Source organism: Prionailurus viverrinus, chromosome A3, assembly GCF_022837055.1.
Source record: "Prionailurus viverrinus isolate Anna chromosome A3, UM_Priviv_1.0, whole genome shotgun sequence".
Taxonomy (NCBI): domain Eukaryota; kingdom Metazoa; phylum Chordata; class Mammalia; order Carnivora; family Felidae; genus Prionailurus; species Prionailurus viverrinus.
Window position 1 is genome coordinate 80,357,451 of NC_062563.1, and position 251,158 is coordinate 80,608,608.

The 251,158-nt window shown below is 38.0% G+C and overlaps 1 protein-coding gene and 2 pseudogenes across 3 annotated transcripts; 2 read left to right on the forward strand and 1 right to left on the reverse strand.

Annotated features, from left to right (window-relative positions):
* Positions 1-3,950: 3,950 nt before the first annotated feature.
* On the forward strand, positions 3,951-225,304 carry COMMD1 (copper metabolism domain containing 1). 3 transcript variants are annotated; one of them, XM_047853530.1, is made up of 4 exons: positions 3,951-4,146; positions 86,157-86,438; positions 223,242-223,309; positions 225,286-225,304. In XM_047853530.1, the coding sequence occupies exons 1-4, from the start codon at positions 3,970-3,972 to the stop codon at positions 225,287-225,289; spliced, it is 531 nt and encodes a 176-aa protein (XP_047709486.1). In that variant the 5' UTR covers positions 3,951-3,969; the 3' UTR covers positions 225,290-225,304. The 3 variants fall into 3 exon arrangements, with proteins under 3 accessions (XP_047709486.1, XP_047709485.1, XP_047709487.1); XM_047853529.1 differs by lacking the exons at positions 223,242-223,309; positions 225,286-225,304 and adding an exon at positions 198,942-199,178; XM_047853531.1 differs by lacking the exons at positions 3,951-4,146; positions 223,242-223,309; positions 225,286-225,304 and adding exons at positions 85,065-85,268; positions 198,942-199,178.
* Positions 92,741-160,704, reverse strand: LOC125162041 (mitochondrial import inner membrane translocase subunit Tim8 B-like; annotated as a pseudogene).
* A 12,503-nt stretch (positions 225,305-237,807) lies between the features above and the next one.
* LOC125162564 (phosphatidylinositol N-acetylglucosaminyltransferase subunit P-like) lies at positions 237,808-238,419 on the forward strand (annotated as a pseudogene).
* The last annotated feature ends 12,739 nt before the right edge of the window (positions 238,420-251,158 follow it).

Consider the following 251,158-nt stretch of genomic DNA (forward strand, 5'->3'; position numbering starts at 1 on the left):
GGATCATGACCTGAGTAAAATCAAGAATCAGACACTCAACTGACTGAACCACCCAGGTGCCACTTGATTCATAAAGCTCATTGAAGGACATAAGGATACACAAGCTATGTGGAGGATTAGCACATGAATAAATTGAGCCCCTGTATGCTCCAGACCATCATCTACAACTCAGTCACCTAAATCAGAAACTGGGAATCATTCCTTTCATTTTTTCCTCTCTTCCCTCATCCAAAGCCTACAAATTTTACCTTCTTTGAATCAAGAATCTTTCTTATATTCTCTATCCTAAGTGTCACTGCCTTAGATCAGACCCATATCAACATCTATTTGCTTACTGTGATACTGTAGCCTTGGCCTTCCTTGCTCCTTCAATTTATTTGCCACACTGCCACATAGAGGAATCTTTTAAAAATGCAAATCTGGGGATGCTTGGGTGACTTAGTGGGTTGAGTGTCTGACTCTTGACCTCAGCTCAGGTCATGATCTCATGGTTTGTGAGTTCGAGTCTGTGTTGGGCTCTGTGCTGACAGCATGGAGCCTGCTTGGGATTCTGTCTCTCTCTTTCTCTCTCAAAAATAAATAAATAAACATTAAAAAAAAACCCGGCAAATCTGATCTTCCTATTACTCCTTTGCTTACAACTGTTCAGTTATCCTCAATGACCAAGTATAAAAGTCAGCATTATGTGTAAACTTTCCATCTCTGTGACACAGGCTGTTTATCTTTCCAGATTTATTCCCATAGGTTCCTCATTCTACTCTTGTTACTCTAGAAGAGGAAAAATATCTTTTTCCTTCTGCCCTTCTAGCTCGTTGGCTGGGGCTCTGTAACAAAAGATAGATTAACAAGAGAAAAGCATACACATTTATTTAATATAAGTTTCATGTGGCATGGAATCTTGATAAGGAAATGAAGACCTGAAGAAGTGGTTAAACCTGAGTATTTTTATGCTAGATTTGATGAAGAATGGAAAGTTGTGGGAAAAAAATGTGATACTACAAAAAGGTATGAGCTAAGGGTTGTAAATTGGGAAAACTCAGCAAACCTGTTTGTTCAGAGTCTCCTTGGCATCCCTCCCTCTTTGGAGATAATAATGCTCTGGGTATAGAGAGGGCAACTCTCACATGAGAGTCTTCTGACCTGCTTCACAAGAGAAGGGGGGAGATCAGGGAGTCCTTCCTGTACCTGTTATTTCCAAGTTTTGTTTCTCACGTTTCTTCAAATATTCAATATGCCAAAGTTCCATATTTTGGCGTAGAATATCTTGAACCCTATTGTTGCACTATGGGGTTCATAGTGTACCTCAAAACACCACTCTGTTTCATGTCTCCATATATAGGAACATGCTGTTTCCCCTGCAACATGTCTGGCTTTTTGTTGGTTTGCAGCCTTTGGAGCTTCCTGGGTGAAATCTTAGACCAGGTCCCATACATGGAGGGCAGGAGAGACTGAATAAAAAGGCAGACCACTCAAAACTGGTAGGTGGCAGTTTTAATAAGCAAGGGAACTTACTTATGAGGCTTGTCTTGGATGACTGCAAGATAAGCAGATCTCTGCATGAATAATTTAAAGTTTATATAGAGGCCTTAATTGGGCTCAGTCACATATACCATCTAGATGGTCTGAACAACACCTTACTCTCTATAGACTGTGTCCTTGGAATAGCTCCCTCTGTGGGAACTGGCAGAATGTACATTCCAAGGACAGGGGAGTGGGTGAGGAGACTCTCATATTCCAGGTCCAGCTCATGGGTCAACTAGTATCATGTCCTCTTGATTAGCTCCTTTAACACTATTCACCATTAAGCCATTCCTTGATCTACACAAGCTGAGTTAATCAATCTTCTTTTTTCTACTACCAAATCTGATAGTTACTTCTAGGTACTGAGTAGTAGCAACCCTTAGTTCATTGTATTTTAATCATTTGTTTAAGTAGAGGGGTAAAAAAATAATTTTCCCTTTATTATTGTAAGTTCTTATCTGGGACCCCTAAAACAAAAGACAGATTAATGAGAAAAACAAAACAAGTTTATTAACATGTATCCCTAATGTATACATGTGAGATACCCAGGGAAAAATGAGTAACTCAAAGTGATGGCTTAGAACTCCAATTTATATACCATCTTCAACTAAAGACAAAAGAAAGGAAGTTGTAAGGAAGGCCTGTTATGGGGAGATGTCCAGGAAAAGCACGGGAAACAAGAGTAAGATTTGTTAGCCAGTTTTAGTTCCATGCCTTCTTCATTAGTAAAGCCTACAGTTGTCTCCTGCCATTAACTTTTGTCTTTCCTGGTAGACAGAGGTGGGACACCTTTGAAAATTTACATCCTGCTTTTAGGCAAATAGGGCCAGAAGCTTTTCTTATATCTGTTTCTTCTCATTGCCTTTAGCTCAAAATAATCCTTATGCCAAAATGGCATATTTTAGGGTGGCATATTCTGCTCCCCTTCATTTATATATCATCTTCCCTTACCAGAATGTAAGATTTTAGGATACAGACATTCATTTTTGTATCCCCTAAAGCCTAGCAGAATGACTGGCACAAAACTCTCCACTAATAGCTGTTGAGTGGCTGGCTGATTGGAGAGTGAATGGTAATTAAAGTAGAATTTGAAAAGGTGGAGTAGAGACAGAGAACAGGAAGAGTTTATTGCAAAACTTTGGGGCCCTTGTGTTCGCCCTTTATTTCAGTCCACATTTCTTATTTTAACATTTTTAGAGATGGAAAATCTTAAACACCTATTTCTTGCCTGAGATCAAAAGTCTGTGAGCCATAAAAGGAGTAGTGTAAGAGGAGAAGTGACCAGTTGCTTAATGGAACTTAGAATGTAAACCTATTTGGTCATAATGAAAAGGAAACCTGTTTTCTGGGAAGGCTGTCTTAGGTTTTCATGTTTTCCATTTGAGCCAGGGCTTCAGAGTCTTTTCTTTTGCTGTTGCCTTGCCTTAGGCATCTTTCTTTTCTTTTCTTTTCTTTTCTTTTCTTTTCTTTTCTTTTCTTCCTTTATTTTTCTCTTTCTTTCTTTTCTTTCTTTCTTTCTTTCTTTCTTTCTTTCTTTCTTTCTTTCAGAGAGAACAAGAGGGGGAGAGGGGCAGAGGTGGAGAGCAAGAGCGAGGGAGAGGGAGAGAATCTTAAGCAGGCTCCATGATTGGTGTGGCGTCATATCCGGGGCTCAATCCAATGAACCTGGGATCATGACCTGAGCTGAAATCGAGTTTAGGGTGCTCAACTGACTGAGCCACCTAGGCGCCCCTCACTTAACATGTTTTTATGATTCATGCATGTTGTAGCATGTATCAGTACCTCATTCCTTCTCATGGGTGAATAATATATTGGTTTTTTTGAAACTATATGGGTACAAAATTATATAACCTATGCATTTCATTTCAGGATTGTAAAGAAGGTGTTAACAGAATGTTATAAAAAGGAGCATCGGAGCTGAGCCGCTGATCTAGCTGGAAACACAAGACACACGCATATATATAAAGGTAAATAATCCTAGAAAACACATTATGTTATTAGGCGTTAGTTAAATTTTCTTGGACAAAAGGTGGAGAGGTAATGATCAGGCAGAGATTACATCTGAGTGATAGATCCTATTCAGTTAGTGGATTGGCAAGGCCTGGGATGAGATGCAGCCTTTCCAAAGTTAAACTACCACCTTCATTCATAGAATAGTTCCCCATGTCAGGTGGTCTTCACCCAGTGATCTTTCCTTTCAGTAGGCCCTGGAGTAATGAAGGGAATCAGCGGAAGTAAAGTGATTCTTCTGGAACTTTATGGATAGCTCCACGGTGGCAGCCCTAGGCGATGGGTTTTGCAGAGCAAATCTGTTAGTTACCAATACCAACCGCTGGCGGAATTTCGCCCTCATTCGTCCCGCGCGCCTTTGCCCAGGCTATTTAGGCCCATCCCGGGTGCCGTAGCGAGGCTGCGCTCAGCTGCTGGGGGGCGGGGCTGCAGCTGACCATGGCGGGCGAGCTTGAGGGTTCCAAACCTCTGAGCGGGTTGCTGAGCGGCCTGGCCCAGGAAGCTTTCCACGGGCATCAAGGCATCACAGAAGAGCTGCTGCGGAGCCAGCTCTATCCAGACGTGTCACTGGAGGAGTTCCGCCCCTTTCTGGCTAAGATGAGAGGGATTCTTAAGGTATCGATCTTCCCTGCCGCGGCCACGGAACCCAGCTCCTTCCCTTCCATACTCAGATTGGTTCCCCAGAAGCTGAAAAGGCTTTCCTTCTGACACCTCCACTCCGTGGGCTCTACGTTATGTTCCTTCAGATCCGAGGCGCTTGCCCTGTCGCCCCTTCTCACTTTCTTAGGGGTGACCCTTTTCTGCTCAAGCTCCCAGCCTTGCAGCAGTGTTCGTCGTCCGAAGAGGACGCTGGGTTTTTCCCTCAACTTTTCCTCTGTAGTTGTGTGGGCAACAGTTTCGAGTTGCCTCGGCTGCTCTGTGCCCTCCAGATTAAAATTAAAAATTAAAGAACTGCTAAATCAGCTTTCCCGGGTTGTGGAAGTGGGGAGTGTTTAAGTGAGCCACTGTATGCTGGGATAGGGGGTGGATTGGCTGGAGCGAACCCCTGTGAACTAGTGCACTGTATGGTTAAGAGAGCACATTGACCAGCTTGAAGTCAAAGCGTAAGTCAACCTGTCCGATAGAAATATAATGAAGGCTAAATATATAATTTAAAAATTTCTAAAAGCAGCATTAAAAAAGTAAAAAGAAACAGATGAAATCAATTTTATTTCATTTGACTCAGTATATCCATAGTATGATCTTTTTGTGTAATCGATATACAAAATGTTAATATGGTATTTTATTTTTTCACCAAGTCTTTGAAATATTATGTGTATTTCACACTGAAAGCACCTATCAATTAGTACTACCCAGATTTCAAGCGACCAGTGGTTACATATAGCCACTATATTGAACAACACTGGTTTAGACTGAGAACTAGTCATAGGAATGAATCCAATGCCGAAATATACTCGAGAGATAGGCAATAAAAATGATTTTAGATTTTTGTGGGCTTCCTATGTGTTAGGAACCGTCCTAGGTGGACACTCATTTTAAAGAATAGGAAACAGGCTCAGGGAGTCTAAGTCTAGTTGGTCTAAAATCGCACTTTGATTAAAGGCAATGTTGAAATTTCAGCTGTTTTTGCATCAGTTTGTTTCAAAACTGCTTAGGCTTTAAAAAGGCAGTTGTGTTTTTCTTTTTTTAACTGCTTTTGCGTATAGGATTTGAATCCAGAAAAAAAAAAACACAAAGCAATTATTTCACAAAAAGTACACACATTGTCGCATGGAAATATTAGGAGTGATATCTCAGGTGTGATCCTAGACATTCTGAGTAATTTTGTTTATTTTTATTTATTAAAAATTTTTAAATGTTTATTTTTATTTTTGAGGGGGGGGAGAGAATGAGAGTGGGGGAGGGGCAGAGAACGTGGGAGACACAGAATCCAAAGCAGGCTCCAGCCTCTGAGCTGTTAGTACAGAGCCTAATGCGGGGTTTGAACTCTCCAACCAAGAGATCATGACCTGAGCCAAAGTCTGATGCTCAACCAACTGAGCCACCCAGGCGCCCCTACTTTATTTTTTAAACATTTATTTATTTGTGTTAATGGGGGAGGGGCAGAGAGAGAGGGGGACACAGAATCCTCAGCAGGCTCCAGGCTCTGAGCTGTCAGCACAGAGCCTGACTCGAGGCTCCATCTCGGGAGCGGTGAGATCATGACCTGAACTGAAGTCAGATGCCCAACAGACTGAGCCACCTAGGCTTCCCGTATTTTATTTTTAAAAATATTTTATTTTATTATTTTTTAAACATTTATTTATTGTTGAGAGACAGACAGAGTGCCAGCAGGGGAGGTGCAGAGAGAGAGGGACACAGAATCCAAAGCAAGCTCCAGACTCTGAGCTGCCAGCACAGAGAGAGCTTGATGTGGGGCTTGAACCCAAGAATTGTGAGATCATGATCTGAGCAGGTCTGATGCTTAATTGATTGAGCCACCCAGGTGCCCCTAAAGATTTTATTTTTAAGTCATTTCCACACCCAATGTGGGGCTTGAACTCACAGCCTTAGATCAAGAGCTGCATGCTCTACCGACTAAGCCAGCCAGGAACCCCTATTCTGAGTAATTTTAGTTGATAACATAAACACTAATGAATGCCTTTTATTTGTATCAAATCTTATTCTCTGAGTGGGCAGAAAAGGTTTCCTAGAGAATTTGACTTCTTACCTGGGTTTTTGAGGTGTTTGCTAGGCCTGTGGGGGTGATGAGGATGACTGACTGCGGGCCAGGAAGTAAGAACAGCATGTGTGTAGCAGTGTCTTAGGAGCTCCAAACATTGGGGGTGCTGGTCTTTGGGTGGACAATATTTTGTATGTGTGCTGCTGAAGCGAGCACTGGGTGGACAATATTTTGATTCTTTTGTTTGATTATGAGATACAAATTGCAGATACCCAGAGAAGACACTGCCTAGAAACTGTCTTCCTTGTTTTCATTTAAATATATTGCTGAATAGTATCCAGGTATTGCTCTCTCTCCTTTCAGTCCTCTGCCTGACGATGGAATACTTCAGTTTTCTGAGTAATTCTGGGCTGAAGAGCTAGCACGGTTCACTTAGTGGTGGGAGTAGAACAAGATTTGCCTTTGCTTTGCAACACAGCCTCGGTATAACTGATTGAGATAACCAGGGGAAAAGCATTTGATTGTTTGACTTAGGACTGAAACTATATGACATCTAGTTCTAGGTGACATCTAGTTCCAATATTCATTTACCTTTTTAAGCAACACTGAGGTATAAACATCTCTCTAATTCTTAGGAAAACATACGCAAACAAGATTTTTATTTTTATTATTTATTTATTTATTTATTTATTTAATTAAATGATTATTTATTTTGAGAGAGAGAGTGCACAAATTGGGGAGGGGCAGAGAGACAGGGAGAGAGAATCCCAAACAGGCTCTGTGTTGTCAGCACAGAGCCAGATGCGGGGCTTGGTCCCAAGAACCATAAGATCATGACCTGAGCTGAAATCAAGACTGGGACGCCCTCAGTTAACCAACTGAACCACCCAGGAGTCCTGCAAACAAGATTTTTAAACAAAAGGCTTTGAGCATGACCTTCTGCAATAAAAGAGAATGTACACAAACAGTCATGATGCAAGGATGCTGTAGTATTTGGAAATAGGGGACTGAGTAAACTGTGGACAGAAAGGGGTATTACAGGTTTCTTGGAGATGCCATTTTTGCTGCTCTTGAATAAAGTGTAGAATAGAGACTGAAGTGAGGGGCAGCGTATAGGGCATTCCAGGCATTCTAGGAGAATGTAGAGCAAGGTCAGGAAATGGTAAATAGTCCAATTTGACCATAGCATAGTGGTACCCAATATGGAGTATTGGTGGAGGAGCCAGGAAAAAAAATGAAGCAACCTTTTATTTCTTTATTCCTGTTAACCTTAGTTCCTGCTCTTAAGCAAGGCATACTTTTTTTTTTTTTTTTACTGTGGCAAAATACTTATAAAATTTATCATCTTAACTATTTTAAAGTGTACAGTTCAGTGGTATTAAATACATTTATAATGTTGTGCATCCATCGCCACCATCCATATCTGTAACTCTTTTCATCTTGTAAAACTGGAATTCTATACCCATTAAACAATAACTCTCCATAACTAACCCCCCCCCCCCCAAGTCTCTGGCAACCAGCATTCTACTCTGTATTTCTATGATTTTGACTACTCTGAGTATCTCGTGTAAGTAGAATCATACAGTATTTGTCTTTTTTGTGGCTGACTTAATGTTGCTCAGCATAATGTCATCAAGGTTCATGTTGTTGCATATGGCAGGATTTCCTTCCTTTTAAAGGCTGAATAATATTCCATTGTATGTGTATATCACGCTTGCTTTATCCATTCATGTCCTTGGACACTTGGGGTGCTTCCATATTTTAACTATTGTGAATTATGCTGCTGTGAACACAGGAGTGCAGATATTTCTTTGAGACCCTGCTTTCAATTCTTTGGGATATATAGCCAGAGGTGGAATTGCTGGATAATATGGTAATTCTATATGTAATTTTTCTTTTTTCACAGTGGCTGTACCACTTTACATTCCCACCAACAGTACATAAGAGTTCTGACTTTCTGATTTCTTTATATCCTTGCCAACACTTGATAGTTAGTTGTTTTTGTTTTTGTTTTGTGATGCTAGCCATCCTAATGAGTTTGAAGTGGTCAAGGTATACATTTTTACATATAGATGACAGAAGTCAAAACATTTTTTTCTTTTGTCTTTGAAACTCCACAGAGTTTCAGCTATCTTGAATTCAACATGCAGGCTAGAAGAGCATGCAGGCTAGAAGAGCAGAGAGGAAAATACTAAAAAAATGCACGAGTCTAAGCAAAGAGAAACAAACTGAGGATAAAAGTGAGTAGTACCTCATCTCATTTGGTGCCATAGCTTTCAGTCATCTATAGAGAATCCAGTTCTGTGAAGAAAGTGAAAATGAAGAGGGACAACAGAGGTTGGAGGAAAGAAAGGAAAGGATGCACAACTCCCTGCACGGTATAGGCAGTGGGTATACATGTTAGACTCCTTATTGCCAGCTGCCTGCATTCATTTATAGGCTGTTTCAGATAACCTGAGCTGCACTCTTTCCCTTTAACCTTCACACTGTGCCCAGATGTAATGCAGTGATTGCTGGCATTTGTAGTGGTCTCTGTTTTCCACTTGGATGGAGCTTTCCTACCCTACTTGGCTGGGACATCGATCCTCTTGAGCATTACCTATTGCTCACAAAAGGGCAAACCTTCCTTCTGCTTATACATATATGAAGCTGGCCATTCATTTGCTCTAGCCTTATTTATGGTAGCTTCTGAGGAGCAGTGAAACCAGTGAATTGAGAGTGGTGTGTTTAATTAGGGAGATGACATTGTGTATAAATACTCTGCCATTTTAACCTATTTTTTGGTTTATATTTATAATTCAGTTTCTTCTAGATATGTATTTGCATATTCTCTATTTCTTGCTTCCGCTGTTAACCTTGCAGGGATGCTCCTTGTTCTAGTTTACTGGAATTCTAGAGGAAGATCTTAACTGAAGCTAGATCACTTTTTGTATACTTATGTTCTGTGTTCACTACTGCCCTCTGTTGGTGATAATTTTGTGTTCCCTCACTGAAATTTCATACTAAACAAAAAACAAATTTTATTAAATTTTTATCTTAATTCCAGTGTAGTTCACATGCAGTGTTACATATTAGTTTCAGGCGTGCAGTATAGTGATTCATCAATTCCATATATTACCCAGTGCTCATCATGACAAGTGCATTCCTTAATCCCCATCACCTATTTCACCCATTCCCCACCTGCCTCCCTTCTGGTAACCATCAGTTTGTTCTTTATAGTTAAGAGTCTGTTTCTTAGTTTGTCTCTCTCTTTTTCTTTGCTCATTTGTTTTGCTTCTTAAATTCCACGTATGAGTGAAGTCATGTGGTATTTGTCTTGCTCTGACTGACTTATTTTGCTTGGCATTATACTCTCTAGCTTCATCCAAACAAAAATTTTTAATGAGAATTTTGTTGGGTTTTATCTATTGTTGACATACTCCTATACAACAAAAGTCAAGTTACAGTCAAAAGTTAACTTATCTATTTCTCTTTTCTTCTATGATTTGAATTTAAAAATATGTTTAGGTCTTTTTTTCTTTTTTTTTTTTAAGTAGACTCTATGCCCATCCTGGGGCTTGAACTCCGTCCTGAGATCAAGAGTTACATGCTCTGCAGATTGAACCAGCCAGGCACACAGGTTTAGATCCTATTTTAGAAGTCTTGAAATGCAAGCAATAGCTTATGGATTAATAGCTACCAGTGATCCTTTACCCTTGCCAAGGTTTATTGAGATGTAATTGACAAGTAAACCAGTGATGCTTTTAAAGCATGCATTGTATCTCCTTAGTTTCTGGCTTTCAGCCATTCCAAATTCATGGCTTCACATCAAACTTAAAATCCAGTCCTTTTACTGTTGTCCATAAGTCTTTATGATCTCTCGGTATCTGTTTCTCTGATCACATTTTCTCATTTCTAGCCACACTAGTCTTCTTGTCTTTATTTAAACATGCCAGGTGCTTTCTGACTCTTCAGGGCCTTTGCAGTTGTTCCTCCATATGCCTGTAATAATCTTCTGCCAGATATTCATATGGATTGTTCATTTGCTTCATTCATTCTCTACTTAAAAGTGCTGTTCTGTGAGGTCTTCCCTGACTTATCCAAAGAGTCTCACCTTTCCTCCCCTACTCTTTTTACGCTGCTTTACTTTACTTCATACTCAGTACTACCTGAAATTATATTATGTATGTATTAGCTTATTTGTTGACTTCCCTGTTGGAATGTAAGCATTAAGAGGGCAGGACTTCATTATTTTTACCTTTTTATTCCTAACTTCTAATACTGTTTCTAGCATGTGGTAGTAAAAATCTGTAGACTAAGTGAATGAGTGGCTAGTGCTTAAATATGGAGATTGCCATTAAAAAGATAAGCATGAGAGAAACCTACACATTTATCTATATGGGGAGAGCTGGAAGGTATAATATTCTAAGCCAGGGGTCAGCAAACTATGGCCCATGGGATGAATCTGGCCTGCAGCCATTTTTATTTTTTAAAGTTACTTTATTATTTTTATTTTTTTAAGTTTATTAATTTATTTTGAGAGAGAGAGCATGGGAGGGGGCAGAGAGAGAGGGAGAGAGAATCCCAAGCAAGCTCTGCACTGCCAGCCTGGAGCCCAATGTGGGGCTTGATCCCATGAACTGTGAGATCATGACCTGTGCTAAAATCCAGAGCCGGATGCTTAACCGACTGAGCCACCCAAGCTCAAGATTTTATTTTTAAGTAGTCTTTATTCTCAATGCTGGATTTGAACCCACAACCTGAGATCAAGAGTCTCATGTTATATTGATTGAGCCAGCCAGGTGACCCCACTGCCATTTTTGTCGCATGCTTATTTATTTACATTTTGTCTTTAGCAATTTGCATTATTACAATAACAGTTGAGTGGTTGTGACAGAGATACGGCCTTAAAAAACCTAAAATATTTACTATCTGAACCTTTACAGAAAAAATGTGCTGATTTCTGTCTCAAACATCTATTCTTAAACTCCTGTTTTTTTAATTTATTTTTTTATTTTTAAAAAAATTTCAAGTAGGCTCTGTGCCCAGTGTGGGCCCAATGTGGGGCTTGAACTCACGACCCTGAGATCAAGATTTGAGCTGAGAGCAGGACTCGGATGCTTAACCAACTGAGCCACCCAGGTTACCCTTAAACTCTTGTTTAATATTTGGAAACAATATACTATATAAAAACATTTTTTTTAATGTTTATTTATTTTTGGGAGAGAGAGAGAGAGTGTGAACAGGGGAGGGGCAGAGAGAGAGAGGGAGACACAGAATCCGAAGCAGGGTCTAGGCTTTGAGCTCTCAGCACAGAGCCCAATGCGGGGCTCGAACTCACGAACCAGGAGATCATGACCTGAGCTGAAGTCGGTCGCTTAAGTGATTGAGCCATCCAGGTGCCCTGAAACAATATACTATACAAATTATGTTTAGAAGTTGGTTACTTGATAAAAAATCTGGAAGCTGGAAATAGGGATTATTTTGTGTTCTGTCCTCTTGGGGAACTTTACTTCTTGTTCTTTAGGTTCATGAGATCTGTGGTAAATAAGAAATGAGCCTTAATGTTTCCGTGGTACTAAATGTGTGTTCTTCATAAGACATAGAATTTGAATTTGGATTTTTTTTTATATTCAGAGTATGTGAAATTTATGTGTTTATTAATGTAATATAAGATAATATAAAGCATAATGTTATGAGCCTGCAAATCAAGTAAAAACTATCAACGTGAAAACTGGTTTAAACTTACATTGGAAAATAACTTATAGAATATATAATATTAAGATTTGAAGAGCAGCTGGCTGGCTCAGTTGAAAGAGCATGAGACTTTTGGTCCCGGGGTTTAAGTTTGAGCCCTATGTTGGGTGTAGAGGTTACTTAAAAAAATGAAATATTTAAGGGGTACCTGGCTGGCTCAGTTGGAAGAACATGCGACTCTAGTCTCGAGGTTGTGAGTTCAAGCCCCATGTTGGTATAGAGATTACTAAAAATAAATAAATAAATAAACTTAAAAAAAAAGATGTATAATAGTAAAAAGCTATAAAAATATTTCTATTTTATATATTTCTATTTTAAATCCCTGGTTCTGTTTCTCTTCTTGAAGCCGTAAAAATTTATAATTTGTTTGAGAATTAGATTGACTGGAAAGAAAGGACCTGTGGTAATACATGTTTTGTATATCATGTAATTCATGTGTATCATCTGAAGTGCTCGGTTTAATTTTTTTGTTTTTTGTTGAGCTACCTGTATGTTTTCCCTTATTAATTTTATTATAAATATTTAGTCTCATTAAAGAAAGTTTAGAAATGTGAGATGTGTAAAAACATACTATCTGTTGACATAACCAGTGTTAATGTTTTTGTGCATTTACGTATACCACAGATATTATTAAGCATCTTAATACATGCCATGCCCTGTGCTTGGGATACAGCATACAGCAGTAAGCATCACAGCTATAGTCCCTGCCCTTGTGGAATACATAGTTCTTGAGGAATATAGACATTAAGCCAGGGGTTACATTTTGAAAAGGCAGCCAGAGTGTGCCAACTGATGCAGATTATAGGCAGTTTAGAATGGTTCCTAGCCCACTCTACAACATGAACATAGAAAGATAAGCAGGGAAAGGTCTACTTATTAAGTACAATGAACTACAAGGAAAGGACAGAAACAGCACAAAAGTAATTTACCTCTGGTCCCAAGGTTGGGGTTTCTCATGAATATAGTTGACTACGATAATGATAATATCTTTCCTAAATGAGGATTGGACTGCTTTGGGACCCTATTTTAAGTTTCCTGACTTGGTCTTTAGGGCCTAATTATTAGCTGTCAGAACATCACCTGAACAGTCCAGGATGCACCCATAAAGTAGCTCTATCTTCTTGCTGGGCTCAGCTTGCTTTCTGTGTCTCTTCTCAGATCTTGAAGCATGTTCTCAAGTAGTTCCTCCTTAAGAAAAGGTATATGAGAGGTCACTTTTTTCTTTTTAAGTCTTAAAAAAGTATCTTTAGTCTCATACTTAATTGCTAGTTTGGTTGAAAATGTATTTCTAGGTTGTGAAATTGACTCACAGTTTTGAAGTTGCGACCTTTTTCTCTGTGAGCTTTTGGGATTTTCTTTCTTTTTTTTTTTGTTTTTAATTTTTTTTTTAACGTTTATTTATCTTTGAGACAGAGAGAGACAGAGCATGGACAGGGGAGGGGCAGAGAGAGAGGGAGACACAGAATCAGAAACAGGCTCCAGGCTCCTAGCTGTCAGCACAGAGCCCGACGCAGGGCTTGAACTCACGGACCGCGAGATCGTGACCTGAGCCGAAGTCGGCCGCTTAACCGACTGAGCCACCCAGGCGCCCCTGGGATTTTCTTTTTATCCTTTATTTCCTTGAGTGTCCTTGGTTTGTAGTTTTCTTTTCTTTCATTATTTTGGCCACTGTGGACCCTTTGAATTTGGAGACTTGACCTTTAGTTCTGGGAAATGTTGTATTCCTACTTTGATGATTTTTTTCCCCTCTTTTTTTCTCTAGTCTCTTTTTAGCACTCTGATTTTGAATGTTAGAGCTTCTAGACTGAATCCTTAATTTTTCTTTTATTTTCTCTATTTTCCATTTCTTTCTTTGTTCTACTTTTTGATCGATTTCCTAAACTTTATCTTCCAACATTTTAATTGAATTTTTCACTTGATCATGTTTTTAATTTCCAGGAATTTTATTTTGATGTGGACAGTATACTACTATGTTTAGTCAACATGTGGGAGAAAAAGGTTTTTTTTCTTGATCCTCTTAGGGACCTGGCCACATCTGAAAATTAAACTGACAAAAGACAGGTTAACAGGAGAGAAGGATACAAATTTATTTCATATAAGTTTTGCATGACACAGGAGCTTTCATAAGGAAATGAAGACCCAAAGAAACAGTTAGACCTGAGTATTTTATGCTGGGTTTGGTGAAGAGGTCACAGGAGGAGTAGGGGAGTATGAGGTAATTGTAGTAAACTGGAGTAAACTTTAGCAAGGCCTGTTTGTAGGGTTCTTTTTGACATCTCTTTATCTTTGGAGATAAGGATGCTCCTTTCTTCTGGGTATAGAGAGGGCACCTCTCACATGTGGATTTTATGACCTATTTCATGAGAAAGGAGTGGGGGAGAAGGTCAGAGACCTTCCTGCTCTGCCTTTTCTCCAACTACTTCATTTTTCAAGAATCCTTATGCCAGCTGTATTTTGGGGTAGCATGCCCTGAACCCCATCATCAGCAGTCTTTCCTCTTTTTTTAAAACACAAGGGGGTGTATACAATACATAATTTTCTTCATTTGAATTAAAACAAATTTATTTATGGGGTGCCCGTGTGGCTCAGTTTGTTGAGTGTCGACTCTTGATTTCGTCTCAGGTCATGATCTTAGGGTTGTGGGATTAAGCCCTGGGTTGGGCCCCTTGCTGAACGTGGGGCCTGCTTAAGATTCTCTCTCTCTTCCCACCTCTGCCCCTCTCCCCTGCTCGCATGCTGTCTCTCAAAAAAGAAAAAAAAATTATCATGAGTGATTTTTATATGCTATTTTTCAGTATTAGGAATTTGGTACCCTTGTACTCAGCATGGGTAAAAGCTTTTTTTCAGAGGCTTTTAATGAACAGTGTATTGCTGAGATGTTTTGGGGTATGATGTAAGTAGAAAATGTTAAATTCTGGCTGAGGGATACCCTACTTAATCTTTTTAATATTCCAGTAGTTTAATATTTTGCAAACTCTGGTGTATATTTTTGGTTTTTAATATTTGTTTATATTATTTTAATTTTTTAAAATAATGTTTATTTTTGAGAGACAGAGCACGAGCTCAGGAGGGGCAGAGCGAGAGGGAGATACAGAATCTGAAGCAGACTCCGGGCTCTGAGCTGTCAGCACAGAGCCTGACACGGGGCTCAAACTCATAAACTGTGAGATTATGACCTGAGCTGAAGTCGGATGCTTAGCCACCTGAGCCACCCAGGCGCCCTGTTTATATTATTTTTAAAGCACGTTTTAATCCTAGTTTCCAAATAACCTGGAAAATTTTGTGGCAAGTATTTATAGTAAAAGCAGAAGCTTTTTCTTTTCTTTTCTTTTCTTTTCTTTTATAAAAGCAGAAGCTTAAAAGTATATTTGGTATTAGGTTTGTAAAATGATTTGAGTTGACTGCCCAGTAGTGATACTTTTTTAAAAAATGTTTTATTTAGTTTTGAGAGAGAATGCATGAGCGGAAGAGGAGCAGAGAGAGAGGGGGACAGAGGATCCAAAGTGGGCTCTGTGGTGACAGCAGTGAGCCTGATGTGGGACTTGAACTGACAAACTGTGAGATCATGACCTGAGCTGAAATTGGCACTCAACTGACTAAGCCACCCAGGCACCCTGATAATTTTTTTTATCATCAAAGAATGGTATCTTCAGCTTCTGTGTGTGTGTGTGTGTGTGTGTGTGTTTTTAGAGAGAATATGTAGAGGAGGTAGAGAGAGAGAGAGAGAGAGAGAGAGAGTCCTAGGCAGGCTTCAAGTCAGCACAGAGCCTAATGTGGGGGGCAGACTCACAAACCATGAGATCATGAGATTATGACCTGAGCCAAAGTCAGATGTTTAACTGACTGAGTTGCCCAGACACCCCTCAGCTTCTGTTTTGAGATTTATCTTGTGAAATGTATCTAATATCTCATTCTTGTGAAAAAAACAGAATACTTTAAAAAATTTTTTTTAAGCTTATTTATTTATTTTGAGAGAGAGAGAGAGGTAGCAAGTGTGAGTGAGGGAGGGGCAGAGAGAGAGGGAGAGAGAATCCCAAGTAGGCTCTGAACTGTCAGCACAGAGCCCTGACACAGGGCTCGATCTCATGAACTGTGAGATCAAGACATGAGCTGAAATCAAGAGTCAAGACACTTAACTGACTGTGCCACCCAGACGCCCTGAAAAAGCCAGAATACTTTTTATTTTTATTAAAATTTGTTTTCAAAATCCTTTTAAATTTTGAGCTTTGTGTTTGCAATAGAGTTTTTGCATTTGTTATATAATGTAGAAATTTTTACTGTGTAAGATACTTTTTAATACATTATTGGTCTGAGTTTACAATTGAAAAATGTATACAGCAGTTGTCTTCACTGACACTTCAGTGTTAAGAATGAACTTCACCCATATACGGTTCAGAGAGCAAATACTAAATCATAAATTAACTTGATTTTAAAAAAGAATGCAAAATATCTGGTCTTGAAATGTGTAGATTAAGAGACCTGAATAGAAGAGACTGAAATATTGACTTATTCTGACATGTTTTCAGATTGATTTGTCTTTTGTCTTCATCATTGTGTTAACTATAAGCAGTAGTAGTTCTGCTTTTCTGTGCTAGGTGGCAGTAGAATATTGGCTTGCTAACACTGCTGGAAGCAACAAAGTTTCAAATGTTCTTTCTCTTGAATGTTCTAGTTAAGAAAACAAAGTTGGCTACTCAACAATAAGAATTTCTTATCCAAAAAGGAATGTAAAATACTTGGTTTGATGGCTTGAATTTAGAAATACCATTTTCTGGAAAATTTAAAGCTCTATAAATACATTCATTTTGCTATAGTTCCCTAGTTTTTGTATCAGTAAATGTTGCTAATTTCATTGAATAGTTTTGAGAATTTAGATGGTAACTTGTGAGATGCAGTTCTGCTTCTCTGAAGGATTGGCAAGCAACTGTTTAGTAAGATGTTACTTTTTTTATGTCACTGGACATCATATGATAAAGCAGCAATTGCAGATTACCAGCCGGAGTTTATTTTAATGGGCTCAGATGACCGGTATGAAGGGTGCCTGATTGGCTTAGTCCAGTAGATCATGAGACTCTTGATCTTGGGGTTGTGAATTCAAGCCCCACTTTGGGCATGGAGCCTGCTTAAAAAAAATAAAGAGAAATCAAATGACTTCTATGAGGTGTTCTATAAATTTGGCTGATTCAATTGGAGGAACATGCAGCTCTTGATCTCAGATTGTGAGTTTGAACCCCATTTTGGATATAGAGATTACTTAAAAAACCCAAAACTTAGAAAAAAAAGATTAATTGAAGATCTATTTTTGAATCTCTTCCTCTCAAAGCTTTCTGGGTCTGCAAACTTTATGGGTTGAAGGAGTTCCTGGGTAGAGAGATTTTAAAGACAATTTCTTTGTTTGATTTAGCTATCAAATATTTACTGAGCCCTTAATGTGCTATATATACCTGGCTCTGTACACAAAAGTGAGTATCACAGTCCCTTTCTTAAAGAATCCTGTATTACATGGTAAATGCCATAAGAAAGGTATAAAGGTGAAGTGGATCCTTATTTTAAATTATAGAAATATGAAAAATCTTTTTTTTTGGTCCTAATAAAACATCTTCATTTTTTGGCTTTGTCTTAAGGTAGAATGTAATTAAAAAAAATTTTTTTTTTACATTTTTAAATTTATTTTTGAGAGAGAGAGTGAGCGCGAGCACAAGTGGAGGAGGGGCAGAGAGAGAGGAAGACACAGAATCCAAAGCAGGTTCCAGGCTCTGAGCTGTCAGCACAGAGCCCAATGTGGGGCTTGAACTCACAAACCATGAGGTCATGACCTGAGCTGAAGTCAGACGCTTAACCAACTGAACCACACAGGCGCTCCTGTAATTTTTTTTTTAAGGACATAATTTTTACAAATTTTGACTTCATTATTTGTTTCAACTGATTCCTTGAGAAGTGCCATATTATACTAAATTAAAGAAATTTTGGTATGGGTTGTGTTATGTGTGCTTTATGTATGATTAACTTTTTGTTTTTTAATTTTTTAGAATATTTTTGAGAGAGAGGGGGAGAGAGACACAGAGTGAGTGGGGGAGGGGCAAAGAGAGAGGGAGACACAGAATCTGAAGCAGGCCCTAGGCTCTGAGCTGTCAACACAGAGCCCTATGTGGGGCTCCAACTCACAGACTGTAAGACCATGACCTGAGCCAAAGTTGGACACTTAACCAGCCGAGCCACCCAGGTGCCCCATATGTATGATTAACTTTTAATGTTTTTGTATGCGAGTATGGAAATGTCTTTGAAACATAGTATTCTGTATATTATTCTATGTCATGACATCTGATCGTGGTACCATTTATGAAATCCTTAAATTTCCATTTTGTTTATCCTGAGGGTATGTTACTTGAGAAGTAATCAAATCATTTATCATTTATTTAAAATGCATTCATTTATTCAAGTGAACATTTATTGAGCACCTACAATGCCAGGTCCTGTGCCTGGCACTGGGAACATCAATGAATTAAACAGAGAATTTTCCTATCTCTTAGACTTGTCATTCAAGGAGGGAAGGGGTATCCTGATAGTAAACAAGAATGTGTGCATAAAGGAATGAGGGCAGAAAATGTATTAATTCGTTTTTACATACTTCTCTACCTTTACTTCTGATAATCTTTTTGATCCCTTAAAATCAGTGACAGACAGGGGTGCCTGGGTGGCCAAGTTGCTCTTGGTTTTTCATCTCTGGTCGTGATCTCATGGGTTTGTGAGTTTGAGCCCCGTATCAGGGTGTGGGCTGACAATATGGGGCCTGCTCGGGATTCTCTCTTTCTCCCTCTCTCTCTGCCCCTCCATCGCTCTCTCCATCCAAGTAAACATATAAAACTTAAAAAAAAAAAAAATCAATAACAAACATTTGCTGGGGATAATCAGTTTTGTGTCATTAGTATGTTTGGTTTTCTTGTAAGAAAACTTTACTTATAGGGTCCTTGGGTGGCTCAGTTGGTTAAACGTCTGACTTTGGCTCAAGTCATGATCTCACGGTTTGTGGGTTTGAGCCCTGCGTCAGGCTCTGTGCTGACGGCTCAGAGCCTGGAGCCTGCTTCAGATTCTGTGTCTCCCTCTTTCTCTGCCCCTCCCCTGCTTGCACTGTCTTCAAAAATAAATAAAAATGTTAAAAAAGAAAAAAAAGAAAACTTTACTTACAATCAAGGTGATAAATGTTAATATATTTTATTTAAATTTGATGTTCGGAGCAAATCTCCTAGTATTTAATTTTTAATCATCAAGATTTGCTTTGTATAAAATAGATTACTTGACATACAAATATAAAATGACAATTTTTTAATTGAGAATTCTACACTGAGGGTTCCTTTCCCACTCATAAATCATACATCTAATTTACTTTCCTTTAGATTATTTTTAATTATCTGTCCCTAAAGTCTTTGTATCATTTCTGGGTATTTAGCTAGTTCTCTATAGAGAGAACACTTTAATTTTATTTTTAAAAACTTGTTATTGGATATGGCATATATACCGAAATATACACAGATCACATGTGTGCACCTTAATGAATTTTCACAAACTGAACATATGCATGTAACGAGCCCCCACATCAAGAAACCAAATGCTACCAGCATCCTGGAACCCCTTTATGCTCTTTACTAGTCACTAGCTCCTCCCCACTTTACTAACTTCTTTTTTTTAAATTTTTTTTTATGTTCATTTATTTTTGAGAGAGAGACAGAATGCAAGAGGGGGAGGGGCAGAGAGAGAGGCAGACACAGAATCTGAAGCAGGCTCCAGGCTCTGAACTGTCAGCACAGAGCCTGATGTGGGGCTCGAACTCACGGACCAGACCGCGAGATTATGACCTGAGCTGAAGTCAGACACTCAACCGATGAGCCACCCAGGTGTCCCCCACTTTAGTAACTTCTAACACCACAGATTAATTTTGCCTGTTTTTGAGCTTTATATAAATGTAGTCTTAGAGTACATATTCTTATGTCTATCTTCTTTCACTCACTGTTATGCTTATGAGAGTCAGCATTATTGCATATAGTTGTAGATCATTATTTTTGTTGTAGAGCAGGGATAAGCAAACTATGATCCACAGGCTAAATCTGGCTCCTGCCTATTTGTGTACAGTGAGGTGTTTTTTCTTTTTTTTACATTTTTTAACAGTTAAAAGAATTTCTTATGACCTAGGAAACTTACATGAAATTCAAATTTTAATGTCTTAAAATAAAGTGTATGATTGCTTCTGCTCTACAAAGGCAAGGTTAAGTAGTTGCATCAGAGACTGGATGGCTGGCAAAGCCTAAAATAATTACTGTCTGGCTCTTTATAGAAAAAAGTTGCCAATCCTTGTTGAGTATACCAGTGTTTGAGTGAATACAAACCTAAAATATGGTTATCCATTGTACTGTTGATGGGGATTTCAAAAGTTTTTGGTTTTTGGTTTATTATGAATAGAGGAGACTACTTTTTAATCCTTAAAATTTAGTCATTATTTTCTCATTAGGTATCTTCCATGAGTAGAGAACTATTTTTATTTTTTATTTTATTTTATTGTCATAAGAAAGCTTAATAAAAATTTTAGTATTGGTGACTGTAGGTGCAGTGTTGTACAGCAGATCTCTAGAGCTTATTCATTGTGCTTAATTGAAACTTTTATGGCTATTGATTAGTAATTCACCATTTTTCCCGCCCCCCAAGTCTGATACCACCACTCTGATAGTTTGATTACATGAATTTGACTATTTTAGATGCCTTATAAAAGGGGAATCATGCAGTGTTAATCTTTCTATGACTGGCTTATTTCACTTAGCATATTGTCCTCAAGGTTCACTCATGATGTTGCATATTATGAAATTTCCTTCTTTTTTTAAAAAAGATTTTATATTTAAGTAATCTCTACACCTGCTGTGGGACTTGAACTTAAAACCCCGAGATCAGATTTGTGTGCCCAACCGACTAAGCCAGCCAGGTGCCCCAAATGTCCTTTTCTTTTCTTTTCTTTTCTTTTTTTTAAGATTTTATCTTGTTTAAAATTTTTTTTTTTTAGATTTTATTTCTAGGTAATCTCTACACTCAGCATAGGGCTCAAACTTAAAACCCTTTAGATCAGGTGTCACATGTTGTATCAATTAAGCCAGCCATGCATCCCAAAATTTCCTTTTTTTTAAAGGCTGAGTAGTATTCTGTTGTATGAGAACCATGTTTGATCTATTCACAGGTTGATTTGATAATTTTTAAAAAATGTGTTATTAATTAATTAATTTTTAATTTAAAAATGTTTTATTTATTGATTTTGAAAGAGAGAGCACACATGAGCATGAGTTGGAGAGGGGCAGAGAGAGAGAGGGAGAGAGAGAATCTTAAGCAGGCTCCATGCTGAGCACAGAGCCCGATGCAGGGCTCAATCTCATGACAGTGAGATCATGACCTGAGCTGAAATCAAGAGTTGCACAGTTAACCAACTGAACCACCCAGGTGTCTCTTGAGAAGTTTTTATATAGTTTCTTTGGGCTCTGGTTTGTCCTTATAAATAGATTGCACGTAGGAACCATGCCCTGAGTTGTATTTCTTCCGAACTCCTGTGTACCTGAGACATATTTTCCTTTGAGGCTGCAAATAATTAAGTCATTATTCTTCTTAAGTTTTATACTCTCCTCTCTCTTGTCATACATTTTATCGCCTGTCCAATAGTACTTTAATGGCCTTTCTTCACTAGTACAGCTAGTGTGGCATTTTTGTGTTTTCTCTCATTCTTATTTTTCTTAATTGTTAAGTTATTTAAATTTCTACAGGCTAGGACTGCCTCTCTTATTGCAGGTCTATGAATTTAAGCTGGTAGTGGGACTCTGGTTTTAAGAGATGACCTCTAAACAATTTGGTTCCTTAAACAGTGATTTTTTTTTTTTTTTTTTTTTTTTAAATTTTAGAGTGAGCACAAGAAGGGAAGAGGGGCAGAGGGAGAGAGAGAGAAAATCTTAAGCAGGCTCCACATGGGGCTCGATCCCACAACACTGGGATCATGACCTGAGCTGAAATCAAGAGTTGGATACTTAACTGACTGAGTCATCCAGGCGCCCCAGTAATTTTTTTCACATAAATATTAATTTATGCACTTGAGTTGGATACTACACTAATCATGTGCTCTCTCCCAAGAGAAAGGTTTATGGTCTGTCAATAGTACTGCGGAGGAAGTGAAGAGGGGTATGTTTTTAGTTTGATTGCTTCTGGAGACTTTCCCACACTTATGTCTTTGAGCTAGCCACAAAATGTTCTTTGAGAAAAAGCTAAATTCTTTCTCCATGAAGTTAAAGAAGGGCTAATGTGTTGCTTGGAGTATTCAGTAGGAGGAAACATTCATTGTGCTTCATCATGGATTTTTTTCCTTTGCTGAGATTGGAGTCCTACCCCAAACTAGAAGACTACAGTGATCAGTAAATTACTGGGTAAAAGTAACTTGACAGAATGAAAGCTAGTTAGTAACAGTTAGCTTCTACTACTAAAGAGAGTAATTTAGAAGTATCTAGAACATCAGTGCTTCTCTTCTGGCATAAACAGCCATTTAACAACAGATCCACATCATTTTGATTTTCCAGTGAGTTGTAGAGGGAATCCTGAGCCTATAAGAGTTTTACTAGAAAAAAATCCTGAGTTAACTCAAAAATATATTTTCTTTCTTCAGTTATATTTGTGGAAGGTAAACATTTGTAATTTAAAATGTGTTAAATTCTTGAGTTTAGTTATTTACAGAAGTATTGAAGTGTCGTATAAATACATCCTGTTGGTCATTGTTTCTGATAATTAGTCTAACCAACAAATATTATTTTGGGCAGGAAGGGTGATTGATTAATTTGCTTTACCTTTCTTAATGTACTTGTTTTGCATAAAGTTTTTTCATCTTGATTTCTAAGAAGTAGTCCAAAGTTGGCGGTTCTACCGTTTCTTTTGTTTATTAATTTACTATGTTTTCTCAATTACATAGTTACAAACTAGAAATTTTTTTAAGTTTATTTATTTATTTTGAGAGACAGAGCACAAGTGGGGGAGGGGCAGAGAGAAGGAGAGACAGAATCCGAAGTAGGCTCCACGCCATCAGTGCAGAGCCTGATGCAGGGCTTGATCTCACGATGGTGAGATCATGACCTGAGCCTGGATCAAGAGTCTGACGTTTAACTGACTGAGCCACCCAGATGCCCTGAAATTTAGGTTTTTGAACCTTTATTTAACTTTTAATTTTTTTCTTGTTACGGGTTCTGTAGAGCATTTTGGACTTCAATATTATATTTGCTATCTTCTTACTATAATAACAGATTATATAAGAAGGAATATAGAAGATAGTAATTAGGTTTATAGCTCTTTTAATACAGAAAATGACCAGATCTTGGTTTATAATTTGCATTATGACATTACAAAACTTGGTGATTTGGGGCATTTAAAATTGATGTGGGGTTATTTTTTGGAGGAATCTGGCCCAATGCAGGAAGCATTCTGATAATTTGCCCTGAAACCAGAACCTTAAACTCTTAGTCTGGGTTTTTTTTTTTTTAAAGATTTTATTTTTAAGTAATCTCTACAACCCAGTGTGGGGTTTGAACTTACAACCTGAAGATCAAGAATTGCATGCTCTACTGATTGAGCTAGCCGGGCATCCCATTAAATTTTTAGTCTGGTTTTTAAGGTTCTGTTTCTACCTTATTTATATAGCTTTGTGGCTATTATCTTATAAAAGTCCGTGTGGCTTAGGTTTTTTTCTTTTTAGAATTTTAGGGAAATTGAATTTAATTAAAATAAACAAATGTGGAGTAATTCCAGAAGTGCTATTAATTATAATTTCTTTAGAAGACCCTTTATACACATCTAGCCAAAGATTGCATAGTACCTATGTAGGAGGAGGTTAAGATAGGGATAGACATCTGTTTGGAGGAAAACAATTAAGAATCAAATTCATAGAATCACCATTGACTTTGCTTTGCATGGTTACTGGGTTAGCATGTAAATTTGTTCTGGAGTGACTAAAACTGTAGATCTTTTTGTTGAATAACAATGTAATTTAATATAATCGTAATGTGGTGTTCTGTAATTAGACTTTGGTAATATGGAAGGCAGCAAATTGCTTTCAGGATATATGGCCCCAAGAGATTTTGCTGAAGCAGATACTAGGCTGCTCTTTCGGACATTCATAATATTAAGATTTGAAAGCTGACTTGATTAGTGGACTCGAAAACTGAAAACATCACTTTTTATAGAGTGTACGTCAAAATTTGTTATTAAATTGTAAACTCTTTTAGTACTCCATTGGGTTAGGCCTACGCATTAATTTTCTTCTGTCTAGGTGAATGATAGATGATGCAGAATTAACTCGTTTTAATCAGGTGATGAAACAAGTATGCAGTCTTTCATTCATTCCTATATTCATTAAACTATGTGCAAAGTATTGTGCTCAGTATTGGGAATATAAAATGAGTGAGATGGTATGTATTTCACAAGGAGCCTGTAGTTTACTGGGGTAGGTGAACAGTTATGTAAATGATAAAAATTAAAGGCAAAATATAAAGCATAATCAGTGAGTTATAATTAGTTTCAGTTATTAGAATGTAACAGCATTTAAGTTTGGTCTAGAATTAACATTGCCACAAGCAGAATAAGGGGTTCTTGGTAGAGAAACACATTAAGACATGTAAATATGGAAATGTGTGTTGAGTTCAAGGACTGGCAAGTTACTCTCAGACATGTGAGATAAAACATGATAAAGGGGACCTGATTGTCAAGAATGCTCTGCTAATACATTTGGACTTTATTCTGTGGGTAGCAAGTGATGAAGGAGCTTGGGGCAAGCTGAGGGCACAGTAAAGGTTAACAGTACCCCCCCCCCCCCCCCCCCCCCAGTCCCCAAGCGTCCCCGCCCCTCAGGTGTAGTATGTGTGATATTCTTCAGACACTCCTGGCCACACAAGAACGAAGGAAAGGGGTTAAAGTACTTGCCATGGTGATGTGGGAAACTAAGGTAAATGAAAAATTAAATTCCTTTACTGCTTATAGCCCATTGGCAAGTCCTTGAAACCAGCAGAATGACCTCCCTCTAGGAGCTCAGCTGCCTCAAGGATGACACTTTGCTAGGGGCAAAAGGGAATCTTGGCTTAACATTATCCCAACCTCAAGGATCCTGTAAATCCACTTCCTTTATCTCAACTGCCCCAAGATATATGCTGACAATCATATTCTAAGCTTATGGCCCCCTGATATACATCTGAAGGGTCTCATGACTGAGGTTTTACTAAACAGTAATAAATGGCACTTCCCTAGCAACAGCTTGCCCCTCAAGGTCTTGGAAACCTTGCTTCCAAAATTCCTTAGAGACTTTGTCCCTGACCCCTGTCAACCTGAGGGTGTATAATGAGTTACCTGTCACAATTCCAGTGCAACTCTTCCTGCCCACGGGTCCTGTCTCTGTGCTTTAATAAAATCACCTTTTTGCACCTTTTTGACATCTTCAATAATTCCTTCTTGGTCGTCAGCTCTGGAGCACTCCATCGTCACTATAAAACTTCATCAGCAAGGAGCCAGTGAAAGATTGTGATTGGATAAGTGACATAAAATCAGATTTACATTTAGAAAGAAAGCTTCTTAAGTAGTCTAAAGCATGAACTACTTCAGTGTAGCCATCAAATGATGTAGTTCTCTAGTGTTTGTGGTAGGTTTACTTATTGGTGAGTAGACCATATGACCCACCCACCCTTACTCATTATAAGATTAAATTCCTGATTTACTTAGCAAAGGATACAGAATCTCTCTGAGGGAAAGTGGCCAAGTAATGCAGGAGAAAAATGCAAACACATTTCATCTTGGCTTTTTCTGGCCACCACTGTTTCTCTTCCTAAAACTTAATTCTTAGCACATATCTGCCCTATTGCCCTATTATATTGACTCACATCACCATTCCAGATTTAAAAATGTTTAAAACACTTGACCTGCCACGTTTGCATCAGTAAAGCTTCATTTGCATCATTAAAGTTGCTTAGAAGTATCAAAATTAGTTTACATTTCACCACATCTTAATTAGTAAGCCCAGATTTCCTACTTACTCAGCCCAGATTTTCAGTAAATAACAACATGGTTACTTGGCTGCAGCAAAAAGAAACAAAGCAACTGATACAATCCACAAGATGGGAGATTGATCCTGAATTATGAAGTTGATGTTTGCACAGTACAAGATAGTGAATTTTTGATTACCCTAGTACCTTTTACTTTTATTTCCTGCCCTATTGTGAATTTGTGTCCATTGTATAACAAATTAAAAGATTAGTGGAAGTCCTGGGCCTGAAGAGTCACTGGCTTGGATTAGGATGTTAATTGGGGCAAGCCAGTAAGGAAATTTGCATTTAGTTTCCTCTATGCCTTAATCTTCTCGGGCTGTCATAATTCCATAGACTGGGAGGCTTAAACAAAAGAGATTTGTTTCTCATGGTTCTGGAGGCTGGGAAGTCTGAGATCAAGGTGCCAGTAAGGTAGGTTTCTTTTGGCTTGCAGGCAACTGCCATCTGACTGTGCATATGTAACCTCTTCTTTGTGCACACAGACAGGGAGGGAGGGCAAACTCTCTAGTGTCTCTTATAAAGGCACTAATTGCATAATGAGGGTCCCACCGTGTGCCCTCATCTAACCCTAATTACCACATAGAAGCCCCATCTTCTGATACCATCACATTGGAGGTTAGGGCTTCAACATAAGAATTTTGGGAGGATACACACATTTAGTTCATAACACACTGCAGACGTTTTGCCTCCATAATAATAAGTTGTTTTGATACTGTAGGCTTGAGGAGGAAATTAATCTTTATACTTACTGTTTAATTTGTATATAAATTTCTCTCTGGGAAGTTAATAGCCATCAGAATCTTTTAGCTGACGAGTTTGACATTTTTTAACCTGAGTGAGCCAGCTGGGCGCCCTTGCCCTGCTCTCTTTGAAAAATAAAACAATGGAAATTTTTCTCTTGACCATGTATGTCTCCTGATATTAAAACATGCATTTAATTTTTTCGTGGTAACTGGCATCATTAAAACACATTACTGTTACTTTAAAAAATGTAAATAGATTTAATATTTAGAAGAGTTTTAAGTTTACTGCAAAATCAAGCAGAAAGTACAGAGTTCTCATATACTCCCTGCTCCTACACATGCACAGCTTCCCTATTCTCAATATCTCACTTCTGAGTGGTATATTTATTCCAATAGATGAACGTATGTTGACATATCATAATCACCAGAGACCATAGTTTACATTAGAGTTCACTCTTGGTGTTATACATTCCATTATGAGTTTGTGTGTGTGTGTGTGTGTGTGTGTGTGTGTGTGTGTGTGTGCGTGTGTGTTTAAGTAAGCTCTATGCCCAGCATGGAGCTTGAACTCCTGACCCCAAGATCAAGAGTCGCATGGTCTTCCAACTGAGCCAGCCAGGTGCTCCCCGTCATCCCCATTATGGGTTTTTTGGCAAATGTATAATGATGTGTATCTAGCATTATAGTATACAGAATGGATTCATTACACTAAAAATCCTCTGTTTTATCTGTTCATCTCTCCTTCCTCTTTCTCCCTTGGCAGTCACTGATTTTTTTATTGTCTCTATGATTTTGCCTTCTACGGAATGTCTATGATTGAAATCATAGAATATGTAGCCTTTTCTGATTGGCTCCTTTCACTTAGTAATATGCATTTAAAGTTCTTTCATGGCTTTTCATGGCTTTATAGTTTAGGTTTTTGTTTTTGTTTTTAAGAGGAAAAGCACTCATTTCTTTTTTTTTTTTTTAATTTTTTTTTCAACGTTTATTTATTTTCGGGACAGAGAGACACAGAGCATGAACGGGGGAGGGGCAGAGAGAGAGGGAGACACAGAATCGGGAACAGGCTCCAGGCTCCGAGCCATCAGCCCAGAGCCTGATGCGGGGCTCGAACTCACGGACCGCGAGATCGTGACCTGGCTGAAGTCGGACGCTTAACCGACTGCGCCACCCAGGCGCCCCTAAGTACTGAATAATATTCCATTGTCTGGATATACTAGTCTGTTTATTTATTTACCTACTGAAGGATTTCTTGATTGCTTCCAAGTTTTGGCAGTTATGAATAAAGCTGCTATAAATATTGTGTGCAGATTTTTGTGTGGCTATAAGTTTTCAACTTATTTGGGAAAATACTAAGGAGTGCAATTGTTGGAAATTGCATATGGAAAGAGTGTGTTTAGTTTTTAAGAAACCATCAAATTGTCTTCCAATGAGGCTGTACCACTTTGATTTCTTACCATCAATGAATGAGAGCTCGTGTTGTTTCACCAGCATTTGGTGTGTCAATGTTCTGGATTTTGTCCATCCTAATAGGTGCATTGCTTTAACTTTTGGATTGGTGGTTTACTTCTGAAAGTTGTGGAGACTGCTTAATTGTGTAAAAGTGTTATTAATGTCTTGCATGATGGAGCACCTGGGTGGCTCAGTCAGTTAAACATCTGACTTCAGCTCAGGTCATGATCTTCATGGTTTGTGAGTTTGAGCCCCTGTCGGCTCTGTGCTGACAGCTCAGAGCCTGGAGTCTCCTTCAGATTCTGTCTCCCTCTCTCTTTGCCCACTCCCCCCATCCCCAACTCATGCTCTGTCTCTCTCTCTCAAAAATAAATTTTAAAAACATTAAAAAATTTTTTTTCATGACATAGACAAGTGTATTTACCCAGAATAGAATCTAATTGCAAGTGCCAAATAGTCTTCAGTTGTGTCTAAATGTTTATATTGCTCTAGAGTATATCTGTACTTTGATTACATATCTTATGTGCATATAGATAAGAGCTGAAAGGGAACTTAAAAAAGTGATTTGCTGGCCTACCTTCTGTTTTCATTAGAGTCTGTAAAGGAAAGAGAAGCTTGAATAGTTTACCTTTTAGCATGTGCTTTAAATATTTGATATTTGAGTTGATTTTAGTTATAATTCAGGCCATTTGTGAAGTCTTTGTGACATTTGTTTGTGGTAGATACACATTTGCAAAATCTTTTTAAAAACTTGGTCATTTTTTACTGTATGTTTGATTATATTCCAGAAATGTGGCAACTTGAGAAAAAAATGGAATATGGGCTACCATGGATTTTAACGACTTTGTACGTTTAAAATATTAATGATGCCTAAAATACCATACCCATGGGTTTGTAACTCAGGTTGTTAATGACTTCTCACCTTAAAATTCTTACGTTCCACTCTTACATGTATTTTTAGGTTCCTTTGAAATTTGTCAGATGTTCTTCTGGATTGTGTTTTTCTTCAAACAAAGCAAGAATAAGACTTGAAAACAAATTATGTCAGCAGTGTGCCAAGTCTTGTTGCAAGAGAAAGAGACCACGGGTTAACAATTTAAAAATAAAGATTTTGCTATTTAAAAACATTTTTTTTAATGTTTATTTATTTTTGAGAGAGAGAAAAAGAGCGCAAGTGTGGGAGAGGCAAAGAGAGCAAGACAGAGGATTCCAAGCAGGCTTTGCACTGACAGCAGAGAGCCTGATGCGGGACTCAAAGTCAACAAACTGTGAGATCATGACCTGAGCTGAAGTCAGCTGCTCAACCAACTAAGCCATCTAGGTGCCCTAAAGATTTTATTTTAAGGACTGCATTGCATGAAGGACACGGGAGTGCGTACCAGTTACAGGTTGAAGATTACCACCTCATTTCCTTAGTATATCAAATTATATTTTTTTAATAGGAGACTTTTTTTTAATGTGTGTATGGGGGCATGGGGAGTGAATTGATTTCCTGCCCTCAGGTAGGAAAGAGGAGACTTGAATCTCATGTAGAGGACAAGGATACTAAGCCTTGGAAAAGGGACAGAGCCAGTAGTCTTATGTTAGCAAACTTGAAAAAGACTATTTGTTAGGTAGGCAGACTATAACAAACATTTGAAAAAGAACATTGTGTTTGTTCAGTAAAACATTACAGATTTGTCTATTATTTAATTCCTTTTAACCATTGAAATTTTATTGCTTTATTATGGAGGACCCGATTTTTTTAAGTTACCTTTTGGAAAAAAAAAGCATTCAATGATCAATTATCATTGGAATATGCTACATATTGTATTCCTTTCTCAGAGATGGGCATTAACATATTAAAAACACCAAGACATTCTGCCTAAAGAAGCATGTTTAGGGGCTCCTGGGTGGCTCAGTCAGTTACACGTCTGACTCTTGATTTCAGCTCAGGTCATGGTATCATGGTTGTGAGAGCGAACCCTGCCCTGGGCTCTGTGCTGGGCGGTGGGTTCTATGGTGGGCGTGGAGCCTGCTTAAGATTCTCTCCCTCTCCCTTTGCCCCTCCTCTGCTTGCACTCACTCTTGCTATCTCTCTCTCAAAAAAAGAAGCATGTTTAACTTTCTTTGACTCAGGATTTCTCAGACTTTTTTGATCAGTAGAACCCTTCCTCCTTTTTTTTCTCCCACATAGCAACCACAGTTTTCTGTGGAACAAGTGGTCTGTAATAGTTAATACTTACATAGTTGTTACTGTATGCGGGGCACTCTTTTAAGTGCTTTACATAAATTAACTTTGCTATGCCTCCTATCTTCTTTTTCTCCCTACCCCAAGTACCAGTGCCTCACCAACTGACCTGTGGAACCAGAGGCAGTGTAGTGTAAAAGCTAAGAACCCAGATTTGGAGCTAACCCAGATTTGGATTAGAATCTAGCTGTACCATTTACAGCTTGTGGTCTTAAGTCACTTAATCTGTGCTTCAGTTTTTTAAAGATGGAAACAAAAATTTTTGAGTTCTAAAAGTCTGTTAAATAAATTTTAACTGAATAAATTTAAAGATCTAGGGGGCGCCTGGATGGCTCAGTCAGTTAAGTGTCCAACTTTGGCTCAGGTCATGATCTTGCAGGTTGTGGATTTGAGCCCTACATTGGGCTATGTGCTGACAGCTCAGAGCCTGGAGCCTGTTTCAGATTCTGTATTTCCCTCTCTCTCTGCCCCTCCCCCACTCATGCTCTGTCTCTCTCTGTCTTTCAAAAATAAACATTAAAACAATTTTTTAAAAAATGAATAAATTTAAAGATTTCAGAATAAGTTTATTCAATGATTCATGAATCAGGCGGCATTTCATCTAGCAAATAGAAAGGAGCTCTGAGGAGCTGTACAAAATGGAAGGTTTTGGGGGCACCTGGGTGGCTCAGTTGGTTCAGTGTCCCCAGGTCATGATCTTGTAGTGGTGGGATCAAGTCCCATATCAGGCTCTGGGGCTGAGCATGGAGCCTGCTTGGGATTCTCTCTGTCCCTCTTCCTCTTCCTCTCTCTCTGCTCCTACCTTGCTTATGTGTGCTGCACTCTCTCAAACAAAAGAAAACATTAAACCCAAAAACAAAATGGAAGGTTTTTATAGGCTGAAGGGGGCAGTAAAAGGAAGTTTCTAGAAAGAGAAGATTGTTTCAGACAAGGTTACCTTCCTATGGGGCACGGAAAAGATCTGTTGGGTAGATTATCTCACTAATGCTATCCAGGTAATAACAGATTGACTGGTTAAAGATTACAGATTACATTTCTGGGAGAGGCTGAAACTGCAGTTAGGTTACATATTAAGTCTTGTTTTTCTGATATGAGGCTTAGCACAAGTGACTCCATTTTGTGCCTCTTGTTTCTTTTTTTAACATTTCAAACATAAGAATAATAGGGAATAGTATATCCTTCACCTAATTTAGCAATTGTTAACATTTTGCTATATTTTATTTTCTTTTTTTTTACTGAAGTAAAGTATATGTCATGATATTTAACTTTAACTTTAGTGTGTGTCTCTAAACCATATAACCATAGTATTGATGTGGAAATGTTGGAGTTTGGAGCTGACAGCCAAGAAAGAATTCTTGAAACATCTGAGGTGCAAAATATGGTTTTATTAAAGCATGGTGACAGGACCCATGGGCAGAAAGAGCTGCACTGGGCTTGTGACAGGTGATTGATTATATACTTTCAAGTTAGGGACAGCACAAGCCTTCAAGATATTTTGGAAACAAGATTTCTAGGATCCTGAGGGTCTGGTTGTTAGGAAAAGGCCATTTATTACTGTTTAGTAAAAACTCAGTCATGAGCCCATTCAGATATATATCATTGGGCCATAAGCTTGGGGTATGATTGCCAACATATATCTTGGTGGGGGGGGCGGGGTAGAGATAAAGAAAGTTTCTAAAGGAATTTTTATATGTTAAAATAGACTTACAGGATCCTTGGGGGTCAGGAAAATGTTAAGCTAAAATAGCCTTTTGCCCTTAGCAAAGTGTCATCATCAAGGCATCTGAGCTCCCAAAGGAATGTCACTCTGCCTGTCACCCATCTGTCAATGGGCTGTAGGTGGTAAGGAAGTTTAATTTTTCATTTGCCTTTGTTTTCCACATCAATATGAGTATATAACTGACACGTTAACAATAATTCCTTAATATTCAGAGTTCCCCTAGTTGCCCCCAGACATATCTTTTTTTTGTTTGTTTGTTTCTTTATTTTTGAGAGAGAATGAGAATGAGAAGGGGAGGGGTGGAGAGAGAGGGAGCTAAAGGATCCAAAGAGGGTTGGCATCACTGGGTTGGCAGCACCGAGCTGGATGTCAGGCTCGAACTCACCAACCAGGAGATCATGGCCTGAGGCAAAGTTGGATGCTTAACCGACTGAGCCACCCAGGTGCCCCACCCCTAGACGTGTCTTTTATTGCTGGTTTATTCAAAGAGTATCTGACCCCAGACTATGCATTGCATTTGGTTGCTATGTCTACAAGAAAATTCAGAAGATGAGGCTGAGGGAGCCATTTTGGGATTTTAGTGATGAAGTAGCACCTGGATTCCTTGCAGAGACTGAGGAGTAGGAAGGAGGGTTTGGAGTCTAGCGAGACTGGAAAAGACTTAGAATACATACGTTAGACATGGAGAACTAGATAACTAGATAGCTTTGGTGAATGAGAAAGCCTAGCAACAGAGTCATTGAGAGTTAATAATGGACATTACCTTAATCAGATGATCGAACTCAACATCCTCAAGAGACAAATTGACATTTGTGCTTCCTATGTATTTCTATTCAAAAAATATATAAACTGACTCTAAAGAGGAATACTCCTTGCAAAACAGCCAACCTAGAGTCTTCAAAAAGTCAGGAGAAGACAGGAACAAGGGGGTAATCTTGGAGGTTGGCTATTGTAAGGTGGAACAAGTTTTCTAAACAAAGAAAACCATTTATTTTGGGATATTCAAGTGAAGATTCTAGTGGGCTTAATTAAATATAAGGAATATGGAGTTTAGGAAAGATCAAGATTGGAAGTCATCATGATAACAATGATGATAGTACTGTTAAAATGTAATTTTCCAAAAAAAGTCAAATTGGACTCCTAGATACAAAATGAACACATGTTAAAGAATTTATTTTACTCATATGAGGCACTAGGCAGATATAACATATTCAAAGGAAGAAATAAAAACACACATTTATATAGAGTAAATGAATGGAAATGAATTGCCATTTGAGACCAGACGAAACCTGATGTTTTCCTGCTCCCCTAGGAAGGAGGGGAGATGTCAAATTACTATTTGCCAGGACATAATTTATATATCTGTCAGTAATCTACCACTTACAAAGAGTTGCTAGATAGCTCACAAGCGTTGAACTGGACTAGAATCTGATAACCTGGAAGAGTGTGCTGTAAAGGATACATAGGATGCATAGGATTTGTTCTGTGTTCCTCAATTCTGTCTGCAGTCCAATAAGGGAGATGTTATCTCCATATGAGAAATGACAAAATTGAGGTTTAGAGTAGATAAATAACTTGCCCAACATCTTACTTGGGGAAGTGGAATTAATGCTGAACACAGGTTATTTTGACTCTTAATCTGTGGTTTTAATCACTTATAAGAGATATGGAGATGGTACTGTGTAGATAAAGGAGGAAACCACTAGTTTCCTGAGCTGTGTTCTAAAGGAGTTGGAGAAAAGATGGGGGTTGTAAGGGGTATTACAGCCAGAGGAAGCAGCATGAGTCATGGCACTGAGATGTAAAAGATCATGTGGTATTTGGGAAACAGTAAGTAAAAAGAAATGTCTGAAACTCCCATCTTCGTACTTAGAAGAAGAATATATTGCATTGGTGACTGAATAAGAGCTTTGGAGGTCACCTAACTCCTTTTATGAATTTGTGAATCTTAGGAGGCAGTTTGTTACTATAGAAATAATAGGATCTAGGAAGCAGCAAGACCTTAGTTAAAAACCTCAATACTATAGTTCATTATTTGGATAAAGACAATTAATTATTTAATATTAGCCTCAGTTTCTTCACATTCAGAATAAGAAAAATAATTTCTGATTTGGTTACAATTACTAATATATCTAATATATGTAATTATATATATATATATATATATATATACTTCCTAAATAGTACTTGGCCTATGGTTTATATTTAATAATTGCATCTGTTATTTATTCAAATTCTACTGTGTGGTAAAGTGTTAATTCTGTTTACTCCTTTAGGAAAGTCATTTATTTCAGGGATCTGAATTTAGATCCCCTGGATACAGAATATATTACAAGCGTCCTCGACAGCTAAAAGAAGAGCCCAGTGGTAGAGTGTTTTTAAAATTAAACACAAGCATTTGCATAAATAATGTACAAGTAAGACTTTCCTCAGTATATGGTTACAGTTTAGTTATTTGTCTTTGAGAGCCATGTCCATCTACAATGTACAGTTTTAGGCACAATGGTAATAGTCCTATTAGAAGCTAAGTAAGATGCAGGTAGGGGCAATTTAATATCTTTTTTCAATATCCAAAAGAGCTAACTAAAATTTTCAGTTTTGGAGAAGGAATTTGTTATATATTATTGGCTTTTTCGGGAGTACTACCTTATCTATATAATCAAAACCACACGTTATTAAAGTTCCAAGTGACTGCTACTGAAGTTCGAGGAAAGTGGGAATTACCCAATAGACAGAAGCCGGCTGACTTCCAGGACAGTCATTTTTGCAGGGCAGAACTTGAATAGTCCTCAGGAGTCAGCCTTGATACCGTACATATGTTTCTCTTTTGCCCTGGTGATGTGGAAATGTTGGGGTTTGGAGCAGTCTTTCAAGAAAGAATTCCTAAGACATCTTTGGTGCAAAAGGGTCATTTTATTAAAGCATGGGGACAGGACCCATGGGCACAAAGAGGTGCACTGGGGTTGTGACAGGTGACTGATTATATACTTTCAAGTTGGGAGGGGATTAGGGATAGTGTAAGTCTCTAAGGAATTTTGGAAGCATGGTTTCCAGTACCTTGAGGGGGCTAGCTATTGTTAGGAAAAGTTCATTTACTACACTCTAGTAAATCCTCAGTCATGAGACCCTTCAGATATATATCAGTTGGCCATTTGCTTGGAGGACGATTGCTAACATGTATCTTGGGGATAGAGATAAAGGAAGTTTCCAAAGGAATTTTTATATGTTAAACTGGACTTACAGGAAGCGGGGTGGGGGGGGAGGGAGGGGATGGGGGGTGCTTGATGGAGGATGGGATAATGTTAAGCTAAGACTGCCTTTTGCCCTTAGCAAAGTTGTCAACATTGAGGCAGTTCAGCTCCCAAAGGAAGGTGACTCTGCCTGTTCAAGGAGTTGTTAATGGGTTGTAGATAGTAAGGAAATTTAATTTTTTCTTTTGTCTTTGTTTCCCACATTACTGGCATCCAGAACTGGTCAGTTTCTCAGAGAATGCTTTAAGTAGACTTCTAGGAGACTGCTAGATAGGCCAGAAGGCTTTTTTTCTTTTCTTTTCTTTTCTTTTCTTTTCTTTTCTTTTCTTTTCTTTTCTTTTCTTTTCTTTTTATTGGTCAGCTTTTGGTTGAGCTCAGCTGTCCATTGACTACAAATCTTTGTGTCCATCATTCAAGACTCCTCTTTCCAACATGGTGTTACCTGGAGCATTAAGATAGTAATGGGATGGTTGCTTGCATTGCAGCTGAGGGAGTTGAGGCAGTGTGGTCCTTTTGGGTTCTTTGGAGAAGAACCAAGTGTTAGGTATGCTGAGGATCTAAGAGACTCGATTGAGTATTGGATAAAGTTCCAGAAGACTTGGTGAAAAGTGTTGTTAGCTTTGTTTAGGAAAGGCAGCTTGGGGAATTAAAATCTTGAGAAGGTATGTGCCAAAGGAACTTGGTATTTGAGAATATAACTGGGCATTGCAAGGTTTCTATCATGATTGTGTGTCTCTAAGACCCTTGAAACACACCATGGTCTTTATCAAGCTCTGTGGTTTGAACAACAGAAATACTCAAGCATTTGATTAATGAATAACTAAACATTTTAATTTGTAGTGGATAGTGACATACTCATAGCTTTATGATCTTTCTTGGTTCAGATAACCCTCTTTTTGTCTTCCGTTGTTTCTGTTCCATGTCAAGATCTTGGGGTCTACTAGTATTGTTCCAGAGGCAAAATACATGTCTCCAGATCCCCAGAATCAGCTTCTCCATTTTCCTGGAATAAGTCCCTAGATTTCAGGGTGAACAATCACGTTTGTGTAGTTATTTTCAAATTAAAGTTTAGTAGATTATAAATAAGACAATATATTCCTTTAACAGAAAGCACTCTCTTTCCCCATTTATTATGATTTAAAAATTCCTTATTTTATCCATTATGTATATAGAAACTCGAGGTACCATTGCAGAGACTAAACCTGTGTCTTTCTCTTACTATTTAACTTCGGGAATTTGACATTGATGGGAATGAAAACCACCTTCTCTGCAAACCCTGACAATGTAGGAGAGCTTGTCTCCTTTGTCAAATTGGCTGTAATTTTTTTTTCCTTCTCTGCTGACATCTTAATTCTTATCTGACAGTAATGTCTAAATCTGCAAACTTCTTTGGATATAATGTACATGAAAGCCACAAGTGGATTTCTATAAAATGGTATACTCATTCCTGGCGTTTTCTTGTTATTTCAGTTGTCTGAATTGCTAAGATATTCAAATACCACTCATGCATGTTTTATAGACCTGTCAGTAGTAAAACAGGCAGCTATATTCCATGCATGGAGTTCAAATGAGAAAGGTGAATTAACTGATTGGCTCTATGGACTCTGTTCCCTCCTTTCAATTCTTGCCTTACCGTAGACATTGATGAGGCTGGCACTAAGTCTGAGGAGCAAAGAAAAACAATTTGTTTTTCTTTTTTGGTATAAAGCTAAAATACCTAAGTCCAGCTTAAGCATAAGCAACTATGTATTTAAAAGCAAAATGAAGGGTTGCCTGGGTGGCTCAGTTGGTTGAGTGTCCAGCCCCTTATTTCTGCTCAGGTCAGGATCCCAGGGTCATGGGATTGAGCCCCACGTTGGGCTCTGTGCTGAGTGTGGAGCCTGCTTAAGTTTCTCTTTCTCTCTCTGTCTCTCTCCCTCTCCCCTGCCCCCTCTGCTCCTCTCCCCTTCTTGCGCACGTGTTAGCGCTGTCTCTACTCTCTCTGAAAAAAAAAAAAAAAGAAAAGAAAAGAAAAATGAAGGTGTCTGCCTTGCTAGGCTGGCTTGGTTGGTGGAGCATATGACTCTGGATCTCGGGGTTGGGGGTTTGAGCCCCATGTTGAGTGTAGAGATTGCTTAAAGGTAAAATCTTAAAAAAGATAATAAAGGCAAAATGAATTTGAGGGGTATTGTATATGTATGTGTGTGGTGTGTGTACGTGTGTATATGTGACTGTGATGTAGAAGTAGAGTGAAAAATACATTTTACTTATTAGTAGGCTTATCCCTTAGATGGGACAGTTGGGAAGGCTGCCCTGGAGAGACCATGGGAGTGCTGCCTTATATAGAGAACTAGGGCATGCCCATCCCACACACATTAAATGAGTTTAGTCTCAGGCTTGTGCTCTTCTAGGCAATCAAATGAAGTAATAAGCTCATGAATGAGACTTATTTTTCCCTTTTAAAAGTCTTAACAATTATGGGTTGAAAATTTCAATTAAAGGAGAATGATATAAGTCAGGGATATGAAATTGAGAAGTAAACAAGATAGACAAACAACTAGGGTATTGCATCATTTACTGGTTTGCCTTAGTATGAATTAGTGAAGGACCCACCAGAGTCAAATATTACTCTCCAGAGTGTTCATAGTTTTCAGAGTGTTGATGTTATTTGTATTGACTAGACTCTATTGAGAAGAATATCTTTCCTGTTTCATTGCTTGATGTTGAGAGTAAAACTTAAACTTGGGTGCAGTCGTTGGGGCCTGCATATTAATTGACAACAGATTAACAGGACAGAAGACTAAGTTTGTTTGGGCTTGCGTGACATTCCTGAGGGAGTGCTCAATAGCCAGAGAGAAAAATCTTAGATACCAAACTTAAAGGTGGTGGTGGTGGTCTTTAGGGCTTTACTGGAAAGGTGTGGAAGGTTCCATTGGACTTTTTGATACTAATGGAATGGACATTTATATCCATGGCAGCTGTAATTGCAGTAAACTTGGGGGGTGGGGTGGTAAGAGCTGGATTAATGGCAGCTGTGTTTGCAGGAGGCTCTGCTTTAAGTCAGATAAGGACGATTTAGATAAGATTTCCTTTTGCAGTTTCTTTAGTTCAACTGTTTTCACTTTAATATAATCTTTACAGCAATTCTGAGGGTCTGAGTGGGTCTCCACATTTCTTCCATCTGAAACTTCCCTAGAAGTTTCACCTAAAAAAAAAGAAGCTAGGTTGATTGCTATGGAGAAAAGATTTGAGTTAGAAATGGAGAGGCAAGAGATGGGCAAAGAGAAAAAAAACAACAACATAGATTAGAATGAGGAAACAAAAAGAAAAACAAAGATTAATGGTTGAAATAGACTGTAATCCATTTTCTGAGTCCAGAGGGCAGCCAATTGAGATTTCTACATGTTGGGCTCAAAGGATTTTTAGGTGGTGGAGTAAGATATCAGTGTCTGGTTATTTTCCAGAGCAAAGCATGGAAGGTACAGGTGTTTGGTGAACTTCCTGAGTGGCCCAAACTGTTGTAACAAGTTATTTGAAGTTAATACCAAGTCGTCCAGCATCAAAAGTTTGCAGGCCTTTGGGACAAGACAACTTAGAGCCTGAATAAGGATCTGGGCAGTCAGGTTTTAGCTTCAGTGATGTCAGGTCAAGAGAGTGACAGAAAAATTGTAAATATTAATTACTGACAAAATGCAAGATGGCAGTATCTCTTTTACAAGGAGATGAAAAACAGCTCAAAGACAATGAACAGAACTAGTATCTGATATCTTGTGGTTATATTTTTCCTCTTTCTTTCTTTCTTTCTTTCTTTCTTTCTTTCTTTCTTTCTCTTTGAGAGGGAGTGCAAGCAGGGGAGGGGCAGAGAAAGGGAAATAGAGAATCCCAAGCAAGCTCCTTGTTGTGTGCAGAGCCCAATGCAGGGCTCCACCTCATGAACCATGAGATGATGACCTAAGTCCAAATCAGGAGTTGGGTGCTTAACTGCCTGAGCCACCCAGGGGCCCTGGGTTATAGTTTTCTACTGAAAAGTTTTCTATAGTAAAATTTTCCTCCACAGTCACCCCTGTTTTGATCAATCATAACAAACTAAGATAATCCTTTTTTATAAAATAAGTCCAGTCTCATTTAATCTGGACTAATTATATATGTAAGTGCAGCAAGAATAATAACTGACCACACAGGCCTTTTTAACTTTGCTTTGCTGGGACTTTTATAAGGAATCTCAGATTAGAATTAAAACTCTCTCAAGGCTAGGAAGTCAAGCCAAGAACTCCCCCTCAGACTTCATCTGTAGTAATCTAGAGATTTGGATGAATTCATCTTTTCTTGAGGTCCCCAAAATATCTGAAAGTTCCTAAGCTTGCCAGCAGAGACATTTCCTTAGTCACCTATAAGTCTGGAACCTTATAAGTAAGGTACTAGGCTGGTTTTTTATAAGCATTGGCTCTATAAAGTCTGCTGTGGTTCCTTAAAACTGGTCATATCTGACCACATCATTTTTTTTTTTTTTATTAAGTTTATTAACGTACTTGGAGAGAAAGAGGCAGAGAGAGGAGGAGGGAGAATCCCAAGCCGACTCCACATCATTAGTGCAGAGCCCAACGCAGGGCTTGAACTCATGAGATCATGAGATTATGACCTGAGCTGAAAACAAGAGTTCGAGGCTTAACCATTTGAGCCACCTATGCACATCATTCCTAAACATGGCGTTCCATTCCAAGCCTTGGTAATATAACCAGTGTTTCCAATTGTGTCTTGATACAAGAAGAACAAACTTATTGAACTTATGAAAATAACTATATTGCCATGAAAATAAGAACATTCAATAAGAGTTTCCAAGATCTGGAAAGATCAGGTAGGGAGAAAAAGGAAAGTGTTTCATTCTTGTTTACAAAGGTGCAATCTACTAAATTGTTGTGAGTTATTGGTAGCTTAAGAGAAAAGAGAAAGGGGTTCCTTAAATCCAGAGCATAGAATGTTAAATAACCAGCAATGTTCCAAACAAAAAAAGCCATAACAATTATAATCACTTTTCATCAGTTGATTCAGTTCCATGTAATTAATTCTCATTTTGCTTAATCTCGAGTTATCAGTTTTATGAACCCATCAACTTCTTTACTGGAGTTCTGGAAATCCTTGCTCAGTTCAATGGTGTGATCTCATAATTATTTAATTTAAGCAATGGCATTAGAAGTCTGTACTCAGATTACTTGTCCTAGTTTTTTCCTTGGATCTGTTAAAACAGTCCCGTTGTTGAAGGTGAAGGATTTTGGTTTGTAGGTGACTGAAGAACTTTCAAGAAAGTATCAGAATAAGACAACTACTTATGAGTGACAAAGAACCTAAAGTAGTCACGATTAAAGATTTTATGAGAGCTCGTTATAAAAGTAATGCAGTTCACAAGAAATTTGGTTATTTCTGTGACATAACACATTTGAAGATAATAATTGGAATTATGACTAATACCATTATATCACGGACATTAAGGGCATTGACAAAGTTTCTAGGAACTTCATATAATTTCTGAAGTACATATATAATAACACTTACCCATATAGATATAACCTAGGGAAAGTTAAACATCACTTTTTATGTGACAGTGTTTCCCATGCAGTTTAACATATCAAGTAAACCAAATTATTTTAAACATTTCTCTTCTTAAAAGGTGAAAGAAAAAAACCCTTTGAGATTTTCCAGATGCTCTCCTGGAAATCTCAAAATCCGTTCAAGATCAAGATTTTATATAGGGTTTGATTTGGGGAAGGCAAAATATCAAAGTTGTCAAAATGTCAAAAGGTTTGAACAGTTGATTTAATAGGATCACAGATCACTTTTTAAAAGAAGATTCCATTCTTTTAAATGATTGGAAACATGATCAAGCACCAGAAATTATCCCAGTAAGATACAGAATCTGCTTCATTGGGTGAATTACTTACAAGCTCAAGAAGAACCTTTCATATTGTCTTTAGAGCAGACCAATAATCTAAGAAACTTTTTTTCTTTTTTTCTTTAAATGTGTATTTATTTATTTTGAGAGAGAGGGCACACACACGAGCAGGGGAGGGACAGAGAGAGAAGGAGAGAGAGAATCCCAAGATTGAGATGTAAGTCTCAGTCTTATGAATCAGGAGATCATGACCTGAGTCAAAATTAAGAGTCAGACACTTAACTGACTGAGTCACCCAGGTGCCCCTCCTTGAATACTTTTCATACAGAGATATTTTCCTTAACCCTTACTGTTTCTGGTATTCTAGAATTGTTCTAGAATTACTAGAAATTCCATTTACATATAAAATAGATTATATATTTAAACTATTAGCAACCTTTATTTTACAGATATAGTAGACAACTGAATTGCCTGTCCTATATTGGCATTTTGTAGCAGATTAACCCATTTTATAAATATACAATCTTAGGAATTCTACACATATATTTTTCACAGTACAACATCTCAAAATGTGGCAAAAAACCCCATGTTTATTTACAGACCTAAATATCTTCAGTCTCTCTGTAAAAAATTAGAATCCAAAAATATAGAAACTTAAACTTAGGGGCACCTGGCTACTCAGTTGGTAGAGCATGTGACTCTTACTCTTGGGGTCCTGAGTTTGAGCCCCACATTGGGTGTACATAGAATTTACTTAAAAAACAAAGAATCCAACAAAACTTTAAACTTATATTTAGTAATTAATGTTTCAGTGTCTTATCTTATTTAGAAGTGATGTGGGAGCACCTGGGTGGCTCAGTCATTTGAGTGTCCGACTACTTTGGCTTAGGTCATCATCTCACAGTTTGTGAATTCGAGCCCCACATTGGGCTCGCTGCTGTTAGCGCCTGCTTCAGATCCTCTGTCCCCCCTCTCTTTGTCCCTCCCCTGCTCATGCTCTTTCAAAACTAAAATAAACAAAAAAAGAAATCTAGATATTCAGTAAATATCTGGCATTTAATGTAACTGAGGATAGTTTTAAGTTTCAAGTTACCAAAAAGATTTTGGTAATAAAGTTTGTCAGAACAATTACTCAGTTTGATTAAAATTAAAACTATTAGCTTCATAAAACTTTTAAAAATATATTCTTTTTAAAGTTTATTTAGTTTGAGAGAGAGAGAGAGAGAGAGAGAACGAGTGGAGGAAGGGCAGAGAGAGAGGGCAAGAATGAGAATCCTAAGGAAGCTCTGGATTTTCAGCACAGAGCCTGACACAGGGCTTGATCTCACAAACTGTGACATCACAACCTGAGCCAAAATCAAAGAGTCGGACACTTAACTGACTGAGCCACCCAGACGCCCTTATTAGTTTTATAATCTAGCTTATTTGATTACTAAATCCAAGTAGAATAAAATTTACGTATTAGGACATTCCTATTTTACTAAACCAACAATATTAAACTAATGTTATTTACCAAAGCTTTATCCAAATCACATAAACCTGAAGTACATTTGGGTTAGTGCCTATATTTTAGGCAGTATATATTTTAGAATAGTTTGTATTGGCACTTTTCTCTAAGCCAATTAGAATAGTCTTTTATTAATTTAGTAATACCATCTAGAGGTAGGAAAAAATATGTAGACATACACAAATAGAGATGTTTATGACTTTCTAAAGTTTTTAGCCATGTGTCAGGCATAAATACAATACAGTTACTAGTTTACATATAATAGTTGGTTCTCATCTTTGTCCTGCTTTATATTTTTAACTAAATTGTATTTCTAGTAGATGGAATAAGTTGTTACGTGCTCAATATAAAGGCTAAAGTTTATTATCAGTATTTGTGGAGGAGATTTTTAAGGTTTTCTTTTTTCCTAATGTGTAATCTTATGGAGGCTTTGGACTAAATTTTGTTCCAGTTAACCTTTTCACTTAGGCTGTTGCTTTTGGGGGGGGGGGTTCCTGAGTCCCTAGAGGGAGGGATCAGGGACTACAGTGCCAGTGACTCTGTGGATTTGAGGGGCTGGAGTGGGGAGAGAAAGGTCTTGGAGGAGCCAGCTTAAGTTTTCTCAAAGAAGCCATTTAATTAAGTTATAAGTTATTCTTAGTAAAGTCATGCCAACAAGAAAGGAAGCAGACAGAATTAGTGCTGTAGTGACAGAGAATGTAGTCAGCAGAAGTTTGAGAAGGAGGATTTCATTTAACCAAGTTCTGATGAAAGGAGGAGGATCAAGAAGGGAGAACAGAGAAGCCTTAAAGCAAAAATCCAAAAAGAACTTGCAACCTGAGAGAAGAACAGAGAGGCCTTGAAACCAAAGCCGGGAAGAACTTGGAACCCAAGAGTTAACTTCCAAATGAAGAAGCCTTGGACTGCAACCCAGCTTCGGAGAGTGTACTCATATAAAATGTGACTGAAACCGTAAGCCTTTTTATGGGTTACCCATGGATACAAGAGACATCCTCAAAAAAGGTGTAGCCTCCATGATCTACTCATTCTCAAAGATAGCCAAACAGAGAAAGCAAAGACCCCGGTGCCAAAGGCAGTAAGAATAGTATTTGTGAAAACCTGTCTTCATTCTCCCACAAAAATGAGACACATCTGATCACTGATCCTCTAATCTGTGACACTGGACAAGTGATACTCAGATAGGACTTCTCCGTAAGAAGACAGAAGATACAGGTCCTTTGGGCCCGAGACCCTTTATTTAGACAAACTCCTGTGAGAGCAACACAGGTGGTAGGAAAGTGTCTTGGGCCCTCATGTGATGGTTGGTTGCTTGTAGACACATACCCAACAATCTGCACCCTGCAGAAGGTGGAAAATCAGTGACAAAGCATTCTCACTGGATCCAAGTCATGCTCTCAGGACACAAAACAAAACAGATGGGCCACAGTGGCTGTGGAGGTAATGGATCTGTAACAAGATTACTCAAACAAAGAGTTAACATTACCAAAGAACTAGTTTCTACAGGTATTTCCTCTTGTAAATCTAAGTTCTGAAAAATTCCTTTTAGAAAAGACCAGGAAAGGCTTTTGCCATCCTTGCTCATTGGACCCTTAGTAGGGATACGGGAGTCTGAATAGTAAAAAAGTTTACCTTACTCAGCTTGGTCAGAGTGCTCGAGATCGCAGCTGCAGTCTCCAGAGTGAGCAAAGAGTTCCAGTAATTTCATCCTTGTTGCCAGAACTGATGGGAGGGAAACTTTACCTCTTCCAATGTTCTAGTTTGGTCAGTTGCTTGGAGGTCTGCGAATTAACTGACAACAGGCAGTTATAGATATTATAGATAATCCGTTGATAGATTAACAGAAAAGACAAGTTTTATTTGCCATTGATGTGGTAGTGCTCAGTTGTAATTCACTCAGTAGCCACAGATAAAAGGTTTATACTGAACTTTAAAAAGTTGGGAAGTTTAAGCTTCTGTTGGGCTTTTTTTTTTTTTAAATTAATTTATTTATTTTGAGAGAGAGTGAGGTGAGGGGTAGAGAGAGAGGGACAGAGAATCTCAAGCAGGTTCTGCATTGTTAGTGTAGAGCCCAATGTGGGGCTCAAACCCACAAACTGAGGTCATGACCTGAGCTGAAATCAAGAGTCAGATGCTTAACTGACTGAGCCCCTTGTTGGGCTCTGCGATGACAGTGTGGAGCCTGCCTGGGATTCTCTCTGTCTCTCTCTGTCTCTGTCTCTCTCTCAAAATAAATAAACATTAAAAAAAAAATACCTAAGAGTGAAGTGACTTGGGTCATCTGGTAGGTATATATTTAACTTTTTAAGAAACTGTCAAAGTATTTTCTTTCCTTTTTCCAGATTTATTGAAATGTAATTGACAAATTGTAAGATATGTAAAGTAGATAATGTAATGATTTTTTTTTTTAAGAAAGAGAGCCAGGGGCGCCTGGGTGGCGCAGTCGGTTAAGCGTCCGACTTCAGCCAGGTCATGATCTCGCGGTCCGTGAGTTTGAGCCCCGCGTCAGGCTCTGGGCTGATGGCTCAGAGCCTGGAGCCTGTTTCCCATTCTGTGTCTCCCTCTCGCTCTGCCCCTCCCCCGTTCATGCTCTGTCTCTCTCTGTCCCAAAAAAATAAATAAACGTTGAAAAAAAAAAATTTAAAAAAAAGAAAGAGAGCCAATCAGAGGGACAGAGGGAGAGAGAGAATCCCAAGCAAGTCCCATGCTCAGCATAGAGCCCAATGGGGATCAATCCCACAACCCTAAGATCATGACCTCAGCTGAAATCAAGAGTCTATTGCTCAACTGCTCAACTGACTGAGCGACTGAGGCACCCAGGCACCCCCAATGTAATGATTTGATATGTGTACATTGTGAAAGGATTTCTCTCCATTGAGTTAGTTAATTAACACATCTATTATCTCTCATATTTACCTCCTGCCCCCTACCCCCCTTTCTTTTTCCCTTTGGTGAGAACATTTAAGTTCTATTCTCAACAGATTTCAATTATACAGTGTTAATATCAGCTATAGTCACCTTGTTATACATTTGATACTCAGCCCTTACTAATTTTATAACTGAAAGTTTTCATTCTTTTCTATTTTTTTTTTTTTTTTTGGAATAGCTTGAGAAGAATAGGTATTAATTCTTCTTTAAATGTTTGATCGAATTCACTTGTGAAGCAGTCTGGTCCTGGACTTTTGTATGTAGAGAGCTTTTTGATTACTGATTCAATTTCCTTCCTGGTAATTGGTCTGTTCAAATTTTCTACTTCTAAAAAACAGAACAAAAAAACCCATTTTTTCCCTATGTCTTCCTGATTCAATTTTGGGAGGTTATATGTTTCTAGTAATTTATTCCACCCAAGCTGTCCAGTTTGTTGGCATGTAATTATTTATGATCTTTTCTTATAATCCTTTATGTTTCTGTGGTATCAATTGTTATTTCTCCTCTTTCATTTCTGATTTTGTTTGAGTTCTCCCTCTGTCTCTTTTTTCTCATGAGTCTGGTTAAAGGTTTATCAATTTTGTTAATTTTTTAATGTTTACTTTTGAGAGACAGAAAGAGCATGAGCAGGGGAGGGGCAGAGGGAGAGGGAGACACAGAATCAGAAGCTGAGCTGTCAGCACAGAATGCAGCATGAGGCTTGAACTCACAAACCCTGAGATCATGACCTGAGCCAAAAGTTGAACACTTAACCAACTGAGCCACCCAGGTGCCCCAATTTTGTTGATCTTTTGAAAGAAGCACTTCCTGGTTTCATTGATATGTTCCTTTTTTTTTTTTTTTAAAGTTTCTATTTTGTTTATTTCTACTTTAATCCTTATTATTTCCTTCCTTCTACTGGTTGGGGGTTTTTGTTCTTCTTTTTCATGCTTTGTTAGGTGCAAGGTTAGGTTGTTTATTTGAGATTTTTCATCTTGAGGTTATAAACTTTTTTTATTGATATAAACTTTCCCTCTTTAGAATCACTTTTGCTGCATTCCAAAGATTTTGGACCATTGTTTTTTTATTTTCATATTTCCCCATGTATTTTTTGATTTCCTTTTTGATTTCTTGCTTGACCTATTCATTGTTTAGTAGCATACTATTTAACCTCACAAATACATGATTTATGCTTTTTCCAGAGTTTTTTCTTGTGGTTGATTTCTAGTTTTATAGTGTGGTAAGAAAAGATGCATGGTATACTTTGATCTTTTTGACTTTGTTGAGATTTGTTTTGTGGCCTAATATGTGCTCCTTTCTAAAGAATGTACCATGTTCACTTGAAAAGAATGTGTATTCTGCTGTTTTAGGATGGGATGTTCTGAATATATCTGTTAGATACATTTGGTCCAGTGTGTCATTGAAGGTGACTGTTTTGGACTTCAAGATGTATTACAAAACTGTAATCATCAAGACAGTATGGTACTGGCACAGGAACAGACACTCAGATCAATGGAACAGAACAGAGAACCCAGAAATGGGCCCACAAACATATGGCCAACTAATCTTTGACAAAGCAGGAAAGAATATTCAATGGAATAAAGACAGTCTTTTCAGCAAGTGGTGCCGGGAAAACGGGACAACGACATGCAGGAAAATGAACCTGGACCACTTTCTTAACACCATACACAAAAATAAGCTCAAAATGGCTGAAAGACCTAAATGTAAGACAGGAAGCCATCAAAATCCTTGACGAGAAAGCACGCAAAACCTCTTTGACCTTTGCCTCAGCAACTTCTTACTCAACACGTCTCCAGAGGCAAGGGAAACAAAGGCAAACATGATCTATTGGGACCTCATTAAATAAAAAGCTTCTGCACAGTGAAGGAAACAATCAGCAAAACTAAAAGGCAACCGACAGAATGGGAGAAGATATTTGCAAACGACCTATCAGATAAAGGGTTACTATCCAAAATCTCTAAAGAACTTATCATACTCAACACCCAAAAAACAAATAATCCAGTGAAGGAATAGGCAAAAGACATGAATAGACACTTCTCCAAAGAAGACATCCAGATGGCCAACCAACACATGAGAAAATGCTCCACATCACTCATCATCAGGGAAATACAAATCAAAACCACAATGATATACCACCCCACATCTGTCAGAATCGCTAACATTAACAACTCAGGCAACCACAGATGTTGGTGAGGATGCCGAAAGAGAGGATCTCTTTTGCACTGCTGGTGGGAATGCAAACTGGTGCAGCCACTCTGGAAAACAGTACAGAGGTTCCTCAAAAAAATTAAAAATAGAACTACCCTATGACCCAGCAATTGCACTACTAAGGTATTTATCCAAGGGATACAGGTATGCTGTTTCAAAGGGACACATGCACCCCCATGTTTATAGCAGCACTATCAACAATAGCTGAAGTATGGAAAGAGCCCAAATGTCCATCGGTGGATGAATGGACAAAGAAGATGTGGTATATATATATATATATATATATATACATACATACATACATAAACAATGGAGTATTACACAGCAATCAAAAAGAATAAAGTCTTGCCATTTGCAACTACGTGGATGGAACTAGAGGGTATTATGCTAAGCAAAATTAGAGAAAGACAATTATCATATGACTTCACTCATATGAGGACTTTAAGATACAAAACATGAACATAAGGGAAGGGAAGCCAAAATAATAAAAAACAGGGAGGGGGACAAAACAGAAGAGACTTATAAATATGGAGAACAAATAGAGGGTTACTGGAAAGGTTGTGGGAGAGGGGATGGGCGAAATGGGTAAGATGCATTAAGAAATCTCCTGAAATCATTGTTGCACTATATGCTAAGTAACTTGGATGTAAATTAGAAAAAAATAAATAAAAATTAAAAAAAAAAAAAAGTGTTTCCATGTTAATTTTCTGTTTGGATGGTCTATCCATTGATATAAGTGGGATGTTAAAGTTCTATTACTATTGATTACTCTCTTTTTGTCTCTTATTAATTATTTTTATGTATTTGGGTGCTTTCACATTGGGTGTATGAATATTTACAATTTTTTTAACATCTTGTTGGAATGTTCCTTTTATGCTTATTTAATGTCCTTCTTTTTTGTGTTGCAGTCTTTGTTTTGTTTTATTTATTCATTTTGAGAGAGAGCACGCAGGGGAGGGGCAGAGAGAGAGATAGAGAATCCCAAGCATGCTCTGCACTGTCAGCATGGAGCCCAGTGCGGGGCTCAGACCTACAAACTGTGAGATCATGACCTGAGCTGAAACCAAGAGTCAAATCCTTAACAGACCAGGCACCCCTACAGTCTTTGTTTTAAAGTCTATTTTGTCCTTGGGGCGTCTGGGTTAAGCGGTCAACTTTGGCTTAGGTCATGATCTTGCTGTTTGTGAGTTCAAGCCCCACATTAGGCTCTGTGCTGACAGCTCAGAGCTGGGAGGCTGCTTCAGATTCTGTGTCTCCTTCTCTCTCTCTGTGCCTCCCCCACTTGCACTCCATCTCTCTTTTTCTCTCAAAAATAAACATTAAAAAAAATAATATTAAAGTCCATTTTGTCCTCTACAAGTATTACTACCCTGACCTTCTTTTCACTTCCATTTGCATGATAAATGCTTTTCTGTCCCTTCACTTTTAGTCTGCATGTGTCTTTAGATCTAAAATGAGTGTCTTATAGGCAGCATGTAGATGGGTCTTGCGTTTTTATCCATTCCATTACCCCACGTCTCTTGATTGGAGTGTTTAGTCTGTTTACATTCAGAGTAATTATTGATAGGTATGTTCTTATTGCCATTTTGTTATTTGTTTATGATTGTTTTTATAATTGCTCTGTGTTCCTTTCTTGTTCTCTTCTTTCATGGTTTTCTGGCTTTTGTTAGTGATATACTTGGATTCTTTTCTCTTTATTTTAGGTATATGTATTACTGGATTTTGATTTGTGGTTACCATGTTGTTTATATATAACATCTTATACACATAGAAGTCCATATTAAGATGGTGGTTGCTTAAGTTTGAACCCATTTTTTATTCCTCTCTCCCCACATTTCAGGTTTATGGTGTCATACTTAACATCCTTTTACATCCTTTTATTTTGTGAATCCCTGGACTGATTTTTATTGATATGGTTAATTTTACTGCTTTTGTGCTTGCTACTTGTTTTATTCCTGCTTATGGTCTTTCCACTCAGTCTGTTTAATATTTATTTTTCTTAAAAAATATTTTATTTTTATGTAATCTGTACACACAACGTGGGGCTCAAACTCAGAACCCTGAGATCAAGAGTTGCATGCTCCACCAACTGATCCAGCCAGGTGCCCTCTCCCCCACCCCCTTAACTTTTCTTGTAGAGATGGTTCAGTGGTGATGAATTCCTTCAACTTTTGTTTGTCCGGGAAACTCTATCTTTCCTTCTATTCTGAATTGTACCCTTGCTGGATAGAGTGTTCTCTGCTTCATGTTTTTTTCTTTCATCACTTTGAATATGTCATGCCACTCCCTACTGGGCTCCAAAGTTTCTGTTGAAAAATCAGCTGATAACTTTATAGTTTTCTCTTTTATATAACTGTTTTCCTTTCTCTTGCTGCTTTTAAAATTCTCTCTTTATCACTACTTTTTGCCATTTTAATGCTATATGTCTTGGTGTAAACCCCTTTGGATTAATATTATTGGGGGTCCTCTGTCCCTCTTGGATCTAGATTTCTGTTTCTTTCTCTCTAGATTAGGGAAGTTTCCAGCTATTATTTCTTCAAATAAATTTTCTGCCTACTTTTTTCTCTTTTCTCCTTTGGGATCCCTATAATGTGAATATTATCATGCTTGATGGTGTTGCTGAGTTCCCTTAGTCTATTTTCATGTTTTATTAGTATTTGTTTCTCTCTCCTATTCAACTGAGTGCTTTCCATTACTCTATTCTTTAGGTCATCAATCCATTCTTCTGTTTCCTGTAATCTGCTATTCATTCCATCTAGTGTACTTTTGATTTTATTTGAGTTGTTCATCTCTGATTTTTTTTTTTTTTTTATGTTTTCTATCCCTTTGTTGAGGTCTCACTGAGGTCCTCCCGCTGTTTTCTCCAGCCCAGTGAGCATCTTTACGACCATTATCTTTTTAAAAAAATGTTTATTATTTTTTTATTTTTGAGGGAGACAGAGAACACGCAAATAGGGGAGGTACACAGAGTATCTGAAGTTGGCTCCACGCTGAGAGCAGAGAGCCTGATGAGGGGTTCAAACTCACGAACCTTGAGATCATGACCTGAGCTGAAGTCAGATGCTTAATCAGCTGAGTCACCCAGGTGCCCCTATGACCATTACTTTAAATTCCCTATCAGGCCTTTTACTCATCTCTGTTTCATTTAGCTCTTTTACTGTGATTTTGTCTTTTTCTTTCATTTTGGACATATTGCTCTGTCTCCTAAATTTGTCTGCCTTTCTGTGTCTGTTTCTCTGTGTTAGAAAAGTCAGCTATGCCTCTTGCTCTTGAAATTTTGGCCTTATGAAGAACAGATTTTTGTAGTGCCCTGTCGCGCAGTGTCCACTGTTTACCAGAACCTGGCACTTCAGGAGTTCTCCTATGTGTGTTGCATGCTTTCTGTTGTGGCTGAGCCACATTTGCCTTCAGTCCAGTCATCTACAATGGCTCTTTTTGCCTGTTGTGGGCAGGGTTTGATCCCTGTGTTATTATTGGGCCATTCTGGGGTTGCCTTGGGCTTGGGTTGAGTCAGACTAGGCTTTTGCCATTGACTTAGTAGCCCTGAACTGCAGGGTAGTTTCCCTGTGTTATTCTCTGAGAAATTTTCATTGGTGGGTGGGGCCTGCAGTCAGACCAGATGTCTGCCCCAGCCTGCTGCCAGGGTCGTAGTTGGACTGGTGTGTGTGGTTATTGTCCCTTCTCCTCAGGGCAGGAGTCACTTTGGACTGTTGCTGGCCCCGGTCTGGGCTGCTTACACACTGCCTGGCTTGTGGCACCAATTTGAATGGGCTCCAGCCAACGGCGTATTGGAGGGGGCATGTCTGCAGGAGAATGTGGGGCAGGAGGCTTGGTTCCAGCAAGGTCCCTGCAGGCCCCTGCAGGTCTTCTGTGGGAGGGGGCCTGCAGCTGCCTAGGAAAACTCCTGTGGAGGCTGGGTTAGTGGGCACAGACACACAGAAGCATGTGGGGGTGGTGCACATTCTTAATAAGCTAGGTGGAGATTGTGGGTGCTATGCTGTTTCCTGCAGGTGTTTGTGTATCTAGGCTCAAGCAGGGGGGAGGAAAATGACACCTGTCAGCCTTTTTATTCTTGGGGAATTCTCCCAAGGATCCCTGCCCCTCCAGCACACACTCTGAGATTAGTAAACAAATCTCCCTCTTGTGTAGCCCAGGTGTTTTCCACATTGCCACTTCTGAGCTGTGTCTCAGCAGGGCTGTTTGTTGTGCTGTGTCTTTAGTGATGGATACTCTTGGCTCTCCTAGAGCCTAGCCTGCTGATTTTTAAAGCTTCATGTGGTAAGTTCCACTGATTCTAAGAACTTGCAGAGTTAGGCCCCTTTGGTTTTCACAGCCACATGTTATGGGTATTCATCTTCCAATGTGGGTCTCCCATGCCTGTGGTGCCAGGTGTTTGGTTCTGCTCCTTTCCCCTATGCGCCTACCACAGGGGCATGCGTCCTTCCTTCCTGCAGATAGTCCCATGGGTCCCTTTTGCTCCTGCCTGTGTCTCTGCCCTTCCTACCCTCTTCAGTGTGGCCTCTTCTCTACATTTAGCTGTGGAGAGTGTTCTGCCAGTGTTTTGATCATTTTCTGGGTTATTTATACTGATGGGAGGTATAATCTAGTTGTATCTGTGGGACAAGGTGAACTTAGGATCCTCTTACTCAGCTTTCTTGCAAAGAATTGTTTTTGCTCTTATCTTGTTGTCCATCCTGTGTCTGTTTCTCCAAGTGCAGTGAGACCATCTGATGTACTGTTCCTGGCTGTGAACATGTATTTAAAACCTTTGAGAGAACACAGTTCACCAGGGAAAATATATAATGATGACTGTCAGGAGAATAATACCAAGAGACTGAAGTATACTACTCTTTAGTCATGACCCCTATGAACTAGACTAGTTGATATGAAATAAGTCAAACAATGTGACAAGTGAATTGTTTACTGATTTCTTACATTTATATGATACCAAAGGTGTAGGTCCTGGAATAACAAGAGGTATTTGCTATGGTACAGTCTCCTCTTTGTTCGGCCAAAAGGTAATCTAAAACAACTCTATTATCTAAAACCACCTGAACCAGAAAGCCTACAGATTTTTATAGTGTATCTGTGGCCTTAGGGGTAGAGTCAAGGATAGGTGTCAGAGTTAAGGAGCATTGTTTTCTTGTGCATTGGCAGGGTAGAAAAATAAGTAGTAGAACAGGAAATGAAATACAGTTTCATATTGGTAACGAAGATCTTGATCTGTGGTGTTGGGAGAGCTGTCTTCCTCAAGGCATTGTTTGCTTCTGGGGAGGAACCTCTCTAGTCAGTTTTAATTTGAGATCTCCAGCTGATGTATAATTCTAATAGTTTGGAGGAGCCCTTTGTAATTGGGAGATGTAGACCCAGTGTTCAAGGTCTTGAAGTTAGAGTGCTGTCTGGGTAGTGACCGAGTATGGTCCCTTCCAGTGAGGTTCAAGGGTAGTTTTGTTCTTGGTGATTTTAAGTCAGAAGGTGGGAGAAAATTGGAAACATAAGTTTGGAGAGTTGTAGCCAGGTATTACAGCAAACCAGAAAAATTCAGGGTCCAGTCCAGCTTACAGGTAGATAGTGAAGCCTCAAAGATAATGAAAAGGACCAGAACTTATATCCACAAGGGTGTGGTATAATTTACCATTGAAACTTATTTTTCTTTCTATATTTACCCCCATTTCTATCAGAGGTAATAATAAAAAGTAAGACTCATCTGTATGCAGAATAAGTCTAGTCTCCTTACTTGTACTGATTATTTCCGTGAGTGCAGTAAGAATGAGAATTGACCATACAGGTTATTTTTAATTAGCTTGGTAACTTTTCATAAGGAATCTTGAATTGGACTTTCAAAAAGCATCATGAGGCTAGGAAGAGAAGCCAAAGACTCACCATCTGGTGTTGTCTAGAATACCTGTAGATTTGAGTGAATTCTCTTCTTGAGGTCCCCAAAATATCCTGATGTTACTGGGGATGCCAGGAAGTGACCTTTCTTACTCACCTAGTAAGACTTGAGGGGGCTCTTGGGTGGCTCAGTTGGTTAAGCTTCCGACTTCGGCTCAGGTCATGATCTCACTATTGTTAAGTTTGAGCCCCTCGTTTGAGTTTGGAGCCTACTTTGGATTCTGTGTCTTCGTCTCTCACTGCCCCTCCCTCCCTCACTCTCTGTCTCTCTCTCTCTCTCAAAAATAAATAAACATTAAAAAAAAAAGAATTTGATTTGGGAAGTTGTCAACAGTGTTAAAAGGTTTGAACATTTGATTTAATATGATCATAAATTGTTATGAAATAAGTAGTATTTCATAATATTCATTTATTATCTGTTTAACCAAAGTGACCATAGATTTTATAGGCAAATATAGAAGGTTACAAAACTTAGCTCTTTTGAGGCACCTGGGTGGCTCAGTCGGTTGAGCGTCTGACTTGGGCTCAGGTCATGGTTGGGCTCTGTGCTGACAGCTCGGAGCCTGGAGCCTGCTTCGGATTCTGTGTCTCCCTCTCTGCCCCTCCCCCTCATGCTCTGTCTCTCTCTGTCTCTCAAAAATTAATAAATGTAAAAAAAAATTTTTTTAGAAACTCAGAGAAATTCTTCCCAATTTTAGCTTTGACCACACATACATTTCTTTCTTTCTTTTTTTTTAAATGTATATTTATTTTTGGGAGAGAGAGAGCCCGATTAGGGGAGGGATGGGGGTGGGGGGGTGGGAGGGGACAGAAGATCCAAGCAGGCTCTGCTTTGTCAGCACATAGCCCGATGCAGGGCTTGAACCCACAAACTGTGAGATCCTGGCCTGAGCTAAAGTCAGTCACTTAAGTGACTGAACCACCTGGACACCCACCACATGTAAATTTCTTTACCGAGGTTCCTTCACCAACTTTCTACAACTTTTATCCATTTGGGTTTTGGCCTGTATTTTTCCTCTTTCTCATTTTGTAACATCCAGTCATTCTACCTTAGGACAAAATTATTCTCTTTTCCCTTAACAAAACCCATCCTTTGTAACTCTCTTTGTCCCAAAACACTTATTCTACTTTCTTTACCAACTTTTCATACACAGTTGTTTCTTTTCACTCTATTTCCGGTAGTTTTAATTACATCTATTAATTAGAATCTTAACCCTTAGAAACCTTAATTTCTGCTGAAAACTAGGAAGCAAGCAATTGTGGACTATGTTATGCATGAATTCTGTGGATTCACAAATTTATAAATTTATTTCCAAATTTATATTTTATTTATAATCTTATTTCATAGTTTCTGGAAGTAAATCTTCCTCGTAGTCAGTTTTTCAGTGTAGCGTATGACATAGACCCAAATATTCTTAATTCCTCCATTATGAGCCAAAAGTAAATAACCCTATGTTCAGTAATTAATGTTTAAATATTTTATCATATTTGAAAATGATCTAGATAGTCAATAAATATTTATCACTTAACTTGATTTGGTATAACTTTAAGGTTTCAAGTTATCAAAAAGATTTTAGAAACTTATTAAGTAGACATATGGTAAAACATAATTATTGTTGAAAATGTCATGAGTTTTTGTTTTATATTTAATGTATTTCCTCATAAGTTATGTTTAACTTAATCTTGAAAGTTTTATCAGACATTAAACAGCTAACCATCTATTTGTGTTTCTTGCTTATATATTCTGTAATAGATAGCATGGACTTAATTTTTAGTAAACCCAGGTAGAATAAAAATTGTATGTCTGCACTATATTTAATGTTGATAAGCCTGAAGATATGTCTGTTTTAATTAAGCCAAGAAACATTAACGAACTTTTATTTACTGAAGATTATCCTAGATCACATGAACTTGAAAAACATTTAGGTTAGTTTGTGTTTTTCTGAGAACACTTAAGCACTTAAGCACTTACTTACCTTTATGCCAATTAAATAGAACTCTTTTATAAATTATTCGCAGTACTATTTGGAGGTACAAAAAACACATCTATATAACATACATATATAGACATATATAAACATCCAGACATATGCATATATCTTACAACTTTTGTTTTAAAATTTTAGCCAGGGGACAGGTACAGTAATACAAAACTGAATAGTTCTAAAAGAACATTGGGATCCAAATTGTGTTTCTGGCAGATGAAGTAAGATTACCTGCTCAGATGGTTTAAGGTTTTTATTCTTACTTGTAGAGAAGACTTTTAACATTTTTTCATTCATCTAGTTTCCAAAAGCTTTATTTTTGTCCTGATAATAATGGTCTTCCTCATGTTTGCATTTCAGAGATGGCTTTTGGTTCCTACAGAAGACCAGGTAGAATATTTACATCTCAAAGGCACAGGGAAGGGTTGTAAATTTTCTCCAAAAGGGAGTTTTGCTTACAACTGGACAGATCTTTTGCAATATCTGCAAGCATTTGAGTTGAAAATGGGAGGTTTGGGATTGATAAAAAGGATAGATGGGCTTTGAATTGCTTCTAGAGTTGGATTTCTGTTTTTGTAAAGATATGATTTATAAGACCAGGACAGTTATTTTTAATTCCTCAAAGAATTGGGTTGCAACTTGAGTGATATTAAAGGGCTTACCCACGTGCCCAACTACATTATCTTCAATTTGCTTCTTTAAATTTGGGAGATGTCCAAAATAGGGAATCCAAAGCATTCCGCTGTACATTTTATCTTAGGGGAGAAGGCCTTAAAACAATCATTTCTATCAGCATCTGAATATCAATTTCCATTTGACCACTTTTGTCCCTACATTTCATTCAAAATCTTTTCAAATATCTTAATATCAGGTTTTATACAGGAAAACAACATATTCTTGATAGTACTGAACTCTTTTAAAAAACTGTTTTTCCCTTTCTCTTTTATACCACAGGCATACCTATCCTGTGACTTAAAACAAAACTGATAAGCCTTTCATGATCTAACTGTGGACAGAGGTGTCCGCAAAGAGGGTGTGAAAGATGTGGTCCTCCCAAAGTCCAGAACGACTCCCAAAGATAACCAAAATGAAGAGGGACGTAGATAGTTCCTGTGAGAACTGGCAGCAATTGATAGGATACTCGCTGCAACTGGGTTGCTTCTGTCCAGTCAAATTCTTGGGGTTCCCCAGCTTTAGCTGCCTACACACACAAGAGTTGATTATCTACATACCCATACAGGTGAAAAGTTAAGCCAAATTCATAGGACAGACAAACAAGGAAGCAAGGGCTGTTCCAGAGTAGGAAAGAATTGATAAATATTGAGTACCCCCAAAACAAATTCACAAGAGTATGAATTTGGAAAGGAAGGGACAATGTGAAATTTTACCTTCTTCTCTTCACTGGTCACTAAGGACAGAAATCAGGAGTGCTGACTTTGGTAAGAATTCTCACCCTTCTCTGGCTTCTGCCAGTTTTCCCAGGATCTTATTTGCAGGCTCCAGAGTGAGTGGGATGCCTTGGTAGGTCTCATCTTGGTCATCAGAAAATACAGAGGAAGAAAAATAATTTTTCTACCCTGGCTGAAAGCCTTTTTTCTCTAGGGTACCTCAGAAATGAATAAATTTATCTAGGTGAAAGTTTCCACTCTGGTCACTGTAATTCAAGATTATCTTTGGTAAAGCTAGTCCACTTGTTCAGAAAAATATAGGTCTAGGCCTGTAATTTTTGTACATACAGTTAACTAAAGTCGTAGGTGAAAGAGACCTCAGACTTTTTGGATTCAGGGGAAACTAGTTTTCTCTCTCTCTTTTTCCCCTTAAAATTTTATTTGCCCTAGGCCTCATACTGGGTCCAATCTCTTTGTTTTTTGACCCAGTGTGACTTTGGACCCAGTCAGGACAAAGAAATGCTCTAATATAGTCTGAGAGGTCATAACACAAAAGCTATGGAACTCAAATATCCCAGAGGGTCTCATTCAGGGAGAAAGCAGTGAATGCATGGGCTCAGTGAATACTTAAGATGTATTCATTGCTTTTTGCTCACAGGAAAGGTCTTTCTTAGATTCCTCTTCTGACACCTGAACTGCTAAAAGATAAACTAAGGCATATTAAAACTTTTAAGAGTTTGAGCAGAAACTGATTAGAAGCAAGCAGCAATTCAACTAAATTGCCTTTATTAAAATCATAGACTGGTTCATATTATACTGCAGTTGGGGAAATAATAGCTCTTTAAAACCATTTATGACAATTTTGGTAAAAGATTATCCACAGTTTCATCATTCTACCAAAGCAATTTTCATTTTAATTCTTCTAGGCTTTGTTTACATGTTAATTTTTATGTAGTAGTAGTCATATAAATCTTAATCTGATTTTTACATGAAAATGCAGAGTTCCATCTTAGATTTTCTGGGGACAGACCTTATTTTTGTTATCCTGCTGTCAGAATATGTTAGATCATATTAAATAATTTTTTGGTTCAGAAATACCTGTTTCATGTTTCTGTATAAGGTTAGTAATTATTTTTATTGACCATTTAACCTTGTATTGTACTTACACTTCTGTAGTACACGTTTGGATTATTTCTAGAATTTTTTATGTATAACATTTCAATTAGTGTTTTTATACATAGTTTTTTTGCTTCTGTTGAATTCTGTATTTGGTTTATTTCTTAGGAGTAAGTTATTAGATGAAAGCTCATGAATATATTATGTTTTGTCATGTTACTTTCCATGAGGTTTTTTCACTTTATAAATAACTTACTGTACTAGCTTTATTGTTTGGGGTCAGTATTGTTTAAAATTATTTTTGTTTTTGTTCATTTAGTTTTACATGGAATTTTAAGTTTTATTTATTTATTTTTATTTTTTATTTTTTTTTAGTTCTCAAGTTAGTTAACATGCAGTGTAGTCTTGGCTTTACGAGTAGAACCCAGCGATTCATCTCTTACATATGACACCCAGTGCTTTTCCTGAAAAGTGCCCTCCTTAATGCCTGTCACCCATTTAACCCACCTCCCCATCCCATCAACCCTCAGTTCTCTGTATTTAAGAGTCTGTTATGGTTTGCCTCCCTCTATGTTTTTATCTCATTTTTCCTTCCTTTCCCCTATGTTCATCTGTTAAGTTTCTCAAATTCCACATATGAGTGAAATCTTAGGATATCTGTTTTTCTCTGACTGACTTGTTTCTCTTAGCATAATACCTTCCAGTTCCATTCACGTTGTTGCAAATGGCATTCTTTTTCATTGCTAAGTAGTATTCCATTGTGTATATATGTGTGTGTATAATGTTATTTTATCTAATTCTTCTATAAATGTTATTTTATATATATAATTGTTATTCTATGAATGTCATTTTATAAATGTTATGTATTCTTCTATAAATGTTATTTTATCTAATTCTTACAGCACTGTGAGCTTGGTATTTCCCTATTTTACAAATGAGGAAACTGAGACAGAAGATTTAATCAGCTTTTTCTAGGTTACACAGAGTTGTTCATAAAAGCATTATTATTGAATTGGTCAATTTCTTCATAGCTGAGAAATGTTACCCATAATCTGCACACTTTGAATCTAAAAACTCATGTCTTTTAGTTGTAAGAAATCTTTGTGTACAATTTATTGGATAATTTCCTTCACACCATTTTTTTTTCTTTTCCAATTTTAGAACTCAGGGTTAGGCCTTCTTGCCTGATTCCTTTTATTTTCTTAGTCTTTTTTTTCTCTCATTATTTTTTTTTATATCTTTGCTTTTTTTTTTACCAACTTTCTGAAAATTTTCTCAGCTGTTCTTTTTTGAATTTTCTATTTCTGCTGTTTACTTTTCAGGAGTTCTTAGTTGTTCTTTAATGTTTTTTAAAGACAAAAGGAGTTAATATTTGTTGTATGGGTAATTCCTTCTGTATTTCTGATAATGTTAATAATAGGCCATTTCTTGGATTTAATAAAATTTCCTGAATTTTCTATTAAAATTTTTTTTTAATGTTTATTTTTGAGAGAGAGAGAGAGAGAGAGAGAGAGAGCGTGCGAGGATGAGCAGGGGAGGGGCAGAGGGAGACAGAATCTGAAGCAGGCTCCAGGCTCTGAGCTGTCAGCACAGAGCCCCACACAGGGCTCAAACTCATGAACTGTGAGATCATGACCTGAGGTGAAGTCGGATGCTTAACTAAGCCACCCAGGCGCCCCCTAAATTTTCTGTGTTTTTGAATTTCTTTTTTTATTTTCTGTTTATTTTGGTGTGTCTTTCATGTCAGGTGCTTTCTTCATATTTTGTGCCTCTTTGTTCATATTTAAGAGTGATGTATTAAAAGGTTGATGGAGGGGGGCGACTGGGTGGCTCAGTTGGTTAAGTGTTCAACTCTTGATTTTGCCTCAGGTCATGATCTCATGGTTGTGAGATTGAGCCCTGCATTGGGCTCTGTGCTGAGCATGGAGCCTGCTTGGGATTCTCTCCTTCCCTCTCTCTCTGCCTCTCCCCTGCTTGCTGATGCAAGCTCTCTCTCTCTCTCTCTCTCTCTCTCGCTCTCTCTCAAAATAAATTAAAAAAAAACAACTTAAAAACTTCTGAAATATTTTAATTTCTTTTTTCTTTAATTTTTTTTGAGAGAGAGAGGGTGTGTGCAGGTACAAGCAGGGCAGGAGCAGAGGGAAAGAATCTTAAGCAGACTCCACACTCAGTGTGGAGCCAACTTCAGGCACGATCCCACAACCCCATGACTATGAGATAATGACCTAAGCTGAAATCAAGAGTTGGAAGCTTAACTGACTGAGCCACCCTAGCGCCCTAATTTCTGTAATTTCAAGGTAACAGTTACAAGTATCTTATTTAAATGGAGAAGACTATTTGGATTAGCAGTTTGATTTGTCTGCTAGGTTTAGCTACCAAGTGAGACTATTTCAAAAACCAGAGCTAAAACTATTTCAACACTGAAAATCACAGATGTGATCTGTAGGCTTCCCACTAGACTTGCATAGTGTGAACAGGTATTTTAACATGGTGTCAAACTATGTGGACCTTTAGTAAATAGTTGGTGATCAGTTATTAACTCTGAATAAAGTGTATGAAGTACATGACCAAGAAAGATCTTAAAAAGCCAAGTGGAGAACTTTCAGTATTTTGTTAACTTTTTACCTTAAGAAAACTTTACTAAGTATTTTCAGATATACAAAAAGGTAAATAAGTTGCTGATAATGAAGTATCAAGACTTGGTTTCATTAAGGAAACAAGTAGGTTCTGTAATACTGCCCTGAAAATGTCAGGAAGTTGGCTAGGTTTGCTTACTAGCTAAGCATACCTCCTAAAACACATGATTAAAATTTCTGTCTGAGCAGAGACCAACTGCTTTGTATCAAAGACCGTCCCAGTTGCTTAAAGTTGTTTTGAAATTGTGGATGTTTAATCTTCAGTTGTTATTGGTATTCTATTACATGCTGTGTGAATATATTTAACCAGATTCCACACTTACTATAATATAATATGCAATTTTATTTTTTCTCATTCCCATCTTGCTCTCTATCACCAGATTTGGGCTTGGTTAATTGTTCAACTGTCTGCCCTTTATGGAACATTAGAGCAGCCAGTAAAGTGTAAAGTTCCTTGTAGATTGTCTGTTAATAGTTGCACAAGTGATTCAGCTTAGAATATGTCCCGAAGTGCTCTAGGTGATCCTGTCATTGGCCAAATTTTTGTCTTATGAAACCAAATTAGTTTCTTGTTGTTTAATGTGTAAATTTGTTAAATTAGCTGGCAGAATACAGCAGCGACGCCCAACTGAAGCGCACCGGTCAGTTGTGTGTTAAACCTCTTAATGGGAAATATGAATTTGTCTTTGAAATATGATTTGATTTAACTGCTGTTTTTAGCTGTTTCAAATTAAACAAAGTTGGACTTTGTGTACAAAGGCTCCAGTAATTTCCCAAGTCTTAGAGACATCAGATAAACAGAGACTTTATTATACAGATGGCAACAAATAGGACAGATTACACAGATTTGTGAGAAATGAATTTGTCTCTCTACTTCATAGCTCATTTTTTGCTGCAGTTTCCTTTTATTGGTAATTTTCACTTGCTGAATTGTGTAATTCTTGTGTAAGAAATTCTAAATGAGTATAGCTTTTTTTTTCCCCCTGTAAGAGGAACCAGGCACAGTCAACAGTGGTTTATAAATTTGCTTTCAACTTGAAATATTTTCCTTTCTCCTCAATGAAAAGTAACAGCCTATTTCTCTTTTCTTTTTTTTAGTTTTGACTTTAACCTTTCTGACTTTTGCATAGTCAGCACCTTATTTACTTCATGGTATCCTTTTTTTCCTTTGTCCAAATATAACTTGGATTTTTATTGTAAGTGGAAATGAGTTGTATTAGCTCTTAGCTGATGAAGTCTGACAAAAGTAGTTTTGCTTTAAATGCTGACCTAAATTACAAAGACAGTAAAACCTTCCAGTATGTTGGGGTGCCTGGGTGGCTCAGTCAGTTGAATGTCTGATCTTGGTTTTAGCTCAGGTCATGATCTCACGGTTTCATGGGTTCAAGTCCCACACTGGGCTTTGTGCTGGCAGCGCAAAGCCTGGTTGGGATTCCCTCTCTCCCTCTCTCTCTGCCCCTTCCCCACTTGCACTGTCTCTGTGTCTCTCAAAATAAGTAAATAAAACTAAAAAAAAATTTTTCAAAACAAAACAAAACCTTCCAATATGTTTACCCTCGGTAGCAGTGCTTCTTTAAAAAAATTTTTTATTGAGTTATAACTGATTTATAACATTATATTGATTTTAAGTGTACAACCTAATGATTCAACATTTTGTACACATTACATATTGATCACCACAGTAAATCTAATTACCATCTGTCACCATGTATAGTATAACTTTTAGGATTTACTGTGTTGACAATTTTCATGAATGCTCTACAATATTGTTGACGATAGTCACCATGGTGTACATTATATCCCATGACTTACTTATTTTATAACTGAAATTTTGTACCTCTTTGACCTCCTTCATCTGTTTCACCTACTTTGCAACCACTATTCTGTTCTATATTTCTATGATCTTTTATTTTGTTCACTTTTTTAAGATTTCACATATAAGTGAAATCATGGTATTTGTTTTTCAGTATTTGACATATTTCACTTAGTGTAATTCCTTCAAGTTCCATCCATGTTACAATCATGACCTGAGCTGAAATCAAGTAGGACTCACCAGCTGAGTTAGCCATGTGCCCCTTATTTGTTCTACTTCTGTGAAAAATGCCATTGGTAGTTTAATGGGGATTGCATTGAATTTGTATATTTTTTTGGGTAATATGAGCATTTTAACAATTCTTCCAATCCATGAACACAGAATATCTTCCTATTTCTTTGGATCTTCTTCAGTTTCTTTCATCAGTGACTTATAGTTTTCATTGTACAGGTCTTTCACCTCTGATAAATTTATTCCTAGTTATTATTATTACTTTTTAATGCTTATTTATTTTCGAGAAAGAAAGGGAGAGAGGGAAGAAGGGGCAGAGAGAGAGGAGGGCGGAGGATCCAAAGGGGCCCTGTGCTGACAGCAGCAAGCCCAATGCTGGGCTATAACTCCTGAATCATGAGATTATGACCTGATCTGAAGTTGGATGCTCAACTGACTGAGCCACCCAGGTGTCCCTTCCTAGTTATTTTTGATGCAATTGTAAATAGGATTGTTTTCTTCATTTTTCTTTCTGATATTTTGTTGTTAGTGTGTGCACAACTAACTTTTTGTATGTTGATTTTGTAGCCTGATATTTTATTGATTAGCTCTAACATGTCTTTATGATTTTTAATATAAAATTATGTTTTCCACAAATAATGACCATTTTACTTCATCCAGTTCAATTTAGATGCTTTTTTTTTTTTTTTTTTTTTTTGCCTAATTGCTCTGGCAAGGACTTCCAATACTGTGTTGAATAAAAGTGGGAGAGGGCATCCTTTTCTTGTTTCTTTTTTTTTTTTTTAATTTCTTTAAAAAAATTAAAAAAAATTTTTTTTAACGTGTATTTACTTTTGAGACAGAGCATGAACAGGGGAGGGGCAGAGAGAGAGGGAGACACAGAATCTGAAACAGGCTCCAGGCTCTGAGCTGTCAGCAGCACAGAGCCCGACGCGGGGCTCGAACTCACGGACCGTGAGATCATGACCTGAGCCGAAGTCGGACGCTTAACCGACCAAGCCACCCAGGGGCCCCTAAAAAATTTTTTTTAGATGTTTGTTTATTTTTGAGAGATAGAGACAGTACAAGCAGCAGAGGGGCAGAGAGAGAAGGAGACACAGAATCTGAAGCAAACTCCAGGCTCTAAGCTGTCAGCACAGCCCAGTGCGGGGCTCAAACTCACACACTGCAAGATCATGACCTGAGTGGAAGCTGGACGCTCAACCAACTGAGCCACCCAGGCTCCCCTTTTCTTGTTTCTGATATTAGAGAAAAAACTTTTAGCTTTTCACTGTTGAGTATGATGTTAATTGTGGGCTTATCATATTGTTTTGAGGTACCTTCTTTCATTACCCACTTTGTTGAGAGTTTATTCAAAAGCATTGCCAAATGCTTTTTGAGTACCTATTGGTAATATGATTTTTATTCTTCATTCTGTTAATGTGTTGTATCATGTTGATTGATTTGTGAATATTGTACCATTCTTGCACCTCAGGAGTAAATCCCACATGATCATGGTGTATGATTTTGGTAATGTATTGTTGAATTTTATTTGCTAATATTTTTTTGATGATTTTTGCATCTGTTTTCATCAGAGACATCGGCCTATAATTTTCTTGTTGTGATCTCCTTATCTGGTTTTGGTATTAGGATAATGCTGGCTTTGTAAAATGAGTATTGAAGTGTTCCCTCCTCTTCAGTTGTTTGGAAGAGTTTGAAAAGGATACATATTAATCTCTGAATGGTAGACTTCACTTGTGAAGCCGCCTGGTCCTAAACTTTTGTTTGGGATTTTTTGATTACTAGTTTAATGTCCTTACTGGTAATCAGTCTTTTTAGATTTTCTATTTCTTCCTTATTCAGTCTTGGAAGATTGTATGATTTTAGTAATTTACTTTTCTTTTCTTTTTTTAGGTTGTCCAGTTTGTTGTCATATAATTGTTCATAGTAGTAGTCTCTTATGATCCTTTATATTTTTGTGGTATGTGTTGTAACTTCTCTACTTTCAAATCCAATTTTATTTGAGCCTTCTCTCTTTTTTTTCCCTTGGTGAGTTTAGCTAAAAGTTTGTCAATTTTGCTTATCTTTTCAAAGAACCAGCTCTTAATGTCATCAATCTTTTCTTTTGCTTTTTTAGCTTTTATTTCAGCTCTGATCTTTATTTTTTTCCTTCTACTAGCTTTGGACTTCATTTATTTTTCTTTTTCTAGTTCCTTTAGGTGTAAAATATAGATTGAGATTTTTCTTGCTTCTTGATGTAGGCCTGTATTACTATTAACTTCCCTCTTAGAACTGCTCTTGCTGCGTCCCATAGATTTTGGTATGTTGTATTTCCATTTGTCTTTATAATTTTTTTTCCCCGTTTGGTTTCTTTTTTAATCCAATAGTTGTTTAGTAGCGTGTTGCTTAATCTGGCTGATTGGAAATCAGACCCTCAGGCAGCAGCCTGAAAATATGTACAGTCCTGTGGGGTCACAATTGTAAACCGTGCTGGTCTTTAGAAAAATCTGAGGTGTCCCTTGGGAGACAGTTGCAGATCAGGCTTCCAGATATATGTATAATTTCCTTTCTGGGAGGTATTTTCAAGGTGTAGTGAGGCTAAGGGAGTATGCAAGGATGGTGTCTCCATTCTTACATTCTCTGGGAGCACCTCAGTAGCCTCTAGGATGCGTGGTAGACCTGTAGCTTGTACTTCAGACTGAAGCTCTGGACTTGTAAATGGGCTTTTTTCTCAAGAAGACTGGGAGTGTGTTTTAGCCTGCTGTTTATGCAGTGCGTTGGAGGGTGGTAACCTACCAAGAACTGTCTTCTTGATTGTTTCAGCCCTGTGGAGCCCAGGAACACAAGTGCCCTGACCATCAAACCAGGTGATCAAGGGGTGTCCCTGTATGGATTGCATGTGCCTGTCAGCTTTAGTGGAGTAGGTGGAGACTGTAGGGAGTAGGGCAAACTCACTGGTTTTAGCAAGGTAGAAAGAAGATACCTTGACTGCATGCTCACCAGCCTCAGTGGTACATCAGGAGAGTGCATGTTCACATGTAGGGGCACCCCTGGGTGGCTCATTTGGTTAAGTGTCTGACTTCGGCTCGGGTCATGATCTCAGGATTCACAGGTTCGAGCCCGCGTCCAGCTCTGAGCTGACAGCTCAGAGCCTGGAGCCTTCTTCGGATTCTGTGTCTCCTCTCTCTGCCCGTCCCCTGCTCATTCTCTGTGTGTCTCTGTCCTCAAAAATAAATAAACATTAAAAATTTTTTTTAAAAGGACCGTCTCTGTTCCCTCTAACCCTTTGGGTCCCTAAGATATAAGCCCTGTTGGTTTTCTAAGCCACAGATTTTGGGGGCTCTTCTCTTCAGTGTAGGTCCTAAGGGTTGGGGTTCCTGACTTGAGGCAGAAACCTCTTGCTTCTTGGGAAGAAACTCCAGATTGTGAGATCCCTCCCTATTGTTGGTTGCCATGCCAGGGATGGAGTTTTTGGCAAGACTGTGTCTTTGCATCTCTTACCATTCTCAGTGTGGACCTTTTATCCTTTGTTGTGGAGGAGCAGTTCAGCTAGTTTTCAGTTATATTTCACAGGGAATTGCTCCATATTCAGAAAGAGATTTGGGTGTCTGTTGGAGGAGGTAAGTTCAGGACCTTCTTTTACCACCATCTTGGACTGACCCTCCCCTTCCTCCTCAGACCAATTTTAGTGTTTCTTGAATAATGTCTTTTGAGACTAGTTGTGTGTGTGTGTGTGTGTGTGTGTGTGTGTGTGTGTGTATTGTTTTTGAAAATTTTGGGGGCAGCTGGGTAGCTCAGTCGGTTGAGCAACCAACACTTGATTTTAGTTCAGGTCATGATCTCATAGTTCATGAGTTCAGGCCCCACATTGGGCTCTACACTATGACAGTGTGGAGCCTGCCTAGGATTCTCTCTCTCTCTCTCTCTCTCTCTCTCTCCCTCTCCCTCTCCCTCTCCCTCTCCCACTCTCCCTCTCCTCCCCTCAGCCCCTCCCATGTGGTCTCTTTGTCTCTCAAAATAAATTAAAAAAACATTGTTTCAATTTCTCAGCAAAAATACATAAAAATATAAGTTCCAATTTTATTATTAGATTAATTGACATAAAATTCATAAAGTTACTATCACATTATCACACAAGTTTTAAATGGCTACTTTCAGTTTCTGTAATCACATCATAGAGGACTGGTAATGAGTTTGTGGGCTGGCACTGATTTGCTAATCACAGTTTGGGCAGCATTGCTCTACATTTTCTGGCAAATTGAGAAAGCCAAGGATGCTTTTAGTAACACATCCCGTTGAACACTTTTCTCAGGCAGGTTCATGTTATTTTTCCTATTTGAGAGCTTAGGAGTAGACCTGATAGGTGGTGAAAACTCAGTGGTAGAAATTATACTGTGATAACCACGTGACATCATAAAACTGAATGAGGTAGCACTAATTCTGTAAATATTCAAAACTAAATTGTAAAATAGTAACTTAGGAGAGTTTCCATATTAGATCATCATCTTATTCTTCAGGGTTGAAATAGGCCTTAAAAATTTTCTAAAAAGTACATTCAATCCTGAATGGCAGTTGGGAGCCAGCTCTTATTATTGGCTTTTAAACATTTTGCTCTACTTGAAAAATACAAAAGTTGAGTGATGTCCGAGTTAGCATCTGGGAGGGAATAGAACTTAGAAGATTTAGAAAGTTGAACCATTGTAATTACTGTTTTTGTAAGTTAAAAACCATTGAATACTGGTAATTATATGTAGCTTAACCTATAGATATAGCAGCATGGAATGTTAATATTTGGGGGGTACATAGAGATTATTTAACACCATCCCTTTTGATTAATTTTATGGAAACTGAAGCCTGGAGAAATATGCTTGAAACTGCAAAACCATTTTCTAACTAACTGTTAAGAGCAGTAAATCAGGTTTCACTGATTTACTGAAGGTAAAGGACAAAACTGAGTTGCTTTTATTTTGGACTATTTTTTACTTAAGTTTTGGACCAGGTTCTAGTTCAAATAACAGCATAAACAAGTTTTTTTAAAACAAGACATTTTTCAAGAGTTTTAGAAAATGCTAATTTAAACCATTTTTTGGACAGCTTTAAACTTGCTTTAGCTCATTATATTTTTATTTCAGGAGATTATAGAAATGCAACTAAGTTCTTTTTACCTGATATTTGTTCTTTAATTGTGTAAACATGTATTTCCAACAAAAAATTCTGATGGAGTAAATCAGGAGAAAAAACATTCACTTTAAGACTCTTTAAGCTAATATTAATCTCTAGAGGCAAATTGCTTTAATTTCTCAAGGTCTTAATTTCTTTGTGCTAACAACTGGCAGCGTTCTGTACTTTATAGGCTTAACTACACATTTTAGCAGCAAATTCTTGGGAGCTTGACAGAACGAACTGTTGAGAAGTAAAGGTTTGTTTTTGGTTACCATGAGTAGTTTCTATGGAGGTTGAACTATTGTTAGTACTTGGTAGCCTTCTATATGCTTGTCAGTCTGTTTTCTGCAGAAGTGATGATGAATTTAAATCTGCATGATGTGTTCCAATTTACTTACTTATTGGAAATTAGGGGCGTGCATAGCTTTTTGAAATTCGTAATTACTGTTCCTATTAAGTGGTTGGAGAAGCAGCTATTTCTATTTCATATATTATCTTATTTAATTTATAATCATTTTTCTTTTTGGACATAATATAGCCACTAAAGAAATAACTATCCTTTATTCAAACAACTCCTTGGGCATATTCCAGCAATTCTTCTTTCCTTACAATATTAAAAATTGCACATATAATATAACTGGTAGAAGACTTAATTATTTACAGAGTGAAAATAATATTAAATATGTTATTTGTAGATGAGGATTTTCTGCTTTTTTTTAAGTGTGTGTGTGTGTGTGTGTGTGTGTGTGTGTGTGTGTGTATGAGTTAATAGCAATACTAACTATGACAAAAAAAATTTCCTATAATTAAATTTTCATTCATTTTTGGGAAAACAGAATTACCTGAATTCAAGGTCATTTTGTATATTGCTTAATAAGCTACTTATTCTAGAAGTTTATTACTCATCTTTGACAGTATTTTATCTAGTTCATTAAAAATAGCTATAAGTTATGATGTTACATTTATTGCTTATGTTTTATGAACTTTTAAGAAATAGTGCTTTGGGTCATTGAACTCATGTCCCTGATATTTATTCTTCTTGGTCATAAGAACCAAGATTTTTCATATTAATCCAGATTTATTATATTAGACTAGCAATTTTGCTTTCCCTTTTTGATACGGAGTAAAACCGGGGAGATTCTTAAATTATAATGCCTATAGGCATGGTTAAAGTAAAAGAAATCTCATTAAGTAGAAAATGCTCATTAAAGAAAATTTGGAAAAGTGCTAAAAAATGAAAGAAAAAATTTAAAACTCTGATTTTAACAGTGATAACTACTTTGGTATTTTTCTTTCCCCTTGTGTATGTGTTGTTGGAAGGGGAGGAAGGGAGGCAAGAGGCCTCTTACCTTTTTTGTGTATTTTAGAACATTACAGGCTCATACAGAAGAATTCCATATCATTTATGTGGGTGCTTTGTCCTTAAGAAGGTGCAGCGTAACTTCCTGTTCCTTAAGTGTTCCTCATAGTAACTTTCTTCCAAAGAGTAGAGTGTAGAGAGTTGGGAAAATTATTTTACAGTGGAGAAACCTGACAAACATTACTTCAGCTAGGTGTCATTAACAGTGATAAGCCATGTTGATAGCATGTACCCTTGATGTGGTGTGATGAGAATGGCAACTTGCCTCTGTGGTCTTCCTCCCCAAAACCCATAACACCAGTCTAACCATAAGAAAAATCATCAGGCGGATTCCAACTAAGGGGCACTCTCCAAAGTACTCATCAAAACTGTCAAGTTATCAAAAAGAAGGACAGTTTGAGAAACTACCATAGCTACTTGAACTTAAGGAGAAATGATGACTAATTGAATGTAACTTGGATAGGATCCTGGAACATTAAAAGGACATTAGATCAGTGGCGCCTGGGTGGGTCAGTTGGTTAAGCATCTGACTTCAGCTCAGGTCATGATCTTGTGGTTCATGGGTTTGAGCCCCGCACCATGGTCTGTGCTGACAGCTGAGAGCCTGGAGCTTGCTTCAGATTCTGTGTCTCCCTCTCTCTTTCTGCCCCTCCCCTGCTCGTGCTCTGTCTCTCTCTCAAAAATAAGTAAATGTTAAATTTTTTTTTTTAAAGGACATTAGAGCAAACATAAGTATGAAGGCACTTGGCTGGCTCAGTTGGTAAAGCATGCAGCTGTTGATCTTGGGTTGTGAATTTGAGCGCCATATTGGGTGTAGAGATTAAAAAAAAAAAAGGTAAACTTAAACAACTAAGAAAGTATTTACATTGTAGTTAATAATAAATAATGTATCAATATTGGTTATTAATTGTTGTAAGTGTACCATAGAAATATAAGATGTTAATAAACTGGGAAATTAGGTGTCTGGCATATTGAAATGCTGTACTGTCTTCACAACTTTTTCTATCAAAATGTTTTTAACTCAAATTACAGATCCTATTAGAGCCTTCTATGTGTCTCTCAGATTTCATTTTCTCTGTCCTCTGAAGTAATCATTATCCTGCATTAGGTGTTTAACAATCTTATGCATACCTTTATAGTTTTACTACATAATATTTTTAAAATTTATAGTATTTGTCATCTAACAAAACTTCATACAAATAGCATCATACTTTATGTGTTTGTGTGCATTTGTCTTTTTTGTTGTTGTTATTGTTCAGCATCTGTGTTTATGCTTCATCCACGTTGATAGATATAATTCTAATTCATTTACTGAACTTCCTAAATGGAATCATATAGTACATACTCTTTGTGTTTGACTCTTTTATTTAGCATAATATATGAAATTAGTGCATGTTGTATCTGTCAGTTTTTAAAAATAGACTGTTTTTTTAGAGCAGTTTTAGGGTTACAGAAAAATTGAGTGGAAAGTACAAAGAATTAACCTTACATCCCCTCACGGTCCTTCCTGGTGCAATATCCCCTATTATTAGCATCTGGCATTAGTATAGTACATTTGTTACAATAGATGAGCTGCTTTGATTACATTATTGCTAACTAAAGTCCATGGTTTGCATTAAAGTTCACTCTCTGTGTCGTACATTCCATCTTTACAAATGTATAATGGCATGTGTCTACCTTTATAGTGTCAAATTCTGTATGATATTCAGAATAGTACTACTGCCTGAAAAATCCTTTGTCCTCCACCTATTCATTCTTCTCTCTGAACCCTTGGCAGCCACCGTTTTGTTTTGGGTTTGTTTTTTTTTTTTTACTGTGTCCATGGTTTTGCCTTTTCCAGAATGTCATATAATTGGAATCACAAAGTATGTAGCTTTTTCAGATTGGCTTCTTTTATTTGGTAATGTGCATTTAAGGTTCTTTTATGTTTTTTTCATTGATAGCTCTTTTTTTTTTTTTTTAAGTAGTACCGAATAATATTCCACTGTCTCGATGTACTACAGTTTAGCCATTCTCCTACTGGAGGACATCTTTGTTGCTTCCAGGCTTTGGCAGTTGTGAATAAAACTTCTATAAATATCTATGTGCAAGTTCTTGTGTGGACATAAGCTTTTAACTCATTTGGTTAAATTCGAAGGAACGTGATGCTGGATTGTATGGTAAGAGTATTGTTTAGCTTTGTAAGAAACTGCCAGTGTCCAGTGGCTATTCAATTTTGCATTTCTACCTGTAGTAATAGTTCCTATTGCTCCACATCCTTGTCAGCATTTGGTGTTGCTTTGTCTGCATCTATTGATATTACCATATAATTTTCCTTTTGTAGCCTGTTGATATGATGGTGTATATCATCAAACTTTAAATATTTAAAGTTTATTTATTTTGAGAGAGAGAGAGAGAGACAGGGAGAGAGAATGTGTGAGCAAGAGCTGGTCGGGGTTGGGGGAGAGAGGGAGAGAGAGAATCCAAAACAGGCTCTACACTGTCAGCGTAAAGCCCAACGTGGGGCTCAAATTCATAACCTGAGCTGAAATCAGGAGTTAAATGCTTAAGCAACTGAGTCACCCAGGCACCCCGATATGATGCATTGTATAATTGAAATTTGAATATTGAATTTTGAATATTGCATATTTGGAATAAATCCTGGTTGGTTGTGGTGTATAAATCTTTTTAGACATTATTGGATTCAATTTCCTAATATGCTGTTGTGGATTTTTGCATTTATATTTGTGAGGTTTTTTTTGTTTTTTTTGAGGGTTTTTTTTGATAATGTCTTTGTCTGGTTTTGGTATTAGAATAATATGGTCTCATGGAATGAGTTAGAAAGTATTCCTTCTGCTTCTGTTTTCTGAAAGAGACTGTTGAGGATGGGTGTAATTTCTTCCTTAAATGTTTGGTGAAACTCACCAGTAAACCAATCTGGACCTGGTATTTTCTGTTTTGGCAAGATATTAATTATTGATTCTATTTCTTTAATAGACATAGGCCTATTCAGATAATTGATTTCTCCTGAGTTTTTGTAGATTGTGAGTTTACAGGAACTGTTTAGTTTCTTCCAGGTTATCAAACTTATGGGCATATAGTTATTCATAATGTTCCTTTATTGCCCTTTTAATGTTCATGGGATCAGTAGTGATGTCCCCTCTTTCTTTTCTGATGTTAGTAATTTATTTCTTCTCTTTTTTTTTCTTTGTTAACCTGGCTAGAGGTTTAGCAACTTTATTGATCTTTTTGAAGAACCAGCTTTTGGCTTAATTCATTTTTTCAAAAAACTTTTAATGTTTATTTTTGTAAGAGAGAGAGACAGAGTGTGAGTAGGTGAGGGGCAGAGAGAAGGAGACACAGAATCTGAAGCAGGCTCTGGGCTCTGAGCTGTTAGCACAGAGCCTGATGTGAGGCTTGAACTCGCAAACTGTGAGATCATGACCTGAGCCAAAGTCAGACGCTTAACTGACTGAGCCACCCAGGCAGGTGCCCCTGGCTTAATTCATTTTATCAGTTGATTTCCTGTTTTCAATTTCATTGATTTTTTTCTCTAATTTTTATTTCTTTTCTTTTACTTACTTTGAGTTTAATTTGCTCCTTGTCTAGTTTCCTAAAGTGAAAGTTTAGATTATTGATTTAGATTTTTCTTCTTTTCTTCTATTATGTATTCAGTGCTATAAATTTCTCTTGTAACAGTTGCCTTCACTGCATCCTACAGATTTAGATATTTTCATTTTAATTTTGTTTAAAATATTTTAAAATTTCTTGGTTTTTTTTTGATTTTTTTTTTTAATGTTTATTTATTTTTGAGACAGAGACAGACAGAGCATGAACAGGGGAGGGTCAGAGAGAGAAGGAGGCACAGAATCTGAAACAGGCTCCAGGCTCTGAGCTGTCAGCACAGAGCCCGACGCGGGGCTCTAACTCACGGAGTGTGAGATCATGACCTGAGCCGAAGTTGGCCGCTTAACCGACTGAGCCACCCAGGTGCCCCTAAAATATTTTAAAATTTCTTTTGATACTTCCTCAATATATGTGTTATTTAAAAGTATGTTATTTAATTCCTAACTATTTGGGGGTTTTTCAGATACCTTTTTGTTACTGATTTCCAGTTTAATTCCATTGTTGTCTGAGAGCAGACATGTATGGTTTCTATTCTTTTTATGTGTTAAGGTATGTTGTATAGCTGAGAATATGGTCTGTCTCAGTCAGTGTTCCATGTGAGGTTGACAAGAATGATATTGTGCTGTTGGATGAAGTACTCTGTAGGTGTCAATTAGATCCAGTTGATAGTGTTGTTTATTTTAACTATGTTCTGTGTACTGGATCTTTAAATTACCAATAGAGTGGTGTTTAATTCTCCAACTATGATAGTGGACTCATCTTTCTCTTGGCAGTTGTATCAGTTTTTATGCCATATATGTTTTACACCAACTAAAAGACTGAGACTGCTAAAGTGGATAAAAAAAAATAAGACCTAACTCTATGTTGTCTATGAGAAACCCATTTTTAATATGACACATACTGATTAAAAGTAAAAGGATGGAGAAAGATATACTGTGATAACACTAATCAATGAAAACTGGAGTGGTTTTATTAATTTCAGACAAAGCAGAGTTCAGAGCAAGGAAAATTGCCATGGATAAAGACAGACATTACATAATAAAAGAGGGGTCAGTTCTTCCAGAAGATGTAACAATCCTTAACATGTATGCACCTAGCAGCCGAATGTCAAAACATATGACGCAAAAAGTGGTAAAACTGCAAGGAGAAATAGACAAATCTACTATTGTACTTGGGAAACTTCAACACCCTGCTATTTGTAAAGGACAGATGCAATAGGCAAAAGGTCTATGAGGACATAGCTGAACCAAAGAGGTCAATCAGTTAACTAGATCTAATTGACATTTATAGAATATTTTGGTGGGAGAGGAGGGAGACATGAAGAATTTTTAGGGCAGTGTAACTCTTCTGTGTGGTATATAAAGGTGGATACATGTTGTTATACATTTGCCAAAACTTACAGAATGTACAAGAATGAACCCTAATGTAAACTGTAGACTTTGGTTGATAATGATGTGTCAATATTGATTTGTCCATTGTAGCAAAGTACCACACTGATGTGGATGTTGATGGTAGGGGAGGATGTGTATGCATGGGTTGAGGAATGTGGGTATGTGGGAACTCTGTACTTTTTGGTTAGTTTTGCTGTGAATCTAAAACTGCTCTAAAAATTAAAGTTTCTTAGTTAAAAATTAGAACAAATGTATCTGGAACCTAATAGTTTCTAAAGGATACTTTGTAAAAGTAGTTTCAGAGACGTATTTCCATTTTTATTGAAAAATTTGAGGCAGAAGTGTGTGTCATTGAAGCATCAAATTAGGTGATAATATGGAATCACTTTGTTCTGATATGTGAAGTTTACATTGTATGAAAGTATATATCTCACTAAATACTATTTATCTATGTTTATTTTAAGCACTGACCCTTTGTTTTGAAATACTGCTCTAAAAAACAGGAAGCTTAATGGAAAAGCTGTGTTTTGTCTACCAAAGAATAATAGGAATTCTCTCTGGTTTATTTTTAGTGCCAACTATAAATACTGTTGCTTTCAAGCAGAAAGAAGAGATTAATGATTATATAAAAATATTAAATTACAGGGGATTGCTTTAGGACTAACATGCTTTGGGATTGATTAATATCAAAGTTTCCCATTTTCAAATATTAGCCTCCTAATTTTAATTACTTGATACTTAATGAGCAGTTTATTTAAAAAGGCATCATCTTGAGTTCAGTTTTTTTTCTTATTTATTTATTATTTTAAAACAATAGCAGTCATTTATTTAGCTAATGAATCTGAACTTTAGGCAGAGCTCAGAGGGGAAGACTGTCTTCATATGGTGTCCACTCAACTGGAGGCTAGATGATCCACTTCCAAAATACCTCATTCACTGGCTATTTGGTGCTGGCTGTTTGGCTGGGAGCTTAATGATAGGCCGAGGGCTAGAGGCCAGAGTCCTTATAAGGTAGTCTCTATAAGCTCCTTACAACATAGTGCCTGGGTTCTAAGAGCAAGCCTCTTATGAGGAACAAAATGGAAGTTGAAGTTTCTTAAAACCTGAGCCAGAAAATTGGCACAGCATCACTTGGCCATGATCTTTTTTGAATTTGCTTTTTTTCTTTTTTTTTTAGGGCTTTAATTTTGAGTTTCAGCTTCACACCAAAATTGAACAGCAAGTATAGAGTTTCCATATGCTCCCCATGCCCACATATGCACAGCCTCTCCAACAATCAATACCCTGCACCAGAGTGGTATTTTGTTACAATGGATAAACCAATGTTACCCAAAGTCCATAGTTTACATTAGGGTTCACTCTTGGTGTTGTACCATCAATGGATTTTGGCAAATGTATAATGATGTGTATCTATTGGTACATTATCATATAGAATAGTTTCACTGTTCTAAAAATCATCTGTGTTCTGTTTTATCCCTTCCTCTTCTACCAACCCCTGGCAACCATGATTTTTTTTTTTTTACTGTCTTTATAGTTTTGCCTTTTCTAGAATGTCATATAAAGTTGATCTTTGAACAAAAAGTGTTTAAACTGTGTGGGTCCACTTACATGCAGATTTTGTAAAATAAATGTATTTGCTCTTCCTTACGATTTCCTTAATAACATTTTCTTTTCCCTATCTTACTTTATTGTAAGAATATGGTATGTAAAAATATGACATACAAAATATGTGTTAATTGATTATGTTATTGATAAAATAAGGTTTCTGGCCAACTGAAGTCTATTAGTATAAGTTTTTATATATACTATAGTATAGTATAAATATATATGTAAGTAAATATAGTGTAAGTTTTTAGGGAATCAAAAGTTAGATATGCATTTTCTTATTATTTTAAAAAATTTTTTATGTTTATTTTTGAGAGAAAGAGAGAGAGTGAGAGAGACAGAACGCTAGGAGGGGAGAGGCAGATAGAGAGGGAGACACAGAATCTGAAGCAGGCTCCAGGCTCTGAGCTGTCAGCACAGAGGCCAACGTGGGGCTCGAACCCATGAACTGTGAGATCCTGACCTGAGCTGAAGTCGAACACTTAACCGACTGAACCACCCAGGCGCCCCGGCATTTTCAATTTTGCTGGGGGTGTCATTGCTCCTAACCCCTGTGTTATCTAGGGGTCAGCTGTAGTTGGAATTGCCATGATCTTTTGGATAAACAGTCACACAGCCCATATTTATTCCAGGGGATGGGATATAGATTCTTAACTTCAAGTGGGAAAAGGGTCAAAGAATTTTGTCACCAGGTTTTAAAATTGCCACATTCTATATTTGTATATTATAAATAAGGAAATCCAGGTACAATAATACTAAAAGATTTTCCCAAGATTAGATGAGTAGTCAAGGCCAGGTCTTTTAGATTGCCATTTGCACACCCATCCAACTATTCACTCATTCAACATATATTTACTGATCGTCTGCTATGTGACAGTCACTGTGCTAGGCGCCAGAGATTAAATATAAACAAGCAGGGCAAGGTCTCTGCCCTCTACAAGCCCTTACATGTAAGAGCCTGGCAGTTACCCTACATTGTGATAAACACCACTTTACTATGTAGCCTGCAAAGAGAGCCCTGTTCTGGATTTGGTGGTTTAGGGAAGATTTCCTGTATACAGTAACATCTGTATTAAAGCTTGAAAAAAAGGTAGTGTCAACAAAAGGAGTTGAAGGAACAACAACTAAGATGTTCTAGGCAAAAGGAACAACATAGGCAAAGGTCCAGAGGATAGGGAAAGAACGGCAGTTTTAAAAGCTAAAATGAGGGGTGCCCGGGTGGCTCAGTCGGTTGAGCATCCGACTTCGGCTCAGGTCATGATCTCACAGCTTGTGAGTTCGAGCCCTGCGTCGGGCTCTGTGCTGACAGCTCAGAGCCTGGAGCCTGCTTCAGATTCTGTGTCTCCCTCTCTCTCTGCCCCTAACCCACTCACATTCTGTCTCTGTCTCTCTCAAAAATAAATAAACATTAAAAAAAAAAAAAGCTAAAATGAGTACAGTATGGATGGAGGGAGATCGATGGAGTGAAAGATTGTAAGAGGTAGGGGAAGATGAAGAGACACAAAGCTAGAGAGGTAGAGGAAGTACCTCGTCATGATTCACCCTATAAACCAAATTAAATAATTATAGAATTGAAACCTGGAAGCTAGAGAAGTCTTTACAGGTTTTATTCTTTAATTAAACTTTTTACTTAGAGATTATTTGTAGATTCATATGCAGCTGTAAGAAATAGTAGAAAGAAATGATCCTTGTATACTTGACCACTTACACCCTATGGTAGCTTCTTGTAGAATTATAGTACAATAGCACAACCACTATATTGACTTGCTACTGTCAGGATACAGAACTTTCCATTACCAGTAGGATCCCTTATGTTGAAGTTTTATAGCCACATCCATTTTCCTCCCACTCATCCTCACTCCTTCCTTTTTTTCAAACAGTTGATAATCAGTTTATTAAAATAGTTGATATAAGTATTTGCAGTGGTGACTTCTACCTTGACTCCTGGCTAAATACTGATGGAAGTAATCTGTTTAACATTCTCAGAAGGACTATGCAAGTCAGTGTGAGTCACTTAAGGATCCTCATCTGAAAAATGACTCAAGTTTTAGAATCTTCAGCCTGAGAGGTTTTTCTTGTACTGATTCTTAGAGTTTCAGTACCCATCTAAACTGGTTCTTTCACTTTGAGATTTTTTTCCTTTGAGCCCCTGATCAAGTCAGCATACACCTTCTCCAGAGGTTTTACACTGTGACTGGTTAGGATAATTCTAACTTGGTGAATCACCACCTCTTGTTCCACAAGTGTCTTTCTAGGATCCGGTGGACCTGAGCTCTGTTGCAGCTGTGACCATGTCTTCCTCAAAGAGCCCTCACTCCTTTTTTAACCCCTTACAACCACTAATCTGTTTTCCATTTCTGTAATTTTGAACTTTCAAAAAGTATTACATAAATGGAATAAAACAATGTATAACCTTTCCTTTTTCTAAAATTTTCTTAAATGATTTATTTATTTTTGACAGAGAGGGAGAGAAGAGTGCAAGTGGGGCAGGGGTAGAGAGAGAGGGAGACACAGAATCCGAAGCAGGCTCCAGGCTCTGAGCTGTCAGCATGGAGTCTCATGAGGGGCTTGACCCACGAACCGTGAGATCATGACCTGAACTGAAGTTGGTTGCTTAACTGACTGAGCCACCCAGGCGCCCCTAAACTTTCTTCATTCAGAATAATTCTCTGGCAATTTGTGCAGGTTGTAGTTATCAGTGGTCCATTTCCTTTTTATTGCAGAGTAGTATTCCATGGTATGGATGTACCATAGTTTATCTGTTTACCTGTTGAAGGGCATCTGGTTTATTTCTAATTTTGGGGTATTACAAATAAAGCTGCTGGAAACATTTGTGTATTATATAACTTTTTTGTGTGGACCCATGTCCTCTTTTCTATGGGATAAATTCCCAGGAATGCTATTGCTAGGTCATATGGTAGTTACATTTTTTTATTAGTAAATTGCCAGACTTTTGCACTGTGTATGTACCATTTTACATTTCCACCAGCAATGTATGATTGATCCAGTTTCTCTGTATCCTTGGAAGTATTTGGTCTTGTCACTGTTTTTAAATTGTAGCAATTCTACTAAGTGTATAATGATATCTCATTGTGGTTTTATTTATTTTTATTATTAGTTTTTCTATGTAGTCTCTACACCCAACCTGGGGATCGAACTCATGACCCTGAGATCAAAAGTCAGTTGGCTGTACCAACTGAGGCAGCCAAGTGGCTCTGATTGTGGTTTTAATTAACATTTTTGTGATAGCTAATGATGTTGGACATTTTTCATGCACTTATTCTCCATTTATATATCCACTCTGGTGAAATGTCTCTCATCTTTTGTCCAGTTTCTAATGGGATTATTTGTTTTTTGTTTTGTTTTGTTTTTCTGACGCAAAAGCAAAGAGCCTTTTGATAATTTGTTTTTTAATGTTGAAATTTTAAGGTTCTTTATATATTCTAGGTATTAGTCCTTTGTCAAATGTTTGTTTTGAAGTTTTTTCTCTCAGTTTGTAGATTGTCTTTTCATCCTCTTCACAGCATTTTTTTTTTTTTTTTTTTTTTTTGCATAGGACAAAAGTTAATTTTGATGTGGTTGACTTTAACAGTTTTTTCTTTTATGGATCATGCTTTGGTGTCAAATCTAGGACCTCTTTGTCTAGTTCTTCATTACAAAGATTTTTCAAAAAAGATTTACAGTTTTGGGTAACTGCCACCTGGGTGGCTCAGTCACTTGAGCATTTGACTCTTGACTTTGGCTCAGGTCATGTTCTCACGGTTCAAGGGATCAAGTCCTGCCCTGGGCTCCATGCTAGCAGTACGGAGCCTACTTGGGATGTAGGATTCTCCCTCTTCCTCTCTTTCTGTTCCTTGCCCGCTTGCACACACTCTGTCTCTCTCAAAATAAATAAATAAACTTCAAAAAAATATAAAGAAAACATTTACAGTTTTATGTTATATCTAGGCCCATGATCTATTTTAAGTTAATTTTTACATAAGTTAGGAAATTTATGTTGAGGTTCTTTTCTTTTCCTAAAGTATATCTACTTACTCAACTACCTTTTGTTGAAAAGATTTTCTTTTCTCTATTGAAAAGATTTTGCACCTTTGTCAAAAATCAGTTGTTCATATTTGTGTGGGTCTATTTCTGTGTTATTTATTCTTTTCCATTAGTTTATGCATCCTTCCCTCTGCAAATACTGTGATCTTGATTATTGTAGCTATATCTTAAGTCTTGAAATGGTGAAGACTGATTGCTCCCACTTATTGCTTTTTTTTTTCTCAAAATTGTTTTATCCTATTTCCTTTGACTTTCTGTATAAATTTTAGAATAATTTTGTCTGTATATATAGAAATTCTTATGAGGAGTTTGATAGGAATTGCTTATGTATCAACCTGTTTCTTTTCTCTGAAGTAGGCTTGAATAACTTGGCATGCTTTTTTGTCTTTTTCTCCTACCTAACTTTTTGTGTTGATTTGAAATTCCAGTTTCACATTTATAATTATTAATTTTTAACATTTAAAAATTATTTTTGGTTCATCATATTCCAATCACATATATCTTTAGCATAATGCTGCTTTATGTTGACTAGGAGACCAGCAATTTCTCTAAGCTGCCCACTATCAGTAACATAATGTGGAGTCAATGATTATAGTCTAGCAGCATTAATTTTGCCAATAATATTAACACGATGATTTGCATTTTTATTTTTTATTCAATTTCTCTCCTTTGATTTTGTAGCCTAAATTACCTTTGGCTCTGAGCTCCTTGCTCAGCAAGGCTAGATTAGGCAAACAAATCAACACTTTGGAATTGTTTCTTTATCTAAGAGTTGATGGTTTGTGATATACATGAGATGATTTTGTAAAGTAATAAATTGATGACTTGAAATAATTCTAGACTTTAGGTTGATCTGTAGCATTTATTATTTTTGGCTTAAATAGTTTTTGATACGGTTGCGAGTGCTTTTTATACCATGAATTCAAGGGCTTATGTTAGATGCTGTAATTGCAGAAATATGTAGACCCTGCCCTCACAGATTATAATCTGTTGGGTGAAATAGACTTGTAAACAGATAATTTCATTACATCGAGGTAAGTATAATGACAGAAATATTAGGCATTTTTGGAATAGAAAGTGGGGGCTGCTTGAATGGCTCAGTCAATTGTGTCCTACTCTTGGTTTCAGCTCAGGTCGTGATCTTGCTGTTCATGGGATTGAACTCCGCATCAGGCTGTGCATGCACTGAAGGTGCAGAGCCTGCTTGGATTCTCTCTCTCTGTCTCACTCAAAATAAATAAATAAGTAAATAAATAAACCATGTATATGTATATGTATATGTATATGTATATGTATATGTATATGTATATGTATATATAAAAGGAGTAGAAAAGAGCCCTTACCTTACTAGGGGAGGAGGAATATTGGAGAAGCCATGCTTGAAATGAGTCTCGAATGGTAAATAGGAGTTAATCTGGTGAAGGACATTTAATCTGATGGAAATTAATGTGATGGAAGGACATTTCAAGCAGTTAGAATAATGAACAAAGACACATAAAAAGAAGTAGCATATTAGGATTTCTGGTTGGAGAATTACGAACAGGTTAGTACTATGTGAATGGCAAGTGTGGGAAGCAGAAGTTTATGAGGCACCAAAAGATAAGCCAGACCAGATCTTGTGGTGTTGAGCTTGGACTTTATCCTCATTGGTTCTCAAATCTATGAGGTCCAGTGTTTCCTTCCTGTAGTAAATATTTTCTAATGCCCCTTTATTATTTTTAAATAGAATTTATTTATAGTTATAATTCATATATAATAAAATTAACATGCATCATTTCTAACAAATTAAAACGATGACATAAATGTACTATAAAGTCAAGTTCTAAGAAACATGAAATAAAGTAATTTGAAATATGTATTTTAAAATGTAAATGTTAAAGCATTACTGCATTAGAACATGTAATGAATCATACAGATACCTGTACTTCTATGTAGAATCCCTGTGAATGTGCAGCAATAAACATGGACTTTTATAGATGTATTGGTAATTCAGATATTTTAGTTGCTATTGCCATTGGTAATATTCCAAAACGTTCAACAACCTGTTTGTAAAGTTCTGACCAAATTAAAGTACAAATAATATTAGTTTCATTCCCATAAATTTGATGTTTATTAAAACTGCAAAAAAATTTTTTTAATGAAAAAAAGATTAATTTCTAGATTCAGGTAATTATAAACAAGTTTTTCCACATAATGTTAAGTGGAACATTGCCAAGTCATGTGGGACATGAGTCTGTTTGTTTTATGGGATGTTCTTGAGAAGGGGTTGGTAAACTACATCCCAGAGGCCACACTGCCTATTTTTGTATAGCTTATGAGCTAGGAATAGTCTTTATATTTTTATTTATTTATATGTATATTTTAAATTATCAGGGTTTCTTTTTTTTAAGTTTTTTAAAATTTATTTTGAGAGACACAGGAACAGTGGGAGCAGGGGAGGGGCAGAGAGAGAGTGGAAGAATCCCAAGCAGGTTCTGCACTGTCAATGCAGAGCCTGATGCGGGACTTGAACTCCTGAAACTGTGAGATTATGACCTGAGCCGAAATCAAGAGTTGGAAGGTTAACAGACTAAGCCACCCACGTGTCCCAGAATGGTTTTTATATTATTTTTAGAGAGTTGGACCAAAAAACAACAAAAAAAAAGGAGGAATATGTAACACCTTTATAGAAAGTTTGTCAATTCATTTTCTTGAGCACTGTAGGATGCCGATCATCCCTAGATCCTGTTTGCTAGATGCCAGCAGCACTCCAGTCACTGTGAAACCAAACATAGCTCCAACATTTTTCAAGTGACTTCTGAGGGCACTACTACCTTGCTGAGGACCACTACCCTAGATGATCAGTTTTCAATATTTTATTCCATTGTGACACACTTAACAAATAGTAATATGCATGATTTATTCCCATGTAGAGTTCTTATGTTCGTAATTTTCTGTTTTTTTCCTTACATTCAACGAAACAATTAAAATGAAGCAGGAATTGGGGCACCTAGGTGGCTCAGTCAGTTGAACATCTGACTCTTGATTTTGATTTTGAGATCAAGCCCCACATTGGGCTTTGTGCTGACAGTGCAGAGCCTGCTTGGGATTCTCTCTCTCCCTCTCTCTCTCTCTGTCCCTCCCACACACTTTCTCTCTCTCTCTCTCTGTCTCTCTCTCAAAATAAATAAATAAGAATTTGAAAAAAATAAGGCAAGAATTGTTAATATAAGGTTAACCTTGAAAACCCTCCAGTTTATACTTATAAAAATAAATCTTTACAAACTTCAGTACTTTTATTACTACTAATAACATTACTTGTAACTTATAACTTACATAGGAATGTTTTTTTTTTTTTTTTAAATTTTTTTTTTTCAACGTTTATTTATTTTTGGGACAGAGGGAGACAGAGCATGAACGGGGGAGGGGCAGAGAGAGAGGGAGACACAGAATCGGAAACAGGCTCCAGGCTCCGAGCCATCAGCCCAGAGCCTGACGCGGGGCTCGAACTCACAGACCGCGAGATCGTGACCTGGCTGAAGTCAGATGCTTAACCGACTGTGCCACCCAGGCGCCCCACATAGGAATGTTTTATAATTGACTGATAACCACTGTAGCAGCTCTTGGAAACCTTAAAGCAGGGAAGTGACAGTATCCTATTGACATTTTAGATAGATTACTTTGGTGGGTAATAGAAGATAGACTTGAGGAGGTACAAAGTACAAGCCTAGTTTAGGTACAAGATGGTGGCCTCTCGAGTATTCTATGCTGGGTAGTAGGGACAGAGCAGAGGAGACACATTATTGGAGAATTATTTCAGATATAAAAATCAGTAGAAGTTAATGAACAAAATGTAGGCTTAGTTCTTAACCTTTGTTGCTCATTAGAATTATTTGGCATGCTTTTAAACAATGCCAATGCCTGGGGCCCAATTTAGGATTTTTAGAAATCAGAAGTTCTGGGATAGAGTCTGGGAATTGATATTTTAAAAATGTACCTCGTGATTCTAATTTGCAGCTAGTGTTGAGAACCACTAATTCAAGTTGTGGAGGAGAGAGAAGAATAAGGGATAAGTGAGTAGTACCAGGCTGCCAGCTAAGGCTACTGGTTGATAGAGGGGGCATGCTTTAAACAGTGTCTGTTCCATGGTAGCTATTCAGATATTTTTGGTATAAATGAGAACTGATGACTTTGAACTTGAACCAGAACCAGTTCCTTATTTAATTTCTGATTATTCTAAATTTGGATGAATTAACCCCAGTTCAAGATATAATCGACTGGGACCCAACCAAAATAAATGCTATCACAGGTAAGGTTATATCAGAATGATTATCTGGATATAATTTGAGGAAAAGAATGATATAAATCACTGATGCTGTGGTGTGATATTGTGAAGCAAAGTGCCAGCTGAAATAATTTGACTTCATTATAGTACATTATACAAATTGATATTTCTATTGAGTGCCTTAGAGAATTTGGGTCCTCATACCAGGTAAATAGGCAGGTATTCAATATATGTTTATTAAATTATACGGTGAAATATCTTTATCAGAAAGTTGTTATATTTATCATACAATTCTTTTTTATGTTAATGGAAGAATGAAAGGCAGTATGTTTGTCTTTCAGCCCCAATTCTACTTCCTCTACCTATATTCTACCTGTACACTGTCTTCCTTTACACTCCTCTGTTCTCACTGCTACTGCCCAAGTGTAGTCAGGACCGTTGGTTTCCAGTGATAGGAATATAGCTCAAACTGTCTTGAATATTAAATTGAATTTTTTGGTACCTGTAGGCAGAAAGGATGCTGAGATAACATACAAAACTAAAGAAAGGTTTACAGGAACCAGGGCTTTGGTGATTATAGAGCAGGGATATCATTCCATTACAACCACTCTCATCTCTGCTTGGCTTTGTTCTTTTTTATTGCAATCAGGCCTTTGCCAACAGATCAAAGATAGCAGTCTGCAACCCAGCCTCATAGCCTTCTGCTTCCAGGATTCCAAGAGGAAAGACCATTTCTACTCCTGTTCTAAATTGAGAAGTTGATTTCAAGTAGCTGTTGTTTCCAGAGAAAGGAGGCTACTATGATTTGTCTGGTTTAGAGCTCATGCCAACCCCAGTGGCCAGGAGAGTATAAGGATATACCAAAGAAGAGGCAAGGAAAATCTTGAGACCAAATCATTAAGTCACTGTCCTCTCCAGGGCTCCATTGCCACAGACCCTTGATGATTTTCCACTTCAGTTTATTTATTTAGCAGCTTACTATTCACAAAACAGCAATGATAATTAAATTTTGAAAATTTATGGAGAAATGTAGAGTAGTATGCAATTTTAGACTAGTAGTATTGTAAATGAGCTATTTGAAGATGGACTACACAGCTAACATAATGCATTCATTTGACAAAATGTACTTAGTTCTTCTATGGACAAGGCATTGTATAGTCGTAGTATATCAAACCAAGCCTGGCTATAAGGCATTGTGAAATTATATAAGATTTCAACAGAGGATGAGTTAATTCATTTTCTTGTTTTATTATTTAATTATTTAATTTTATTATTTTCCCATCATGGAACTTGGTATTTAAGAACTAGTTTCTAGTTATTGATATAGAATTTGAGTGACATGGAATTTTTAACAAGTAGTTTTCTTTTCTTTTTTTAAATATTTATTTTGAGAGAGAGAGAGAGAGAACACGAGCAGGGTAGAGGGAAAGAATTCAAGCAGGCTCCATGCCCAGTGCAGAGCCTGATGTGGGCTTCAATCTCATGACACTGAGATCATGACCTGGGTTGAAATCAAGAGTCAGATGCTTACCCGACTGAGCCATCTAGGCACCCCAGCAAGTAGCTTTTCTGATACTCAATATTTGTAAAAAGAATGTTTTTGTTCTTTTAAAGAGCTTGTTCTCATTACTGTCATTTAATGACGCTTTTTGAAAGCTGATTTAGTGATTAGAGTCATTCAAAATATGATCTGTAGTTAAGCTATCTTTTTCTAGTTATTTACCAAATTCAAATTATATAATTTTTTCTGTCTTTATAGTCAATTGCATCTGCAGACATGGATTTCAACCAGTTGGAGGCATTCTTGACTGCTCAAACCAAAAAGCAAGGTGGGATCACATGTGACCAAGCTGCTGTCATTTCCAAATTCTGGAAGAGCCATAAGACAAAAATTCGAGAGAGCCTCATGAACCAGAGCCGTTGGGACAGTGGGCTTCGAGGTCTGAGTTGGAGAGTTGATGGCAAATCGCAGTCAAGGCATTCAGCTCAAATACATACCCCTGTTGCGATAATGGAGCTGGAAATAGGAAAAAGTGGACAGGTGAGCCCAACTTCAATCAATTTCCTTTTATAAACTACATTTCCTATTACATATTAGATGATAAAAATAATAGGAAAAGACTCTGTTTCCTAGAATCCCTTTTCAGATATGGAATCATCTGAAAAATTTGGATACTCCTCGTTGTGGATAGAATCTGGAAATCAGCCTCATGGCCCTGGCAGCTATCTCAGAATAACAAAATGAGTCAATGAGGTGATTGCACAGAGAGTGGCCACCATTCCATTTTGGTTAGATCTCAGAATTCTTGGCATTTGCTCAGAATTCTTGGCATTTGCTCAGAATCTCCAAAGCAATGATAGAGGTGCTAAATAAAGACCAGGAATTGAGATTAAACGACGCAGAACAAAACTGTCTCACCCAGTCATCTTTATGGGCAGTCAGATATAGGAGGCAGTGCATCTTAATTACAGCAATGTGTTGTTCCTAAAGACCCTAAGTGTGCTATCTCTGTCCTTGAGCCCACAAATAATTTTTAATGTGATCTTGATTATTTACAAAACAGTTCCTCTTTTTCTTGCAGTTTCCATAGTCATTATAGCAGGTAATTTTAGCATCTACATTGTTTTTCCTGAAGTCATTCAGTTTGTGCTTTAGATGATGCCAGATCAGACTTTTAATGACCTGGTATATGTCTTTGGGGGAAGAAAAAAAAAGCAGCAACCCATAATTAGGAAGAGAAAACCCAGATCACTGAATTAGCCAACCAGATTTATTTTCAGATGAATAATCAAATAAGTGCTTCTATTACATTCTATAGTAGAAATTTATTTTTCTTCTAGGGATGAGCATTTTTTTTAGCTGTCAGTTCCCCTCATATATTCCCTTAGGATTTTTCAGTGTTTGTAGTTCTATAATGATACTGATTTTAATTTAAAATGTAATTCCTCTTAAAAAATAATTCTTTTACAAAATACGTTTGGAGAATCATTTCTTTAGTTATTGTAAAATAGTGCTGTTGCTTTTATTGACTTTGGTTTGTCTGACCCTAAAGTCCATTTTTTTAACCATTGTGTTAATATGCCTTCCTTCTATTGTTCTAGACCAAAAATCTGACAGATTAGAAAGGTGTGATAAGTACACTTGGATATCTAAGTTTACCAACCATTTTTCCAGGCTGTTCATTTTTTATTTGGCAATAGTGATTATTTCATTTTGTCTTTAAATATTTATCATTTGAGCAGGAATTGAAAACATGCATATCTATTTTAAGACATTCCTAGAAAGCTATTATAGTACTTCTTTAATTTGATATTGTCTTACTGTTTGAACTCAGGTTTATTATGTGCCTTTTGATTTTAGTAACTTACATATCATCTAAATTTATTGGGTACTGCTATAGGTATTTCTAAATCTACTTTAACATATTTAAAATATTTTCTTTGATCTTGTTATCCAAAGTGACATTCTACTCTGTGTGTGTGTGTGTGTGTGTGTGTGTGCAGAATGGTTTTATCAATCAGTAAATCACTACAAATAATTTGTTGGCTAGCTTCGGGGTTATTTTGTGATAAATTAGAACAGGTTGGTAAACTCTTTTAAGTGGAGAGATATTTTATACTTGACAACCATATAGTTTCTGTCATAAGTACTCAACTTTGTTGTTGTAGCTCAAAAGCAGCCACAGACAATATGTAAATAAGTGGGCATTGCTGTTTCTAGAAAGTTTACGTACCACAATATAATCAACAGGTCTTAGAAGTCAGAGTCCATAAGCCCTTACTAAGGTGAATTACACAGGTGAGGTAGTATATCCCCAATTTCTAGAGAAGGTATCTGAGATAAATACATTACTTTGTTTTAGACAGAGCTAACGTAGTAAAATGAAAATCACTAAATTGATTTTTTCGAAAAAACATTCACACCAACATTTAGGAGCTTTTGTTAGCTTCTCACAATATTCTGTGCCAAAAAACCAAGTTGGTAGTACAATATGGTAGTCAACAGTATTGATAGGAATATTGCTCAGCAATAAAAAGGAAAGAACTTCTGATAAACACAATAAAATGGCTGAATCTCAAAGTCATTTGCTGTGTGAAATAAGCCAGATATAAACTTTTTATCATAATATATGATTTCACGCATATAAAATCCTAGAAAATGCAAAGTAATCATGACAAAAAGTATATGTCTAGGTTAAGAGTAGAGGGAGGGATAGATTAGATTACAAAGGAGTGTGGGAAAACTTTTAAAAGTGATAAAAATATTTATTATGTTAATTGTGGCAACAGTTTCATGGGTGTATGCATATTTCAAAACTTATGAAATTGTATACTTTAAATGTGCACTATATTGGACATTACATATACTTCAAAGTTTTTGATTTAAAAAATGGTCACCATTGGGGCTCCTGGGTGGCTCAGTCAGTTAAGCATCTGACTCTTGATTTCAGCTCAGGTCATGATCTCAGGGTCGTGGCATTTAGCCCCATGTTGGGCTCTGTGCTGGATGTGGCTCCTGCTTAAGATTCTCTCTCTCCCTCCCTCTACTGCTCGCACTCTCTCTGTCTTTAAAAAAAAAAAAAAAAAAGGTTACCATGAAAATGATTAAAGTTGCTCTTTAACCCACAAAATGCTTTGAATGCAAATATATTCTTAACAAGAAAAGTTGTAAAAAAAAGAAGTAAACAATAATTTAACCTATTCCGGCAATAAAATATACAGCCCCGATCTTACAGGAAATGTTTTTGTGAGACCTGGATCTTTGGTTAGTTCTTCTGTCAGCTTCTAAGTGAATATTATTTGTGAAATAATCCACTATATCATATTTCCAGTTTTTAGAACATCTATAGGTAACAAAGTCAAAGTTATTTTCATATGTAGACATTGAATGAGCTTGTGAGAGAAGTGATGAGCCTAGGATACTAAGAAGTTGCTTCCAAGAAGAGTGACCAACTTTTTCGAACTCTGTGTGTATGTGTACATGCATGTATATTTATATACCCCAAAACAACTAAATTACTGTTTTCAGTTTATGTCATTTAAAATCAGTTGTTCTCAATAATAGTTGCACATAAGAATTGCCTGTGGGGCTTTAAAATTTTTCATGCTTAGGACATTGCTCAGACCAATTAAATAAGAATCTAGGGGGATGGAACCTGGGCATCAGTATTCTTTAAAGCTTATGATTCCTTGGCACAAAAACAGACACATAGACCAATGGAATAGAATAGAAACCCCAGAACTAGACCCACAAACGTATGGCCAACTAATCTTTAACAAAGCAGGAAAGAACATCCAATGGAAAAAAGACAGTCTCTGTAACAAATGGTGCTGGGAGAACTGGACAGCAACATGCAGAAGGTTGAAACTAGACCACTTTCTCACACCATTCACAAAAATAAACTCAAAATGGATAAAGGACCTGAATGTGAGACAGGACACCATCAAAACCCTAGAGGAGAAAGCAGGAAAAGACCTCTCTGACCTCAGCCGTAGCAATCTCTTACTTGACACATCCCCAAAGGCAAGGGAATTAAAAGCAAAAATGAATTACTGGGACCTTATGAAGATGAAAAGCTTCTGCACAGCAAAGGAAACAACCAACAAAACTAAAAGGCAACCAACGGAATGGGAAAAGATATTTGCAAATGACATATCGGACAAAGGGCTAGTATCCAAAATCTATAAAGAGCTTACCAAACTCCGCACCCGAAAAACAAATAACCCAGTGAAGAAATGGGCAGGAAACATGAATAGACACTTCTCTAAAGAAGACATCCAGATGGCCAACAGGCACATGAAAAGATGCTCAACGTCGCTCCTTATCAGGGAAATACAAATCAAAACCACACTCAGGTATCACCTCACGCCAGTCAGAGTGGCCAAAATGAACAAATCAGGAGACTATAGATGCTGGCGAGGATGTGGAGAAACGGGAACCCTCTTGCACTTTTGGTGGGAATGCAAACTGGTGCAGCCACTCTGGAAAACAGTGTGGAGGTTCCTCAGAAAATTAAAAATAGACCTACCCTATGACCCAGCAATAGCACTGCTAGGAATTTACCCAAGGGATACAGGAGTACTGATGCATAGGGGCACTTGTACCCCAATGTTTATAGCAGCACTCTCAACAATAGCCAAATTATGGAAAGAGCCTAAATGTCCATCAACTGATGAATGGATAAAGAAATTGTGGTTTATATACATGGCAATGAGAAAGAACGAAATATGGCCCTTTGTAGCAACGTGGATGGAACTGGAGAGTGTGATGCTAAGTGAAATAAGCCATACAGAGAAAGACAGATACCATATGTTTTCACTCTTATGTGGATCCTGAGAAACTTAACAGAAACCCATGGGGGAGGGGAAGGAAAAAAAAAAAAAGAGGTTAGAGTGGGAGAGAGCCAAAGCATAAGAGACTCTTAAAAACTGAGACCAAAACTGAGGGTTGATGGGGGGTGGGAGGGAGAGGAGGGTGGGTGATGGGTATTGAGGAGGGTACCTTTTGGGATGAGCACTGGGTGTTGTATGGAAACCAATTTGACAATAAATTTCATATATTGGAAAAAAAAAGCTTATGATTCCTGTATTTATGTGGAGTTGAGAACCACCATGTTAAAGGTAGGCAAATAATCTGGTTTAAAGTGTAAATAGAACTTGGTATCAAATTTTTACAGTAAGAATTCAATATATGTCAACATACTTCTACTTACCATAATTTATGGAGTGCCTGGGGACTTTTTATTCAGGAACTAGTTGCGGTAGTGGTGGGTTTTTTGTCTTCCTTTCTCTATTTCAATTGCTTTCTCCTGCTCAGTTTGTCTGCATTACTTCTCTCTTTGGTCCAAGGAGTACATTTGACGATCCGCAGCCAAGTATGTACGTTCATTGACTTTTTTTTATTAATACAGTATAAAATACTTTTGGGATATGAGGAAGCCAAAATAATAGAGAAGTCACTCACTAAAGCATATACCTTTATGGAAATTTGTAGAGCTAGAGAAAATGAGTATGCATTAGTGACCTAATTACTTATAGTGGATATTTTTCTTCAGTAGAAATAAAAAATTTTGTAAGAATAAAACATTAATTCAGTGGTAGCAGTACACAGAAGATTTTGAGGTGAACATTTCATGTACAAAGAAAAGTACATCAAATGCTTTACTTGTGTGATTGAGAGCCTATCATATTTAGTCATAAATCACTTAGGGTCCCCAAGGCTTGAGGACTGTTGGAATCTGGCATGTGTCTTTAGGAAAGTTTTGTTGTTTCATGTACTTAGTTAACTCCATGTTGTTTTCTTTCCTGGAACTTAAATAGAGATTACCATAGAATGTTTTTTTTTTTTTTTAATAGTAACTTTTAGGGGGATAATTTATATATTTAGTGGAGTTTCATTTATTGGTTATTTTTTTTAATGACTGAATTTTGGTATTTTATGAAGATGTACCAGTTTTTCTTTGGCGACTTCTGTTTTTTAAATTTATTTATTTTTCTTAGTAATCTCTACACCCAGTGTGGGGCTCAAACTCACAACCCTGAGATCGAGTGTCTCATGCTCTTCCCACTGTGCCAGCCAGGCAGGCCTCTTCTGTGACTTCTTGTTTTCAAGACCAATAAGACATTTTGTGAGGAAATACTTAGCCACAACCTCAGTTCTCAACCATTTAGTAATAAATGTTTAATAAAAATTGTTCTTTCATATACATTTTGAAGTGTCCTATCTGTAGAGACCTGAAATATAATGTTCTGTTTCTTTATTGCCCTTTTTTTTTTTTAATGGCTAATGTTATTGCCTTTTCTGGTCAGATTGTTTTTCTGACCAACTCATTATATGTTCAGTCCTGTCATTTATATGCAAGTAGGATATGAGGAATATACAATGATATACTCACTCTGATTTACAGAATGAAAATAGTTTAGACTCTGGATTAAAAAGCCAACATTTGGCAGAAGGGTAGGTAAACATCCAATCTCAAAGGAAAGTATTGACTTATATTTAATTTCCACAATTCCTTCTAAAACTAAATGCACTGATGATCTTGTGTAATTCTGGCTAATAAGGAGTGAGAACCTGCTAAAACCTATGATTATTATTCAGGGTTTTTTTGGAGAATTCACATTTTTTGAATAACTGTTGTGATACAACATGGAATTTCTGAATTACAAATAAATAAATTTCACTTTTCAAACATTTGATGTGTTACTTTTTAATACCAATGGGTTTGGTAACAGCCTCAAGTTGACCTGACAATGGCTGACAACTGGCGGACAACCTTCCTATCATTCGATCTGCTTAATAATAAGACCTTTGCTTCTTCTGTCATTCTTCCAGGGAATGGCCTACTGCTCTCCTTTGTGTACAGTCTGGGCAAACCGACTGGTGATAGCAAGAGTAGTGTCAATGAAGCAGTCCACACAGTAGAGAGACAGTTTTTAGTGCAAGTGTTTAGGTGATTCCCTGGCTTCTGCACACTTTTATCCCAGCATAGCTCCATGAAGGGATGCACCTGTGCAGGGAACCGTGTGCGCCTTCTGTTCAGCTGCCACCAGCTGCTACAACTCTGCTTTGTCTGCCTAACCCAGCTGCCATGGTCCTCCTCAAGCTTGGGCCAGTAATAACCAATTTCTGCTGAGGTCTTTATGCACCACTATAGCTTCACAAGCTTGAGCAATGCCACCAGAACTCCCTGCTTTGTGTCAGAGGAGAAGAAGCTAAGTTTAAAACTCACACACATTCCCTCTCTGACACTCTCTTTTCTCTCTTGCATAGACGCATATGTACATACATACATTTTATGTGTGTGTATGTAAATGTATGGAAGAAATTAAGAAATACAAAGATAGGATATACAGAATGAATAAATTGCCACTGTATTTTATCAGTGCTCAGTCACCATTTGAAGATCGTGTTGCTTTACTCTAAATAGCTACCAAGAGGAGCTTAGATATCTCATTTGGGTATATAAGCTGTAATGGTTGGCCTATTTCTGATCATTCTTGTAAGCTTGATTTTCACTTTCAGCAATGTAATAAAGGAAAGCTTCCAGAGAAATTAGTGAAGCTAACATAATAAACAAACCGTAGGGACTGATGAAAGAAATTTAACAGTTTGGGAGAACTGAATCAGTTTAGAATGCATTTTTCAAAATAAATTATTTGTTTTATATTTTATATCCAGTTTAGAACATGGAGTTTATTTAAACTTTAGTTCTGAATGGACCAACTCTTTTTTGTAGCTCTAAGATGTGTTTCTTAATAGTTTGTGTTCTAGAGGTCCCTGGGTGGCTAGTCAGTTAAGTGTCCAACTTCAGCTCAGGTCATGATCTCACCACTTGTGGGTTCAAGCCCCGTGTCAGGTTCTGTGCTAATAGCTCAGAGCCTGCTTTGGATTCTGTGTCTCTCTCTGCCCCTCCCCTGCTCATGTTCTGTCTCTCTCTTTTTCTCTCTCTCTCTCTCAAAAATAAACATAAAAAAAAGTTTGTGTTCTAAAGTTGATGTCCTAAATTTATAGTTCCAATATATAATTTACAGAAGACAATGTCTAAAGTCTATAACCACACAGAAAAGAAAAAGAGTAAGAAATTTTGTCTCCCTTGAAAGCTGTTGTGAAACACACTGCTCATGTTTGTTGAAAAACAAACGTGGAGGTCTAAAACTTAGTATTTAAATTCTGACTGGGGTGCCTGGGTGGCTCAGTCAGTTGAGCGTCCAGCTTTGGTTCAGGTCATGATCTCATAGCTCGTGAGTTCGAGCCTCGCGTTGGGCTCTGTGCTGACAGCTGAGAGCCTGGAGCCTGCTTCGGATTCTGTGTCTCCCTCTCTCTCTGCCCCTAACCCACTTGCATTCTGTCTCTGTCTCTCTCAAAAAATAAATAAATAAACATTAAATTTTTTTTAAAAATTCTGACTAACTCTGAATTAGCTATTTACAAAAAATACCTTGTACAGAAGGAAATGTTTACCAAAAAAAGAAAAAGGTGCTAAAAAATACTTTTAACATTACTAATTAGAATGGATAGTTACATAACAGTGAATATGTAATAGTTAATGGGGAAAAATTTAAGTTTAAAGTTGTTATCTAGTTATGAAAGATTAAAATCAGAATTATTCAGTAGTGGATAATTTACCAGTTGAAAAGTAGACATTTTGAGTATGTTTTATATATTGCACTTCTTATTGTGTGATAAGAAGTGGTATTTCATATTTTTGATGTGTTCAATATTAGTTTGCTCCACTCTTAATCTAGTACTTGGTTTTTCTTAGTTAAGTCTTTGTTTAAAAATTTATATAATGCTTTGCATTTATTTTGATCTTAAGTAACAGCCTTTTGAGATTTCAGTTACTTGACCCAGGAGGAACATTTGACATACTTGAATTCCCTTTAAAACACTTGTTCTTCCAGGATACTACATTTGCCTGATTTTCCTCCTCGCTTCCTAGTCTGCTCTTTTCTTCCCCCTTTTTGGGTATCTTTTGCTGGTTCTGTCTCATTTCCCCAACATCTAAAAGTTGGAGTGTCCCTGGCCTCAAGACCATGGTCCTCTTTTCTATCTACAACACACTTCCTAGGTGATCTTAACCATTTTCGTGGATTTAAATATCATCTGCTGCTAACAATTTCTAAATTATATGTTCAAGCTGGATTCCTTGCCTAAATTCCAGGTATATTTTGGTGACATACTTGAGAATTCTACCTAAATGTGAAAAGGGTATCAAAAAATTGAGGGGCACCTGTGTGGCTCAGTTGGTTAAGCATCCAACTTGGGTTCAGGTCATGATCTCGCGGTTCGTGAGATCGAGTCGGGCTCTGTGCTAACAGCTCAGAGCTTAGAGCCTGTGTCAGAATCTGTGACTCCCTCTCTCTCTGCCCTTCCCCTGCTCATGCCGTGTCTCTCTCTGTCTCTCAAAAAATAAATAAACATTAAAAATAAATTTTTTTAATTGAATATGCCGAAAACTAAGTTCCTTATATGCCTCCCAAACCTATTCCTCCTTCATTTTCTGCATCTCAGTTAGTAGCACCTCCAGTCTTCCAGTTTATATCCTCTCTTTTTCTCACATCCACATCTAGTCTGTCATCAAATCCTGCTGGATTTAATTTTAAAATATAGCTAAAATGTTACTACTTCTCATTACCCCCAACTCCTCTGTTCAGATCACCAACACTTCTAGATTATAACAACATCCTCCCAACTGGTCTGTTTGCATCTCCTCTTTAACTTATTCTCAACACACTGTAGTATGTCAACAGAGTATCTCTCTTAAAGTGTAAGACAAATCATGTATTCATGGCTCTCACCTCACTCTAGTGGTTTCCTATCTCAATAAGATTAATAGTTGTCTCCCTTATTCCTTTTCTGTAACTAGACCCTATGGTCTCCTTGCTGATTCCTGGAATATAACAGGCATGCTCCTTCTTTAGGGCCTGTACATTTGTTGTTCCCTTTCTCTGGGTTGATCTTCCCTCAAATATCTGAAATATCTGCAATATTGACCTTTCCACTTTCCTGACATCTTTTTTTTTTTTTAATTTTAAATTCATCTTCTCAATATGGCTTTCATTGACCACCTCTCTAAAAGTTCAGTCCTCCAGGGGCGCCTGGGTGGCTCAGTCAGTTACACATCTGACTCTTCATTTTGCTTCAGGTCATGATCTCATGATTCATGAGATCATGCCCTGTGTTGGGCTCTGTGCTGTCAGTGTGGAGCCTGCTTAAGATTCTCTCTCACCCTCTCTCTGTCCCTTCTCAGTTCTCGTGCACACACTCTCTCTCTCAAAATAAAGATTTTAAAAAAATGTTTCTCTTAAAAAAAAAGTTTAGTTCTCCACTTCCTGCTTTATTTTTAAAAACTTCATTGAGCTATAATAGCCATACAATAAACTGTATCCATTTGAAGTATCTGATTTGATTAATTTTGGCTGGTGTATACACTTACCAAATTACCACTGTAGTCAAGAGATAGAATGGGTCCCCGCTGGGACACAGCACAGGTGGTCATAAGAGGGAAGTATATAGCAATCCAGGCCTTCCTAGAGAAGGAAGGAAGGTCTCAGATACACAACCTAACCTTACACCTTAAAGAGCTGGAAAAAGAACAGCAAATAAAACCCAAAACCAGCAGAAGATAGGAAATAATAAAGATTAGAGCAGAAATTAATACCATCGAAACCAAAAAAACGGTAGAACAGATCAGTGAAAACAGAAGCTGGTTCTTTGAAACGATTAACAAAATTGATAAACCACTAGCCAGTTTGATCAAAAAGAAAAAGGAAAGGACCCAAATAAATAAAATGAAGAATGAAAGAGGAGAGATCACAACCAACACAGCAGAAATAAAAGCAATAGTAAGAGAATATTATGAGCAATTATACACCAATAAAATGGGAAATCTGGAAAAATGGACAAATTCCTAGAAACACATAAACTACCAAAACTGAAACAGGAGGAAATAGAAAATTTGAAAAGACCCATAACCAGTGAAGAAATCGAATTAGTAATCAGTCTCCCAAAAAACAAGAGTCCAGTGCCAGAAGGCTTTCCAGGGGAATTCTACCAAACATTTAAGGAAGAGTTAGCACCTCTTCTCTTGAACCTGTTCCGAAAAATAGAAATGGAAGGAAAACTTCCAAACTCTTTCTATGAAGCCAGCATTACCTTGGTTCCAAAACCAAAGACCCCACTAAACAGGAGAACTATAGACCAATTTCCCTGATGAATATGGATGCAAAAAATCCTCTACAAGACATTAGCCCACTGGATCCAAAAATACATTAAAAAAAATATTCACCAAGACCAAATGGGATTTATACCTTGGATGCAGGGCTGGTTCAGTATTCACCAAACAATCAATGTGATTCATCACATCAATAAAAGAAAGGACAAGAACCACATGATCCTCTCAATAGATGCAGAGAAAGCATTTGCAAAATACAACATCCTTTCTTGATAAAAACCCTCAAGAAAGTAGGGATAGAAGGATCATACCTCGAGATCATAAAAGCCATATATGAAAGACCCAACGTTAATATCATTCTCAATGGGGAAAAACTGAGAGCTTTCCCCCTAAGGTCAGGAATGAGACAGGGATGTCCACTCTTGCCACTGTTACTCAACATAGTATTGGAAGTCTTAGTCTCATCAGTCAGACAACACAAAGAAATAAAAGGCATCCAAATCAGCCAGGAGGAGGTCAAACTTTCACTCTTTGCAGATGACATGATACTCTATATGGAAAACCCAAAAGATTCCACCAAAAAACTGCTAGAACTGATCCATGAATTCAGCAAAGTGGCAGGATATAAAATCAATGCACAGAAATCGGTTGCATTCCTATACATCAACAATGAAGCAACAGAAAGAGAAATCAAGGAATTGATCCCATTTACAATTGCACCAAAAACCATAAAATACCTAGGAATAAATCTAAAGAGGTGAAAAATTTATACACTGAAAACAATAGAAAGCTTATGAAATAAATTGAAGAAGACACAAAAAAATGGAAAAATATTCCATGCTCCTGGATAGGAAGAATAAATATTGTTAAAATGTCAATACTACCCAAAACAATCTACATGTTCAATGCAATACCTATCAAAATAACACCAGCATTCTTTACAGAGCTAGAATAAACAATCCTACAATTTGTATGGAACCAGAAAAGACCCCAAATAGCCAAAGCAATCTTGAAAAAGAAAACCAAAGCAGGACGCATCACAATCCCAGACTTCAAGTTGTATTACAAAGATGTAATCATCAAGACAGTATGGTACTGGCACAAAACCAGACATTCAGATCAATGGAACAGAATAGAGAACCCAGAAATGGGTCCACAAACATATGGGCAACTAATCTTTGATGAAGCAAGAAAGAATATCCAATGGAATAAAGACAGTCTCTTCAGCAAGTGGTGCTGGGAAAACTGGACAGTGACATGAAGAAAAATGAATCTGGACCACTTTCTTACACCATACACAAAAATAAACTCAAAATGGCTGAAAGACCTAAATGTAAGATAAGGAAGCCATCAAAGTCCTCGAGGAAAAGGCAGGTGAAAACCTCTTTGACCTCGACAGCAGCAACTTCTTACTCAACACGTCTCCAGAGGCAAGGGAAACAAAGGCAAACATGAACTATTGGGACCTCATCAAAATAAAAAGCTTCTGCACAGCGAAGGAAACAATCAGCAAAACTAAAAGGCAACTGACAGAATGGGAGAAGATATTTCCAAACGACATATCAAATAAAGGGTTAGTATCTCAAATCTATAAAGAACTTATCAAACTCAACACCCAAAGAACAAATAATCCAGTGAAGAAATGGGCAAAAGACATGAACAGACACTTCTCCAAAGAAGACAACCAGATGGCCAACAGACACATGAAAAAATGCTCCACATCACTCATCATCAGGGAAATACTAATCAAAACCACAGTGAGATACCATCTCACACCTGTCATAATGGCTAACAGTAACAACTCAGGCAACAACAGATGAACACAAGGGAAGGCAAGTAAAAATAATATAAAAACAGGGAGAGATACAAAACACAAGAGACTCTTAAATATGGAGAACAAAGAGAGGGTTACTGGAGAAGTTGTGGGAGGGAGAATGGGCTAAATAGGTAAGGGACATTAAGGAATCTACCCCTGAAATCATTGTTGCACTATATGCTAACTAACTTGGATGCAAATTAAAATAAACAAATATAGAAAAAAAAATCGTAAGGAAAATATATTTATAGTACTGTACAGTATATTAAAAAAAACCTGTGTATAAGTAGGTAAAAAAAGAGGCACGATGTGTCTATCAGTCCCCAAAAGTTTCATTGTACCCCTTTATGGTCTTTCCCTCTCTCCGTCTAATTCCTGAGCAACCACTGATCTACCTTTTGTTATCATAGATTAGTTTTTTCTTCTTTATTTTTTCCTCCTACCACTTATTAGTAACTAACATAGTATATATTTTTATTTTACTTACTAATGTTGCCTGTACTCCTCATTAGTATATAAGGGAGCAAGGATTTTTGCTGTGTTCTTCACTGATGTGTCCTAATGTTCTAGGATGCTGCCTGGCACGTGATGTTCAGTAAATATTTGTTGAATGAATAAATGTATCACATAATCCACTATTTACTAAGCATCTATCCTGTGTCAGACACTGTGTAGGTGTTGGGGATGTATCAGTGAACAACACAGAGAAGTCTTTAATGGAGCTGATAGAAAAAGAAAAATAGTAGCACTTAGTGTAAGAAACTATATCAGAGACTCAAGAACCTTACCTAAGCTCAGAAGAGGGAATGGCCCTCTTTACCCAGAAAGTTAAGGAAGGCAGTTCTGAGGAGGTAACATTTGCATTTGATTTCTTGGACAACTTCAGATCTCCTATTCAGAACTGAGAGTCATGAACTAAGAAAAGTTGGTACAGGCAGAATGCATTCTTCAGAGTTTATGAATATAGCCCTTGCATTTAACAGATAGGTGTGACCTTTGGTAGGATTTAATACAGGTTTCTGATACTGGTTGTTTCTGGGTTTTTGTTTGTTTGTTTGTTTATTTGTTTATCACGTCCTACATGTTGGTTTTTCAGTTTCTCAACCCATAGGCAGAAAGAAGTAGCAAGAAATAAATTGGCAGAAAAATTATTGCAAGCAAAAGCAAGACTCATTTAGTGTTGTGGTCTCAATGTCACTGAATATCAGACTCACCCAGGGAGCTTTAAAAAATTAGGGATGTCCATGGGACACCTGGGTAGCTCAGTCTGTTGAGCGTCTGACTTCGGCTCAGGTCATGATCTCACAGGTTCGTGAGTTTGAGCCTAGCATCGCGCTCTGTGCAGATAGTGCAGAGCCTGCTTGGAATTCTGTGTCTCCCTTTCTTTCTGCCTCTCCCCCCTCTTGCTCTCTCAAAAAAAAAAAAAAAGTGGTGCCCAGATCCCACTTCAAAGTAAGGGGCTACTGTTTTAGCTTGAATGAGGAAAGGGTTTTCTAAGGAGGCAGGCTGATCTAGGAGCACAAAATAGAGAGGGAACAGCTAAGGTGCAAGCAGTTGGCTTTGGTAAGAAATTTCAACTTTTACCCTAATTAGGATACCATTGGAAGGTTTCAAACAAAGGAATGATGCAACATGATTTATGTTCTTATAGGATCACTTTGATTCATGTGTGAAGGATGGATTGTAGTACATTCCAGAGTGAAGCCATGATACCAAGATTCCCCTGCCATATGTGTATGTGTATGTGTATATATATAAATATATAAATATATATATATATATATGTATATATTACTAAGATTGGAATTGGTTTTTTTGCACGTTAAAAGCAATTCTTTTTTTTTGCTTCCAATCTCTGTGTGATAGTATTTAGGTAAAATGAGATCTCAAAGTAAAAATAAAATACAAAACAAAAAACTCCATCCTTCTTTCTGTTAGCAAGGCTAAGTATCCAGAATGAACAGAGCCAAAATTCATACTGCATTTCTAAATGGAGTTATATAGTCTTCTGACAAATTCTGTTCCACAATTTTGACACTTCTTTTCCTTTTTAAATTTTATTGTAACATGTTTCAAAATTTATCAAGCCCAGGGATAACTAATAAAAATTAGTATTGTGCCAAAGGGGAAAAAAAATGAAGCCAGGAGAACACTTGGAGCTATTGTAGTGGTCCAGGTCAGATGATATTAGCAGGGAAGATGGAGATAATTTTAGCAGTCAAGGTGGAAAGAAGTGAGCAGACAGAAGAAATGTTTTGAATGCAGATGAATTGCTTTGAGATGAGTTGGAAGGCATATAGAAAAGGAAAGAAAGTGAGGATTAGAGATAACTCTTTGGGTTTTTTGCATAAGTATTTTAGTTTAAATTGATGATCCTAGTTTAATAGTTTTATTGCTAAGTTGACCATCCAATACACAACTTGAGTTTTCTAATAGCTATAATTAGCTCTTCCACTTGGGAAAAAAATAAAAGAAATTATTTAACGTTTGGCTGCTGAGAAAATGCTGCTTGTGCTGAAGTAATTTTATTTTTAAACTCCAAATTTATAAAGAGATGCATTTGGGTTTCCTGAACTTAAACTTTTCCTAACAGACTTTGAAAGAAACTATTGTTTCTTAAGATGTGTCCTTTTCTGTATGTATATTATATTTCATTAAAACGATTTAAAGAGGGAGAGAGAGGTTTGAGTGTTTGTCTTTGTATACTTGTTGACCCTGTGAGAATGGGGCTTTGCCACTGCTTAAGTTTTCAGCTTCTGACTAGTTGCCTGCCAACAGCTGGCCCCTGGTGTTGGACTTCTTTCAGATTGTTGCTGTTCAGACTCTGTGGTTCTATTCTTGGGGACAGATGGGGTGCTTGAAAGGAAGCCAGGACACCAAGCCTTAATAGGACTTGGAAATAATTTTAGATGTAAGTTCTTTGTGCTAAGATCAGGGTGACAGTGTATCATGCTCAGCAATGTGGAAACTGCTTGTGTTTTTCTAGTATTTGTATACTGGCTGCTTGGCTGTGGGCTTCATTCCATGTATGCCCCTGCTCTACTGCCAAGATGAATGTGGAAGGCCTCTGGCCCAAACTCATTCTTAGCTCTTGTTTTTTTTACTGTATAAAATATACATAACATAAAATTGATCACTTAACCATTTTTAAGTGTAGAGTTCAGTGGTACTAAGCACTTTCACAGTGTTGTGTAACCATCCCCATTCTTCTCTTTCCAGAACTTTTTCATCATCCTCAAACAGGAATTCTACATCCATTAAACAGTAACTCCCCATTCCTACCTCTCTCTGGCCTTTAGTAACCTCTTTTAACTCTCTGTGTGTATAAATTTCCCTGTTCTATGTACATCATATAAGTGGAATCATAGAATATTTGCCCTTTGGCTTATTTTGCTTAGTAGAATATTTTAAGATTCATCTCTGTTGTAACATGTATCAGAATTTCATTCCTTTTTAAGGCTATTCCATTGTATGTATATACCAGATTTTATTTATTTGTAGTGATGGACATTTGAATTCTTTCCACCTTTTGGTTATTGTAAATAATATTGATATGGACATGGATGTACAAATATCTATTTGAATCCCTGCTCTTAATTCTTTTGGGTGTATACCTAGTAGTGGGATTGCTGGGTCATATGGTAATTCTATGTTGACGTTCTTGAGGAACTACCAAACTGCTTTTCTACAGTGGCTGCAGAATTTTACATTCTTTCCAGCAATGCATGCGTATTCCAGATTTTGCAGATCCTTGTCAATCGATCCTTCCTTCCTTCCTTCCTTCCTTCCTTCCTTCCTTCCTTTAATAAATTGCCATCCAGATGGGTGTGAAGTGGTATTGTGGTTTTGATTCCCTAATGATTAGTGATGTTAAACATCTTTTCCTATGCTTATCTGCCATTTGTTAATTTTCTTTGGAGAAGTACCTATTCAAGTCCTTTGCCCATTTTTTAACCTTTTGTTGTTGTTGTTGCTTTTGGTGTTATTATTGAGTTATAGGAGTTCCTTATATATATTCTGAGTATCAGTCCCTTACAGATACATGATTTGCAGATATTCTCTCACATTCAGTTGGTTTCCTTTTCACTTTTTAGATAATATCCTTTGATGAACAAAATTTTTAAAATGTTTATTGATTTTTGAGAGAGAGGGAGAGGGAGAGCATGAGTGGGGGAAGGGCAGAGAGAGAAGGAGAGAGAGAATCCCAAGTGGGCTCTGCATCGAGACAGCACAGAGCCCGATGCAGGGCTCGATCCCACCAACCCATGAGATCATGACCTGAGCCAAAATCAAGAATTGGACACTCAACTGACTGAGTTATCCAGATGCCCCTGATGCACAAAAATTTTTAATTTTAATGTACTCCAGTTTATTTGTTCTTTTGTTTCCCATGCTTTTGGTGTCCTATCTAAGAAATCATTGCCAAATCCAGTGTCATGAAACTTTTCCCCTATGTGTTTAGCTCTTAACGTTTAAGTTTTTGACCCATTTTGAGTTAATTTTTCTGTATGGTATAAGACCATTCTTAGCACTTTTGTGTGGATTTTTAAAAATGATTTCTCAATTGGGAATAGAGAAAGTGGGACTCTTGAACTTGGAAGCTAAGTTTCAGGTTTCTCATTTTTCTGAACTTTCTTGATAGCTCTGTGTGTAATTAATTAAAGAGAGCTTAGCAGTATCGCTCAAGATGCAGGTAGCAATAAATGATGAGTGGTAGTCACTAGGAACCAGCTCCGACTAACTGCCAAATAAGTTCATCTTTCTTTTTATTGCCAGGGTTATTAACATAAGTAGATTAGAGGAAGTCAATAACGAAGGAAGTATAGCTGAATTTTAATAAGTCATTTAATAGTCTTGTGGATATGTAGAGAAGCATGAACCGAATTATGATGATAAAGCTAGTGAGTACATAGCTAAATGACTGGTCACATCAAATAGTATTGATCACAAAATGAATTTGGCTGGTCATCCTGTGATACTTCCCCTTCATACACTCTCTTAGTCTAAAGAAAACGGCCTTGTCTTCTAAGAAAATAATTTAAGGCTTCTATGCCCAATCACCTATATATATTGTATAGTCCAACCAAGCAGAACTCTGTTTTCCATATATGTGTATGCTGTTGCTCTTTGGAATGTTCTTTATCCACTCCCCATTTTCATGTGGTAAAATTTTTTCTCTTCTTCACAGTCCATACTACTAAATACCTCTGTCATGAATTCCTCTCCAGTTATGTCAATTGGCTCTGATAATCTGAATTCTCAGGATATTTTGAACTTTTCTTTAGTATTTGATACAACAAAGATTTAAAAGAAAAAACACGGGGCACCTGGGTGGCTCCATCCGTTAAGCATCTGACCGGTTCAGGTCATGCTCTCACAGTTTGTGAGTTCGAGCCCTGTGTCAGGTTCTGTGCTGACAGCTCAAAGTCTGGAGCCTGCTTTGGATTCTGTGTCTCCCTCTCTCTCTCTGTCCCTCTCCCGCTTGTGCTCTGTCTCTGTCTCCTTCAAAGATAAACATTAAAAAAATTTTTTAAAGAAAAAACAAAGCATGTATATTGTTGTCTAAATTAAGCAAAAAAAAAAAAAAAAAAAAAAAAAAAGAGTTATGTGGGTTATGTACTTAGGAAGCCCAAAAATGGTTCCTGGCTTTAGATATGTCTTGGCTTTGTTCATCTTATTCTGTAAACAAGCTTACTTATCAGGCCCATACTCATCTTTTCAGCATAGCAATACCAGTGGGGAAAGAGATGCTTCTCTCTTCCCAATATATATGTGTTGATTAAAGACTGATGCTTATTTTTCCTGCTTAGGTCACATGGCTACCCATGGAGAAGTCACTCTTTATAGGAATTAGGGTAATTTAAGCTTGTAATATTTGTCCAGTTCTTTGACAAGGATAAGGTGTAGATTGACAGCTGATACTACACAGAATAAGTAAGTAGTTTTGCAAAGGAATTAGGCATACTGTATAAACAAAACCAATTATGTGTCCATTACATTGTCTTATTAGTTTATACCTTCAAGAAGCCTACAATTTATCATTAATATTTGTATCCCTTAAAGCCTCAAAATATTAAAACAGGTGTTAAATTTTTGAATGAATTAATAAGGGTGAGAATCCATATATTACTTATCTACTGCTACATAGTAGTAGATAATTTTAAACCCCTAAAATTAGGGTCTTAAAACTAACAAACATTTATTATCTCATGTAGGACTTGGGATGGGGATTTGTGAGGAGATTAGCTAAGTGATTCTAGCTCACGGTTCCTATTGAGTTGCATTGGATATTGGCCACAGCTATAGCCATCCCAAGGGTTGACTGGGACTGTAGGATCTATATCCAGGTTCACTTATGAGGCTTCAGTTACTTTCTGGTTGTTGGCCATAGAGTGACATAGAAACTGGTTTCTTCCATAGTGAGTGATCCAAGAAAGAAAAAGCAAGCAGGAAGCCACAGTGCCTTGTATGGCTTAGTCACTGACTGGTACACCATTACTTCTGTTTATAAAAAAAAAGTAGGGGCATCTGGGTGGCTCAGTTGGTTAAGTACCTGACTTCGGCCCAGGCCATGATCTCAGGGTTTGTGACTTTGAGCCCTGCATCAGGCTCTCTGCTGTCAGCATGGAGCTCGCTTCAGATCTTCTGTTCCCCTCTTTCTCAGCTCCTTCCCACTTTCTCTCTCTTTCAAAATTAAACATTTTTTTTAAAGTATGTATATGCCACAGTTTATTTTTGCTGGGAAGTAATGGGGAATAGAGCTGTATAACAAGTATGGAATTAATAAGTTAGCTCTTGTTGGTGCATTATCATGTTTTAATTTTCATCCATTTAGCAAATATAGTGTTTAATATAAGAATAGTAACATTATTTATTATATCCTCTTCATACTCCAGGCACTATTCTATGCATTGACTCATCCAGTCCTCTTACCAACCCTCTGAAATAGGTATGATCTTGGAGGGAGGAGGGAAAGTTATAGATTAACTTTATTTTTAAAATAATTTTAGATTTACACAGAAGTTGCAAAGATAGTAGAATGAGTTCCCTTATTCTCCTCATTCAGTTTTCCCTGTTAACATTTTATATTACCATGGTGTATTTGTAAAAATAAGAAACGAACTTTGCTACATTGGTATTAAATAAACTACAGATTTCATTTTTATTTTACCAGTTTTTCCATTAATGTTCTCTTTCCGTTCGAGGATCCAATCAGTTGTACCACTAAGTTGCTGACTAAATAAATTGCATATAGTTGTCGCATCTCCCTAGCTTCCTCTGGTCTGTGACAGTCCCTCATCTTTCCTTAGTTTTCATGACCATACAGTCTTGAAGAGTACTGGTTAAGTCATCCTGTAGAATGTCTCCCATTCTGGGCTTGTCTGTTGTATTTCTCATGGTTCGACTGGAGTTACAGGTTTTGGGAAAGATTATAGCAGAGGTGAAGTGCCTTTCTCATCACACCATATTAGACGTTACGTGCAGTCCACATGACCTGACTCTTGATGTTAACCTTCGTCACGTGTGAAGGTAGTGTTTACCAAGTTTCTCTGTTTTAAAGTTAACCATTTTCCCCTTTCCTTACTCTAGTCTTTGGAAGTTACTTTCTTTTTTTTTTTTTTTTATTGTTAGAACCAAGTCTCCAAGTCTAGCCCACATTAAGGGAAAGGAAATTAGGCTCCACCTTTTGAAGGAGGTGTCAAAGAATTTGTGAACATATTTTAAATCATTACAGTATATTCCTGGCCAAAATTGTTGATGTTCCTCTCACATTTAAAATATACTTGCCCCCTCTCAATATCCTGCAAAAGTCTCTCCCTTTATAGTATCAGCTTATAGTGCAGGATATCATTACGTACATCAAGTCTAGGTTTGGATGGAGCATAGATGTTTTTGCCTCATTAGGTATAGTTCCCTAATTTCAGCTCCTTGAGTATATTACCTCTCTCTCTGAAGATCTGTGAAACCAGAGGCAAATTATCTGCTCCTGACACACCCAGAATATAGTGGTCAGGCCAGACAGACTAAGATAACCTCTGTAGGCCCTCTTGTTCAAAAGGAGGGAAAATGTTGTCACAAAGGTGCCATTACTTCGTACTGCTTCTAAAATTCAACTAAACACAGTTGGTAGTTCTTTGATTAGAATTCAGAATCTGGGAATTTCTCCATGGCTCTTAGTTTTGTCTCCTGGGCTTTTGGTTCTACAGTTTGAGTTATCTTTTTCTATGAAAGGTAGCCTGTATTGCATTTGTGTAGTTCCCTGCCTGAAAGGACTCTTTATTTTATATTGTTTGTGTTCCTTTCAGTCCAAATGGGCAGTGTTTCTGCCCATATAATTCTCTTAAAAACTTTATGGATCTCCTATAAATCTTATTTGGGCTCACTCCATTAGATAAAAAGCCACACTTAAAAATCTCGGTGAGATAAGCTATTTTGTGTCTTGGGATTCTGCTAAGGGACAATGGTCTTTAGCTTGTTGGAAGCTCTAGTGTTTATTTAAAAGAATCTGTGAGTTGTACTTTTAAAATCTTTAAAGGGTTGCTTGTTGAACTGAGTGGTACTCAGAAGCACTACCTCAGAGCTTTCTGAAGTTATGACAAAGAATTTTATAGCTACATTCTCAACCTCATCTTCTAGACCATGTTTTCTTGGTAATGCCTTGGATTTGAACTTTGTATGGAAGCCATTTTTATTTTAATATTGTTTGCATCTGGAGAGACTGAGAATCTTCAAAACCAACAAGTTCTATTTTTTTGCTGAACTGTTCTTGAGATGTTTATTAGGAACTTGGAAATTTGGGGTCTGGTTTTCAGTGGTGTAGGCTTGGCAAAAGGAGAGGTCTGGGAATTAGGAGCATTTGTTTAGTGGTTATTGAATTCAACAGATTATTGAGGAGCAGAAGGAAGGCCAAGAGCAGAACTTCGAGAAATGTGGACCTTTAATGGGCAAGTAAATAAAGGCTGTGAAGGAGGTGAAGTTGGAGGGGGTCAATGATAGATAAGAGAAATGAAGAGTATAGGATTGGAGAAGTATTGGCCATGGCATGGCTTCAGTTATTTTACATGCTGGATTTGGTGGAAAGTTTTTCAGTTTCTTCTTCATATAAACTCTTTGAGTCAAGGAGGTTAACGCCTTTTATATCATAAGGTTTATAAAATTAGCCTTTCTCTTAAGATGAAAGATGAAAACACAGAAAAACAACTTTACTTCTTTCCAGTTTATCTAGTTTTTCTTTTGTTATTCATGCTTTTGATGTTATATCTAAGAATCTATTGCCACATCTGTGTCACTAAGATATACTCCCATGTAGCTCTTATATTTAGGTCTTTGATTGACTTTATTTAGTATATGGAATGAGGTAGGGGTTGAGTGAGTTTTTCCTTTTGACATATATTTTAGATAAAAGAACCCCAACCTGCGAATGTGTAAGTTCACTCTTATACGTGGAGGACAGGGAGTGTCTAATTCAGGGTGTAGGTTGTTTATTAATTTTTTTTTACCATAATGTAGTTTTTTGGGGTTTGTTTTGTTTTGTTTTGTTTTGTTTAACTCATGACCCTGAGATCAAGACCTGAGCTTAGATGGAGAGTTGGATGCTTAACTGACAGCCACCCAGGCACCCCTCTATAATGTAGTTTTTAATTCTTCTGTAGGTCCCTAGGAAAGTTGCTAAACCACAGTTCTTGACATTTCTTTTTGCTTTCTTTTTGAATTTTTTGAATTTTACTTTTTGAATTTTGATTGTGAAGGAGGAGAGTTCTAGAAAGTGTAAGTCAGATATTCTAGGATCAGTCATCTAATATTATTTACCACTGCTTCCTCTCCCTTCACATGAAATGGGGACCAGTGTACTTGATGAACAAATCATGAGGGTATTTTTAGCAGTATATTTAGCTGTTTGTTGTCTTTGGAATGTGCTTTCTTTCTCGTCTCAGGTTTTTATTTGCTTTTAACAATTGAGCAGGGATACTTCTAAATAATATAATTCTTATAAATTCATACTTTGTACCCCCTGTGCTCCAGTAGAAGTGACATATAAAAAAAAAAAATAGAAACTCAAAAGACTTTGTCATGTTAAAAAAAAGAAACTTGTTTGTGAACCTGAAGTGGAATCAGAGTTAAGAGATGAGTAAGGCTAAAGACATGGGTCTTTCTGTCTCCATACTAAGCTGAGAGTTGGGTTCCTGTGCAATTAAGGGAAGTAGATGTACTTCACAGACACCATTTATATAAAGTTTTAAAAAATAACTAAGTCACTTAAAAAATATACATGGTGGGGTGCCTGGGTGGCTAAGTTGGTTGAGCATCTGACTCTCGAGTTCAGCTCTGGTCAGGATGTAGTGGTTTGCAGGATCGGGCCCCACGGGATGGAGCCCTGCAGGAGGCTCTGCGCTGACAGCACAGATTCTCCTTGGGATTTTCTCTGTCCCGCTCTGTCCCTCCCCTGCTTGTGTGTGCACACATGCGCGCTCTCTCTCTCTCTCTCTCTCTCTCTCTCTCACAAATGAATAAACTTAAAAAATTTTTCATGGAATGGTAATCAAAAAAAAAAAAAAAAAGTAGATACCTCTGAAGAGTTGAGAGAGGAAAATGAGACAAGGTTAGGAAAAAGTACAAACCACCCAGTGGCTTTAACAGTGTAAACTTTTATTACTTAAAAAACATGGAACACAAAAATTGAAGTTGTGTGTGTGTTGAGATAAAGGGGTACTCATAGGAATTTAGCCTAAGGGAACAACCTGAGATTGAACAAATATTTTTTTGTGCAAATATTTATTTGAAATTTATGTGGTAGTAAATTAAAAACAACTGAATGTCCATTAATAGAAGAATGAATAGAGGGCTGGTGAAGGAGGATTAGGGAATAACCATATAAATAGTTATACCACTCTATGAATTAATACTATACAGGCATTTAAAAAAGTAATGTTTTGGGGCGCCTGGGTGGCTTGGTCAGTTGAGCGTCCAACTTCGGCTCAGGTCAAGGTCTCATGGTTTGTGAGTTTGAGCCCCACATCTGGCTTGATGTTGTCAGTGCAGAGCCTGCTTTGGATCCTCTGTCCCCCCTTCTCTTTGCCCCTCTCCTGCTTGCGTGCATGCTCACTCGCTCTCTCTCGGATCTCTCTCTCTCTTTCAAAAATAAACATTTTTAAAAAGTAATGTTTTTACAAATTATTTAATGAGCGATTATTTACAATTTTTTATTGGAAAATGTTCATGAAATAATGTTCAGTGTGAGGGGAAAAAAACAAGATACATAACTGTATACATAGCATAATCCAAATGAAAAAAATTATTTTATTCTGGTAAAAGACACAAAATTTACTATTGACATTTTAGTACAGTGTTATACAGCCATCATAATCCAAATTTTATAAATATATATGTACTTGCACAGGAAAAAAGTACCAAAATAATACACAAAAAATGTTTTAGGAGATTGTTTTTGGATGCGGGGATATCTATATTTTTTACTCTGTATCCTTTTAAGTATTTTCCATATTTTTCTGGTGAGATGCTTTGTTTTCTATTCTTAAAAAGTCATACTAAGCTGAAATAGTTAATATGTATTTCTTTGATTTTTAATCATTCCAATAAAGTGTTTTCATTTTGTTTACTTAAAATGTTGTAGAAAAGGGTGGAGGGCTTTAATAATTTTATTTTTGGCTTGTGTCCGAGAAAATGCATTACTATATTAGGTTAATAGAAAGAAAAAGGTTAATTGAGAAGTTCAGTGACCTGGGGATTAAACTTTGATATAACATTTCAGATTTTTTCTTGGTTTTTGGACAAATTGTAAAGTGAACATTATGATTTCATTGAGGTTTTCAAACTTGTTCATAAATATTTGTGTTAATATTTTCTGGTCATAAAATATTCTCCCTATGTGTTTTATACTGTAATTAGCAGTATTTAGGTGACGAGGTTATAGAAGAAGTCTTTGCACTGTGCTTGGCTTTAAATGTCTTGGAGACAGTATTTTATTTTACTTGCAGTCTGCACAAAGAAAAACTAGACCTAGGATCTTTTTCAACTAAAGGAAAGACCTAAAAAATATAAAAATTCCAAATCTAGTGAATTTCCATATAGTGTATGTGATTGTACCTTACACATAAGTAAGTTATACATATACCTTTTGCTGTTGATATTTACGTTACAGGGAGGTTAAATAGGAATTTTGTATTGAATCTTTTGGGAAGAACTTTGAAGTTATTCTATGATTATATCAGAGTATCTTACTTTTTCAGGGCTGTCGACCCTATATCAGCATAGTATTTTGAAAATTTAAGATATTTACTATAATATTATTTTCTACCCAAACTTAATACCATTCTGACTTGTAATTTCTTTTCCTCTCAACTAAGTCCTCCCCCCCCCCCCGTTTTATTGAGATACTGCCTTAGAACATATGTAAGTTTAAGGTGTACAACATGATTATTGATACCTGTATATATTGTGAAATGATTATCACAATAAGATTAATACCTCTATCCCCTCACATAACTACTGTGTGTGTGTGTGTGTGTGTGTGTGTGTGTGTGTGTGTGTGTGTGGTGATAGCATTCAAGATGTACTGTCTTGGAAACTTTTGAGTATATAATATTGTCCTTTGTACTGTATTCACCATGCTGTACTTTAGATCCCTAGAATTTATTTATCTTTTTTTTTTTTTTTTTTTTAGAATTTATTTATCTTGTGGCTAGAAGTTTATACCCTGTGACCAACATCTCCCTGTTTCCCCCACCTCCCAGTCCTTGGCAACCAACATTCTGTTCTCTATTTCTATGAGTTTGGCTTTTTTAGATTCCTCATGTAAGTGAGAACAACAGTATTGTCTTTCTCTTTCTGACTTATTATACTTAGCACACACTTTACTTATTTTACTTATTTTACACACACACACAGTGCCCTCAAGGTTCATCCATATTGTCACAAAAGGCAGGATTTCCTTCTTTTTGTGGCTGAATAATACTCAACTGTGTGTTTGTATATATATCATATTTCTTTATCCATTTGTCCATCATTGGCACTTAGATTATTTGTTTTCATGTCTTGGCTATTGTGCATAATGTTGCAGTGAACATGGAGGTAATTAGATATCTCCTCAAGATAGTGGTTTTGTTTTATTCAGATGTATACTCACTTCTGTGAGATTGCTGGATCATATGGTAGTCTGATTTTAATTTTTTGAGGAACCTCCCTCCTGTTTTCTAGTAGTGGCTGTACCAATTTATATTCCCACCAACAGTACACTAAGGTTCACTTTTCTGTATAGCCTCTCCAACATTTGTCTCTTGTTTATTTTTGTTTGTTTGGTTGTTTTTAAATAATAGCCATTGTAACAGATGTGAGGTGATACCTCATTGTGGTTTGATTTGCCTTTCCCTGGTGATTAGTAATGTTGAGCATGTTTTCATGTATCTGTTGCCATCTTTTTTTTTAATGTTTATTTATTTCTGAGGCAGACAGAGCATGAGTGGGGGAGGGGCAGAGAGAGAGGGGGAGACACAGAATCAGGAGCAGGCTCCAGGCTCTGAGCTGTCAGCACAGAGCCCGACATGGGGCTCGACAAACCGTGAGATCATGACCTGAGCCGAAGTCAGTTGCTCAACCGACTGAGCCACTCAAGTGCCCTGTATCTGTTGCCATCTTATATCTTCTTTGGGAAAATTGTCTATTCAGATCTTTTGCCTATTTTTAAAATGGATTGTTTGGGGTTTTTTGTTTTTGTTTTTGTTTTTTGCTAATGACTTATATGAGTTCCTTACGTATCTTGTATACTAACTTCTTACCAGATAGATGGTTTACAAATATTTTCTCCCATTCTGTAGGTTGCCATTTCATTTTGATGTTTGTTTCTTTTGCTGTGTAGAAGCTTTTTAGTGTGATGTAGTCCCACTTGTTTGTTTTTTTAATCGAGGTTTAAAAACCCAAATAACTGGCACACATGGGCATTTAACAAGAAGCAGTCATTAATGCTATTATAAAGTCTGTTAGTTCTCTTCTCTCTGTGAACAACCTAGAATTTTCCTCTTTCCTGTGTAATCCTGGTGCCTTTTTTTAAAATTCAACCCCAGAGAAGAAAGTGGAGGTGGTGCTAAGCCAATAATAATTTTTAGAAAATCATTTGCTATTTGACAGATTAGCAAAAGCCCAGTGAGGATGTACTGTTCTTTTTCCTACTTTGCACATGGGGAAAGTCAGGCACAAAGAGGTGAAGTAATTTGCCCAGGATCATACAATTAGTAGAAGAGAGAGCCAGAATTCAGACACAGACCTGTTTGAGTCCAATTAGACCTTAAGTCATAACTCAGCAACCCATTTAACTACCTGTTGCTTTGTGATCAGTGATCTTTATCACTTTTAGCTACCCAGGACCGTCTTTTTTTGGAGGTATACCTCACTCTTTGATACCAAGGCAACTGTGTTCTCTAGGGAGATGATGTTGTCATGAAAAGTATAGGGGAAAGTTAGTAGATTCTGGATCCTGACATTCCTGGACTTAAATTCTACCTCTGGTACTTGCTAGCCAAGTCACTAAACCATTATGATCCATCTATACAGTAATTTGATTTAATGAGTTGACTGTGTTATTACTAATTTTTAGAAGAGCATATTCCACTAAGAACTATTATTGTTTGGGGTGCCTGGGTGGTTCAGTCAGTAGAATGTGAAACTCTTGATGTCTTGAGGTCAAGCCCCATGTTGGGAGTAGAGCTTACTTAAAAAAAAATTAAAAAAAAAGATGATTATTGTTTTATTTTAAGTAACATACTTTATATAGGGTTGTTTTGACTCATGATTTTTGTCACATACGTCATGTCAGGTAAAGGTTACTGTCAACATGGAAACACTTCTTTAGAACCATGTGGAATATGGGCATTGCTCTGCCTCATTTGGAGACATTTAAATCTTATGCATAATTTTGCGACAGAAAAGAACATCAGTGTCTTCAAGTCCTGTGCATTAATCTAAAAATGGGTAGTAATAGCAACTAAGTTAATTCCCTAAATTTCGTAGTTTTTGTTAGCCTGTTTTGGACATTAAAGGAAACAGCAGATTGGAAAATCCTCTTCACTTTAGAATAGTTTACCTTAGAGACCTAGTGACTGACCATGCTATAGTATTCAGGAAGAATATAGTAGGAACTGATAGTCACCAGGGAGAATCCTGCTGCTCAGATGACTTCATTGATTGTGGTTTTCTGGAAGAATCTTTGCAGAGGTTTCCAGCATGATCACTCTAAGTTTCTGCAGAGGTGTGCAGTTAAGGTCTTATTTTTCCAGTGGGAAGGGAAGGGAGGTCATTTTCTGAGAGTAGAGAGATGATCTCTTTCTCTGAACGTTATTATAGAGTCTTTATCTCCAGTTTTGACACACTTTAGTTGAATGTATGATAATAATTTAGCAAAACATTACTTTTAAAAAATAGCTTTTAATGCTTTATCTAAACTGTAAATGTATATTTTTTGTAATTCAGGAATCCAGTAGTTTTATTAGCACCATTATTTTGACTGATGAAAGTATTTGGTTTTTATCAAAATGTTCAGTTGGATTATTTTGGAGCAAATTCCAGAAATCATTTATTCTGTAAAAATCTTATGTCTCTTGGGGTGCCTGGGTGGCGCAGTCGGTTAAGCGTCCGACTTCAGCCAGGTCACGATCTCACCGTCTGTGAGTTCGAGCCCCGCGTCAGGCTCTGGGCTGATGGCTCGGAGCCTAGAGCCTGTTTCCGATTCTGTGTCTCCCTCTCTCTCTGCCCCTCCCCCATTCATGCTCTGTCTCTCTCTGTCGCAAAAATAAAATAAAAACGTTGAAAAAAAAATTAAAAAAAAAATCTTATGTCTCTTTATATAACCACAATACATAATGACATCTGAAAAAAATTAACAGTATCTTATTAGCTGTCTGGTCATTGTTAAAAATTTTGCCAGTTGTATAACATTTTTTAAAAAGTGTCTACATATCAGCTTTGGTTGATAGGATTTTTAAGTCTCTTTTACTCTGTAGATCCCCCTGTCTTGTTTTTCTCCCTTGTAATTTATTAGTTAAAGAAATTGGGTCATTTGTCCTGTAAAGTTTCCCAAGTTCCAGATTTTGCTGATTGCATTCCCATGAAGTTCTTAATTTAGCATGTTTCTCTGACCCCTCTATTTCCTGTTAGATCTAGAGAAGGGTTTCTCAGTCTCCATTTGCTTTTTTTTTTTTTTTTTTTTTTTTTTTTTGCTGGATAATTTTTTGTCATGGGGAACAATACAAGATGCATTGTAAGATGATGTTTAGTGTCTCTAGCCACTATATACCAATAGCACCTTCCCCACTTACCCAATTGCGACAACCAAAAATGTCTACTGGCATTGCCAGATGTCCCCCAGTAGCAAAAATTGCCCCCATAGAGAACCACTCATCTAAGAGACTTGTTCAGATTTAGGTTAACTGTCTTGGCAAGGATTCTTCATATGTAGTGATGGTGTTTCCTGTCTTTTCTGAGCACCATTTTTTTATCATTCTTTGTCATATACATAGTCTTTTAATAGACCATGTACTGAAATTAAAATATTCCCTGATGTTTTAGAAGCCTTAATTTTAACATTTGATATTTATTTGAGCATATTATATGGTAATATCCAAAATATGTTACTTTACCATTTATTTTGAGCTTTAGAAGAACTAACATATTTTACAAGTTGATAGAAATAAATACAATATATAAGATGACTGTATCTTCTTAAAATTTTTTCTTTTACAGCCCCCAGGGTTTCAGTGTAGATTTACAGCTTATATATGCAGATGATTCTATGTTTTAGGATTATTTTTACAAGGGATAGATTATTCAAAAATTGACAATACCTAGTAACATTAATTAGAATTCCAAATAATTCTAATCCTAATATAATCATCATTAGATTAGAATAATTCTAGTTCTAATCATTAATTAGAATTCCAAATAATTAATAAAAGGGAGTATACATAGGCTAAGTATATCTTTGAGGTGTTATGAAACGTTTTCTCAGTTTTTCATCTCCTCTCCGTGCTGGTCATTGCCTCACTACTCTTTTAGCTTTCTTAGTGATTGACCTTGGTTTCTTGACCTCTTAACTGACTATTCCTTTTCATTTTTTATAGCATGAGAACTTGCTTGCTCTAGTAAAAAAACAAAAAGCAAAACAAAAAAACTATTCATTTCACTATCTGCCTCCATTTCCTTTCTCTTTATTCTTAGGAACTCTACTCCATCTGGCCCCACACCTGCCAACCCCAGCTCTGGTTGGGTTGCCTTCGCTTTTAGACTTCTTTACTTCCTTTGGTTAATCCTCACAGTAGTTACACACAATCAGCCCTGATCCTAGTGAACCAGTTCTCTGAAGACAAAATATGATTAACTCCTAAATAAATGCTGCTGTGTTAATGAGTACTTTTTCCTTTTTAATCAGTTGAGTTTTGGAAACTCAAATGCATTCAGTAGATACTGTTTCATATTTAATCCTTTAAGTACTGAACACTATTATTAAAGATCATAGAAATTTTTTTATTTCAGTAATTGGCTTGACTAAAATGTTACGAAGCATGATACTCATTGGTAAGATACAAACAAAAAACCACTACGTGTCCCTAAATGTACTTCACCAAGTGAAAGTTGTTGGTAATTAAAATTGATTAAGTCATATCTGGTTTGTAATTTTACATTAAACTGAAGAGCCAGGGTATCATCTTTCATTGGGTTTATCTTTACTCTGGAGGCCTATTGCCATTTATGTTAAACTAAATTTTGTTTTGTTACTTATTTTAATAATGCCACATTTGCATTGAATTTTGTGTTTGAAAACCTTTATTTTGTGATTTTTAAAATAAAAATGGTTTTGTATTCTGAGGAAGAGTTAGAATTTGATCTCTAATGAATTATGAAGAAAAGGTGGATGGTGGGATTCCAGTGATCCTTACTCAAATCATCTGCCTGACATAGACAGAAACTGCGTTGTTTTGGCTTCCTTTAAATTTGCTCTTAACATCTGCTATCACATTGACAACAACTGTTGACTATTGCTGCTGTGTAATGATCTTTTCTACTACATGGTTCATCTTTTCTTTGTAGTCTTCAGTGCCTGTACAGGTACTTGAGTTTGTAGAATACCATCTAACGCTTAGTTACATGTCCCTTTATAATTTGCAAGTTCTTCCACCATATGGTTTCTTATTTCTCTAGTTAAATTAAAAAATTTTTTGAGTACAGGAATTGTGTGATACATATCTTACACTGAACAGATAGGAAGCATTCTGAATATACTTTTGATTGATTGGAAGATAATTAAAAACTGCCCAGAATATGCAGATTTTGTGAAATTGGTTTAAGGAGGAATTACTTCAAATTTGACTATTCTAGAAACCATTGACTCATATTAGTAAAAGTGCTGTATCTCCTTTTCAAAGCCCAAAGTGTTTTCTTTGAAATTGGAAATTGTTTACTCTAGTGGAACCTAATAGGCTCATATAGACTTCCCCTTGCTGCTCTTTTTATGTTGGGTTAGCCTCTTTAAAACAGAGCAAAAATAGGGGTGCCTGGGTGGCTCAGTCAGTTAAGGTGTCAGACTCTTGATCTCAGCTCAGGTCTTGATCTTAGGGTTGTGAGCTCAAGCCCCGCATTGGGCTCCACACTGGGTGTGAAGCCTACTTAAAAAACAAAAAAAAAAACAAAAAACCACGGGCACCTGGGTGGCTCAGTTGGTTAAGTGTCTGACTCTTAGTTTCAGCTCAGGTCATAATCTCACAACTTGTGAGTTTGAGCCCTGCATCAGGCTCTGTGCTGAGAGCTGACAGTGCAGAGCCTGCTTGGGATATTCTCTCTCTCTCTCTCTCTCTCTCTCTCTCTCTCTCTCTCTCTCTCTTTGTCTCTCTCGCTCTCTCTGCCCCTCCCCCCTCTTCTTTCTGTCTCAAAAATAAGTAAATAAATAAACATTAAAAAAATTTTTTTAAATAAAACCGGTAGAAATAAAAGTATATTGTTTTAAATATTTTTTTTTAGATTCCTGGGACTTTTAAGTTTTGTTTGTTTGTTTGTTTTACTAATTTAAAAAAGACCTGAATATAGCAGGACCTGATTTACTTCCTTGTTTCTTTGGAAACAAGATTATCTGGACTAATTTACCAGAAATGATGAGGAAACCATAGTTCTTAAGGGATTTCTGCTGCATGGATATGCATTAGTTATGCTTCTTTCTACTCACTTTCTTTGTTAATGAACAAAGGCAAGTGTGGTATATTTTTTGGTGTGCAAATGCAAATTAGGAGAGAGAAGAACAAAATTTCTTTCTTTCTTTCTTTCTTTCTTTCTTTCTTTCTTTCTTTCTTTCTTTCTCTCTCTCTCTCTCTCTCTCTCTCTCTCTCTCTCTCTCTCTCTCTTTTTTCTTTCTTCTTGTAGGCTCCATGCCCAGCATGGAGACCAGTGTGGGGCTTGAACTTATGATCCTGAGATCAAGACCTGAGCTGAGATCAAGAGTCAGATGGTTAACCAACTGACTGAACCATCCAGGTGGCCCCAAAAATCTCTTCTTTAAAAGTTACTTCTTAAAAAGAAGTGCCTTGCATAGTAAGGATTCAAATATTTGATTGTTTAAATTGCCCAGCTCCAGTTACTACATTTAGGTGTTAAATTTGAATCTTAGGTGGTCAGCTAGCGAATATAGTAGACATCACATTACAGGAGGGACACCCATAAAAGGGTGTGACAGTTACCTTTTAAGTTTTGAGGAAAACTGCAGTTAGAAAATGTACCAAAAGAGGTTATGAATTTAGAAATTCAGCCTGTTGGGGTGGAAATATCAGGTAGGAGACTATGAATTAAGTTTGGTCCTTTTGGTTTCTATTAACAGTCATACTCAAACCATGTCAAAGTATGGATGATTTATTATAAGGGTGCATGTGGATTGGAACTGAGCCTGGTGAGCTCCAGGATTGCTCCAGGACTCAAATCTCTTTTTGACCCTCTATTCTATTTTTTTCTTCTCTCTGTCTCTATCTCTGTTTTTTTTTACTCCTTTCTTCATAATCACTTTCTCTGTACACACTCAGTCCATTTTTCTCTTCCTTTGGACTGGCTGCTTTTGTTTCCTGCATCGTAGCAACTATATTTATAATTCTCTTGTCTTTTCCCACCCTTCTCTCTTTCACAGCCTTTTAGTTTAAACTCTCACTAGTAACGACAAACTCTCCTTCAATATTTCCTACATGTTTTCAGATGGTCAGAGTTCATCATTTTATTTTTTTATTATTTTTTAATCTTTATTTATTTTTGAGAGAGAGACAGAACGTGAGCAGTGGAGGAGCAGAGAGAGAGGGAGACACAGAATCCGAAGCAGGCTCCAGGCTCTGAGCTGTCAGCACAGAGCCTGAAGCAGGGCTTGAACTCATGAACCGTAAGATTGTGACCTGAGCCGAAGTCGGACACTCAACTGACTGAGCCACTCAGGTGTCCCAGGGCTCATCATTTTATAATTGGGCCGTATCTACCTTGACCAGGAAGTTGTTACAGTATAAAATACATAGCAGTTGCAGTACAATGGTCAATCACCACAGATATATTTCATGGATCACTGTGCAAAGTTTTCTCAGTGTACAGAACAGCAGAAGTGTCTTTGTCCTTTGATTTCTAAGGAGAAATTGTAAAAAAAAAAAAAGTCTCATCCCATGATTTTGAATGCTAGAGTGTTAGAGCTCCAATTTAGTTATACGAAGTAAGAAAATCAAGTCATATTCTAGGCAGTTAGCACACGAAGCCCAATTCACATGCTTTATCATCATCCTTTTTGTTCTCAAAACAGCCCCAAACTGTTCTTTGTGAGACATTATTTCACATGTTTAATTCTTTCAGTTCTTTTAGCAGGTAGGAAGCTTAGAACAAGATTTCAGTATTTGGTTTAGATAAAATTTGTGGTAGGAGCCCCTGGCTGGCTCAGTTGATGGAACATGCGACTCCTGATCTTGGGGTGGTGAGTTCAAGCCCCATGTTGGGTGTGGAGACTACTTAAAAAAATGTGTTAAACTGCTTGCAGGTCCAAGCAACTACAGAACAAACCTCTGTGGCACACGGCCTTAGACAGAGTGGAGAAGGAATTTACTGCTACATGCTTAAATGAATTGTGTAGTTTTGTATACTGATACATATTTTCCAAAAGGTGACACCTCTCATTTAATGATTTATCTGAAAGTTTTCATAACAAAATTATGTATTTTAATACATAATTTGTTATGTTAGAATTCAAAGCTCAACTGGAAAATTGCTCAGGCAATTGAAATAAGTTCTTATTGACAATGACCTCTGATTGGTGAAGATTTTCAGTTCTATATCTGTAATGTTGAGAGAGAGCCAGAGCTTGTGTATAACCTGTGGCTATCAGGGTAAGACAGTTTCTCAGGAGAAAGGTACAAGGATTTTTCTTCTTCTTCTTCTTATGTAACAGTACATAAATATGGACTCTTTTCAAGTTTAGTATTAATGAAAATAAATTAAACCTTCTGTTTGCAATGACTGGTTGGTAAAATGGATGTCTTTCATAAATGTACTAGTTACATGATATTTAGTACTTTAAATCATGCTTTGATGTATATTATCAGATAATTACAATAATATTTTGAGGTAAATGGTATAGTTGTTAAAATCCCTTATTAACAAATTAAAAGGTTGAGAGACAGAAAAAAAATTATTTGCTTTAGCTCACATGGGTAATTGGTAGCATTGGCAAGAAGAAAACAGTTACATTCCAGTTTGCTGTTCATTTTGGAAGACCATATAGTCTTTGAAGTGTGGGATGTTAGAACTTTAAGAATATTAAATGTTTTACCGTTAGTGAATATTTTTGGGTAAGCAGCTAGTTTATTGGACATAATGTATTTGGTAGCAAGAAAGGAATGGAGCTGATAATGGCTTTTCTGAAGTGGATGCAAAGGCTGTAGGGGTTTTTCTCTGACCTTGTATGATTTAAACTTCAACATCATCAGCTGTTTCCTGATGTTTTTTGTATATGTTGTTCTCATTGTTTGGTGGTTTTGTATATACACTGTCAGTCATCTCCACCCTGGTTCTCTTCTGAATTCAAGGTTGTTTTCAGAGGCAAATTAAGTTTGAGGTTTGCTTTCTATTTGGCGCTTGGGATTAATAAACTTGACCTGCTGGTTGGTTATTGCTTCAACCCTGGATAACTTGTGCTGGGATTTAAAAAAATAATACTTCTTTGTTTTATGAACCTTGTTTGTGCTTCTGGCAATAGTCCTTTCGCAGAAGCTTGTAGTAATAATATGATTGTTTACTCAGGTGGGTGTAGACAAGAAGTTTATGCTCTACTTTGCCCTCAAGTACATTTATTTATGCCTATTGTTGAGGAAGAAAGGTTTTCCTTTACTCTCCAAGGTTCTTTTGGGTGGTCTAAGAATTAAATTGACATCACATAGATAAACAAGAGAAAAATCAAATTTAATTTAAACTTACATAATGGTGTGTCATAAGAAAATGAATCCCACAGGCAGTCAAGCAAATGAGGCTTATATGGGATCTATAACTAAGGAGAAAAGTGTAGAGGTCAGGGAATTCAGAGGGAAGGAGATAATTCACAGAAAGATGAAAAAGATTAACTGTTTGGTAAACAAATGTTTGCTGGGCCATACAAAAACAGTGGACACAGAGAGGAATTTTAACTAACAGACTGCTAAATTCTTCCCTGTCTCCCACACCTCGTTCATATTATGCTGTAGTTGTCCATGGAGATAGCTCCCTTCCTGAAAGAGGTCCTCTAGCTAAATAGGTTTAGGCAGTTAGGGGGAAGGTTAAAGCTTGCTTCTTCCCAGGCCTTCTATTTCTTAAAAATAATCAGCTTAAAATAATCCACATGCCAAAGAGACACATTTTAAGGTGGTAACTTTTGCTCCCCTACACTGTAAGTGTTGTTGCTTCTGCTTTTGATGTCAGTCCATCAACTGTGTATGCTCTTCACCATTTTGCTCAAAAACCTTGAACTAATCCTTTACTTTTGTCACCTCTTCTGCCATTTTACTGTTCTAGAGTCTTCCGCTGCTTCGAAAAGGCTTATTGGCTGACTTTTCTTGGCATGTCCTCCCCTTCTCCCCTACTTTGCCCCATTAGCTTATAAGGTTCCTTCAATACAGTTAAATTTTATTTGAAGAAAGGTATCTATATTTAACTTCAGAAACAAATAGCTAGTTTTCATGCCACGATTGTAAATGAAGTGACAGTATTGCTAAAGAAATAAAATATTTCTCCCTTCATATCGTATCATATGGGAATAGTTCAACAATTGGTAAACCTTGTGTGCCCATGGTCTTTGGGTGTTGCAATTGGGATATAACGTTTACTTCCATCAATATATATTTTGTGACTTTAAAGATCTTAGATATGATAGCATGACAGGTGTTATTTTATTAGTGATTAGTCTTATTCATGTTTGGGTTAGAATGTAACTTTATAGATTTCCCATAGGGAATAAGAGAGGTGACTTTGATGGTGGTATTATTACCATGTGTTCTTTGGGATTATGATGATCCCTGGAAGTGCCTCCAAGTCCATCGTGGATGAGGAAGGTAGAGCTTGGGTATACAGGGCTCTGGCCCAAATATCCACTTCATTTGGAACAACTACAATTGTATCTATGAATTAGTGGTGTTCCACAAAATATTTAGTTTGAGAGAGGATTCTGGGGCTAAAATTTGAAACCACTAGATTTGTAGAAAGACCTAGGAATTAGGAAACCTAGGATCCATTTCTGACTATCCCATTAACTAGTTTGTAGTGTAGGCAAATCATTTAACATATTTTTCTCAGTTTTTCATATAGAAAATAAAATTCTTTATACCTCATAGAGTTGTTTTTAGACAATGGTTTTAAAAATTGAATACAAAATCTTAAATATGGAGAACAAACAGAGAGTTACTGGAGGGGTTGTGTGTTGGGGGGGGATGGGCTGAATGGGTAAGGGGCATTAGGGAATCTACTCCTGAAATCATTGTTGCACTATATGCTAACTAACTTCGATATAAATTTAAAAAATAAAATAAAATAAATTGAATACAAAAAATGTAATAAAAATGCTGTCAATAATAGCAGCAATTCCCAAGAACTGAGAAATCTGAAATGGTTTTGAATTTTGGTATAGAATTTATAATAATGACTATGGGTTTTCTTTTCCAATTTTCTGTAATCTAGGGCATTGTTATTATTTTTAAAAATAAATAAATAGGGGCGCCTGGGTGGCGCAGTCGGTTAAGCGTCCGACTTCAGCCAGGTCACGATCTTGCGGTCCGTGAGTTTGAGCCCCGCGTCAGGCTCTGGGCTGATGGCTCAGAGCCTGGAGCCTGTTTCCGAGTCTGTGTCTCCCTCTCTCTCTGCCCCTCCCCCGTTCATGCTCTGTCTCTCTCTGTCCCAAAAATAAATAAACGTTGAAAAAAAAAATTAAAAAAAAAAAAAAAATAAATAGATAAATTTGTTGGGGCACCTGGGTGGCCCAGTCATTTTAGTGTCTCACTTTGATCCTAGCTCAGGTCGTGATCTTACACTTTGTGAGTTTAAGCCCCTCATCAGGCTCAGTGCTGATGGCTTGGAGCCTTCTTGGGATTCTGTCTTTCCCTCTCTCTCTGCCCCTCCGCTGCTTGTGGTTTTTTCTCTCTTGAAATAAATAAATTTTTTAAAAAAAACTTAAAAAATAAGATTTGTTTGCAGCCTTCCTTACCACTTGCTTTCTAATGGAAGATAATGACTATTTTAAAACATACTCATACAACACACAGGTGTGTATGTGTATATTTTGAAATTTTTATATTGATTTTCTATCAGTTTCTATGAACATAAGTAGATAATTAAAGTTTAGCTTGGGGAAAACTTTCACCTTTCCCTACATTTCAAGAGAAATCAAATCAAATCCAGGATGTTTGCATTCATTTCCAGTCCTTGAAAGGCTAGAAAATTTACCTGAAATTGTATTAGCACATTTCTGAATCTGTTGTTAAGTAACTCTGCTTAGTTGGGTTGGATGCCATTCCTTTTCTTTCTTCTTTCCTTCAAGCAGAGAATTTGAGCTTCTTTAGGAAACCATCCCTAGCCTAGATATTTATTTAAATCCCACAGCTTGTGAAATCACTGGGACAAGCATAAAGATAGATCCTATTCAGAAAAGGCCCAGTAATTGTGTCCTAGCCTTAAAGAGAACAAGCCTTTGTTCTTCTCTTTCATGTAGTAGAGTATTAGAATGGCCTCTCTTTAAGGGGTTGATTAGCCAGCTTGATTCAGAGAGGAAGTAAGAATAATACTCTAGGGTGGTGCTGGCTGACTTGTTAGCCCTTACACAGTATATGCTTATTAAATATCGAGGAGGTAAGCTGCTCCTTGCATTGCATCACCAGAGTTGGACAGCCCAAGTTACAATTTTGAGCACAGCTACCCAGTTTCTGGTGGTAGTTATGGACAGAGAGGAAAGCAGTCCTATCTGACAGAGGAATATATCTATCTGCCCATGTTAAACGTGAGATGTGCCAGAAAAGTAGTATTTCCTATCTTCTGGAAGTCAACAGAATTAAATATCTGAAAAAAATTTTTTTCTGTATCTAAAACCCTTTCTATTGAACCAAAAAAAACAAAAAAACTTAGAACCAGGAATTCCATAGGAATTAAGGAACTTTTAACTGGTCAGTTCTTTGTAGTTTTATTGGCACAGTGACATATAGTTTTATTGACCAAAAGTCCTCCTGGGAGAAATTTAGCAATTCTATAATAATTTCAACAATAGCCATTTGTTGAGTACCTCCTATGTGCCACTTCTTAAAATGATATTTTAAGGGGCGCCTGGGTGGCTCAGTCGGTTGACTTCGGCTCAGGTCGTGATCTCAAGGTTCGTGGGTTTGAGCCCCGCATCAGGCCCTGTGCTGACCGCTGGCTCAGAGCCTGGAGCCTGCTTCGGATTCTGTGTCTCCTTCTCTCTCTGCCCCTCCGCCACTCACACTTTGTCTCACTCTGTTTCTCAAAAATAAATAAACATATAAAAAATTTTTTTTTAATAATATTTTAAGGTACATAACTGAGGAATGATGTTCAGGGATGTTAAAACTGTACTCAAGGTCGTTCAACTCAAGAGAGTTAGAGGGTTGAACACAATGGTCCCTACATGTACAACTCATTTTGTTTCCCTAATCATGCTCTCTCTCACTGAAGAATCATTTATGAAATACATCTCTTACTTTTCAGAGTATAGTTTCTCTTTAAAACAGTTTTTGTCAGGTGAATCCTACTTTGCTTTTATTTTTCACAGTGAAATTAGACATAATATACCTAAAAATTAAAATCTAAAAGACTGAATTAAAATATTTCAAGAAGAAAGTTAAGGTTGGAATCCTTGGAATTTTATATGCCCAGCATTGATTTACCTTGCTGAGAATTTTAGTACTTCCCTGTGAGCCTGTTTCTTGTTTGTGTTGTGTTCTTTAGTACGAGATTTTTCTTTGGCCGTTGATCACCATCTTCCTTTCTACACTACTATAGTTACTACCCCTAAGAAATTATGGGGATCTTCTTGTTTCACACTGTGGTTGTCTTTCCTGGGCGGATGGGGGCCCCTCAGATGTTGGGCATCCCGATTGGGTTGGGGTTCCTTGGTGTTGCTGGTAAAAGAATTCACCTGAGGCAGAATAAAGGAGTTAGAAGTGTATTGAATACAACCTCGAGGGAGCTGTGGGTAGGCAGGACAGCAAAGGAGAGGCGGTATGGCAATGTATAGAATTTAATTTTTTTTTGGTAACTGTGCCTGATTGTAAATAGCCCATTGGTTAGTGAGGGCCTATGGATATTTGAGGTGGGTCATCTGATGATGGGCCTGTCTGTATTCAACCTGGGGGTCACTGTGGGCCCTTTTTACATTCCATTGCTCAAGCCTGTTACCTAGAAGCAGCCTCTACATGCACCACCGAAAACTTTGCTTTTGCTGCAGACATCCATGACTCACGTAGTGATGCAGTATTACATTTAGTCAGTAGGTGCCATCATCTAACATATGATTTGCTTCACCTGAAACTTCTTTTACTTATGGCTTTAGTTTATTTTAAATGAATCCGTTTCTATTCTCTGGATCAAACATTTTGGGTCTCTGATTTGTTTATAATGAAAAATGCTTCTAGTTTTCTTTGCTTGATAAATTATATTTGTAAAATTGATGTGTGCCTGTTTATTAATACAAGGAGTTGAGTAATACTGAGCTGTTTTTGTGTATTTCATATGTGGGCACTGGGGTAATGGTGCCACTGGTAAAAACAACCCTTTGATGAAGGTGAGATACTAGGCCAGTCAATGCTTTTATAGTCTGAAGGTATTTACGAGAAATTGAAATACCTCAGTTTATTTATTGTTATTAAATGTTTATTTATTTTGGTAGAGAGAGAGAGAGAGAGAGAGAACATACATGGGAGATGGGGAGGAGAGAGAGAGAGAGAGAGAGAGAGAGAGATGGAATGAGAATGAATCCCAAGCAGGCTCCATGCTGCCAGCACAGAGCCCTGACATGGGGCTCGATCTCACGAACCATGAGATCATGACCTGAGCTAAAAATCAAGAGTCTGACACTTAACTGACTGAGCTACCCAGCCTTCCCTACCTCATTTTATTTTTAAGACCAAACAATACTCCAAACCTATTTTACTTTGAAGATTTAGACACTTGAGAAGATTGTCAGGTATCCTCTAACTTTGGAATAAGGAACACTGAGTGTTCAGTCTTTCACGTACTAAACACACACATTTTTAATCAAAGGGGTAAAGCCCTGTCATCCATCATCTCGAGGTTTGCCTATGAGTCAAGAGCCTTTGGGAATACTAGCTAAGCCAGTATAGCTTTAGGCAAAGGGAATAGTTTATATCTTGGCCATTTGGATATTAAATAAGAATAGCAACTACTGTTCACTGAAGATGCCTCTACTTAATAATGGCTCAGTAATCTAAGGGTGTCTCATTAAATTCTCAGACTTGAGTTCTCTGCCTTATTTCATATTTCTTTGTTAGCTGTCCCCTCTATATTTTAGAACCAAATCTGTTTGAAGTCAGTTTTCAATTCCATAATAATAGGAAAGGTTTTTAGATTTTGTTGTTTTTGTTATTATGTGGTATCTCATATGCTGAAAGTATGTCCCTTTTCCCCTGTCCTTACCTCTAAATTTAAGTTAACTTGAACTTTATTTCTGGAAGTTAGGTCCAACTAAGACTACCTGCCAAATGATTAGAGAAATAGTAGAATAAACTTTTCTGTATTGTTCTGCATCTAGCTCAAGCTATTCAGGATGTCCTAGAGTTTGAAACACAATGAAACTGAAAGATGGCAAATTGGTGTAAGAGAGAAAGTGAAGGAATACTGTTCTTTTTCATGTGAACAACAAGGAAGAAGTGTAGGTGCTTACCCTGGGAAACTTAACCTAATGAATTCTTTTTTTTTTTAATTTTAAAAATAACAGACTTTATTGTCCAGCAATGAAAGTATTCAGAGATGTATTTTTCTACATAACTTATTCTGAGGTGATCAGTGTTAAATAAAATATTAATTTTTGTCATCTGCTTCATTTCATGTCTTCTTGACCAGTTCTTCATTTTTCCTTACAATTGCATGCCTTTCAGGCAATGAAAAAACATTTTTTTAAATGTTTATTTATTTATTTTTGAGAGAGAGAGAGCATGAGTGGGGAAGGGGCAGAGAGAGAGGGAGACAGAGAATCCCAGGCAGGCTCCAAGCTGTCAGCACAGAGCCTGACTCGGGGCTCAAACCCACGATCCATGAGATCATGACCTGAGCCAAAGCCAAGAGTTGGATGCTCAACTGACTGAGCCACCCAGGTGCACCTTGAGGCAATGAAAAATTTTTGACCGCCATAGTTATGGACTTGAACATTCATCTGTAGCTATGTGTTGGCTCGTTACATGTAGTTGTGTTCTTATTAGTTTTATCACAGCCAACCTGTATGAGGTGTGTTTCTGGAAAATGTCATGACCGCCTTCATTCATCTTCACCTCATAGCCTCTGTTGCACTTTAAAGAGCTGGGTGACTGGCCGGGCAGGTGCTGCTGCCCAACCTGCATGGCTGATGGTGCTTCACATGCCCTCCTCCTTCAGTGATGCCTGATTTAAGCCCTAATTAAGTCTTTCTCATCCTTCATATCTCAGATGTCCCTTGATTATGGAGATTTTTCCTTGACTTCCCTGTCTGGGTTAGTTACTTTTGCACTAATTTCCATAGCTCTTCCCTTTCCCTTTTATAATGCCTGTCTCATTTGTAGTTGCTTGTTTAGTTTGTCTCTCACCAGACTTTAAGGGCCACAAAAGTAGGAATTATGCTTTTCTATTCCTTGTAAAATCACAGGTACTTATGGCATCATCAGACAGAGTGATGCCAAATATAAACTTGTATTAGTGAACAAAAGAATGGCCAAATGTTATGAGAGGCAAATAATTCTGGGTAAGGACTTGTCTAACTCATTCTCCCCAGAATTGTAGTTCCCTACATGAAGAACTACCCACCAGAATCTTTGAACTATAGTTGACCTTTGAACAACGCTGAGGTTAGGAGCTCCAACCTCTGCCACGTACAGTTGATTATCCATTTATAACTTCTGACTCCCTAAAAACGTAACTACTAATAGCCTACTATTGACTGGAAGCCTTACCGATAACATAAATAGTCAGTTAACACATATTTTGTTATATGTATTATATACTGTATTCTTATAATAAAATAACCCGGAGAAAAGAAAGTGTTATTAAGAGATTCATAAGGTAGAGGAAAAACATTTATAGTACCATATGCGTATTTATTGAAAACATTCTGCATATAAGTGGACATTTGTAGTTCAAACCCATCTTGTTTGAGGTTGGTCAACTGTACTTTGCCTAAGGGGAGATTGAGAGAAGCACCTTAAGGATGAATATGGAGTAAGTTAGATGTTTTAAGGAAAGTCCTATATAATTTTCCAATGTAAGGATGGTAACTTACTTTTAATAACAACAGGTGCATTTTTTCCCCTAAATTTATTGTGATGGGCTTTTTGGGTATGTATATTTTATTTTTATACTTCTTTCTGGTTAGGCTCTACATCAATTTTTTTCTTGGGTACTCATTTCAACTTACAATTTTTGTCTGAGCATTCATTGGTTTGATTTATAAAAGGGATTACAGATTTATAGGTTTTCTGCATAGTAACTAACAGAGTGTGTGTACATTTGTGGGTGGGTAGAGCCTGAAAGATGGGAAAGAAAAAAAATACTTATTTAAATAACTTTAAACCTTATCTTAAAAAAATTTTTGTTATGTTTATTCATTTTTGAGAGACAGAGTGCAAGCAGGAGAGGGGCAGAGAGAGGGAAACACAGAATCCAAAACAGGCTCCAGCCTCTGAGCTGTCAGCATAGGCAGCTGGAACTCACAATCTGCAGGTGGGTCTTGAACTCACGAACTGTGAGATCATGACCTCATCATGACGTGTCGGACGCTCAACTGACTGAGCCACCCAGGCACCCCTGACTTTAAACCATATCTGAAATAATAAGTGTTATTGTTCACAATAGCCCTGTATCACTCACTGTGACATTTAGGAATATTTGTTGTGTCATTTCAAGAATATTTTTGTTTTTCTAGAGGGAGGGAGCATCAAAACATTTTCTGCAGAAAAACCATGATCCTCAAGTAGTAAGGTTTTGTTTTTTGCTATTTTTATGGCCTTCCTGTTGCTAACTTCCAGGTGTTCCTTCTGTCTTTTGGCTTCTCTTTTGTTTGTATTAAATATACCAATAATTGAATTCTAAAACTCTTGTCAATTTTGGTAGCAAATTTGTAATGTTTATTCTTTTCCTTCATTATGATTAATCACAATTAATCAAGACTAGATTTTAATTTGTAGATTTACTTGAATTTGTTTCTTGTGTAACAGAGCTTCATTCTCCAATTAGTCTTTGTAATATTAGGTAGAAGATGCCATTTTGAAGGGAGAAGTCTTTATCTTATTTCTGGTAACCTTTTAATCCACACCCTGGTTAATCTCTTGCTTTTGCTTTATGTTGATTTCAATTTTTTGTTTTGATCCTTTTTACTGATTTCTTTGGTGGCCTCATTTTTATTATTTTTTTTATTTTTTATTTTTAAATATTTTTTTTTCAACGTTTATTTATTTTTGGGACAGAGAGAGACAGAGCATGAACGGGGGAGGGGCAGAGAGAGAGGGAGACACAGAATCGGAAACAGGCTCCAGGCTCTGAGCCATCAGCCCAGAGCCTGACGCGGGGCTCGAACTCACTGACCGTGAGATCGTGACCTGGCTGAAGTCGGATGCTTAACCGACTGCGCCACCCAGGCGCCCCTTATTTTTTATTTTTAAAAAAAATTTTTTTAACGTTTATTTATTTATTTATTTTTAATTTTTTTTTTTCAACGTTTATTTATTTTGGGGACAGAGAGAGACAGAGCATGAACGGGGGAGGGGCAGAGAGAGAGGGAGACACAGAATCGGAAACAGGCTCCAGGCTCTGAGCCATCAGCCCAGAGCCTGTCGCGGGGCTCGAACTCCCAGACTGCGAGATCGTGACCTGGCTGAAGTCGGACGCTTAACCGACTGCGCCACCCAGGCACCCCTAACGTTTATTTATTTTTGAGACAGAGAGAGGCAGAGCATGAACAGGGGAGGAGCAGAGAGAGAGGGAGACACAGAATCTGAAACAGGCTCCAGGCTCTGAGCTGTCAGCACAGAGCCCAACCGCGGGGCTCGAACCCACGGACCGTGAGATCATGACCTGAGCCGAAGTCGGACGCTTAACCGACCAAGCCACCCAGGCGCCCCTGTGGCCTTATTTTTAAAAAGTACCAAGTATTTGGGGTACCTGTCTGGTTCAGTTGGTGGAGCATATGACTCTTGATCTGGGGGTTGTTGAGTTCGCGCCCCATGTTAGGTGGTTAAAATAAACTCTTTAAAAAAGTAAAAAATAAATGAAAAGTACCAATTTAAATTGGAAATTAGGCACAGAATTTAGAAATGGAAAAGTAGCTTTTTCGTATATTTTGTTTGCATAGTGTGAATTCCAAAGTGCTTGCTGATTTTAAGTGTATTCTTTGTCTTGACATATTTGTGAAATAGATTTTATTTTTTTTAAATGTTTATTTATTTATTTTCGAGAGAAGGAGAGAGAGCAAGCAGGGGATGGGCAGAGAGAGAGGGACAGGGACAAGCTGGCTCTGTACTGTGAGCACAGAGCCCAATATAGGGCTTGAACTCATGAACTGTGAGATGGTGACCTGTGGTGAAATCAAGAGTTGGACGCTTAACTGACTGAACCACCTAGGCACACCACGAAATAGATTTTAAAGGACTGGAATTATTCTGTTTCTTTTTCTACATTCTTTTTTTTTTTTTTTTTTTTAAGGGTAAACCAAGCATTATAATACAGCAGCTAGTGTCAAAGAAAAGTGAAAAGACGTGACAGAATAGGACTTTAGGGACCAGAGTTCCTTTCCTTCTCCTATTATCTACCAAAGAAACAGTCTGGTAAGAATGGGCTTCTGCTCATTTGTATGTAGGACCTCCAAGGAACCATGAGAAGAATGACCTATTTTCTTCTGTATAAACTATTAGAGGCCTCTGTCCCTACATTCATGTTGATTTGATTTGTCAGATATTGGGGAACTGGGATTCTTAGGTATTGTTTTTATAGAAGAAGAAATTGAGTCCTAGATAAGTCATATAATTTCATTCTATTCAGCTATCCTTTAACAAGTGCTAAATATGTAGCTAATCTGTGCTACACAGATGCACCACAGAATTTGGCTGAATGAGGAGATTAGATAGGCACCGGGTATGCAGTCCTGACCAGTAAAGTTTATGATAACATGACTCAAAGGACCACAGACAAAAATACCACACAACTCAGTAAAGGGAAATGAAGCTATCAAAAAAAAAAAAAAAAAAAAAAAGCATGAACTGGTGACTTGAGCTGGACTGTCAAAGAGGGTAGGATTTTCCAGAGCCCCTTGTCTCCTAATGGAACCAGGGTTTGTTATCCATTGTGGTATTCATTGTATGCCATCACTTTGTGCCTGAAAATAAAAATTATTGTAGAACTCACCATGAAACAGTTATTGAAGGAGTTAAACAAAGAGAAGAGCTTGTGAGTCCTTACATCTGTTCTGTTGGCTTGATCCCCCAAACACCATTCCTTTTCTTTGCATAGAAGCTTAACAACCTAATTCAAAGAATTTAACCAGATTGCAGGTTTGAGGAAAGAAATTTTGAGGATTACTTTTCTTCTGTCTCTTCAATTCATGATTTATAAAGCTTCCATGTTTTTCAAATGTTTAGCTCACTGTAGTAGCTCCAATACTAGAGTAGGTAATTAGGTGAACTAATACATGACTTACAAAGATAGGACTAGGCAAGTAAAATTTTTGTGAAGCAAATAGTGTTTGGTGTCTCTGTGTTATCTTTGGATGCAGATTAAACGTGTTGCTCCTATCACCACCCTCAACTGTGGAAATAAAACAGAGTTCCTTGCTTGAGATAGACATTAAGAAACGTTCATTCCATTTTACTGGACACTAGAAAGTATTCAGGGAAGTTAAAAATACATAGTGCCTACTCCCAAGTTCTTTATCATCTGTTTGGAAAGACAAAAATGAAAAACCTAACCTAAGGCTATATATTGCTAGTACTTTACAGTTTATAAGCATTTTTGTCACATACTCTATTTTGTTAGATTCTCAGAATCACCGTACCAGTTGACAGTTGACAGACTAGAAGCTACACGATTTAAGTCAATTTGGATAAGAAACTAAATTTCAACAGTTACTTGATGTTGACCTTAAAAATAAAACAGCCACGGGGCACCTGGGTGGCTCAGTCAGTTGAGTGTCTGACTTCTGCTCAGGTCATGATTTCACAGCTCATGGGATCGAGCCCAGCACCAGGCTCTGTGCTGACAGTTTGGAGCCTGAAGCCTGCTTCAGATTCTGACTCTGTCTCTGTCTCTCTCTCTGCCCCTCCCCTGCTTGCACACAGTCTCCCTCTCTCAAATATAAATAAACATTTAAAAAAATAAACAGCTACTATTTATTTGGGAATAAAAATTTTATTTGGCAAACCATAGGCAAGTTCTGAGAACAAAGAAGAATTCTCTCTTATAGAGGACAAGAGGGAGTTGGGAGGAGCTGTTACAAACAGAAAGTCTACTGGAGTAAACTGTAAGTTTGAACTGTGGTTGCTTTTCATTGGCTGAGTTGTTACAGTCTCTCATTGGCTAGGCTGTTGCTTGGCAAAGAGAAAATCTTCCTCCTGCTGTGGTAGGAAATTATAGGCTTCTTCCTGTTGGTAATGAAAGGTAATGTCTCTTCCTGTTGGGGTCTGCAATCGAGGATGAGTGGTAAGGCTTGCGAGCTCCATCTTTTGACCTCCTGACTCCATTTTAAATGAGATTTCCTTGGGGTGTCTGGGTGGCTCAGTCAATTAAGTGTCCAACTTTGGCTCAGGTCATGGTCTCATGGTTTGTGAGTTTGAGCCCCACGTCAGGCTCCGTGCTGACAGCTTAGAGCCTGCTGCCTGCTTGGGATTCTATGTGTCTCTCTCTCTGCCCTTCCCCCATACCCCCCAAATAAAGTAAACATTAAAAAAAATTTTTTTTAATGAGATTTCCTTTATTCACTTACACATAGAATTACTACATTTTATAGTATGGACAATAAATATTAGTGGGCATGCAGGAATGAGAGAAACCATTGTCTATCAGTAGATCTTATTTTATTTTTAATTATTATTATTATTTTTTTAATTTTTAATTTTTAATTTTTTTAAGTAGGCTTCACACCCAGGGCTGGGCCTAAACTCACAACCCTGAGATTAAGATTGAGCTGAGATGAAAAGTCAGACGCTTAAGCGACTGAGCCACAAAGGTGTCCCTCATCAGTAGATTTTAGGAGGTTCACAAACTCCCTGAAATTATGTGGCCAAGTTTGTGTGTAAGTGCATTTTCCTAGGAAGAGGGTTCATCAGATTTGTTTTTCTTTTCTTTTTCCTTCAGTTGATGTGTAATAGCCATTTATTTAATCAGATTTTGAAAGTAAGTCTGTGTCTCCAAGAAAGAGTTTTAAAACTACTTGTCTAGATTATTTGGAGAACACTGAAGAGAGTGAGGCCTTGATATGGTAGCTGAACAATAAGGCAAACAAAGAGAGCATCTACCCAAAAAGATGACAGCACCTAAAATTTCTTTTTTCTTCTTTACATAGTAGTTCCCTGAGTTCTTAGATCTTCAGCACAGATTCCTGATGGGGTTTACCTTCTTTCTGATGCTAATTTTCCATGGCATTGTTCCTGCTTCCCTTTGCTATCCCCCTTTTTCCAAGAGTCATAATTGGTTTGGAAAAGAGAGGTTACATCATAGGTGTTAATAATTAATTTTTAGATAATTACTTACCTAGTATAATTTTTTTCTAGTTAAAGTGAGAAATATAGTTAAGAAATGGTAACACATATAGTAGCAATCATGATAGTTTAACCTGAAAATTGAATAGTTAATTAATTACCCAATTAATGAAAGTTAATAGCTTTCATTATCAACAGGAAGGGTATACTATCCACATGTTTTAGCTCATTTAACAAATATTGTCGAACACTATCATAGTCCAGAAACTGCTACAAATGCAATAGCCAGGAGAAACAGACTTGACCCTTATTCACATGGAGCTTTCAAAACAAATTCCACAAATATGTCTGTAATTTATAAACTCAGTTATACTCTTCAGTGTGTCTTTTTGGGAAAATGCCTAATAAGATCATTGACCTGTAATGATAGGACCCCTTTCTGTTAGTTGTTCTTTTCCTAGATCCGTGGTTCTCCTCAGGGCTTGCAGCAGAGGGTTGCCCCCAGAGCATATTTGGCAATGTCAGGGAATCATTTTTGGTTGTCCCAGCTGGGGAGATGCTACTGACATCTAGTAGGAAGAGACCAGGGATCATGTTAAACTTCCCATGATACTCAGGAATTCCCTCCACAATAAGGGATTATCCAGCCCAAAGTGTCAGTAGTGCTGAGATGAAGAAACCCTGCCCCGAATGGACATTTCAAAGTAAATTAACAGGGGTGCCTTGGTGGCTCAGTCGGTTAAGCGTCCAACTCTTGATTTCTGCTCACGTCATGATCTCACAGTTTGTGAGTTCGAGCCTCGTGTCAGGCTCCCTGCTGACAGTACTGAGCTTGCTTGGGATTCTCTGTCTTCCTCTCTCTCTTTCTCTCTGCCCCTCCCCTGCTCACTCTCGATCTGTCTCAAAATAAATAAACATTAAAAAAAAATTAAATGAACAATCAAAGTTGCTGAAATGCCTTAATAAGAAAGAGGCAGGGCTTCCTCAGGCATTTTAGTACTGCAATATCGTGCTACCCTAAACACCCTCTAGTGTTTCCTCATTAAAGGGTTTCATCCTTTATTAAAAGACCCTCTGATATGCTCATACTCTGCTTTTGGTTTATCTCATTGTATGTGGTTAATGTAATAGGGGATAATGGCTGGGATTTGAAGTTTGGAACTATGGTTTCCATTAAAAACATTACCCAGGGCGCCTGGGTGGCTCAGTGGATTAAGCGTCCAACTTTGACTCAGGTCATGATCTCACTATTTGTGAGTTTGAGCCCTGTATCAGGCTCTCTGCTGGCAGTACAGCTCTGCTTTGGATCTTCTGTCCCCCCTCTCTACTCTTCCCCTGCTTGCACGCACTCGTCCCCCCTCTCTACCCTTCCCCTGTTCACACGCACTCTCTCTCAAAAATAAACATTAAAAAAATTATTCAAAATGTAGCAGTATGATTAATATATTCCTATTGTTGTGATCTCTTATTGTCAATATTTCCTGAATTGCATGAATATATCTAACAGGTAAATCCAAAAACATCTTCATTGTAGACTAACGTATAGGAAGGACTTAGAAGGGAATCAACATAGGTGTTTATTCTTAAATGAATACTCTGTAACAGTGCTTCATGTGCATATGAACACCTAGAAATCGTATTAAAATGTAGGCTCAGTACATCTGAGGTGAGCCCTGAGATTCTGTATTTCTGTCAAGCTTTTAGGTGGCTTGATGAAGTCATCTAGCCAAGGCTAGATGAAGCATTAGATCATAGCACAAAATAAGTATGCTTGAAGTGTCACTATTCTCCCAACAGAGAGGAAGATTAATTTTTAAAAGGCTTTTTACTGCTTTCAAGTTATTCATAGTTTCACCATTCAGTTATAAAAATGATAAAACTAATATTGGAGAAAATTTGAAACACAGAAAAAAGAGAAATCTCTAGTACTGATTTCCACCACCCCAGTGAAGTTGCTAGTATTTTGTTTATTTTCTTTCAGTTACTTTATCCTAAGAGTTTTAAAAAGTGTATTCTTAAACCTAATGTATGCATTATACATATTTATGTCTTTTATTGAAAAAAAGGCAGGAAAACATTTTTTCTCACTAACCTTCTCTCCTACTGCATTATATTGTTTAGCTTTGAATAATTCAGTTTAGGAAAGAATTTATCACTTAGGAAGAGGGATAAAGGATCACATGCCTTGCTGTAAAGTCTTCATTTTGTAAGATGACTTATATCATTTGATGGTTAAAAACATATGTCTTATTATTGGAAAAAAAAACAAAGCTGAGAAAAGTCTGTCTCTTTAAATTTGATTTTCTTTTTCCTTGGAGATGTATAACTGGTACTCTGGAACTTTACCTAGTCAAGGGACATACCATTGCTATTTGAAATTGGATATATTTTATTTCCCTAAGGAACTAAACTTCCTTATAGTGGGAAGATTGGTCACAAATGTGAAGTTAAGGTACAAGTGTACCTTGATATATGCAAGTACTAAAAATCTGTGAGTTGAATACTTGGGATTGTAATTCTTATTTTCCATTTACTTATGTTATTGGTTCAGAAATGCACTCTAATGATAAGTTTACAAAGAAATTTACAGATTATTAGAGAAAATACCCTTTGCTCTATGCTTTTGATGCAGCTTATCTTATTTCCTACTCACCTTAAGGCTCAGTATATCTGATAGGCTTCTAGATTGATAATTAGTTTATACTCTGGAGTCTTTGATTTAAAAAAATTTTTTTTTAATGTTTATTTTTGAGAGAGAGAGAGAGCATGGGTTGGAGGAGGGACAGAAAGAGAGAGAGGGAGATACAGAATCCAATATGGGGCTTGAACCCACAAACCGTGAGACCATAACCTGAACTGAAGTTGGACCCTCAACCAACTGAGCCCCCCAGGCACCCCAGTTTTTTTTATTATTTTAAAAGTCCATTTAACTTCTAAGCCGTTTGAGGCCTCTAAAGTTTCAGTGAATCATATAGACTTCTCTAATCCCCATTTATAATTTGTAGAAAGCATCAGCTTTTTTTTTAATTATAAAGTCATTTTGCAGTTGTAAGATATTTTATTGCTGTATTGAAAAGTTTGCCATTTTTTCATATTGTACTTTGTCATTTTAAGTCAGTGATTGATTGATCAATTGATTTTAAACCTAAATTCTTTTTTTTTAAGATTATTTATTTTGAGAGAGAGAGAGAGGGAGGGAGGGAGAGAGAGAGAGAATCCCAAGCAGGCTCAGTGATGTCAGCGTGGAGCCCAATGTGGTGGGGCTCAAGCTAATGAACCATAAGATCATGACCTGAGCCAAAATCAAGAGTTAGATGCTTAACCAACTGAGCTACTCAGGTGCCCCATCAGTGATTTATAACATACTTTCTTCCGCTTATCTTCAGTCTTTGTCTTCTATGACATTTAAATCTTTCAAGCCTCTTGATACTTTTCTTTAAATTAACAAATTTCTGACAGTGATTATATAGTGTATCCTATTGGTTATTTAGCCCTGTTATGCTGAGAGTGATTCTTTTACAGATTTTCTTAGATGTGACTCTTTCAGGAATTGATTTTTAAGTCTCCTATGGTTATATAATAATTGGTTCCATTTGGGCCTCCAGGAATTGATTGAAAGCCACACTGTAAATAGTCCAAAGGTTTTTAAAGCCATATGTTCAGTAAAGTCTGTTAATGGTTCGCTAAGCTCATGTACTCTGTCAAGTGTTCAACGTGATTAAGCTTCATAGCAACTATCAGCATTCTGTGAATATGCCAAAGACTTAGCTCATTCACTTAGCTGAGTTTCCTCTTTAAAAGACTCTTATTTATGCTATACAAACAACTCTTCAGATCTGCCTCATTATATTGGAGGAATAATAACTAAAATTTCCTCACCTCCTTTCTTAGAGAATATGTTATCCTCTCATTCTGCTTTAGTGAGGTGACTCTACAACTCAATCAGAAGGAATCTCTTTACCATCCTATTTTTCTTTACTTAGTGTATTAGGTGGTATTATATTCAGCTGTTAGTCACAGAGATCCTAATTAACAAAGACTTTAAGAAGAATTTATTTCTCTTTTATGTGAAAGTTCCAAGATAGGCTTTGTTCTACTTAGACCTCAGAGTCCCAGACTTTTCCCTTGGATCATTCCATTGCCCCTTGGGTGTGATCCTTGTCCTCATGGCCCAAGAAGACATATATTCACATCTCAGGCGATAGGATGCAGGAAAGAGTCAAAGAAGAAAGGAACAAAAGGTATGTATTTTTTATCCTTTAAGGAAGATTCTTTGAAGCTGCCACAGTTGTTCTTCCATTTATATTCTGTTGGTTAGAACTTAGACACATGGTCATATTTAGCTGCAAGGAAGGGAAAGACAGGCTTTTTTTGTTTAAGTTTATTTGTTTATTTTGAGAGAGAGAGAGAGTGTGTGTGTGAGCACATGTGAGCCTGGGAGGGGCAGAGAGAAAGGGGGACACAGAATCCGAAGCAGGCTCTGCCCTGTCAATACAGAGCCCGATGCAGGTGATCTCACAAATCTGTGAGATCACAACCTGAGCCCAGATCAAGAGTCGGACACTCAGTCAACAGAGCCAAAAGACATGTTTTTTTTATTTGGGTAGCTACATGTCCAATTTATTACCATGGAAGAAGGGATGATGGATATCAAGGAATAGATAGCAATTTGTCACACTAACCATAATATCTGTTTAATTTACTGTCAGTGAATAGAAAAAATTTCAACACAGTTTATCCCAATTTTAGTATAATGACTGATATTATTGATAAGAACTTTGGTTACAGTTGACTATAAAATTAGGCAGAAGAAATAGAACTGACATGAGCTTTGTCAGTATATTCACATAGCTCTTCTCTTTTCTCATTTCCATATTACCATACTGTTTATCTTCTCACTAATCACTGCAGTGTCCAAAAGCACAGCTGACCAGAAGTCATGTTAATGTAAGATCCTTCTAGCTTCAGACTCCTGGACATGAAACCAAGACTGATTTGAGAGTATCATCTTGGGGCCCCTGGGTGGCTCAGTTGGTTGAGTGCTGACTCCTGATTTTGGCTAGGGACATGATCCAGGGTCGTCAGATTGAGTCCTGTGTCAGGCCCCACGCTAAGCATGGGGCCTGGTTGGGATTCTCTCTCTCTCTCTCTCTCTCTCTCTCTCTCTATCTCTCTCACTCTCTCTCTCTCTCTCTCTCTCTCTTTCTCTTTCTCTTTCTCTCTCTCTCCCCCCCTCCCCACCCTCCCTGCCCCTCTCCCCTGCTTGTGTTCTTTCTCTCTTAAAAAATTAAAAAATAAGTCTCATTCTCAATACCTTTTGTAATTCTATCTCACCTCTTTAGAAAGGTATGTGCTCCTGAATACATCAGAATATTAAAATGTGAGTCACAAAATAATGAGAAGAAGATGAGTGTGGGAGCAGGGAAAAAAAAGGTTTTAATAGAAAAGTTTTCCTAGTAATGCAGGGCTTGTAAGGCAGTATACTATCCATAGAAACAACACGGAATTGTGAGACATTAGGATCCCTGGAAAAGAAATGAAGACCAAGAGCAGCTAATGGGAAATAATTTGCCCCTATATTTTGGAAAGTACTTACCTTGCCCTCTTTGTAAGTGTCTAATTTTTATTAATAGGGCTTTGTACAACGAAAAGAAATGGGCTGATGCTTCCACCTTGCTTTTCCAGTGGATGAGAGGCAACATTTTTGACTCCTGATGATCCAGATGTATTTTTGAGGCTAATGAGCAGACTCTTAAGGTTGGGATTCTGAGGAAAAAGAATAGAGAAGGCCAGTTACTTCTTTTCAGTTGTCTGACTTAGCTTAGTGAGTTCCTATGGAAAAGACTTGCTTCAGCAATTAAATTTCAGGGATGACTGAAATGGTTGACTTGGCTATAATGCAGTCCAGGAAGATCACATTTGATCAGATTTCAAGGAGCAGTGGGCATGTCTCTGGATATCACATTGATGTTTATTTACCCTTGACCCCAGAGAAAAGAGCTTTATGTGAATGAGGTATTATGGTTGTCATATTTTTTATGTACATAGAGTGGTTATATATTGTTGAATGTTTAATTTTAATTTCTCTTAATTTAAAATGATGCCTGGAGGGGGCACCTGGGTGGCTCAGTTGGTTGAGCGGCTCTGGTCATGATCTCATAGTTCGTGGTTTCGAGCCCCGCATAGGGCTCCATGCTTACAGCTCGAAGCCTGGAGCCTGTTTCGGATTCTGTGTCTCCCTCTCTCTCTGCCCCTCCCCAGCTTGCACTCTGCCTCTTTGTCTCTCTCAAGAGTGAATAAATATTAAAGAAAAAAAAAATTTTTTTTTAAATGACACCTGGCGGGGGTGGGGGGGGCGCCTGGGTGTCTCAGTCGGTTAAGCGGCCGACTTTGGCCCAGGTCATGATCTCGTGATCCGTGAGTTCGAGCCCCGTGTCAGGCTCTGTGCTGACCGCTCAGAGCCTGGAGCCTGTTTCAGATTCTGTGTCTCCCTCTCTCTGACCCTCCCCCGTTCATGCTCTGTCTCTCTCTGTCTCAAAAATAAGTAAACGTTAAAAAAATAATAATAATTAAAAAAAATAAATTAAAAAAAAATGACACCTGGGGGAGCCTGGGTGGCTTAGTCAGTTAAACGTTGGGCTCTTGGTTTGGGCTCAAGTCATGATCTTACAGTTTGGGAGTTTGAACCCTGCACTGGGCTCTGTGCTGTCAGCTCCATGTCTGCTTGGGATTCTCTCTCTCACCCTCTCTCCCTGCCCCTCCCACGCCCACACTCTTTCTTTCTCAAAATAAATAAATAGACTTAAAAAAAAAAAGTCTCTTTAAAATGAAGCCTGGAGGTCTGCCTGGCTGGTTCAGTTGGTGGAGCATGGAGCTCTTGATCTTGTTTTTGAGTTCGAGCCCCATGCTGGGTTTAGAGATTACTTAAAAATAAAATCTTTAGGAGCACATGGGTGGTTCAGGTCATGTGTGGCTCAGGTCATGGGTGGCTCAGGTCATGATCTCCCAGTTCTTGAGTTCAAGCCCAGCGTCAGGCTCTGTGCTGACAGCTCAGAGCCTGGAGCCTCTTTTGGATTCTGTGTCTCCCTCTCTCTCTGGCCTTCTCCAGCTAGTGGGCTGTCTCTCTCTCAAAAATAAACATTAAAAAAATAATAAAAATAAAATCTTAAAAAATAAATAAATAAAATGAGGGCTGGAAAACTAAGAGTTTTAGTGTTCTTTATTAAATTGCAGATCTTTTAGAAATAATTCTAAGGCAAACTGAAAGGCACATTTCCTACTCATGGAGCACTTTTGGGTATTTCTAAGTGTTTTAAAAATAATTTTTGTAGGGGCACCTGGGTGGTTCAGTCGGTTAAGCATTTGACTTTGGCTCAGGTCACGATCTCATGGCTCATGAGTTGAGCCCCGCGTCAGGCTCTGTGCTGACAGCTCAGAGCCTGGAGCCTGCTTCAGATTCTATGTCTCCCTCCCTTGCTCACTCTCCTTACGTACGCACGTATTCTCTCTCTCTCTCTCTCTAAAAAATAAATAAACATCAAAAAAAAAATCACAGATTAGTATGGGACTTCATTTAAATGTAATCACAGTATTTTTTTGTGATAGGCTTCTCTCAGTATGTTTTTGAGATTCATTATATTGTTGCATGTGTCAGTAGTTCATCCCTTTTCATTACTGACTAGTATTACATTGTGGGAATGCACCATAGCTTATTCATCCATACTATAGCTGGCCATCCAGGGTGTTTGCAATTTTTGGCTATGAGATATATAATAGCTGAACACTATAATATAATTTACAGTTATCTGTATATGTATATGTGTGTGATCTTGTAATATTAAACTACCTTGTATTTCTAGCTCAAGATATATTATCTTTTTAATATTACTGGATTTGATTTGCTAATGTTCTCTTAAGGTTTTTTGCATTTATGTTTATGAAAAATTTTATTTAAAGCTATTAATTTCTTTTTGGGCTTTTTCAAAATTTAACACAAATTTTCAAATGTTGCATTTTCATTATTCAGCTCAAAATACTGTCTAATTAACCTTGTGATTTCTTCTTGATTCATGGTTTATTTGAAAATATTGTGTTTAATTTCCAAATACTTGAGGTTCTTCTAGGCATGTTATTAATACTTAATGATGTAATTCAGTATGTTCAGAGAATATATTCTATATAAGTTTTCAACAAATATTTTGATATTTAATGACACTTACCTTCTAGTATTTGATCTATATTGTTGAATAGATCATGCACATTTGAAGAGATATGTTGTCTAGATTGTCTGGAGTCTTTTACAAATGTTAATTACATTAATCTGGTTAATAGTCCTATTCACATAATCTATGTCCATGCTGATTTTTTGTTTTGTTTTTTGTCTAGTCATTATTTCAATTACCATGAGAAAGGTGTTAAGTCCACAATCATCATAGTTGAGAGTTTTAAAAAAATCTTTTTTTCCCTTTAATTCTCTCAAATTTTCTTTTTGTAGGTTAAAACTCTGTATCAGACATATACACATTTATGATTTCATTATGAAGTATCACTCTTTATCTTTGGTAATACTCTTTCTTAGAGTCTCTTTTACCTGATAATAATATAGCCACTCCAGCATTCTTATGCTTTCCTTTTACATCATATATCTAAGCATTGCTTTTGACCTGTCTTCATCTTTGAAGATGTATCTGTTTAAACAGCATATAGGTTAGTCTTGCTTTTGAAGTTCTTCATCCATTTATGTTTAGTGTAAGTATTGATACAGTTGGAGTTAGTTGACTTGTTTTTCTTTTTTCCCCAGTTTTCTCCATCTACTTTTTAAAAATTCCTTTTTATCTTTTGTGATTTCTTTTGACTTGACAATTTTTTTTGGACTATTCTATTTTAATTTCCCTATTGGCATTTTAGCTACATCTCTTTAAATGGTTACACTAGAGATTGCATTTATATCCTTAATTTTTCACAGTATATTTAAAATTAAACTATACCATTTTGTGTAAAAAATGACTTACAAGTATAGAATTCTGTTTATGTCTCATCTTTTATGCAGTAATTGTTATAACTTTTTATCTTCATATGTGATAGCCCATATTTCAGTGTTACAACTTTTGCTTTAAGTAGCCATATATATTCTTAAGAAGTTAAGAGAGAATAAAACATAGCTTTATATTTAATCATATTTTTACTCTTCATTTCTTTTTGAAGATCTCTTTCTCCTGTCTGGTTTACTTTCTCATCAGTTTGATGAATTTCCTGTAGCATTTCTTGCTGTGCAGGTATATGAGCAGTGAGTTTGCTTAGTTTTTATTTATATGAAAATATCTTTATTCATATTTATTCTTGATAGATATGCAGGACTTTATATCTGTTGTTCCACTGTTTTAGATTTCCATTGTTTTTCCAATGCAACATCAGTTGTTATGTGTATTATATAATGTGCCATTTTTCATTGGCTACCTTCTCTTTATGTTTAGCTGTCAGCAGTTTGAATATGCTGTGTGTGTGTGTGTGTGTGTGTGTGTGTGTGTGTGTGAGTGTGTGTGTGTGTATTTCTTTGTATTTTGTCCTTGGGTTTATTGTTTTTCTTGAACTTGTACATTTATACCTTCAAAAAATTTGGGAAACTTTTGACTATTATTTTTTCAAGTAATTTTTCTGCCTCATTTTTCTTATGGAAGTCCATTTACAAGTATGTTAAATGGTTTAATATTGTTCTAGCTGGTCCTCAGTTTCTTTTTTACTCCCCCCCCCTTTTTTTTTTTCAATTTTTTCCCCTCTGTTCTTCAAACTGGATAATTTCTATCAATTTGTCTTCAAGTTAACTGACCCTTCTTTTATCTCCAATCTGCTACTTTCCCCATTTATTGCACTTTTTACTTCAGATACTATATTTTTTAGTTTTTGGATTTCAGTTTGGCTGTTTTATAGTTTTTATTTCTCTGCTGAGATTTCTTATCTGTGTGTCAGTTTCAAACATCTTTTTCTTTACATTTTTAAATACTGGTGTCATCATAGCTATATCTACTAATTCCAACAGCTGGATCATTCCAAGTGTGGTCTCTCCATTGCCCTTTTTTTTTTTTTGTTAAGTTTATTTATTTATTTTGAGAGAGAGAGAGAAAGAGAGAGTATGTGTATGTGTACGCCAGCAGACTAGCAGGGAAAGGCAGGAGAGGGGAGAGAATCTCAAACAGGCTCCATGCTGTCAGCACAGAGCTGGATGCAGGGCTCAAACTCATGACGCATGAGATCATGACCTGAGCAGAAACCTAGAGCCAGATGTTTAACCAACTGAGCCACCCAGGTATCCCTCCATTGTCCTTTCTTTTGAGTATGTTACATTTCTGTTTCTGAAGAAACATCTTGTTTGTTCATATGTCTAATAATTTTATTGTATAATGGACATTATGAATAATGCATTATAAGTACTATGGAATCTATTATGATTCTCTGAGGAATGTTGATTTTGTGTGTGTGTGTGTGTGTGTGTGTGTGTGTGTGTGTGTGTGTTCTTAGGCAATTAGCTGGGCTAAATCCAACATGAAACTCTCCCCTGCAATGGGTAGTAGCTGAAGCTTCTGTTCAGAAATTTTAGCTTTATCTGAGCTGCCTAGAGTCTGTCCCATGCACGCAAAGTTTACACGTCAGTTGAGTAGAGTTTATATGCACAGTGTAGGTGTTCTTCTCTGTGACTGGCTTTTGTTTTTTAAAAGGATTTTCTCTCCATTTCTTGGTGTTATGGTAACCTCAAACTCTGTCCTCTCAGTTCCTGAAGCCAGAAAGACTGAAGATTTCTGAATTTTAGCTGCCAATCCAGCACTTACTAGAGTCTACTATCAGTGAAAAGCTGTTTAAAATTGAAAAAAAGGATGGGGACACAGCAAATTATCTCAGCCAGTACCATTCCTAGATGTTGACTCTCCAGCAGTTTCTGTCTGCTGTTGTTTTTTATTGCCTTCGGAAAGTTAGTTCTTGTTTTGTTTTGGCCAGTTGTTAGAATTCTCTGTGGGATGGTAGGTTAAATATAAGCTACTTCACCATTACTGGAAGTAGAACATTTTTGTCTGAAGAAAGAAGGGGTGGGCTATCTAAAGCTATTTTGGGGGGAAGAACATGGGGAAAGAGTCCTCCACGCAATGACTTAGGCTTCTTCTCCTTGGCCATTCTAGACGCCAGGCACATAATCTTATTGATATTCTATACTCATTGTTAGAAATTAGAAATAATGCAGTATGATCTGAGGAAAAACCTGAGTGTGAGTTGGATGGCAAGAGACCTAAACTGTAGCCTAGCTCTTACAGTGACCAGGTTTTGTTTTGTTTTTTTTTCCCAAGATTAATTTAACTTTTCATTTTCTTAGAAAACTTAACAAACAAATGGTCCTGTGCATTTGTATTTTCAGTTTTATCAGTATCTTTTTTCTTTTTAATATTTTTTTTCAACGTTTATTTATTTTTGGGACAGAGAGAGACAGAGCATGAACGGGGGAGGGCAGAGAGAGAGGGAGACACAGAATCTGAAACAGGCTCCAGGCTCTGGGCCATCAGCCCAGAGCCTGACGCGGGGCTCGAACTCACTGACCGTGAGATCGTGACCTGACTGAAGTCGGACGCTTAACCGACTGCGCCACCCAGGCGCCCCTTTATCAGTATCTTCATATGGCTTTGTCTTGACCTTCATACTAGTATTACCAGCTGTGTTTTTAAAATGTTGTATGTAACTAATGTTAGCATTTGAAACACCCTTTTGAGTCCTTAGAATTTGAGTTGTGAGAGTAGGAAAGTAACACAGTTCGATGAAAAATAAAAAGTAGTACTTAATGGAAAATCAAGACTACTCCTTGAAAAAGGAAGAAAGTAGAACATTATGCTCGGTACATATAGTCTAACCTTTCCAAACACACATTTGGACACTTTCAATATCAGTAAAGTTTATCTCTGTAATTAACTCAGTTTTAGGACTTAAATTATTTGAATCTCCTCAGAGGTCAACAGAAAAAGATTGTAGTTTATTTTAGATTTTTCTCATATTATGGAGCCTGTGAATTTGTGAGACTTGTTAAAGTCTTCATACATTATCCTGGTGCTACTAATAACACATCTGCTACTTGTACTATTCGTGTCATCATTACCTAGCAGTAAAATCATACATCGCACACCAACTGTACTCAGTTTACAATACAGAGCAACAGGCAACAGAGGCACACCTGTTTAACCAGCTGTTATTGAGTAAAGGTGAAACTGTTAAACACATCACACTTGAACCATCCCTGCATAATCAACTAACTAATTGAGATCAGCACTTTGACTTGTTTTTTTAATAGCAAGCATGTACTTGTATACAGCTCTACATTTTCTTGTGTCTGGTGGCATGTGTTTATGAGAAAAAATCTCTAGCTGATAAGGTTTTAGAACCCAAGAGGTTCACATTTATATGGTCCTTGCTTTTCATTGTGCTATTTTTTTTCTGTTCTTACAATTCGTTCTCTGGACTTGGAAGACTGTTTCAAATACTAACATTAGTTGCATTCAACATTATAAAAACACATTCTGCAAAAACATAAAGGAGGGGCGCCTGGGTGGCTCAGTCAGTTGAACGTCCAACTTCAGCTCAGATCATGATCTCACCGTTCATAGGTTCAAGCTCCACATCAGGTTTTGTGCTGATAGCTCAGAGCCTGGAGCCTGCTTCAGATTCTGTCTCCATCTCTCTCTGCCCCTCCTCTTCTCCCACACTGTCTGTCTGTCTGTCTGTCTCTCTCTCTCTCTCAAATATAAACGTTAAAAAGATTTTTTTTTAATGTAAAGGAAAGCCAAGGATAAGGAATTTAAAACGTAAATATTCCTGATGAAATAATGAGTGTGGGGTTGGCCCTGCTGAAGAACTCTGATAGATCTATACTGTTGAGTTGGAAGGTTACTGAAGACCATCTTGGAACAGAAGAATACAAACATTTAAATAAATTGTTTACTCTGACAAATTTGGGTTGTTATGGAGTTAGTGAACACAAAACAGTGTGTCCCAGTGTATTTGAATGTTGTGTTGACTAAAGAATAAAGATGAATTACTGTGTTTTTTGTCTCAAGAACCAGGTAGAGTCTGAGATTTTACCTTTACATGCAAGCTAACAAGTTAGTCTGCCACGGTTTCATGGATGCCAGCAGGTCCCTGGGTCAAAGACAAAGGACTTTTATTTACTCACGGCTGTAGGAATACTAGCCAGAGCATCAGCATTTGCACCAGGCGCCCAAGCCCCAGTTCTACCAGAGTGATGCCAAGAGGGCCAGGTGACACCTGCACGTGCAGTTGATTACATTATAGGAGAGGGACCCTGAGTCCTGGGCAGAGATATTATCTGTACTATACTAGACAGTAAACAAACCTGCTATTCCAAAAGGAGATTATTTTCCAAAGCTGTTTGCTATACTAACATTTTTGAAAAGACAGTCTGGAACAAACAAAGTCAGGGCTTTAGCTCACAAAACATCCAGAAATGTGAGAGACCTATGGAGAATTGTCTCTCAGTCATGTCCTTGAAGATTTTCTCTTAAAACATAATAGATGGATTAACCAATATAAGACAAATCGCATGAATAAATGTTTTATTCTTTTCCTTTAAAATGTCATTTGACAGGGATGCCTGGGTGGCTCAGTCAAGTATCTGACTCTTAATTTCAGCTCAGGTCGTGATCTTAAGGTTTGTGGGTTCAAGCTCTGCATTAGACTCTGCGCCGACAACGTGAAGCCTGCTTTGGACTCTCTCTCTCCCTCCCTCCTCCCCTCTCTCTCAGAATAAACAAATAAACATAAAAAAAAAAAACATTATTTGACAAGTTACTTCTATCCATATAGCATAGCACATTTACAGCCCATTTATATGTTTTTGTGTTACCCTACCATCTCTTTTTGAAGTTAGTAGAATGAACAAAGTCAGTATTTAGATGAGAAATTGAGACACACTATATTAGCTGCAAAAGTATTCTGATTGCCAATCGTGCTTTCTTTACTAAACTTAATAAAGAAAGTCTCCTCAGTCTTGGCATATTTCTTTCTTACTTAGTCTATTTGAATCTTAACATAAAAATCAAATTGTTTTACGATCACAAACAAAATATTACCTCTTATTTTCATACTGAGAGATGTTAAAACTTACTTGATTTTATTTATATCTGCCCAGCACATAGGAGGTACTCAATAAATCTTAAATGATAAGATGAATGAACAAGACAGGATTTCTTACAGTAAAATCAAATATCAAGTTCTAGAGCACAAAACTATATTCCTTAAAACAATATTGCTACATTAATTACTCTAAATATATTTGGGTAGAGAAATTGGCCTATATGTTTGCTAGAATTTTTAATATACATATTAACTTAAGAATCTCTTTTACATGAATTTGGACATCAGTGTGGGCATTTTTAGCATTTTTCTTTGAAATTAGAGCTTCCACTTAAATTTAGTGATTGTATTTAATTTCTAGAGATTCTCTTTGGCTCTTTTTATTTTTTTTTATTTTTTATTTTTTTATTTTATTTTATTTTTTTTTAATTTTTTTTTCCAACGTTTATTTATTTTTGGGACAGAGAGAGACAGAGCATGAACAGGGGAGGGGCAGAGAGAGAGGGAGACACAGAATCGGAAACAGGCTCCAGGCTCTGAGCCATCAGCCCAGAGCCCGACACGGGGCTCGAACTCCCGGATTGCGAGATCGTGACCTGGCTGAAGTCGGACGCTCAACTGACTGCGCCACCCAGGCGCCCCACTTGGGCTCTTTTTAAAATCTGCCTGGTCATTTAAAATGATGTAGTGTTCTTCATTCTGTATCTTATGATTCCATTTTGTGAAGTTCTTGAAGGCCTAAACTCTACAGTTTGTTTCTGCATTCTCTCACTCATGGTGACTGTATTAGTCAGTGTTCTTTAGAGAAAACAGAACAAATAAGATAATTACAGATATGTAGATAAGAGGAGATTTATTACAGGAATTGGTTCACATAGTTAAGGAGACCTAGAAGTCCCATGATCTGCCATCTACAAGTTGGAGACAGGAAAGCTCATGGTGTAATTCAGTCCGAGTCCAAAGATCTGAGAATCAGGGGCACTAACGGTACAATTCCCAGGCTGAGGCTGAAGGCTTAAAAACCAGGAGCTCCCATGTCTGGGAGCAGAAGGTTGATGCCCAAACTCAAGAGGAAAGAGAGAGAATTCACCCTGGTTTCTCCTTTTTGTGCTATTGAACTCTTGATGGATTGGACAGTGTCTACCCATATTGTTGAAGGCGTATCTTCTTTACTCAGTCTACTCATTCAAATGCTAATTTCTTCTGGAAACACCCTCACAGACACACCCAGAAATAATGTTCTCCCGGCTATCAGGATATCCGTTAGCCCAGTCAAATTGACAAATAAAATTTGTCACAGTGGCTTTTTTCTTCCTGTGTTTTATAATTTGGGAGTGAGATCTCATGTGATCTCTTTGTTTGCTTCTCTTAGATAAAGCAGATCTTTGGCTTGTTAACCCTTTTGCTGAGGAAGAAGAGCTCTGAAACTTGCAGCTTTATCCAGGAGTCTCAGTTCCCTCCTTGCCTTTTATGGATCTTCTGCATTGTATTAAAAACTACTGATTTTAAGCTCCCTCTGTTTTTTTGCCCTTTTGCTTTTTTGTGAGCTTAACTATTTATTTAAAAAGATGTTTATTATATTTATTATATTTTATGTCTTTTAAGGGAGATTGTCTACTCTGTTCTCAGAAACTCAACTGTCAAGTTACTTTAACCCATATAGTATTGTTAAAATTATTCTTCAGTGGATGGATGCAAATATGTAATTTAAAGGAACACAGTCAGCCTTATATTTTTACAGTGATGAATACTGATATAATAATAAGACCGACCGTGTTCCTTTGAATTACATATTTTTACATGGTCAGTTGGTGATGAGGCTTGAAATACTATCAATAGGATGCAGAGATTCAAAATGTATGGATCCAAACTAATTATAATTCCAGGCTACCATGACCTAGAAAATTACAATCACTGTTACATTTTTGTATATACTAACTTACTTACTTACTTACTTACTTACTTATTTTTATTTATTTATTTATTTATTTATTTATTTATTTATTTATTTATTTATTTTAGAGAGACAGAATGAGCAGGGGAGGGGCAGAAGGAGAAAGAGAATCCCAAGCAGGCTCCGTGCTCAGTGCAGAGCCTGACACAGGGCTCATCAACCCTAGGATCATGACCTGAGCTGAAATCAAGTGGCAAGATGCTCAACTGACTGAGCGACCCAGGCACCCTGAGGATATAATGTTTATTATAATTGTTCATTTGTTTTTAATAAAAGCCCTCTGAGTAAAACTTTTGATAGATTATAACTGAAGGTAAAAATTAACTTAGATGTATCTGTGTAATTCAGAAGAGGAGGAACCATTTAACTGGAAAATTTTGTGATGATTTGAATTCTGTTATGTAGTTAAAACTGGGAAAGAAAATAAGAGAAAAAGAGAAACAAGAATGAGAAACAGCTAGTCACCAGGGAAAAGGAGTATATTTGACAAACCCATTGGGGTTGATGGCATGGTTGGGTCTTTCCATTTACCAGTGTAAAAGTACAGCAGAATTAATAGTGGTATTTCCTGGTCATTTTGACTGGTTATTGGCAGCTAAGCTGATACCACTCAGACTTAGTTTGATTTTTTTTTGAAAGATAAAGTTGGAGAGAGGACAATTGAATTCTTGAATTACTTGTCATTTCTAATATTACAGTGATTTCCTGAAATTACCAATAGAAAAGAAACTTCCCACCTTGCCTTTTTTCCCTTTCTTTACTAATGTGCTCTCTTAGGATCGTCTTTGTTTAGAATTTCAATACTTCAATACTCATAGATTGAGTGAGAAGAGGGCAAAATCTGCATGAAAATTATGAAAATGCCTAAATTCCCAGAGAGTAGTGAGGGGAAATTTTGACTACACTCTTATAATGACTGATCAGGGATGCATATCAAAACCAAATTTATACAGATTTTGTAGGCTATTTGTTATTGCTAAAGTTTGTTATTGCTAAAGCTCAGGTTTCAATATTCAGATGTGGAGAAAAGGGTAGAAACATATTTTTTTTTAATTTTTTTTATTTTTTTTTATTTTTGGGACAGAGAGAGACAGAGCATGAACGGGGGAGGGGCAGAGAGAGAGGGAGACACAGAATCGGAAACAGGCTCCAGGCTCTGAGCCATCAGCCCAGAGCCCGACGCGGGGCTCGAACTCACGGATTGCGAGATCGTGACCTGGCTGAAGTCGGACGCTTAACCGACTGCGCCACCCAGGCGCCCCAGAAACATATTTATAAGTACTTAAAATTAGGCTCCTAAATGCAAAATCAGAAAAAACATATTTTGTGTTGCCTATTCAAAGCATTTTTTCTGTTTTCTCGGTTGACTTTCAACAATACCATGTGGTAGGTATCATTATTCCTAAGACACATAGAGATATGTGATTTCAGTTCACTGATGATGGACTTGTACTAGAATTAATTTCCATTGATTCTTAGTCTCATGTTCTATTTATAGGATGCTGATTATTGTCTCAAAGCCCAGTTAATGAAGAAACATACTGATCACAATATAACCATCAAATTAAAGTCATTTGGTGTGTGTTCCCAGTTAATTGAAAAAGTATAAACACATAGGTCAATGCAAGAATACAGAGTCCAGAAATAGACTCACATGTACATGGTCAATTGATTTCAACAAAGATGCAAACGTGATTCAATGAAGAAATAATAGTCTTTTCATGAAATGAAAGTAAGGGAACATTGGGTATTAAAAGTGACTCCCAGAAAGGTGCCTAGGTGGCTCAGTGGGTAAGCATAGGACTCTTGATTTTGGCTCAGGTCATGGTCTCATGGTTCGTGGGATCATGCCCCACCCTGACAGTGCATAGCCTGCTTGGGATTCTGAATTTCTTCTCTCTCAGCCCCTCCCCCTGCTCACATGTTCTCTCTCTCTCTCTCTCTCTCTCTCTCTCTCTCAAGATAAATAAACATTAAAATAAACATATAAATAAGCAAACAAATAAATAAAAGTGACTCCCACAATTTACAGCAAGAATAGTGGCTACTTCTAAGGGGAAGATTAGATAATGCATTTGGGAAGGGGGAAAAGGGGAAGGGGGATGCAGGAGCTTCAGAGATAATCATATTGTATTCTTCAGCTAGGTGATAGGACACAACTTTTATTACTCCTTATATTAAGTCCTACATATATGTTGTATATATTTCCAGAATACATGACCAAATTTCATTAAGAAATATGAATAAAAGTTTAATTTTCTAAGAATACTAAAGACTTTTACCACTGTCAAAATCAGTCAGTCCAACTTTATTAAATAGTTTTTGTCTAGAGCTGTAGTAATATTGGGGATTTGGGAAAACTTGGCTTTGCTATAACAAAAAGCAGGTATTTTTATATTCTGATTTTCCTTTTAATTTTTCTGGTGTTGACATCAAATTTTAACATGATATTAACTCTGTGTTTTAGGAATCTGCAGAACAAGGACAGAAGCAGATGTGGTTGATTTGGAGGTTTTCAGTAAGACAACTAAAATAATTTAACAAACTGATAGTAAATATGAGAGGAGAGCCCTCATTGATTAAGGCCAGGCAGTATGAGTTGAGAAAATAATGAGAGCTCAGGTGGTGGTAGGAGTAGAAACTCAGATAGGAGGCCTACCACATGAAGGTGAAGGGGGCTGGTATAATGGGAAGGGCAAAGACTGAACTTGAATGAGAAGAAGTAATCATGCATATTGCTGGGGCATGAAGGACAAACCCTTCTGGTTGTGTTTCTTTCTGTGACAAGTTTCCAAGGGGAATAAATATTAGTTTTCCATTTTGCTTTTAAAAAATGATAATTTCCAATTTGACTTTGTCTTCTCGTTGTAACATTTGACATCTGCTTTGTTAACATTATTACTTGTGGCTGAAATACAAGCTGTTGAATTTAGAATGTAAGAGAATGGTTGGTTCCTGATTATTCCTGAGATTAGAGTTTTCTCTGGCCCTAATAATTTAGATACATCTATATGTCTACAAATCTATATCTATATATCTGTATATAGTGTAAAATCTTAAAGGATATCCTCTGCAATACCACAATATTCAATTCTTAAAAATTTTTTTAATATTTTATTTATTCTTAGAGAGAGAGAGAGAGAGCATGCACGAGTGGGGGAGGGGCAGAGTAAGAGAGGGACAGAGAATCTGAAGCAGACTCCAGGCTCTGAGCTGTCAACAGAGAGCCCAGCACGGGGCTTGAACTCACGAGCTATGAGATCATGACTTGAGCCGAAGTCAGATGCCCAACTGACTGAGCCACCCAGGTGCCCCATCAGTTCTTTTTTTTTTTTTTTATGTTTATTTATTTTTGACAGAGAGAGAGAGAGAGAGAGAGAGAAAGAGCGCGCAAATGGGGGAGGGGCAGAGAGAGAAGGAGACACAGAATCCGAAGCAGGCTCCAGGCTCCAAGCCATCAGCACAGAGCCCTCTGTGGGCTTGAACCCATGAAGCATGAGATCATGACCTGAACCAAAGTTGGATGCTTAACCAACTGAGCCAACCAGGTACCCCTACAATATTCAATTCTGATGCTAATAGCCACCTGGAGTTAGCATAAATCTCCTAGGTTAAAGGCACAGTCACCAACAGACTGCCATCACTTCAGACTCTGATTGCAAGTTTTGGGGTCCCAGAACACCTACACTTCCGACTAACTGGATTCAAATATGGGGATTTTCCCACTAGACCCCTCAGATTCAATAAATAGCTGGAAGCTGGAACAATTCATAGAATTCAGGAAAGCAGTGTACTAATGCTTACAATTTAATTATATAGGATACAAATTAGGACCTGCCAAATGAAAAGACACATAAGTTGAAGTCTGTGAGGGTTCCACACACAGTGCTTTCATGCTTTCTGCCCTTGGAATCAAGACATATCACCCTCCTAGCACAAGCTCCTCAGAGCTCCTGTGTCCAGAGTTTTTATTGGGGTTGCATTACCTAGCCATGATTGATTATATCATTGGCCACACAGTTGAACTCAGTCTCTAGCTCTCCTGCCTTGCCCAGAGGTTGGGCTAATACTGAGTGGCTCAAAGCCAACCCCAACCCTGTGGTCATGTAGTTGGCCTTTCCTGCTTTGCCAGTCCCCACCCTGAGTCATCTCTTTAACATAAGCTCTGTAGGGGCCCACAATGAGTCACCTCATTAGTGCAAATTATCATGGCCCACTCATGAATAACAAGATGTTCTTATTACTGGGGAATACTCAAGGGTATAGATGTTCTGTCCGAGAAACCAGGTACAAAGACCAGTCAAGTTTTGTGTTATGCAACACTCTGGATCCAGAAGGCTAAATGGTATTCAGGGATTTTGTTTTCTGTCTGGCATTGTCTCTGAAAAGCAGTATCTAATTTGTCTTCTCTATTTTGTCTGTTATCAGTTTCTCAGCACAGGTAAAACTAAGAACCAAGTGATAAAACCAAAAGCATTACATTCTGCTCTCACCAAAGTTTTGAAGCTTCTATCAAGAGAACTATATTTGCAACTTCTGCCTTTCCTTTGAGCCATTAAGGCATAGATTGTGAATTGGTGACTAGCAGGTCTTAGCAGATGTTTTATTTGGTGCACACTTTTTAAGAAGAATTTGAATTACATGCCAATGGTTTAAGAAACTGAAGAGTTCGCATTAATGTGACCTTTCTGACTTGTCTTAAACTCAAAAACATTACTGGGCCTGTGTTTCTATTTAGCAGTACTTGGCTGAAGTGAAATGGTGGCCACCCCCTTTAAAAGATCATTTAGATTCTCTATAGCTTATCACAGTTCTTACCCACCTGCATCACCCTAAACTTATCCCACAACTTGATCTTTAAAGAATATGAATTAAGAAGAAAAATAAGCCCATATATAACGTATCAGCCTTTGGTTGGAGCCCCTTATTTTTATGTCATCTCAGTTAATTCTGGATATAATTCTGTGAGGTAAGAATTATAACTCCCACTTTATAGTTGAACAAAATGAAACTAGGTAAGTGGATTTCTGAAATAAATTTCCTCAGGCTTCATAATACATGGAAGAACTAGAACCCATATCACAATGTTTATTGGCTATAGTTCTGCTAACATGGCCCCATGCCTCTTTTTCTTTTTTCTTTTCTTTACTCTTTTCTTTTCTTTTCTTTTCTTGTTTCATTCCTTTTTTCTCTTTCTTCTTCTTATTTATTTATTTATTTATTTATTTATTTATTTATTTATTTATTTTTAAGAAAGTGTGTGTGAACGGGAGTGGTAGGAGAGAGAGAGGGAGAGAGATACAGACAGAGAGAGATTCTAAATAGTCTCTACTCTGAGTGCAGAGCCTGACACGGGGCTCTATCCCAGGACTCTGGGATCATGAACTGAGCCAAAATCAAGAGTTGGACACTCAACTAACTGAGCCACCAAGCGCCCCATCCCAGCTCATTCTTAAAGGCAAGTTCTAAGCCTTACTCTTCTTTATATCCCCATATACATTAGCACAATGCCTATAAATGTAGTGCGTTTTCCATAAATGAGTGTTGATTTCAATTGGATTTGTTTGGGCAGAATTGAAATATTTGGCAACAAACTGAATGTTAGCCATAAGGAAAAAGAAAATGTCAAAGAGTACCATGGGAATTTGAGGTTTGTGACTGGAAAGATAGTGATACCCTTTGGAGGAATTGAAAACAGAGTAAAGAACAAATTTGAGAGACAAAATGGCTAATGTATTTTGAATGATTTCTGTGTGTCAGGCACTGTCCTCTTGTCTTTACATACATTACCTTATTTAGACATCATCATCTCTTATCAAAGGAACTACTCTTTTCTGCATTTTACAGAGAAGAAAACAGGCTCAGGGTTTTTAAGTAATTTACTCATTGTTTCATAGCTAGCAAAGTGGTGGAACTAGGATTTCAACCTAGGATTATGTGGCATTGGAGTTCATATTGGGGGACATATTTATTAGGTTTAAAGCACTAGCAAGATGCCTTTATGACAATGTCTAGCATAAAGTTGGTAATATAGGACTTATGCTCAGGCAATACGTTGGGGCAGAATTACACATCTGAAAGTAATCTGCAGAGTTGTCATTGTGATGGATTTATTCACCTTTATCCAGAGAAGGAGTAAGGAAGACAAGAAATCCAAAGCCAGAAAATTGAGCATGTGTTTACTGAATAAGAAGAGTAAAGATCCTTTTTATCTTTGGAGAATAAGAATAATTTTGCATGTATTATTAAAAATAATTCTTATGAGGCAAGTTCATTTTCATGTTGTTGAAACACTAGCTAGCAGTATATATTTAATTTCATTTAAGATAGGGGAAATTATGGGGCACCTGGGTGGCTCAGTTGGTTGGGCGTCCAACTTCAGCTCAGGTCATGATCTCACAGTTTGTGAGTTCGAGCCCTGTGTCGGGCTCTGTGCTGACAGCTCAGAGCCTGGAGCCTGCTTCGGATTCTGTGTCTCCTCCTCTCTCTGCCCCTCCCCTGCTCATGCTCTGTCTCTGTCTCTGTCTCTGTCTCTCTCCTCTCAATAATGAATAAACTTAAAAAAATTTTTTTTAAATGATAGGGAAAATATTATTCATTGTTCCAATTTTGTAATAAAATTACACAATTAATTTTATTTTGTTAAGTATACTTGTTAGAGTTAATATTATAAAAGAAAAATGGGGCACCTGGGTGGCTCAGTCAGTTAAGTGTCTGGCTTCAGCTCAGGTCATGATCTCGCTGTTCCTGAGTTCGAACTCTGCATTGGCTCTGTGCTGATAGCTTGGAGTCTGGAACTTGTTTTGGATTCTGTGTCTCCCTCTCTCTCTCTCTGCCCTTCCCCTGCTCTTTCTCTCTCTCTTTCTCTCTCAAAAATAAATAAACATTTAAAAAATTTTAAAAATATATTATTAAAGAAATAGTTTCTAAAATTGAAATATTTGATATATAACATGTAAATTTAATGTGTACAACATGTTGACTTGATTTATATATTGTTTATATATTTATATATTGATTTATATGTTGTTATATGATTACCATTGTAACAATAATTAGCGCTGTGGTAGGATCCCCTCCTTAAGGGAAAAACAGACAAACAAACAAGCAAAAAACCTCAAGGCAACCTGGCTGTACATTGTACATGACAACATCCCTCACGACCTTGTAACATGAGACCACTTAATCAAACTTCATGTTTATGTGTTACCATATATGAGAGACAAAAAAGTCAAAAATATATAAAAAACAATGCCATGTCACGTTTGGGGTTCAGTTCTTTGGGTACGAACCCAACTGAGCCCTGCCGGCAAGAATAAAGTTGCTTCCTAGAAGGAAAAGCCTCAGTGTCATGACTCTGTGCAAAACTCCTGCTACAGCACCTCTATCACATCACATATTTATCATTTCTTGTTAGTAGTTAGAATAATTAAGATCTAGTCTCTTAGCAAGTTTGATTATAATACAGTGTTATTGTCTGTATCCACTATACTGTGCATTAGATCTCTATTTATTTGCTACTTGTTGCAAGTTTGTACCCTTAAACATCTGTCCTCCCCACCCCCCATCCCCTGGTAACCACCATTTTACTCTTTGTTTTCACAAGTTTAGATTTTTTATTTTTTTTATTTTATTTTATTTTTTTTTTAACGTTTATTTATTTTGGGGACAGAGAGAGACAGAACATGAACGGGGGAGGGGCAGAAAGAGAGGGAGACACAGAATCGGAAACAGGCTCCAGGCTCTGAGCCATCAGCCCAGAGCCTGACGCGGGGCTCGAACTCACAGACCGCGAGATCGTGACCTGGCTGAAGTCGGACGCTTAACCGACTGCGCCACCCAGGCGCCCCGAGTTTAGATTTTTTAGATTCCACATATAAGTGATATCAGAGTACTTATGTTTAAGAAAAAAAAAGACTTCATGGGGCACCTGGGTGTCTCAGTCAGTTAAGCATCCACCTCGGGCTCAGGTCATGATCTTGGGGTTCATGAGTTTGAGCCCCACGTCAGGCTCTGTGCTGATGGTTCGGAGACTGGACTCTGTGTCTCTGAACTGTTTTAGGTTCTGTGTCTCCCTCTTTCTCTGCCCCTCCCCCACTTGTGCGCTCACTCTCCAAAAAATAAATAAACATTAAAAAAAATTTTTTTAATAAAAAGAAAGAATACTCAGGATTAACCAGTCCTCTTTGCTATTTCAAGAAGTGACTGATCCAGGGTAAAATTCTCAATTAAAGGTATTTTTCTCTCTCAAATAAGGATTTTCTGATGTTTTTATTAATGGTGAACTAGAGTTCAGTGGCCTATCAGAGTTGATATTGTTATGCATATCCTAGGTAACTTATATAGCCTCCCACACATATCCCTATTGTGTTCTTTTTCCCTTTACAGATAGGATGTGTTCATGTGTTAGTGTCCTCTAGGAGATTGCAAATTGTGTAATGACAAGGAACTAGTTTTGTTACTTCTGTGTTCCTAGTGGCTAGCACAGTGTGTGGATATGGTATGTGTTCAGAAACACTATTTTCCTTTATACTACATTCCTAGAGACATCATTTAAAAAGAGATCTTTCCAAAGCAAATTCTGTCTATTTATGCCTTTGTCAGACATCTGTAGCTGCTTTTATGCAGCGTTTAAATAAGTAGGGAGTGATGGAATGTGAAACTTGGAAAAGTAATAACTGGCTGAATATAATCTTTACAAAACGTCTAGAGTAAGCATCCCAAAGAATTCTAGTTCTGGAAATGTAAATAGTTGTACACCTCAGATTTCCTCTTGTAGAAATGGCTGTCATTCTGTGCGATGTGCTCTCATACTACACCTGTCATATAAACAATATGCTTCCAAAGAGTGTCCTAAAAGAATGCCAGGGCTAGTACTATGTCTCACTTGCTCAGTGTTCTATCCCTAGTGCCTGGTACAGTTGGCTGTAAAGAAGTGTGCCTTGATTAATTGGATAAATTGTGCACTTGGTTATTTTAGTGCCTGAGATGTACATGTGGTCCGGGGAGAAGTCAGATACACAGGCCTGACAGCACAATTAGTGGAAGTAGTATGCAGTTGATTTCCAGTAGAGGAATGGATCCATAGTCCCAACTCTCTTTAAACAGTCACTAAATGGGGCGCCTGGTGGGTCAGTTGGTTAAGTATCCGACTTCGCTTCAGCTCAGGTCATGATCTCTCAGTTTGTGAGTTTAAGCCTTGCGTGGGGCTCTGTGCTGACAGCTTGGAGCTCGGAGCCTGGAGCCTGCTTCAGATTCTGTGTCTCCCTCTCTCTCTACCCCTTCCCTGCTGGCACTCTCTCTGTCTATATTAAATTGATGTTCACTTATTTTTGAACCCAGTCTGAATCCATTGACTCATTTTTATAGATATACTTAATTTTACGGCTTTTGTGCTTCCTACTTTTTTATTTTATTTTATTTTATTTTTTCAATGTTTATTTTTGGGACAGAGAGAGACAGAGCATGAACGGGGGAGGGGCAGAGAGGGGGAGACACAGAATCAGAAACAGGCTCCAGGCTCTGAGCCATCAGCCCAGAGCCTGACGCCAGGCTCGAACTCACGGACCGTGAGATCGTGACCTGGCTGAAGTCGGACGCTTAAATGACTGCGCCACCCAGGCGCCCCTGTGCTTCCTACTTTTGTTATTCCTGCCTATGGTCTTTCCTGTCACTCAAAGGATCCTCTTTAACATTTCTTCTTTTTAGGGCTGGTTTAGTGTCCGTGAATTCCATTACCTTTTGTCTGGGAAGCTCTATCTCTTCTTTTATGAATGATAGCCTTGCTGGATAGAATGTTCTTGGTTACAAGTTTTTTTCTTTCAGCTCTTTGAATATGTCATGCCACCCCCTACTGGCTTCCAGTTTCCATTGAAAAATCAGCTGATAACTTAAGGGGTTTCCCTTTTATATAACTGTTTCATTTTCCTCTGGCTGCTTTTAAAATGTTCTATCCCTACTTTTTGCCATTTTAATTACTTGGTGTAATTTTTGTTACTATTTTTTTCTCTCTCCTGTTCAGCTTGAGTACTTTCCATTACTTTGTCCTCCAGGACTGATCCATTCTTCTGCTTCCTCTAGTTTACTAATCATTCTATTTAGTGTATTTTTAATTTCATTTATTGAGTTGTTCATCTCTGATTGGTCCTTTTTTTATGCTTTCTGTCCCTGTGAGACCTCACGGTCTCTCGGAGGGCCTCCATTCTTTTCTCCAGTCCAGCGAACATCTTTATGACCATTACTTTAAATTCTCCATCAGGCATATTATTTACCTCTGTTTGGTTTAGCTCTCTTGTTGTGATTTTGTCCTTTTCTTTCATTTTGGACACATTCCTCTGTCTCCTCGATTTGTGTACCTCTCTGCGTCTGTTTCTGTGTGTTAGCAAAGTCACCTATCTCTTCTGCTCTTGAAAGTAGAACAGGTCCTATAGTAACCTGCATTGCAATGTCCCCTGTTCACCAAAACCTTTTTCTTCAGGGGTGTCTCATGTGTGTTGTGTGTGTCCTACTGTTGTGGCTGAGCTGCATTTGCCTTCAGTCCAGTCATCTGCAGTGGCTTTTTTTGACTCTTGCGGGCAAGGTTTGGTTACTATATTGTTGGTAGGCCAGTCTGGGGCTGACTTGAGTTGAGTCAGACTAGGCATTTGCCAGAGCTGAGGTAGCACCGAACTGCAGGGCACTTTCTCTCTATTGTCCCCTTAAAAGCTTTCATTGGTGGGCAGGACCTGAAGTTAGACCACGTGTCTTCCCCCAGCTCACTGCTGACTAGGGCTGCAGTTGGCCTGGGTTTTGTGATTATCTTCCCCTCTCCCCAGGGCAGGAGTCACTGCCTGCATACTTCCAGCCTTATGGCACCACCTTGGATGGACTTCTACATCAGGCATGTTGGAGGGCAAAGGTCCATAGGAAAACGCAAGGAAGGGGGTGGTGGCATAGTGCCAGCAAGGTCCTTGCAGGTCTGGTGTGGGAGGGGACTTGCAGCCACTTGAGAAAACTGCTAAGGCCAGCTGGGTTGGAGGGTCAGATCTGCAGAAGCTCATGGGGCAAGGTACACTATTAGCAAGCTCCACTCTGGTTCCCACAGGTTTCTGTGTATTTAGGCTGAGGAGTGAGGGAGGGAAACGATGCCCACCAGCTCCTTTGTTCTTGGATAGGTTTTCCAAATATCCCTGCCCCTCCAGCACACACTCTGAGATTAGTAAATAAAACTCCTTCCTGTATACCTCTTGCATTTTTCAAACTGCCACTTCTGTGCTGTATCTCAGTGGTGCTGTTTGTTGTGCTGTCTCTTCAAGTGTGACGACACAGTTTCCTATGTACTTCAGGCTCTCCCAGAGCAGAGTCTGCTGATTTTTGAAGTTCCAGATGCTAAGCACCACTGATTATAGGAACTTGTAAAGCCACGCCCCTCTGGTTTTCAGAGGCAAATGTTATGGGATTCATTTTCTCAGTGGCAGTCTCTTGTGCTTGGGATGCGTAGCTCTCTCCCCTCTCTATGCCCCTTGTGTCCCTCCTGCCCCCGGACAGTCCTGGATTTGTTTGACTCCCTGTAGCATCTCTGCTTTCCTGTCCTCCTCTGTGTGGTCTCTTGTCTACATTTAGCTGTAGAGAGTCTGTTCTGCTGTCTGCAAGTTGTTTTCTGGGTTATTTACACCAATGTGGGTGTTATCTTGTTATGTCCATCCAGGACCCTTATACTGCGCCATCTTCCCTGGAAGTTCTGTATTTTAACTCTTAATGGTTACTGCTGAATCACTTTCCAAAAGGTTGTAATAATTCACACCTCTCCCAGCAATGCATAAGGTTGCTCCATTCCTACATCTTTACCAACCCTAAATGTTATCATTCTTTAATTTTTCTTATCCTGGAGTTTAATAAAGGATACCCTGTTGTTGCTCTGTTCTGCATTTCCTTGTTCACTGGTGAGGTTGGCTCTGTTGTCGTGTGTCTTTTATGCATTTGGATTTCCTCTTAACTGTCCGTGCACATTCTGTGCCTAGTTTTTCTTTTTCTTTTCTTTTTTTAGAGAGAGAGAGCACATGAGCAGCGTAGAGGGATGGGGGTGGTGGAGAGAGACAGAGAGAGAGAGAGAGAGAGAGAGACAGAGAGACAGAGAAACAGAGAGACAGAGACAGAAAATCTTAAGCAGGCTCCATGCTCAGTGTAGATCGCAACACAGGGCTCAGTCCCATGACCCTGGGATCGTGACCTGAGCTAACATCAAGAGTCAGATGCTCAACTGACTGAGCTACTCAGGCACCTCTCTCTCTCTTTTTTTTTTTTTTTATTTTTATTTTTAAGTAATCCTTACACCCAGCATGGGTCTCAAACTCATGACTTCGAGATCAAGAGTCTTATGCTCTTCCAACTGAGCCAGCCAGGTACCCCTGTGCCTGCTTTCTGTTGGATTGCATATGATTTCTTTATCAACTTAGAGAAGCTTTTGTATCAGGAATTTTAAATCAATTATGTATTACAATTTATTGCTCTTTTTTAATTTTGTTAATGTGATTTTTTTCGTTAGAATTATTTTAAATTTCTATATATTCAGATATGTCAAGCTTTTTTCTTTATGCCTTTAGGTTTCCTGATTTTTGTTAGATCTCCTCTAAGAATTATCCTATTTTTGTTTTCATTTTTGTTTATTTTTTGACATTAACATTAAATTTGTAACCCCTTAGAAATTTGTATGTAGTGTAAATCAAGGGTATAATTTTGATTTTCTGGTTGCTTGAAAAGTGTCATTTCAATATATATATACTTATTGGGCCTCAAAATTAACCTTGTACCCATTTAATTTTGTATAATCTGTCACTGTGTCAAAGGTTAAAAGTTGGATATATAACCCCTTCAAAAAAAAAGAGACCAAATTCCAAAAGTTTGTGTAAGTTTCTGATTTGTGATGCTGAATTTTTTATTTCTCTGTGATGCTGAAGAGCGGAACAAAGCATTTTTTTTTCCAGTTCTGAATGTGTATATACCTTACCACTATTTCTACCAGGATTAAATAAATTGTTTCATATTGTATTTTGTGTCCTTTCCATTTCTGTTCATCTAGACCAGGGGTTGAAATTTTTGTTTTCTGTAAAGACCTGGATAATAAATATTTTAGACTTTGTGGGCCATATATTCTGTATCACAACTACTTATTGTAGTGCAAATGCAGCCATAGGCAACAGGAAAAGGAATGAACCTGTTTTCCAGTAAAACTTTAATGAAAAAGAAAAGAAAAAAAAAACTGGGGAAGCCACATTTGGCTCATGGACTGAAGTTTGTCAGTTTTTGAGCTAGAGCATTACTAACCCCTTTTCTTTTTCTTTATTTCTTTTCTGTCTTTTTTTTTTTTCCCCAAGAGTCTAAGCCAGTGTTCTTGTAGGTCTCACTTGCTGGATATCTTGCTATTCCTCATGTGATATTTAACTTACTCTTTTTGTTCCTCTGTTTCCTGTAAAATGAAAATTAAGTCTAGAGATTTGTTCCATAGGCAACATTTGTTTTCCATTTATAGGTGAACTTTTAGCAGAAGTTTTGCTCAAGGAGAAGAAGGAGAAATCATTTTTAGGTTGCAGAGTTTTAATGGATTGATAAACTCTTAAGGGATCCAGCATCTGAGAAAGTTTGGCCAGAACAAAGGGAATAATAGAAAATCTCCCTGGGTACTGGAGACAAAGAAGTTTTTAGTTTTCACAAAGCCATTCCCATCTATTGATCATTCATGACTGGACACACTGCACTCAAAGTATTCAGTCTGATTGGCTACTGAAATTCTGGCTTTTAAAAACTTAAGTATCTCTTTTTCTTTCCTAAATAAAGCACATTTTAAAGCTTTGAATGGTTTTTGGATTTGTTTTGTTTTGTTTTTCTTTATAGGATCAGCCTTAAATACAACTTCTATTGTCATAATAAGTTAAGAGAGTAGATGACTTATGCAGTAACTTCCTAATTCATTGTTAAAATGTTCAGTTATATGACATCTCAAAAAGGCTCATTTGATCTTTTTTGTACTTTGGTAAAATATGCCACCCTCAATCTTTTTCTAAATATTTATCTGTTCTTTAAATGGCAACCATTAGTTCTATACATATCCAGTATGATTAGCATTCTTTTAAATTCTGTGCATACGCTCTATAATAGTTTTAACTGGTCTACATCTAGATTAGACAAGTCAAGACTTATATCTAAAGAGGTTTTTTTTGTTTTTGTTTTTTTAATTTTGTAGACTCTTCCAAGCACAGACTTAAGGTAAACCTGAGGTAGGAAAAATGACATCAGAATAATTCCACTAATCAGTGATAATTAAGGCCTTTCATCTCTGCAGTTCAGAGAGCTACAAGAACATTGTCTCATAATTCTCAAATGACTCTCTGAAGTGGGCAGGCAAATACTATTACCCTAACTTACACTTGTAGGTTGTGGTGTTTAAAGGTTAGAGAGGTGTTTCACATAGAGTTTTTAAAAGCGAAAGGAGAGATGAGAGTTTCTTCATCTTTCTAGACCACTCAAAGTCCACAGTTGCTCTTTTCTGAATTATCAGGATTATTGTAATGTGTTTAGAATATTCCTAGTCAAAATATAAAAACATGAAATGAAAATTTCAGTCTTCTGGTTAGTGCATTTCATGCTCAACTAAACATTTCTAGTGGGTGCTTACTAAATAGTTAATGATGATGTTCCCTCTTACCAAAATACTTAAGACTTTACAGAGAACAGAGAACACACTATCATTTATTATGTATCACCCTAATGTCTTCAGTATTAATAATGCTTTGTTCTTAAATGTTCTCTAGGACTAGAAAGTATGCCTAGCATCCAAAACCAATTTGGGGTACAGGTTATTAATATTGTTAACTTTTGAACACAGACGTTTTTACATATGAATGTGTTATTATTATTTCAGATATATTTTTTTCTCTCATTTCCTGTTTGAGTCAGTGATATCAACCATCATACTTTTATAATAGGCTGGAAGTATCAGTGATCTTCATTACTTTTCTCTTCCTCACCTCCAATCCATTTGGTTACCTATTCCTGCATGTACATAGTATTTTGCGTACCCATCTATCATTCATTCCCATGGCCACTGCCCTAGATCAGGTCCTCTTCTCTTGGTCTCTAGTCTTTTCCTTTTCTGTTTTTTCATACTGCTTCCTGAATTATACATCTGACCATTTAACTATTCTTGGATGGCTTCTATTACTTGGAGTCCTAATGCCTTAATATGAAATCTTATCTTGACTGTATCCCATCCTGATTCTCCTTCCATCATACTGGACTTTTGAACTTTATATAAACATTCTGCACTATTTTTGTACTTTTACTGTTCCCTCTACTCAGAAATATCTCTTCCTGTAAAAATCCTAGTACAGATGCCATTTCCTTTGTGAATCTCTTTAATTCTTCCAGTGAGACTTGATATCCCCTTTCAATATACATTTATAATACCTGGACTTAACCTTTTCTGTTACATCTTTAACATTTTATTCTGAACTGTAGTTCATTATATATATATATATATATATATATATATATATATATATATATCTTCTACCATGAGCTTATTATGGGTGGAAACTGTATATATAACATAGTCACACCTTAATCAGTTTGTATATGGTAGTTTTTGCTTTCAACTTAAACAAATTTTTTTAAATGTTTTATTTATTTTTGAGACATAGAGAGACAGAGTGTGAGCAGGGGAGGGGCAGAGAGGGAAGGAGACACAGAATCAGAAGCACGCTCCAGCTGTCAGCACAGAGCCAGAGCCTGATGCGGGGCTCGAACTCGTGAACCACGAGAACGCGACCTGAGCTCAAGTCTGGTGGTACTCAACCAACTGAGCTACCCAGGCACCGCTCAACTTTTATTTTATTTTTTTTTATTTAAAAAAAAAAATTTTTTTTTAACGTTTATTTTTGAGACAGAGACAGAGCATGAATGGGGGAGGGTCAGAGAGAGGGAGACACAGAATCTGAAACAGGCTCCAGGCTCTGAGCTGTCAGCACAGAGCCCGACGCGGGGCTCGAACTCACGGACCGCGAGATCATGACCTGAGCCGAAGTCGGACGCTCAACCGACTGAGCCACCCAGGCGCCTCGGCACCACTCAACTTTTAACTGAAGTCTGTAATTCATTGAGCAGATCAATTGAGCAATTTCAAGAATTGATTCATCTTTATACTACCCCTAAAAAATTACTAGAAAGGATAATTTTGTTTTGCAGGTGGTAAAAGCTTAAGAAAAAGCTGTCTTTGTATATGTTTCCTGAAATCAGCAGCGTAGATAGAAATGGAGTCTTCTGTTATATATGGTAAACCATTCTACGTGTTCTACCTGTCTTCTTTTCTATGAAATTGTTGTAGGACATTAATACAAACTGATAATTCAAAACATCCCTTAGTTTTTTCCATTCTTATATCCTTTGCACCAGCCACTCATTCATCATTTAGAGGTGCCTGCTGTGTTCTGGCACAATTCTAGATACTAGAGATACAACTGTAAACAGTCTAGGTTTAGGAAACAGTCATGTAATAGTCATTAAAAAAAAAGTTGTACAGAATGCTATAGTGCTAATGCTTTATCTATATGTTTGTCAGAATCTGGGCTAAATGGCTTTAATTTTTTTTAATGTATATTTGTTTATTTTGAGAGAGAGAGGATGTATGTGAGTGGGGGAGGGGCAGAGAGAGAGAGAGAGAGAGAGAGCGAGAGAAAATCCTAAGCAGGGTCTGCGCTGTCAGCACAGAGCCCGACATGGGGCTCAATCCCACAAACCTGTGAGGTCATGACCTGAGGTGAAATCAAGAGTCATACACTTAACCAGCTGAGCCACCAAGGTGCTCCTGGGTTTAAATTTATATTTAAATCCTTGCTTGTCTGTCATCTTCCTTGCCTGTGCTAAATTTGGTTAAGATTTATATTTTGGGTTCTAGATTACATGGTGAAGTATAAGTATTAAATCTAAATAGAATTTGGGGCGCCCGGGTGGCTCAGTCGGTTAAGCATCTGACTTCGACTCAGGTCATGATCTCGCGGTCTGTGAGTTTGAGCCCCGCGTCGGGCTCTGTGCTGACAGCTCAGAGCCTGGAGCCTGTTTCGGATTCTGTGTCTTCCTCTCTCTCTGACCCTCCCCCATTCATGCTCTGTCTCTCTCTGTCTCAAAAATAAATACACATTTAAAAAAATTTTTTTTTAAATAAATAGAATTTATTAAACTTAAATATAATTTTTTGCGATAAATGTGTGATTCATGCTAAGTAATATGTGAGCTTTTAGAAAAATCATATGAACATTAAATTTAAAGTTTTTTTTAAGTTTTATTTATTTATTTTGAGGGAGAGAGCTATGGAGGGGCAGAGAGAGGGAGAGAGAGAGAATTCCAAGCAGACTCCTCACTGTTAGCACAGAGCCTAATGTGGGTCTCAAACTTACAAACCCATGAAATCATGACCTGAGCTGAAATGAAGAGTTGGATGCTTAATGGACTAAGCCACCCAGGTGCTCCATCAAATTTTTTTAATTTTAATTTTTTCAGCATTTGGGGATAATTTTTAAAAGACTGATGAAAGGTACGCCTGGGTGGCTCATTTGATTAAGCATCTGACTTTGGCTCAGGTCATGTTCTCATGGTTCGTGAGTTCAAGTCCTGCGGTGGGCTTTGTGCTGACACCTTGGAGCCTGGAGCCTGCTTCAAATTCTGCGTCTCCATCTCTCTGCCCTTCCCCACCGCTCACACTCTGTCTCTCTCTCTCTCTTTCTCAAAAATAAACATTAAAAAAATAGATAAGTAAAATTAAAAAAAATAAAAGATTGGTGAAAAACTTTAGAAAGTGAACTATCCTTTTTTACTTTTGTGACATTAAGTCTTTATATATGGTAGTTTGCATGAATCTAAGGTACATAACGTACACATACATCGTATTTAGTCAGATGAACAGTTTGTTTCCATTGGGTACCAGTTAATTTTACATGTTTACTAATCTTTTTTTTTTTTTTTTTTTTAGTAGTTCGTATTTTTTTCCAGTTTTATTGAGAACAACGTGTTTGCTAATCTTAAAATGGCCATCATATCTACTTGGCTATAAAAGTTCTTTGTGCTCTACTAGTGTAGCTTATTTTTTTGCTATAGCAAAAAGTGTCTGTCATTGCCTGGCCTACCCTGCCAGTTGACCTAATATAAGCTATTTTCCCAAAAGTTCTTGCTGCATGAGTAGTAAACTATTGCCAGCTTCTCAACCTTTCCCTCTTGCCCTGGCTTATTAAATCAGAGGAAGCGCTGAACAAGGATAGCCCATTCATAGGCTAAACAGGTATTTGTGTCATGGTTTGGTGTGACAGGCTCTGCTCAGGCAGAGATAATAGCTTTGGGGTGAAATAGATTCTCCTAAGGATTTTCAATTTACTGATGTAGGGAAGCTGCTTAATGGTGATGAACACCGTAGCTGAGAGGTCACATAGAGCTTGCATTAGGGTAGGATTTATTGGCCATGTGTATACTGCATGAGTTTTCTGGGAAGGAGAAGATAATTGATGAGCAGAAGCAGACACTGTGTGTGGAATGTGTATATGCATGTATATGAGAGTTTGTGTGTATGTAAGAGAAAGGCACATACCTGATAGAGTAACAAAAGTTCCTGATGGTTTTCTAGGCCGTGGGAAACCTAGACTGTCCTCCTTACCCTTCTATAGACTTAGTATGCTCATTCCCAACTCTGTGCACTTGCTTAAGTCTCCCTACTTGTAGTCTTTCTCCCCACTTCAGGCCATCCTGAATGTTACCACCAAGTTAGTGTTCCTTTTTCTTTTTGTTTGTTTGTTTGTTTATTTATTGAGAGTGAGTTGGGGAGAGGGGCAGAGGGAGAGAGAGAGACAGACAGAAAAATCTTTTTTTTTTATTATTACTTTTAAAAAATTTACATCCAAGTTAGTTAGCAGATAGTGCAACAATGATTTCAGGAGTAGATTCCTTAATGCCCCTTACCCATTTAGCCCACCCCCCCCCCACAACCCCTTCAGTAACCCTCTGTTTGTTCTCCATATTTAAGAGTCTCTTCTGTTTTGTCCCCTTCCCTGTTTTTATATGATTTTTGCTTCCCTTCCCTTATGTTCATCTGTTCTGTGTCTTAAAGCCTTCATATGAGTGAAGTCATATGATATTTGTCTTTCTCTGACTAATTTTGCTTAGCATAATACCCTCTAGTTCCATCCACGTAGTTGCAAATGCAGACACACAAAATCTTAAGTAGGCTCCCTGCTCAGCACAGAGCCCAATGTGGGGCTCGATCCCATGACACTAGGATCGTGACCCGAGTCAAAATGAAGAGTCAGATGCTCTACCGACTGAGCCACCCAGGTGTGCACAGGTTAGTGTTCCTTAAAACTGCTCTGAGCATGATGTTTATCTGGCCAAAAATCTTTAATGTTTCCCACATTACCTTCATAATAAAATTTAAGTTCCTCAGCAGTGTGTATATGGCCTGTCTCAACTGTGCCTTATAGGATATTTTGTCTGAAAGAACAAAGTATACATTAATACATTTGATATTTTAGTATCCCAGCTCTTGGTGAAAGTCAGTAGTTCTGTTCTGGCCATTTGTCTCCAGAAATTTCAATGAGAGTATCAACTGGACTAGAAGCCCCAGAATCATTTGTAGAAAACAGATATGGCTCTGAGGTTGAAATAAGAGCCACTAGAGGCATGTCTCTACATTTTGAATATACATAGTGGTGGGTTCTGGGGCTTGTGCCCTGGTGGAAGACTTGTATGAGACCAGCTCTGTCCATCCAGCTTTTTGCCTGCTGATAGGCAGTCTGATGAAAGCTTTGTCTGATGATTAACCTGACAATGTGCCAAACTGTCCAGTAACCTTTTCTTTGAGTTTTAAATTCTAAATGTTTTTATTGATCAGAAAGAAATAGCCCTTTAGAGACCATTTAATTTTTGCTTTGAGAGCCTTGACCACCACAGTGCCAAGAGAGTTGACTTACAGCGTGGTTGATTAAATTGGCATTCTTTTGGGTCTTTTGGGAATTTTTCAGAACTCCAAATTTCATGGGTCAACACCCAGCCTTATCCTCTATTTTGAAAAAAGTAGGAAGAACAGCAACATGTTAACTTTTGGCAGGATAGGAAATGCAATCATCCTGCTCCTCATAATGGCGCCTCATTATCTATAAACTTTCTCTTTTGAAGATGATCCATAAAAATTTTAGCTCTTTGCTCTAAAATTCAGTGTTTTTTACAGTTTTCCCCCCATTTGTGTCCTATTCTTTCTCTAAAGGAATTCTTCAACCAAACTAGCCTATATATTCTCCTTCCTCCTCCCAGCATGCCAGGCATATTTCTACCTCAGTGTCTTTGCATATAATGTTTTCCCATGCTGAAATATCCTCTCCAATCTCTAGCTTGCAGGGCCTAGCTTAATGTTTACTTCCTCAAATCAGAATAATGTTAAGTTCTATACCAACATTAATAAGTACTTTTTAAATAAATGATCTACCACTTCACTGGCAAAAGAAATCTGCGCTATGAATTTATAGTACGCTCCAAGTGACTGGACATTTTGCAAATAAAGTAAAATTTCAGGGATATCACTAAAAAATGTAGTTTCTGGGAATCTTTTGAAATAACAAAGATCTGCCAACAGTAGGCCCACTTTTCTACAAGCACCAGGCTGGAGCTGAGAAATTATTATCCTTTTGAATGATTTGCTACTTTAGTCCCACCGCTCCTCACTCTGTCCCCATATTGCCCCGGCCTGCTTTGGGCAATTTTTCGGCCCTTTTACCCCATGGGCAATTGAATTTAAGCTGGTGGCTATAGAGATACCCAAAGAAAATGAATGGCTAGTCTTCCAAGGAAGAAAGAGAGATTATCAAGGTCCCTGATAGTCTGTGGTGGTTTTTTTTTTTTAATGTTTATTTATTTTTGAGACAGAGAGAGACAGAGCATGAATGGGGGAGGGTCAGAGAGAGAGGGAGACACAAAATCTGAAGCAGGCTCCAGGCTCTGAGCGGTCAGCACAGAGCCTGATGCGGGGCTCGAACTCACGGACCGTGAGATCATGACCTGAGCCGAAATCGGATGCTTAACCGACTGAGCCACCCAGGTGCCCCTGATAGTCTGTGTTTTAACAGCTAAGAGAGGTAACTTCATACTAATTTCCTATCTTGTAATTGATAATAATCAGTGAGAATAACCCATGAAGTAAGGACACTTAATCATGGGTAGAGTACCAAGAAATGAAATACTTTTTAAAAAAATGTTTATTTATTTTTGAGAGAGAGAGAGTGCCAGCAGGGGAGGGGCAGAGAGAGAGAGAGGGAGACACAGAATCCAAAGCAGGCTCCAGGCTCTGAACTGTCAGCACAGAGCCTGATATGGGCCTTGAACTCATGAATGTTGAGATCTTGACCTGAGCTGAAGTTAGCTGTTTAACCGACTGAACCACCCAGGCGCCCCAGAAATGAAATACTTTTTAAGAAAGTAATTTTTTTTCTTGGCTCAGAGAAGGGAGTAATCACTAGGAAGGGCTGTCTGAGCCCTGGTACCACTTTTTAGGATCCATTTCCTCCACAAGGTGAGCTCTTTGGGATAATAGAATGGAAGCAAAGATTTGAAAACAGCTAATATATAGGAGCAGGAATTCATTCTGTTCTCAAATGAGTAATTACTCAAAAGAGTAATTCCTATCTCTTTTCTCATCTGAGTCTTCCTATAAACATTTTGTTTAGGCAGTAATAGTTGGTGATTGTCCAACGTTTTAAATATTTTCAAGTTCTTTTTTTTTAATGTTTGCTTATTTTTGAGAGAAAGACACACAGCGTGCGAGTGGAAGAGGGGCAGAGAAAAAGGGAGACAAGGGAGACAATCTCAGGCAGGCTTCAGTCTCCCAGCTGTCAGCACAGAGCCTGACGCAGGACTCAAACTCACCAACCGTGAGATTGTGACTTGAGCCAAAGTTGGACACTTAACCGACTGAGCCACCCAGGCTCCCCTCAAGTTCTTTTTTTATATTGTCTCATTTAAACTTCTATAAACCTGAAAACAGGCGGCAAGATGGCGGCTTAGGAGGACGCTGGGCTCACCGCACGTCCTGCTGATCACTTAGATTCCATCTACACCTGCCTAAATAACCCAGAAAACCGCCAGAGGATTAGCAGAACAGAGTCGCCGGAGCCAAACGCAGACGAGAGGCCCACGGAAGAGGGTAGGAAGGGCGGCGAGGCGGTACGCGCTCCACGGACTGGCGGGAGGGAGCCGGGGCAGAGGGGCGGCTCGCCGGCCAAGCAGAGCCCCCGAGTCGGGCTTGCAAAAGCGGAGGGGCCGGGCGGACTGTGTTCCGACAGCAAGCGCGACTTAGCGTCTGGGAGGTCAGAAATTAACAGCTCTGCTCGGAAAGCGGGAAGGCTGGAGGACAAAGGGAGGGAGAGCTGCTGAGCCCCCTGACAACAGAGCTCAGTTTGGTGGGGAACAAAGGCGCTCGCCAGCGCCATTTCCCCCGCCCATCCCCCAGCCGAAATCCCAAAGGGAACCGGTTCCTGCCAGGGAACTTGCTCGCTCCGCGCAAACACCCAACTCTGCGCTTCTGCGGAGCCAAACCTCCGGCAGCGGATCTGACTCCCTCCCGCTGCCACAGGGCCCCTCCTGAAGTGGATCACCTAAGGAGAAGCGATCTAAGCCTGCCCCTCCTGCCCCCGAGCACCTTGCCTACCCACCCCAGCTAAAAACGCCAGATCCCCAGCATCACAAGCCTGGCAGGGTGCAAGTAGCCCAGACGAGCCACACCACCCCACAGTGAATCCCGCCCCTAGGAGAGGGGAAGAGAAGGCACACACCAGTCTGACTGTGGCCCCAGCAGTGGGCTGGGGGCAGACATCAGGTCTGACTGCGGCCCCGCCCACCAACTCCAGGTATACACCACAGCACAGGGGAAGTGCCCTGCAGGTCCTCACCACGCCAGGGACTAGCCAAAATGACCAAGCGGAAGAACTCCCCTCAGAAGAATCTCCAGGAAATAACAACAGCTAATGAGCTGATCAAAAAGGATTTAAATAATATAACAGAAAGTGAATTTAGAATAATAGTCATAAAATTAATCGCTGGGCTTGAAAACAGTATACAGGACAGCAGAGAATCTCTTGCTACAGAGATCAAGGGACTAAGGAACAGTCACGAGGAGCTGAAAAACGCTTTAAACGAAATGCATAACAAAATGGAAACCACCACAGCTCGGCTTGAAGAGGCAGAGGAGAGAATAGGTGAACTAGAAGATAAAGTTATGGAAAAAGAGGAAGCTGAGAAAAAGAGAGATAAAAAAATCCAGGAGTATGAGGGGAAAATTAGAGAATTAAGTGATACACTAAAAAGAAATAATATACGCATAATTGGTATCCCAGAGGAGGAAGAGAGAGGGAAAGGTGCTGAAGGGGTACTTGAAGAAATAATAGCTGAGAACTTCCCTGAACTGGGGAAGGAAAAAGGCATTGAAATCCAAGAGGCACAGAGAACTCCCTTCAGACTTAACTTGAATCGATCTTCTGCACGACATATCATAGTGAAACTGGCAAAATACAAGGATAAAGAGAAAATTCTGAAAGCAGCAAGGGGTAAACGTGCCCTCACATATAAAGGGAGACCTATAAGACTCGTGACTGATCTCTCTTTTGAAACTTGGCAGGCCAGAAAGAATTGGCAAGAGATTTTCAGGGTGCTAGACAGAAAAAATATGCAGCCAAGAATCCTTTATCCAGCAAGTCTGTCATTTAGAATAGAAGGAGAGATAAAGGTCTTCCCAAACAAACAAAAACTGAAGGAATTTGTCACCACTAAACCAGCCCTACAAGAGATCCTAAGGGGGACCCTGTGAGACAAAGTCCCAGAGACATCACTATAAGCATAAAACATACAGACATCACAATGACTCTAAACCCGTATCTTTCTATAATAACACTGAATGTAAATGGATTAAATGCGCCAACCAAAAGACATAGGGTATCAGAATGGATAAAAAAACAAGACCCATCTATTTGCTGTCTACAAGAGACTCATTTTAGACCTGAGGACACCTTTAGATTGAGAGTGAGGGGATGGAGAACTATTTATCATGCGACTGGAAGCCAAAAGAAAGCTGGAGTAGCCATACTTATATCAGACAAACTAGACTTTAAATTAAAGGCTGTAACAAGAGATGAAGAAGGACATTATATAATAGTTACAGGGTCTATCCATCAGGAAGAGCTAACAATTATCAATGTCTATGCACCGAATACCGGAGCCCCCAAATATATAAAACAATTACTCATAAACATAAGCAACCTTATTGATAAGAATGTGGTAATTGCAGGGGACTTTAATACACCACTTACAGAAATGGATAGATCATCTAGACACACGGTCAATAAAGAAACAAGGGCCCTGAATGAGACATTGGATCAGATGGACTTGACAGATATATTTAGAACTCTGCATCCCAAAGCAACAGAATATACTTTCTTCTCGAGTGCACATGGAACATTCTCCAAGATAGATCATATACTGGGTCACAAAACAGCCCTTCATAAGTTTACAAGAATTGAAATTATACCATGCTTACTTTCAGACCACAATGCCATGAAGCTTGAAATCAACCACAGGAAAAAGTCTGGAAAACCTCCAAAAGCATGGAGGTTAAAGAACACCCTACTAACAAATGAGTGGGTCAACCAGGCAATTAGAGAAGAAATTAAAAAATATATGGAAACAAACGAAAATGAAAATACAACAATCCAAACGCTTTGGGACGCAGCAAAGGCAGTCCTGAGAGGAAAATACATTGCAATCCAGGCCTATCTCAAGAAACAAGAAAAATCCCAAATACAAAATCTAACAGCACACCTAAAGGAACTAGAAGCAGAACAGCAAAGGCAGCCTAAGCCCAGCAGAAGAAGAGAAATAATAAAGATCAGGGCAGAAATAAACAATATAGAAACTAAAAAAACTGTAGAGCAGATCAACGAAACCAAGAGTTGGTTTTTTGAAAAAATAAACAAAATTGACAAACCTCTAGCCAGGCTTCTCAAAAAGAAAAGGGAGATGACCCAAATAGATAAAATCATGAATGAAAATGGAATTATTACAACCAATCCCTCAGAGATACAATTATCAGGGAATACTATGAAAACTTATATGCCAACAAATTGGACAACCTGGAAGAAATGGACGAATTCCTGAACACCCACACGCTTCCAAAACTCAATCAGGAGGAAATAGAAAGCTTGAACAGACCCATAACCAGCGAAGAAATTGAATCGGTTATCAAAAATCTCCCAACAAATAAGAGTCCAGGACCAGATGGCTTCCCAGGGGAGTTCTACCAGACGTTTAAAGCAGAGATCATACCTATCCTTCTCAAGCTATTCCAAGAAATAGAAAGGGAAGGAAAACTTCCAGACTCATTCTATGAAGCCAGTATTACTTTGATTCCTAAACCAGACAGAGACCCAGTAAAAAAAGAGAACTACAGGCCAATATCCCTGATGAATATGGATGCAAAAATTCTCAATAAGATACTAGCAAATCGAATTCAACGGCATATAAAAAGAATTATTCACCATGATCAAGTGGGATTCATTCCTGGGATGCAGGGCTGGTTCAACATTCGCAAATCAATCAACGTGATACATCACATTAACAAAAAAAGAGAGAAGAACCATATGATCCTGTCAATCGATGCAGAAAAGGCCTTCGACAAAATCCAGCACCCTTTCTTAATAAAAACCCTTGAGAAAGTCGGGATAGAAGGAACATACTTAAAGATCATAAAAGCCATTTATGAAAAGCCCACAGCTAACATCATCCTCAACGGGGAAAAACTGAAAGCTTTCTCCCTGAGATCAGGAACACGACAAGGATGCCCACTCTCACCGCTGCTGTTTAACATAGTGCTGGAAGTTCTAGCATCAGCAATCAGGCAACAAAAGGAAATCAAAGGCATCAAAATTGGCAAAGATGAAGTCAAGCTTTCGCTTTTTGCAGATGACATGATATTATACATGGAAAATCCGATAGACTCCACCAAAAGTCTGCTAGAACTGATACAGGAATTCAGCAAAGTTGCAGGCTACAAAATCAATGTACAGAAATCAGTTGCATTCTTATACACTAACAATGAAGCAACAGAAAGACAAATAAAGAAACTGATCCCATTCACAATGGCACCAAGAAGCATAAAATACCTAGGAATAAATCTAACCAAAGATGTAAAGGATCTGTATGCTGAAAACTATAGAAAGCTTCTGAAGGAAATTGAAGAAGATTTAAAGAAATGGAAAGACATTCCCTGCTCATGGATTGGAAAAATAAATATTGTCAAAATGTCAATACTACCCAAAGCTATCTACACATTCAATGCAATCCCAATCAAAATTGCACCAGCATTCTTCTCGAAACTAGAACAAGCAATCCTAAAATTCATATGGAACCACAAAAGGCCCCGAATAGCCAAAGGAATTTTGAAGAAGAAGACCAAAGCAGGAGGCATCACAATCCCAGACTTTAGCCTCTACTACAAAGCTGTCATCATCAAGACAGCATGGTATTGGCACCAAAACAGACACATAGACCAATGGAATAGAATAGAAACCCCAGAACTAGACCCACAAATGTATGGCCAACTCATCTTTGACAAAGCAGGAAAGAACATCCAATGGAAAAAAGACAGCCTCTTTAACAAATGGTGCTGGGAGAACTGGACAGCAACATGCAGAAGGTTGAAACTAGACCACTTTCTCACACCATTCACAAAAATAAACTCAAAATGGATAAAGGACCTAAATGTGAGACAGGAAACCATCAAAACCTTAGAGGAGAAAGCAGGAAAAGACCTCTCTGACCTCAGCCGTAGCAATCTCTTACTCGACATATCCCCAAAGGCAAGGGAATTAAAAGCAAAAGTGAATTACTGGGACCTTATGAAGATAAAAAGCTTCTGCACAGCAAAGGAAACAACCAACAAAACTAAAAGGCAACCAACGGAATGGGAAAAGATATTCGCAAATGACATATCGGACAAAGGGCTAGTATCCAAAATCTATAAAGAGCTCACCAAACTCCACACCCGAAAAACAAATAACCCAGTGAAGAAATGGGCAGAAAACATGAATAGACACTTCTCTAAAGAAGACATCTGGATGGCCAACAGACACATGAAAAGATGTTCAGCGTCGCTCCTTATCAGGGAAATACAAATCAAAACCACACTCAGGTATCACCTCACGCCAGTCAGAGTGGCCAAAATGAACAAATCAGGAGACTATAGATGCTGGAGAGGATGTGGAGAAACGGGAACCCTCTTGCACTGTTGGTGGGAATGCAAATTGGTGCAGCCGCTCTGGAAAGCAGTGTGGAGGTTCCTCAGAAAATTAAAAATAGACCTACCCTATGACCCAGCAATAGCACTGCTAGGAATTTATCCAAGGGATACAGGAGCACTGTTGCATAGGGCCACTTGTACCCCAATGTTCATAGCAGCACTCTCAACAATAGCCAAATTATGGAAAGAGCCTAAATGTCCATCAACTGATGAATGGATAAAGAAATTGTGGTTTATATACACAATGGAATATTACATGGCAATGAGAAAAAATGAAATATGGCCTTTTGTAGCAACGTGGATGGAACTGGAGAGTGTGATGCTAAGTGAAATAAGCCATACAGAGAAAGACAGATACCATATGGTCTCACTCTTATGTGGATCCTGAGAAACTGAACAGGAACCCATGGGGGAGGGGAAGGAAAAAAAAAAAAGAGGTTAGAATGGGAGAGAGCCAAAGCATAAGAGACTGTTAAAAACTGAGAACAAACTGAGGGTTGATGGGGGGTGGGAGGGAGGAGAGGGTGGGTGATGGGTATTGAGGAGGGCACATTTTGGGATGAGCACTGGGTGTTGTATGGAAACCAATTTGTCAATAAATTTCAGAAAAAAAAAAATAGAAAAAAAAAAAATAAACTTCTATAAACCTTACAAAGTGGGATAGAATAGATGAAGAAAGTCAGACTCTAGGACTTTAAGTGAATTACCCAAGTGCCATGTGAATATTATATGATAGAATTGAAAGTAGATCCCTGCTCTTCAGATATCTTGCCTTGTGTTTGTAATTTTATACTGTCTTGGTCTTCATTATCGTCCTATGAATGATCTCATCCTGCTTTTGTATGTGCTACCAAAGGACGGAGGCAATGACGCTAAGCCCATAGTAAGAAGACAGTAATGTAAGAATTGAATTTTGGAACTGGGTCAGCCTCTATCTGTAATTTATTCAGTCTTCTTTAACTCTTTGTGTAAACTACCCACAAGGTAACTAAAGTTTCTTCATTAAGCCAAGAGTTTTGTTCTACATCTTTACTGTAGATAAAAAATACTGATCTTTATGATCTACTGAAAATGACTTTTAAATTGTTCTAATTTACTGGTTTGTTTTTTTGTTTTTTGGGTTTTTTTTGTGTGTTTTTTGTTTTTTTCTGTTTAGAATGTGAGCTTCTTACAGGTAAAAACCCTTACCTTGTTTGCCACTGAACCCTCAGCATCTAGAGAGATACCTGGCTCGTGTAATACATTCAGTTAAGTATTTGATACCTAATTTGCTGACTTAGTATTTTAGGATCTTCCATTAAGGACCTGCTGTCCCAGATCAAATGTTGGTTGCTTTCTGACATCCACTTTCTCCCTTAGGTGCTAGAGGGGTGGTCAGCCCTGTGAAGGAAGGAGTATGAACATTGATCTAGAGCTTCTTGGAGTTGAAACAATTACATTTATGTGGTAAAAGTCTCTGAGTCAGGTGGCAAATAGGTTTAATCTTTACATACCTTTTCTCTCAATGCCGCTTGTACGGTAGCCCTTTGTAGACATCAATGCTTTCAAATCCCTTTAGTTCAGAGGTGTCACGTGTTGAGGTCAGTCTATACCATACCATGAAGTGGGAGAAGTTAGGAAGCATTACTTTTTAGACTGTAGTCAGAGTCTGAGATTCTGGACTTCAATAAGAAGTCTTCTACATGGTGAGAGTTCTGTGATAATGTAGCTGAGGGAAATACACAGACATGTTTGAACCAGTGCGTCTGCAAGTCTGCTATTTCCAAGAACAGAAAGCACACAAAAGTCCAGATTCTAAAAGGTTAAGAAGGGCTTACTGTTTAGTCCCAAGACTTTGCCAGTTTCTTCATAGTTGAACTTGGCTCTTTCTGATTCCTAGGTGTTGAATCCATTGGGTGGTCTTGTTGAATAAAGACCTCTATTAAGAAGGGAAAAGAGGGCAAATAGCATGTCTTATCCTTGCAGGGAGAAAGACTGTTGAAAGAGCACAAAGCTGTCAGGATGTTAAGTAACACTGTAAAAACATGCAGGAGTTGATATACTGTTTGGGTTGTCATAGCCTGAAGCAGTTGGTGCTGTTCCCCGATATAAGAACTTTTTTGTTTCTCCAGGACAATGTCAGGCCCCAGGAGGCTTTCACATGACTGTCACTATTAAGAGCCAAGTGCCTGTTTTGAAGAAATCAGAGCTGGTAGTTCAAGTGTTCAGCAGAACTACTTATTATAAAGTGTCAGGGGACAGGATGTGTGTAACAGGATAGAAAGAGAAACTAATATTTATTGAGAGTCTGTTTCACACTAGACATGGGTGAATGCTTGCAAATGTGCTATCTTACTTAGTCTTTATAATAGTCCTATAAGATAGGTATAAGAAACTTAAATGACTTTCCCAGGGTCACACAGCTAATAACTGAGCTAGATCTAAATCTACATTGTCTAACTCTCAAACCAGTAATTTTTCCCCTCATAATACTTTGTGTTCTATGGGTAATAATAGAGAGGGTTCACTTCCTGATCTTCCTATACAGGGAGAGGGGAAACTGAGTATAAAATGGCAGAATTACATGCATTTACATATTACTTTCTAACTCTAACCTTCCAACATGTTTTTTTTTCAAAATGCTTTATTTTTTTATTTTTATTTTTTTAAACGTTTATTTATTATTAAGAGACAGAAAGAGACAGAGCATGAGCATGGGAGAGGTAGAGAGAGGGGGAGACACAGAATCTGAAGGAGGCTCCAGGCTCCAAGCTGTTAGCACAGAGCCGGACGTGGAGCTCGAACTCACAAACCGTGAGATAATGGCCTGAGCTGAAGTCGGACACTTAACCGACTGAGCCACCCAGGTGCCCCCAAAATGTTTTAAATACAGTGAACTTTTAAACATAGTACTGAGATCTCATGAGTGATACAGTGGAGTGAGATGAGAAGTGTTTTTCTCCCCAAATTAAAGGTAATTGTAAAAGTATATGTGATTTCCAGAGGCTACTAGTGATTTTCAGGGTATATAGCATCTTTACTGACATATGTTTAGATTTAAACTCTAGCATTCCGTTTTGAAAGCAGTTTTACTTTTAATCTGAGTATTTCTTGGAAGCTGACTCAGACTTAGGTTCTCTGTCCTGTAAATGACAGAATTATTAGAAGTTCTGTCTTAATGTTCACATTATATTTTTCTTTTCATAAATGAAGATAAAAGCTTTGCATTAGAATTTTCTTTTCTCTTTTTCAGAGTACAGATGTAAACCCTCATTTCAGCACAGTAATGAGAGCATGATTTTCTGTTTGCTTTGCTGGAAGCCCCTTCTCATAGTTTGAAATTGGGACACAGGAATTTTCTTGTTTGTTTCATTTTATTTTCTTTACCCTTAGGGATCATTTGGCTTTCATTTGAAGTTCTAATTGACAAAGGGGGGAAAAACAGAAAAATGATGGAACATTTGAGTTAATAACATAGAAAAACCCGTATTAAATTAGATTCCAAATCTCAAAAGTGAGTTTGTACTTTGATACTTTGAAGAATTGGTACAGTTGTTGTAATTCTTCTTTTGTTTTGTTTTGTTTTGTTTTAACCTTTGGCATAGAGGAGTGATTTGATAAATAGAATGATTTTATTGGTGTTTTCTAAGAAAAAGTTGGGAGGATGAGATTATCATACTAAAACAATGAGTTGGAAGTGCTATGGATACCAGCTCCCTTGCCCATACAAGAGGGAAAGGGAAGTATGGAAATGAAGTATGAATTGCATCTTAACAGTGGACTTCCTGATTTTTTTTCAGTGTTATTGTTGAATATTAAAATAATCTCTCAATTTGACTTTAAGAAAATTATTTGATTTGAGTATTGTCTTCTTTCTTAGAATTGACAGGCAGGAAAGAATTTGCACCTGAGCTCCTGATGAAGTTTTTAGTCAGAGTACTCGTTAGCAGTTCCCTAAACAAGTTGGTGTTCTTGGCAGCTCTAGCCTAGCGTTTTTGTGTTCAGTGCCTTTGTCATACTCTTCCACCCCACTTCGCTGGCCCGTGCCGTGCAGTGGCAGGAGCTCAGCAGGAGCTGAGGCAGGTGGCTCAGTCGGTTAAGCATCTGATTATTGATTGTGGCTCAGGTCATGATCTCATGGTTTTGTGAGTTTGAGCCCCACCACACTGGGCTCTGTGCTGACAGCATGGAGATTGCTTGGGATTTTCTCTCTCTCTCTCTCTCTCTCTCTCTCTCTCTCTCTCTGCCCCTCCCCTGCTGGTATGCGTGTGTATTCTCTCTCTCTCTCTCTCAAAATAGATAAATAAACTTTAAAAAAAAAGGGGGGTGGGGGGAAGGAACATGCTGTGTGTAGTACTTCTGGTATTCTTCCACTAGTCAGGGCTAGTACAGGCAGCAGCAAGATACCCAGAGACAGCCGTTAGGAGCATCCAGGCAGCGAGCTGCTGCTGCTGCTGCTTTTAGGCTAGCACTGAACTACCGTGACTAGACTAGATTGCTAGAGGCGGCCTGTACTATCAGAGTAAAAGTACTTCTTTTTCTCTTTGGGAAAGTAAATAGAGATGCTGCTTAATCAACCAGTATCATTTCAGTGTTGCTGGATATGAGATAATGTGGTAAAATCAAGAGGTGTCAGATAGTTTTACACTCACCCCAAAACTGTGTTAAATTGCTTTAGATGCATTATCTCATTAAATCTTCACAACAGTCTTACCAGCTAATCTGTTAAAATTCCTATTGTAGAGTAGAAAGCTTAAACTGAGCCAGCCACACTAAAAGTGGTAGTTTTGATTTAGATTTGAATTTAGGTTTGTTTGATTTCAAAGCCCATGTCCACTAATTGTTGGGGGTAGGTACTTAGTACATAGTCATTTCTTCACACATAGAATCTCATCATGAGGAAACATCAGACTAACCCAAATTGACATTCTACAAAATAACCAGCTTGTACTCTTCAAAAATGTCAGGATCAAGAAACACAAGAAAGGCTGACTGAGAAACTGTTCCAGATTAAAGGAGGCTAAAGATGCATGACATCTAAATGCAGTCAATGTGTGACCATAGATTTGATTTGAGAGCAGGAAAAAAACTTTATAAAGGATACTATTTGGGCATTTGATAAAATTTGAATATAGACTGGGCTAGATAATAGTGTTTATCATTATTATATAACCATGGCTATATAAGAAAATGCCCTTGTCTTTAGAAAACATGCACTAAAGTTTTCAGGAATAAAAGGACCTAACATCTCCTACTTACTCTCAAGTGGTTGTGAGAGAGAGAGAGAGAGAGAGAGAGAATGACAAAGCAAATGTGGCAAAATGTAAACAGTTGAATAAACGGTGAATTTGGGGAAAGTATAGGAGAATCATGTTTTTGTCAAATTTTTTATATACTTGAAATGATATAATGAAATTTCTAAAATGCCTTATATTTTACAAATGTGACTAAAATGACTCAGAAACAAAGAAACCCAACTAAGGCAAGGCATCACAGCCAAAAATTAAGTACCACATTAATATATGTCATACTGTCAAAAAATTTTTCTTATACTTCCATTGGGGACATACCCCACTTTGCTTCAAAATAGTTACTTGTTTTTAACTAATATTTTTGTCCCATTACTTTTGACCCCTGTTTGATAGTTCATATTTCTGGTTTGTTTAGACATAATCTTGGATAGAGTGGCAAATCTGTTCTTTTTAATGAAAGGATGTACTGCAAAGTAGAGTAAGAAGTTTTTACTAATCATTTATGTTTGTTTATTTTTATTTATAACAATGTATATGCAGCCTACGTCCTCTTTCTGTTTTTTTTTTTTTTTTAAGTTTATTTATTTGTTTTGAAAGAGAGCACAAATAGGGTAGGGGCAGAGAGAGAAGGAGACAGAATTCCAAACAGGCTCCACATACTGTTAGTGCAGAGCCCAACATGGGGCCCGAACCCAAGGACCGCGAGATCATGACCTGAGCTGAGATCAAGAGTTGGATGCTTAACCACCTGAGCCACCCAGGCTCTTTCTGTTTTAGGTGATTATCATCAAGCCTTGATTATGTATGAGTGAACTATGCTAGTTCAGGTATTATCAAGGACTCTCTTTTCCTTTGCCCCACCCAGTCCATTGCATCTTGGCTTGGCCAGAGAATAGCTGTAGGCCAAATATGAAGGATGTTAAAAGTTCGAATTCATAATTTAATATACTTATCTTTTTTTCAATACTTTTTCACTCACTTTTTAAAAATGTGAGGTATAATTGACATATAACATCATCTTATTTTTAGGTGTACAACATAATGATAATTGTATACATTACAAAATGATCATACTTATGTTTTTGCATTCCATAAGTTGATGTGGGTTTTTTTGGGGATGAATAATTTGGTGTTCTTGGGTTAGATGGTAAGGCAGAACTGGGAATTCCTTCTGATTATAGATGGAAAGAACCTCAGGTTTAAGCAGGTATTTTGGCTCTATTAACTGTGACTTGGAAGAAGAAGTCATTTCTGTGTGTGTGTGTGTTTATTTTGAGAGAGAGAGCGAGCGAGTGAGCAGGACAGGGGCAGAGAAAGAGGGAAAGAGAAAATCCCAAGCAGTCTCTGTACTGTCAGCACAGAGCCTGACATGGAGCGAAGTCCCACAAGCTGTGAGATCAAGAGTTGGATGCTTAACCAGCTGAGCCACTCAGGGGCCCCTGGAAAAAGTCTTAAACAAGAGGCTCCAAATATTAGTCAATTGACTAAGGTAAACACTGCTTCTACCTTTCCTGTTGATAGAGACAAGTAGCTATATATAAAACTGAATCCTCCTTGTGGCCTATCCTGTGCCCCCCACTTACAGAAAGAGGGAGGGAAGAAAAGGCCATCTTGCCTTAGAATGAAAACTTAGTCCCTTTATAATATTCTCTGCCCAGATCTCATGCACACATTAATTCAACTATGCTGCCATCCCATTACACTTAAAAAATGCTAGAAATTTTCCATGGCAGCTAGGATATATCCATTATCTATCCAGATGTTTTTATAGGCCACTTTAGATTGACTTTGGGTTATCATACTCTCAACACTCAGGTTTCCCTTGAGTCTTTGTTAAAGTTAACTGAATCATAGAATAACTTTCACATGAAGGTACTTAGTGACTATTAATGATGGTGTTTATGTTATATCTGTATGAGTCAGGATTGCAAAATGGTTAAGTGCTCAGACTCTGAAGCTAGATAGACCTGAGTTTAAAACTGGCTCTGCCACTTACTACTTGTGTGGCTTTAATAAACAAGTTCCTCATCTTTCCTTACTTTCCTCTTCTATAACATGGGATAAAATTATCCTCAACAACATGAAATGATACACGTAAAACACTTAGCATGTAATGCCTGGCATTTTGTATGTGTTCTATAAATGTTAGCCATTGTTAATTATCATTGCTATTAATATGATCATTAGTGTAATTTCTTAGTAGTTAATTATTGTAAATCCCCCCTGAATTTGCTAATGTTTTCAGATGCCTTTCAAAGTCTACTGAATGAACGGTGACCAAGCAAGAAGCTCTATTGTTTTGCCAATTAGGGACTGACTACCTGTTCTGTCTTTTGCAAAGGACTGAACTTTAATCTCTAGTTTCTAGAACTCTGGACAATTTTAAGAAAATGAGGCTTTTCTTTCTTTCCTCCATAAATTGGACCAGAAGTATATCAAAGCCCATAAAATCCATTACATTATCTGATGAAGTCTTCTTGCTGGATATAGCTGAAAAGATCTGGATCAAATGGATAAGGTCTGTCACTTCTACAGTTCTTCAGAGTGTTTTAACTCTGGCTTGCTTTCTTCCTAGTTAATAAGACTGTTCTAAGGATCAGATGATGTCATTCATACAAAAGGGCTTTCTAAACTGTAAAGCACTGTGATAATGTGAGGGATGATTGTTCAAAGGCCCCAACAACCTAAGTGATGTCAGAATCCAACCCTAGGAGATGCAATCTCCCCTCTTCCTGCCACTTCAGAAGTTCGCAGTAAATTATTTGAGCTCGAGAGGCTAGTGGCTAACTTCATGCAGTGATTATGAATCCCTTCTTCTTCTCTCACCCCCATATTCTCTCACAGAATGGGGTACCAGATTCTGAGTCAGTCTTCGGGCCTGGACTTTGGGACACAGCATGGTAGGCAGAGTACTTCATAGGATCTGGGAATGAGGATTAGGAAGCATTTCTTTTATACCATTTTCCAGTCCCCTTCCTGACAGCTCTTATCCTGGCAGCCCCCAAAGATTAAATGGCATTTCAAAATTGAGTTCAGTGAGGATAAGACCCGATGAGGCTTCTGCCACACTGGGCTGACAGACCTAAGTAATCAGTTGATAGTGTACGTGCACATGTGTGTGTATGTGTGTGTGTGTTTCTGGACTATTAGAGTTTTTTTTTTTTTTTCTGTACAGTATGAACAGCAAGCCTAGAATTATGTGTGAGATCATCATCATTATCATCAACCACAAATACAGAATGTTTGGTAAACACAGGACCCTCCAAGCTTTGGTGTTTGTTATGAACTGAATTGTGTACCCTGCCAATTCACGTGTTAAAATCCCAACCCTCAGTGCCTTAGAATGTAATTGTATTTGGAGTTTGTTGGAACCCTAATAAAATTAATCCCCTTTCCCCACAACCTCGACCAAAAAAAATGTATCCAAAACTTTTTCTCCCCAAATCACCATTTTCTGAATTTGAAAGTCCTCCTATCCTTAGTCATTTCATCCTTTGCCTCATTTACATAGGTTTATTTGCTTTCTCAAGAGAAGGACAAAGGTAAGTGCTTACTTTTTAACTATGCCTATTTCTGCTTAATTGTGCTGTCATGAAGGACTTAAAAGAAACCACATTGGGACAGCTGAGGACATGAATAGACGGTGCAGTTGGTAGAACAAGTTGGTGATCTCTCTCCTTGGAGAAAATCTGCAGTCCCAGAATTGTTTTGATTAGTATGTCTTCTTCTTCCTCCCCTACCAAGAAGTTTGTCGTTCATTGCTGCACTCTGGTCTTTTAATTGTATGTATTAAGATGTTTCCCCTATCTTAATCTGTAGATTATCAAGAACCCCTTGGAGAACAAGTGCTATTGCATACTTTGTTTCTGCTTGCCTAATGGTATTACTTAAACAAGCAACTCTGGTTGAGTTTTGTTTTGTTTTGTTTTGTTTTAATCTTCTCTGTTCCTTTCATGTAAATATATTTTAGTTTGTTTATCAAAGTTGTTTGCAGATGAGTTTGCTCTGGAATGTACCTCATCAGGGATGATGAGGGAGTCCCAATTTGAACTTCAGACTAAAAGAAGCAACACTTTTTTTCTCATGTGCTAAAGAGCTTTGTCAATTTGGTTTTTCTAAGACTTAAATGAAATTTTTTCCTCCTTCAGTATGATTTGCCTTTTCAGCTGTTTAGCAGTTGTTCTCTGGTTCTTTGTCCATTGTCACATGGGAACTAGTTCTGCTTAGCCAAGAGCCAGTATGATTTCTTGCAAATCAAACCAGAGCACCTAAAAATAGCTTTTTACCCACATATTTTTCACCCAAAGTTTTTCAAAATACAGAAAATCTTAACAGCTAAACATTAAATCCTGCCGAAAATAAAAAGTTATAAAATGAACTGGAACACAGTGTTTTGAAAAAGATAGAAATCAACCAGTTATCTAATTGTATTGAGCTTTTAGTGTTTTATAACTCAGCTTCGTTTTATTTTCTTTCATTGGGTGTTTCTAAAATAGTCTGTGTAAATGCTTAAGTCCTGGTGCTTATGTAAATCAGTACAAAGTCAGATTATCTCTAATTAGTTACCATTCTACTCTTAAATGTATATAAATTGGGGTGGAAAGTGTCTGAACTCAGAGTCAGAATGTATTAGCGAGGAGTGGATTGAATCAAAGAGCTGGGAATTCTGGCCTTCACATAACTGGGGCTAGTCTCCAGGTTTCTTTTTTTATCTAGTGTTAAATGGAGATTGATGGTACTTCTCCTTTTCACTATCCCTACTGACCTGCACTGGGGAGCAGAATAGATCAGGCTGCTTTGAAATCTCTGGAGGAAAAAGAATAGTGATAGTCCTGGTTTAGCAGTGCATAATTTAGCCAACGAAAGAAACACTCTTTCTTGCAAGGTCAGACTATTTTCTTCCTTTCAGAAACAAGTCAGGGTTGCCTGGGCCAAAATACGTGTTCCTTTTGACCACACATTGGCAGGACAGGTCTGTCTAGTTTTCTTCTAAATCATGGGCCTAGATTTTTTTCCAGCTAAGAAATCTTAAACCAAAAGAATTGCAAGGTCCTGTTCTTGACACTTGGTCTTTTTAGAAATTCAAGCAACTTTGAATGAACAGTGTTCTTGAAGTCTCATTGCCTTGTTGGTTCACAGGCTCTGAGCCTACAGATGAAAATGTAGCACAGTGGCAGAAGGATGTGTGTGTTTCTATGTGTGTAAATTCAACCTTTGGTACATTGAGATTATTTTACTAATGCCCCCTTTATAAAGTTCCATAGGGTTTCCTGATGCCTAACAACCTTGTTGATTAGAAAGGTATGGAGAGTATGGGTCAGGGATCTGAGTAGTTTAAGATACTGCACCTATGGATATGTGTATCTGATATGGGTTATGGGGTAAGGAGAAGGATTTGCCTTTGGTATTTTCCTAGTTCTTTTGTTTTCCGTCCTACCTATAAACTCCCATTCTCCCTGTCCTTCTTATTGCCTAAGCATCCCGAGTTTTAAGGCAGGCTACTTGGGTTCTTTCTTCCTGGAAGAAAATGAATCTTCTGATGTAAGTGATAGAAAAGTGTTAATGACTTTTTGTTTTACCTCTCCTGGGAGTATTTATGCTGTAAAGACATTATCTAGGCTGAGGACAGTAGTCCTCCTTCCTAAAGAAAAGGAGATATTTGGGAATAAGAAGATCTTTCTGACATGAATAGACATTTTCTCAAAGAAGACATACAGATGGCCAACAGACACATGAAAAGATACTCAGTATCACTAATCATCAAGAAAATGCGAAGCAAAACCACAGTGAGCTATCACTTCACACCTGTATGCAAGGCTAAAATAAAAAAGACAAGAGGGAGCACCTGGCTGGGACAGGCAGTAGAGCATGTGACTCTTAATCTCAGGGTTGTGAGTTCAAGCCCCATGCTGGGCATGGAGCCTATTTTTAAAAATAAATAAATGAATAAATAAAATAGACAAGAAATAACAAGTACTGTCAAGGATATGGAAAAAAAAGGAATCCATATACACTGTTGATGAGAATATAAATTGGTGCAGCCACTATGGAAAACTGCATGGAGCTTCCTGAAAAAAATTAAAAATAGAAATATCATATGACCCAGTAATTCCACTTCTGGGTATTTATTTGCCCAAAGAAAACAAAAACACTAATTCAAAAAGATCTATGCACCCTTGTCTTCATTGCAGCATATTAAACAACCTAAGTATCCATAGATAGACAAGTGGATAAAGAAGCTGCGTATATATCAGGTGTGATATGCAATATCACATACACACATATACACAATACATGCATACACATACAGTGGAATATTAGCCATAAAAAAGAATGAAATGTTGCCATTTTGTGACACATGGATTAACCTAGAGGGTATTATGCTAAGTGAATTAAGTCAGAGAAAGGCAAATACTGTATGATTTCAGTTATATGTGGAATGTGAAAAACAAAACAAAGCAGAAACAGACTCACAAATACAGAGAACAAACTGGTGTTTGCCAGAGAGGAAGTGGGGGTGGGGTGGGCAAAATAGGTAAAGGGGATTAAGAGGTATAGACTTCCAGCTATAAAATAAGTCACAGGATATAAGGTACAGCATAGGGAATATAGTTAATAATATTACAATAACATTGTATGGTTTCAGATGGTGAGCATTGAGCATTTTGGAATGTATGTAAGTGTTGAATTACTATGCTGTACACCTGAAACTAGTATAATATTGTATGTCAACCATACTTCAATTTAAAAATAAATAAATTGGGGGAAAAGATCTTTCTGGCTTAAATTACACTGTATGGGTATGATTTTCAAAAGTTGTCATATGAAAGTACAATTAAAATTCCTCCTAATAGCTCTAATCTCCTTGTCTATAAAAGTTTTTGCAGAGCTGCTGTGATTTAGTTAGATTAGCCAGTTTATTTTATTTTATTATTTTTTTTAATTTTTTTTTTAATGTTTATTTATTTTTGAGACAGAAACAGAGCACGAATGGGGGAGGGTCAGAGAGAGGGAGACACAGAATCTGAAACAGGCTCCAGGCTCTGAGCCATCAGCACAGAGTCCGACGCGGGGCTCGAACTCACGGACCGCGAGATCGTGACCTGAGCCGAAGTCAGCCGCTTAACCGACTGAGCCACCCAGGCGCCCCTAGATTAGCCAGTTTAAATTTCACTTCCTATTTCCATCTTGTGAAATTATTTATTTATTTATTTATTTAGTGTTTGTTTACTTATTTTTGAGAGAGAGAGAGCACAAGCTGGGGAGGGGCCAAGAGAGAGAGACAGACAGACAGAGAGTATCTGAAAGCAGTCTCCAGGCTCTGAGCTGTCAGTGTGCAGCCCTGTACAGGCCTTGAATCCACGAACTGTGAGATCATGACCTGAGCCAAAGTCAGATGCCCAACCAATTGAGCCACCCAGGTGCCCCCATCTTGTGGAAATATTTAAAAGATGGACCAAAACAAGGAGGAAAAAGTGAAGCAGCAGAGACCCAGATAATAGGTCTCTGAATGATTAAAATCTGATATTACTAGATTTTAAAATGTTGCCACTTTTTTTTAACATTTATTTATTTATTTATTTATTTATTTATTATTTTTTATTTTTTTTTAATGTTTATTTATTTTTGAGAGAAAGAGACAGAGAGAGGCAGAGCTGGGGAGGAACAGAGAGAGAGGGAGACACAGAATCCTAAACAGGCTCCAGGCTCTGAGCTGTCAGCAAAGAGCCCGACGTGGGGCTTGAACTCACAAACCGCGAGATCGTGACCTGAGCCGAAGCTGGACACTCAACCGACTGAGCCACCCAGGCGCCCCATTATTTATTTATTTTGAGAGAGAGGGATAGCGAGCAGGGGAGAGATAGAGAGGAAGACAGAGAATCTCAAGCAGGCTCTGCATAGCCAGTGTGGAGCCCAAATGCGGGGTTCGAACTCACACAGTGAGCTCAAACTCACAAACAGATCATGACCTGAGCGGAAATCAGGAGTTGGATGCATAACTGACTGAGCCATCCAGGTGTCTAAAATGTTGCCACTTTATATAAAACGTGTATGCCACTTGGAAAGTTGAAGTTAGGTGCCTTAGATTTGTTTAGCAGTAACTTTGGTCAGTGATAGATCTGAAACATTCTACATACCCAATTAATGTCTCTTTTCTCCTTTGAGTTGCTAGTTAACTAATGAAGAGTTCATGTTTTCTTAATATAATAAGAATTAGTGGGAGTTGTCAGGCTGTCCTCACAAAAGTCCTTTGAAATGCCTGAATGACAACCCCTGAAAACTCAGTGTTTATTGTCTGGTGATGGTTAATGCTTTTATGATACACTAGTAACACTCTGTCCTCTTCTAGGAGATTGTGGGAATATGGATAAGCACTTCCTCTTAGGAACTGCTCTGCCTCTGAAAGCACCTGGTATGTCCTGAGGCACTGCTCTATTCATTTATTAGAGTGAATTATTTTAGTTCTTGGAGACCCTGTCTTAGTCCCACATAGCTCTTAACACGTATGGACACCTATTGAGTTTGGGATGAGTCATTTTCATTTAGAGGCTCCATCATTAAGTTGCAGTCTAAATTTCATCTTTTTTCATCCCCAGTAGGATGATTCACTTTGTGATTTGCAGGACATTTTTTTTTTCCTTTTTGAAAATTGCGTTAGCACACTCTTTACACACTAGCTATAGAACTTGTTAGCTATTGTATTTGAAATGAGGATTTCCTCATGATAAAAATGGCCTGAGTAGGGACCATTGTATGTAATATACATTGCTAAAGATTTTTGTTTAAAAAAAAATTATAGGGGCTCCTGGGTGGCTCAGTCAATAAAGTGGCCAACTCTTTTTTTTTTTTTTAATTTTTTTTTAACGTTTCTTTATTTTTGAGACAGAGAGAGACAGAGCATGAACAGGGGAGGGGCAGAGAGAGAGGGAGACACAGAATCTGAAACAGGCTCCAGGCTCTGAGCTGTCAGCACAGAGCCCGACGCGGGGCTCGAACTCACGGACCGTGAGATCACGACCTGAGCTGAAGTCGGACGCTTAACCGACCGAGCCACCCAGGCGCCCCTAAAGTGGCCAACTCTTGATCTCCGTTCAGACTTGATCTCAGGGTCGTAAGTTCAAGCCCCACATTGGGCTTTGCACTGGGCATGAAGCCTGCTTTGAAAAAAAGGAAAGGAAAGGAAAAGAAAATAAATAAAAGATTATAAGTCACAAGTTTAAAAAAAAAGATTATAAATCACAAGTTTTCTTTTTTGAAGTATTTTCTTTAAGCTACAGCATAAACTATCCATTGTTTTAGATATAGAGTATAAGAGCAAGTTGTAGCTATGAGTCCATGTTTCTGAAATCAAGACCCTTGATGCAAATTCTTTTTTTTTTTTTTTTTGAATGCTTTTTTATTTTGAGAGAGAGAGAGAGAGAGAGAGAGCTGGGAAGGGGCAGAGAGAGAGGGAGAGAGAGAATCCCAAGTGGGCTCCATGTTGTCAACATAGAGCCTGATATGGAGCTCAGACTCACAAATGGTGAGATCATGACCTGAGCCGAAATCAAGAGTCGGATGCTTAACCAACTGAGCCACCCAGGCGCCCAAGACCCTTGATGTAAATTCTGAATGAAATCTGATCTTCCGTGGTTGTTGTTGCTATTGCTGTTGTCCTTCTTTTTTAATACCAAAGTGACACTGTGCCATTTTTCAATACAAATAATAATAGAAAAAAATAAATATTGGTTTTGGATAATTACCACTTGGAGGGCAGCCTTCCTACCAATTTAGGCATGATGAAAATCCTTGCTCTGCTGATCTTTGGAGTTTGTGTTCAGTGCTATGTACTTTGGCAGTCTAAAGAGACTCGTCTTTGTATTTATACTGAAAGCAATGAGTAAGGCCAGAAAGTAAAGTAGGAAATGAAGGAACAATACCACACATAGAAAATACTGGAAATATGAGAGGAGAAGGAGTTGGGGTTTAGGGAGTAAATACCCTGCCCTCTTCTCTCTTGCTAGAACCCAGCTGTAAGAACAAAGGAGTGACACAGTCTTAGAGAACAGCCACATAGGACATGGTACAAGGTAGAGAAGGGTGGAGAGTGGGTAAGAAAGGACAAGTGAAAAATAACCACAGTTTTCAGGGAACTATAAAATTTTAATTTTGGATAAATGGTTCCTTAAGAAGAAAGTTGAAAGATCCTTTGCTACAAAAAAGCTCTGTCATGGTCTCCTGAAGGAATTGGAAACAGTATCAATATAATTCTAAAAAAGCCACATGAAGTATGGGTATCTTAATTATTATATAATTGCTATTCTAGAAACCATTGCAAATTTTGACCTTTGGTGCATGTTCTCTTTCTCTGTCAAGTTGAAGACACACAGTGACAGAGCTGCAGGTCAGAGGTTAATTTAAGCTTATAAAAGGATAGCATATATAGAGGGAGATAGGCTTTATGGCTAACGTTTATGCTCAGCCATGATTCCCTTTGTGTTAATAAATGTAACCAAAAGAAAAGTTTGGGGACTAAGCCTCATGATATCTGGCCAGCTGTGTGTGGCCTTCCTGAATCAGTCTTGGTGAGCAGATAACCTTTTCCCACTCTCACCCTCTGTCCTCTAACTTTAGCACTTTGTAAAGGAACCACAATGTGCAGAACTTGCCAAAGTCATGTTGTAATACTAAATCTGACTAATCAAGTGGGGATAAAGTTTTGTGGGAATTTTGCATGGAAAATAATAATAATATAGAAAATAAGATACAGGACTTCTATTTTATTTTATGTTGAATTTATTCTAAATGGTTCCACCTAAGTGTTTAGTAAATTATAGTTCTTTTTATTTTCTTTAAAATTTTTTAATGTTTATTTATTTTTGAGAGAGAGTGTGTGAGAGGAGGAGGGTTAGAGAGAGAGGGAGACACAGAATATGAAGCAGGCTTCAGGCTCTGAGCTGTCAACACAGACCCCGATTTGGAGCTTGAACTCACAAACTGTGAGATCATGACCTAAGCTGAAGTTGGACACTTAACTGACTGAGCCACCCAGGTGCCTCTATTTTTTATTTTAGCATTTATCACTGTTGTATTGTTGTGCCAAAGAATTTCTCAGGGTATGCTTATGGGCCTAGATATTGAAGTCATTTTTTTCTTTTTCAAATTTTTATTTAAATTCTAGTTAGTTAACGTAGAGTGTAATATTGGTTTCAGCAGTAGAATTTAGTAATTCATCACTTACATATAGTAACACCCAATGTTCATCATCACAAGTGCTGTTCTTTTTTTTTTTTAAGCAATTTTCTCATTTTTATTTATTGTTTTTTTTTTAAATGTTTATTTTTGTCGGGGGAGAGGCAGAGAAGGAGGGAGATGGAAGATCTGAAGCAGGCTCTTTGCTGACAGTGGAGTGCCTGATTCGGAGCTTGAACTCACAAACCGCGAGATCATGGCCTGAGTTGAAGTTGGATGCTCAATTGACTGAGCACCCAGGTGCCCCAAGTGCCCTCCTTAATACCCATCACCCATTTAGCCCATCCCCCACCTGCTTCCCTCCATGAACCCTCAGTTTGTTCTCTATCATTAAGGGTCTCTTATTGTTTAGGGCACCTGGGTGACTCAGTTAAGCATCTGACTCTTGATTTCGGATCAGGTGTTTGTGAGTTCCAGTTTCAGATCTGTAGTTTGTGAGTTCCAGCCCTGCATCTAGCTCTGCACTGACAATGTGGAACCTGCTTGGGATTCTCTCTCTCTCCCTCTCTCTGCCCCTCCCCTGCTCTCTTTCTCTCTCTCTCAAAATAAATAAATAAACTTTAAAAAAAGAGTCTCTTATAGTTTGTTTCCATCTCTCTTTTTTTCCCCTTACCATATGTTCATCTGTTTTGTTTCTTAAATTCTACATATGAGTCAAATCGTAAGGTATTTGTCTTTCTGTGACTGACTTATTTCATTTAGCATAATACACTCTAGTTCCATCCACATCATTGCAAATGGCAAGATGTAATTCTTTTTGATCACTGAGTAACATTCCATTGTGTGTATATGTGTATATATATACCACATCCACATCTTCTTTATCCATCCTTCAGTCGATGGGTATTTGAGCTCTTTCCATAGTTTGGCTATTATTGATAGATATTGAAATTATTTAAGTAGACATTATACACGAAGAAGTTTTAGTGTGTAGATGGAGAAAACCAAACACTTGCTTAATGACAGCCTTTAATTATTATATCAACTAATAATCAGTTATACTCTCTGACCCTGCTAGGAAATGAGTTTAAGCTAAAGCGTTAAAGATCTAGGCTTGGCAAGTAAGAGTTTCCTGAAGAGTATTAGAGTTATTGCCTGGGAAAGGACTTTCTTGGGAACTGGTAAGATGTCTTTCTCCAGAGTCATTAAAGGCAGCTTGGGTTTTTCTATTGGGTTTTTCTGTTTAGAGATGGTGACCTCTTAGATCTCTTAGTATTTTATAACTTTTTAGCTTCTGCACTTGGAGAGAATATTTGAATATTTTGCCTTTGCTTTCTTTTCTAATTTGGTACAGTTATTTAAACCCTTGTGGTGTTTAATATACTGCTATACTCCCCATGATTACAGACTATGTATTCTTTTTTTTTTTAATTAATTTATTTATTTTGAGAGAGAGAGAGAGAGTATGAGTAGGGAAGGGGGAGAGAGAGAGGGAGAGAAAATCCCAAGCAGGCTCTGCATCACCAGCACAGAGCCCATTGTGGGGCTCAAACTCACAAACCGTGAGATCATGACCTGAGCTGAAACCAAGAGTCAGACACTTAGCTGACTGAGCCATCCAAGTGCCCCTAGACTACATATTCTTAATAATGATGTGCTTGCTTATTCATCTGCTAACTGCTTTCTGATTCCACCACATGCTGTATCTACACTCTACTGAAACACAGCAGGTTCTAACTCTTGACTCAGATACTTAAATATAGGAGTTTAGTCTTACCATTTCTCATTATTATAACCAGTTGGGCCCAGGTCAGGGTGGATGACCTTGAAAAAAAAATCAGGAGCACCTGGGTGACTCAGTCAGTTGAGCCACCGACTCTTGATTTAGGCCTAGGTTGTGATCCTACGGTCATGGGATTGAGCTCCGAGTCGGGCTCCGCGCTGAGCATGGAGCCTGCTTAAGATTCTCTCTCCCTCCCTCTCTCTCCCCTCCCCCTTCCTTGCTTGTGCATACTTTCTCTCTAAAATTAAAAAAAAAATCAGATGTTTCAAATTGTCCTTACTTTCTGTCTCTGGCTTGATACGCATCATTTGCATTACAGATATCTACAGATATATCTGCATATACAGATATCTTCAAGTGCATTTGATGTATTTTCTGTGGGGTACCCCCAGCCAAATGCAAAATTTGAACAAAGCCCCATGTATTAAGCCCCAATTTAAAAGCTCTTGAATACCTGATAAAATATTTTGATAGCATAACTAGATGAAGCTAAGCCTTGATAATAGTTTCAGATAAACTGTGTCTTCAAGAGTCATAAATGGTTATATGTGTCTTTCTAACATGTTAATGTGTATTGTTTCAAGCGGGAGAGGTGAGATTGGGAGTGGTTGGAAAATTTAACTTTGGACTCTGTTTATGTAGCCTGCTAGATTCTGTAGTATTTGATTATCCTTAAAAATGAACAGCTTCACTGATATTTAGAGGTCTGATCATAGATAATTTGAGTACTGAAATCTACAACAAATTAATGACCCCTCATCAAAAAAGATCCTGGCTTTTATTAATGAACTCTGTTCAATATTCCTATCTCTGTGATCAAAGTCCTTGATAATTTCTTCCCATATAAATAGAAAACCAGGTGAATTTATTATAGTAAATGACTTTCAATGAGGTTAAAACATGGGTGCATCATCTTCTGCCAATTTCCTGAATATATATGTTAGACTGGTAAATATTACTTTCTAGACTATTATTTCAAAGGCCAAATGTTCAAAAATGTTTTAAAGGCACGCTAAAGATCTCGGTAAAACTGAATGAAGAATAAAGGCTTTCAAATCTGAGACCGGTTCTTAATTTAACTAACTGGATTGTCTAATTTGCCATAAATTTGCTCTTCTTTTCAAAAGGAGATGACCCTTCCTGCAGCTTCTCAACACAAAGAGCATCTTTCTTTTCTCTAAATTGGTTTTTGCTTTCCACTAAATGAAAACCTGGCAGTGTCTTTTTTCTTTCTTTTTTAATTTTAAACCTGACGGTTTCTAAGTTCATGTACTATTCCCCTCTACTATCCAAATACGTGTTTGAGGAAAAGGTTCCTTGTAGTCAGGAAAAGCCTTTCCTCCCTTTGGAAACTTTTCATCTGAGAGACCCTTTCTTTCCCTCTCTACTTGTTTCTCCTAGGGGAATAAACAACACAGCAGCCTAGCAACAGCACAGGGACTTTCCCAAAATCAGCTCCTGAAAGTTCTTCTGGCTATTGACAGAGTAACTTGCTCCTTCTGAAAAGGCTTGTTGCTCTTCCTCTTACCTTCCACTTTGGGGATAGAGACAGGAAATACCATGTATTTAGAGAGGAAAGTGTAAAGAAAAGAACATTGATCTGGTTGGTGGCTCTTCCATCAACAGAGGGACAATAGACATGTCATTTACCATGCTGGGGGCCTCAATTTCATTATCTAAAAAACAAGGTAGTTGAATTATATGATCTCTGAGAATTCATACTGCTTTAAAATATATGATTATTGTTCTGAGACATCTGGGTGGCCTAGTTGGTTGAGCACCTGACTCTTGATTTAGGTTCAGATCATGATCCCAAGGTCTTGGGATCAAGCCCCATTTTGGGATTCTCTCTCTCTCTCTCTCTCTCTCTCTGCCCCTCTCCTCCACTTGTGTGTTCTCTCTCTCTCTCTCCAAAATTAAAACAAAACAAAACAAAACAAAATATGATTATTGTTCATAAGGATCTTAAAGATAATCACTCTTGGATACATATAATTTGCTGCTGTTGCTTGAGATAGTTTGTTCAAAGTATTTATTCACTGTACATGAAATTTCTGTCACCACACTTCAGAGGCCTTTTTCTTTGATATCTACCTAATCTAGGGTCGATTGACTGGCCCTAACAGTGTGTGCCAGGAATGTGTTTGATGGAAATCTTGGAGAGTTGGCTTGCAGCAAGTGGAAAGGCCTCAGAAATGTTTAAGGCTGTTTCAAGACCTGGTTATCTTCAAAGGATCTGGTTGATATTTCCCAAGCAACTTGGTCACAACTTGTCATAATTGCTAGTATAACCACTAAATCCAAAGTAGCTCAATTATCAGGCTAACACAGAGCCAATACAGACCTTCCTTCTATTGTTATACTACTGGGTGCTATGGAGACAGTATGGACTTTGGAGTCAGCCAGAGCTAAGAGTTCACAGTCCGACTCTGCCCTTTTCTGATTCTGTGATACAGCTTAACCACTGTGTGCCTCAGTGTCCTCATTTATAAGTACTTAAGTACTTACCTTAAAAATTGTTATGGGATCCGGGTGCTCAGGGTGGCTCAGGAGGTTAAACATGACTTCGGCTCAGGTCATGATCGTGCAGTTAGTGAGTTTGAGCCCTGTGTTGGGCTCTGTACTGACAGCTCAGAGCGTGGAGCCTGCCACAGATCTGTGTCTCCCTCTCTCTCTTCCCCTCCCCCCCACTTGCACTCTGTCTCTCTCAAAAATAAATAAACATTAAAAAAAAATTGTTATGGGATCGAACGTGATGACTGAAGAGCTGCTCACATGCCTCATAATGAGAACACCTAACATTTGTATATCTCTTTACCATTTATGAAACACCTAATAGAAGTAGTTTTATTTAGGGAACTAAATATGTGGATTTGATTTGCTGGATAATATATCATTTAGGTATTGAGACCTGAGTCAGTCTTGCTAGGTAGGGGGCCCTGGGCCTTTAGAACTGGGTCAGCCCAGATCCAGAGCCTTGGCTATCTTGAGGGTCTTTTATAAAACATCCTTTGTGTTTTCCAGGAATCTGAATTTCTGTGTTTGGAATTTGATGAAGTCAAGGTCAATCAAGTCCTAAAGAAGCTGTCAGAGGTAGAAGAAAGTATCAGCACACTGATGCAGCCAGCCTAGCTGAAGATGGAGTTGTTGAAGCAAAGGTGTTCATGATCCCTCCCCAGTGAGCTGGGGTGTTTTGTTGTTGTTTTGTCATTGTTTTTTAAAATCTTATTCCCCCATTAGTATTAAATCCTCAAATTCAAATCTTGCCTGTCTCTGCTTGCTGGGGTTTCTTTCCTTCCCTCTTTCATTCATTCTTACAGCTGTACTGTGTGCAGAGGTTCTTATACTTCAGCATGCACAGGTGTTTATAACAGCATTTATTTATTTATTTTTAGGATTTTAATTTTAAGTAATCTCTACACCCACCGTGGGGCTTGAACTCACAACCCTGAGATCAAGAGTCACATACCCCACTGACTGAGCCAGCCAGGCGCCCCATCATAAAAGCATTTTAAAAAGGAGGCTTCCAGGACCGTACCCCTAGACTTGAAATCAGTAGGCCTAAGTGGAGTCAACTTTAGAAACCCTTGCTGTGGTAGTTTGTTCCTAGGGTAGGATTTTAGGAATTTATACATAATAAATCAGGTAAGAGTTAGAAAAAGGGGAAGAGGGGCGCCTGGGTGGCTCAGTCGGTTAAGCGGCTGACTTGGGCTCAGGTCATGATCTCGCGGTCCGTGAGTTTGAGCCCCGCATCGGGCTCTGTGCTGACCGCTCAGAGCCTGGAGCCTGTTTCGGATTCTGTGTCTCCCTCTCTCTGACCCTCCCCCATTCATGCTCTGTCTCTCTCTGTCTCAAAAATAAATAAACGTTAAAGAAAAAATTAAAAAGAAAAAGGGGAAGAGAACATTTTCCTCATGCAAATACAAGGCTGACCATAAGCCATGTGTCTTGAGCTAAGACTTAGAGGAGCCTGCCTACCCTAGAAAAGGTTTACTGACCCTAGTAAAACCTGTGATGCTCCTGGAACTGATACTGGCATTTGGATTAGTTTTCCCCAAATCTGGGAGGTCTGGTTTGATCTGAGCTACTTGGGCTTTTCTGGAACCTAGAACTAAATGGTCCTTGTCACAAAGGGACTCCCTTCACTTACCTCAAGTGAAGATTGTAAGAAGGGAAGAATATCTGCTGAGCTGATGTAAGGTCTTTTATATCAGAAGATTTTACTTGGGTCATCAAATAAAACCTCTTCAAGAAAATTTCAAAAACAAAAATTTCTTCAAGAAAACTAGTGTGGGGGTGCCTGCCTGGCTCAGTCAGGAGAGCATGTGACTCTTGATCTCAGGGTTGTGGGTGTAGAGATTACTTTAAAAATAAATAAAAATTTAAAAAATAAGAATAAATAAATAATAAAAAAGAAAACTAGTATAAAAATTAGATCCTTGTAGAGAAGTTATACCAAACACCAAGAATATTCTAAAAGAAGGAACCTGTCAACCAGTGTATTGAGGCCCTTGTTTAACAGGTTTTATCAAATCTGATACTGATAACATTTAGAAAGCTCAGTCAGTTGCCTTTGAGATGTACTGTGTTCAAAAAAATGTAGTTCCCTTGGTCAGTGGTTACAGCATATGTCAGTTCTAATGAGTTTATTCTTTGTTCTAGGGCAGGAATAAGTTTGTTTCTGTTAAACATTTTCTCCCTCCGAAATCAGTTTGCAGACATTTTAGGAGCCCTTCCAACACCTGAGCTGAAAATATTGGCTTCCTCTCTGATTAAAACCATCCCAGCAGTTAGCAAACAATGACCAGAGGTTTTAAATGTAGCTCCTGTAGATGCTTGAGAAAACATCTTGAAACAGTATGGTAAATAGATTCAGAGAAGGTGTGCGGTTTGGCCAAAGAATTATTAAAACTTGCTTTCTGTTTCCAGGGCTACTGTCATGTGATCTAGGAGAATTTAGATATAATGTCTCCTGATATAAAATGGAAGAAAAGAGCATCCCATCATATAGTGGGATTCCAGATGTCATGGCAGGAAGAACTGTAGCTGCCGCATTAGTATTGACTCATATATCCAGTGGAAGTCTGTGAAAGCCTACAAGCACAGTTCTTGGGCACACAGGGAGAGGAAATTGCTGTTATGGTTCGAAGCTCTGTTTAGGTCATCTTATGAAATTAATAGCCACAAAAGTGGACATGAGCTTTTTATTACACCCCTAAATCCTAGGTCATTAGAAAATTTGTTAATGTATATTGAGTTTTTCATAATAATAATAGTAGTAGTAGTAAAAGAAACTGGTTGCTAAAGGTGGTCCCCATATTTAACTAAACACTTTGGAATACAAGTGTTTTAAGCAGGGTGTGTTTGTGTGTGTTATATTTACTGGTGATACTTAAATACCTGATTACCAAAGGAATACATGTCTATTATAGTCTATTGTGAGAACACATAACACGCCTTGGACAGTTAGATGACCTATCAGCCTAACCTACAGAGATAACAGGAAAGAAGGCTGGTACTAGGAAAAGAGTTGCGTTTCCTAGAATAAATTCCTGGAAGTGGAACACATATTTTTTAAGACTTTCATGAGCATTACCTAATTGTTCTACAGAAAGGTTATATCAGTTTGTATTACCTTTAAGAAAGTATGAAGGTAAATCACTCTCTTTGTTGCCTAATTGGATATTATCTGTTTTTTTTTTTTTTTTTACTTTGGGGGCACTAACTTGTTTTTGTAAAGTTTTGAAAGGGACACTTAACTTAAACCAGGACATCTCCCTGGGAGTAGTGCAAGAATGGAGAAAGGACCAGGGAGGGAGGAAACTGACATACGAGTCCCAGCAGATGCCACTAGATTTCCTACTTCTGTAATCCTAGGTTAAAATCACTTTGAGTTCAAGAAATGTGGGGCAAAATAAATATAGTCCTTATCCTGAATTAGGCTTTATAGAAATTGTCCCTGCTTGAGCAATAAACACTCTAACTTCAGTCTGTTTAGAAACAGTCCAGGCAAGCCAAAAGTTGCTTTTAAAATGGAGTAAGAAAGAAACTGCAGACTTCAGTAGTTCCATGTTGATAGGAACGAAAGATTTGGCTTTAATCTCAGGACTGGATTTTCTTGGAAGCTCTGGTTTCTGTTGGCTTCATCAGTGAAGGTTTGAATTTCACCATTATATCCTCCCTTTTCCTTTATTTAACCTCTCTTCCCCTGGTATTATTTTTCTTTAGTCCCCATTATTTATTTCACTCATCCTGTCCACCTTCTTCCCCTCTGGCAACTACTGGTTTGTTCTCTGTATTCAAGAATCTATTTTTTTTTTTTTTTGGTCTTTTTTCCTTGTTTGTTCATTTGTTTTATTAAATTCTGCATGTGAGTGAAATTATATGGTATTTTGTTTGTCTGTCTGACTTACTTCACTTAGCACAATACTGTCTAGGTCCATCCATATTGCTGCAAACATCAAGACTTCATTCTTTTTTATGGCTGTGTAATATTCCTGTGTGTGTGTGTGTGTGTGTGTGTGTGTGTGTGTGTGTGTGTGTGTGTGTCTGTGTGTACCACATCTTCTTTATCCATTCATCTATGGGTGGGCACTCAGGTTTCTTCCATACCTTGGCTATTGTAAATAATGCTGCAGTAAACTTAAGGGTGTATATATCTTTTTGAATTAGTATTTCATTTTCTTTGGGTAAATATTTAGTAGTCAATTACTGGATCATATGATAATTCTGTTTTTAATTTTTTGAGGAAACTCCATACTGTCTTTTCCATAGTGGCTACACCAGTTGGCATTCTCACCAAAAGTGCACAAGGTTTCCCTCTTCTCCATACTCTTGCCAACATTTGTTATTTCTTGTCTTTTTGATTTTAGCCTTTCAGACATGTGTGATGTGATATCTCATTGTGGTTTCGATTTGCATTTCCCTGATGACTAATGATGGTTAGCACCTTTTCATGTGTCTGCTGACCATTTGTATATCTTTTTTGGAAAAATGTCTTTTCGGTTCTCTGCCCATTTTGATTGGATTATTTGGTGGGTTTTTTTTTTTTTTTTTTTGTCTTTAATCATGATCCAAAAAGAACAATAGCATTTTAAACTTCATTTAATTTTATCTCTCTCAAATGTAAGAAGGTGGTGAAAAGCAAAGGATGACATTGAGTATCTGAAATCTTAAATAGCTGACGTGGTGTCAAGCCAGTAGTTACTGAAATTCTTTTTTCAGACCTGAGTGAAAATTTGGAAAACAATATAAATAAACATTTGAGGAAATTAAACATTAAACAGATGTTAGAAAATAATGTTTTCAGAAGTGTACAATAAATATCTAGACCGGTGAAGGGGCAAGGAGAAAGAAGGAAGCCTTCTAGAGTCAGCTCAAAAATAATGGATATTTTCCTAGAAGAACAGGGTACTAGAAGTGATGGGTCTCATAGGACAATTGCTACCTTATAATTTTAGCTGCACAACTTTGCAGCCAAAGTTTTCAATATTTTATATGGCGATTTAGCCAGCAGAAGGAGAAACTCAAATAGAACATAATTAGTGTGCACTTACCTCTAGTTGCAAAGTATACAGTTTTTTACTTCAGAATTTGAGAAGTAGCATTTTTATATAAGTGCAATCAGTTCTCCCTTATCTGGGGATGGCCATGATTGTCATATCATCATGACTGAATGTAACACTGAAGTAACCTTTGTTATAGAGGAACTTGCCTGGACCTGCTTCCTGTCAGATAAATGGTGCCAACTGATATCTTGCAAGTTCAGTACAAATATCAGAATAAAATAACCTGTACATGATCACAGAGCAAAATATTAGTATTTATATCATTTACTCACCAAGAACTATGATTAGGGTTTTTGTTTCTCTTTTACCTACTCTTGGCTAGTTTCTTTCTTTCTTTCTTTCTTTCTTTCTTTCTTTCTTTCTTTCTTCCTTCCTTCCTTCTTTCTTTCTTTCTTTCTTTCTTTCTTTCTTTCTTTCTTTCCTTTCCTTTCCTTTCCTTTCCTTTCCTTTCCTTTCCTTTCCTTTCCTTTCCTTTCTTTTTAAAGTAGTCTTCATGCTCAATGTAGGGCTTGAAACCATGACCCTGAGATTGAGAGTTGCATGCTCTACTGACCAAACCAGCCAGGTGCCCCTTGGGTAGTTTTCTGTTTCAAGTACTGTTTATTCATTGGAGGCAGAAAGAGGAGAAATGGAAGGGGGAGGAGTGTAGGGGGGTTTGAAATGGATTACACAGAGATTAAACTATTAGTTTAAAAGAAATTTAGGCTGAAAAATGAAATAGTTAAAATCCTTAATACTGGTTTTATATTAAAGAAATAAAAATAAATTTGGGGATTTTATGATTCATAAATTATGGCTATTTTTAGAATCAATGTTAAGATTTAGCACTGGTCTCAAAATGACTGGGAAGCTTTTGGTAGAAGCAATTTTTCATCTTTATAAAGGGGGAAACATCTGGACAGATGGCAGAGGACTTATACAAGGCCATGGTCAGGAAGAGACCTCAGGGTACTGTCTTCCATCTCCATATTCTACATGCCAAACCCTCCAAAAGAATAATATGTGCTTGAAAAAAATACCTGTGTCCTTGCTCATTGTGTTTAGATAATGACAGTTCCTACAGTGATGTCTTTTGTATGCAGATATGACCTAGGGGATGTGAGGTCCTATGTCATTTGTAGCCAGCATGCATGTCAGACATGTCTCTGCACTGAAGCTGCTGAGAGGCTCTTTGTAGAGCCTAATGATGTTTCTGATGACCTCGGCCTCACTGCCCACTCACTGCCACTCATTTTTAGGTGCAATGTGCAAGATGAGGCTTTTGCCACTTGAGGCTTCCTGCCTGTCTGCAGCACCCAGGTAGGCAGCAGATTATCTTTATTCCCGCTGGACAACCATAACCCAAACTTGCTAAATATAACATAACTCTTGGCCATTAATTCATTCTAACTATGTGTGTAGTGATCTGTAGTAGCTACTTCCTCATTATGGTTTTTCAACACAGTCTACCCATGGTGTGGTATAACAGAGTTCAAATTTTTTTTTTTAGCATTTTAATTACAAAAGTAATACATGCTCAGGGCGCCTGGGTGGCTCAGTTGAGCGCCTGACTTTGGCTCAGGTCATGATCTTGTGGTTCTTGAGTTCAAGCTCTGTGCTGACACCTCAGAGCCTGGAGCTGCTTCAGATTCTGTGTCTCCTCTCTGTCCCTCCCCTGCTTGTGCTCTGTCTCTCTCTCAAAAATAAATAAACATTTAAAAAAAAGCAATACATGCTCATTTAAAAAGTTATTCATAATAATTGAATTAGTGCAGAATTGTATGGAGCTTTCTGCTTTTTAAAAACCTCTCTCCCAGGGTACCTGGCTGGCAACTCTTGATTTCAGGGTTGTAAGCCCCACATTGAGTGTAAAGATTACTTAAAAATAAAAATCTTAAAAAAAGTAAAATAAAAATAAAAAGGCTTCCCCCTAGAAGTAGGTGTTGTTAACAGTTTGGTGTGTTTCCTTTCAGATACACTCTATGCACACAAAAATATTTTATTAGTTACATTTTCAAAGCATCATTTTAGACAGCATGAATCACAGCTGAAAGATACAATAACAGAAATGAAAAAACACTACAGGGAATAAGGAGCCAGTTAGATGATAGAGAAAATGGATCGGTAATCTGGAAGACAGGGTAATGGAAATCTCCCAAAGTGGCCAGCAAAAAGAAATGAGAATTTTTAAATTTTTTTAAACGTTTATTTATTTTTGAGGCAGAGACAGAGCATGAACAGGAGAGGGTCAGAGAGAGAGGGACACACAGAATCTGAAACAGGCCCCAGGCTCTGAGCTGTCAGCACAGAGCCCGACATGGAGCTTGAACTCATGGACTATGAAATCATGACCCGAGCTGAAGTCGGACGCTCAACTGACTGAGCCACCCAGGCACCCCAAGAAATGAGAATTTTTAAAAATGAGGGTAAGTTTAAGGGACTTCTGCAACAACATCAAGCATACTAACATTTGAATTATTGGGGTCCCAGAGGGAAAAGAGAAAGAAACAGGCAGAGAACTTACTTGAAGAAATAATAGCTGAAAACTTTTCTAACCTGGGGAAGGAAACAGACATTCAGGTCCAAGAGGCACTGGGTCTCAAACAAGATGAACCCAAAGAGATCCACACCAAAATACATTATAATTAAAATACAAAAATAAAATACAAAGAATCTTCCCTTAAAAGCAGTAAGAGAAAAGCAATTAGTTACATATGAGGGAGTTCCCATAAGATGATAAGCTGATTTTTCAGCAGCAACTTTGTAGCCAGAAGGGGGTAGCACAATGTATTCAAAGTGCTGAAAGGAAAAAACTTAGGACCAGGAATACTCTACCTGGAAAGTTTATTATTCATACTGAAGAGGAGATAGAGAGTCCCAGACAAACAAAAGCTTAAAGAGTTCATCACCACTAAACTGGCTTTACAAGAAACACTAAAAGAACTTCTTTAAGCAAAAAACAAAAGGCTAGAAATAAGAAAATATATAAAAGAAAAAAAATCTCGGGTAAAGGCAAACATATAGTAATGGTAGTGGATCAACCATTTATAAAACTAATTTGAAGGTTGAAAGACAAAAGTAGTGAAACCAACTATATGTAAATAATTAGTTAAGGCACACAAAAGATGTAAAGTATATCAAAAACATAAAATGGGGATAAAATGTAGTGAGTTTGGAATGTGTTTGAATTTAAGTGACCACCAACTTAAAAGAGACTGGTATGTGTGTATATTTATATGTATATACATGTGTGTGTATATGTACATACATATACATGTATATATACATATACATGTATGTTTATATACATACATATATACCTATATGTGTATATATGGGTTGTTTTTTTTTGTGAATTTCATGGTAACCAAAAACCTATAATAGATATACAAAAAATAAAGAGAAAGGAATCCAAACTTAACACTAAAGATAAAGTCATTAAATCACAAGGAAATCAAGCAAGAGAAGATGAAAAGAACAGAAAAGAACTATAAAAACAACTAGAAAACAATGAACAGAATGATGATAAATGCATACCTATCAATAATTAAATGGAAGCAGACTAAATGCTTAAAAGACAAAGAATGGCTGAATGGATAAAATACAAGACCCATCTATCTGCTACCTACAAAAGACTCACTTCAGATCTAAAGACACACAAAGGCTGAAAGTGATATTCCTTGCAAATGGAAATGAAAAGAAAGCTGGGGTAGCAATACTTCTTTCACAAATGGACTTTAAAATAACAATGCCTATAACAAGAGATTAAGAAGGGCATCACATTATGATAAAGGGATCAATCCATCAAGAAGATAAAACTCTTGTAAATATGTCTGCACCCAATATAAGGAGCACCTAAATATATATAGCAAATATTAACAGACAAAAAGGGAGAAATTGACAGTAATATCATAATGGTATGGGACTTTAACTCCCAACTTATATCAGTGAGTAGATCATCCAGACAGAATTGTGAAGGATACAGAATATGTCTTTGGATCTGGAAGTGGAAAGGAAACACATTTCCAGGAATGAGTGAGATCACACCTCTATTTAGAAAGGGTCTTTCTTTCTTTTTTTTTTTTTTTTTTTTTTTTTTTTGTGGATGTTTACAAACCTGGATCATATCTGGCTCATCGTCTGGGCCTCAGGTCCTTGGTGATGAGCCATTATAAATGGAGAGCTGAGAAAAGGGAGATGAATGCGTTGTGTTCCCATGGAAGACAAACAAAGCTAAACATAGCCAACTAAGAGAATGTATGACTGCTAACAGACATGGGACTGTGCAAGTGAACAAATCCCAAAGCTCACTCCCTCCTTAGGGAGTTGAAGTCAGAAGCAGTTTCTGTAGCATCCCTAGCAGAGTTGTGGATCCATTCTGGCTTGATTGGGAAGGGAGGTGAGGTCTGTTGTTCTTCAAGCTGTGCTTACCTGCCCTCTGAAGTGAACCCCAAGGACCTAAATTCTGGAAAGGGAAGGAAAATGGAGGAGAATGTTGTTGGAGAGGAATAATTTTTCTCCACTATTCAAGATTGTTTTGGCTGGTCTAAGAATTAAATTGACATGAGATATGAACAAGAGAAAATCAAATTTAACTATGTATGTATGGGGGTTCCATAAGAATATGAGGTCCGTAGGTAGACAAATGAGGCTTATATGCCATTCTGAACTAAGGAGAATGGGATAGGGGTCTGGGACTTCAAAGAGAAGGAAGACAATTCACAGGAAGATGAAAAAGAGTAAATGTTTGGGAAACAAATGTTTGCTGGGCCATACAGGAACAGTGGGCCCCAGAGAGGAATTTTAAAAGACTGCTATGTTCCTCCCTGTCCACCACTCCTAGTTCATATTATGCTGTGCTTATCTATGGTGATAGCTCCCTTCCTGGAGGAGGTCCTCCATCTAAATTGTTCTAGGCAGATTGAGGAAGGTCAAAGATTCTTCCTGAGCCTTACGTTTCTTAAAAATAATCAGCCTAAAACCCACATGCCAAAGAGACACATTTTCCTTCCCTACAGTACTGCCTTTGAAAATTCTCCAAGAAGTTTCACAGTCCGCAAGTTGAGTTGTAGATTGTTTTATCTTACTGAGTTGGTTTTTCATTCCTGAGCATAGGTCACTTCAGTTAAACTCATTTCAGCAGGCTGTGGTGCAGGTATACTTCCAAAGCAGACCTGTGGTTCAAGCAATCAGGTATTAAATAAGAGGCATTTCTAAGGAAATAAAAGGAAAAAAAAGGTCAATGGTTGGAGCAAATTATAAACCCAGTTTCTGAGTTCTGAAAGCAGCCAATTTAAAAGATTTTTAGGGCCACCTGGCTGGCTTAGTCAGTGGAGCATGTGACTCTTGATGTTAGGGTTGTGAATTCAAGCCCCACGTTGGGGTAGAGCCTACTTAAAAATAAAAATAAATAATAATACGAAATGTTTAGATGTCTGACTTGAGAAATCTTTAGGTGGAATGAAGGCAGGCAGTGGCAATCTGATAGATTTTCTTGGTTTGCAGTTTGAAGGTCTCTGATGATCATTCTGAGTGGCCACACAGCAATTGGCACAAGTGTTATCCATACATGAAATACATGAGCCGTTGTAGTGATTTCTGGAAGTTTATATCTGGTCACTTATATTCAGTTTATAGGGCTTCAGGGAAAAGCACACTTTTAATTTTCAATGATTCCGTGTCAGGCGGGCAAGAAATATTGGAAACGTTATTTTGGAGGGTTGTAGCCAGACATCAGAGGAAGCAAAGAATTTGGGATTTAGTCCAGTTTACAATGAACAGTATTACAATCTAATATCCACAAAGGTATGCTATTGAAACAATTTTTTTCTCTCAACAGTCACCCTCATTTCTACCAAAGATAGCGAAATTAAGACTAATTTATTTGCAAAATAAGCCTTGTTCCAATAAACTTGGCCTGATTATTTGCAAAAATTCAACAGGAATAGCAATTTATCATACAGGTTCTTTTAAATCTGCTTTGCTGGTACCTTTCACAAGAAGTCTCCAGATTGAACTTTTAGCTGCCAAATAACTTGTCATTAGAACTTTGCTTTCAATACCTATAGCTTTGGGTTACTTTATCTCTTCTCAAGGTCCCTAAAATATCCTGAGGTTCCTGCATCTGCCAGGAATTAACCTTTTTTACTCACTTGGTAAGGCTGCTGGGAACACTGTAAGCAAGGTATCGGCTGATATTTCCAAGGGGCTTTGTTGGTTTTCTAAAGTCAACCTTAGTTTCTTAAATTTGTGTGGTCATATATGAATCTGTGTATATCTCTGAAATATGACATTCCATTCAAAGCCTTGGTAATGTAACCAGTGTTACCAGTTGTGTCCTGTTACAAGGAGAACAGATTCTTACTGAACTGATGCAAATAAACATGTTACCATAAGGGTAAGAATATTCATTAAGAGTTTTTGAATTCTAGAGGAATCCAATAGGGAGAAAAAGATAAATGTTTCAGTTCTGCTTACAAAGGTATAATTTACCAAGTTGTGTAAGGCATGATTAGATTAAGAGGAAATGTTTCCTTTTTCTGGAAAACTATAAATGAAAGAACCAGCGCCTGGGTGGCTCAGTCAGTTGTGTCCGACTTTGGCTCATGTCATGATCTTGAATCGATCACGAATTCGAGCCCCACGTCAGCTTTGCTGACAGCTCAGATCGTGGAGTCTGCTTTGGATTCTTTGTCTCCCTCTCTGCTCCTCCCCCTCTCACACTCTGTCTCTCTCTCAAAAATAAACAAAGATTTAAAAAATTAAAATAATAAAGAACCAGCAGTATTACAAACAAAAATTGATAAAAATTATATCCATTTTCCTCTGTTTATTCAGTTCCGTGAAATTCATTTTTTGTTCTCCTTGAACAAGTTCCATTTTCTCTATTATTTCTGGAAATTTTTGTTGAGTTCAGATTTATGATCTTAAAGTTACCAGAAATCCAATAGAAGCATTTTTGCAGAAACACTTTTGTAAAAGCATTAGAGCAAAAGAACAACTGTCTGTAAATGACAAAAGATCGCTTCTGGGCCTTTTGGCGAAGATCAAGTGTAAATGACAAAAGAGTTTAAAATAGCCAGGTTAAAGTCTGATTAGGGTTCATTACAATGCAATTGACACAGAAATTTGGTTATTTCTGTGACATGCAGCATTTTAAGATAATAACTAGGATTATGATGAAATTATACTAGAACTTATTTGAATTTTTAGGAATTTTATATAATTTTCTAGAACAGTTATATTAATATTTACTCATAAGATAATAATCCAAAAAAGATTTATCACCATTTATTTGACAATGTTTCTCATGTAATTTAACATATCAAACAAGCCTAGTTTGTTTAATATCTTTTACAAGGGGAGAGAAAAATCTTACAATTTTTCAGCAACCTTCTGAAAAATCCCAGAGTTATTTTGAGGTCAAAAAGGGTTCATTTAGGGTTTAAATTCTGCATAGTTTGTCAAAAATGTCAAAGGTTTTAAAACATTTGGTCAAACAGAATCAGAGATCACTGTGAAACATTACTTAGTTATCCACTTAATCATGGTGACCAAGACTTTGTAGACAAATATAGAAAGTTAAATGATCAGTAAAAGGAAAAACTTAGCTCTTTTAATATTGAGAAGACTCAATTTTCTTAAATAATCAAAGGGCTGATTAAGGCAACATGAAGCACATGACATTTTGATAAAACCGAGAATATTTGTTTTCTAGGCAGATTAAGAACAAAGAAAAACTCCTCATAATTTCTTATTATCAAAAGCAGACCAAAGTGTTAAGAAGACTGGCCTTTGAACAGAGAGAAAAACCAAATTTTAATTTTGCACCAGCTTACTTTTGATATTAAAACTCATTTACTTAATTAAGTTCATTCCAATGTTAGTCTCTACCATACACAAAATTTGTTTCTGAAGATTGTTTTTCCATAAGCTATCTACAACTTTTTTACTACATTCATATTTCATCCCTTTTCCTTTCTCATAACTAGGGTTTTTTTTTTTTTTAAGTTTATTTATTTATGTTGAGAGAGAAGGGAAAGAGAAAGAATCTCAAGCAGGCTTCTCACTGTCAGTGCAGATTCTGATGTGGGGCTTGAACTCACAAACCGTGAGATCATGACCTAAGTCGAAATCAAGAGTCAAATGTGTAACCAACTGAGCTACTCAGGTACCACATACCCAGACTTACTTGAGGACAAATTTATTGCCTTTCCCTTAACAAAAACAGCTCCGTACTTTATAACTTTTCTTACCCAAAACATATCTGACTTGCCTTGTATACAGAGTTGCTTTCCTTATTCAAGTAGTTTCAATCACATATATTAGAATTCTTAACTCTTAGAAACTGTAATTTCTACTGAAAATGAAGTATAAGCAATTATGAATTATCTATTATACCAGCATTCTTCAGATTGGCAAATTTATTAATACATTTTATAATTTCTAGAAACATATGCTTCTTTATAATACAGTTTCAGCATAACACAAGACATGTTTACCAACAAACACGAATATCTTTAGTTCCTCTGTAATAGTGTTAAAAAATTCAATTAGTAAATTTGAAGATCTAATTGGCAACATTCATGAATTGAGTAGCATCTCTTTTACCATGTAGAAAGAGCTCTGAGGGGCACCTGGGTGGCTCAGTTGGTTGAGTGACCGAATTCATTTCAGGTCATGATCTCACGGTCCCTGGGTTCAAGCCACATGTTGGGCTCTGTGCTGACAGCTCAGAGCCTGGAGCCTGCTTCAGGTTCTGTGTCTCTCTGCTCCTCCCCTGCTCACATGCTCTCTCTCTCTCTCTCAAAAATAAATAAACATAAATAAACTTAGAAAAAAAAAGTTCTGAGGATCTGTGTAAATGGAAGTCTTTTATGGGCAGAAGGACAGTAATTAGTGTTTCATATTTTATCTTATTTAGAAAGGATTTAGATATTTAATGAATTTAACTTACTATTAACTTAGCAAAATTTTAAAGTTTCAAGTTACAAAAGGATTTTTGAACTACACGTACCATAAAACATAATTTTTAAAATTTTTTTTAATTAAGCTCTACACCCATTGTGCGGCTTGAACTCACAACCCTGAAATCAAGAGTTGTATGCACTATTGATGGAGTCAGCCAGGCGCCCCCCATAAAACAATTTTTGCTAAAAAGCTTAGCAAAAAAACTCTTATCTCATGTACACCCATCTAAATCATTTGCTCTCAACAATTATGAAAATTTCAGGACATACTAGACAAAATCAGCCACCATTTGAAGTTAGAGATAACATGAACTTATTTGGCTGAGAAACCCAGGTAGAATAAAAAGTTGTGTGTCTGTATTGTATTCAATCTTGATAGCTTTAAGACATGTCTAATTAAACCAACAACTTTAAATTAATTTTAATACCAAATATTTTCCCATACCATGTGAACCTGAAATGCATTTGGATTAAATTTCTATCTTATTTTTGAGAATTTTTGTAAATGCTAAAGTTATATAAGCCCTTTTCTTTAAGCTAATTAAATGAACTCTTTTTTCATATTAATTTTGGCAATACCACTGGAGGTAGAAAAATACCGTATCTATAACACACAGACATAGATATATGTATAGACAAATACAGAGATCTTATAGCTTCTGTTTTTAAAACAATATAAAACTCACTATGTTGTAAGTAACAGTCAGAATAATTTAAGTTTACTTGCTCAGATGGCTTAAGGTTTCTTATTATTTCTGGAGAAGACTTTTAAGATTTGTATTTGTCCCTGGAGTAATCTTAAAGAGGCTGTAGTCTAGAATTTTGGCCCTTTTTGCAGTTTGTGTTTGTAAAAGGCCTCATTTTCTTTCTTTTCTTTTTTTTCCTTTAGTCTTAGGCGAGCTTGGGCGTTGTTTTAGATGCCTCCTGGGGTGTTTATATTTCAAAGACATGGTAAGATTTATATCTTCAAGGGACAGAGAAAGAATGCAAGTTCCTCCAAGAAGGACTTTGGTTTTCTAAGGCCAATAATTTGTGAGTTTTTTGAGATAAATAGAGGCAGTTTTAGGATTGGTTAAAAAAAAGGCGGGGGGGGGGGGGTGATAATCGGTGGACTTTGGATTGCCTCTAGCGTTGCATATTTTTAGTTTTGCAAGGATTTGTAAGATAAGGACAGTTGTTTTCATTTTTTTTTTCTTATGTGGAGGACAATTGTATTTCTAATGTCCTGATTTTTTTTTACAGTATATGCAAATGACTGAAGGCAAATAGGAAGGGGTCTGAGTGGACTTTGAGTTTTGTTCTAAGTCTAATTTCTGTTCTTCCTTCTTACTAAGGGAGTCCCTAAGGCTATCCGTTATACCAATAAGACAATGAGAGCTCTCTAAAAAAGAATTTTTTTCTTTCAGATAGAGCCTTAGAGGATCTATATCTGGCCATTGACAAGTAGGATCTCATCTTAATCTCAATAATGACTGAAACCAGTAAGACTTTTTAAGGCTTAACTATGGATGAAAAAGGCATCCCCAAAGGGGATGCAGCCCTCACAAAATCCAGAAGGTTCACTCCCAAAGTTAGCCTAAGAAAGATCTAGCCACAGATGGGGTACAACCCACATTTCTTTCAGGCTAAATTAGTTACAAGGAAGGTTGAGATGACAAAGGCCCCTTATGGACTGGAACCCCTTCTGACAAATTCCTCTGAGAACTGGCACAGTTGGACAAAGAGAATGCTGACTGTTGGAGCCACAGCCTGTTGGGCTGCCTGCCAGATTCATGCTGGTATATGCATCCTTCAGTTGGCAGAGACCAAAGAGAATATTTTCATTGGTTATAAAGCTAAGCTTTCAAGACAGAACAAGATGAGAGGAAAGCCGAAACCAGACCTAATGGTTTTCCGTACCTTATTACCAATGACACAGAAGACAGGCAAAAGTAAACAATGACCATCTCCGGGAGGAAAAGGATCAATAGAAAACAAGAGTACTTGTAACAGGGGTGCCTGGGTAGCTCAGTCGGTTGAGCTTCTGACTCTCGATTTCAACTCAGGTCATGGTCTCATGGCTCATGAGATTGAGCCCGGCGAGCCCCACCTTAGGGAGTTTAGGATTCTCTCCCTCTCTCTGCCCCTCTCCCACTTGTGCACATGTACAGGTGCACACACACACACACACACACACACACACACACACTCTCTCTCTCTCTCTCTCTCAAACATTTTTAAAAAGTAAAAAAATAAACTTAAAAGAGAGTACTCATAACATTTTTACCAAAGTTTCTATACCCAGTGAACTAGTTTCACAGACATTTTCTCCTGCTAATACAAATTTAGATAAAGAAAAGTCCTCTCACCTCTCTCAACTTTCATTAGACCTTGCAGGTAGAGATATAGGATATAGTAAGAATTCTTATAATCTGCCAGCTTTTTGTCAGCAGTCCCAGGATATTTGAGCTACAGCAGTCCCAGGGTAAGCGACATCAAGTCAGTTAAAATTTTATCCTATGAACTACTTCAGATGCTGGGAAGGAAAATTTTTTCTCTACCCTTCAAGATTCTTTTGGCTGGTCTAAGAATTAAATTGATTTGAGACAGATTAACAAGAGAAAATCAAATTTAATTACTTACATACAGGGGCTTCATAGGAATATGAGGCCCTCAGGCAGTCGCAATTGAGGTTTATATGGTGCCTAGAGCTAAGGAGAAAGCAGGAGGGGGTCTAGGACTTCAAAGGGAAGGAAAACAATTCACAGGAAGATGAAAAAGCAAATATGTTTGGTAAAGAAACATACAGAAACAGGACACAGGAATTTTAACAAACAGACTTTGCCAAGTTCATCCCTGTCCACCACCCATAGTTGATCATATTATGCTGTGCTTATCTATGGTGATAACTCTCCAGAGGAGGTCCTCTATCTAAATTGTTTTAGGCAGTTAGGCAAAAAGTCAAAGTTTCTTCCTGAGCCTTCTTTTCCTTAAAAAAAAAAAAATCAGCCTAAAATAATCTATATGCCAAAGAGATCTATTTTGGGAGTGGCAAAATTTGCTTCCCTACAACATAAAAAAGAACCTTTGTCTTGTTAGACCACAAGGTTCATGTTCCTGTCCCTCAATCAGTTTGTAGGAAGGGGTGGGGGTTCTTTAAAAAAATCCTCACCTGCTCTTTCCCTCAAAGTAGAGTTTAGTTGTGGAAGACTTAAAGGGGGCAAAGGTTGTTACTCACTACAAAACTGAACTTTGTCCAAAGGGTTTATATTTGCTTTAACCAGTATCAGCCAAAGAATGACACAAGAAGGCAGAGGAGCCATGTAACATTTTGTTCTCTCCTGGTGCCCCAGTCTGATTCGGTTTGGCTGGCCAGGCCAGGGGATAGAGGAGAGGTGTCAAGTCATTTGGGCACAGGGGGGACCTCATACATCAAGAAAGTGCCTGTCTTTGGATCCCCTCTGAGCTGAAAGAAAGCAAATCACTTCATAAGTTACTGTATGATCCATTAAACTACAGAAACAACCATTTGCCTGTTAGTGTACCAGCACTTCACATATGGTCTACAGAGAATTTAGGGAAAAACCTTTTCCCCCAGTATCAGGAAGTAAATAAATAAAGTAAATAGTAAATGACAACAACCAATTAACCAGATAGGCCAGATCCAGGGGCATCTAAGTGGGAAAGCTATCAGACTCACTCAATTGCTGATCCTTCTCTTCATTGATGCTTATGCGTGTACTTTTAGTAAATGGAGAAGGATAATGTGAAAGCTTAACAAAGAGTCCCCTTCCCTCTCCCTGTACACCAAGGACCAGTTGAATAAAACGCCAAGGGAATTTGATTCTGAAGATCCCTGAAGAGCTGGAGATCTTCACTGGGGACCTGACCCCAGGAGGATCAACTTACAGACCCAGTGGGCAAGCAGCCCAGGAGCCAATGCTGGAGGGGCAAGACCCAGCAAGTCGCTGTTGCCTTGTGGGAACCCCAGGAGAGAAGTGGTTGCAGTGTAATCACAGAGGGCCCATCCTTTATAGATCAAATGCCACACCTAGTTTTGCACCTGGAAGTTTGACCAATTAACTGTGTGCATGTAAGGAGCTGGTTTGAGGAGACAAGTAGTGATTAAACTTTTGTCCTTTCCTTCCATTTTTTTTAATCTTATCTTGGAGGACAACTGGAGATTGCTGGTGATTTGTTCCGTTTCTCATCCTTTTGTTGCCAGCTGCTAAATCACCCAGCTGCTCAGAATGAAGCACATGCTCCCAGCTAAGCCAGAAATTTTTGAGAGATTTAAAAATTTTCAAATATCAGAAGCATCACCATAGTCCTAGGAAAAATCAGGACACTATAGGATTTCTTTACTTTCATAGTATTTTTATTTTTCATTATAAATGTAGAGAAGGGAGGTGGAGCATAATCTTCTCAGTGCTTTTCAGAGCCCACTAAAGGTCTTAATCAGGCATGATACTATTACCTGAGTGCCCGGGTGGGGGAAGTATACGGCTGCCCAAGAGGCCTGGGCCACTAAAGGAGGGACAATTCCAGGAAGAAGAGAGTGCCTCCCGTTCCAGGAACTGAGAACCCTGATCTTGGATTTTTGGATGGCAGCTTATGGACTTCAAGGAGTTGTTTTGTTTTGGTTTTAACTTTTTACGAATAATAGATGGATATATTGTACTTGGGAAGCATTTAAACCTTACAAATTAAAGCTAAAGTCCTCTATGACCTGTACTGTCTATTCTTGTTTCCTTCCCTTCCCCAGTAGTAACCTCTGTGGTCACTTTGAGTGTATCTCCTTCCAGTTTTTTAATGATTTTTACCTACTTACATATATGCCTATATTTACAATATTGTTTCATATATTTCTGTGACATAAGTACAATCACACCGTGTGTATTGTCCTGCAAATTGCTTTTACCCTCAACAACATGTCTTGAGACTGACCAATTAGTACTGCAGAGATCACCAATCTACCAAACTGGTATAAAGAGAACTTCAAAGTGGAAACATATTAGCTACAGAAGATGCTGAAAGAAATCTCATCTGAATTTCCCTTATCTGATCAGGATAGAGCTTTACTAGAGTCAGCTGCCAGCATCTCCCCCACCAGCCCCTTGAGACTCCAGGGAGGCATTGATTTGGGCACTGGGACATTCAAAAAAAATTGTGTAAACAGGTCTCACCAGAACCTTCCATCCTTTGAAGCCCAAATACTGTAGTGAAAAGCTTTGCACATGCCTTTTTATACAGGTGCAAAGATATCTTAGAAAACAGGAATTGCTGTATCATGGGTTATGTGCTTTTTAGATTCTAGACACTGGCAAATAGGCTGTGGAGTGTGATAACTGTTTACCAACCAGTCTTCTAAAAAGGGGGATAAGGGCTGATTTGTAGCATTTGCCCTTTTTCCATTGTGGGAGTTCTCCCTGCCCTGGCTGATTTCAAACTACTAATGTGACATTAGTAAACTTGGAATTGGGAAGAGATATGTGTAATCAATGCTTGCAAGCCAGTGTGAACTGAGTCTAGCACAGTTCCCAGAATCCCTCAAACTCAGGATATGCAAAGAGATATTGGTAAATAGCCCTCCAAAGTAGCCCAACCAATTTACACTTTTGCAAAGAGCGTATGAAAGCATCCATATAAAAGTATCTCAGTATTAACACACTTCTTGCCAGTATAATGAGTCAAAAGCAGTATCTCATTTTGCCTTGCATTACTCAGTCATGAGTGAGGTTGAGCATGTTTTCTTTGCTCTTTTTATTTCTTTGTCTGTGAAATGGTCCATATCCTTTGCTTGTTTTTCTTTTGAGCTGTTTGTCTTTTTCTTACTGATCTATAGGAAACTTTGATGTAGTCTGGAAACATATTATCCATCAAGTTTTCAATCTGTTCTAGATAATGAAATTAGAGGAATATTTCCAAATTTTTTCCAGCACCTGGTATATGAATATACCCATCAAGGACTGGAACTGAGAGAGGAAAAGTACACCAGAGTTTTGATTGTGTACATCAAACTCTGTGTATACTTGTTTAACATTGTGATAGGGTCAGTCGAACACACACATATCAGTAATACTAATAAAAAGTAAGTACTATGAAAAAAGCTTATTTGGCTCAAAAAATTGTATTTGTCATTTTTTTTACAAGCATCTTATCAATCCTCACTTCTCTGGGGGTCACGTAACTCACTGGACTTTTTTCTTGGGGGCATACACACACTAGCACTTCCTATTCTCACTGAACGTCTCTTGTGAGTCTTCTTACGAGGCCTCATCCCTCATCTACTTTTCACTGTTGGCCCTGAAATGAAAAGATGGAGTGCTTTTCTCACAGGCTGTTCCTCCCTAAAAACAACGGACTGTGTCACCAGCTTGCCATCCTCTAGGGTAAACTAAGAACTCACAATTTTTCTCTGGGCTGGACAGTTCTCAGAATCTCTCAAATGCAAGATGCAGGAGATAGTCCGTTCTTACAAAGGCAGTGCTGTGCAGGTAGGAGGAAACAACATAGAGGTGTTACCTTGGATGGGAATGGTTATCTGCAAAATGCAATTTTGACTGCTTCTCATTTGCTGCTCAGAGCGTTTTCATACTTGAACCAGACATCAAAAGTTTTACGTTGAAAGGATATTAAAATAGTACCAGCTGGTAATGTAGATGTTAGGGAGGGCAACTCTTGAATTTCTCGATTTCCCTAGCATTCTTACCCTTCCTCCTTTTCCCCACCACAATGCCCAGTACTGGTTTTAGTAATTGTGAAAAAGGATCTTGATTCTTTGAATTTGTACCAAGGTGGAAACAGTAGCTTTGGCAGTATGTTAGAATAGCAGTAGTTCTTAACCAGGGATGGACATCACAATCCTCTGGGAAGTGTCTATTAAACATGTCAAACCTGCTGAATCAGAGTCTGGGTGGAGGGCAGGCACATGTATTTGGCAAAAGTTCAGGAATGATTCTGATGTGCCCTCATGACCAGAACTGCTACTCTATTCTAATGCCATTCCATGACAAGATTCACTCTGAAGACAGACATTCAGAATAGGTGTTTAGAAACATTTACAGCAATTTCACAGAGTATGTCTGTTAATTGTAAGTAACTTTGGGCTTGTATTGTGCCTATCTTTTTCATTTTACATTTTACAAAATTATGTATCTTCCAAAATTTTCAAGCTGTGATAGATTGAAATTTAAAAAGTGTTTCTCTTGTTGGGATGAGCACTGGGTGGTGTTGTATGGAAACCAATCTGACAATAAATTATATTAAAATAAATAAATAAATAAAAATAAAAAGTGCTCCTTCACAGATCGTTTGAGAAGCACTGATCTAGGCTAGTTTAGCTGTGCCTAAGTCAGACAGGCCCGACTAAAAATTTTCTGGTTTGATAGTTTTATTAGGTGAGTAGTTAAGTCCCAGTGACCTCTTCTGGTGGGCTATTGAGAGGATTAGAGACCAATGAATGTATCTAAAGCACTTAGCACAGTGCCTGACAATAATAGAAGTTATTGGAAGCCCATCGTGGAACAGTTCCTAACAAAACTATCTTCCCGTTGGCTGTCGAGAATACATAGAATCATGGAACGTGGTGAGTGAACCTTTTTATTCAGGCTCATGTATCTTGGTCTAATCAAAACAGAGTGCACGGCATGACAGAAATTTGAGTGACTTCTGTACAACCATGAGTAAGGGGTCTTATTGGCCATGGCAATTATAGGGCCAAACTCTGGTTAGCAGACCTCCTCCCAACATCTCCTTCCTGCCTTCTCTCTTATATTCCCCTTTCTCATAGTCCTTTTGCCAAAGATCCCAACTGCTTTTCATTTCTTAAAAGCACAGTCTTTTTTGTTCCTGATGCAGGATAAGGAGGTGGGGGGTGGGGGGGTGGGAATTTCTGGCCACTTTAGTCTGGCCTCCTGTTCAAGCATCGAAGAATAACCAGATCATTCATACTGGGCCAATTAACCTCCTGCTGGCATCACTCCTGTGTCCTTGTCATGCTAAAAGAGCATCTGTCCCTTCTTTTGACTTACATTACAAAAAGCCCCTTTCCCTTACCTTCACCTTGGTAGATACATTGTCATTATTACTGGGAGCATTGTGATATGACATTCAAATATGAGTGTTTTGGCACCAGCGATTTTGGATTGAATTGTGACTCTGCTACCTGTTAGTCGTGTGGCTTAAGGAAAAAGTAATTTTTTAATATCATAATTATTAGGAACAGCACAAAATTGAGCCCTTTGGTCTAACCTGAATATTCAGGAAAGTAGAATAAAATCAAAGGCTTTAACCAGCCGTCTTTTCTTGCAGGATCCACAGTTCTTTTGGATAACAGCACAGACCACTGGCTTGGTCTGGCTGTAATTCTGAAATTCTCTGCTTAGGGTTTTTTAATTCAAGACAATGTGATTTAAAATTCCTCTGTCCCCAGGGGCACCTGGGTGGCTCAGTCAGTTAAGCATCCGACTTTTGAGTTTGGCTTCAGTCACGGTCATGGTCTCACAGTTGGTGGGCTCAAGCCCCCATGCTGCACTGACAGCATGGAACCTGCTTGGAATTCTCTATCACAAGTTATTTCTGGATTTTTTTTTTCATGGATGTCTGTCTCACTTACTGGACTATAAATCCCTGGGAGGCAAGGAACCATATTTGCATTTGCTTACTGTTGTACCCCTGGCACCTAGCATGGTACCTGGCTTCTTGTAGCAGTTAGTAAATATTTACTAGATGAGAAAGGGTGCTGTTTCATTCATTTATTTCCTTTAGGGCAGGAACTGTCTTACTGAGGTTTATGGCCCCAGTATCTAGTTGCTACTGGTTCTTCCATAAAATTTTGTTGCACAAGTACACAAGTCCTTTATGGCATGAGAGAGAAAGACAGGAAGATAGGTCTACATGGAGGCCAAGAAGATGGAAAAATAGATCTCTGTCACCAGTGAACTCTTCTTGCCAAAAGTGTTTAACCTGAATCTAGTCAAGTCTCCAGACATAACTTGTAGTTTGCAGGAAATAAAGAGAAGAAAATTTGGCAACACTGTGAAGAAGCAGTCAGACAAATCCAGAAATTGTAGAATATTCTGCAAGACTACTGGCCTAGACAAAAAGCAACCAAAAGAAAAAGATGGGAAGACTATTCTAGATTAAGAGATTGAAGACACATAATATCCAGATGTATTATATAATCCTTGATTGGATCCTGGTTAGAAAAAGGCAATTGCAAAAGACATTTTGAGTACAATTGAAGAAGTTAGAATATGGAGCTTATATTAGGTGACACTTTGGAATTATTGTTACTTTTTTTAGATATATATAGAAAAATGTCCTTATTCTTAAGAGATGTGTGATAAAATTTTTAGGGATGAAGTGCCATGATGTCTGAAACTGATTTTCAAATGATTCAGCAAAAATAAAATACATATATAGATAAATAGGGTCAAATATTAATAACCACTGAATCTGGATGGAAAGTCAATAAATGGTCACTGTATGATGTTTTTTGTCTATTTATGGTTTATGGATGGGGGGGCCAGGTTTACTGAAGTATGATTTACATAGGGTAAATTCAAATTTTAAAAATTTATATACTATAAAGTTTTATGAATTTTGACAAACACATTCAATCATGTAATTACTATCATAATCAAGATCTAGACTATTTCTATCGCCCTCAAAATTCTCCCTTACCTATTTATAGTCATCCCCTCATCCCAGCCCCACCCCTCGGCACCACTGATCCATTCTCCATCCCTGTAGTTTTTGCCTTTTCTAGAATGTCATATAAATGCCTGTGAGTCTGCTTCTTTAACTTAGTACAATAGTTTTGTACATTTGCTGTAACAACATACCACAAACTAGGTGGCTTAAAACAATAGAAATTTATTATCTCACAGTTCTGGATACTAGAAGTCCAGAATCAAGGTGTCAGAAGGGCCATGCTCTCTGGATGGCTTTGGGGAAGAATCTGCACATGCCTTTGTATTAGCTTCTGGCATCACCAGCAATCCTTGGCACTGCATATCTTGCAGCTGCATAACTCCAGTCTCTGCCTCTATCATCCCATGGTATTCTCCCCACGTGTTGGCTCTGTCTTTGCATGCATTCTCCCTGTGTGTCTCTTATAAGGACACCAGCCAATTGGAGCAAGGGCTCACCCTATTCTAGTATGACCTCATCTTAACTAATTATACCTGTAATGACCCTGTTTTTTAATAAGTTCATGATTTGGGGTGTTTAGTGGTTAGGACTTAATATTTTTTGAGGGTGAGACACAATGGAGCCCACGATGCCTAATATAATACATCTGAGATCCATCCATGTTTTTCCATGTCATCAGTAATTTGTACCATTTTATTGCTATGTAGTATCCCATTGTATGGATCTACCACAATGCTTATCTATTTATCAGTGGAAGGACATTTGATTGTTTGCAGTTTTAGGCAATTATGAATAAAGCCACTATAAATATTTGCATATGGATTTTTGTGTGAACACAAATTTTCACTATTCTTGGGTAAATACCTTGAGGAGTGGGATGCTTAATTCTTCTATAAGAGACTGCCAAACTTTTCCAAAGTGGTGGAAACACTTTACATTCCCATTAGCAACATATGAGAGTTTCCATTCTCCACATTATCATCAACACTTGGTGTTGTTAGTTTTTCTGATTATAGCCATTTCAGTGCATGTGTCATGGTATCTCATTATAGGTTTTAATTTGCATTTCCCTAATGACTGAGGATGTTCAGCATCTTTTCACATGTTCATTTGTCATTTGCATATATTCTCTGGTAAAGTATCTGTTCAAATGTTTTGTCTTGTTTTATTAGGTTATTTGTTGTCTTATCATTGAGTTGTGTGAGTTCTTTATACATTCTGGATGCAAGTCCTTTATCAGGTATGTGTTTCAAAAGTATTTTCTCCCAGTCTGTGGTTTGTCTTTTTCTTAACAGTGTCTTTTAAGGAGCATAAACTTTTAATTTGAATGAAGTCCAGTTTACTTTTATGGATTGATTGTTCTTTTGATTTTCGTTGTACATGTTTTTCAACTTTTCTGTGGATTTAGAATTTTTCTTTTCTTTTTCTTTTTCCTTTTTTTTTTACTGCTGAATAAATGAAACTTTTTATAATAAAAAGTTGGGAGAAAAAGGAAGGTAGAGACAGCGTAAACAAAAAAGCAAACAATTATTAAAAGGCAAACAATAACAAAAAGATAAAGTTCTTTTTTATCACTCTCCAAGTTTGCTCCTTTTCACCCTTCAGTCCTCCACAGATGTATCCCTTTCAAACCCTCTGTTTCTTCTTCAACTTCTTTTTTAATCAATCTCTGAGAGTTGGGGGGAGGGGGGGAATGCTTCCAGAATGTACCAGAATTCATGACAGGGAGCTTTAGACCTGTCCTGAGAGGTACGCCTGGGCTAGAGTGGTAATGACCCAGACTTCCTAGCCTCAGCAACTAGAGTTCATTTTGGCCATAAAATAAATATCCAGTTCTTGTTAAAAGTAAACTCTGAGACTGCAGAGGGACAGCCAACTCTGCTGGTCTCTGGAGCCTGACTTAGTACTCCCTCAGCCATTATCCAACCTCAGGCAATTGCCAGGCCTCCCTGCCTCAGCCAGACCTAGCAAGAAACTGAAGTTGTGGCCTGAGAGGTATCCCTCAGGACAGCTACTAGTAACTATTCATCTTGTTGCATGCAGAAGTCCTCCAAAAGAGAGGATGAGCAGTGGGGATTCCAACCTGTGAACTGGCTTTCTCTCCACCTGCTTTCCCCCTTGTCCTCCTGCTGTACACACCTCTGTCATCTCTCCTTGGCAGAGATTTGTCTATCACATCCTATTCAGAGACCGTTGGTTTCTTTCTCCGTTCACCACCTCTGTGATCCTTTGGAGTTGGTTCCAAGAGACCATAAGAATCTAGGATAGACTCTCTGTAATGTGTTTTCAATGTAGTAGCCCAGGCAGAGAAAGACTTAGGACATTTTTTGGACTCTATGTCATGACACTCTGGTTTCTCTTGTTTTCCCTGCTGCTGTGCCTTATGCTGCCAAAAAGGAAAAGTTGGAAAAAGATGGAATATTAGCTCAATTTGGGTACCCATTTTCTGATTCCTGACCTGAGCCTACATCAGAAGTCCTAGGTCGGCACTGTAATACATTAGATTCTGTATGATTTTTGGAACAGGTCCTTCTGAATGGTCTTTGGAAGACACCAACCTAACTAAAACTATTTTTCATTAAACTCAACATTGTCTCTAGTCTAAAGGTAGGCCTCTTCCCAGAAGAAAGTGCCTCTCTTTATCAGGGCCACAGCTAACCTTGAACCCTGCTGGCTGCCTTTGGTAACTGGGTGATAGACAAATGAAAACGTTCTCCAATCACTTCCTTATGGTTTTTCTTTGTCACTGGCTTCCCTAAGTTTTCTCCCTGCAGATCAGTCACACCCTGTCGTATGCCTACTTTAGCCACATTGGAGTTTCTCTGTGGCCCATATTCTCTCTTCCCTGTCAGCTTCAGGTACTTCCCCAGCACCGTCAATCCTGGTCCCACAGTACCTACTGAGTACAGCCAATCTCTACCTCACTATTGGTACATGGTTGCTGCTCCCATTAGAACAGCTGGTTGGCATAGCACTTTTAGAAAGCACCATTAGGGGCTTCTGGGTGGCTTACTTGGTTAGGCATCTGACTTTTGATCTCAGCTCAAGTCTTGATCTGAGCGTTGTGAATTCAAGCCCCAAGCCCTGCATTGGGCTCCACACAGGTGTGTATCCTTCTTATAAGCAAAAGCAAAAACAAAACACGCCATTAGACACAATCTTACTTAATGCTCACCCTAACCTTGTGAAGTATGTACTATTATTTCCATTTTTCAGGTGAAGAATCTGAGGCTCAAAGAAGTGAGGTGACTTATCCTCAATAACACAGCTGGTTTTGAGAGCAACAAAACTAGGATTCAAACCCAAGCCCTTCTAAGGAAAATAAGATGTATTTATATCGTTGCTTTTATAAAATATCTGCCTGTTGGGAGAAGAGAACTGGGTGGTAGAGGGGCAGGAATGGCGGGGAGGCTTCCTACTATATACCATTCTGTGAACCATGTTACTGTATTATCCATTTAAACAAACAGAAAAGCTTGCCCCTGCCTTACTTCTTTAGCTTGATCTACTGACTTCTGTCAGTGCCCAGCTTAATATGCCACTCAGCTGAGTTCATCAAGGCAATATGCTTCTGGAATTGACAGTATTTGGGGTTTAAAATTCAAGTACTGGTTTCAGCCTTCTCTCATGAATCCATTCTACATTATCTAACACATCCAGTCTCCCTTAGGGGAAAAAAAAGATCTATTTCCCTAGTCAAAGCAGACCAGCCAGCAGTTGTCTGGGCATTGTACCTCAGCCAGCCTACTAGGGTGCTGACACTGCAGAGAAGCCACAGCACATCCAGTGTCATCTGCCACTGGAGGATCTGGGATGGTCCGCTGTTCAAGGGATTGAGAGTTTTTTGGCAGGCTGGGGGATTTTTCCCTCTATTAGATTCTTGGTCATATCAAGAATCAAGCTTGAGGGGGTTGGGGCTTCCAGAATGGCAGAGAAAGGAGCTCAGCAGATCTTCTCCCCAGCAAACAATAATGTAAAAATTAAAGTCTCTGGCAATTGTCCTAAGGGCATACTGCAAATGAAGAAACATTCATTCAAGAAAATCTACTAAGTCTCAGTAAGAACGGCAAAAAGCTATGGCATTTGAGACATGGGCAAGCTCCTTTACCCCTTCTCCCAGCTTCAGGTTCTGAGAGTTCTACCTCAGGCATTATACTCCTTATGAGTGCAGCCAAGAAGACAGAGGCTCCTCCCCAGCATCTCTCAGTCTGGGATCACAGTTTAACCCCAGGAGGGTTCAGCTGCCAGTTTTCTCACCCCTTTCCCATAGCCTCTTGTTGCAAAAGCTTCATAGCAGGCAAGCAGAGAAGAGAGGACTGGGTCTCCTTTCCCCAACTTGGTCTTCACTCATAGAAACTGGATCACTCATGTTACTGGAGAGAATGCAAAATGATGCAGACACTCTGGGGATCAGTTTAGTAATTTCTTAAAAACCTAAACATACAACTACCAAACAACCCAGCAATTGCAATCCTGGGCATTTATCCCAGAGAAATGAAGACATATGTTCAAACCAAAACCTGTACACATATGTTTATAGCAGCTTTATTTGTAATTGCTCAAAACTGGAAACAACCCAAATGCCCTTCAACAGGTGAATGGTTAAACAAAGTGGTACATCCATACAAGGGAATATTCCTCAACAATAAAAGGAAACAAACTATTCATCATGCGACAATCTGGATGAATCTCCAGAGAATTATACTGAGTGGGGGGAAAAAAACAATCCCCAAAGGTTATATACTGTATTCTTTCATTTATATAACATTCTTGAAATGACAAAATTATAGAAGTGAAGAACAGATTAGTGGTTACCAGAGGTCAGGAAGGGTAGGAGTAGGAGTAGGAGAGAAGTGGGTGTGGCTATAAAAGGGCACATGAGGGATCATAGAGATAATGGAAATGTTCTGTATCTTGACTGTATCAATGTCAATATCCTGATTGTGATATTGTAGTACATTTTTGCAAGATGTTACATGGGGAAAATTGAGTAAAGGATATCTAGGATCTCTCTATTTCTTACAGCCATATGTGAATCTACACTTACTTCAAAATAAAAAGCTTAATTTTTTAAAAACTGGAAAAGATTTGAATGGACATTTGTCTAAAGAAGAGATACAGATGGCTAGTAAGTACATGAAAAGATGCTCAACACCATGAGTCATTAGAGAAGTGCAACTCAAAGCTGCAGTGAGCTAGGATAGCTAGGAGCAGAGCCAGACAATAACAAGTGGTGAGGAGGATGCAGAGAAATTGGAACCTTTATACACTGCCGGTGGGAATGTAAAAAGGTACAGTCGCTTTTGAAAACAGCTTGGCAATTCTTCAAATCATAAACTTAGAGTTACCACATGGCCCTGTAATTCTACTCCTAGGTACATCCACAAGAGACATGAAAATATACATTCACCAAAAACTGTTTTTCAGCATTAGAAAGGCATGACTGATACATGCCACAACATGGATGAACCTTGAAAACATACTAAGTGAAAGAAGCCAGTCATAAAAGACCGCATACTACACTTAAATTAATTACATTTATAATTATATTTATATGAAATGTCCAGGACAGGCAAATCAATAGAGGGAAAATAGATTAGAGGCTGCCTAGGAGCAATCTGTGTGACTGCAAATGGGGAGAGGATTTTTTTGGGAGAGACTGAGAGTGTCTCAAATTAACTGTGGAGATGGTTGCACAAACCTGTGAACTTACTAAAGAACATTGACTTTTACACTTTAAATGGGTCAATTGTATGGTAAGTGAATTCTATCTCAATAAGTCTTTTTAAAAAGAAGAAGAATTAAGCTTGAATCCAAGCCCTTTCTCTTCTGCATTATTAAAAAAAAAAAAAGTTTTATTTAGAAAAAATTTTGAAGTTACATAAAGTTGCAAGATAAACCAATTACTGAAATTTTGCCTATTTTTAAGATCAAATTCCATCATCAGCTTTGGGCTTTTGTATTCATTGGCTTTTTTGGAAGGTCTTGGTTTCATATTGTGTTGCTTACTCTATGCCAATGGTTCTCCTTCGGGGCACTTGGCAACGTTTGGAGACACTGGGGCCGCTACTGTCATTTAGCGACTACAGGCCTAGGATGCTGCTAGACATCCTACAATGCACAGGGCAGCACTCCCAACAAAAACTTGTCTGGACCAAAATGCAAACAGTATCAAGACTAAGAAACTTGCTGTACTCTGTTAGTGTATTTATCAAAGAGAGACATGTTATCGTCTGGTCAAAATAGTCTGGGGATTTTACTCTTCGATTAGTGTTTTGGAGCATAGAATTTGTGCATCTTTTATGGTTTATTTATTAGTCTTTCAATTGGTTCTCCCACCTTAAACATTTGCCTGTTGCCTAGAAGGGCAGGAGCCAGACATAAAGTGCTACAGCCTCTGAGCAGCTCTATAAACTAATGGGCACTTAAGTATTTGGAAAAGATGATAGGGCCACAGCTGGGAAGTCAGGTGGCAGCATTAACATGGCCCAGAGGGACAGTAAAGCCTGTGGCTTGAGAGATATGGTCCCAGTTTGAGGCAGCCGTGACATGACACTGGGATAAACTACAACCGTAAAACTTAAAGGATCTAAAAGGTCATTTCAAATGTGTCCTCTTGCTACTGTTTCCCTCATGAAATGGTGGCACTGTGGTCTCTCCCAGAGGCTGAGTGGTTGAGCGGGATAACTACATGCTAGCATATCTCTACATGCAACCAGTCAAGGCTTTTCAGTAGATATGGCTCTCCCAGTTTCACATGGGCCTGTTCAGGGTTTCTCTTACCTCCTGAGAAGATGGGAACCACTAAGGGAATCTTAGGTCTTCTGAAAGACCTTGCACAGGAAGTTGAAAGCTTTCACTAGCCATTACATAGATATATGTGCCATGATGGGACTTGGGTGTGTATGTGAAGGCGTGCTTGGCATCTGGTCGTGAACTCCTGAATCCATTATTTCTGCATGTTCCCAGAATGTTTTGGTCTCCTGTGCAAAGAGGGCACTCAGTAATCTTTTTTTTTTTTATTACTATTTTTTAATGTTTATTTATTTTTGAGAGAGACGGAGTGTGAGTGGGAAAGGGGCAGAGAGAGGGAGACACAGAATCCAAAGCAGGCTCCAGGCTCTGAGCTGTCAGCATGGAGCCTGATGTGGGGCTCGAACCCATGAACCACAAGATCATGACCTGAGCTGAAGTCAGACGCTCAACCAACTGAACCACTCAGGTGCCCCAGTAATCTTTAGTAAATATTTGAATCTCTGTTATGTTCCAGGCACTGTATGATGTACATTAGTGGGCAAGATCCCTAACCTTAGGTAGCATATATTAACAGGAGTACCTCAGTATATATTCATCAGTTCATTTTTCTGAGAAACTAGCTTCGTCACATCTTTGCAAGTTATCATCAGAAAGTTTTTGAGATGAATAATGCTTGTCTATTGAAGCAACAGACAGACCATTTTTTAAGTTTTCTAGAAGGGTTAATAGCCATCAGCTAGAGCCATAGACTACTGGAAAATCCTCCTTAAGATGTTTATTTTAGTGGATAAGCCACTAAAAGCTCAGTAATTGAATGAAATAGTGAAATGGAAAATATGGGCATATAAATTGAACCCAAAACTTTGAAGACATCATATGGGAAGGTCAAATGACTTTTGAAAGAGTACTGTTGCATCTGAGCATTAGAAGCTGAGAGCATTCTTTAAAGCAAAATCTAATTGTTGTGGGCGATAAACACTCATTTGACCATATCTGTTTTTTCTGCTCCTTTTTTAAACTAACAAGTTTTTGTTCTGTTTTCCTTTTTGTTGTTCGATTTTATATAGGAAAATATTTCAATTTTTAAATTTCTTCAAAGCTTTTTTTGAATAGGGTTGGGTGTAAATAAATACTTTTTCAAAAAACCAGAGCAGAGTATAGACAATAGATGTCCCCTGGGGTGAAGGTCAGGAAGGGCAGGGGCGGAGAAAGGTATGCCAAGGACAGAAGTCCCCTGACAGCATTATGCCTCTATGAGATCCTGAGCACAGGTTTCTGTGTCATTTCAGACAAAACGGACCTTTGTCTAAGGCATTATTTTTTTCAAAGCCAAATAGTTTTGATACATCTTCTACTCCTTAGATAACTGAGATTCAATACCTGTACAGTTACTGAACTGAACATGATTTTATTCATATTCACAACTCTCAGTAAATGGAACTTCATGCTCTAGCCTTAATACAATAGAAGCTGAGGAAAATGAGAACTTGGATGATAACCTAGGACTCTTCTTTAACAGAATCCAGTAGAAAAAGATAGGATGCTCTCTCAGGTTGAAAATCAGTTTCATTTTGCCACAGGTGGGCCTTTGTTAGCTTTGCCCTACTTCTTTGCAAAACACGGGCAGAATCTGAACCCCTTTTTGGAGACCCAGAGGGTAAATGCCATTTCTTTTACCTGGAGTTTCAAATAGCCAAGTCTTAGCCTCTGCTGGATCCAGACTGGAACCAGTAATTTCCTTCCCTTACCCTTTCACAGAGCCGTTGGGTTTTGTTTTGTTTTGTTTTCCCTCTGAACTCCACAGAGATTTCCCTGACACAGGTTCCTGTTAGGGGTTCAGGGTTTATCATCCAACACACATCATTACCAGTGAACTCACAGGGCTTGTCAGAATCACGTGGGAAGAACTGGTATCCTCTCATGCCCTAGCCTTGCCTCTCCAGTCCCTTGCATGCAGGAGCTGGGTCTCCTCCACACTCAAAGAGCCTAACTTGGAGCCAGGCATACAGGAAACATTAGCCAGTTAGTACTAGCTCAATTGTTTTAAGATATTTATGGCTTTCCATGAAAAGTATGTACAGATTGGGGCACCTGGGTGGCTCAGTCGGTTACATGTCCAACTCTTGATTTTGACCCAGGTTACGATCACCGGGTTTGTGAGTTCGAGCCCCACATCTCGCTGCTCTGAGCCTTTGTGCTGACAGTATGGAGCCTACTTGGGATGCTCTCTCTCCGCCCCGCCCCCACCCCCCGCCCGTCCCCCACCTCTGTGTCTCGAATTAAATAAACTTAAAAAATAAGTATGTACACATCTATCATAATGACTGAGACAAAATTAGTGATAACACTAAATGCTGGCAAGGATGCAGGAAAACTAAATCACTTCTACATCACTGATGAGAATGTAAAATCGTACAGCCATTCTGGAAAACAGTGTGGCAGTTTCTTACAAACCTAAATATGTACTTCTGACCCAGCATTTGGACTTCTTGAATATTTATCCTAGAGTGATAAAAACCCATGGTCACACAAACACTTATATGTGAACGTTTATAGCAGTTTTATTCATAATAGCAAAAAAACACAAAAATAACCCACACGTCCTTCAACCAGGTGAATGGTTAAACAGACTTAGGTACTTCTACATCATAGAAAACTATGGAGCAATAGAAAAGGAACAGACTATTGATACACAGAACAACTTGAATGGATCTCAAGGAAATTATACTGAATCTCAAAAAAGCCCATCCTAAAAGATATATACCGAATGGTTCAACTTCTATAACATTTTTTTGCAGTAACATTGTGAGTTTTCTTTTCATTTTTTAAAATGTAATTTATTATCAAGTTAGCTAACATACAGTGTATACAGTGTGCTCTTGGTTTTGGGGGTAGATTCCTGTGATTCATCGCTTTCACACCCAGTGCTCACCCCAACAAATGCCCTCCTCATGCCTATCACCTATTTCCCCCTCTTCCCCACCCCCCTCAACTTATATAACATTCTTAAAATAACTAGTTTTAGGGGCACCTGGGTGACTCAGTCAGTTGAGTGTCCAACTTTGATTTCGGTTCAGGTCATGATCCCAGGGTCATGGGATCGAACCACGCATTGGGCTCCATGCAGAGCATGGAACCTGCTTAAGATTCTCTCTCTCTCTGTTTCTCTCTCTCTCTCTCTCAACTTCTGCCCCTCTCCCCAGCTTGTGTACTCTCTCTCTCTAAAATAGAAAAATAAAAAAGTAATAGCTTAGTTTTAGAAATGGAGAACATCTAAGTATTTGCCAGTGACTAGGGATGTAGGGAAGAGTTGCTGGATGGAAATGGATGTGATTGTAGTAGGAAACAAAAGAGATCCCTGTGGTTCTTTAACTCTTTTGTATCTTGACTGTGGGTAGTGGATATAAATACCTATTCATGAGATTAAACTGCATAAACACACACACACACACACACACACACACACACACACGTAAAAGCTAAACTAAAGAAATCTAAGGGGGTACCTGGGTGGCTCAGCCAGTTAAGCATCCAACTCTTAATTTTGGCTCCGGTCATGTTCTCAAAGTTTGTGAGATTGAGCTCTGTGTTGGGCTCTGCGCTGACAGCATGGAGCCTACTTGGAATTCTCTCTCTCTCTCTCTCTCTCTCTCTCTCTCTCTCTCTCTCCTTGCCCCTCCCCCGATCTTGTGCATGCACTCTCTCTCTCTCTCTCAAAATAAATAAATAAACTTTTTTTTAAAAGAAATCTGAGCAAGATTGGTGGATTGTATTAATGTCAATATTCTAGTTGTAATGTTTTGCAAGTTGTTAGCACTGGAGTAAACTGGGTAAGCAGTACATAGATCTCTCTGTATTCTTTCTTAAACCTGCATGTGAATTTATAGTAAATTAAAATTTCAATAGCCATTAATGATAAAAACTCAGGGGGCGCCTGGGTGGCTCAGTCGGTTAAGCGGCCGACTTCGACTCAGATCATGATCTCGCGGTCTGTGAGTTCGAGCCCTGCGTTGGGCTCTGTGCTGACAGCTCAGAGCCTGGAGCCTGTTTCAGATTCTGTGTCACCCTCTCTCTGACCCTCCCCTGTCCATGCTCTGTCTCTCTCTGTCTCAAAAAAATAAATAAACGTTAAAAAAATTTTTTTAAATAAAAAAAATGATAAAAACTCAGCAAACTGGGAATAGAGAGAGACCTCCTCGATCTGGCAAAGAACACCTACAAGAGACCTGCATCTATCATCGTGCTTAATAGTGAGAAACTGGATAATTTCCCCTAGGAACAAGGCAAAGATGTCCTCTGTCACCACTCCTATTCAACATTGTACTGAAATTTAAAGCTAGTGTGGTAAGACAAGAAAAGCAAATAAAAGGTAGATAGATTAAGAAAGGAGAGATAAAACTATTCACAAATGACAAGAAAATCCCCCCCCAAAAACAACCAAAAAACCCCCTGGAACTAATAAATGAGTGTAGCAAAGTCACAGGATACAGGGTTAATATACAAAAGTCAATTACTTTCCTATATACCAGCAATGAACTATTGGAATTTGAAATTTCAAGAAACAATTCCCACTTACAATAGCACTGAATAAATGAAATACTTAAGTATAAGGCTAACAAAATATGTATGGGACCTATATGGGAAAAATTAGAAAACACTGATAAAAAGAAATCAAAAATCTAAATCAATAAAATCAAAATCTCAGCAAATTATTTTGTAGATAATGACAAACTATTTCTAAAGTTTATATGTAAAGGCAAAGGACCTAGAATAGCCAACACAGTACTTAAAAAAAAAAAATTGGAAGACTCATACTACCCAATTTCAAAACTTAATGTAAACCTTCAGTAATCAAGACAACATCGTATTAAGAACCTAAATGTCCACTGACTGATGAATGTTGGATAAAGAAGATGGAATGGAACAATGGAATGTTACTCAGTGATCAAAGAGAATGAAATCTTGCCATTTGCAACAACATGAGTAGAACTAGAGTGTATTATGCTAAGTGAAATAAGTCAGAGAAAGACACATATCATATGATTTCACTCATATGTGGAATTTAAGAAACAAAACAGATGAACATAGGGGAAGGGAAGGAAAAATAAGATAAAAACAGAGAGGGGGGCAAACTATAAGAGACTCTTTAGAGAACAGTCTGAAGGTTGCTGGGCTTGTGGGATGGGCTAGATGGGTGGAGGGCATTTGTTGTGATGAACACTGGGTGTTATATGTAAGCGATGAATCACTAAATTCTATTCCTGAAACCAATACTATATTTATGTTAACTAACTTGAATTTAAATAAAAAAAAAAGCTTTATGGTTTCAGGTCTTAAAAAAAATAAGACAACATGGTATTGATGAAAGAATAGACACAGATCAATGAAATAGGTTAGACAGCCCAGAAATGGGCCCACACAAATATAACCAACTAATCTTTGGCAAAGGGACAAACATGATTCAATGGGGAAAGGATAGCCTTTTCAATAAATGGAATGAACAAATGGTGATGGATATCCATATGCAAAAAAAAAAAAAAAAAAGAACCTAGACACGGACCTTACACCTTATACAAAAAGTAACTCAAAGTGGATCATAGACCTAAAAAAACCTGCACTGACAGTGAAGAGCCTGCTTGGGATTCTCTTTCTCCTTCTCTCTCTTTGCCTCCACCCTGCTCTCCCATGCATGCTCCCTCTCTCTCTCTCAAAATAAACAAACATTTAAAATATAAAATAAAATAAAATAAAATATAAAATAAAATATTTGTCTTTAAAAACCAGTGAAGGGTCTCAAAGAGATATTTGTACACCCATGATCACTGCAGCATTATTCACAACAGCTAAAATGTGGAAGTAACCCGGTGTACATTCACAGATGAATGGATAAGCAAACTGGTATATACATACAGTAGACTATTATCCTTACAAAGGAAGGAAATTCTGACATATGCTACAACATGGATCAATCTTGAGGTTCACTTTATGCTACTAATGTGAACTTAGCATATTAACATTATGTTAAGTGAAATAAACCAGTCACAAAAAGACAAATACTGCATGATTCCACTTATCTAAAGTGTTTAGCGTAGTCAGATTCACAGAGACAGAAAGAATAGTGGTGGCAAGGGGCTGAGGGGAGGGCGGCATGGGAGTTATTGTTTAATGGGTGTAGAGTTTCAGTTTTACAAGATAGAAAAGAGTCCTGGAGATGGACAGTAATGATGATTGCACCACATTTTGAACGTATTCAATACGTTCAAATACACTGACCTGTACACTGAATGGTTAGGATGGTAAATTTTGTTATGTGTGTTTTACCACACACACAAATCAATGAATCAATGAGTAAAAGACTGTTGGAGAAGAGCATATTCACACAGTATGAAGGTAACTCATACATACACACACACAAACTTACCCAGTTTGCCTATTAACTACAAAATGGAGAAGTGATCTTCACAGAAGAGAAAACTGGATGGGGTGCCTGGGTGGCTCAGTCAGTTGAGGTCTGACTCTCAGTTTTGACTCATGAGTCTGAGCCCTGCATTGGGCTCTACACTGTCAGTGTGGAGCCTGCTTGGGATTCTCTCTCTCCCTCTCTCTCTCAAAATTAGTAAATAAACTTAAAAAAAAAACTCTTTAAATAAAACAATGAAAAGAAAAGCCCAAGACTTAGAGAAAATATTTGCAAGACACATATCTGATACAGAACTTATATACAAAATATATAAAGAGTTGTTAAAATACTATAAGAAAACAACCCAATTAAAAAATGAACAAAAGATCTAAACAGATATTTCACCAAAAAGATCTACAAATGGTAGATAAACCTATTTGTCACTAGGGAATTGCAAATTACAACAACAATGTAATACACTACATACCTATTAGAATGGCTTAAGAAAAAAACTCAGGGGTGCCTGGGTGGCCCAGTTGGTTAAGCATCCAACTCGACTTTGCCTCAGGTCATGATCTCACAGTTTGTGAGATGGAACCCCACATCTGTCAGCGCAGAGCCTGTTTGGGATTCTCTGTCTCCTCCTCTCTCTCTGCCCCTCCCTTGCTTACACTCTCTCAAAGTGTGTTACACTCTCTCATTTATAAGACTAAAAACAAAAGTAATTATATATGTAAGTACCATTTCCCATGAGGGTATGGGAATTCTGAAACCATTATATAGGTATACTGGAATTGAAGAATTAAATGAATGATGGGTGATAGGAGCCAGGTTGTTGTGGTAGGTTACAGATAAGGAAGGGAAGGGGAAGAAGCTAACATAATCTATGTTGTAATGGATTAGAGTTGGAAATACCAGTGTGACCTCATGTTTAGCTTAGTATAGATACAGATGATTACAGATAGAAATATTTATAGATATGTATGTATATATATAGGTTAGTATACACACCTATTATTTATTTGCTTTGTCAACTGAGAGGGCTTAAAAGAAATGACAGCCCAGTAGCAATGAACACACCTAGAGCCCAGATCTTGGTTTCTAACACCAGTCTCCAATAAAAGGAATCAGAGCTCCTTGAAGAAAAGGCTGATGCTAGGAATGGGACAGGAAAGATAGAATTTGAGCCTAGAGCATCTTGTAGTGCCAGAAAGGAAAAGAAAGTGCTAAAAACAAAAAAAAATCAACTTCACAGTGATGGTCATATGGAGACATAGGGTCTGATTGAATGAGTTCCTAATGGCCAAAGCTGGAACAACGTGAGCAACACAAAGAATAAAATAGTCTTGGGGCGCCTGGGTGGCTCAGTCGGTTAAGCATCTGACTTCAACTCAGGTCACGATCTCACGGTCTGTGAGTTCGAGCCCTGCATCGGGCTCTGGGCTGATGGCTCGGAGCCTGGAGCCTGCTTCGGATTCTGTGTCTCCCTCTCTCTCTGCCCCTCCCCCGTTCATGCTCTGTCTCTCTCTGTCTCAAAAATAAATAAATGTTAAAAAAAATTAAAAAAAAAAGAATAAAATAGTCTTGTATTGTAACCCTAAGTATAAAATAAATATTCATGAGTCCATACTGATATACATAAGTGACTAAATAAATTCAGGACATTAGATATATCTCGCATGCAGAATTGCAAATAATTGATGTAAGTATTCTGCCCTTAAGAGTGTGGAACATAATTCCCCATTCCTTAAATGTGGGCTGTTTATGGTGACTTTCTTCCAAAGAATACAGTATGGAAAGAAGAAAAAAAAGAGAGACAGAGAGAGAAAGCTTACAGTAGAGAATCCTGACAAACACTATCCCAGGCAGGAAATTAAGGGCAACATCAGCAGTGATAAGTCATGTTGATAGTATGTACCCTTGATATGATATGTGATGATAATGGTGCTTCATCTCTGTGGTCTTCCTTCCCAAAACACATTACCCCAGTCTAATCATGAGGGAGCATCAGATAAATCGCAATGGAAGGACTTTCTACAAAACATCTGACCAGGAGTCCTCGAAACTTTCAAGTGTCATCAAAAACAAGAGAAGTCTGAAAATAATAGTCACAGCCAAAAAGACCTTAAGGAGACATAACTGTAAAACATCAGATAGTATCCTGGATACGATCCTGATATAGAAAAATGACATTAGGGGAAAACTGAGGAACCTTCAAGCGTGAACTTTAGTTAATAAGAATAGATTGATTGGCCCATTAATTATGACAAATGTACCATATTAATGAGAGATGCTAATGATAGAGAAAACTGGATGTAGCGTATATGAGAACTTTTTGTACTTTCTAAATACTAAGTCTGTAAATGTAAGACTGTTCTAAATTTTTTTAAAAATTATTTTAAAATAAAAGAAATAGACGTGTTCCCTCTTTCACTCTCAGAGAGGGTCCTGGTGCACCTGTGCCTGGGCTGGCGGTACTCTCGCACCTTGGCCTTTCAATTTTCCCTCTTTCCCACCCTCTGCTGTGCTTGAACAGAGGACTCGGTGCTGAGATTGTCTGATTGTCTAAACTCACCAGGAAAATGGTGGAAAATTCACTATCACCATTGTCAGAAAGAGTGGTTTATGGTTTTGCTCTTGAGCTCCCAGTTTGTCTTTGTATTATATCTTGTATGAGCCTTTATTCCTGAATCTTTTTTTTTTTTTTTACATTTATTTTTGAGAGACAGAGAAAGAGCACGAGCAGGGAAGGGACAGAGAGAGAGGGAGACATAGAGTCCAAAGCAGAGCTGTCAGCACAGAACCCTACATGGGGCTCGGGGCTTGAACACATGAACGGTGAGATCATGATGTTAGCCAAAGTCAGACGCTTAACCGACTGAGCCACCCAGGTGCCCCTTTTATTCTTGAATCTTGACTAGACTCCTTAGGCTTAACCTTTTGGCCTCAGCAATATTGGGCACTTGCATTGCCTGTTTATCTCCTACAGTAATCAGCTATGTACTTTTATTTGGAGTTTATGTGATGAGTACCTTTCTACTCAATTCCATTCATAACAGACATAAATAACTATACTAAAAATCAACAGCAGAAGAAATACCAAGAGCCTGCCTCAGCATTAAGACATACTGCTATTAGTGAAGCAAACCAAATATTCTTTTTTTTCAGCCAAAAAATTTTACACTAAAAACTGAATTATATGTAGACATACTAACACCAAACATTTATTTGTGATTTTTGACATAATAATTTTGACCATAATTATTTTGAATATTTTTTATTAATAGCCAGTATTAAGATGTTAAAAAAAGTACATTGAACTTCTCTTAGATTAAGTTCTATTAATATTGTAATGTTCTTAAATATTAGTTATTAGTGGAAAGAATAAATAAAATGTTATGTTACCAAAGAAAATTTAAAAACAAACAAAGGGAATGAACTATTGATACAGGTAATATTTGGGTAAATCCCAAGAGAATTAAGTTGACTGCAAAAAGCTAACTCAAAAAGTTATATATATATATTTTGTTTTTTTAACTTTATTTTTTATTTTTTAAAATTTACATCCAAATTAGTTAGTATATAGTGAAGCAATGATTTCAGTAGATTCCTTAATGCCCCTTACCCATTTAGCCCATCCCCCCCTCCCACAACCCCTCCAGCAACCCTCAGTTTGTTCTTCATATTTTTGAGTCTCTTTTGTTTTGTCCCCCTCCCTGTTTTTATATTATTTTTATTTCCCTTCCCTTATGTTCATCTGTTTTGTCTCTTAAAGTCCTCATGTGAGTGAAGTCATATGATTTTTGTCTTTCTCTGACTAATTTCACTTAGCATAATCCCCTCCAGTTCCATCCACGTAGTTGCAAATGGCAAGATTTCATTCTTTTTGACTGCCGAGTAATACTTCATTGTATATATATACCACATCTTCTTTTTATATATATATATATATATGAAATTTATTGACCAATTGGTTTCCATACAACACCCAGTGCTCATCCCAAAAGGTGCCCTCCTCAATGCCCATCACCCACCCTCTCCTCCCTCCCACCCCCCATCAACCCTCAGTTTGTTCTCAGTTTTTAACAGTCTCTTATGCTTTGGCTCTCTCCCACTCTAACCTCTTTTTCTTTTTTTTTCCTTCCCCTCCCCCATGGGTTCCTGTTAAGTTTCTCAGGATCCACATAAGAGTGAAACCATATGGTATCTGTCTTTCTCTGTATGGCTTATTTCACTTAGCATCACACTCTCCAGTTCCATCCACGTTGCTACAAAAGGCCATATTTCATTTTTTCTCATTGCCACGTAATATTCCATTGTGTATATAAACCACAATTTCTTTATCCATTCATCAGTTGATGGACATTTAGGCTCTTTCCATAATTTGGCTATTGTTGAGAGTGCTGCTATGAACATTGGGGTACAAGTGCCCCTATGCATCAGTACTCCTGTATCCCTTGGATAAATTCCTAGCAGTGCTATTGCTGGGTCATAGGGTAGGTCTATTTTTAATTTTCTGAGGAACCTCCACACTGCTTTCCAGAGCGGCTGCAGCAGTTTGCATTCCCACCAACAGTGCAAGAGGGTTCCCGTTTCTCCACATCCTCTCCAGCATCTATAGTCTCCTGATTTGTTCATTTTGGCCACTCTGACTGGCGTGAGGTGATACCTGAGTGTGGTTTTGATTTGTATTTCCCTGATAAGGAGCGACGCTGAACATCTTTTCATGTGCCTGTTGGCCATCTGGATGTCTACTTTAGAGAAGTGTCTATTCATGTTTTCTGCCCATTTCTTCACTGGGTTATTTGTTTTTCTGGTGTGGAGTTTGGTGAGCTCTTTATAGATTTTAGATACTAGCCCTTTGTCGGATATGTCATTTGCAAATATCTTTTCCCATTCCGTTGGTTGCCTTTTAGTTTTGTTGGTTGTTTCCTTTGCTGTGCAGAAGCTTTTTATCTTCATAAGGTCCCAGTAATTCACTTTTGCTTTAAATTCCCTTGCCTTTGGGGATGTGTCGAGTAAGAGATTGCTACGGCTGAGGTCAGAGAGGTCTTTTCCTGCTTTCTCCTCTAAGGTTTTGATGGTTTCCTGTCTCACATTTAGGTCCTTTATCCATTTTGAGTTTATTTTTGTGAATGGTGTGAGAAAGTGGTCTAGTTTCAACCTTCTGCATGTTGCTGTCCAGTTCTCCCAGCACCATTTGTTAAAGAGGCTGTCTTTTTGCATTGGATGTTCTTTCCTGCTTTGTCAAAGATGAGTTGGGCATACGTTTGTGGGTCTAGTTCGGGGGTTTCTATTCTATTCCATTGGTCTATGTGTCTGTTTTTGTGCCAATATACCACATCTTCTTTACCCATTCATCCATGGATGGACATTTGGGCTCTTTCCATACTTTGGCTGTTGTTGATAGTGCTGCTATGAACATGGGGGCAAAAGTTATATTTATATAATATGTAGCAATTTATATTAAATTTGGAATAACAAAATTATAGAGAACAGATCAGTTGTTGGCAGGGGCTAGAGATGGGGAGGTTATGAGTAAAACAGGTAGCAGGAAAGACACTTGTGAAAATGCAACAGTTTTGTTATCTTGATTGTGGTGGTGTTTACATGAATCTACACACGAGATAAAATTGCACAGAACTACATGCACACACACACACACACACACACACACACACAGCCATGTACAACTGGTGAATTCTAAATAAGCTTTGTGGACTGTACTAATGTCACTTTCCTGGTTGTGATAGGTATATATTCATGCAAGATGCGACCCCTGGGGAAATCTGAATAAAAAGTAAATGGAATCTCTCATTACATTTTTTAAAATTTTATTTATTTATTTATTTATTTATTTATTTATTTATTTATTTATTTTTGAGACAGAGAGAGACAGAGCATGAACGGGGGAGGGTCAGAGAGAGAGAGAGGGAGACACAGAATCTGAAACAGGCTCCAGGCTCTGAGCTGTCAGCACAGAGCCCGACGTGGGGCTTGAACTCACGAACCACGAGATCATGACCTGAGCGGAAGTCAGAGGCTTAACTGACTGAGCCACCCAGGCATCCCTCTCATTACATTTTTAAATGCATTAACTGCTGATTTCTTTTATTCATTCCTTCTTTAATGACATATAGTTCATACACCATACAATTCACCCTTTGGAAGTGTACAATTCAATGGATTTTAGTATATTCACGGTTCAATTTAGTATATTGGTAACATACACGCAACCATCACCACTAATTCCAGAATGCTTTCATCACCGCGAAAGAAATCCTATCCTCAGGAGTAGTCACTTCCCGTTTCTCTTCCATTATCCTTTAGAAATTACTAATCTACTTTCTGTCTCTGTGGATTTGCCTATTCTTGATATTTCATTTACATGGAATCAATACATTATGTGTTCTTTTGTGTCTGGCCTCTTTCACCTAGCATGTTTTTAAGATTCATCCACATTCTAGCTTGTATGAGTTTTTCATTCCTTTCTGTGATTGAATAATATTCCACCATATAGATATACCACATTTTGTTATTCATTCCTTACTTAATGGACATCTAGGTTATTTCTGCTTTTTGACTATTATGAGTAATACTGCTGTAGACATTTATGTACATTTTCCATTTTCTTGAGTATATACCTATGAATGGAATTTTTGGATCATATGATAACTCTCTAGCTTTTTGAAAGACTGACACAGTTTTCCACGGTGCTGCACCATTTTACATTCCCACCATCAGTGGATGAGAATTCCAGTTTCTCCATATCTTTACTGACATGTTATTGCCTGTTTTTTATTATAGCCATCCAAGTGGGTGTGAAGTGATATCTCATTGTGGTTTTGATTTTCTATTTCTTTATTTAAAGTGTTTATTTTTGAGAGAGAAATAGAGTACACAGGCATTGGGGGGGCAGAGAGAGAGGGGGACAGAGGATCCAAAGCGAGCTCTGCACCGACAGCAACAAGCCCAATGCAGAGCTTGAATGCACAAACCATGAGATCACGACCTGAGCTGAGGTTGGACACTTAACCAACTGAGCCACCCAGGCGCCCCTTGATTTTCTATTTCATAATGACTCAATTTCAGTAGATTTTGGTTTTCTAGGAATTTATCTATGGCATCTATGTTATCTATTGTTGGTAAGCAATTGTTCTTAGTTTTTCCTTATAGTCCTTTTTATTTTTGTAAAGTTGATAGTAGCATTCTCTTTTATCGTTGATTTTAGTAATTTGAGTCTTCTTTCCTTTTATCTTTATCAGTCTAGCTAAAGGTTTGTCAATTTCATTGATTTTTTTTCCCAAAGAACCAACTTTTGGTTTTATTGATTTTCTCTATTGTTTTTCTATTCTCTAGTTCATTTATTTCCTCTGTAATCTTTTTTAAAATTTTTTTAAGATTTTATTTTTAAGTAATCCCTATACCCAATGTAGGACTTGAACTCACAGCCCTGAGATTAAGAGTTGCATGCTCCATCTCTGTAATCTTTTTTTCTTTCCTTCCTCTTGCTTTGGATTTAATTTGTTCTTCTTTTTCTAGTTACTTTAGGTGGGAAGTTAGATTATTTAAAAAAAATTTTTTTTAACGTTTATTTATTTTGAGACAGAGAGAGATAGAGCATGAATGGGAGAGGGTCAGAGAGAGGGAGACACAGAATCTGAAACAGGCTCCAGGCTCTGGGCTGTCAGCACAGAGCCCGATGTGGTGTTGGAAATCACGGACCGTGAGATCATGACCTGAGCCGAAGTCGGCCGCTTAACCGACTGAGCCACCCAGGCGCCCCGGGAAGTTAGATTATTGATGTAAGATTTTTTTTTCCTTCTTTTTAAACACCGGCACTTATGGGTTCTTTGTATATTTTTTGCAACTTCATGTAAATCTATAATTACTTCAAAAAAAATAAGCAAAAAGTACATATTTCTACTATGCCAGGGGAGCTGTATATAGTGAGGACTCAGCCATTGCACCTATCCTCAAGGAGCTTAGTCTAGTAGAGCAAGGTACAGAGTGTTCCAGAGATGAGTAGATGCCTGTTTGCTGCAAAGGTGAGAGAAAATACCGAAGGATATCCAGGAAAGCCCCATGAAGGTACAATTGAGGGCTTATATGAATTGAAGAACTATGGTTTTATCATGGGAGTTCCATTCTCAGAGAGGCCAGTCCTTGAGGAGGTTGTCACTTATTTCTTCTCAGTTCTTCAGGGACCACAGCTAAAGCCATTTGGGACAGAGATGGAAGCACACTCTGATTAAGGCTAGTTCCTAGCTGAGGGCTTTTCTCTGCAGCTCAAAATTCTCAGAGATACCCTTATCTCCTACCAAGTTGTTCAAAATGTTCAAAATGTGCCTATTGACTTCCTTTATAAAAGATAGCAAGAATGATGTTTAAACAGGAAGGGAAGGCTAGAAAATGTGTTGAGTTACTAATAATGAAAACAGTTTAAAAAATTCTCATATACCCTTTAATGAACTTCCTCAACTCTCCCAAACATTAACACTTTGCCTTCGGTTTCTAACACTTTTTAAATGTTTATTAAAAAAAATCTTTTTGACCAAACAACACATTCTTTTAGCTTATGAAGCAAAATAGTATAAAGAGGTACACAGGTGAAAAGTCTTCTTCTCCTCTCTGCCCTTTCTTTTTTCTTTGTCTTTTTCTTTCTTTCTTTCTTTTCTTTCTTTCTTTCTTTCTTTCTTTCTTTCTTTCTTTCTTTCTTTCTTTTGAAGATCTAATTGACTTTATTAAGTGATTCATGAATCAGGGGCAACATCCCATCTAACGAGTAGAGGGAGCCCCTCACCTCTGCCCTTTCTACCCCATTACTCTCATGCCTCACAAACACTTACAGGTGGCCATCTGTATTTTTCTTTATGCAAACATAAAAATATTTTCATACCACCCCCATTTCTCCGCCTCCCTGCCCCCGACCTAGCATCCTATGCATACTGTTCTGGACTTTGCATTTATCATTTAACAGTGTCGTTTAGAAAGATTTCCAAATCAGAGCATAGTAATGCTTTTTTTTTTAAATGGACTTTAGTATTTATTGTATCTCAGCCCACTGCCCTCCAGCATCACCTCAGACGTTGTTCATGCTCCCTCTCTTTCCTGTCTAACCTCAATTGTTTGAATCCCAAATTCCCCAGTGTAGTTCATTCTCTGCGCTAACAAGCTCAGGGCTTTTACAGACCCCAGACCGTGTGACTGGAGCAAAGCCATAACAAACCCCCTGTGCCATCAGGACCACAGGGACACAGTCAGGAGCGACAGCAACAGGGTGATGATTGCCTTAGCATGAGAGACACCCTAAAGAGATCACTGTGGGCCAAGAAGAAGAGATGATCTGGAACTAGGCCTTGTTGCCAAGCAACCCCAGAGGGGATGAAATTAACTCAGTCTGTTTTTCATGTAACTGCATCTCAAATGAAAGCTGAGGCCAGAGTTGATCCCATGCAAAATTAATAATTAGCACGTGATTCTTTCTTTCAAATGGCTGTTGCCAAAAGACAGGGGACTAAAGAATATCCCTCTTTTAAAGGGGTAAAGGAGGGGGAATAAAAGAGAACACATAAATGCAGATCCTGTGTTTTTCCATTTGAGTCTTAGGTAGGAAGTCAGGCCTTTCTATCTGAGACTGCTACTGAATCTCCCTGGTAGGAAACCTGTTGTAAAAGCATATCCCAAGTAGACAAGCTAATATGCTGATAAAGGGCTGAGGGAGGCTTTTTTTCTTAGAGGTGAGAAAAAGCTTTGGATCATGTGAGACCCTTTCAGTCTCCTTTTTAAGAAAATTAAAGATGAACTTTTTCCCCATTAGTATGTTCAGAGAGGAAAAATTGTCATAAAAATAAAAATAGCCCTACTACTTCCACCTACTCTCCTTAACCCAACACCAAAGGCTGTAAGAGGAGCACAGCTTGATACACTCAATAACCTTTGCTTTTCAAGGGCTTATCAAATTTAAAAGGCAAAAATGACACAGAAAAGTCGATTCCCAACCCCGACCTCGGCTTCTTCTGCATTAATTTGGGGAAATTAACTGTGTGGTCAGAGAGGAGGAATGGCCTTCTCACCAAGAGAACCTTTGATCTTTATTTTGTAGTTCTGCAATAAAACATGATTCAAAACACAGCTTTTTTAGCCAAAGAAACTAATTTTACCTGAGAAGGAAAACTTGCTTGCCTAACAGAAGGTCAGACCCAGAATTTGTCCTGGGGAAGGTAGTGACCAAGTGATCACCCTCACTCAGCATTTATGCAGTGTATTTACTAGTGCTGAGACCAGATACTCCCTTGTTGCCCTTTGGCCACCCCACCACCTTCACCTCATTCGAGGCCAATTTGAGCAAACCTCCTCCTGCCCATTGTGCCTCTGTGAAGCACGATAGAGTTGAGCAGAATGTACTGGTACAGAGAGAAAACCAGATAGCGAAATGTACACAATTGATTTTTGGGAACTCTATCAGTCAGCGTCTCAGCAGGAAACAGATGCTCCATTCAAATTGGACGCTTTGAGGAGCTTTTAATAAAGGGGTTATTTAGAAAGGTTGGTGGGGAAACCACAAAGGATTGGTATTATCTTGGGCTGATAACACTGGATTGGGAGTCACTACCATATCTAGGCCTGAAGAGTGGGAGAACTGGGAGGCAGAGGGATGGGAGGGAGAGGGCCACTCCACAACAGTGTAGCGTCATTGAGGGTAGGAATATCCTCATATCACTTGCCTCCTTCCCTCCGATATCTGGCAAGGGTTCCCCATTTGGCTGAACCCCAGCGAAAGTCAGAGGACCAAGAGACCCTTAAATGTAGAAACTATACATCAGCCGTCTTGGGCATGGAGCAGCAGGCAGAAAGAGCATGACACACAGAAAATAGCCAGTGCTAAACTTAACTTAATCTTTCTGGCTTCTGGTCTATTCATTCGGCCAGTACTTATTGATCACCAGCTTGGTGCAGGCACTCAACTAGGAGACAAAGCAGTAAACAAGGCAGCCCTCATGGAGTTTACAATCCCTGTGGCCATGTCAGGCCTAGGCAAGCCCAAACTACAACCAGACTGAACATTTAAGACCACAAGCCTTCCAACTTATACTGTGGCTATCATCTGACTTCCCTTATTTGTCTTCCCTCTTGGTCAGGAATAAAGATTTTCTTGTTATTAACTATCAAATCTTGATATCAACTAGATTTTCTATGTATCAACTATACTTGATTATTATTTTTTTAAGGTTTGTGTATCGATTTTGAGAGAGAGTGCAAGTAGGGAAGGGGCAGAGAGAGAGGGAGAGAGGGATCTCAAGCAGGCTCCACGCTGTCAGTGCAGAGCCCTATCTCACAAACAATGAGATCATGACCTGAGCCAAAGTCAAGAGTTAGACACTTAACCAACTGAGCCAGCCAGGCGTCCCTCAGCTGTACTTTAAATAAATAAATAGGGTGCCTGGCAGGCTTGGTCAGTAGGAATGCAACTCTTGATCTCAAGGTTGTAAGTTCTAGTCCCACCTTGGGTTCAGATTACTCAAAAATAAATTCTTAAATAAATAAACAAACAAACAAATAAATACATTTTCAAATAAGAAAGAAAAAAAGATTCTCTTGTTACCATAACTAGTAGCAGTAATGCAGCTGTATATGCGTAGGTACATGGTAAGTCATGGGTATCGGAAGGGAACATAACACAGGAACCCAGAAAAAGGAGGATAGTCAGGCCTGAGGAAAGACAGGAACAGTGGTAAAGCCAGGTCACAGGAGCTTCTCTACAGGACATAGCCTTTAGGATCTAGCTCCTATCCATGTGTCTGCCCTCTACCTCCTCCAAGTGCACCTAGCTTCTAGCTCTTATTCCCATAGGTTTGGCCCAGCTCATCCTTCTATGCTGGCCACTGCTTGGCCTGTTGGGGGGTGGGGGTGGCCCTGGTCCCAGCCTAATAGTGGCCATTCCTGGACATAGAACAGCTTGGTGCTATCTCTTTGTGTAGGAGACTTTGGAGGGGGGGCAGAAGACCAATGTCTGTAGAAGACATTGGGTATGGCAGAGCCCATAACTGACATTTCCAGGGCCCCCTACTGCCAGATGATAAACTGCTAGAGGTCAGGGATCTCGATCTTAACAGTAGTTTTCCAGTAGCACATGCCATTGTTTCTTTTAAGTCAGCCACTCAGTCAGTTACTGAGTAGACTGGGCAAAATAATCCCTAAGTTATAATTAGCTCCCTCAACTACATCTGTTCTTGGGAATCTTAAAGCACAAAGACATCTGACATTTGTTGAGAAGGACTTTGTTGATCCACAGGCAGAGAAGCCAACCTGTGCTGGGCTGATGAATAGACACACTGGTGAAGTGTGCATCCTGTTGGGGACAATGGCTCCCTTTTCCTGAAATGCCTCCCGGCTGAGTGTGGCCAAACCAGGGCTAGGCTCAGTTCCTTGCACTAAGAAATCTCTTAGTGTAGCCTGGGAGCAAGTGAGGCACTGCCTTTGCTATGGTAACCCTCTTATTCCATTTCAGTGATATGAGCTTATTGACATTGTACAGAGAGACTGACAGCATCAATTCTCCCAAGACAAAGCTAGCCCTTCTGACAGTGAGCATAGCACTCACTGCTGTGTATCACAAAGGTTTCCTTCCTGATTGTTTCTGAGGGATAGAATTCCTTTGTTTGATAATTGAGAGTATGAGCTAGAGTAAAAGCTGCTGGCAGAAATGTTTCTGAGTTCTCCTATACTTGTGGCCTAGAACCCTTAAGGCAGAAAACAACTTGTTTCCCTTGCAGGGACAGTTGGCACTTTCCACATGACACAGCTTTCTAAACTAAATTCACCCGTCCTTGGGAGACTTGCTCATCCAGAGACTCAGCTGGATAACAACTTGAAACAGCAGGATTTGACCCTTAGGATGGGGGAAGGTTTTAATTAACTTCATCTGAGAACTTTCCAAGGCCTTTTCAACTGTTTTAGAATGTTGTGTTCCAAGCGGTAGAACTTCCTTTTTCTGGCATCTAAAGTGACCTTTAGAAGCAAAATAAGAACAGCTTTTGGTCCCTGATACCATAGCATATCAGCCAGGCCCGAACCTGTCACTAAATAAGGAGAAACTGTCTCTGGGGTTTCCTAGGGCCAGAATGCCATGCTTGACCTTAGACACGAGGACCTGGAAGTCTTGGAGCAGACTGCCTGATTAGCCATCAATGCTCGGGGAAGGTCTGGGTCTTCTCCCAATGCCTGGGACTTGGGGGACAGCCAGTTAATATGATAGCCAGCTGGGCAGTGTTGAATATCAAGAGAGGAGAAATGGTGGCTCTTCGGTATCATGAGGCCTGGTTTTCCTGACAGCTTAGAGCAGAAATGACCTGTTGGGACTAATGGATCTAAAAAAGTCAAGGAAAAGGGTATGGGAACTTCTTTTCCACCTGAAAGGATGTGCTGCATCTTTTCAAGAATGGGCATCTCATTCTTCCATTCAGGGAAGGTTGATTGAGCCCTTTCTGCCCATCAGGCACCATGCTGGGTATTGGAGGCATAGAGTAGCAGTCACACATTTTAAGAGCAAGGACCATGTTTTATCCTCCTTAGTCTTGCTTAAACAGGAACTCAGGAATATTTCAGTGAAGTGGTTCTCCCTAAGTCACATGGCTTCACCCATTCTCCTGTGTCCATTTCCTCTCCATTTCCTTCCTTTAACTGATCTCCTATCTCCCCAAGTCAAGAAAATGTTTCATTATCTTTTCTATGCAAGTTGCTGCCTTGCACAGAAGTTCACTTGTAAACTACCAAAAGAGAAGTAGAAGGGAAGGGAAATAGAATTTATTTTCCTTGAGCCCTGCCTGGTTTTCACCAGGCACAACCTGACTCTGAGTGGTTGCTGGTCACACTGAAAAAAGCCTGTTCCACCCTAACTCTTCCTTCCCACCTGCCCACTCTCATTATAAATAGATAAATAAAATAGGGACACCTGGGTGGCTTAGTGGGTTAAGCATCTGACTCTTGTTTTTGGCTCAGGTCATGATCTTGCAGTTGTGGGATTGAGCATCACATAGGGCTCCTTGCTGGGGATGGAGCCTGCTTAAGATTCTCCCTCTCCCTTTGCTCCTCCCCTCCCCTCTCTCTCAAAAGTAAAATAAAATAGGGCACCTGGGTGGCTTAGTTGGTTATGTGTCAGACTCTTGATTTCTGCCCAGGTCATGATCTCATAGTTGTGAGACTGGGCCCTGAATTGGGCTCTGCTGAGCATGGAGCCTGCTTGGGATTCTCCCTCTCCCTTTCTCTCTGCCCCTTCCCCAGTTACATGCACACACTCTCAAAAAAATAAACATTTAAAATAAATAAAATAAAATAAAATAAAATAAAATAAAATAAAATAAAATAAAATAAGGTTTAAGAAAATTAATGAATTTGTAAAATATAATTTATTGTCAAGTTGGCTAACATACAGTGTATACAGTGTGCTCTTGGTTTTAGGTGTAGATTCCTGTGATTCATCACTTACATACAACACCCAGTGCTCACCCAAGTCCCCTCCTCAATGTTCATCAAGTATTTTCCCCTCTCCCCTGCCCCTCCCAAATGTTTCTTTTGATTATAAAAATAAATACCATTTGGAAAAGAGAATAATACATTCTTCTCCACCCTAATGCATTAAATAGATTATTTTCCAAGGTGAGTTTCTGAAGCCATGCTTGGTTCTTCCTTTCCAGGGGTTTCCAGAGGAGGAAAATTAGTAACCCCCTTATGTCTTACCTCTGATCCTTGATTCCATGATTCCATTGTGGTGACTGTTGCCATTGAAAGTGCTTCAGGGGCACCTGGGTGGCTCAGTTAGTTAAGCGTCCAACTTTGGCTCAGGTCATGATCTCATGGTTTGTGAGTTTGAGCCCTGCGTGGAGCTCTCCACTCTTGGCGTAGAGCCCGCTTCAGATCCTCTGTCTCCCTCTCTCTCTGCCCCTCCCCTGCTCACGTGCATATCCTCTTTCTCTCTCTCTCAAAAATAAATAAGCATAAAAAAAACTGCTTCAGCCCCAGGCCTATGATTTCATACAGATGTTCACAGCTGTCCAGATGTTCATTTTAACCAGATTTTACTGATAAAAGTGTAGAAAGGCAGGAAATGGGGAGAGGGGCCCAGGACTGAGATTCTATGTTTATATGGAATAACATTGGACTGGGCCCTGAGCCCTCAGTTGGAGTCCAGGTTTTGTCAGTAACTAGCTGTTCCCTTAAGAGAGTCGCTCAAATTCTCTGTTTATTTTATCATTTGGGAAATAATAGTTGATTTGATTATCTCCAAGTTTCCATAAATTGCTCTGACCCATCATTTAAGAATAAATATTTATTTGGTCAGTCTACTTTCTCACTCCACCATGGTTCTTACTCTTTTCACCTCAAAGACCTGCCAATTTTACTGTTTCTCATTACCCATCCCTACTGTTCTTCCATGTAGAAAGGAACGAGATGTTCTCCTTTCCAACTGTTCCTGTCAGTGAGCAAACTCATCATCTCACTTTCTGGTTGTTTTTTGTGCTCTTTTTCTGTGCTCTTTCTGTGGTCCTCCCCATCTTTTATCCCAAAGGAGGCCTCACAAAAGCAGGTTCGCCTCTCTGATCTATGGCTTTTACTGACATAATCAATTAACTAGCAAGTCTTTATTGGGTACCTACAATGAACAAAGCACAGCTCAGTGTGTTAAAAAGAGAATATAGGTTTAAGACATGTTCTCAGCCTTCTAGAAGGCAAGATCCCTTAACTGCCCTCTGGTCTGCCACTGACCTCCCCAGCCAGCACTGCGAGCCATGCTGCCATGCCCAAACATTCTCTTCTCTGGGATGTTGCATCTCCACAGTCGCTTTCCTCCTCCCTCAGGTCCATTCACTAAATTTGGCCCCCAGGGCTCTGTCCTAGGCCCTCTTCTCTTCTCAGTCTTTTCATTCCCTGGAC

Coding starts and splice junctions, on each gene's coding strand:
- COMMD1 (XM_047853529.1), top strand. CDS start 3,970: ATGGCGGGCGAGCTTGAGGGTTCCAAACCTCTGAGCGGGTTGCTGAGC. Junction 4,147..86,156: donor AGATGAGAGGGATTCTTAAG/GTATCGATCTTC, acceptor CTGTCTTTATAG/TCAATTGCATCTGCAGACAT. Junction 86,439..198,941: donor AAATAGGAAAAAGTGGACAG/GTGAGCCCAACT, acceptor TGTGTTTTCCAG/GAATCTGAATTTCTGTGTTT.